The sequence below is a fragment of the Heterodontus francisci genome, chromosome 28 (genome assembly GCF_036365525.1).
Source record: "Heterodontus francisci isolate sHetFra1 chromosome 28, sHetFra1.hap1, whole genome shotgun sequence".
NCBI lineage: Eukaryota > Metazoa > Chordata > Chondrichthyes > Heterodontiformes > Heterodontidae > Heterodontus > Heterodontus francisci.
The window spans coordinates 2458590-2733236 of NC_090398.1; the positions used below are offsets into that span (position 1 = coordinate 2458590).

The 274647-nt window shown below is 50.2% G+C and overlaps 1 protein-coding gene across 3 annotated transcripts; it reads left to right on the top strand.

The window, feature by feature from the left end:
• Positions 1-127795: 127795 nt before the first annotated feature.
• LOC137345266 (ubiquitin-conjugating enzyme E2 L3-like) lies at positions 127796-239771 on the top strand. Of its 3 annotated transcripts, none has more exons than XM_068008740.1 (4): positions 127796-128031; positions 189942-190034; positions 192057-192243; positions 238986-239771. In XM_068008740.1, exons 1-4 carry the CDS (start codon positions 128005-128007, stop codon positions 239138-239140), a joined length of 462 nt encoding a protein of 153 aa, XP_067864841.1. In that variant the 5' UTR covers positions 127796-128004; the 3' UTR covers positions 239141-239771. The 3 variants fall into 3 exon arrangements, with proteins under 3 accessions (XP_067864841.1, XP_067864842.1, XP_067864843.1); XM_068008741.1 differs by having other exon boundaries at positions 127796-128026; XM_068008742.1 differs by lacking the exon at positions 127796-128031 and adding an exon at positions 188642-188768.
• Positions 239772-274647: the final 34876 nt, after the last annotated feature.

The following is a 274647-nucleotide window of genomic DNA, read 5'->3' on the forward strand; positions in this document are numbered from 1 at the left end:
AGGGTTTAGGGGCTGGAGGAGGTGACAGAGATCGGGAGGGTTGTAGGGGCTGGAGGAGGTTACATAGTTACGGAGGGTTGTAGGAGCTGGAGGAGGTTACAGAGATAGAGGGGGTTGTAGGGGCTGGAGGAGGTTACAGTGATAGGGAGCGTTGTTGGGGCTGGAGGAGGTGACAGAGATAGGGAGGCATGTAGGGGCTGGAGGAGGTTACAAGGTAGGGTGGGCTGTAGGGGCTGGAGGATGTGACAGAGATAGGGAGGGTTGTAGGGGCTGGAGGAGGTTACAGAGGTCGGGTGTATTGTCGGGGCTGGAGGAGGTTACAGAGATAGGGAGGGTTGTAGGGGCTGGAGGATGTTACAGAGATAGGGAGGGTTGTAGAGGCTGGAGGAGGTTACAGAGGTAGGGAGGGTTGTCGGGGCTGGAGGAGGTGACAGAGGTAGGGAGCGTTGTAGGGGCTGGGGGAGTTTACTGAGATAGGGAGGATTGTAGGGGCGAGAGGAGGGTACAGAGATGTGGAGGGTTGTACGGGCTGGAGGAGGTTACAGAAATAGGGAGGATTGTGGGGCCTAGAGGAGGTTACAGAGACAGGGAGGGTTGTCGGGGCTGGAGGAGGTGACAGAGATAGGGAGGGTTGTAGGGGCTGGAGTAGGTGACAGAGATAGGGAGGGTTGTAGAGGCTGGAGGAGGTTACAGAGGTAGGGAGGGTTGTCGGGGCTGGAGTAGGATACAGAGATGGGGAGGATTGTAGGGGCTGGAGGAGGTTACAGAGATAGGGAGGGTTGTAGGGGCTGGAGGAGGTTACAGAGATAGGGAGGATTGTAGGGGCTAGAGGAGGTTATAGAGATAGGGAGGGTTGTAGGTGCTGGAGGAGGTTGCAGTGATAGGGAGGGTTGTCAGGGCTGGAGGAGGTTACAGCGACGGAGGGTTGTTGGGGCTGGAGGAGGTGACTGAGATTGCGAGGGGGGCTGGAGGATGTTACTGAGATAGGGTGGGGCTGGATGAGGTTTCAGAGATAGGGAGGGGGGCTGGTGAAGGTTACTGAGATAGTGAGGAGGCTGGAGGAGTTTACTGAGGTAGGCGGGGGGCTGAAGGAGGTTACTGAGGTAGGGAGGGGGGCTGGAGGAGGTTATAAAGAATGGGAGGGGTGCTGGAGGAGGTTATAGAGGTAGGGAGGCGGGTTGGAGGAGGTTACTGAGATCGGGAGGAGGCTGGAGGAGTTTATAGATATAGGGAGGGGTGCTGGAGGAGGCTATAGAGGTAGGGAGGGGGGGCTGGACGAGGTTATAGAGATAGGGAGGCGTGCTGGAGGAGGTTATAGAGGTAGGGAGGCGGGTTGGTGGAGGTTACTGCGATAGGGAGGAGGCTGGAGGAGGTTACTGAGATAGGGAGGAGGCTGGAGGAGTTTATAGATATAGGGAGGGGTGCTGGAGGAGGCTATAGAGGTAGGGAGGGGGGGCTGGATGAGGTTATGGAGATAGGGAGGGGTGCTGGAGGAGGTTATTGTGGTAGGGAGGGGGGCTGGAGGAGTTTATAGAGATAAGGATGGGGGCTGGAGGAGATTATAAAGACCTGGAGGGGGTGAAGCAATGGCAGGATTTGCGGATGAGGATGAGAAGGTGAAAATCGAGGTATTTTCTGCAGAGACTCGGGGACTGGAGTCTCAGGCGTGGGTCAGTCTGCTGCACAACAATGTCATCATTTCAAGGTAAGGTGGAGTGAGCTTTCACCTATTGCTCATGTTGGTCAGGGTGGTACAGGGGTACCTGAAAGACAATGTGTATCGCATCAAACCAAAATAACAACAGGAAACTTAAGTGAGGCGCATGTGTTTCTATGGACTGATCGTGAGATCAACAGAGAGGGATAAAGAGTGCACAGAGAGAGAGCGAGAGAGACAGAGAAAGAGGTAGTGAGACACAGAGAGGGACACACCCCAAGAGAGAGAGAGAGACATACACACAGAGAGATAGATACACACACACTGAGACAGAGAGAGAGAGAGAGATATAGTGAGATGGAGAGAGAGACATACACACTGAGAAAGATAGAGAGACACACACACACCGAGACAGAGAGTGAGATAGAGAGAGACACACGCACTGAAAGAGAGTGAGACAGAGAGAGAGACACACAGTGAGAGATTGTGTGACAGAGAAAGACAAACACTGAAAGTGACAGAGAGAGAGAGGCACAGACACATCCACAGATATTGAGACAAAGAGAGAGACAGTTGGATAGAGAGAGAGAGACACACACACTAACAGATATTGAGACAGATCGAGAGACAGGAAGACACACACATCAAGAGAGAGAGACACGGAGAGCGAACGATAGAGATATGCACATGGAGAGAGAGATAGACAGAGAGACGGGAAGAGAGAGGGATAATGAGACAGAGAGAGAGAGAGAATTCTCCATTAAGTTTGAAAGTGATGTAGTTCATTCTGAAAACAGGGTCTTAAATCTGAACAAAGGAAACTATGAAGGTATGAGGGGAAAGTTGGCTATGGTGAATTGGGAAAATACATGAAAAGATTTGACAGTAGACAGGCAATGGATTTACTATTATTTAATTTAATATTTAATAATTTAAATATTTTAATATTTAAAGAAGTATTACATAGTTTAAACAAATATACATTCCTCTAAGACACAAAAACCCAACAGGAAAGATGAATCAACTGTGGCTAACAAAAGAAGTTAAAGATTGCATTAGATCAAAGGAAGTGGCTGATAAGGTCACCAGGTAAAGTGGTAAAGCCCGAGGATTGGGAGCAATTTCGAATCCAGCAAAGGAGGACCAAGAAACTGATAAAGAAAGGGAAAGGAGAAAACAAATGCAAGCTAGCTAGAAACATAAAGGTGGATTGTAAAAGTTTCTTTAAGTATGTGAAAAGGAAAAGATTAGCAAGGACGAATGTGGGTCTATTACAGGTGGAGACAGGAGAGTTTGTGATGGAGAATGGGGAAATGGTAGAGAGACTAAACAGTTACTTTATGTCTGTCTTCACGGAGGAAGACACAGAAAATCTTCCAGAAATACTAGGAAACCAAGGGATTTGTAAAAATGAGAAATTAATATCACTAAAGAGGTAGTACTCGAAAAATCAACTGGATTGAAAGTTTATAAATCCCCTGGACCAGATGAGCTACATCCCAGAGTATTAAAGGAGGTGGTTATAGAGATAGTGGATGCATTGGTGGTGATCTTTCCACATTCTATAGATTCTCGAAGGGTTCCTGCAGACTGCTAAGTAGCAAATATAACCCCACTGTTTAAGAAGGGAGCGAGAGAGAAAACGGAGAACTACAGACCCGTTAGTTTGACGTCAGTAGTAGAGAAAATGTTAGAATCTATTATAAAGGATGTGATAATCGGACACTTGGAAAATAATGATATGATTGGGCAGAATCAACATGGATTTATGAAAAGGAAATCATGTTTGACAAACCTGTTGGAGTTTTTTCAGGATGTTACTTGTAGCGTAGATAAAGGAGAACCAGTGGATGTGGTGTATTTGGATTTTCAGAAGGCTTTTGATAAAGTCCCACACAGGAGGTTAGTGAACAAAATTAGAGCACATGGGATTGGGGGTGATGTACTGCAATGGATTGAGAATTGGTTAATGGACAGAAAACAGAGAGTAGGAATAAACGGGTCATTCTCAGGATGGCAGACTGTTACTAGTGGGGTACCGCAAGATCAGTGCTGGGGCTACAGCTCTTCACAATCTATATCAATGATTTGGATGTGGGGACCAAATGTCATATTTCCAAATTTGCTGATGACACAAAACTCGGTGGGAATGTAAGTTGTGAGGAGGATGTAAGGAGGCTTCAAGGGGATCTGGACAGGTTCAGTGAATGGGCAAAAACACGGCAGATGGAACAGAATGTGAATAAGTGTGAAGTGATCCACTTTGGTAGAAAACAAAACAGAGTATTTCTTAAATGGTGAGAGGTTGGGAAGTGTTGATGTCCAAAGGAACCTGGGTGTCCTTGTTCATGAGTCACTGAAAGCTAACATGCAGGTGCAGCAAGCAATTAGGAAGGCAAATGGTATGTTGGCCTTTATCGCAAGGAGATTTGAGAACTGGAGTAAAGAAGTTTGGCTGCAATTGTAGAGTCTTGGTGAGACCACACTTGGAGTATTGTGTACAGTTTTGGTCTCCTTATCTAAGGAAGGATATACTTGTGAGTGAGTGTAACGGAGGTTCACCAGACTAATCCCTGGGATGGAGGGATTGTTTTATGAGGAGGGATTGTGGAGACTGGGCCTGTATTCTCTGGAGTTTCGAATAATGAGAGGTGATCTCATTGAAACTTACAAAACTCTTACAGGACGTGACAGGGTGGATGTGGAGAGGATGTTTCCCCTGGCTGGTGAGTCCGGGACCAGGGGACACAGTCTCAGAATAAGCGGTAGGCCATTTAAGACTGAGATAAGGAGGAATTTCTTCACTCAGAGGTTGGTGAATCTTTGGAATTCTCTACCCCAGAGGTCTGTGAAGCTCAATCATTGAGCACGTTCAAGACAGAAATCGATAGACATCTGGATACTAATGACATCAAGGGATATGGAGATAGTGGGGAAAAAATGGCAGAGGTGGATGATCAGCCATGATCTGTTCGAATGGCGGAGCAGGATCGATGGGCCAAATGGCCTACTCCTGCTCCAAGTACCTATATTCCTATGAGATATACACACATGGAGAGGGAATTAGTGAGACAGAGAGAGAGACACACACACAAACAGAGAAATAGTGAGACAGAGAGAGACACACAGAGAGAGAAATAGTGAGACACAGAGAGAGACACAGGGAGAGAGAAATAGTGAGACAGAGAGAGACACACACACAGAGAGAAATAGTGAGACAGAGAGAGGCACAGAGAGAGAGAAATAGTGAGACAGAGAGAGAGACACAGAGAGAGAGAAATAGTGAGACAGAGAGAGAGACACAGAGAGAGAGAAATAGTGAGACAGAGAGAGACACACACAGAGAGAGAAATAGTGAGACAGAGAGAGACACACACAGAGAGAAATAGTGAGACAGAGAGAGGCACAGAGAGAGAGAAATAGTGAGACAGAGAGAGAGAGACACACAGAGAGAGAAATAGTGAGACAGAGAGAGAGACACACAGAGAGAGAAATAGTGAGACAGAGAGAGACAGAGAGAGAGAGAAATAGTGAGACAGAGAGAGAGACACAGAGAGAGAGAAATAGTGAGACACAGAGAGAGACACACAGAGAGAGAAATAGTGAGACAGAGAGAGAGACCCAGAGAGAGAAATAGTGAGACAGAGAGAGAGAGACAGAGAGAGAGAAATAGTGAGACAGAGAGAGAGACACACAGAGAGAGAGAAATAGTGAGACAGAGAGAGAGAAATAGTGAGACAGAGAGAGAAACACAGAGAGAGAAATAGTGAGACACAGAGAGAGACACAGGGAGAGAGAAATAGTGAGACAGAGAGAGACACACACACAGAGAGAAATAGTGAGACAGAGAGAGGCACAGAGAGAGAGAAATAGTGAGACAGAGAGAGAAATAGTGAGACAGAGAGAGAGACACACAGAGAGAGAAATAGTGAGACACAGAGAGAGACACAGGGAGAGAGAAATAGTGAGACACAGAGAGAGACACAGGGAGAGAGAAATAGTGAGACAGAGAGAGACACACACACACAGAGAAATAGTGAGACAGAGAGAGGCACAGAGAGAGAGAAATAGTGAGACAGAGAGAGAGACACAGAGAGAGAGAAATAGTGAGACAGAGAGAGAGACACACAGAGAGAGAAATAGTGAGACAGAGAGAGACACAGAGAGAGAGAAATAGTGAGACAGAGAGAGACACAGAGAGAGAGAGAAATAGTGAGACAGAGAGAGAGACACACAGAGAGAGAAACAGTGAGACAGAGAGAGAGACACAGAGAGAGAAATAGTGAGACAGAGAGAGAGAGACAGAGAGAGAGAAATAGTGAGACAGAGAGAGAGACACACAGAGAGAGAAATAGTGAGACAGAGAGAGAGACACAGAGAGAGAGAAATAGTGAGACAGAGAGAGAGACACAGAGAGAGAGAAATAGTGAGACAGAGAGAGAGACACACAGAGAGAGAAATAGTGAGACAGAGAGAGACACAGAGAGAGAGAAATAGTGAGACAGAGAGACACAGAGAGAGAGAAATAGTGAGACAGAGAGAGAGACACACAGAGAGAGAAATAGTGAGACAGAGAGAGAGACACAGAGAGAGAAATAGTGAGACAGAGAGAGAGACACACAGAGAGAAATAGTGAGACAGAGAAAGAGACAGAGAGAGAGAGAAATAGTGAGACAGAGAGAGAGAAATAGTGAGACAGAGAGAGACACACACAGAGAGAGAAATAGTGAGACAGAGAGAGAGACACAGGGAGAGAGAAATAGTGAGACACAGGGAGAGAGGATTAGTGAGACAGAGAGAGAGAGAGACACACAGAGAGAGAAATAGTGACACAGAGAGAGACACAGAGAAAGAAATAGTGAGACAGAGAGAGAGAGACAAAGGGAGCGAGGATTAATGAGACAGAGAGAGAGAGACAGAGAGAGAGAGAGAGAAATAGTGAGACAGAGAGAGAGACAGGGAGAGAGAAATAGTGAGACACGGAGAGAGAAATAGTGAGACAGAGAGAGAGAGAGACACACACACAGAGAAATAGTGACACAGGGAGAGAGAAATAGTGAGACAGAGAGAGAGAGACAGAGGTAGAGAGAAATAATGAGACAGAGAGAGACACACACACACAGATAGTGAGACAGAGAGAGAAAACACATATACTGAGAGAGTAATAGTGAGACAGAGAGAGAGACACACACAGAGAAATAGTGAGACACACACAGAGAAATAGTGAGACAGAGACAGAGAAATAGTGAGACAGAGAAAGAGAAATAGTGAGACAGCAGAGAGAAATAGTGAGACAGAGAAAGAGACACACAGAGAGAGAAATAGTGAGACAGAGAGAGAGAGACACAGGGAGAGAGAAATAGTGAGACAGAGAGAGAGAAATAGTGAGACAGAGAAAAAGAAATAGTGAGACAGAGAGAGAGAAATAGTGAGAAAGAGAGAGAGACACAGAGAGAGAAATAGTGAGACAGAGAAAGAGAAATAGTGAGACAGAGAGAGAGAAATAGTGAGAAAGAGAGAGAGACACAGAGAGAGATAAATAGTGAGACAGAGAGAGAGAAATAGTGAGACAGAGAAAGAGACACACAGAGAGAAATAGTGAGACAGAGAGAGAGAAATAGTGAGACAGAGAAAGAGAAATAGTGAGACAGAGAAGAGAAATAGTGAGACAGAGAGAGAGAAATAGTGAGACAGAGAAAGAGACACAGGGAGAGAGAAATAGTGAGACAGAGAGAGAGAAATAGTGAGACAGAGAAAGAGACACAGAGAGAGAGAAATAGTGAGACAGAGAGAGAGACACAGGGAGAGAGAAATAGTGAGACAGAGAGAGAAATAGTGAGACAGAGAGAGAGACAGAGAGAGAGAGAAATAGTGAGACAGATACAGAGAAATAGTGAGACAGAGAATGAGACACACAGAGAGAGAAATAGTGAGACAGAGAGAGAGACACACAGGGAGAGAGAAATAGTGAGACAGAGAGAGAGAAATAGTGAGACAGAGAAAGAGACACAGGGAGAGAGAAATAGTGAGACACAGAGAGAGAAATAGTGAGACAGAGAGAGAGACACAGGGAGAGAGAAATAGTGAGACACAGAGAGAGAAATAGTGAGACAGAGAGAGAGACAGGGAGAGAGAAATAGTGAGACACGGAGAGAGAAATAGTGAGACAGAGAGAGAGAAATAGTGAGACAGAGAGAGAGACACAGGGAGAGAGAAATATTGAGCCAGAGAAAGAGACACACAGAGAGAGAAATAGTGAGACAGAGAGAGAGAGACAAAGGGAGCGAGGATTAGTGAGACACAGAGAGAGAGATAGAGAGAGAGAGAAATAGTGAGACAGAGAGAGAGACAGGGAGAGAGAAATAGTGAGACACGGAGAGAGAAATAGTGAGACAGAGAGAGAGAAATAGTGAGACAGAGAAAGAGACACAGGGAGAGAGAAATAGTGAGACAGCAGAGTGAAATAGTGAGACAGAGAAAGAGACAGAGAGAGAGAGAAATAGTGAGACAGAGAGAGAGACACAGGGAGAGAGAAATAGTGAGACAGAGAGAGAGAGACACAGGGAGAGAGAAATAGTGAGACAGAGAGAGAGAAATAGTGAGACAGAGAGAGAGACACAGGGAGAGAGAAATAGTGAGACAGAGAAAGAGAAATAGTGAGACAGAGAAAGAGACACACAGAGAGAGAAATAGTGAGACAGAGAGAGAGAGACACAGAGAGAGAAATAGTGAGACAGCAGAGAGAAATAGTGAGACAGAGAAAGAGACAGAGAGAGAGAGAAATAGTGAGACAGAGAGAGAGACACAGGGAGAGAGAACTAGTGAGACAGAGAAAGAGACACAGGGAGAGAGAAATAGTGAGACACAGAGAGAGAAATAGTGAGACAGAGAAAGAGACACAGAGAGAGAGAAATAGTGAGACAGAGAGAGAGAGACACAGGGAGAGAGAAATAGTGAGACAGAGAGAGAGAAATAGTGAGACAAAGACAGAGAAATAGTGAGACAGAGAGAGAGAAATAGTGAGACAGAGAAAGAAACACAGAGAGAGAGAAATAGTGAGACAGAGAGCGAGAAATAGTAAGACAGAGAAAGAGACACAGGGAGAGAGAAATAGTGAGACACAGAGAGAGAAATAGTGAGACAGAGAAAGAGACACAGGGAGAGAGAAATAGTGAGACAGCAGAGAGAGAAATAGTGAGACAGAGAAAGAGACACAGGGAGAGAGAAATAGTGAGACACAGAGAGAGAAATAGTGAGACAGCAGAGAGAAATAGTGAGACAGAGAAAGAGACAGAGAGGGAGAGAAATAGTGAGACAGAGAGAGAGAAATAGTGAGACAGCAGAGAGAAATAGTGAGACAGAGAAAGAGACACAGAGAGAGAGAAATAGTGAGACAGAGAGAGAGAGACACAGGGAGAGAGAAATAGTGAGACAGAGAGAGAGAAATAGTGAGACAGAGAGAGAGACACAGAGAGAGAGAAATAGTGAGACAGAGACAGAGAAATAGTGAGACAGAGAGAGAGAAATAGTGAGACAGAGAAAGAGACAGAGAGAGAGAGAAATAGTGAGACAGAGAGAGAGACACAGGGAGAGAGAAATAGTGAGACAGAGAGAGAGACACAGGGAGAGAGAAATAGTGAGACAGAGAGAGAGAGACAGGGAGACAGAGACAGAGGGAGAGAGAAATAGTGAGACAGAGAGAGAGACACAGGGAGAGATAAATAGTGAGATAGAGAGAGAGAGACAGAGGGAGAGAGAAATAGTGAGACACGGAGAGAGAAATAGTGAGAGAGAGAGAGACACAGGGAGAGAGAAATAGTGAGACAGAGAGAGACACGGAGAGAGAAATAGTGAGACAGAGAGAGAGACACAGAGAGAGAGAAATAGTGAGACAGAGAGAGAGAAATAGTGAGACAGGGAGAGAGAGACAGAGGGAGAGAGAAATAGTGAGACAGAGAGAGAGACAGAGGGAGAGAGAAATAGTGAGACAGAGAGAGAGAAATAGTGAGACAGCAGAGAGAAATAGTGAGACAGAGAGAGAGACACAGGGAGAGAGAAATAGTGAGACAGAGAAAGAGACACAGGGAGAGAGAAATAGTGAGACACAGAGAGAGAAATAGTGAGACAGAGAAAGAGACACAGAGAGAGAGAAATAGTGAGACAGAGAGAGAGAGACACAGGGAGAGAGAAATAGTGAGACAGAGAGAGAGAAATAGTGAGACAGAGAAAGAGACACAGGGAGAGAGAAATAGTGAGACAGAGAGAGAGACACAGGGAGAGAGAAATAGTGAGACAGAGAGAGAGAAATAGTGAGACAGAGAAAGAGACACAGGGAGAGAGAAATAGTGAGACAGCAGAGTGAAATAGTGAGACAGAGAAAGAGACAGAGAGAGAGAGAAATAGTGAGACAGAGAGAGAGACACAGGGAGAGAGAAATAGTGAGACAGAGAGAGAGAAATAGTGAGACAAAGACAGAGAAATAGTGAGACAGAGAGAGAGAAATAGTGAGACAGAGAAAGAAACACAGAGGGAGAGAAATAGTGAGACAGAGAGCGAGAAATAGTAAGACAGAGAAAGAGACACAGGGAGAGAGAAATAGTGAGACACAGAGAGAGAAATAGTGAGACAGAGAAAGAGACACAGGGAGAGAGAAATAGTGAGACACAGAGAGAGAAATAGTGAGACAGCAGAGAGAGAAATAGTGAGACAGAGAAAGAGACACAGGGAGAGAGAAATAGTGAGACACAGAGAGAGAAATAGTGAGACAGCAGAGAGAAATAGTGAGAAAGAGACAGAGAGGGAGAGAAATAGTGAGACAGAGAGAGAGAAATAGTGAGACAGCAGAGAGAAATAGTGAGACAGAGAAAGAGACACAGAGAGAGAGAAATAGTGAGACAGAGAGAGAGAGACACAGGGAGAGAGAAATAGTGAGACAGAGAGAGAGAAATAGTGAGACAGAGAGAGAGACACAGATAGAGAGAAATAGTGAGACAGAGACAGAGAAATAGTGAGACAGAGAGAGAGAAATAGTGAGACAGAGAAAGAGACAGAGAGAGAGAGAAATAGTGAGACAGAGAGAGAGACACAGGGAGAGAGAAATAGTGAGACAGAGAGAGAGAAATAGTGAGACAGAGAGAGAGAGACAGGGAGACAGAGACAGAGGGAGAGAGAAATAGTGAGACAGAGAGAGAGACACAGGGAGAGATAAATAGTGAGATAGAGAGAGAGAGACAGAGGGAGAGAGAAATAGTGAGACACGGAGAGAGAAATAGTGAGAGAGAGAGAGACACAGGGAGAGAGAAATAGTGAGACAGAGAGAGACACGGAGAGAGAAATAGTGAGACAGAGAGAGAGACACAGAGAGAGAGAAATAGTGAGACAGAGAGAGAGAAATAGTGAGACAGGGAGAGAGAGACAGAGGGAGAGAGAAATAGTGAGACAGAGAGAGAGACAGAGGGAGAGAGAAATAGTGAGACAGAGAGAGAGAAATAGTGAGACAGCAGAGAGAAATAGTGAGACAGAGAAAGAGACAGAGAGAGAGAGAAATAGACAGAGAGAGAGACACAGGGAGACAGAAATAGTGAGACAGAGAAAAAGAAATAGTGAAACAGAGAGAGAGAAATAGTGAGAAAGAGAGAGAGACACAGAGAGAGAGAAATAGTGAGACAGAGAAAGAGAAATAGTGAGACAGAGGGAGAGAAATAGTGAGACAGAGAGAGACACAGAGAGAGATAAATAGTGAGACAGAGAGAGAGAAATAGTGAGACAGAGAGAGATAGTGAGACAGAGAAAGAGAAATAGTGAGACAGAGAGAGAGAAATAGTGAGACAGAGAAAGAGACACAGGGAGAGAGAAATAGTGAGACAGAGAGAGAGAAATAGTGAGACAGAGAAAGAGACACAGAGAGAGAGAAATAGTGAGGCAGAGAGAGAGACACAGGGAGAGAGAAATAGTGAGACAGAGAGAGAGAAATAGTGAGACAGAGAGAGAGACACAGAGAGAGAGAAATAGTGAGACAGAGACAGAGAAATAGTGAGACAGAGAATGAGACACACAGAGAGAGAAATAGTGAGACAGAGAGAGAGACACAGGGAGAGATAAATAGTGAGACAGAGAGAGAGAGACAGGGAGAATGAGACAGAGGGAGAGACACAGGGAGAGAGAAATAGTGAGACAGAGAGAGAGAAAGAGTGAGACAGAGAGAGAGACACAGGGAGAGAGAAATAGTGAGACAGAGAAAGAGAAATAGTAAGACAGAGAAAGAGACACACACAGAGAGAAATAGTGAGACAGAGAGAGAGACACACAGAGAGAGAAATAGTGAGACAGCAGAGAGAAATAGTGAGACAGAGAAAGAGACAGAGAGAGAGAGAAATAGTGAGACAGAGAGAGAGACACAGGGAGAGAGAAATAGTGAGACACAGAGAGAGAAATAGTGAGACAGAGAAAGAGACACAGAGAGAGAGAAATAGTGAGACAGAGAGAGAGAGACACAGGGAGAGAGAAATAGTGAGACAGAGAGAGAGAAATAGTGAGACAGAGAAAGAGACACAGGGAGAGAGAAATAGTGAGACAGAGAGAGAGACACAGGGAGAGAGAAATAGTGAGACAGAGAGAGAGAAATAGTGAGACAGAGAAAGAGACACAGAGAGAGAGAAATAGTGAGACAGCAGAGTGAAATAGTGAGACAGAGAAAGAGACAGAGAGAGAGAGAAATAGTGAGACAGAGAGAGAGATACAGGGAGAGAGAAATAGTGAGACAGAGAGAGAGAAATAGTGAGACAAAGACAGAGAAATAGTGAGACAGAGAGAGAGAAATAGTGAGACAGAGAAAGAGACACAGAGAGAGAGAAATAGTGAGACAGAGAGCGAGAAATAGTAAGACAGAGAAAGAGACACAGGGAGAGAGAAATAGTGAGACACAGAGAAAGAAATAGTGAGACAGAGAAAGAGACACAGGGAGAGAGAAATAGTGAGACACAGAGAGAGAAATAGTGAGACAGAGAAAGAGACAGAGAGAGAGAGAAATAGACAGAGAGAGAGACACAGGGAGAGAGAAATAGTGAGACAGAGAAAAAGAAATAGTGAAACAGAGAGAGAGAAATAGTGAGAAAGAGAGAGAGACACAGAGAGAGAGAAATAGTGAGACAGAGAAAGAGAAATAGTGAGACAGAGAGAGAGAAATAGTGAGACAGAGAGAGACACAGAGAGAGATAAATAGTGAGACAGACAGAGAGAAATAGTGAGACAGAGAAAGAGAAATAGTGAGACAGAGAGAGAGAAATAGTGAGACAGAGAAAGAGACACAGGGAGAGAGAAATAGTGAGACAGAGAGAGAAATAGTGAGACAGAGAAAGAGACACAGAGAGAGAGAAATAGTGAGACAGAGAGAGAGACACACAGAGAGAGAAATAGTGAGACAGCAGAGAGAAATAGTGAGACAGAGAAAGAGAGAGAGAGAAATAGTGAGACAGAGAGAGAGACACAGGGAGAGAGAAATAGTGAGACACAGAGAGAGAAATAGTGAGACAGAGAAAGAGACACAGAGAGAGAGAAATAGTGAGACAGAGAGAGAGAGACACAGGGAGAGAGAAATAGTGAGACAGAGAGAGAGAAATAGTGAGACAGAGAAAGAGACACAGGGAGAGAGAAATAGTGAGACAGAGAGAGAGACACAGGGAGAGAGAAATAGTGAGACAGAGAGAGAGAAATAGTGAGACAGAGAAAGAGACACAGGGAGAGAGAAATAGTGAGACAGCAGAGTGAAATAGTGAGACAGAGAAAGAGAAATAGTGAGACAAAGACAGAGAAATAGTGAGACAGAGAGAGAGAAATAGTGAGACAGAGAAAGAAACACAGAGGGAGAGAAATAGTGAGACAGAGAGCGAGAAATAGTAAGACAGAGAAAGAGACACAGGGAGAGAGAAATAGTGAGACACAGAGAGAGAAATAGTGAGACAGAGAAAGAGACACAGGGAGAGAGAAATAGTGAGACACAGAGAGAGAAATAGTGAGACAGCAGAGAGAGAAATAGTGAGACAGAGAAAGAGACACAGGGAGAGAGAAATAGTGAGACACAGAGAGAGAAATAGTGAGACAGCAGAGAGAAATAGTGAGAAAGAGACAGAGAGGGAGAGAAATAGTGAGACAGAGAGAGAGAAATAGTGAGACAGCAGAGAGAAATAGTGAGACAGAGAAAGAGACACAGAGAGAGAGAAATAGTGAGACAGAGAGAGAGAGACACAGGGAGAGAGAAATAGTGAGACAGAGAGAGAGAAATAGTGAGACAGAGAGAGAGACACAGAGAGAGAGAAATAGTGAGACAGAGACAGAGAAATAGTGAGACAGAGAGAGAGAAATAGTGAGACAGAGAAAGAGACAGAGAGAGAGAGAAATAGTGAGACAGAGAGAGAGAGACAGGGAGACAGAGACAGAGGGAGAGAGAAATAGTGAGACAGAGAGAGAGAAATAGTGAGACAGAGAGAGAGAGACAGGGAGACAGAGACAGAGGGAGAGAGAAATAGTGAGACAGAGAGAGAGACACAGGGAGAGATAAATAGTGAGATAGAGAGAGAGAGACAGAGGGAGAGAGAAATAGTGAGACACGGAGAGAGAAATAGTGAGAGAGAGAGAGACACAGGGAGAGAGAAATAGTGAGACAGAGAGAGACACGGAGAGAGAAATAGTGAGACAGAGAGAGAGACACAGAGAGAGAGAAATAGTGAGACAGAGAGAGAGAAATAGTGAGACAGGGAGAGAGAGACAGAGGGAGAGAGAAATAGTGAGACAGAGAGAGAGACAGAGGGAGAGAGAAATAGTGAGACAGAGAGAGAGAAATAGTGAGACAGCAGAGAGAAATAGTGAGACAGAGAAAGAGACAGAGAGAGAGAGAAATAGACAGAGAGAGAGACACAGGGAGACAGAAATAGTGAGACAGAGAAAAAGAAATAGTGAAACAGAGAGAGAGAAATAGTGAGAAAGAGAGAGAGACACAGAGAGAGAGAAATAGTGAGACAGAGAAAGAGAAATAGTGAGACAGAGAGAGAGAAATAGTGAGACAGAGAGAGACACAGAGAGAGATAAATAGTGAGACAGAGAGAGAGAAATAGTGAGACAGAGAGAGAGAAATAGTGAGACAGAGAAAGAGAAATAGTGAGACAGAGAGAGAGAAATAGTGAGACAGAGAAAGAGACACAGGGAGAGAGAAATAGTGAGACAGAGAGAGAGAAATAGTGAGACAGAGAAAGAGACACAGAGAGAGAGAAATAGTGAGGCAGAGAGAGAGACACAGGGAGAGAGAAATAGTGAGACAGAGAGAGAGAAATAGTGAGACAGAGAGAGAGACACAGAGAGAGAGAAATAGTGAGACAGAGACAGAGAAATAGTGAGACAGAGAATGAGACACACAGAGAGAGAAATAGTGAGACAGAGAGAGAGACACAGGGAGAGATAAATAGTGAGACAGAGAGAGAGAGACAGGGAGAATGAGACAGAGGGAGAGACACAGGGAGAGAGAAATAGTGAGACAGAGAGAGAGAAAGAGTGAGACAGAGAGAGAGACACAGGGAGAGAGAAATAGTGAGACAGAGAAAGAGAAATAGTAAGACAGAGAAAGAGACACACACAGAGAGAAATAGTGAGACAGAGAGAGAGACACACAGAGAGAGAAATAGTGAGACAGCAGAGAGAAATAGTGAGACAGAGAAAGAGACAGAGAGAGAGAGAAATAGTGAGACAGAGAGAGAGACACAGGGAGAGAGAAATAGTGAGACACAGAGAGAGAAATAGTGAGACAGAGAAAGAGACACAGAGAGAGAGAAATAGTGAGACAGAGAGAGAGAGACACAGGGAGAGAGAAATAGTGAGACAGAGAGAGAGAAATAGTGAGACAGAGAAAGAGACACAGGGAGAGAGAAATAGTGAGACAGAGAGAGAGACACAGGGAGAGAGAAATAGTGAGACAGAGAGAGAGAAATAGTGAGACAGAGAAAGAGACACAGAGAGAGAGAAATAGTGAGACAGCAGAGTGAAATAGTGAGACAGAGAGAGAGATACAGGGAGAGAGAAATAGTGAGACAGAGAGAGAGAAATAGTGAGACAAAGACAGAGAAATAGTGAGACAGAGAGAGAGAAATAGTGAGACAGAGAAAGAGACACAGAGAGAGAGAAATAGTGAGACAGAGAGCGAGAAATAGTAAGACAGAGAAAGAGACACAGGGAGAGAGAAATAGTGAGACGCAGAGAAAGAAATAGTGAGACAGAGAAAGAGACACAGGGAGAGAGAAATAGTGAGACACAGAGAGAGAAATAGTGAGACAGAGAAAGAGACAGAGAGAGAGAGAAATAGACAGAGAGAGAGACACAGGGAGAGAGAAATAGTGAGACAGAGAAAAAGAAATAGTGAAACAGAGAGAGAGAAATAGTGAGAAAGAGAGAGAGACACAGAGAGAGAGAAATAGTGAGACAGAGAAAGAGAAATAGTGAGACAGAGAGAGAGAAATAGTGAGACAGAGAGAGACACAGAGAGAGATAAATAGTGAGACAGAGAGAGAGAAATAGTGAGACAGAGAAAGAGAAATAGTGAGACAGAGAGAGAGAAATAGTGAGACAGAGAAAGAGACACAGGGAGAGAGAAATAGTGAGACAGAGAGAGAAATAGTGAGACAGAGAAAGAGACACACAGAGAGAGAAATAGTGAGACAGAGAGAGAGACACACAGAGAGAGAAATAGTGAGACAGCAGAGAGAAATAGTGAGACAGAGAAAGAGACAGAGAGAGAGAGAAATAGTGAGACAGAGAGAGAGACACAGGGAGAGAGAAATAGTGAGACACAGAGAGAGAAATAGTGAGACAGAGAAAGAGACACAGAGAGAGAGAAATAGTGAGACAGAGAGAGAGAGACACAGGGAGAGAGAAATAGTGAGACAGAGAGAGAGAAATAGTGAGACAGAGAAAGAGACACAGGGAGAGAGAAATAGTGAGACAGAGAGAGAGACACAGGGAGAGAGAAATAGTGAGACAGAGAGAGAGAAATAGTGAGACAGAGAAAGAGACACAGGGAGAGAGAAATAGTGAGACAGCAGAGTGAAATAGTGAGACAGAGAAAGAGACAGAGAGAGAGAGAAATAGTGAGACAGAGAGAGAGACACAGGGAGAGAGAAATAGTGAGACAGAGAGAGAGAAATAGTGAGACAAAGACAGAGAAATAGTGAGACAGAGAGAGAGAAATAGTGAGACAGAGAAGGAGACAGAGAGAGAGAGAAATAGTGAGACAGAGAGCGAGAAATAGTAAGACAGAGAAAGAGACACAGGGAGAGAGAAATAGTGAGACACAGAGAGAGAAATAGTGAGACAGAGAAAGAGACACAGGGAGAGAGAAATAGTGAGACACAGAGAGAGAAATAGTGAGACAGCAGAGAGAGAAATAGTGAGACAGCGAAAGAGACACAGGGAGAGAGAAATAGTGAGACACAGAGAGAGAAATAGTGAGACAGCAGAGAGAAATAGTGAGACAGAGAAAGAGACAGAGGGAGAGAAATAGTGAGACAGAGGGAGAGAAATAGTGAGACAGAGAGAGAGAAATAGTGAGACAGCAGAGAGAAATAGTGAGACAGAGAAAGAGACACAGAGAGAGAGAAATAGTGAGACAGAGAGAGAGAGACACAGGGAGAGAGAAATAGTGAGACAGAGAGAGAGAAATAGTGAGACAGAGAGAGAGACACAGAGAGAGAGAAATAGTGAGACAGAGACAGAGAAATAGTGAGACAGAGAGAGAGAAATAGTGAGACAGAGAAAGAGACAGAGAGAGAGAGAAATAGTGAGACAGAGAGAGAGACACAGGGAGAGAGAAATAGTGAGACAGAGAGAGAGAAATAGTGAGACAGAGAGAGAGAGACAGGGAGAATGAGACAGAGGGAGAGAGAAATAGTGAGACAGAGAGAGAGACACAGGGAGAGAAATGGTGAGACAGAGAGAGAGAGACAGAGGGAGAGAGAAATAGTGAGACACGGAGAGAGAAATAGTGAAATAGAGACAGAGACACAGGGAGAGAGAAATAGTGAGACAGAGAGAGACACGGAGAGAGAAATAGTGAGACAGGGAGAGAGACACACAGAGAGAGAAATAGTGAGACAGAGAGAGAGCCAGAGGGAGAGAGAAATAGTGAGACAGAGAGAGAGACACAGGGAGAGAGAAATAGTGAGACAGAGAGAGCGAAATAGTGAGACAGAGAGAGAGACAGAGGGAGAGAGAAATAGTGAGACACGGAGAGAGAAATAGTGAGTCAGACAGAGAGAAACAGGGAAAGAGAAATAGTGAGACAGAGAGAGAGACACAGGGAGAGAGAAATAGTGAGACAGAGAGAGACAGAGAGAGAGAGAAATAGTGGGACAGAGAGAGAGACACAGGGAGAGAGAAATATTGAGACAGAGAAAGAGGCACAGAGAGAGAGAAATAGAGAGACAGAGAGAGAGACACACAGAGAGAGAGAAATAGTGAGACAGAGAGAGAGACACAGAGAGAGAGAAATAGTGAGACAGAGAGAGAGAAATAGGGAGACAGAGAAAGAGACACACAGAGAGAGAAATAGTGAGACAGAGAGAGAGAAATAGTGAGACAGAGAGAGAGAAATAGTGAGACAGAGAAAGAGAAATAGTGCGGACAGAGAGAGAGAAATAGTGAGACAGAGAAACAGAAATAGTGAGACAGAGAGAGAGAAATAGTGAGACAGAGAGAGACACACAGGGAGAGAGAAATAGTGAGACAGAGAGAGAGAAATAGTGAGACAGAGAAAGAGACACACAGAAAGAAAAATAGTGAGACAGAGAGAGAGAAATAGTGAGACAGAGAGAGAGACACAGGGAGAGAGAAATAGTGAGACACAGAGAGAGAAATAGTGAGACAGAGAAAGAGACACACAGAAAGAGAAATAGTGAGACAGAGAGAGAGAAAAATAGTGAGACAGAGACAGAGAAATAGTGAGACAGAGAAAGAGACACAGAGAGAGAGAAATAGTGAGACACAGAGAGAGAGAAATAGTGAGACAGAGAAAGAGACACAGAGAGAGAGAAACAGTGAGACAGAGAGAGAGACACAGGGAGAGAGAAATAGTGAGACAGAGAGAGAGACACAGAGAGAGAGCAATAGTGAGACAGAGACAGAGAAATAGTGAGACAGAGAGAAAGGGAAATAGTGAGAAAGAGAGAGAGACACAGGGAGAGAGAAATAGTGAGACAGAGAGAGAGACACAGGGAGAGAGAAATAGTGAGACACAGAGAGAGACACAGGGAGAGAGAAATAGTGAGACAGAGAGAGAGACACAGGGAGAGAGATATAGTGAGACAGAGAGGGAGACACAGAGAGAGAGAAATAGTGAGACACAGAGAGAGACACAGGGAGAGAGAAATTGTGAGACACAGAGAGAGAAATAGTGAGACAGCAGAGTGAAATAGTGAGACAGAGAAAGAGACACAGAGAGAAATAGTGAGACAGAGAGAGAGACACAGGGAGAGAGAAATAGTGAGACAGAGAGAGAGACACAGAGAGTGAAATAGTGAGACAGAGAGAGAGACACAGGGAGAGAGAAATAGTGAGACAGAGAGAGAGACACACAGAGAGAGAAATAGTGAGACAGAAAGAGACATAGAGAGCGCGAAATGGTGAGACTGAGAGAGAGACACACAGAGAGAGAAATAGTGAGACAGAGAGAGAGAAATAGTGAGAGACAGAGAGAGAGAGAGAGAAATAGTGAGACAGAGCGAGAGACACACTGAGAGAGAAATAGTGAGACAGAGAGAGAGAAATAGTGAGAGACACAGAGAAAGAGAAATAGTGAGACAGAGAGACACAGAGAGAGAGAGAAATAGTGAGACAGAGAGACAGAGAGAGAGAGAGAAATAGTGAGACAGAGAGAGAGACACAGGGAGAGAGAAATAGTGAGACAGAGAGAGAGACACAGGGAGAGAGAAATAGTGAGACAGAGAGAGAGAAATAGTGAGACAGAGAAAGAGACACAGGGAGAGAGAAATAGTGAGACAGAGAGAGAGACACAGGGAGAGAGAAATAGTGAGACAGAGAGAGAGAAATAGTGAGACAGAGAAAGAGACACAGGGAGAGAGAAATAGTGAGACAGCAGAGTGAAATAGTGAGACAGAGAAAGAGACAGAGAGAGAGAGAAATAGTGAGACAGAGAGAGAGACACAGGGAGAGAGAAATAGTGAGACAGAGAGAGAGAAATAGTGAGACAAAGACAGAGAAATAGTGAGACAGAGAGAGAGAAATAGTGAGACAGAGAAGGAGACAGAGAGAGAGAGAGAAATAGTGAGACAGAGAGCGAGAAATAGTAAGACAGAGAAAGAGACACAGGGAGAGAGAAATAGTGAGACACAGAGAGAGAAATAGTGAGACAGAGAAAGAGACACAGGGAGAGAGAAATAGTGAGACACAGAGAGAGAAATAGTGAGAGAGCAGAGAGAGAAATAGTGAGACAGCGAAAGAGACACAGGGAGAGAGAAATAGTGAGACACAGAGAGAGAAATAGTGAGACAGCAGAGAGAAATAGTGAGACAGAGAAAGAGACAGAGAGGGAGAGAAATAGTGAGACAGAGGGAGAGAAATAGTGAGACAGAGAGAGAGAAATAGTGAGACAGCAGAGAGAAATAGTGAGACAGAGAAAGAGACACAGAGAGAGAGAAATAGTGAGACAGAGAGAGAGAGACACAGGGAGAGAGAAATAGTGAGACAGAGAGAGAGAAATAGTGAGACAGAGAGAGAGACACAGAGAGAGAGAAATAGTGAGACAGAGACAGAGAAATAGTGAGACAGAGAGAGAGAAATAGTGAGACAGAGAAAGAGACAGAGAGAGAGAGAAATAGTGAGACAGAGAGAGAGACACAGGGAGAGAGAAATAGTGAGACAGAGAAAGAGAAATAGTGCGGACAGAGAGAGAGAAATAGTGAGACAGAGAAACAGAAATAGTGAGACAGAGAGAGAGAAATAGTGAGACAGAGAGAGACACACAGGGAGAGAGAAATAGTGAGACAGAGAGAGAGAAATAGTGAGACAGAGAAAGAGACACACAGAAAGAAAAATAGTGAGACAGAGAGAGAGAAATAGTGAGACAGAGAGAGAGACACAGGGAGAGAGAAATAGTGAGACACAGAGAGAGAAATAGTGAGACAGAGAAAGAGACACACAGAAAGAGAAATAGTGAGACAGAGACAGAGAAATAGTGAGACAGAGAAAGAGACACAGAGAGAGAGAAATAGTGAGACACAGAGAGAGAGAAATAGTGAGACAGAGAAAGAGACACAGAGAGAGAGAAATAGTGAGACAGAGAGAGAGACACAGGGAGAGAGAAATAGTGAGACAGAGAGAGAGACACAGAGAGAGAGCAATAGTGAGACAGAGACAGAGAAATAGTGAGACAGAGAAAGGGAAATAGTGAGAAAGAGAGAGAGACACAGGGAGAGAGAAATAGTGAGACAGAGAGAGAGACACAGGGAGAGAGAAATAGTGAGACACAGAGAGAGACACAGGGAGAGAGAAATAGTGAGACAGAGAGAGAGACACAGGGAGAGAGATATAGTGAGACAGAGAGGGAGACACAGAGAGAGAGAAATAGTGAGACACAGAGAGAGACACAGGGAGAGAGAAATTGTGAGACACAGAGAGAGAAATAGTGAGACAGCAGAGTGAAATAGTGAGACAGAGAAAGAGACACAGAGAGAAATAGTGAGACAGAGAGAGAGACACAGGGAGAGAGAAATAGTGAGACAGAGAGAGAGACACAGAGAGTGAAATAGTGAGACAGAGAGAGAGACACAGGGAGAGAGAAATAGTGAGACAGAGAGAGAGACACACAGAGAGAGAAATAGTGAGACAGAAAGAGACAGAGAGAGCGCGAAATGGTGAGACTGAGAGAGAGACACACAGAGAGAGAAATAGTGAGACAGAGAGAGAGAAATAGTGAGAGACAGAGAGAGAGAGAGAGAAATAGTGAGACAGAGCGAGAGACACACTGAGAGAGAAATAGTGAGACAGAGAGAGAGAAATAGTGAGAGACACAGAGAAAGAGAAATAGTGAGACAGAGAGACACAGAGAGAGAGAGAAATAGTGAGACAGAGAGACAGAGAGAAATAGTGAGACAGAGAGAGAGACACAGGGAGAGAGAAATAGTGAGACAGAGAGAGAGACACAGGGAGAGAGAAATAGTGAGACAGAGAGAGAGAAATAGTGAGACAGAGAAAGAGACACAGGGAGAGAGAAATAGTGAGACAGAGAGAGAGACACAGGGAGAGAGAAATAGTGAGACAGAGAGAGAGAAATAGTGAGACAGAGAAAGAGACACAGGGAGAGAGAAATAGTGAGACAGCAGAGTGAAATAGTGAGACAGAGAGAGAGACACAGGGAGAGAGAAATAGTGAGACAGAGAGAGAGAAATAGTGAGACAAAGACAGAGAAATAGTGAGACAGAGAGAGAGAAATAGTGAGACAGAGAAAGAGACACAGAGAGAGAGAAATAGTGAGACAGAGAGCGAGAAATAGTAAGACAGAGAAAGAGACACAGGGAGAGAGAAATAGTGAGACACAGAGAGAGAAATAGTGAGACAGAGAAAGAGACACAGGGAGAGAGAAATAGTGAGACACAGAGAGAGAAATAGTGAGAGAGCAGAGAGAGAAATAGTGAGACAGCGAAAGAGACACAGGGAGAGAGAAATAGTGAGACACAGAGAGAGAAATAGTGAGACAGCAGAGAGAAATAGTGAGACAGAGAAAGAGACAGAGAGGGAGAGAAATAGTGAGACAGAGGGAGAGAAATAGTGAGACAGAGAGAGAGAAATAGTGAGACAGCAGAGAGAAATAGTGAGACAGAGAAAGAGACACAGAGAGAGAGAAATAGTGAGACAGAGAGAGAGACACACAGGGAGAGAGAAATAGTGAGACAGAGAGAGAGAAATAGTGAGACAGAGAGAGAGACACAGAGAGAGAGAAATAGTGAGACAGAGACAGAGAAATAGTGAGACAGAGAGAGAGAAATAGTGAGACAGAGAAAGAGACAGAGAGAGAGAGAAATAGTGAGACAGAGAGAGAGACACAGGGAGAGAGAAATAGTGAGACAGAGAGAGAGAAATAGTGAGACAGAGAGAGAGAGACAGGGAGAATGAGACAGAGGGAGAGAGAAATAGTGAGACACGGAGAGATAAATAGTGAAATAGAGACAGAGACACAGGGAGAGAGAAATAGTGAGACAGAGAGAGACACGGAGAGAGAAATAGTGAGACAGGGAGAGAGACACACAGAGAGAGAAATAGTGAGACAGAGAGAGAGCCAGAGGGAGAGAGAAATAGTGAGACAGAGAGAGAGACACAGGGAGAGAGAAATAGTGAGACAGAGAGAGCGAAATAGTGAGACAGAGAGAGAGACAGAGGGAGAGAGAAATAGTGAGACACGGAGAGAGAAATAGTGAGTCAGACAGAGAGAAACAGGGAAAGAGAAATAGTGAGACAGAGAGAGAGACACAGGGAGAGAGAAATAGTGAGACAGAGAGAGACAGAGAGAGAGAGAAATAGTGGGACAGAGAGAGAGACACAGGGAGAGAGAAATATTGAGACAGAGAAAGAGGCACAGAGAGAGAGAAATAGAGAGACAGAGAGAGAGACACACAGAGAGAGAGAAATAGTGAGACAGAGAGAGAGACACAGGGAGAGAGAAATATTGAGACAGAGAAAGAGACACAGAGAGAGAGAAATAGTGAGACAGAGAGAGAGAAATAGGGAGACAGAGAAAGAGACACACAGAGAGAGAAATAGTGAGACAGAGAGAGAGAAATAGTGAGACAGAGAGAGAGAAATAGTGAGACAGAGAAAGAGAAATAGTGCGGACAGAGAGAGAGAAATAGTGAGACAGAGAAACAGAAATAGTGAGACAGAGAGAGAGAAATAGTGAGACAGAGAGAGACACACAGGGAGAGAGAAATAGTGAGACAGAGAGAGAGAAATAGTGAGACAGAGAAAGAGACACACAGAAAGAAAAATAGTGAGACAGAGAGAGAGAAATAGTGAGACAGAGAGAGAGACACAGGGAGAGAGAAATAGTGAGACACAGAGAGAGAAATAGTGAGACAGAGAAAGAGACACACAGAAAGAGAAATAGTGAGACAGAGAGAGAGAGAAATAGTGAGACAGAGACAGAGAAATAGTGAGACAGAGAAAGAGACACAGAGAGAGAGAAATAGTGAGACACAGAGAGAGAGAAATAGTGAGACAGAGAAAGAGACACAGAGAGAGAGAAATAGTGAGACAGAGAGAGAGACACAGGGAGAGAGAAATAGTGAGACAGAGAGAGAGACACAGAGAGAGAGCAATAGTGAGACAGAGACAGAGAAATAGTGAGACAGAGAAAGGGAAATAGTGAGAAAGAGAGAGAGACACGGAGAGAGAAATAGTGAGACAGAGAGAGAGACACAGGGAGAGAGAAATAGTGAGACACAGAGAGAGACACAGGGAGAGAGAAATAGTGAGACAGAGAGAGAGACACAGGGAGAGAGATATAGTGAGACAGAGAGGGAGACACAGAGAGAGAGAAATAGTGAGACACAGAGAGAGACACAGGGAGAGAGAAATTGTGAGACACAGAGAGAGAAATAGTGAGACAGCAGAGTGAAATAGTGAGACAGAGAAAGAGACACAGAGAGAAATAGTGAGACAGAGAGAGAGACACAGGGAGAGAGAAATAGTGAGACAGAGAGAGAGACACAGAGAGTGAAATAGTGAGACAGAGAGAGAGAGACACAGGGAGAGAGAAATAGTGAGACAGAGAGAGAGACACACAGAGAGAGAAATAGTGAGACAGAAAGAGACAGAGAGAGCGCGAAATGGTGAGACTGAGAGAGAGACACACAGAGAGAGAAATAGTGAGACAGAGAGAGAGAAATAGTGAGAGACAGAGAGAGAGAGAGAGAAATAGTGAGACAGAGCGAGAGACACACTGAGAGAGAAATAGTGAGACAGAGAGAGAGAAATAGTGAGAGACACAGAGAAAGAGAAATAGTGAGACAGAGAGACACAGAGAGAGAGAGAAATAGTGAGACAGAGAGACAGAGAGAGAGAGAGAAATAGTGAGACAGAGAGAGAGACACAGGGAGAGAGAAATAGTGAGACAGAGAGAGAGACACAGGGAGAGAGAAATTGTGAGACAGAGAGAGAGAAATAGTGAGACAGAGAGACACAGAGAGAGAGAAATAGTGAGACAGAGAGAGAGACACAGGGAGAGAGAAATAGTGAGACAGAGAGAGAGACACACAGAGAAATAGTGAGACAGAAAGAGACAGAGAGAGCGCGAAATGGTGAGACTGAGAGAGAGACACAGAGAGAGAGAAATAGTGAGAGAGAGAGAGAGAGCAATAGTGAGACAGAGAGAGAGACACACAGAGAGAGAAATAGTGAGACAGAGAGAGAGAAATAGTGAGAGACAGAGAGAGAGAGAGAGAAATAGTGAGACAGAGCGAGAGACACACTGAGAGAGAAATAGTGAGACAGAGAGAGAAATAGTGAGAGACACAGAGAGAGAAATAGTGAGACAGAGAGAGACACAGAGAGAGAGAAATAGTGAGACAGAGAGACAGAGAAATAGTGAGACAGAAGAGAGAAATAGTGAGACAGAGAGAGAGAAATAGTGAGAGACACAGAGAAAGAGAAATAGTGAGACACAGAGAGAGAGAGAAATAGTGAGACACAGAGAGAGAGAGAAATAGTGAGACAGAGAGAGAGACACAGGGAGAGAGAAATAGTGAGACAGAGAGAGAGAAATAGTGAGACAGAGAGAGAGACACAGAGAGAGAGAAATAGTGCGACAGAGAAAGAGACAAACAGAGAGAGAAATAGTGAGACAGAGAGAGAGACACAGGGAGAGAGAAATAGTGAGACAGAGAGAGAGAAATAGTGAGACAGAGAATGAGACACACAGAGAGAGAAATAGTGAGACAGAGAGAGAGACAGAGGGAGAGAGAAATAGTGAGACAGAGAGAGAGAGACACAGGGAGAGAGAAATAGTGAGACAGAGAAAGAGACACACAGAGAGAGAAATAGTGAGACAGAGAGAGAGACAGAGGGAGAGAGAAATAGTGAGACAGAGAGAGAGAAATAGTGAGACAGAGAGAGAGACACAGGGAGAGAGAAATAGTGAGACAGAGAGAGAGAAATAGTGAGACAGAGACAGAGAAATAGTGAGACAGAGAGAGAGACACAGGGAGAGAGAAATAGTGAGACAGAGAAAGAGACACACAGAGAGAGAAATAGTGAGACAGAGAGAGAGACACAGGGAGAGAGAAATAGTGAGACAGAGAGAGAGAAATAGTGAGACAGAGAAAGAGACACAGACAGAGAGAAATAGTGAGACAGAGAGAGAGACAGAGGGAGAGAGAAATAGTGAGACAGAGAGAGAGACACAGGGAGAGAGAAATAGTGAGACAGAGAGAGAGAGACAGAGGGAGAGAGAAATAGTGAGACACGGAGAGAAAAATAGTGAGACAGAGAGAGAGACACAGGGAGAGAGAAATAGTGAGACAGAGAGAGAGAAATGGTGAGACAGAGAAAGAGACACAGAGAGAGAGAAATAGTGAGACAGAGAGCGAGAAATAGTAAGTCAGAGAAAGAGACACAGGGAGAGAGAAATAGTGAGACACAGGGAGAGAGAAATAGTGAGACAGAGAAAGAGACACAGGGAGAGAGAAATAGTGAGACACAGAGAGTGAAATAGTGAGACAGCAGAGAGAGAAATAGTGAGACAGAGAAAGAGACACAGGGAGAGAGAAATAGTGAGACACAGAGAGAGAAATAGTGAGACAGCAGAGAGAAATAGTGAGACAGAGAAAGAGACAAACAGAGAGAGAAATAGTGAGACAGAGAGAGAGACACAGGGAGAGAGAAATAGTGAGACAGAGAGAGAGAAATAGTGAGACAGAGAGAGAGAAATAGTGAGACAGAGAAAGAGACAGAGAGAGAGAGAAATAGTGAGACAGAGAGAGAGACAGAGGGAGAGAGAAATAGTGAGACAGAGAGAGAGACACAGGGAGAGAGAAATAGCGAGACAGAGAAAGAGACACACAGAGAGAGAAATAGTGAGACAGAGAGAGAGACAGAGGGAGAGAGAAATAGTGAGACACGGAGAGAGAAATAGTGAGACAGAGAGAGAGACACAGGGAGAGAGAAATAGTGAGACAGAGAGAGAGACACAGAGAGAGAGAAATAGTGAGACAGAGACAGAAATAGTGAGACAGAGAGAGAGACACAGGGAGAGAGAAATAGTGAGACAGAGAAAGAGACGCACAGAGAGAGAAATAGTGAGACAGAGAGAGAGACACAGGGAGAGAGAAATAGTGAGACAGAGAGAGAGAAATAGTGAGACAGAGAAAGAGACACAGAGAGAGAGAAATAGTGAGACAGAGAGAGAGACAGAGGGAGAGAGAAATAGTGAGACAGAGAGAGAGACACAGGGAGAGAGAAATAGTGAGACAGAGAGAGAGAGACAGAGGGAGAGAGAAATAGTGAGACACGGAGAGAGAAATAGTGAGACAGAGAGAGAGACACAGGGAGAGAGAAATAGTGAGACAGAGAGAGAGAAATGGTGAGACAGAGAAAGAGACACAGAGAGAGAGAAATAGTGAGACAGAGAGCGAGAAATAGTAAGACAGAGAAAGAGACACAGGGAGAGAGAAATAGTGAGACACAGGGAGAGAGAAATAGTGAGACAGAGAAAGAGACACAGGGAGAGAGAAATAGTGAGACACAGAGAGTGAAATAGTGAGACAGCAGAGAGAGAAATAGTGAGACGGAGAAAGAGACACAGGGAGAGAGAAATAGTGAGACACAGAGAGAGAAATAGTGAGACAGCAGAGAAAAATAGTGAGACAGGGAAAGAGACAGAGAGAGAGAGAAATAGTGAGACAGAGAGAGAGAAATAGTGAGACAGCAGAGAGAAATAGTGAGACAGAGAAAGAGACACAGAGAGAGAGAAATAGTGAGACAGAGAGAGAGACACGGAGAGAGAAATAGTGAGACAGAGAGAGAGACACAGAGAGAGAGAAATAGTGAGACAGAGACAGAGAAATAGTGAGACAGAGAAAGAGACACAGAGAGAGAGAAATAGTGAGACAGAGAGAGAGACACAGGGAGAGAGAAATAGTGAGACAGAGAGAGAGAAATAGTGAGACAGAGAGAGAGAGACAGGGAGACAGAGACAGAGGGAGAGAGAAATAGTGAGACAGAGAGAGAGACACAGGGAGAGAGAAATAGTGAGACAGAGAGAGAGAGACTGAGGGAGAGAGAAATAGTGAGACACGGAGAGAGAAATAGTGAGATAGAGAGAGAAACACAGGGAGAGAGAAATAGTGAGACAGAGAGAGAGACACACAGAGAGAGAAATAGTGAGACAGAGAGAGAGACACACAGAGAGAGAAATAGTGAGACAGAGAGAGAGAAATAGTGAGACAGAGAGAGAGAGACAGAGGGAGAGAGAAATAGTGAGACACGGAGAGAGAAATAGTGAGATAGAGCGAGAGACACAGGGAGAGAGAAATAGTGAGACAGAGAGAGAGACACACAGAGAGAGAAATAGTGAGACAGAGAGAGAGAAATAGTGAGACAGAGAGTGAGAGACAGGGAGAGAGAAATAGTGAGACAGAGAGAGAGACAGAGGGAGAGAGAAATAGTGAGACGGAGAGAGAGAAATAGTGAGACAGAGAAAGAGACAGAGAGAGAGAGAAATAGTGAGACAGAGAGAGACACACAGGGAGAGAGAAATAGTGAGACAGAGAGAGAGAAATAGTGAGACAGAGAAAAAGAAATAGTGAGACAGAGAGAGAGAAATAGTGAGAAAGAGAGAGAGACACAGAGAGAGAAATAGTGAGACAGAGAGAGAGACAAAGGGAGAGAGAAATAGTGAGACAGAGAGAGAGAAATAGTGAGACAGAGAAAGAGACACACAGAGAGAGAAATAGTGAGACAGAGAGAGAGAGACAGAGGGAGAGAGAAATAGTGAGACAGAGAGAGAGACACAGGGAGAGAGAAATAGTGAGACAGAGAGAGAGAGAGACAGAGGGAGAGAGAAATAGTGAGACACGGAGAGAGAAATCGTGAGACAGAGAGAGAGACACAGGGAGAGAGAAATAGTGAGACAGAGAGAGAGACACAGAGAGAGAGAAATAGTGAGACAGAGACAGAGAAATAGTGAGACAGAGAGAGAGAAATAGTGAGACAGAGAAAGAGACAAACAGAGAGAGAAATAGTGAGACAGAGAGAGAGACACAGGGAGAGAGAAATAGTGAGACAGAGAGAGAGAAATAGTGAGACAGAGAAAGAGACACAGAGAGAGAGAAATAGTGAGACAGAGAGAGAGACAGAGGGAGAGAGAAATAGTGAGACAGAGAGAGAGACACAGGGAGAGAGAAATAGTGAGACAGAGAGAGAGAGACAGAGGGAGAGAGAAATAGTGAGACACGGAGAGAGAAATAGTGAGACAGAGAGAGAGACACAGGGAGAGAGAAATAGTGAGACAGAGAGAGAGAAATAGTGAGACAGAGAAAGAGACACAGAGAGAGAGAAATAGTGAGACACAGAGAGAGAAATAGTGAGACAGCAGAGAGAAATAGTGAGACAGAGAAAGAGACAGAGAGAGAGAGAAATAGTGAGACAGAGAGAGAGAAATAGTGAGACAGCAGAGAGAAATAGTGAGACAGAGAAAGAGACACAGAGAGAGAGAAATAGTGAGACAGAGAGAGAGACACAGGGAGAGAGAAATAGTGAGACACAGGGAGAGAGAAGTAGTGAGACAGAGAAAGAGACACAGGGAGAGAGAAATAGTGAGACACAGAGCGAGAAATAGTGAGACACAGAGAGTGAAATAGTGAGACAGCAGAGAGAGAAATAGTGAGACAGAGAAAGAGACACATAGAGAGAGAAATAGTGAGACAGCAGAGAGAAATAGTGAGACAGAGAAAGAGACAGAGAGAGAGAGAAATAGTGAGACAGAGAGAGAGAAATCGTGAGACAGCAGAGAGAAATAGTGAGACAGAGAAAGAGACACAGAGAGAGAGAGAGACACACAGGGAGAGAGAAATAGTGAGACAGAGAGAGAGACACAGAGAGAGAGAAATAGTGAGACAGAGAAAGAGACACACAGAGAGAGAAATAGTGAGACACAGAGAGAGAAATAGTGAGACAGCAGAGAGAAATAGTGAGACAGAGAAAGAGACAGAGAGAGAGAGAAATAGTGAGACAGAGAGAGAGAAATAGTGAGACAGCAGAGAGAAATAGTGAGACAGAGAAAGAGACACAGAGAGAGAGAAATAGTGAGACAGAGAGAGAGACACAGGGAGAGAGAAATAGTGAGACACAGGGAGAGAGAAATAGTGAGACAGAGAAAGAGACACAGGGAGAGAGAAATAGTGAGACACAGAGCGAGAAATAGTGAGACACAGAGAGTGAAATAGTGAGACAGCAGAGAGAGAAATAGTGAGACAGAGAAAGAGACACATAGAGAGAGAAATAGTGAGACAGCAGAGAGAAATAGTGAGACAGAGAAAGAGACAGAGAGAGAGAGAAATAGTGAGACAGAGAGAGAGAAATCGTGAGACAGCAGAGAGAAATAGTGAGACAGAGAAAGAGACACAGAGAGAGAGAGAGAGAGAGAGAGACACAGGGAGAGAGAAATAGTGAGACAGAGAGAGAGACACAGAGAGAGAGAAATAGTGAGACAGAGACAGAGAAATAGTGAGACAGAGAAAGACACAGAGAGAGAGAAATAGTGATACAGAGAGAGAGAAATAGTGAGACAGCAGAGAGAAATAGTGAGACAGAGAAAGAGACACAGAGAGAGAGAAATAGTGAGACAGAGAGAGAGACAGAGGGAGAGAGAAATAGTGAGACACGGAGAGAGAAATAGTGAGATAGAGAGAGAAACACAGGGAGAGAGAAATAGTGAGACAGAGAGAGAGACACACAGAGAGAGAAATAGTGAGACAGAGAGAGAGACACACAGAGAGAGAAATAGTGAGACAGAGAGAGAGAAATAGTGAGACAGAGAGAGAGAGACAGAGGGAGAGAGAAATAGTGAGACACGGAGAGAGAAATAGTGAGATAGAGAGAGAGACACAGGGAGAGAGAAATAGTGAGACAGAGAGAGAGAAATAGTGAGACAGAGAGTGAGAGACAGGGAGAGAGAAATAGTGAGACAGAGAGAGAGACAGAGGGAGAGAGAAATAGTGAGACGGAGAGAGAGAAATAGTGAGACAGAGAAACAGACAGAGTGAGAGAGAAATAGTGAGACAGAGAGAGACACACAGGGAGAGAGAAATAGTGAGACAGAGAGAGAGAAATAGTGAGACAGAGAAAAAGAAATAGTGAGACAGAGAGAGAGAAATAGTGAGAAAGAGAGAGAGACACAGAGAGAGAGAAATAGTGAGAGAGAAAGAGAAATAGTGAGACAGAGAGAGAGAAATAGTGAGACAGAGAAAGAGACACACAGAGAGAGAAATAGTGAGACAGAGAGAGAGAAATAGTGAGACAGAGAAAGAGACACAGGGAGAGAGAAATAGTGAGACAGAGAAAGAGACACAGAGAGAGAGAAATAGTGAGACAGAGAGAGAGACACAGGGAGAGAGAAATAGTGAGACAGAGAGAGAGAAATAGTGAGACAGAGAGAGAGACACAGAGAGAGAGAAATAGTGAGACAGAGACAGAGAAATAGTGAGACAGAGAATGAGACACACAGAGAGAGAAATAGTGAGACAGAGAGAGAGACACAGGGAGAGAGAAATAGTGAGACAGAGAGAGAGACACAGGGAGAGAGAAATAGTGAGATAGAGAGAGAGACACAGGGAGAGAGAAATAGTGAGACAGAGAGAGAGAGACACAGAGAGAGAAATAGTGAGACAGAGAGAGAGAGACAGAGGGAGACAGAGAGAGAGAAATAGTGAGACAGAGAAAGAGACACAGAGAGAGAGAAATAGTGAGACAGAGAGAGAGACACAGGGAGAGAGAAATAGTGAGACAGAGAGAGAGAAATAGTGAGACAGAGAGAGAGAAATCGTGAGACAGCAGAGAGAAATAGTGAGACAGAGAAAGAGACACAGAGAGAGAGAGAGAGACACAGGGAGAGAGAAATAGTGAGACAGAGAGAGAGACACAGAGAGAGAGAAATAGTGAGACAGAGAAAGAGACACAGAGAGAGAGAAATAGTGAGACACAGAGAGAGAAATAGTGAGACAGCAGAGAGAAATAGTGAGACAGAGAAAGAGACAGAGAGAGAGAGAAATAGTGAGACAGAGAGAGAGAAATAGTGAGACAGCAGAGAGAAATAGTGAGACAGAGAAAGAGACACAGAGAGAGAGAAATAGTGAGACAGAGAGAGAGACACAGGGAGAGAGAAATAGTGAGACACAGGGAGAGAGAAATAGTGAGACAGAGAAAGAGACACAGGGAGAGAGAAATAGTGAGACACAGAGCGAGAAATAGTGAGACACAGAGAGTGAAATAGTGAGACAGCAGAGAGAGAAATAGTGAGACAGAGAAAGAGACACATAGAGAGAGAAATAGTGAGACAGCAGAGAGAAATAGTGAGACAGAGAAAGAGACAGAGAGAGAGAGAAATAGTGAGACAGAGAGAGAGAAATCGTGAGACAGCAGAGAGAAATAGTGAGACAGAGAAAGAGACACAGAGAGAGAGAGAGAGACACAGGGAGAGAGAAATAGTGAGACAGAGAGAGAGACACAGAGAGAGAGAAATAGTGAGACAGAGACAGAGAAATAGTGAGACAGAGAAAGACACAGAGAGAGAGAAATAGTGATACAGAGAGAGAGAAATAGTGAGACAGCAGAGAGAAATAGTGAGACAGAGAAAGAGACACAGAGAGAGAGAAATAGTGAGACAGAGAGAGAGACAGAGGGAGAGAGAAATAGTGAGACACGGAGAGAGAAATAGTGAGATAGAGAGAGAAACACAGGGAGAGAGAAATAGTGAGACAGAGAGAGAGACACACAGAGAGAGAAATAGTGAGACAGAGAGAGAGACACACAGAGAGAGAAATAGTGAGACAGAGAGAGAGAAATAGTGAGACAGAGAGAGAGAGACAGAGGGAGAGAGAAATAGTGAGACACGGAGAGAGAAATAGTGAGATAGAGAGAGAGACACAGGGAGAGAGAAATAGTGAGACAGAGAGAGAGAAATAGTGAGACAGAGAGTGAGAGACAGGGAGAGAGAAATAGTGAGACAGAGAGAGAGAGACAGAGGGAGAGAGAAATAGTGAGACGGAGAGAGAGAAATAGTGAGACAGAGAAAGAGACAGAGTGAGAGAGAAATAGTGAGACAGAGAGAGACACACAGGGAGAGAGAAATAGTGAGACAGAGAGAGAGAAATAGTGAGACAGAGAAAAAGAAATAGTGAGACAGAGAGAGAGAAATAGTGAGAAAGAGAGAGAGACAGAGAGAGAGAGAAATAGTGAGAGACAAAGAGAAATAGTGAGACAGAGAGAGAGAAATAGTGAGACAGAGAAAGAGACACACAGAGAGAGAAATAGTGAGACAGAGAGAGAGAAATAGTGAGACAGAGAAAGAGACACAGGGAGAGAGAAATAGTGAGACAGAGAAAGAGACACAGAGAGAGAGAAATAGTGAGACAGAGAGAGAGACACAGGGAGAGAGAAATAGTGAGACAGAGAGAGAGAAATAGTGAGACAGAGAGAGAGACACAGAGAGAGAGAAATAGTGAGACAGAGACAGAGAAATAGTGAGACAGAGAATGAGACACACAGAGAGAGAAATAGTGAGACAGAGAGAGAGACACAGGGAGAGAGAAATAGTGAGACAGAGAGAGAGACACAGGGAGAGAGAAATAGTGAGATAGAGAGAGAGACACAGGGAGAGAGAAATAGTGAGACAGAGAGAGAGAGACACAGAGAGAGAAATAGTGAGACAGAGAAAGAGACACAGAGAGAGAGAAATAGTGAGACAGAGAGAGAGACACAGGGAGAGAGAAATAGTGAGACAGAGAGAGAGACACAGGGAGAGAGAAATAGTGAGACAGAGAGAGAGAAATAGTGAGACAGAGAAAAAGAAATAGTGAGACAGAGAGAGAGAAATAGTGAGAAAGAGAGAGACACACAGAGAGAGAGAAATAGTGAGACAGAGAAAGAGAAATAGTGAGACAGAGAGAGAGAAATAGTGAGACAGAGAGAGAGAAATAGTGAGACAGAGAAAGAGACACACAGAGAGAGAAATAGTGAGACAGAGAAAGAGACACAGGGAGAGAGAAATAGTGAGACAGAGAGAGAGAAATAGTGAGACAGAGAAAGAGACACAGAGAGAGAGAAATAGTGAGACAGAGAGAGAGACACAGGGAGAGAGAAATAGTGAGACAGAGAGAGAGAAATAGTGAGACTGAGAGAGAGACACAGAGAGAGAGAAATAGTGAGACAGAGAGAGAGAAATAGTGAGACAGAGAATGAGACACAGAGAGAGAGAAATAGTGAGACACAGAGAGAGACACAGGGAGAGAGAAATAGTGAGACAGAGAGAGGGAGACAGGGAGAGAGAGACAGAGGGAGAGAGAAATAGTGAGACAGAGAGAGAGAGACACAGGGAGAGAGAAATAGTGAGACAGAGAGAGAGAGACAGAGGGAGAGAGAAATAGTGAGACACGGAGAGAGAAATAGTGAGATAGAGAGAGAGACACAGGGAGAGAGAAATAGTGAGATAGAGAGAGACACGGAGAGAGAAATAGTGACACAGAGAGAGAGACAGAGAGAGAGAGAAATAGTGAGACAGAGAGAGAGACTGAGGGAGAGAGAAATAGTGAGACAGAGAGAGACACAGGGAGAGAGAAATAGTGAGACAGAGAGAGCGAAATAGTGGGACAGAGAGACAGAGGGAGAGAGAAATAGTGAGACACGGAGAGAGAAATAGTGAGTCAGACAGAGAGAAACAGGGAGAGAGAAATAGTGAGACAGAGAGAGAGACACAGGGAGAGAGAAATAGTGAGACAGAGAGAGAGAGACACGGAGAGAGAGAAATAGTGAGACTGAGAGAGAGACACAGGGAGAGAGAAATATTGAGACAGAGAAAGAGGCACAGAGAGAGAGAAATAGTGAGACAGAGAGAGAGAGACACAGAGAGAGAGAAATAGTGAGACAGAGAGAGAGAGACACAGGGAGAGAGAAATATTGAGACAGAGAAAGAGACACAGAGAGAGAGAAATAGTGAGACAGAGAAAGAGACACACAGAGAGAGAAATAGTGAGACAGAGCGAGAGAAATAGTGAGACAGAGAAAGAGAAATAGTGAGACAGAGAAAGAGAAATAGTGCGGATAGAGAGAGAGAAATAGTGAGACAGAGAAACAGAAATAGTGAGACAGAGAGAAATAGTGAGACAGAGAGAGAGAAATAGTGAGACAGAGAGAGATATAGTGAGACAGAGAGAGAGAAATAGTGAGACAGAGAAAGAGACACACAGAGAGAGAAATAGTGAGACAGAGAGAGAGAGAAATAGTGAGACAGAGACAGAGAAATAGTGAGACAGAGAGAGAGAAATAGTGAGACATTGAAAGAGACACACAGAGAGAGAGAAATAGTGAGACACAGAGAGAGAGAAATAGTGAGACAGAGAAAGAGACACACAGAGAGAGAGAAATAGTGAGACAGAGAGAGAGACACAGGGAGAGAGAAATAGTGAGACAGAGAGAGAGAGACACAGAGAGAGAGAGCAATAGTGAGACAGAGACAGAGAAATAGTGAGACAGAGAAAGAGAAATAGTGAGACAGAGAGAGACACACACAGAGCGAGAAATAGTGAGACAGAGAGAGAGACACAGGGAGAGAGAAATAGTGAGACAGAGAGAGAGAAACAGGGAGAGAGATATAGTGAGACAGAGAGAGAGACACAGGGAGAGAGAAATAGTGAGACAGAGAGAGAGAGACACAGGGAGAGAGAAATAGTGAGACACAGAGAGAGAAATAGTGAGACAGCAGAGAGAAATAGTGAGACAGAGAAAGAGACAGAGAGAGAGAGAAATAGTGAGATAGAGAGAGAGACACAGGGAGAGAGAAATAGTGAGACAGAGAGAGACACACACAGAGAGAGAAATAGTGAGACAGAAAGAGACAGAGAGAGCGCGAAATAGTGAGACTGAGAGAGAGACACACAGAGATAGAAATAGTGAGACAGAGAGAGAGACCCACAGAGAGAGAAATAGTGAGACAGAGAGAGAGAAATAGTGAGAGACACAGAGAGAGAGAGAGAAATAGTGAGACAGAGCGAGAGACACACAGAGATAGAAATAGTGAGACAGAGAGAGAGACCCACAGAGATAGAAATAGTGAGACAGAGAGAGAGAAATAGTGAGAGACACAGAGAGAGAGAGAAATAGTGAGACAGAGAGAGACACAGAGAGAGAGAAATACTGAGACAGAGAGACAGAGAAATAGTGAGACAGAGAGAGAGTAATAGTGAGAGACACAGAGAAAGAAAAATAGTGAGACAGAGAGACACAGAGAGAGAGAGAAATAGTGAGAGACACACAGAGAGAGAAATAGTGAGACAGAGAGACAGAGAGAGAGAGAGAGAAATATTGAGACAGAGAGAGAAATAGTGAGACAGAGAGACAGAGAGAGAAATATTGAGACAGAGAGAGAAATAGTGAGACAGAGAGACAGAGAGAGAGAGAGAGAAATATTGAGACAGAGAGAGAAATTGTGAGACAGAGAGACACAGAGAGAGAGAGAAATAGTGAGAGACACAGAGAGAGAGAAATATTGAGACAGAGAGAGAAATAGTGAGACAGAGAGAGAGACAGAGAAATAGTGAGACAGAGAGACACAGAGAGAGAGAGAAATAGTGAGAGACACAGAGAGAGAGAAATAGTGAGACAGAGAGACACAGAGAGAGAGAGAAATAGTGAGAGACACAGAGAGAGAGAAATAGTGAGACAGAGAGACAGAGAGAGAAATATTGAGACAGAGAGAGAAATAGTGAGACAGAGAGACAGAGAGAGAGAGAGAGAAATATTGAGACAGAGAGAGAAATAGTGAGACAGAGAGACACAGAGAGAGAGAGAAATAGTGAGAGACACAGAGAGAGAGAAATATTGAGACAGAGAGAGAAATAGTGAGACAGAGAGAGAGACAGAGAAATAGTGAGACAGAGAGACACAGAGAGAGAGAGAAATAGTGAGAGACAGAGAGAGAGAGAAATAGTGAGACAGAGAGACACAGAGAGAGAGAGAAATAGTGAGAGACACAGAGAGAGAGAAATAGTGAGACAGAGAGAGACACACAGAAAGAAATAGTGAGACAGAGACAGAGAAATAGTGAGACAGAGAGAGAGAAATAGTGAGACAGAGAAAGAGACACAGAGAGAGAGAAATAGTGAGACAGAGAGAGAGAGACACAGGGAGAGAGAAATAGTGAGACAGAGAGAGAGAAATAGTGAGACAGAGAGAGAGAGACACAGAGAGAGAAATAGTGAGACAGAGACAGAGAAATAGTGAGACAGAGAAAGAGACACAGAGAGAGAGAAATAGTGAGACAGAGAGAGAGACACAGGGAGAGAGAAATAGTGAGACAGAGAGAGAGAGACAGGGAGACAGGGACGGAGGGAGAGAGAAATAGTGAGACAGAGAGAGAGACACAGGGAGAGAGAAATAGTGAGACAGAGAGAGAGAGAAATAGTGAGACACGGAGAGAGAAATAGTGAGTCAGACAGAGAGAAACAGGGAGAGAGAAATAGTGAGACAGAGAGAGACACACAGGGAGAGAGAAATAGTGAGACAGAGAGAGAGACAGAGAGAGAGAGAAATAGTGAGACTGAGAGAGAGACACAGGGAGAGAGAAATATTGAGACAGAGAGAGAACACAGGTAGAGAGAAATATTGAGACAGAGAAAGAGACACACAGAGAGAGAAATAGTGAGACAGAGAGACAGAGAGAGAGAGAGAGAAATATTGAGACAGAGAGAGAAATAGTGAGACAGAGAGAGAGACAGAGAAATAGTGAGACAGAGAGACACAGAGAGAGAGAAATAGTGAGAGACACAGAGAGAGAGAAATAGTGAGACAGAGAGACACAGAGAGAGAGAGAAATAGTGAGAGACACAGAGAGAGAGAAATAGTGAGACAGAGAGAGAGAAATAGTGAGACAGAGAGAGACACACAGAGAGAAATAGTGAGACAGAGACAGAGAAATAGTGAGACAGAGAGAGAGAAATAGGGAGACAGAGAAAGAGACACACAGAGAGAGAAATAGTGAGACAGAGAGACAGAGAGAGAGAGAGGGAAATATTGAGACAGAGAGAGAAATAGTGAGACAGAGAGAGAGACAGAGAAATAGTGAGACAGAGAGACACAGAGAGAGAGAGAAATAGTGAGAGACACAGAGAGAGAGAAATAGTGAGACAGAGAGACACAGAGAGAGAGAGAAATAGTGAGAGACACAGAGAGAGAGAAATAGTGAGACAGAGAGAGAGAAATAGTGAGACAGAGAAAGAGACACAGAGAGAGAGAAATAGTGAGACAGAGAGAGAGACACAGGGAGAGAGAAATAGTGAGACAGAGAGAGAGAAATAGTGAGACAGAGAGAGAGAGAGACAGGGAGACAGAGACAGAGGGAGAGAGAAATAGTGAGACAGAGAGAGAGAAATAGTGAGACAGAGAGAGAGACACACAGAGAGAGAAATAGTGAGACAGAGACAGAGAAATAGTGAGACACAGAGAGAGAAATAGTGAGACAGAGAAAGAGACACAGAGAGAGAGAAATAGTGAGACAGAGAGAGAGACACAGGGAGAGAGAAATAGTGAGACAGAGAGAGAGAGACAGGGAGACAGAGACAGAGGGAGAGAGAAATAGTGAGACAGAGAGAGAGACACAGGGAGAGAGAAATAGTGAGACAGAGAGAGAGAGACAGAGGGAGAGAGAAATAGTGAGACACGGAGAGAGAAATAGTGAGTCAGACAGAGAGACACAGAGAAAGAAAAATAGTGAGACAGAGAGACACAGAGAGAGAGAGAAATAGTGAGAGACACACAGAGAGAGAAATAGTGAGACAGAGAGACAGAGAGAGAGAGAGAGAAATATTGAGACAGAGAGAGAAATAGTGAGACAGAGAGACAGAGAGAGAAATATTGAGACAGAGAGAGAAATAGTGAGACAGAGAGAGAGAGAGAGAGAGAGAAATATTGAGACAGAGAGAGAAATAGTGAGACAGAGAGACACAGAGAGAGAGAGAAATAGTGAGAGACACAGAGAGAGAGAAATATTGAGACAGAGAAATAGTGAGACAGAGAGAGAGACAGAGAAATAGTGAGACAGAGAGACACAGAGAGAGAGAGAAATAGTGAGAGACACAGAGAGAGAGAAATAGTGAGACAGAGAGACACACAGAGAGAGAGAAATAGTGAGAGACACAGAGAGAGAGAAATAGTGAGACAGAGAGAGACACACAGAAAGAAATAGTGAGACAGAGACAGAGAAATAGTGAGACAGAGAGAGAGAAATAGTGAGACAGAGAAAGAGACACAGAGAGAGAGAAATAGTGAGACAGAGAGAGAGAGACACAGGGAGAGAGAAATAGTGAGACAGAGAGAGAGAAATAGTGAGACAGAGAGAGAGACACACAGAGAGAGAAATAGTGAGACAGAGACAGAGAAATAGTGAGACAGAGAAAGAGACACAGAGAGAGAGAAATAGTGAGACAGAGAGAGAGACACAGGGAGAGAGAAATAGTGAGACAGAGAGAGAGAGACAGGGAGACAGGGACGGAGGGAGAGAGAAATAGTGAGACACAGAGAGAGACACAGGGAGAGAGAAATAGTGAGACAGAGAGAGAGAGAAATAGTGAGACACGGAGAGAGAAATAGTGAGTCAGACAGAGAGAAACAGGGAGAGAGAAATAGTGAGACAGAGAGAGACACACAGGGAGAGAGAAATAGTGAGACAGAGAGAGAGACAGAGAGAGAGAGAAATAGTGAGACTGAGAGAGAGACACAGGGAGAGAGAAATATTGAGACAGAGAGAGAGACACAGGTAGAGAGAAATATTGAGACAGAGAAAGAGACACACAGAGAGAGAAATAGTGAGACAGAGAGACAGAGAGAGAGAGAGAGAAATATTGAGACAGAGAGAGAAATAGTGAGACAGAGAGAGAGACAGAGAAATAGTGAGACAGAGAGACACAGAGAGAGAGAAATAGTGAGAGACACAGAGAGAGAGAAATAGTGAGACAGAGAGACACAGAGAGAGAGAGAAATAGTGAGAGACACAGAGAGAGAGAAATAGTGAGACAGAGAGAGAGAAATAGTGAGACAGAGAGAGACACACAGAGAGAAATAGTGAGACAGAGACAGAGAAATAGTGAGACAGAGAGAGAGAAATAGGGAGACAGAGAAAGAGACACACAGAGAGAGAAATAGTGAGACAGAGAGACAGAGAGAGAGAGAGGGAAATATTGAGACAGAGAGAGAAATAGTGAGACAGAGAGAGAGACAGAGAAATAGTGAGACAGAGAGACACAGAGAGAGAGAGAAATAGTGAGAGACACAGAGAGAGAGAAATAGTGAGACAGAGAGACACAGAGAGAGAGAGAAATAGTGAGAGACACAGAGAGAGAGAAATAGTGAGACAGAGAGAGAGAAATAGTGAGACAGAGAAAGAGACACAGAGAGAGAGAAATAGTGAGACAGAGAGAGAGACACAGGGAGAGAGAAATAGTGAGACAGAGAGAGAGAAATAGTGAGACAGAGAGAGAGAGAGACAGGGAGACAGAGACAGAGGGAGAGAGAAATAGTGAGACAGAGAGAGAGAAATAGTGAGACAGAGAGAGAGACACACAGAGAGAGAAATAGTGAGACAGAGACAGAGAAATAGTGAGACACAGAGAGAGAAATAGTGAGACAGAGAAAGAGACACAGAGAGAGAGAAATAGTGAGACAGAGAGAGAGACACAGGGAGAGAGAAATAGTGAGACAGAGAGAGAGAGACAGGGAGACAGAGACAGAGGGAGAGAGAAATAGTGAGACAGAGAGAGAGAAATAGTGAGACAGAGAGAGAGAGACAGAGGGAGAGAGAAATAGTGAGACACGGAGAGAGAAATAGTGAGTCAGACAGAGAGAAACAGGGAGAGAGAAATAGTGAGACAGAGAGAGACACACAGGGAGATAGAAATAGTGAGACAGAGAGAGAGACACAGAGAGAGGGAAATAGTGAGACTGAGAGAGAGACACAGGGAGAGAGAAATATTGAGACAGAGAGAGAGACACAGGGAGAGAGAAATATTGAGACAGAGAAAGAGACACACAGAGAGAGAAATAGTGAGACAGAGAGAGAGAAATAGGGAGACAGAGAAAGAGACACACAGAGAGAGAAATAGTGAGACAGAGAGAGAGAGAAATAGTGAGACAGAGAAAGAGAAATAGTGAGACAGAGAAAGAGAAATAGTGCGGATAGAGAGAGAGAAATAGTGAGACAGAGAAACAGAAATAGTGAGACAGAGAGAGAGAAATAGTGAGACAGAGAGAGAGACACAGGGAGAGAGAAATAGTGAGACAGAGAGAGAGAAATAGTGAGACAGAGAAAGAGACACACAGAGAGAGAAATAGTGAGACAGAGAGAGAGAAATAGTGAGACAGAGAAAGAGACACACAGAGAGAGAAATAGTGAGACAGAGAGAGAGAGAAATAGTGAGACAGAGACAGAGAAATAGTGAGACAGAGAGAGAGAAATAGTGAGACATTGAAAGAGACACACAGAGAGAGAAATAGTGAGACACAGAGAGAGAGAAATAGTGAGACAGAGAAAGAGACACACAGAGAGAGAGAAATAGTGAGACAGAGAGAGAGACAGAGAGAGAGAGAGCAATAGTGAGACAGAGACAGAGAAATAGTGAGACAGAGAGAGAGACACAGGGAGAGAGAAATAGTGAGACAGAGAGAGAGACACAGGGAGAGAGATATAGTGAGACAGAGAGGGAGACAGAGAGAGAGAGAAATAGTGAGACACAGAGAGAGACACAGGGAGAGAGAAATAGTGAGACAGAGAGAGAGAGACACAGGGAGAGAGAAATAGTGAGACACAGAGAGAGAAATAGTGAGACAGCAGAGAGAAATAGTGAGACAGAGAAAGAGACAGAGAGAGAGAGAAATAGTGAGACAGAGAGAGAGAGACACAGGGAGAGAGAAATAGTGAGACAGAGAGAGACACACACAGAAAGAGAAATAGTGAGACAGAAAGAGACAGAGAGAGCGCGAAATAGTGAGACTGAGAGAGAGACACACAGAGATAGAAATAGTGAGACAGAGAGAGAGAGCAATAGTGAGACAGAGAGAGAGACACACAGAGAGAGAAATAGTGAGACAGAGAGAGAGAAATAGTGAGAGACACAGAGAGAGAGAGAGAAATAGTGAGACAGAGCCAGAGACACACTGAGAGAGAAATAGTGAGACAGAGAGAGAGAAATAGTGAGAGACACAGAGAGAGAGAGAGAAATAGTGAGACAGAGCCAGAGACACACTGAGAGAGAAATAGTGAGACAGAGAGAGACACAGAGAGAGAGAAATAGTGAGACAGAGAGACAGAGAAATAGTGAGACAGAGAGACAGAGAAATAGTGAGACAGAGAGAGAGAAACAGTGAGAGACACAGAGAAAGAAAAATAGTGAGACAGAGAGACAGAGAGAGAGAGAAAAATAGTGAGAGACACACAGAGAGAGAAATAGTGAGACAGAGAGACAGAGAGAGAGAGAGAGAAATATTGAGACAGAGAGAGAAATAGTGAGACAGAGAGAGAGAGAGAGAAATATTGAGACAGAGAGAGAAATAGTGAGACACAGAGAGAGAGAAATAGTGAGACAGAGAAAGAGACACAGAGAGAGAGAGAAATAGTGAGACAGAGAGAGAGACACAGAGAGAGAGAGCAATAGTGAGACAGAGACAGAGAAATAGTGAGACAGAGAAAGAGAAATAGTGAGACAGAGAGAGAGACACAGGGAGAGAGAAATAGTGAGACAGAGCGAGAGACACACTGAGAGAGAAATAGTGAGACAGAGAGAGAGAAATAGTGAGAGACACAGAGAGAGAGAGAAATAGTGAGACAGAGAGACAGAGAAATAGTGAGACAGAGAGAGAGAAATAGTGAGAGACACAGAGAAAGAAAAATAGTGAGACAGAGAGACACAGAGAGAGAGAGAAATAGTGAGAGACACAGAGAGAGAGAAATAGTGAGACAGAGAGACAGAGAGAGAGAGAGAGAAATATTGAGACAGAGAGAGAAATAGTGAGACAGAGAGACAGAGAGAGAAATATTGAGACAGAGAGAGAAATAGTGAGACAGAGAGAGAGAGAGAGAAATATTGAGACAGAGAGAGAAATAGTGAGACAGAGAGAGAGACAGAGAAATAGTGAGACAGAGAGACACAGAGAGAGAGAGAAATAGTGAGAGACACAGAGAGAGAGAAATAGTGAGACAGAGAGACACAGAGAGAGAGAGAAATAGTGAGAGACACAGAGAGAGAGAAATAGTGAGACAGAGAGAGAGAAATAGTGAGACAGAGAGAGACACACAGAGAGAAATAGTGAGACAGAGACAGAGAAATAGTGAGACAGAGAGAGAGAAATAGTGAGACAGAGAAAGAGACACAGAGAGAGAGAAATAGTGAGACAGAGAGAGAGACACAGGGAGAGAGAAATAGTGAGACAGAGAGAGAGAAATAGTGAGACAGAGAGAGAGAGACAGGGAGACAGAGACAGAGGGAGAGAGAAATAGTGAGACAGAGAGAGAGAAATATTGAGACAGAGAGAGAAATAGTGAGACAGAGAGAGAGAGAGAGAAATATTGAGACAGAGAGAGAAATAGTGAGACAGAGAGAGAGACAGAGAGACAGAGAAATAGTGAGACAGAGAGTCAGAGAGAGAGGGAGAGAAATATTGAGACAGAGAGACAGAGAGAGAGAGAGAGAAATATTGAGACAGAGAGAGAAATAGTGAGACAGAGAGAGAGACAGAGAAATAGTGAGACAGAGAGACACAGAGAGAGAGAGAAATAGTGAGAGACACAGAGAGAGAGAAATAGTGAGACAGAGAGACACAGAGAGAGAGAGAAATAGTGAGAGACACAGAGAGAGAGAAATAGTGAGACAGAGAGACAGAGAGAGAAATATTGAGACAGAGAGAGAAATAGTGAGACAGAGAGACAGAGAGAGAGAGAGAGAAATATTGAGACAGAGAGAGAAATAGTGAGACAGAGAGACACAGAGAGAGAGAGAAATAGTGAGAGACACAGAGAGAGAGAAATATTGAGACAGAGAGAGAAATAGTGAGACAGAGAGAGAGACAGAGAAATAGTGAGACAGAGAGACACAGAGAGAGAGAGAAATAGTGAGAGACAGAGAGAGAGAGAAATAGTGAGACAGAGAGACACAGAGAGAGAGAGAAATAGTGAGAGACACAGAGAGAGAGAAATAGTGAGACAGAGAGAGACACACAGAAAGAAATAGTGAGACAGAGACAGAGAAATAGTGAGACAGAGAGAGAGAAATAGTGAGACAGAGAAAGAGACACAGAGAGAGAGAAATAGTGAGACAGAGAGAGAGAGACACAGGGAGAGAGAAATAGTGAGACAGAGAGAGAGAAATAGTGAGACAGAGAGAGAGAGACACAGAGAGAGAAATAGTGAGACAGAGACAGAGAAATAGTGAGACAGAGAAAGAGACACAGAGAGAGAGAAATAGTGAGACAGAGAGAGAGACACAGGGAGAGAGAAATAGTGAGACAGAGAGAGAGAGACAGGGAGACAGGGACGGAGGGAGAGAGAAATAGTGAGACAGAGAGAGAGACACAGGGAGAGAGAAATAGTGAGACAGAGAGAGAGAGAAATAGTGAGACACGGAGAGAGAAATAGTGAGTCAGACAGAGAGAAACAGGGAGAGAGAAATAGTGAGACAGAGAGAGACACACAGGGAGAGAGAAATAGTGAGACAGAGAGAGAGACAGAGAGAGAGAGAAATAGTGAGACTGAGAGAGAGACACAGGGAGAGAGAAATATTGAGACAGAGAGAGAACACAGGTAGAGAGAAATATTGAGACAGAGAAAGAGACACACAGAGAGAGAAATAGTGAGACAGAGAGACAGAGAGAGAGAGAGAGAAATATTGAGACAGAGAGAGAAATAGTGAGACAGAGAGAGAGACAGAGAAATAGTGAGACAGAGAGACACAGAGAGAGAGAAATAGTGAGAGACACAGAGAGAGAGAAATAGTGAGACAGAGAGACACAGAGAGAGAGAGAAATAGTGAGAGACACAGAGAGAGAGAAATAGTGAGACAGAGAGAGAGAAATAGTGAGACAGAGAGAGACACACAGAGAGAAATAGTGAGACAGAGACAGAGAAATAGTGAGACAGAGAGAGAGAAATAGGGAGACAGAGAAAGAGACACACAGAGAGAGAAATAGTGAGACAGAGAGACAGAGAGAGAGAGAGGGAAATATTGAGACAGAGAGAGAAATAGTGAGACAGAGAGAGAGACAGAGAAATAGTGAGACAGAGAGACACAGAGAGAGAGAGAAATAGTGAGAGACACAGAGAGAGAGAAATAGTGAGACAGAGAGACACAGAGAGAGAGAGAAATAGTGAGAGACACAGAGAGAGAGAAATAGTGAGACAGAGAGAGAGAAATAGTGAGACAGAGAAAGAGACACAGAGAGAGAGAAATAGTGAGACAGAGAGAGAGACACAGGGAGAGAGAAATAGTGAGACAGAGAGAGAGAAATAGTGAGACAGAGAGAGAGAGAGACAGGGAGACAGAGACAGAGGGAGAGAGAAATAGTGAGACAGAGAGAGAGAAATAGTGAGACAGAGAGAGAGACACACAGAGAGAGAAATAGTGAGACAGAGACAGAGAAATAGTGAGACACAGAGAGAGAAATAGTGAGACAGAGAAAGAGACACAGAGAGAGAGAAATAGTGAGACAGAGAGAGAGACACAGGGAGAGAGAAATAGTGAGACAGAGAGAGAGAGACAGGGAGACAGAGACAGAGGGAGAGAGAAATAGTGAGACAGAGAGAGAGACACAGGGAGAGAGAAATAGTGAGACAGAGAGAGAGAGACAGAGGGAGAGAGAAATAGTGAGACACGGAGAGAGAAATAGTGAGTCAGACAGAGAGACACAGAGAAAGAAAAATAGTGAGACAGAGAGACACAGAGAGAGAGAGAAATAGTGAGAGACACACAGAGAGAGAAATAGTGAGACAGAGAGACAGAGAGAGAGAGAGAGAAATATTGAGACAGAGAGAGAAATAGTGAGACAGAGAGACAGAGAGAGAAATATTGAGACAGAGAGAGAAATAGTGAGACAGAGAGAGAGAGAGAGAGAGAGAAATATTGAGACAGAGAGAGAAATAGTGAGACAGAGAGACACAGAGAGAGAGAGAAATAGTGAGAGACACAGAGAGAGAGAAATATTGAGACAGAGAAATAGTGAGACAGAGAGAGAGACAGAGAAATAGTGAGACAGAGAGACACAGAGAGAGAGAGAAATAGTGAGAGACACAGAGAGAGAGAAATAGTGAGACAGAGAGACACAGAGAGAGAGAGAAATAGTGAGAGACACAGAGAGAGAGAAATAGTGAGACAGAGAGAGACACACAGAAAGAAATAGTGAGACAGAGACAGAGAAATAGTGAGACAGAGAGAGAGAAATAGTGAGACAGAGAAAGAGACACAGAGAGAGAGAAATAGTGAGACAGAGAGAGAGAGACACAGGGAGAGAGAAATAGTGAGACAGAGAGAGAGAAATAGTGAGACAGAGAGAGAGACACACAGAGAGAGAAATAGTGAGACAGAGACAGAGAAATAGTGAGACAGAGAAAGAGACACAGAGAGAGAGAAATAGTGAGACAGAGAGAGAGACACAGGGAGAGAGAAATAGTGAGACAGAGAGAGAGAGACAGGGAGACAGGGACGGAGGGAGAGAGAAATAGTGAGACACAGAGAGAGACACAGGGAGAGAGAAATAGTGAGACAGAGAGAGAGAGAAATAGTGAGACACGGAGAGAGAAATAGTGAGTCAGACAGAGAGAAACAGGGAGAGAGAAATAGTGAGACAGAGAGAGACACACAGGGAGAGAGAAATAGTGAGACAGAGAGAGAGACAGAGAGAGAGAGAAATAGTGAGACTGAGAGAGAGACACAGGGAGAGAGAAATATTGAGACAGAGAGAGAGACACAGGTAGAGAGAAATATTGAGACAGAGAAAGAGACACACAGAGAGAGAAATAGTGAGACAGAGAGACAGAGAGAGAGAGAGAGAAATATTGAGACAGAGAGAGAAATAGTGAGACAGAGAGAGAGACAGAGAAATAGTGAGACAGAGAGACACAGAGAGAGAGAAATAGTGAGAGACACAGAGAGAGAGAAATAGTGAGACAGAGAGACACAGAGAGAGAGAGAAATAGTGAGAGACACAGAGAGAGAGAAATAGTGAGACAGAGAGAGAGAAATAGTGAGACAGAGAGAGACACACAGAGAGAAATAGTGAGACAGAGACAGAGAAATAGTGAGACAGAGAGAGAGAAATAGGGAGACAGAGAAAGAGACACACAGAGAGAGAAATAGTGAGACAGAGAGACAGAGAGAGAGAGAGGGAAATATTGAGACAGAGAGAGAAATAGTGAGACAGAGAGAGAGACAGAGAAATAGTGAGACAGAGAGACACAGAGAGAGAGAGAAATAGTGAGAGACACAGAGAGAGAGAAATAGTGAGACAGAGAGACACAGAGAGAGAGAGAAATAGTGAGAGACACAGAGAGAGAGAAATAGTGAGACAGAGAGAGAGAAATAGTGAGACAGAGAAAGAGACAGAGAGAGAGAGAAATAGTGAGACAGAGAGAGAGACACAGGGAGAGAGAAATAGTGAGACAGAGAGAGAGAAATAGTGAGACAGAGAGAGAAAGAGACAGGGAGACAGAGACAGAGGGAGAGAGAAATAGTGAGACAGAGAGAGAGAAATAGTGAGACAGAGAGAGAGACACACAGAGAGAGAAATAGTGAGACAGAGACAGAGAAATAGTGAGACACAGAGAGAGAAATAGTGAGACAGAGAAAGAGACACAGAGAGAGAGAAATAGTGAGACAGAGAGAGAGACACAGGGAGAGAGAAATAGTGAGACAGAGAGAGAGAGACAGGGAGACAGAGACAGAGGGAGAGAGAAATAGTGAGACAGAGAGAGAGACACAGGGAGAGAGAAATAGTGAGACAGAGAGAGAGAGACAGAGGGAGAGAGAAATAGTGAGACACGGAGAGAGAAATAGTGAGTCAGACAGAGAGAAACAGGGAGAGAGAAATAGTGAGACAGAGAGAGACACACAGGGAGAGAGAAATAGTGAGACAGAGAGAGAGACACAGAGAGAGAGAAATAGTGAGACTGAGAGAGAGACACAGGGAGAGAGAAATATTGAGACAGAGAGAGAGACACAGGGAGAGAGAAATATTGAGACAGAGAAAGAGACACACAGAGAGAGAAATAGTGAGACAGAGAGAGAGAAATAGGGAGACAGAGAAAGAGACACACAGAGAGAGAAATAGTGAGACAGAGAGAGAGAGAAATAGTGAGACAGAGAAAGAGAAATAGTGAGACAGAGAAAGAGAAATAGTGCGGATAGAGAGAGAGAAATAGTGAGACAGAGAAACAGAAATAGTGAGACAGAGAGAGAGAAATAGTGAGACAGAGAGAGAGACACAGGGAGAGAGAAATAGTGAGACAGAGAGAGAGAAATAGTGAGACAGAGAAAGAGACACACAGAGAGAGAAATAGTGAGACAGAGAGAAATAGTGAGACAGAGAAAGAGACACACAGAGAGAGAAATAGTGAGACAGAGAGAGAGAGAAATAGTGAGACAGAGACAGAGAAATAGTGAGACAGAGAGAGAGAAATAGTGAGACATTGAAAGAGACACACAGAGAGAGAAATAGTGAGACACAGAGAGAGAGAAATAGTGAGACAGAGAAAGAGACACACAGAGAGAGAGAAATAGTGAGACAGAGAGAGAGACAGAGAGAGAGAGAGCAATAGTGAGACAGAGACAGAGAAATAGTGAGACAGAGAGAGAGACACAGGGAGAGAGAAATAGTGAGACAGAGAGAGAGACACAGGGAGAGAGATATAGTGAGACAGAGAGGGAGACAGAGAGAGAGAGAAATAGTGAGACACAGAGAGAGACACAGGGAGAGAGAAATAGTGAGACAGAGAGAGAGAGACACAGGGAGAGAGAAATAGTGAGACACAGAGAGAGAAATAGTGAGACAGCAGAGAGAAATAGTGAGACAGAGAAAGAGACAGAGAGAGAGAGAAATAGTGAGACAGAGAGAGAGAGACACAGGGAGAGAGAAATAGTGAGACAGAGAGAGACACACACAGAGAGAGAAATAGTGAGACAGAAAGAGACAGAGAGAGCGCGAAATAGTGAGACTGAGAGAGAGACACACAGAGATAGAAATAGTGAGACAGAGAGAGAGAGCAATAGTGAGACAGAGAGAGAGACACACAGAGAGAGAAATAGTGAGACAGAGAGAGAGAAATAGTGAGAGACACAGAGAGAGAGAGAGAAATAGTGAGACAGAGCCAGAGACACACTGAGAGAGAAATAGTGAGACAGAGAGAGAGAAATAGTGAGAGACACAGAGAGAGAGAGAGAAATAGTGAGACAGAGCCAGAGACACACTGAGAGAGAAATAGTGAGACAGAGAGAGACACAGAGAGAGAGAAATAGTGAGACAGAGAGACAGAGAAATAGTGAGACAGAGAGACAGAGAAATAGTGAGACAGAGAGAGAGAAACAGTGAGAGACACAGAGAAAGAAAAATAGTGAGACAGAGAGACAGAGAGAGAGAGAAAAATAGTGAGAGACACACAGAGAGAGAAATAGTGAGACAGAGAGACAGAGAGAGAGAGAGAGAAATATTGAGACAGAGAGAGAAATAGTGAGACAGAGAGAGAGAGAGAGAAATATTGAGACAGAGAGAGAAATAGTGAGACACAGAGAGAGAGAAATAGTGAGACAGAGAAAGAGACACACAGAGAGAGAGAAATAGTGAGACAGAGAGAGAGACACAGAGAGAGAGAGCAATAGTGAGACAGAGACAGAGAAATAGTGAGACAGAGAAAGAGAAATAGTGAGACAGAGAGAGAGACACAGGGAGAGAGAAATAGTGAGACAGAGCGAGAGACACACTGAGAGAGAAATAGTGAGACAGAGAGAGAGAAATAGTGAGAGACACAGAGAGAGAGAGAAATAGTGAGACAGAGAGACAGAGAAATAGTGAGACAGAGAGAGAGAAATAGTGAGAGACACAGAGAAAGAAAAATAGTGAGACAGAGAGACACAGAGAGAGAGAGAAATAGTGAGAGACACAGAGAAAGAAAAATAGTGAGACAGAGAGACACAGAGAGAGAGAGAAATAGTGAGAGACACAGAGAGAGAGAAATAGTGAGACAGAGAGACAGAGAGAGAGAGAGAGAAATATTGAGACAGAGAGAGAAATAGTGAGACAGAGAGACAGAGAGAGAAATATTGAGACAGAGAGAGAAATAGTGAGACAGAGAGAGAGAGAGAGAAATATTGAGACAGAGAGAGAAATAGTGAGACAGAGAGAGAGACAGAGAAATAGTGAGACAGAGAGACACAGAGAGAGAGAGAAATAGTGAGAGACACAGAGAGAGAGAAATAGTGAGACAGAGAGACACAGAGAGAGAGAGAAATAGTGAGAGACACAGAGAGAGAGAAATAGTGAGACAGAGAGAGAGAAATAGTGAGACAGAGAGAGACACACAGAGAGAAATAGTGAGACAGAGACAGAGAAATAGTGAGACAGAGAGAGAGAAATAGTGAGACAGAGAAAGAGACACAGAGAGAGAGAAATAGTGAGACAGAGAGAGAGACACAGGGAGAGAGAAATAGTGAGACAGAGAGAGAGAAATAGTGAGACAGAGAGAGAGAGACAGGGAGACAGAGACAGAGGGAGAGAGAAATAGTGAGACAGAGAGAGAGAAATAGTGAGACAGAGAGAGAGACACACAGAGAGAGAAATAGTGAGACAGAGACAGAGAAATAGTGAGACAGAGAGAGAGAAATAGTGAGACAGAGAAAGAGACACACAGAGAGAGAAATAGTGAGACAGAGAGAGAGACACAGGGAGAGAGAAATAGTGAGACAGAGAGAGAGAGACAGGGAGACAGAGACAGAGGGAGAGAGAAATAGTGAGACAGAGAGAGAGACACAGGGAGAGAGAAATAGTGAGACAGAGAGAGACAGAGGGAGAGAGAAATAGTGAGACACGGAGAGAGAAATAGTGAGTCAGACAGAGAGAAACAGGGAGAGAGAAATAGTGAGACAGAGAGAGACACACAGGGAGAGAGAAATAGTGAGACAGAGAGAGAGACACAGAGAGAGAGAAATAGTGAGACTGAGAGAGAGACACAGGGAGAGAGAAATATTGAGACAGAGAGAGAGACACAGGGAGAGAGAAATATTGAGACAGAGAAAGAGACACACAGAGAGAGAAATAGTGAGACAGAGAGAGAGAAATAGGGAGACAGAGAAAGAGACACACAGAGAGAGAAATAGTGAGACAGAGAGAGAGAAATAGTGAGACAGAGAAAGAGAAATAGTGAGACAGAGAAAGAGAAATAGTGCGGATAGAGAGAGAGAAATAGTGAGACAGAGAAACAGAAATAGTGAGACAGAGAGAGAGAAATAGTGAGACAGAGAGAGAGACACAGGGAGAGAGAAATAGTGAGACAGGGAGAGAGAAATAGTGAGACAGAGAGAGAGAAATAGTGAGACAGAGAAAGAGACACAGAGAGAGAGAGAAATAGTGAGACAGAGAGAGAGAAATAGTGAGACAGAGAAAGACACACAGAGAGAGAAATAGTGAGACAGAGAGAGAGAGAAATAGTGAGACAGAGACAGAGAAATAGTGAGACAGAGAGAGAGAAATAGTGAGACATTGAAAGAGACACACAGAGAGAGAAATAGTGAGACACAGAGAGAGAGAAATAGTGAGACAGAGAAAGAGACACACAGAGAGAGAGAAATAGTGAGACAGAGAGAGAGACACAGAGAGAAATAGTGAGACAGAGACAGAGAAATAGTGAGACAGAGAGAGAGAAATAGTGAGACAGAGAAAGAGACACAGAGAGAGAGAAATAGTGAGACAGAGAGAGAGACACAGGGAGAGAGAAATAGTGAGACAGAGAGAGAGAAATAGTGAGACAGAGAGAGAGAGACAGGGAGACAGAGACAGAGGGAGATAGAAATAGTGAGACAGAGAGAGAGAGAAATAGTGAGACAGAGAGAGAGAAATAGTGAGAGACACAGAGAGAGAGAGAGAAATAGTGAGACAGAGAAAGAGACACAGAGAGAGAGAAATAGTGAGACAGAGAGAGAGACACAGGGAGAGAGAAATAGTGAGACAGAGAGAGAGAGACAGGGAGACAGAGACAGAGGGAGAGAGAAATAGTGAGACAGAGAGAGAGACACAGGGAGAGAGAAATAGTGAGACAGAGAGAGACAGAGGGAGAGAGAAATAGTGAGACACGGAGAGAGAAATAGTGAGTCAGACAGAGAGAAACAGGGAGAGAGAAATAGTGAGACAGAGAGAGACACACAGGGAGAGAGAAATAGTGAGACAGAGAGAGAGACACAGAGAGAGAGAAATAGTGAGACTGAGAGAGAGACACAGGGAGAGAGAAATATTGAGACAGAGAGAGAGACACAGGGAGAGAGAAATATTGAGACAGAGAAAGAGACACACAGAGAGAGAAATAGTGAGACAGAGAGAGAGAAATAGGGAGACAGAGAAAGAGACACACAGAGAGAGAAATAGTGAGACAGAGAGAGAGAAATAGTGAGACAGAGAAAGAGAAATAGTGAGACAGAGAAAGAGAAATAGTGCGGATAGAGAGAGAGAAATAGTGAGACAGAGAAACAGAAATAGTGAGACAGAGAGAGAGAAATAGTGAGACTGAGAGAGAGACACAGGGAGAGAGAAATAGTGAGACAGAGAGAGAGAAATAGTGAGACAGAGAAAGAGACACAGAGAGAGAGAAATAGTGAGAGAGAGAGAGAGAAATAGTGAGACAGAGAAAGACACACAGAGAGAGAAATAGTGAGACAGAGAGAGAGAGAAATAGTGAGACAGAGACAGAGAAATAGTGAGACAGAGAGAGAGAAATAGTGAGACATTGAAAGAGACACACAGAGAGAGAAATAGTGAGACACACAGAGAGAGAAATAGTGAGACAGAGAAAGAGACACACAGAGAGAGAGAGAAATAGTGAGACAGAGAGAGAGACACAGAGAGAGAGAGCAATAGTGAGACAGAGACAGAGAAATAGTGAGACAGAGAAAGCAAAATAGTGAGACAGAGAGAGAGACACAGGGAGAGAGAAATAGTGAGACAGAGAGAGAGACACACAGAGAGAGAGACACAGGGAGAGAGAAATAGTGAGACAGAGAGAGAGACACAGGGAGAGAGATATAGTGAGACAGAGAGGGAGACAGAGAGAGAGAAATAGTGAGACAGAGAGAGAGACACAGGGAGAGAGAAATAGTGAGACACAGAGAGAGAAATAGTGAGACAGCAGAGAGAAATAGTGAGACAGAGAAAGAGACAGAGAGAGAGAGAAATAGTGAGACAGAGAGAGAGAGACACAGGGAGAGAGAAATAGTGAGACAGAGAGAGACACACACAGAGAGAGAAATAGTGAGACAGAAAGAGACAGAGAGAGCGCGAAATAGTGAGACTGAGAGAGAGACACACAGAGATAGAAATAGTGAGACAGAGAGAGAGAGAAATAGTGAGACAGAGCGAGAGACACACTGAGAGAGAAATAGTGAGACAGAGAGAGAGAAATAGTGAGAGACACAGAGAGAGAGAGAAATAGTGAGACAGAGAGAGACACAGAGAGAGAGAAATAGTGAGACAGAGAGACAGAGAAATAGTGAGACAGAGAGAGAGAAATAGTGAGAGACACAGGGAGAGAGAAATAGTGAGACAGAGCGAGAGACACACTGAGAGAGAAATAGTGAGACAGAGAGAGAGAAATAGTGAGAGACACAGAGAGAGAGAGAAATAGTGAGACAGAGAGACAGAGAAATAGTGAGACAGAGAGAGAGAAATAGTGAGAGACACAGAGAAAGAAAAATAGTGAGACAGAGAGACAGAGAGAGAGAGAGAGAAATATTGAGACAGAGAGAGAAATAGTGAGACAGAGAGAGAGAGAGAGAAATATTGAGACAGAGAGAGAAATAGTGAGACAGAGAGAGAGACAGAGAGACAGAGAAATAGTGAGACAGAGAGTCAGAGAGAGAGGGAGAGAAATATTGAGACAGAGAGACAGAGAGAGAGAGAGAGAAATATTGAGACAGAGAGAGAAATAGTGAGACAGAGAGAGAGACAGAGAAATAGTGAGACAGAGAGACACAGAGAGAGAGAGAAATAGTGAGAGACACAGAGAGAGAGAAATAGTGAGACAGAGAGACACAGAGAGAGAGAGAAATAGTGAGAGACACAGAGAGAGAGAAATAGTGAGACAGAGAGACAGAGAGAGAGAGAAATATTGAGACAGAGAGAGAAATAGTGAGACAGAGAGAGAGAGAGAGAAATATTGAGACAGAGAGAGAAATAGTGAGACAGAGAGAGAGACAGAGAGACAGAGAAATAGTGAGACAGAGAGTCAGAGAGAGAGAGGGAGAAATATTAAGACAGAGAGAGAAATAGTGAGAAAGAGAGAGAGAAATACTGAGACAGAGAGAGACACACACACAGAGATAGACAGAGAGAGAGACACAGAGAGAGAGAACACATATACTGAGAGAGTAATAGTAAGACACAGAGAGAGGGAGGGAGAGAACACGCACACACATAGCGAGAGAGAGATAGTGAGAGGCAGAGACAGGGAGAATGAACATATATACCGAGGAAGAGGGATAGACGCAGAGAAAGCGAACACATGCACACCGAGAGAGTGAGGCAGAGAGAGAGAGACAGAGTGAGAAAGAACACACATACTGAGAGAAAGAGTGATAGTGAGACACAGAGAGCAACAGAGAAAGAAGAAGACAAATATACTGAGAGTGATAGAGAGATGGAGAGAGACAGACACAGAAGGAGACACACACATACAGAGGGAATGACAGAAAAACACAGGAATATTAAGGGGAGAGAGAGAGAAGTAACACCACATGCACACTCATATTTGATGTGTTGTCAGTCAGCAATGTGGTATTAAAACAGTGAAGGAGAGAGTCGCACGGCAAGCACTAGCAGGGACAGGGAGACAAGGGAAAGGAACAGGTCAAACAGACTGACAGGCACTGAACTACAGCAGCAGCATTGAGCGAGAGAGAAAGACTGGATTTCTCTCCATCACTGTCTCTCTGTCACTGTCTCTCTGTCTGTTTCTCACTGCCTCTCTCTGTCTATCTCTGTCTCTCTATGTCTGTCTCCACCTCTGTGTGTGTGTCTCTCTGTCTATCTCTCTGCTTCTGTCCCTCTCTCTCCATCTCTCTCTGTCACTGTCTCTCTCTGTCTCTCTCTCTCTGTGTCTCTGTCTGTCTCTCACTGCCTGTCTCTGTCTCTCATTCTCTCTGCCTTGCTCTCTCTCTCTTTGTCCCTCTCTCTGTCTCTAACTCCCTGTGTCTCTCTCAGTCTCTCTATCTTTATCCCTCTCTGTCACTGTCTATCTCTCTCTGTCTCTCTCTACCTCTGTCTGTTTCTCTCTCGGACTCTCGCTCTCTCGATCTGTCTCTTTCTTTCCCCCTCTCTCTCTGTTACACCCTCTTGCTATCTCTGTCCCTCCTTCTCTCTTTCTGTCTCCCGCTGTCTCTCTCCCTGTCTCGCTGACTTTCTCTGTCTCTCTCCACGTCCCTGTGTCTGTCTGTCTCTCTATCTACCTCCCTCTGCCTCTCTCTTTGTCTCTCCAACTCCCACTGTCTCTGTCTCTCTCTATCTCGCCCTCCCTCTTTCTGACTCTCTGTCTCTCTCCCTCTCGGTATTACTTTCCCTGTACAGTACAAGGTATCTTTCTTTTGGCCTCTCTCTCTCTCGTTCTCTCTCTCTCTCCCTGTCTCCCTTTGTCTTTCATTTTGTCTCTCTCTGTCTCTCCCTCTGTGATATTTTTATCACTGAGTGATTGATGAGTTGAAATTCCTGTGATCTATTTTAACAGTTGTAAATGAGAGAAGCAGAGAGCTCAATTCACAGTGACTCCGTCTCCCTAATTCCAGCAGAAAGGAACCGAATCAAGGTGTTTGAGGTAGAGGGTGGGGAAGGGGATGTTTATACATAGAATAACAGGTACCTGGCAGTGAGTTACAGACTGGAATCTAATCGAGGGGTTCGGGGGGTTTATATATAGAATAACAGATACCTGGGAGTGAGTTACAGACTGGAATCTAATCGAGGGGTTCGGGGGGTTTATATATAGAAGAACAGATACCCGGCAGTGAGTTACAGAGCGGAATCTAATCGAGGGGTTCGGTGGGTTTATATATAGAATAATAGATACCCGGGAGTGAGTTACAGACTGGAATCTAATCGAGGGGTTCGGGGGGTTTATGTAGAGAATAACAGATACCCGGGAGTGAGTTACAGACTGGAATCTAATCGAGGGGTTCCGGGGGTTTATATACAGAATAACAGATACCTGGGAGTGAGTTACAGACTGGAATCTAATCGAGGGGTTCGGGGGGGTTTATATATAGAATAACAGATACCCGGGAGTGAGTTACAGACTGGAATCTAATTGAGGAGTTCGGGGGGTTTATATGTAGAATAACAGATACCCGGGAGTGAGTTACAGACTGGAATCTAATCGAGGGGTTCGGGGGGTTTATATAGAGAATAACAGATACCAGGGAGTGAGTTACAGACTGGAATCTAATTGAGGGGTTCGGGGAGTTTATATATAGAATAACAGATACCCGGGAGTGAGTTACAGACTGGTATCTAATCGAGGGGTTCAGGGGGTTTATATATAGAATAACAGATACCCGAGAGTGAGTTACAGACTGGAATCTAATCGAGGGGTTCGGGGGGTTTATATATAGAATAACAGATACCCGGGAGTGAGTTACAGACTGGAATCTAATCGCGGGGTTCGGGGGGTTTATATATAGAAGAACAGATACCCGGGAGTGAGTTACAGAGTGGAATCTAATCGAGGGGTTCGGGTGGTTTATATATAGAAGAACAGATACCCGGGAGTGAGTTACAGAGTGGAATCTAATCGAGGGGTTCGGGTGGTTTATATATAGAATAACAGATACCCGGGAGTGAGTTACAGACTGGAATCTAATCGCGGGGTTCGGGGGGTTTATATATAGAATAACAGATACCCGAGAGTGAGTTACAGACTGGAATCTAATCGAGGGGTTCGGGGGGTTTATATATAGAATAACAGATACCCGGGAGTGAGTTACAGACTGGAATCTAATCGAGGGGTTCCGGGGGTTTATATACAGAATAACAGATACCTGGGAGTGAGTTACAGACTGGAATCTAATCGAGGGGTTCGGGGGGGTTTATATATAGAATAACAGATACCCGGGAGTGAGTTACAGACTGGAATCTAATTGAGGAGTTCGGGGGGTTTATATGTAGAATAACAGATACCCGGGAGTGAGTTACAGACTGGAATCTAATCGAGGGGTTCGGGGGGTTTATATAGAGAATAACAGATACCAGGGAGTGAGTTACAGACTGGAATCTAATTGAGGAGTTCGGGGAGTTTATATATAGAATAACAGATACCCGGGAGTGAGTTACAGACTGGAATCTAATCGCGGGGTTCGGGGGGTTTATATATAGAAGAACAGATACCCGGGAGTGAGTTACAGAGTGGAATCTAATCGAGGGGTTCGGGTGGTTTATATATAGAATAACAGATACCCGGGAGTGAGTTACAGACTGGAATCTAATCGCGGGGTTCGGGGGGTTTATATATAGAATAACAGATACCCGAGAGTGAGTTACAGACTGGAATCTAATCGAGGGGTTCGGGGGGTTTATATATAGAATAACAGATACCCGGGAGTCAGTTACAGACTGGAATCTAATCGAGGGGTTCGGGGGGTTTATATATAGAATAACAGATACCCGGGAGTGAGTTACAGACTGGAATCTAATCGCGAGGTTCGGGGGGTTTATATATAGAATAACAGATACCCGGGAGTGAGTTAAAGGCTGGAATCTAATCGAGGGGTTCAGGGGGTTATATTTAGAATAACAGATACCCAGGAGTGAGTTACAGACTGGAATCTAATCGAAGGATTCGGGGGGGTTTATATAAAGAATAACAGATACCCGGGAGTGAGTTACAGACTGGAATCTAATCGAGGGGTTCGGGGGGTTTATATATAGAATAACAGATACCTGGGAGTGAGTTACAGACTGGAATCTAATCGAGGGGTTCGGGGGGTTTATATATAGAATAACAGATACCCGAGAGTGAGTTACAGACTGGAATCTAATCGCGGGGTTCGGGTGGTTTATATATAGAATAACAGATACCCGGGAGTGAGTTACAGAATGGAATCTAATCGATGGGTTCGGGGTGTTTATATATAGAATAACAGATACCCGGGAGTGAGTTACAGACTGGAATCTAATCGCGGGGTTCGGGGGGTTTATATATAGAATAACAGATACCCGGGAGTGAGTTACAGACTGGTATCTAATCTAGGGGTTCAGGGGGTTTATATATAGAATAACAGATACCCGAGAGTGAGTTACAGACTGGAATCTAATCGAGTGGTTCGGGGGGTTTATATATAGAATAACAGATACCCGAGAGTGAGTTACAGACTGGAATCTAATCGATGGGTTCGGGGTGTTTATATATAGAATAACAGATACCCGGGAGTGAGTTACAGACTGGAATCTAATCGCGGGGTTCGGGGGGTTTATATATAGAAGAACAGATACCCGGGAGTGAGTTACAGACTGGAATCTAATCGCGAGGTTCTGGGGGTTTATATATAGAATAACAGATACCCAGGAGTGAGTTACAGACTGGAATCTAATCGAGGGGTTCGGGGCGGTTAATATATAGAATAACAGATACCCGGGAGTGAGTTACAGACTGGAATCAAATCGAGGGGTTCGGGTGGTTTAAATATAGAATAACAGATACCCAGGAGTGAGTTACAGACTGGAATCTAATCGAGGGGTTCGGGTGGTTTATATATAGAATAACAGATACCCGGGAGTGAGTTACAGACTGGAATCTAATCGAGGGGTTCAGGGTGGTTTATATATAGAATAACAGATACCCGGGAGTGAGTTACAGGCTGGAATCTAATCGAGGGGTTCGGGGGGTTTATATATAGAATAACAGATACCTGGGAGTGAGTTACAGACTGGAATCTAATCGAGGGGTTCGGGGGGTTTATATATAGAATAACAGATACCCGGGAGTGAGTTACAGAGTGGAATCTAATCGCGGGGTTCGGGTGGTTTATATATAGAATAACAGATACCCGGGAGTGAGTTACAGAATGGAATCTAATCGATGGGTTCGGGGTGTTTATATATAGAATAACAGATACCCGGGAGTGAGTTACAGACTGGAATCTAATCGCGGGGTTCGGGGGGTTTATATATAGAATAACAGATACCCGGGAGTGAGTTACAGACTGGTATCTAATCTAGGGGTTCAGGGGGTTTATATATAGAATAACAGATACCCGAGAGTGAGTTACAGACTGGAATCTAATCGAGTGGTTCGGGGGGTTTATATATAGAATAACAGATACCCGAGAGTGAGTTACAGACTGGAATCTAATCGATGGGTTCGGGGTGTTTATATATAGAATAACAGATACCCGGGAGTGAGTTACAGACTGGAATCTAATCGCGGGGTTCGGGGGGTTTATATATAGAAGAACAGATACCCGGGAGTGAGTTACAGACTGGAATCTAATCGCGAGGTTCTGGGGGTTTATATATAGAATAACAGATACCCAGGAGTGAGTTACAGACTGGAATCTAATCGAGGGGTTCGGGGCGGTTAATATATAGAATAACAGATACCCGGGAGTGAGTTACAGACTGGAATCAAATCGAGGGGTTCGGGTGGTTTAAATATAGAATAACAGATACCCAGGAGTGAGTTACAGACTGGAATCTAATCGAGGGGTTCGGGTGGTTTATATATAGAATAACAGATACCCGGGAGTGAGTTACAGACTGGAATCTAATCGAGGGGTTCAGGGTGGTTTATATATAGAATAACAGATACCCGGGAGTGAGTTACAGACTGGAATCTAATCGAGGGGTTCGGGGGGGGTTTATATAGAGAATAACAGATACCCGGGAGTGAGTTACAGAGTGGAATCTAATCGAGGGGTTCGGGGGGGTTTATATAGAGAATAACAGATACCCGGGAGTGAGTTACAGACTGGAATCTAATCGAGCAGTTTGTATATTAATTAGGAACATGTGAGCCTGCTCTCCTTTTCAATACGATCATGGTTGATCTGTCACCTAACTCCATATTCCTGCCGTTGCCCCTTGAGACACATCCTCCCTCCTTGAGCTGCGATTTCCATCGTCCACCGACGATATTACGAGTTTCGATTCACCCGGTTCACCGACTTGTATTCATTTACCAGGATGGAGCTGAATCGTGTGGTCTCCAAACTTGCTGCAGAGGATTCTGGGATGGCAGCGGACAAGCCTGGTGCCGGTAGCCGCGGAGAAGCGAGGGGGTGCGAGGTCACCGAGGAAACGGTAAATAGAAAGGCAAAATGGCATTTCGCAATGTGTCTGGGAACAGCAGCCAGATGTGGTCCAGGAAAGAGAAATTAGGACTGAGAGACACCAGTCAGTGTACAGATATCACCCTGAGAGAGACGGGACTGATAGACACCAGTCAGTGTACAGATATCACCCTGAGAGAGAGGGGACTGAGAGACACCGGTCAGTGTACAGATGTCACCCTGTGAGAGGGGGCTGAGAGACACCAGTCATTGTACAGATATCACCCTGAGAGAGAGGGGACTGAGAGACACCAGTCATTGTACAGATATCACCCTGAGAGAGAGGGGACTGAGAGACACCAGTCAGTGTACAGTTATCACCCTGAGAGAGAGGAGACTGAGAGACACCAGTCAGTGTACAGATATCACCCTGAGAGAGGGAGGGACTGAGAGACACCAGTCAGTGTACAGATATCTCACTGAGAGAGAGGGGACTGAGAGACACCAGTCAGTGTACAGTTATCACCCTGAGAGAGAGGAGACTGAGAGACACCAGTCAGTGTACAGATATCACCCTGAGAGAGGGAGGGACTGAGAGACACCAGTCAGTGTACAGATATCTCACTGAGAGAGAGGGGACTGAGAGACACCAGTCAGTGTACAGATATCACCCTGAGAGAGGGAGGGACTGAGAGACACCAGTCAGTGTGCAGATATCACCCTGAGAGAGAGGGGACTGAGAGACACCAGTCAGTGTACAGATATCACTCTGAGAGAGAGGGGACTGAGAGACACCAGTCAGTGTACAGATATCACTCTGAGAGAGAGGGGACTGAGAGACACCAGTCAGTGTACAGATATCACTCTGAGAGAGAGGGGACTGAGAGACACCAGTCAGTGTACAGTTATCACCCTGAGAGAGAGGAGACTGAGAGACACCAGTCAGTGTACAGATATCACCCTGAGAGAGGGAGGGACTGAGAGACACCAGTCAGTGTACAGATATCTCACTGAGAGAGAGGGGACTGAGAAACATCAGTCAGTGTACAGATATCACCCTGAGAGAGAGGGGACTGAGAGACACCAGTCAGTGTACAGATATCTCCCTGAGAGAGAGGGGACTGAGAGACACCAGTCAGTGTACAGATATCTCCCTGAGAGAGAGGGGACTGAGAGACACCAGTCAGTGTGCAGATATCTCCCTGAGAGAGAGGGGACTGAGAGACACCAGTCAGTGTACAGATATCTCACTGAGAGAGAGGGGACTGAGAGACACCAGTCAGTGTGCAGATATCACCCTGAGAGAGAGGGGACTGAGAGACACCAGTCAGTGCACAGATATCACCCTGAGAGAGACGGGACTGAGAGACACCAGTCAGTGTACAGATATCTCACTGAGAGAGACAGGACTGAGAGACATCAGTCAGTGTACAGATATCTCACTGAGAGAGACGGGACTGAGAGACACCAGTCAGTGTACAGATATCTCACTGAGAGAGAGGGGACTGAGAGACACCAGTCAGTGCACAGATATCTCACTGAGAGAGACGGGACTGAGAGACATCAGTCAGTGTACAGATATCTCACTGAGAGAGACGGGACTGAGAGACATCAGTCAGTGTACAGATATCTCACTGAGAGAGAGGGGACTGAGAGACACCAGTCAGTGCACAGATATCACCCTGAGAGAGACGGGACTGAGAGACACCAGTCAGTGTACAGATATCTCACTGAGAGAGACGGGACTGAGAGACACCAGTCAGTGCACAGATATCACCCTGAGAGAGACGGGACTGAGAGACACCAGTCAGTGTACAGATATCACCCTGAGAGAGACGGGACTGAGAGACACCAGTCAGTGTACAGATACCTCACTGAGAGAGAGGGGACTGAGAGACACCAGTCAGTGTACAGATATCTCACTGAGAGAGGGGACTGAGAGTCACCAGTCAGTGTACAGATATCTCACTGAGAGAGGGGACTGAGAGACACCAGTCAGTGTACAGATATCTCACTGAGAGAGAGGGGACAGAGAGACACCAGTCAGTGCACAGATATCTCACTGAGAGAGGGGACTGAGAGACACCAGTCAGTGTACAGATATCACCCTGAGAGAGAGGGGACTGAGAGACACCAGTCAGTGCACAGATATCTCACTGAGAGAGGGGACTGAGAGACACCAGTCAGTGCACAGATATCTCACTGAGAGAGGGGACTGAGAGACACCAGTCAGTGCACAGATATCTCACTGAGAGAGGGGACTGAGAGACACCAGTCAGTGTACAGATATCTCACTGAGAGAGGGGACTGAGAGACACCAGTCAGTGCACAGATATCACCCTGAGAGAGACGGGACTGAGAGACACCAGTCAGTGTACAGATATCTCACTGAGAGAGACGGGACTGAGAGACACCAGTCAGTGTACAGATATCTCACTGAGAGAGACAGGACTGAGAGACATCAGTCAGTGTACAGATATCACCCTGAGAGAGACGGGACTGAGAGACATCAGTCAGTGTACAGATATCTCACTGAGAGAGAGGGGACTGAGAGACACCAGTCAGTGCACAGATATCACCCTGAGAGAGACGGGACTGAGAGACACCAGTCAGTGTACAGATATCTCACTGAGAGAGACGGGACTGAGAGACATCAGTCAGTGTACAGATATCTCACTGAGAGAGACGGGACTGAGAGACACCAGTCAGTGTACAGATATCTCACTGAGAGAGACGGGACTGAGAGACACCAGTCAGTGTACAGATATAACCCTGAGAGAGACGGGACTGAGAGACACCAGTCAGTGTACAGATATCACCCTGAGAGAGACGGGACTGAGAGACACCAGTCAGTGTACAGATACCTCACTGAGAGAGAGGGGACTGAGAGACACCAGTCAGTGTACAGATATCTCACTGAGAGAGGGGACTGAGAGTCACCAGTCAGTGTACAGATATCTCACTGAGAGAGGGGACTGAGAGACACCAGTCAGTGTACAGATATCTCACTGAGAGAGAGGGGACAGAGAGACACCAGTCAGTGCACAGATATCTCACTGAGAGAGGGGACTGAGAGACACCAGTCAGTGTACAGATATCTCACTGAGAGAGAGGGGACAGAGAGACACCAGTCAGTGTACAGATATCTCACTGAGAGAGGGGACTGAGAGACACCAGTCAGTGTACAGATATCTCACTGAGAGAGGGGACTGAGAGACACCAATCAGTGGACAGATATCTCACTGAGAGAGGGGACTGAGAGTCACCAGTCAGTGTACAGATATCTCACTGAGAGAGGGGACTGAGAGACACCAGTCAGTGCACAGATATCTCACTGAGAGGGGGGACTGAGAGACACCAGTCAGTGCACAGATATCTCACTGAGAGAGGGGACTGAGAGACACCAGTCAGTGCACAGATATCTCACTGAGAGAGAGGACTGAGAGACACCAGTCAGTGCACAGATATCTCACTGAGAGAGGGGACTGAGAGACACCAGTCAGTGCACAGATATCTCACTGAGAGAGGGGACTGAGAGACACCAGTCAGTGCACAGATATCTCACTGAGAGAGGGGACTGAGAGACACCAGTCAGTGCACAGATATCTCACTGAGGGAGGGGACTGAGAGTCACCAGTCAGTGCACAGATATCTCACTGAGAGAGGGGACTGAGAGACACCAGTCAGTGCACAGATATCTCACTGAGAGAGGGGACTGAGAGACACCAGTCAGTGTACAGATATCTCACTGAGAGAGAGGGGACTGAGAGACACCAGTCAGTGTACAGATATCTCACTGAGAGAGGGGACTGAGAGACACCAGTCAGTGTACAGATACCTCACTGAGAGAGGGGACTGAGAGACACCAGTCAGTGCACAGATATCTCACTGAGAGAGGGGACTGAGAGACACCAGTCAGTGCACAGATATCTCACTGAGAGAGGGGACTGAGAGACACCAGTCATTGCACAGATATCTCACTGAGAGAGAGGACTGAGAGACACCAGTAAGTGCACAGATATCTCACTGAGAGACGGGACTGAGAGACACCAGTCAGTGCACAGATATCTCACTGAGAGAGGGGACTGAGAGACACCAGTCAGTGCACAGATATCTCACTGAGAGAGACGGGACTGAGAGACACCAGTCAGTGTACAGATATCTCACTGAGAGAGAGCGGACAGAGAGACACCAGTCAGTGTTCAGATATCTCACTGAGAGAGGGGACTGAGAGACACCAGTCAGTGTACAGATATCTCCCTGAGAGAGAGGGGACTGAGAGACACCAGTCAGTGTACAGATATCACCCTGAGAGAGAGGGACTGAGAAACACCAGTCAGTGTACAGATATCTCACTGAGAGAGAGGGACTGAGAGACACCAGTCAGTGTACAGATATCTCACTGAGAGAGGGGACTGAGAGACACCAGTCAGTGCACAGATATCTCACTGAGAGAGGGGACTGAGAGTCACCAGTCAGTGTACAGATATCTCACTGAGAGAGGGGACTGAGAGTCACCAGTCAGTGTACAGATATCTCACTGAGAGAGGGGACTGAGAGACACCAGTCAGTGCACAGATATCTCACTGAGAGAGGGGACTGAGAGACACCAGTCAGTGCACAGATATCTCACTGAGAGAGGGGACTGAGAGACACCAGTCAGTGCACAGATATCTCACTGAGAGAGAGGACTGAGAGACACCAGTCAGTGCACAGATATCTCACTGAGAGAGGGGACTGAGAGACACCAGTCAGTGCACAGATATCTCACTGAGAGAGGGGACTGAGAGACACCAGTCAGTGCACAGATATCTCACTGAGAGAGGGGACTGAGAGACACCAGTCAGTGCACAGATATCTCACTGAGAGAGGGGACTGAGAGACACCAGTCAGTGCACAGATATCTCACTGAGAGAGGGGACTGAGAGACACCAGTCAGTGCACAGATATCTCACTGAGAGAGGGGACTGAGAGACACCAGTCAGTGCACAGATATCACCCTGAGAGAGAGGGGACTGAGAGACACCAGACAGTGTACAGATATCTCACTGAGAGAGGGGACTGAGAGACACCAGTCAGTGCACAGATATCACCCTGAGAGAGAGGGGACTGAGAGACACCAGACAGTGTACAGATATCTCACTGAGAGAGGGGACTGAGAGACACCAGTCAGTGCACAGATATCACCCTGAGAGAGACGGGACTGAGAGACACCAGTCAGTGTAAAGATATCTCACTGAGAGAGACGGGACTGAGAGACATCAGTCAGTGTACAGGTATCTCACTGAGAGAGACAGGACTGAGAGACATCAGTCAGTGTACAGATATCTCACTGAGAGAGACGGGACTGAGAGACACCAGTCAGTGTACAGATATCTCACTGAGAGAGACAGGACTGAGAGACATCAGTCAGTGTACAGATATCTCACTGAGAGAGACGGGACTGAGAGACATCAGTCAGTGTACAGATATCTCACTGAGAGAGAGGGGACTGAGAGACACCAGTCAGTGCACAGATATCACCCTGAGAGAGACGGGACTGAGAGACACCAGTCAGTGGACAGATATCTCACTGAGAGAGACGGGACTGAGAGACATCAGTCAGTGTACAGATATCTCACTGAGAGAGACGGGACTGAGAGACACCAGTCAGTGTACAGATATCTCACTGAGAGAGAGGGGACTGAGAGACACCAGTCAGTGTACAGATATCACCCTGAGAGAGACGGGACTGAGAGACACCAGTCAGTGTACAGATATCTCACTGAGAGAGAGGGGACAGAGAGACACCAGTCAGTGTACAGATATCTCACTGAGAGACGGGACTGAGAGACACCAGTCAGTGTACAGATACCTCACTGAGAGAGAGGGGACTGAGAGACACCAGTCAGTGTACAGATATCTCACTGAGAGAGGGGACTGAGAGTCACCAGTCAGTGTACAGATATCTCACTGAGAGAGGGGACTGAGAGACACCAGTCAGTGTACAGATATCTCACTGAGAGAGAGGGGACAGAGAGACACCAGTCAGTGCACAGATATCTCACTGAGAGAGGGGACTGAGAGACACCAGTCAGTACAGATATCTCACTGAGAGAGAGGGGACAGAGAGACACCAGTCAGTGTACAGATATCTCACTGAGAGAGGGGACTGAAAGACACCAGTCAGTGTACAGATATCTCACTGAGAGAGGGGACTGAGAGACACCAGTCAGTGGACAGATATCTCACTGAGAGAGGGGACTGAGAGTCACCAGTCAGTGTACAGATATCTCACTGAGAGAGGGGACTGAGAGACACCAGTCAGTGCACAGATATCTCACTGAGAGGGGGGACTGAGAGACACCAGTCAGTGCACAGATATCTCACTGAGAGAGGGGACTGAGAGACACCAGTCAGTGCACAGATATCTCACTGAGAGAGAGGACTGAGAGACACCAGTCAGTGCACAGATATCTCACTGAGAGAGGGGACTGAGAGACACCAGTCAGTGCACAGATATCTCACTGAGAGAGGGGACTGAGAGACACCAGTCAGTGCACAGATATCTCACTGAGAGAGGGGACTGAGAGACACCAGTCAGTGCACAGATATCTCACTGAGAGAGGGGACTGAGAGACACCAGTCAGTGCACAGATATCTCACTGAGAGAGGGGACTGAGAGACACCAGTCAGTGCACAGATATCTCACTGAGAGAGGGGACTGAGAGACACCAGTCAGTGTACAGATATCTCACTGAGAGAGAGGGGACTGAGAGACACCAGTCAGTGTACAGATATCTCACTGAGAGAGGGGACTGAGAGACACCAGTCAGTGTACAGATACCTCACTGAGAGAGGGGACTGAGAGACACCAGTCAGTGCACAGATATCTCACTGAGAGAGGGGACTGAGAGACACCAGTCAGTGCACAGATATCTCACTGAGAGAGGGGACTGAGAGACACCAGTCAGTGCACAGATATCTCACTGAGAGAGGGGACTGAGAGACACCAGTCAGTGCACAGATATCTCACTGAGAGAGACGGGACTGAGAGACACCAGTCAGTGTACAGATATCTCACTGAGAGAGAGCGGACAGAGAGACACCAGTCAGTGTTCAGATATCTCACTGAGAGAGGGGACTGAGAGACACCAGTCAGTGTACAGATATCTCCCTGAGAGAGAGGGGACTGAGAGACACCAGTCAGTGTACAGATATCACCCTGAGAGAGAGGGACTGAGAGACACCAGTCAGTGTACAGATATCTCACTGAGAGAGAGGGACTGAGAGACACCAGTCAGTGTACAGATATCTCACTGAGAGAGGGGACTGAGAGACACCAGTCAGTGCACAGATATCTCACTGAGAGAGGGGACTGAGAGTCACCAGTCAGTGTACAGATATCTCACTGAGAGAGGGGACTGAGAGTCACCAGTCAGTGTACAGATATCTCACTGAGAGAGGGGACTGAGAGACACCAGTCAGTGCACAGATATCTCACTGAGAGAGGGGACTGAGAGACACCAGTCAGTGCACAGATATCTCACTGAGAGAGGGGACTGAGAGACACCAGTCAGTGCACAGATATCTCACTGAGAGAGAGGACTGAGAGACACCAGTCAGTGCACAGATATCTCACTGAGAGAGGGGACTGAGAGACACCAGTCAGTGCACAGATATCTCACTGAGAGAGGGGACTGAGAGACACCAGTCAGTGCACAGATATCTCACTGAGAGAGGGGACTGAGAGACACCAGTCAGTGCACAGATATCTCACTGAGAGAGGGGACTGAGAGACACCAGTCAGTGCACAGATATCTCACTGAGAGAGGGGACTGAGAGACACCAGTCAGTGCACAGATATCTCACTGAGAGAGGGGACTGAGAGACACCAGTCAGTGCACAGATATCACCCTGAGAGAGAGGGGACTGAGAGACACCAGACAGTGTACAGATATCTCACTGAGAGAGGGGACTGAGAGACACCAGTCAGTGTACAGATATCTCACTGAGAGAGGGGACTGAGAGACACCAGTCAGTGCACAGATATCACCCTGAGAGAGAGGGGACTGAGAGACACCAGTCAGTGCACAGATATCACCCTGAGAGAGACGGGACTGAGAGACACCAGTCAGTGTATAGATATCTCACTGAGAGAGACAGGACTGAGAGACATCAGTCAGTGTACCGATATCTCACTGAGAGAGACGGGACTGAGAGACACCAGTCAGTGTACAGATATCTCACTGAGAGAGAGGGGACTGAGAGACACCAGTCAGTGCACAGATATCTCACTGAGAGAGACGGGACTGAGAGACATCAGTCAGTGTACAGATATCTCACTGAGAGAGACGGGACTGAGAGACATCAGTCAGTGTACATATATCTCACTGAGAGAGAGGGGACTGAGAGACACCAGTCAGTGCACAGATATCACCCTGAGAGAGACGGGACTGAGAGACATCAGTCAGTGTACATATATCTCACTGAGAGAGAGGGGACTGAGAGACACCAGTCAGTGCACAGATATCTCACTGAGAGAGGGGACTGAGAGACACCAGTCAGTGCACAGATATCTCACTGAGAGAGGGGACTGAGAGACACCAGTCAGTGCACAGATATCTCACTGAGAGAGGGGACTGAGAGACACCAGTCAGTGCACAGATATCTCACTGAGAGAGGGGACTGAGAGACACCAGTCAGTGCACAGATATCTCACTGAGAGAGGGGACTGAGAGACACCAGTCAGTGCACAGATATCACCCTGAGAGAGAGGGGACTGAGAGACACCAGACAGTGTACAGATATCTCACTGAGAGAGGGGACTGAGAGACACCAGTCAGTGCACAGATATCACCCTGAGAGAGAGGGGACTGAGAGACACCAGACAGTGTACAGATATCTCACTGAGAGAGGGGACTGAGAGACACCAGTCAGTGCACAGATATCACCCTGAGAGAGACGGGACTGAGAGACACCAGTCAGTGTAAAGATATCTCACTGAGAGAGACGGGACTGAGAGACATCAGTCAGTGTACAGGTATCTCACTGAGAGAGACAGGACTGAGAGACATCAGTCAGTGTACAGATATCTCACTGAGAGAGACGGGACTGAGAGACACCAGTCAGTGTACAGATATCTCACTGAGAGAGACAGGACTGAGAGACATCAGTCAGTGTACAGATATCTCACTGAGAGAGACGGGACTGAGAGACATCAGTCAGTGTACAGATATCTCACTGAGAGAGAGGGGACTGAGAGACACCAGTCAGTGCACAGATATCACCCTGAGAGAGACGGGACTGAGAGACACCAGTCAGTGGACAGATATCTCACTGAGAGAGACGGGACTGAGAGACATCAGTCAGTGTACAGATATCTCACTGAGAGAGACGGGACTGAGAGACACCAGTCAGTGTACAGATATCTCACTGAGAGAGAGGGGACTGAGAGACACCAGTCAGTGTACAGATATCACCCTGAGAGAGACGGGACTGAGAGACACCAGTCAGTGTACAGATATCTCACTGAGAGAGAGGGGACAGAGAGACACCAGTCAGTGTACAGATATCTCACTGAGAGACGGGACTGAGAGACACCAGTCAGTGTACAGATACCTCACTGAGAGAGAGGGGACTGAGAGACACCAGTCAGTGTACAGATATCTCACTGAGAGAGGGGACTGAGAGTCACCAGTCAGTGTACAGATATCTCACTGAGAGAGGGGACTGAGAGACACCAGTCAGTGTACAGATATCTCACTGAGAGAGAGGGGACAGAGAGACACCAGTCAGTGCACAGATATCTCACTGAGAGAGGGGACTGAGAGACACCAGTCAGTACAGATATCTCACTGAGAGAGAGGGGACAGAGAGACACCAGTCAGTGTACAGATATCTCACTGAGAGAGGGGACTGAAAGACACCAGTCAGTGTACAGATATCTCACTGAGAGAGGGGACTGAGAGACACCAGTCAGTGGACAGATATCTCACTGAGAGAGGGGACTGAGAGTCACCAGTCAGTGTACAGATATCTCACTGAGAGAGGGGACTGAGAGACACCAGTCAGTGCACAGATATCTCACTGAGAGGGGGGACTGAGAGACACCAGTCAGTGCACAGATATCTCACTGAGAGAGGGGACTGAGAGACACCAGTCAGTGCACAGATATCTCACTGAGAGAGAGGACTGAGAGACACCAGTCAGTGCACAGATATCTCACTGAGAGAGGGGACTGAGAGACACCAGTCAGTGCACAGATATCTCACTGAGAGAGGGGACTGAGAGACACCAGTCAGTGCACAGATATCTCACTGAGAGAGGGGACTGAGAGACACCAGTCAGTGCACAGATATCTCACTGAGAGAGGGGACTGAGAGACACCAGTCAGTGCACAGATATCTCACTGAGAGAGGGGACTGAGAGACACCAGTCAGTGCACAGATATCTCACTGAGAGAGGGGACTGAGAGACACCAGTCAGTGTACAGATATCTCACTGAGAGAGAGGGGACTGAGAGACACCAGTCAGTGTACAGATATCTCACTGAGAGAGGGGACTGAGAGACACCAGTCAGTGTACAGATACCTCACTGAGAGAGGGGACTGAGAGACACCAGTCAGTGCACAGATATCTCACTGAGAGAGGGGACTGAGAGACACCAGTCAGTGCACAGATATCTCACTGAGAGAGGGGACTGAGAGACACCAGTCAGTGCACAGATATCTCACTGAGAGAGGGGACTGAGAGACACCAGTCAGTGCACAGATATCTCACTGAGAGAGACGGGACTGAGAGACACCAGTCAGTGTACAGATATCTCACTGAGAGAGAGCGGACAGAGAGACACCAGTCAGTGTTCAGATATCTCACTGAGAGAGGGGACTGAGAGACACCAGTCAGTGTACAGATATCTCCCTGAGAGAGAGGGAACTGAGAGACACCAGTCAGTGTACAGATATCACCCTGAGAGAGAGGGACTGAGAGACACCAGTCAGTGTACAGATATCTCACTGAGAGAGAGGGACTGAGAGACACCAGTCAGTGTACAGATATCTCACTGAGAGAGGGGACTGAGAGACACCAGTCAGTGCACAGATATCTCACTGAGAGAGGGGACTGAGAGTCACCAGTCAGTGTACAGATATCTCACTGAGAGAGGGGACTGAGAGTCACCAGTCAGTGTACAGATATCTCACTGAGAGAGGGGACTGAGAGACACCAGTCAGTGCACAGATATCTCACTGAGAGAGGGGACTGAGAGACACCAGTCAGTGCACAGATATCTCACTGAGAGAGGGGACTGAGAGACACCAGTCAGTGCACAGATATCTCACTGAGAGAGAGGACTGAGAGACACCAGTCAGTGCACAGATATCTCACTGAGAGAGGGGACTGAGAGACACCAGTCAGTGCACAGATATCTCACTGAGAGAGGGGACTGAGAGACACCAGTCAGTGCACAGATATCTCACTGAGAGAGGGGACTGAGAGACACCAGTCAGTGCACAGATATCTCACTGAGAGAGGGGACTGAGAGACACCAGTCAGTGCACAGATATCTCACTGAGAGAGGGGACTGAGAGACACCAGTCAGTGCACAGATATCTCACTGAGAGAGGGGACTGAGAGACACCAGTCAGTGCACAGATATCACCCTGAGAGAGAGGGGACTGAGAGACACCAGACAGTGTACAGATATCTCACTGAGAGAGGGGACTGAGAGACACCAGTCAGTGTACAGATATCTCACTGAGAGAGGGGACTGAGAGACACCAGTCAGTGCACAGATATCACCCTGAGAGAGAGGGGACTGAGAGACACCAGTCAGTGCACAGATATCACCCTGAGAGAGACGGGACTGAGAGACACCAGTCAGTGTATAGATATCTCACTGAGAGAGACAGGACTGAGAGACATCAGTCAGTGTACCGATATCTCACTGAGAGAGACGGGACTGAGAGACACCAGTCAGTGTACAGATATCTCACTGAGAGAGAGGGGACTGAGAGACACCAGTCAGTGCACAGATATCTCACTGAGAGAGACGGGACTGAGAGACATCAGTCAGTGTACAGATATCTCACTGAGAGAGACGGGACTGAGAGACATCAGTCAGTGTACATATATCTCACTGAGAGAGAGGGGACTGAGAGACACCAGTCAGTGCACAGATATCACCCTGAGAGAGACGGGACTGAGAGACACCAGTCAGTGTACAGATATCTCACTGAGAGAGACGGGACTGAGAGACACCAGTCAGTGCACAGATATCACCCTGAGAGAGACGGGACTGAGAGACACCAGTCAGTGTACAGATATCACCCTGAGAGAGACGGGACTGAGAGACACCAGTCAGTGTACAGATACCTCACTGAGAGAGAGGGGACTGAGAGACACCAGTCAGTGTACAGATATCTCACTGAGAGAGGGGACTGAGAGTCACCAGTCAGTGTACAGATATCTCACTGAGAGAGGGGACTGAGAGACACCAGTCAGTGTACAGATATCTCACTGAGAGAGAGGGGACAGAGAGACACCAGTCAGTGCACAGATATCTCACTGAGAGAGGGGACTGAGAGACACCAGTCAGTGTACAGATATCACCCTGAGAGAGAGGGGACTGAGAGACACCAGTCAGTGCACAGATATCTCACTGAGAGAGGGGACTGAGAGACACCAGTCAGTGCACAGATATCTCACTGAGAGAGGGGACTGAGAGACACCAGTCAGTGCACAGATATCTCACTGAGAGAGGGGACTGAGAGACACCAGTCAGTGTACAGATATCTCACTGAGAGAGGGGACTGAGAGACACCAGTCAGTGCACAGATATCACCCTGAGAGAGACGGGACTGAGTGACACCAGTCAGTGTACAGATATCTCACTGAGAGAGACGGGACTGAGAGACACCAGTCAGTGTACAGATATCTCACTGAGAGAGACAGGACTGAGAGACATCAGTCAGTGTACAGATATCACCCTGAGAGAGACGGGACTGAGAGACATCAGTCAGTGTACAGATATCTCACTGAGAGAGAGGGGACTGAGAGACACCAGTCAGTGCACAGATATCACCCTGAGAGAGACGGGACTGAGAGACACCAGTCAGTGTACAGATATCTCACTGAGAGAGACGGGACTGAGAGACATCAGTCAGTGTACAGATATCTCACTGAGAGAGACGGGACTGAGAGACACCAGTCAGTGTACAGATATCTCACTGAGAGAGACGGGACTGAGAGACACCAGTCAGTGTACAGATATAACCCTGAGAGAGACGGGACTGAGAGACACCAGTCAGTGTACAGATATCACCCTGAGAGAGACGGGACTGAGAGACACCAGTCAGTGTACAGATACCTCACTGAGAGAGAGGGGACTGAGAGACACCAGTCAGTGTACAGATATCTCACTGAGAGAGGGGACTGAGAGTCACCAGTCAGTGTACAGATATCTCACTGAGAGAGGGGACTGAGAGACACCAGTCAGTGTACAGATATCTCACTGAGAGAGAGGGGACAGAGAGACACCAGTCAGTGCACAGATATCTCACTGAGAGAGGGGACTGAGAGACACCAGTCAGTGTACAGATATCTCACTGAGAGAGAGGGGACAGAGAGACACCAGTCAGTGTACAGATATCTCACTGAGAGAGGGGACTGAGAGACACCAGTCAGTGTACAGATATCTCACTGAGAGAGGGGACTGAGAGACACCAATCAGTGGACAGATATCTCACTGAGAGAGGGGACTGAGAGTCACCAGTCAGTGTACAGATATCTCACTGAGAGAGGGGACTGAGAGACACCAGTCAGTGCACAGATATCTCACTGAGAGGGGGGACTGAGAGACACCAGTCAGTGCACAGATATCTCACTGAGAGAGGGGACTGAGAGACACCAGTCAGTGCACAGATATCTCACTGAGAGAGAGGACTGAGAGACACCAGTCAGTGCACAGATATCTCACTGAGAGAGGGGACTGAGAGACACCAGTCAGTGCACAGATATCTCACTGAGAGAGGGGACTGAGAGACACCAGTCAGTGCACAGATATCTCACTGAGAGAGGGGACTGAGAGACACCAGTCAGTGCACAGATATCTCACTGAGAGAGGGGACTGAGAGACACCAGTCAGTGCACAGATATCTCACTGAGAGAGGGGACTGAGAGACACCAGTCAGTGCACAGATATCTCACTGAGAGAGGGGACTGAGAGACACCAGTCAGTGTACAGATATCTCACTGAGAGAGAGGGGACTGAGAGACACCAGTCAGTGTACAGATATCTCACTGAGAGAGGGGACTGAGAGACACCAGTCAGTGTACAGATACCTCACTGAGAGAGGGGACTGAGAGACACCAGTCAGTGCACAGATATCTCACTGAGAGAGGGGACTGAGAGACACCAGTCAGTGCACAGATATCTCACTGAGAGAGGGGACTGAGAGACACCAGTCATTGCACAGATATCTCACTGAGAGAGAGGACTGAGAGACACCAGTAAGTGCACAGATATCTCACTGAGAGACGGGACTGAGAGACACCAGTCAGTGCACAGATATCTCACTGAGAGAGGGGACTGAGAGACACCAGTCAGTGCACAGATATCTCACTGAGAGAGACGGGACTGAGAGACACCAGTCAGTGTACAGATATCTCACTGAGAGAGAGCGGACAGAGAGACACCAGTCAGTGTTCAGATATCTCACTGAGAGAGGGGACTGAGAGACACCAGTCAGTGTACAGATATCTCCCTGAGAGAGAGGGGACTGAGAGACACCAGTCAGTGTACAGATATCACCCTGAGAGAGAGGGACTGAGAGACACCAGTCAGTGTACAGATATCTCACTGAGAGAGAGGGACTGAGAGACACCAGTCAGTGTACAGATATCTCACTGAGAGAGGGGACTGAGAGACACCAGTCAGTGCACAGATATCTCACTGAGAGAGGGGACTGAGAGTCACCAGTCAGTGTACAGATATCTCACTGAGAGAGGGGACTGAGAGTCACCAGTCAGTGTACAGATATCTCACTGAGAGAGGGGACTGAGAGACACCAGTCAGTGCACAGATATCTCACTGAGAGAGGGGACTGAGAGACACCAGTCAGTGCACAGATATCTCACTGAGAGAGGGGACTGAGAGACACCAGTCAGTGCACAGATATCTCACTGAGAGAGAGGACTGAGAGACACCAGTCAGTGCACAGATATCTCACTGAGAGAGGGGACTGAGAGACACCAGTCAGTGCACAGATATCTCACTGAGAGAGGGGACTGAGAGACACCAGTCAGTGCACAGATATCTCACTGAGAGAGGGGACTGAGAGACACCAGTCAGTGCACAGATATCTCACTGAGAGAGGGGACTGAGAGACACCAGTCAGTGCACAGATATCTCACTGAGAGAGGGGACTGAGAGACACCAGTCAGTGCACAGATATCTCACTGAGAGAGGGGACTGAGAGACACCAGTCAGTGCACAGATATCACCCTGAGAGAGAGGGGACTGAGAGACACCAGACAGTGTACAGATATCTCACTGAGAGAGGGGACTGAGAGACACCAGTCAGTGCACAGATATCACCCTGAGAGAGAGGGGACTGAGAGACACCAGACAGTGTACAGATATCTCACTGAGAGAGGGGACTGAGAGACACCAGTCAGTGCACAGATATCACCCTGAGAGAGACGGGACTGAGAGACACCAGTCAGTGTAAAGATATCTCACTGAGAGAGACGGGACTGAGAGACATCAGTCAGTGTACAGGTATCTCACTGAGAGAGACAGGACTGAGAGACATCAGTCAGTGTACAGATATCTCACTGAGAGAGACGGGACTGAGAGACACCAGTCAGTGTACAGATATCTCACTGAGAGAGACAGGACTGAGAGACATCAGTCAGTGTACAGATATCTCACTGAGAGAGACGGGACTGAGAGACATCAGTCAGTGTACAGATATCTCACTGAGAGAGAGGGGACTGAGAGACACCAGTCAGTGCACAGATATCACCCTGAGAGAGACGGGACTGAGAGACACCAGTCAGTGGACAGATATCTCACTGAGAGAGACGGGACTGAGAGACATCAGTCAGTGTACAGATATCTCACTGAGAGAGACGGGACTGAGAGACACCAGTCAGTGTACAGATATCTCACTGAGAGAGAGGGGACTGAGAGACACCAGTCAGTGTACAGATATCACCCTGAGAGAGACGGGACTGAGAGACACCAGTCAGTGTACAGATATCTCACTGAGAGAGAGGGGACAGAGAGACACCAGTCAGTGTACAGATATCTCACTGAGAGACGGGACTGAGAGACACCAGTCAGTGTACAGATACCTCACTGAGAGAGAGGGGACTGAGAGACACCAGTCAGTGTACAGATATCTCACTGAGAGAGGGGACTGAGAGTCACCAGTCAGTGTACAGATATCTCACTGAGAGAGGGGACTGAGAGACACCAGTCAGTGTACAGATATCTCACTGAGAGACGGGACTGAGAGACACCAGTCAGTGTACAGATACCTCACTGAGAGAGAGGGGACTGAGAGACACCAGTCAGTGTACAGATACCTCACTGAGAGAGGGGACTGAGAGACACCAGTCAGTGCACAGATATCTCACTGAGAGAGGGGACTGAGAGACACCAGTCAGTGCACAGATATCTCACTGAGAGAGGGGACTGAGAGACACCAGTCATTGCACAGATATCTCACTGAGAGAGAGGACTGAGAGACACCAGTAAGTGCACAGATATCTCACTGAGAGACGGGACTGAGAGACACCAGTCAGTGCACAGATATCTCACTGAGAGAGGGGACTGAGAGACACCAGTCAGTGCACAGATATCTCACTGAGAGAGACGGGACTGAGAGACACCAGTCAGTGTACAGATATCTCACTGAGAGAGAGCGGACAGAGAGACACCAGTCAGTGTTCAGATATCTCACTGAGAGAGGGGACTGAGAGACACCAGTCAGTGTACAGATATCTCCCTGAGAGAGAGGGGACTGAGAGACACCAGTCAGTGTACAGATATCACCCTGAGAGAGAGGGACTGAGAGACACCAGTCAGTGTACAGATATCTCACTGAGAGAGAGGGACTGAGAGACACCAGTCAGTGTACAGATATCTCACTGAGAGAGGGGACTGAGAGACACCAGTCAGTGCACAGATATCTCACTGAGAGAGAGGACTGAGAGACACCAGTCAGTGCACAGATATCTCACTGAGAGAGGGGACTGAGAGACACCAGTCAGTGCACAGATATCTCACTGAGAGAGGGGACTGAGAGACACCAGTCAGTGCACAGATAACTCACTGAGAGAGGGGACTGAGAGACACCAGTCAGTGCACAGATATCTCACTGAGAGAGGGGACTGAGAGACACCAGTCAGTGCACAGATATCTCACTGAGAGAGGGGACTGAGAGACACCAGTCAGTGCACAGATATCTCACTGAGAGAGGGGACTGAGAGACACCAGTCAGTGTACAGATATCTCACTGAGAGAGAGGGGACAGAGAGACACCAGTCAGTGTACAGATATCTCACTGAGAGACGGGACTGAGAGACACCAGTCAGTGTACAGATACCTCACTGAGAGAGAGGGGACTGAGAGACACCAGTCAGTGTACAGATATCTCACTGAGAGAGGGGACTGAGAGTCACCAGTCAGTGTACAGATATCTCACTGAGAGAGGGGACTGAGAGACACCAGTCAGTGTACAGATATCTCACTGAGAGACGGGACTGAGAGACACCAGTCAGTGTACAGATACCTCACTGAGAGAGAGGGGACTGAGAGACACCAGTCAGTGTACAGATACCTCACTGAGAGAGGGGACTGAGAGACACCAGTCAGTGCACAGATATCTCACTGAGAGAGGGGACTGAGAGACACCAGTCAGTGCACAGATATCTCACTGAGAGAGGGGACTGAGAGACACCAGTCATTGCACAGATATCTCACTGAGAGAGAGGACTGAGAGACACCAGTAAGTGCACAGATATCTCACTGAGAGACGGGACTGAGAGACACCAGTCAGTGCACAGATATCTCACTGAGAGAGGGGACTGAGAGACACCAGTCAGTGCACAGATATCTCACTGAGAGAGACGGGACTGAGAGACACCAGTCAGTGTACAGATATCTCACTGAGAGAGAGCGGACAGAGAGACACCAGTCAGTGTTCAGATATCTCACTGAGAGAGGGGACTGAGAGACACCAGTCAGTGTACAGATATCTCCCTGAGAGAGAGGGGACTGAGAGACACCAGTCAGTGTACAGATATCACCCTGAGAGAGAGGGACTGAGAGACACCAGTCAGTGTACAGATATCTCACTGAGAGAGAGGGACTGAGAGACACCAGTCAGTGTACAGATATCTCACTGAGAGAGGGGACTGAGAGACACCAGTCAGTGCACAGATATCTCACTGAGAGAGAGGACTGAGAGACACCAGTCAGTGCACAGATATCTCACTGAGAGAGGGGACTGAGAGACACCAGTCAGTGCACAGATATCTCACTGAGAGAGGGGACTGAGAGACACCAGTCAGTGCACAGATATCTCACTGAGAGAGGGGACTGAGAGACACCAGTCAGTGCACAGATATCTCACTGAGAGAGGGGACTGAGAGACACCAGTCAGTGCACAGATATCTCACTGAGAGAGGGGACTGAGAGACACCAGTCAGTGCACAGATATCTCACTGAGAGAGGGGACTGAGAGACACCAGTCAGTGTACAGATATCTCACTGAGAGAGAGGGGACTGAGAGACACCAGTCAGTGTACAGATATCTCACTGAGAGAGGGGACTGAGAGACACCAGTCAGTGTACAGATACCTCACTGAGAGAGGGGACTGAGAGACACCAGTCAGTGCACAGATATCTCACTGAGAGAGGGGACTGAGAGACACCAGTCAGTGCACAGATATCTCACTGAGAGAGGGGACTGAGAGACACCAGTCAGTGCACAGATATCTCACTGAGAGAGGGGACTGAGAGACACCAGTCAGTGCACAGATATCTCACTGAGAGAGACGGGACTGAGAGACACCAGTCAGTGTACAGATATCTCACTGAGAGAGAGCGGACAGAGAGACACCAGTCAGTGTTCAGATATCTCACTGAGAGAGGGGACTGAGAGACACCAGTCAGTGTACAGATATCTCCCTGAGAGAGAGGGGACTGAGAGACACCAGTCAGTGTACAGATATCACCCTGAGAGAGAGGGACTGAGAGACACCAGTCAGTGTACAGATATCTCACTGAGAGAGAGGGACTGAGAGACACCAGTCAGTGTACAGATATCTCACTGAGAGAGGGGACTGAGAGACACCAGTCAGTGCACAGATATCTCACTGAGAGAGGGGACTGAGAGTCACCAGTCAGTGTACAGATATCTCACTGAGAGAGGGGACTGAGAGTCACCAGTCAGTGTACAGATATCTCACTGAGAGAGGGGACTGAGAGACACCAGTCAGTGCACAGATATCTCACTGAGAGAGGGGACTGAGAGACACCAGTCAGTGCACAGATATCTCACTGAGAGAGGGGACTGAGAGACACCAGTCAGTGCACAGATATCTCACTGAGAGAGAGGACTGAGAGACACCAGTCAGTGCACAGATATCTCACTGAGAGAGGGGACTGAGAGACACCAGTCAGTGCACAGATATCTCACTGAGAGAGGGGACTGAGAGACACCAGTCAGTGCACAGATATCTCACTGAGAGAGGGGACTGAGAGACACCAGTCAGTGCACAGATATCTCACTGAGAGAGGGGACTGAGAGACACCAGTCAGTGCACAGATATCTCACTGAGAGAGGGGACTGAGAGACACCAGTCAGTGCACAGATATCTCACTGAGAGAGGGGACTGAGAGACACCAGTCAGTGCACAGATATCACCCTGAGAGAGAGGGGACTGAGAGACACCAGACAGTGTACAGATATCTCACTGAGAGAGGGGACTGAGAGACACCAGTCAGTGTACAGATATCTCACTGAGAGAGGGGACTGAGAGACACCAGTCAGTGCACAGATATCACCCTGAGAGAGACGGGACTGAGAGACACCAGTCAGTGTAAAGATATCTCACTGAGAGAGACGGGACTGAGAGACATCAGTCAGTGTACAGGTATCTCACTGAGAGAGACAGGACTGAGAGACATCAGTCAGTGTACAGATATCTCACTGAGAGAGACGGGACTGAGAGACACCAGTCAGTGTACAGATATCTCACTGAGAGAGACAGGACTGAGAGACATCAGTCAGTGTACAGATATCTCACTGAGAGAGACGGGACTGAGAGACATCAGTCAGTGTACAGATATCTCACTGAGAGAGAGGGGACTGAGAGACACCAGTCAGTGCACAGATATCACCCTGAGAGAGACGGGACTGAGAGACACCAGTCAGTGGACAGATATCTCACTGAGAGAGACGGGACTGAGAGACATCAGTCAGTGTACAGATATCTCACTGAGAGAGACGGGACTGAGAGACACCAGTCAGTGTACAGATATCTCACTGAGAGAGAGGGGACTGAGAGACACCAGTCAGTGTACAGATATCACCCTGAGAGAGACGGGACTGAGAGACACCAGTCAGTGTACAGATACCTCACTGAGAGAGAGGGGACTGAGAGACACCAGTCAGTGTACAGATATCTCACTGAGGGAGGGGACTGAGAGTCACCAGTCAGTGTACAGATATCTCACTGAGAGAGGGGACTGAGAGACACCAGTCAGTGTACAGATATCTCACTGACAGAGAGGGGACAGAGAGACACCAGTCAGTGCACAGATATCTCACTGAGAGAGGGGACTGAGAGACACCAGTCAGTGTACAGATATCTCACTGAGAGAGAGGGGACAGAGAGACACCAGTCAGTGTACAGATATCTCACTGAGAGAGGGGACTGAGAGACTCCAGTCAGTGTACAGATATCTCACTGAGAGAGGGGACTGAGAGACACCAGTCAGTGGACAGATATCTCACTGAGAGAGGGGACTGAGAGTCACCAGTCAGTGTACAGATATCTCACTGAGAGAGGGGACTGAGAGACACCAGTCAGTGCACAGATATCTCACTGAGAGAGGGGACTGAGAGACACCAGTCAGTGCACAGATATCTCACTGAGAGAGGGGACTGAGAGACACCAGTCAGTGCACAGATATCTCTCTGAGAGAGAGGACTGAGAGACACCAGTCAGTGTAACTGCATGTGTATCTTTGCACAGAAGAAGCTGATCGGCCAGGGATGGTCTCAGAACCACAAAGTGGTGGCAAGCGCCGGAGAAAATGGACAGGCAAATGAGAAAGGGATTCGGGATACGGCCGCCGATGCAGATCTGGGAGGGGGCCCCTCTGATAAGCCACCGACTCTGGTGAAAACCGTAGCTGACACGGAGCACCAGAATTCCGAGATGGATTCCGTCGCAGCACCTCCAGACCCACCTGGTGCAGGTACAGAGTTGCTCGGAAAAAGTGTCGGGGCTGCATTTGACCCCAGGTCATCAGCGGGTGAAAGGTCAGAATCTGACCCTTCCACCCTCAACCTCTATCCTCTACTCTCTTCCGCTCTGTTGCTTTTCCATTTGTCCACCAACTGATAGCCTATTTAATTTTTCTTTATCCTGTCTTTCCACTCTCTCTCTCACTCTCTCTCTCTCTCTCTCTCTCTCTCTCACTCGTTCTGTTCATTCCTTCGTCCTCTGCTCTTGTGCCTTTACAGAACAGTGCTCCTTGGCTTTCGAGGGTGAGCTCTGCCTTCCCGACTCATTGTCGATGATGTCACTCAGTCGGTGAGTCACTGTGTCTGTTGTTCTGTGATTGGTCTCAATTGAGTTCCTGTTGTCTTCATTGCCTGTGTCCCTGGACCTGATATAAGTGGCAGCCTATGTGTGTCTTGGTCCACTCTTATACTTTTGATCTTATTCAATGGGAAGGGGTTTGATCGATTGGAATTGTGTACAATGGGACTGAATGGGATGGGGTTTGGATCCATTAGGATTGTGTTCAGTGGGACTGAATGGGATGGGGTTTGGGTCCATTGGGATTGTGTACAATGGGACTGAATGGGAAAGGGGTTTGGGTCCATTGGGATTGTGTACAATGGGACTGAATGGGATGGGGTTTGGATCCATTGGGATTGTGTACAATGGGACTGAATGGGATGGGGTTTGGGTCCATTGGGATTGTGTACAATGGGACTGAATGGGATGGGGTTTGGGTCCATTGGTATTGTGTACAATGGGAGTAAATGGGAAGGGGTTTGGGTCCATTGGGATTGTGTACAATGGGACTGAATGGGATGGGGTTTGGATCCATTGGGATTGTGTACAATGGGACTGAATGGGATGGGGTTTGGATCCATTGGGATTGTGTACAATGGGACTGAATGGGATGGGGTTTGGGTCCATTGGGATTGTGTACAATGGGAGTAAATGGGATGGGGTTTGGATCCATTGGGATTGTGTACAATGGGAGTAAATGGGATGGGGTTTGGATCCATTGGGATTGTGTACAGTGGGACTGAATGGGATGGGGTTTGGGTCCATTGGTATTGTGTACAATGGGACTGAATGGGATGGGGTTTGGGTCCATTGGGATTGTGTACAATGGGAGTAAATGGGATGGGGTTTGGATCCATTGGGATTGTGTACAATGGGAGTAAATGGGATGGGGTTTGGATCCATTGGGATTGTGTACAGTGGGACTGAATGGGATGGGGTTTGGGTCCATTGGTATTGTGTACAATGGGAGTAAATGGGATGGGGTTTGGATCCATTGGGATTGTGTACAGTGGGACTGAATGGGATGGGGTTTGGGTCCATTGGGATTGTGTACAATGGGAGTAAATGGGATGGGGTTTGGATCCATTGGGATTGTGTACAGTGGGACTGAATGGGATGGGGTTTGGGTCCATTGGGATTGTGTACTTTGGGACTGAATGGGATGGGGTTTGGGTCCATTGGGATTGTGTACAATGGGAGTAAATGGGATGGGGTTTGGATCCATTGGGATTGTGTACAGTGGGACTGAATGGGATGGGGTTTGGGTCCATTGGGATTGTGTACTTTGGGACTGAATGTGATGGGGTTTGGGTCCATTGGGATTGTGTACAATGGGAGTAAATGGGATGGGGTTTGGATCCATTGGGATTGTGTACAGTGGGAATAAATGGGAAGGGGTTTGGGTCCATTGGGATTTTGTGTACAATGGGAATGAATGGGAAGGGGTTTGGGTCCATTGGGATTGTGTACAATGGGAGTAAATGGGAAGGGGTTTGGGTCCATTGGGATTGTGTACTTTGGGACTGAATGTGATGGGGTTTGGGTCCATTGGGATTGTGTACAATGGGAGTAAATGGGATGGGGTTTGGATCCATTGGGATTGTGTACAATGGGACTGAATGTGATGGGGTTTGGGTCCATTGGGATTGTGTACAGTGGGAGTAAATGGGAAGGGGTTTGGGTCCATTGGGATTTTGTGTACAATGGGAATGAATGGGAAGGGGTTTGGGTCCATTGGGATTGTGTACTTTGGGACTGAATGGGATGGGGTTTGGGTCCATTGGGATTGTGTACTTTGGGACTGAATGGGATGGGGTTTGGGTCCATTGGGATTGTGTACAATGGGACTGAATGGGATGGGGTTTGGGTCCATTGGGATTGTGTACAATGGGAGTGAATGGGAAGGGGTTTGGGTCCATTGGGATTGTGTACAATGGGAGTAAATGGGATAGGGTTTGGGTCCATTGGGATTGTGTACTTTGGGACTGAATGGGATGGGGTTTGGGTCCATTGGGATTGTGTACTTTGGGACTGAATGGGATGGGGTTTGGGTCCATTGGGATTGTGTACAATGGGAGTAAATGGGATGGGGTTTGGATCCATTGGGATTGTGTACAGTGGGACTGAATGGGATGGGGTTTGGGTCCATTGGGATTGTGTACTTTGGGACTGAATGGGATGGGGTTTGGGTCCATTGGGATTGTGTACAATGGGAGTAAATGGGATGGGGTTTGGATCCATTGGGATTGTGTACAGTGGGACTGAATGGGATGGGGTTTGGGTCCATTGGGATTGTGTACTTTGGGACTGAATGTGATGGGGTTTGGGTCCATTGGGATTGTGTACAGTGGGAATAAATGGGAAGGGGTTTGGGTCCATTGGGATTTTGTGTACAATGGGAATGAATGGGAAGGGGTTTGGGTCCATTGGGATTGTGTACAATGGGAGTAAATGGGAAGGGGTTTGGGTCCATTGGGATTGTGTACTTTGGGACTGAATGTGATGGGGTTTGGGTCCATTGGGATTGTGTACAATGGGAGTAAATGGGATGGGGTTTGGATCCATTGGGATTGTGTACAATGGGACTGAATGTGATGGGGTTTGGGTCCATTGGGATTGTGTACAGTGGGAGTAAATGGGAAGGGGTTTGGGTCCATTGGGATTGTGTACTTTGGGACTGAATGGGAAGGGGTTTGGGTCCATTGGGATTGTGTACTTTGGGACTGAATGGGATGGGGTTTGGGTCCATTGGGATTGTGTACAATGGGACTGAATGGGATGGGGTTTGGGTCCATTGGGATTGTGTACTTTGGGACTGAATGGGATGGGGTTTGGGTCCATTGGGATTGTGTACAATGGGACTGAATGGGATGGGGTTTGGGTCCATTGGGATTGTGTACAATGGGAGTGAATGGGAAGGGGTTTGGGTCCATTGGGATTGTGTACAATGGGAGTAAATGGGATAGGGTTTGGGTCCATTGGGATTGTGTACTTTGGGACTGAATGGGATGGGGTTTGGGTCCATTGGGATTGTGTACTTTGGGACTGAATGGGAAGGGGTTTGGGTCCATTGGGATTGTGTACAATGGGAGTAAATGGGATAGGGTTTGGGTCCATTGGGATTGTGTACTTTGGGACTGAATGGGAAGGGGTTTGGGTCCATTGGGATTGTGTACTTTGGGACTGAATGGGATGGGGTTTGGGTCCATTGGGATTGTGTACAATGGGACTGAATGGGATGGGGTTTGGGTCCATTGGGATTGTGTACAATGGGAGTGAATGGGAAGGGGTTTGGGTCCATTGGGATTGTGTACAATGGGAGTAAATGGGATAGGGTTTGGGTCCATTGGGATTGTATACAATGGGAATAAATGGGAAGGGGTTTGGGTCCATTGGGATTGTGTACAATGGGAATGAATGGGAAGGGGTTTGGGTCCATTGGGATTGTGTACAATGGGAGTGAATGGGAAGGGGTTTGGGTCCATTGGGATTGTGTACAATGGGAGTAAATGGGAAGGGGTTTGGGTCCATTGGGATTGTGTACTTTGGGACTGAATGGGATGGGGTTTGGGTCCATTGGGATTGTGTACAATGGGAGTAAATGGGAAGGGGTTTGGGTCCATTGGGATTTTGTGTACAATGGGAATGAATGGGAAGGGGTTTGGGTCCATTGGGATTGTGTACAATGGGACTGAATGGGATGGGGTTTGGGTCCATTGGGATTGTGTACAATGGGAGTGAATGGGAAGGGGTTTGGGTCCATTGGGATTGTGTACAATGGGAGTAAATGGGATAGGGTTTGGGTCCATTGGGATTGTATACAATGGGAATAAATGGGAAGGGGTTTGGGTCCATTGGGATTGTGTACTTTGGGACTGAATGTGATGGGGTTTGGGTCCATTGGGATTTTGTGTACAATGGGAATGAATGGGAAGGGGTTTGGGTCCATTGGGATTGTGTACAATGGGACTGAATGGGATGGGGTTTGGGTCCGTTGGGATTGTGTACAATGGGAGTGAATTGGAAGGGGTTTGGGTCCGTTGGGATTGTGTACAATGAGAGTGAATGGGAAGGGGTTTGGGTCCATTGGGATTGTGTGTACAATGGGAATGAATGGGAAGGGGTTTGGGTCCATTGGGATTGTGTACAATGGGAGTGAATTGGAAGGGGTTTGGGTCCGTTGGGATTGTGTACAATGAGAGTGAATGGGAAGGGGTTTGGGTCCATTGGGATTGTGTACTTTGGGACTGAATGTGATGGGGTTTGGGTCCATTGGGATTTTGTGTACAATGGGACTGAATGGGATGGGGTTTGGGTCCATTGGGATTGTGTACAATGGGAGTGAATGGGAAGGGGTTTGGGTCCATTGGGATTGTATACAATGGGAATAAATGGGAAGGGGTTTGGGTCCATTGGGATTGTGTACAATGGGAATGAATGGGAAGGGGTTTGGGTCCATTGGGATTGTATACAATGGGAATAAATGGGAAGGGGTTTGGGTCCATTGGGATTGTGTACAATGGGAATGAATGGGAAGGGGTTTGGGTCCATTGGGATTGTGTCCAATGGGAATGAATGGGAAGGGGTTTGGGTCCATTGGGATTGTGTCCAATGGGAGTGAATGGGATGGGGTTTGGGTCCATTGGGATTGTATACAATGGGAATAAATGGGAAGGGGTTTGGGTCCATTGGGATTGTGTACAATGGGAATGAATGGGAAGGGGTTTGGGTCCATTGGGATTGTGTACAATGAGAGTGAATGGGATAGGGTTTGGGTCCATTGGGATTGTGTCCAATGGGAGTGAATGGGAAGGGGTTTGGGTCCATTGGGATTGTGTACAATGGGAGTGAACAGGAAGGGGTTTGGGTCCATTGGGATTGTGTACAATGAGAGTGAATGGGAAGGGGTTTGGGTCCATTGGGATTGTGTCCAATGGGAGTGAATGGGAAGGGGTTTGGGTCCATTGGGATTGTGTCCAATGGGAGTGAACAGGAAGGGGTTTGGGTCCATTAGGATTGTGTACAATGGGAGTAAATGGGATAGGGTTTGGGTCCATTGGGATTGTATACAATGGGAATAAATGGGAAGGGGTTTGGGTCCATTGGGATTGTGTACAATGGGAATGAATGGGAAGGGGTTTGGGTCCATTGGGATTGTGTACAATGGGAGTGAACAGGAAGGGGTTTGGGTCCATTGGGATTGTGTCCAATGAGAGTGAATGGGATAGGGTTTGGGTCCATTGGGATTGTGTCCAATGGGAGTGAATGGGAAGGGGTTTGGGTCCATTGGGATTGTGTACAATGGGAGTGAACAGGAAGGGGTTTGGGTCCATTGGGATTATGTACAATGGGAGTGAATGGGAAGGGGTTTGGGTCCATTGGGATTGTGTCCAATGGGAGTGAACAGGAAGGGGTTTGGGTCCATTGGGATTGTGTACAATGGGAGTGAATGGGAAGGGGTTTGGGTCCATTGGGATTGTGTCCAATGGGAGTGAATGGGAAGGGGTTTGGGTCCATTGGGATTGTGTACAATGGGAGTGAATGGGAAGGGGTTTGGGTCCATTGGGATTGTGTACAATGAGAGTGAATGGGATAGGGTTTGGGTCCATTGGGATTGTGTCCAATGGGAGTGAACAGGAAGGGGTTTGGGTCCATTGGGATTGTGTACAATGGGAGTGAATGGGAAGGGGTTTGGGTCCATTGGGATTGTGTACAATGAGAGTGAATGGGAAGGGGTTTGGGTCCATTGGGAATGTGTACAATGAGAGTGAATGGGATAGGGTTTGGGTCCATTGGGATTGTGTCCAATGGGAGTGAACAGGAAGGGGTTTGGGTCCATTGGGATTGTGTACAATGGGAGTGAATGGGAAGGGGTTTGGGTCCATTGGGATTGTGTACAATGAGAGTGAATGGGAAGGGGTTTGGGTCCATTGGGATTGTGTACAATGAGAGTGAATGGGATAGGGTTTGGGTCCATTGGGATTGTGTCCAATGGGAGTGAACAGGAAGGGGTTTGGGTCCATTGGGATTGTGTACAATGGGAGTGAATGGGAAGGGGTTTGGGTCCATTGGGATTGTGTACAATGAGAGTGAATGGGATAGGGTTTGGGTCCATTGGGATTGTGTCCAATGGGAGTGAACAGGAAGGGGTTTGGGTCCATTGGGATTGTGTCCAATGGGAGTGAACAGGAAGGGGTTTGGTTCCATTGGGATTGTGTACAATGAGAGTGAATGGGATAGGGTTTGGGTCCATTGGGATTGTGTCCAATGGGAGTGAACAGGAAGGGGTTTGGGTCCATTGGGATTGTGTACAATGAGAGTGAATGGGATAGGGTTTGGGTCCATTGGGATTGTGTACAATGGGAGTGAATGGGAAGGGGTTTGGGTCCATTGGGATTGTGTCCAATGGGAGTGAATGGGAAGGGGTTTGGGTCCATTGGGATTGTGTACAATGAGAGTGAATGGGATGGGGTTTGGGTCCATTGGGATTGTGTCCAATGGGAGTGAATGGGAAGGGGTTTGGGTCCATTGGGATTATGTACAATGGGAATGAATGGGATAGGGTTTGGGTCCATTGGGATTGTGTACAATGGGAGTAAATGGGATAGGGTTTGGGTCCATTGGGATTGTGTACAATGGGAGTAAATGGGATAGGGTTTGGGTCCATTGGGATTGTGTACAATGAGAGTGAATGGGATAGGGTTTGGGTCCATTGGGATTGTGTACAATGGGAGTGAATGGGAAGGGGTTTGGGTCCATTGGGATTATGTACAATGGGAATGAATGGGATAGGGTTTGGGTCCATTGGGATTGTGTACAATGGGAGTAAATGGGATAGGGTTTGGGTCCATTGGGATTGTGTACAATGGGAGTAAATGGGATAGGGTTTGGGTCCATTGGGATTGTGTACAATGAGAGTGAATGGGATAGGGTTTGGGTCCATTGGGATTGTGTACAATGGGAGTGAATGGGAAGGGGTTTGGGTCCATTGGGATTGTGTACAATGGGAATAAATGGGAAGGGGTTTGGGTCCATTGGGATTGTGTACAATGGGAATAAATGGGAAGGGGTTTGGGTCCATTGGGATTGTGTACAATGGGAGTAAATGGGAAGGGGTTTGGGTCCATTGGGATTGTGTACAATGGGAATGAATGGGAAGGGGTTTGGGTCCATTGGGATTGTGTACAATGGGAATAAATGGGAAGGGGTTTGGGTCCATTGGGATTGTGTACAATGGGAATAAATGGGAAGGGGTTTGGGTCCATTGGGATTGTGTACAATGGGAGTAAATGGGAAGGGGTTTGGGTCCATTGGGATTGTGTACAATGGGAATGAATGGGAAGGGGTTTGGGTCCATTGGGATTGTGTACAATGGGAATAAATGGGAAGGGGTTTGGGTCCATTGGGATTGTGTACAATGGGAATAAATGGGAAGGGGTTTGGGTCCATTGGGATTGTGTACAATGGGAATAAATGGGAAGGGGTTTGTGTCCATTGGGATTGTGTACAATGGGAGTAAATGGGATAGGGTTTGGGTCCATTGGGATTGTGTCCAATGGGAGTGAATGGGAAGGGGTTTGGGTCCATTGGGATTATGTACAATGGGAATGAATGGGATAGGGTTTGGGTCCATTGGGATTGTGTACAATGGGAGTAAATGGGATAGGGTTTGGGTCCATTGGGATTGTGTACAATGGGAGTAAATGGGATAGGGTTTGGGTCCATTGGGATTGTGTACAATGGGAGTGAATGGGAAGGGGTTTGGGTCCATTGGGATTGTGTACAATGGGAATGAATGGGAAGGGGTTTGGGTCCATTGGGATTGTGTACAATGGGAATAAATGGGAAGGGGTTTGGGTCCATTGGGATTGTGTACAATGGGAATAAATGGGAAGGGGTTTGGGTCCATTGGGAATGTGTACAATGGGAGTAAATGGGATAGGGTTTGGGTCCATTGGGATTGTGTACAATGGGAGTAAATGGGATAGGGTTTGGGTCCATTGGGATTGTGTACAATGGGAGTAAATGGGATAGGGTTTGGGTCCATTGGGATTGTGTCCAATGGGAGTGAATGGGAAGGGGTTTGGGTCCATTGGGATTATGTACAATGGGAATGAATGGGATAGGGTTTGGGTCCATTGGGATTGTGTACAATGGGAGTGAATGGGAAGGGGTTTGGGTCCATTGGGATTATGTACAATGGGAATGAATGGGATAGGGTTTGGGTCCATTGGGATTGTGTACAATGGGAATAAATGGGAAGGGGTTTGGGTCCATTGGGATTGTGTACAATGGGAGTAAATGGGATAGGGTTTGGGTCCATTGGGATTGTGTACAATGGGAGTAAATGGGATAGGGTTTGGGTCCATTGGGATTGTGTCCAATGGGAGTGAATGGGAAGGGGTTTGGGTCCATTGGGATTATGTACAATGGGAATGAATGGGATAGGGTTTGGGTCCATTGGGATTGTGTACAATGGGAGTAAATGGGATAGGGTTTGGGTCCATTGGGATTGTGTACAATGGGAGTAAATGGGATAGGGTTTGGGTCCATTGGGATTGTGTCCAATGGGAGTGAATGGGAAGGGGTTTGGGTCCATTGGGATTATGTACAATGGGAATGAATGGGATAGGGTTTGGGTCCATTGGGATTGTGTACAATGGGAGTAAATGGGATAGGGTTTGGGTCCATTGGGATTGTGTCCAATGGGAGTGAATGGGATGGGGTTTGGGTCCATTGGGATTGTGTACAATGAGAGTGAATGGGAAGGGGTTTGGGTCCATTGGGATTGTGTACAATGGGAATGAATGGGAAGGGGTTTGGGTCCATTGGGATTGTGTACAATGGGAATAAATGGGAAGGGGTTTGGGTCCATTGGGATTGTGTACAATGAGAGTGAATGGGATGGAGTTTGGGTCCATTGGGATTGTGTACAATGGGAGTGAATGGGAAGGGGTTTGGGTCCATTGGGATTGTGTACAATGGGAGTGAATGGGAAGGGGTTTGGGTCCATTGGGATTGTGTACAATGGGAATGAATGGGAAGGGGTTTTGTGTCCATTGGGATTGTGTACAATGGGAGTGAACGGGAAGGGGTTTGGGTCCATTGGGATTGTGTACAATGAGAGTGAATGGGAAGAGGTTTGGGTCCATTGGGATTGTGTACAATGAGAGTGAATGGGAAGGGGTTTGGGTCCATTGGGATTGTGTACAATGGGAATGAATGGGAAGGGGTTTTGTGTCCATTGGGATTGTGTACAATGGGAGTGAACGGGAAGGGGTTTGGGTCCATTGGGATTGTGTACAATGGGAGTGAACGGGAAGGGGTTTGGGTCCATTGGGATTGTGTACAATGAGAGTGAATGGGAAGAGGTTTGGGTCCATTGGGATTGTGTACAATGAGAGTGAATGGGAAGAGGTTTGGGTCCATTGGGATTGTGTACAATGAGAGTGAATGGGAAGGGGTTTGGGTCCATTGGGATTGTGTACAGTGGGAGTGAATGGGAAGGGGTTTGGGTCCATTGGGATTATGTACAATGGGAATAAATGGGATGGGGTTTGGGTCCATTGGGATTGTGTACAGTGGGAATAAATGGGAAGGGGTTTGGGTCCATTGGGATTATGTACAATGGGAATAAATGGGAAGGGGTTTGGGTCCATTGGGATTGTGTACAATGGGAATGAATGGGAAGGGGTTTGATCCATTGGGATTGTGTACAATGGGAATAAATGGGAAGGGGTTTGGGTCCATTGGGATTGTGTACAATGGGAATAAATGGGAAGGGGTTTGGGTCCATTGGGATTATGTACAATGGGAATAAATGGGAAGGGGTTTGGGTCCATTGGGATTGTGTACAGTGGGAATAAATGGGAAGGGGTTTGGGTCCATTGGGATTATGTACAATGGGAATAAATGGGAAGGGGTTTGGGTCCATTGGGATTGTGTACAATGGGAATGAATGGGAAGGGGTTTGATCCATTGGGATTGTGTACAATGGGAGTGAATGGGATAGGGTTTGGGTCCATTGGGATTGTGTACAATGGGAATGAATGGGAAGGGGTTTGATCCATTGGGATTGTGTACAATGGGAGTGAATGGGATAGGGTTTGGGTCCATTGGGATTGTGTACAATGGGAATGAATGGGAAGGGGTTTGATCCATTGGGATTGTGTACAATGGGAGTGAATGGGAAGGGGTTTGGGTCCATTGGGATTGTGTACAATGGGAATAAATGGGAAGGGGTTTGGGTCCATTGGGATTGTGTACAATGGGAATGAATGGGAAGGGGTTTGGGTCCATTGGGATTGTGTACAATGGGAGTGAATGGGAAGGGGTTTGGGTCCATTGGGATTGTGTACAATGGGAGTGAATGGGAAGGGGTTTGGGTCCATTGGGATTGTGTACAATGGGAATGAATGGGAAGGGGTTTGGGTCCATTGGGATTGTGTACAATGGGAGTGAATGGGAAGGGGTTTGGGTCCATTGGGATTGTGTACAATGGGAATGAATGGGAAGGGGTTTGATCCATTGGGATTGTGTACAATGGGAGTGAATGGGATAGGGTTTGGGTCCATTGGGATTGTGTACAATGGGAATGAATGGGAAGGGGTTTGATCCATTGGGATTGTGTACAATGGGAGTGAATGGGATAGGGTTTGGGTCCATTGGGATTGTGTACAATGGGAGTGAATGGGAAGGGGTTTGGGTCCATTGGGATTGTGTACAATGGGAGTGAATGGGAAGGGGTTTGATCCATTGGGATTGTGTACAATGGGAGTGAATGGGATAGGGTTTGGGTCCATTGGGATTGTGTACAATGGGAATGAATGGGAAGGGGTTTGATCCATTGGGATTGTGTACAATGGGAGTGAATGGGAAGGGGTTTGGGTCCATTGGGATTGTGTACAATGGGAATAAATGGGAAGGGGTTTGGGTCCATTGGGATTGTGTACAATGGGAGTGAATGGGAAGGGGTTTGGGTCCATTGGGATTGTGTACAATGGGAATGAATGGGAAGGGGTTTGGGTCCATTGGGATTGTGTACAATGGGAGTGAATGGGAAGGGGTTTGGGTCCATTGGGATTCTGTACAATGAGAGTGAATGGGATGGGGTTTGGGTCCATTGGGATTGTGTACAATGAGAGTGAATGGGAAGGGGTTTGGGTCCATTGGGATTGTGTACAATGGGAATGAATGGGAAGGGGTTTGGATCCATTGGGATTGTGTACAATGGGAATGAATGGGAAGGGGTTTGGATCCATTGGGATTCTGTACAATGGGAATGAATGGGAAGGGGTTTGGGTCCATTGGGATTGTGTACAATGGGAGTGAATGGGAAGGGGTTTGGGTCCATTGGGATTCTGTACAATGGGAATGAATGGGAAGGGGTTTGGATCCATTGGGATTGTGTACAGTGGGAATAAATGGGAAGGGGTTTGGGTCCATTGGGATTGTGTACAATGGGAATAAATGGGAAGGGGTTTGGGTCCATTGGGATTGTGTACAATGGGAATGAATGGGAAGGGGTTTGATCCATTGGGATTGTGTCCAATGGGACTGAATGGGAAGGGGTTTGGGTCCATTGGGATTGTGTACAATGGGAATGAATGGGAAGGGGTTTGGGTCCATTGGGATTGTGTACAATGAGAGTGAATGGGAAGGGGTTTGGGTCCATTGGGATTGTGTACAATGAGAGTGAATGGGATGGGGTTTGGGTCCATTGGGATTGTGTACAATGGGAGTGAATGGGAAGGGGTTTGGATCCATTGGGATTGTGTACAATGGGAATGAATGGGAAGGGGTTTGGATCCATTGGGATTCTGTACAATGGGAATGAATGGGAAGGGGTTTGGGTCCATTGGGATTGTGTACAATGAGAGTGAATGGGAAGGGGTTTGGATCCATTGGGATTCTGTACAATGGGAATGAATGGGAAGGGGTTTGGGTCCATTGGGATTGTGTACAATGAGAGTGAATGGGATGGGGTTTGGGTCCATTGGGATTGTGTACAATGGGAGTGAATGGGAAGGGGTTTGGGTCCATTGGGATTGTGTACAGTGGGAATAAATGGGAAGGGGTTTGGGTCCATTGGGATTGTGTACAATGGGAATAAATGGGAAGGGGTTTGATCCATTGGGATTGTGTACAATGGGAATGAATGGGAAGGGGTTTGGGTCCATTGGGATTGTGTACAATGGGAGTGAATGGGAAGGGGTTTGATCCATTGGGATTGTGTACAATGGGAATGAATGGGAAGGGGTTTGGGTCCATTGGGATTGTGTACAATGGGAATGAATGGGAAGGGGTTTGGATCCATTGGGATTGTGTACAATGGGAATGAATGGGAAGGGGTTTGGATCCATTGGGATTGTGTACAATGGGAATGAATGGGAAGGGGTTTGGGTCCATTGGGATTGTGTACAATGAGAGTGAATGGGAAGGGGTTTGGATCCATTGGGATTCTGTACAATGGGAATGAATGGGAAGGGGTTTGGGTCCATTGGGATTGTGTACAATGGGACTGAATGGGAAGGGGATTGGGTCCATTGGGATTGTGTACAATGAGAGTGAATGGGATGGGGTTTGGGTCCATTGGGATTGTGTACAATGGGAGTGAATGGGAAGGGGTTTGGGTCCATTGGGATTGTGTACAGTGGGAATAAATGGGAAGGGGTTTGGGTCCATTGGGATTGTGTACAATGGGAATAAATGGGAAGGGGTTTGATCCATTGGGATTGTGTACAATGGGAATGAATGAGAAGGGGTTTGGGTCCATTGGGATTGTGTACAATGGGAGTGAATGGGAAGGGGTTTGATCCATTGGGATTGTGTACAATGGGAATGAATGGGAAGGGGTTTGGGTCCATTGGGATTGTGTACAATGGGAATGAATGGGAAGGGGTTTGGATCCATTGGGATTGTGTACAATGGGAATGAATGGGAAGGGGTTTGGATCCATTGGGATTCTGTACAATGGGAATGAATGGGAAGGGGTTTGGGTCCATTGGGATTGTGTACAATGGGACTGAATGGGAAGGGGTTTGGGTCCATTGGGATTGTGTACAATGGGACTGAATGGGAAGGGGTTTGGATCCATTGGGATTGTGTACAATGGGACTGAATGGGAAGGGGTTTGGGTCCATTGGGATTGTGTACAATGAGAGTGAATGGGATGGGGTTTGGGTCCATTGGGATTGTGTACAATGGGAGTGAATGGGAAGGGGTTTGGATCCATTGGGATTGTGTACAATGGGAATGAATGGGAAGGGGTTTGGATCCATTGGGATTCTGTACAATGGGAATGAATGGGAAGGGGTTTGGGTCCATTGGGATTGTGTACAATGGGACTGAATGGGAAGGGGTTTGGGTCCATTGGGATTGTGTACAATGGGAATGAATGGGAAGGGGTTTGGGTCCATTGGGATTGTGTACAATGGGAATGAATGGGAAGGGGTTTGGGTCCATTGGGATTGTGTACAATGAGAGTGAATGGGATGGGGTTTGGGTCCATTGGGATTGTGTACAATGGGAGTGAATGGGAAGGGGTTTGGGTCCATTGGGATTGTGTACAATGGGAGTGAATGGGAAGGGGTTTGGATCCATTGGGATTCTGTACAATGGGAATGAATGGGAAGGGGTTTGGGTCCATTGGGATTGTGTACAATGAGAGTGAATGGGATGGGGTTTGGGTCCATTGGGATTGTGTACAATGGGAGTGAATGGGAAGGGGTTTGGATCCATTGGGATTCTGTACAATGGGAATGAATGGGAAGGGGTTTGGGTCCATTGGGATTGTGTACAATGGGACTGAATGGGAAGGGGTTTGGGTCCATTGGGATTGTGTACAATGAGAGTGAATGGGATGGGGTTTGGGTCCATTGGGATTATGTACAGTGGGAGTGAATGGGAAGGGGTTTGGGTCCATTGGGATTGTGTACAATGAGAGTGAATGGGATGGGGTTTGGGTCCATTGGGATTATGTACAATGGGAATGAATGGGAAGGGGTTTGGATCCATTGGGATTGTGTACAATGGGACTGAATGGGAAGGGGTTTGGGTCCATTGGGATTGTGTACAATGAGAGTGAATGGGATGGGGTTTGGGTCCATTGGGATTGTGTACAATGGGAGTGAATGGGAAGGGGTTTGGGTCCATTGGGATTATGTACAGTGGGAGTGAATGGGAAGGGGTTTGGGTCCATTGGGATTGTGTACAATGAGAGTGAATGGGATGGGGTTTGGGTCCATTGGGATTATGTACAATGGGAATAAATGGGAAGGGGTTTGATCGATTGGGATTGTGTACAATGGGAGTGAACAGGAAGGGGTTTGGGTCCATTGGGATTGTGTACAATGAGAGTTAATGGGATGGGGTTTGGGTCCATTGGGATTGTGTACAATGAGAGTGAATGGGATGGGGTTTGGGTCCATTGGGATTGTGTACAGTGGGAGTGAATGGGAAGGGGTTTGATCCATTGGGATTGTGTACAATGAGAGTGAATGGGAAGGGGTTTGGGTCCATTGGGATTGTGTACAATGGGAGTGAATGGGAAGGGGTTTGGGTCCATTGGGATTATGTACAGTGGGAGTGAATGGGAAGGGGTTTGGGTCCATTGGGATTGTGTACAATGAGAGTGAATGGGATGGGGTTTGGGTCCATTGGGATTATGTACAATGGGAATGAATGGGAAGGGGTTTGGGTCCATTGGGATTGTGTACAATGAGAGTGAATGGGAAGGGGTTTGGATCCATTGGGATTGTGTACAATGGGACTGAATGGGAAGGGGTTTGGGTCCATTGGGATTGTGTACAATGAGAGTGAATGGGATGGGGTTTGGGTCCATTGGGATTGTGTACAGTGAGAGTGAATGGGAAGGGGTTTGATCCATTGGGATTGTGTACAATGGGAGTGAATGGGAAGGGGTTTGGGTCCATTGGGATTGTGTACAGTGGGAGTGAATGGGAAGGGGTTTGATCCATTGGGATTGTGTACAATGGGAGTGAATGGGAAGGGGTTTGGATCCATTGGGATTGTGTACAATGGGACTGAATGGGAAGGGGTTTGGGTCCATTGGGATTATGTACAATGGGACTGAATGGGAAGGGGTTTGGGTCCATTGGGATTGTGTACAATGAGAGTGAATGGGATGGGGTTTGGGTCCATTGGGATTATGTACAATGGGACTGAATGGGAAGGGGTTTGGGTCCATTGGGATTGTGTACAATGAGAGTGAATGGGATGGGGTTTGGGTCCATTGGGATTGTGTACAGTGGGAATGAATGGGATGGAGTTTGGGTCCATTGGGATTATGTACAATGGGAATGAATGGGAAGGGGTTTGGGTCCATTGGGATTGTGTACAATGGGAGTGAATGGGAAGGGGTTTGGGTCCATTGGGATTGTGTACAATGAGAGTGAATGGGAAGGGGTTTGGGTCCATTGGGATTGTGTACAATGGGAGTGAATGGGAAGGGGTTTGATCCATTGGGATTGTGTACAATGGGAATAAATGGGAAGGGGTTTGGGTCCATTGGGATTGTGTACAATGGGACTGAATGGGAAGGGGTTTGGATCCATTGGGATTGTGTACAATGGGAATGAATGGGAAGGGGTTTGGGTCCATTGGGATTGTGTACAATGGGAGTGAATGGGATGGGGTTTGGATCCATTGGGATTCTGTACAATGGGAGTGAATGGGAAGGGGTTTGGGTCCATTGGGATTGTGTACAATGAGAGTGAATGGGAAGGGGTTTGATCCATTGGGATTGTGTACAATGGGACTGAATGGGAAGGGGTTTGGGTCCATTGGGATTGTGTACAATGGGAGTGAATGGGAAGGGGTTTGGGTCCATTGGGATTGTGTACAATGGGAATAAATGGGAAGGGGTTTGGGTCCATTGGGATTGTGTACAATGGGAATAAATGGGAAGGGGTTTGGGTCCATTGGGATTGTGTACAATGGGAGTGAATGGGAAGGGGTTTGATCCATTGGGATTGTGTACAATGGGAATAAATGGGAAGGGGTTTGGGTCCATTGGGATTGTGTACAATGGGAGTGAATGGGAAGGGGTTTGATCCATTGGGATTGTGTACAATGGGAATAAATGGGAAGGGGTTTGGGTCCATTGGGATTGTGTACAATGGGAATAAATGGGAAGGGGTTTGGGTCCATTGGGATTGTGTACAATGGGAGTGAATGGGAAGGGGTTTGATCCATTGGGATTGTGTACAATGGGAATAAATGGGAAGGGGTTTGGGTCCATTGGGATTGTGTACAATGGGACTGAATGGGAAGGGGTTTGGATCCATTGGGATTGTGTACAATGGGAGTGAATGGGAAGGGGTTTGATCCATTGGGATTGTGTACAATGGGAATAAATGGGAAGGGGTTTGGGCCCATTGGGATTGTGTACAATGGGAGTGAATGGGAAGGGGTTTGGGTCCATTGGGATTGTGTACAATGGGAGTGAATGGGAAGGGGTTTGATCCATTGGGATTGTGTACAATGGGAATGAATGGGAAGGGGTTTGGGTCCATTGGGATTGTGTACAATGGGAGTGAATGGGAAGGGGTTTGATCCATTGGGATTGTGTACAATGGGAATGAATGGGAAGGGGTTTGGGTCCATTGGGATTGTGTACAATGAGAGTGAATGGGAAGGGGTTTGGGTCCATTGGGATTGTGTACAATGGGACTGAATGGGAAGGGGTTTGGATCCATTGGGATTGTGTACAATGGGAGTGAATGGGAAGGGGTTTGGATCCATTGGGATTCTGTACAATGGGAGTGAATGGGAAGGGGTTTGGGTCCATTGGGATTGTGTACAATGGGAGTGAATGGGATGGGGTTTGGGTCCATTGGGATTGTGTACAATGAGAGTGAATGGGAAGGGGTTTGGGTCCATTGGGATTGTGTACAATGAGAGTGAATGGGAAGGGGTTTGGGTCCATTGGGATTGTGTACAATGGGAGTGAATGGGAAGGGGTTTGGGTCCATTGGGATTGTGTACAATGGGAATGAATGGGAAGGGGTTTGGGTCCATTGGGATTGTGTACAATGGGAATGAATGGGAAGGGGTTTGATCCATTGGGATTGTGTACAATGGGAATGAATGGGAAGGGGTTTGGGTCCATTGGGATTGTGTACAATGGGTGTGAATGGGAAGGGGTTTGATCCATTGGGATTGTGTACAATGGGAATAAATGGGAAGGGGTTTGGGTCCATTGGGATTGTGTACAATGAGAGTGAATGGGAAGGGGTTTGGGTCCATTGGGATTGTGTACAATGGGAATGAATGGGAAGGGGTTTGGGTCCATTGGGATTCTGTACAATGAGAGTGAATGGGATGGGGTTTGGGTCCATTGGGATTGTGTACAATGAGAGTGAATGGGAAGGGGTTTGGGTCCATTGGGATTGTGTACAATGGGAATGAATGGGAAGGGGTTTGGGTCCATTGGGATTGTGTACAATGGGAGTGAATGGGAAGGGGTTTGATCCATTGGGATTGTGTACAATGGGAATAAATGGGAAGGGGTTTGGGTCCATTGGGATTCTGTACAATGAGAGTGAATGGGATGGGGTTTGGGTCCATTGGGATTGTGTACAATGAGAGTGAATGGGAAGGGGTTTGGGTCCATTGGGATTGTGTACAATGGGAATGAATGGGAAGGGGTTTGGGTCCATTGGGATTGTGTACAATGGGAGTGAATGGGAAGGGGTTTGATCCATTGGGATTGTGTACAATGGGAATAAATGGGAAGGGGTTTGGGTCCATTGGGATTGTGTACAATGGGAGTGAATGGGAAGGGGTTTGGATCCATTGGGATTGTGTACAATGGGAGTGAATGGGAAGGGGTTTGGATCCATTGGGATTCTGTACAATGGGAGTGAATGGGAAGGGGTTTGGGTCCATTGGGATTGTGTACAATGGGAATAAATGGGAAGGGGTTTGGGTCCATTGGGATTGTGTACAATGGGAATGAATGGGAAGGGGTTTGATCCATTGGGATTGTGTACAATGAGAGTGAATGGGAAGGGGTTTGGGTCCATTGGGATTGTGTACAATGAGAGTGAATGGGAAGGGGTTTGGGTCCATTGGGATTGTGTACAATGGGAGTAAATGGGAAGGGGTTTGGGTCCATTGGGATTGTGTACAATGGGAGTAAATGGGAAGGGGTTTGGGTCCATTGGGATTGTGTACAATGGGAGTAAATGGGAAGGGGTTTGGGCCCATTGGGATTGTGTACAATGGGAGTAAATGGGAAGGGGTTTGGGTCCATTGGGATTGTGTACAATGGGAGTAAATGGGAAGGGGTTTGGGTCCATTGGGATTGTGTACAATGGGAATAAATGGGAAGGGGTTTGGGTCCATTGGGATTGTGTACAATGGGAGTAAATGGGAAGGGGTTTGGGTCCATTGGGATTGTGTACAATGGGAATAAATGGGATGGGGTTTGGGTCCATTGGGATTGTGTACAATGGGAGTAAATGGGAAGGGGTTTGGGCCCATTGGGATTGTGTATTTATCCGCTGGTGTCCTCCTCTGGCCCTCACTTCCTTGTACCTCTTTCTGGCCCCTCGGACTTGCAGGTCACTCACCAAGGAAGATGTCACCTGCCTGAGCAGCCTGGCGGTCCACGAGGTGAAGACGGTAGAGAGGGGGTGGGAACTTGGCCGCTCACAGACCATCCCACGATCCTTTGGCGCCAAGTCTTGCCGAACTGGATCACAGTGGTTTGAGGAGCCGGGCAAACAGTAAGTTCTTCTGTCCAATGGTGTCAGGTGTAGCTGGAGAGATGGACTGGAGATGGTAGTCTGAGGCAGTACTGAGGGAGCAGCGTGCTGTTGGAGGGTCAGTACTGAGAGAGCGCCGTACTGTTGGAGGGTGCTTACTGAGGGAGAGCTGCATTGTCGGAGGGTCAGTACTGAGGGAGAGCTGCATTGTCGGAGGGTCAGTACTGAGGGAGTGCTGCACTGTCGGAGGGTCAGTACTGAGGGAGTGCCGCACTGTCGGAGGGTCAGTACTGAGGGAGTGCCGCACTGTCGGAGGGTCAGTACTGAGGGAGTGCCGCACTGTCGGAGGGTCAGTACTGAGGGAGTGCCGCACTGTCGGAGGGTCAGTACTGAGGGAGTGCCGCACTGTCGGAGGGTCAGTACTGAGGGAGTGCCGCACTGTCGGAGGGTCAGTACTGAGGGAGTGCCGCACTGTCGGAGGGTCAGTACTGAGGGAGTGCCGCACTGTCGGAGGGTCAGTACTGAGGGAGTGCCGCACTGTCGGAGGGTCAGTACTGAGGGAGTGCTGCACTGTCGGAGGGTCAGTACTGAGGGAGTGATGCGATGTCTGAGGGTCAGTACTGAGGGAGTGATGCGATGTCTGAGGGTCAGTACTGAGGGAGTGCTGCACTGTCGGAGGGTCAGTACTGAGGGAGTGCTGCACTGTCGGAGGGTCAGTACTGAGGGAGTGCCGCACTGTCGGAGGGTCAGTACTGAGGGAGTGCCGCACTGTCGGAGGGTCAGTACTGAGGGAGTGCTGCACTGTCGGAGGGTCAGTACTGAGGGAGTGCTGCACTGTCGGAGGGTCAGTACTGAGGGAGTGATGCGATGTCTGAGGGTCAGTACTGAGGGAGTGATGCGATGTCTGAGGGTCAGTACTGAGGGAGTGCTGCACTGTCGGAGGGTCAGTACTGAGGGAGTGATGCGATGTCTGAGGGTCAGTACTGAGGGAGTGATGCGATGTCTGAGGGTCAGTACTGAGGGAGTGCTGCACTGTCGGAGGGTCAGTACTGAGGGAGTGCCGCACTGTCGGAGGGTCAGTACTGAGGGAGTGATGCGATGTCTGAGGGTCAGTACTGAGGGAGTGATGCGATGTCTGAGGGTCAGTACTGAGGGAGTGCTGCACTGTCGGAGGGTCAGTACTGAGGGAGTGCTGCACTGTCGGAGGGTCAGTACTGAGGGAGTGCTGCACTGTCGGAGGGTCAGTACTGAGGGAGTGATGCGATGTCTGAGGGTCAGTACTGAGGGAGTGATGCGATGTCTGAGGGTCAGTACTGAGGGAGTGCTGCACTGTCGGAGGGTCAGTACTGAGGGAGTGCTGCACTGTCTGAGGGTCAGTACTGAGGGAGTGATGCGATGTCTGAGGGTCAGTACTGAGGGAGTGCTGCACTGTCGGAGGGTCAGTACTGAGGGAGTGCCGCACTGTCGGAGGGTCAGTACTGAGGGAGTGCTGCACTGTCGGAGGGTCAGTACTGAGGGAGTGCCGCACTGTCGGAGGGTCAGTACTGAGGGAGTGCTGCACTGTCGGAGGGTCAGTACTGAGGGAGTGCTGCACTGTCGGAGGGTCAGTACTGAGGGAGTGCTGCACTGTCAGAGGGTCAGTACTGAGGGAGTGCTGCACTGTCGGAGGGTCAGTACTGAGGGAGTGCCGCACTGTCGGAGGGTCAGTACTGAGGGAGTGCTGCACTGTCAGAGGGTCAGTACTGAGGGAGTGCCGCACTGTCGGAGGGTCAGTACTGAGGGAGTGCTGCACTGTCAGAGGGTCAGTACTGAGGGAGTGCTGCACTGTCGGAGGGTCAGTACTGAGGGAGTGCTGCACTGTTGGCGTTGCCATCTTTTGGAATGGGACATTGAACCTAGGCTCTCGACCCGCCTCTGAGATGGCTGCATAAAATCCCATGAGCTTTCTTGGAAGAGGAACTGGGTGAAATCTTCCCAGCGTACTCGACCCCATAATAACGAAAGAATAAGCTTTCACTTAATCGGATTGCTGCTTGTGGGAGCTTGCTGTGCGCTCGTCAGCTGCTGGGTTTGCTACTTTGCCTTCAGGACCACCCCGCAGAAAGTATTTTATTGGCTGGAAAGTTCTTTGCGATGCCCTGACTTTGGACTAGACTCTGTGGGAACACTTGATCGGAGATGGTGTTGGATCTGCTGACCCTGTCTGGCTGATGGTCATGCCCTGTGCTGGTAATAGAGCACTTTCACTGCTGCACAGCATTCTGGGATATCCTGACCTCCATCGCCACTGGCTCCTTCAGGCTGACTGTGCAGTGGCAGAAAGCAGGGCCGATGCCGGGAGTTGCTGCAATGCAAAATGGCTGAGAAGGGGTGACCGAGACGACAGCGGTCAAAGATTCTTCGCGTCAAGGAATGATGAAGCACAGAAAGACTCCATTCGGTCTATCATGCCTGTGCTAGCTCTTTGAAAGAGTTACTCTCACACTCCCCCCCCCCCCCCACCCTGCTCTTTCCTCCACCGTCCTGTAAATTTTTCCCCTTCCAGTATTTCTCCGATTCCCCTTTTGAAAGTTCCTATTGAATCTGCTTCCACCGCCCTTTCAGGCCGCGCGTTCCAGATCACAACAACCCTCTGCGGAAAAAATATTTCTCCTCATCTCCCTCTCTTGTCTCTCAGCCGATTATCTGAAATCTGTGTCCCTCTGGTTACCGACCCTCCTGCTGCTGGAAACAGTTCCTCCTTATTTACTCTTATCGAAACTCTTCATGGTTTTGAACGCCTCGATTAAATCTCCTCTTTACCTTGTCTGCTCTAAGGAAAACGCCAGAGTCCATTATTAAGGAAGAAATAGCAGGACATTTAGAAAAGCTTGACGCAATCAAACAGAGTCAACATGGTTTTGTGAAAGGGAAATCATGTGTGACAAATTTGCGAGAGTTCTTTGAGGATATAACAAGCAGAGTTGATAAAGGGGAACCGGTAGATGTAGTGTATTTAGATTTCCAGAAGGCATTCGATAAGGTGCCACATAAAAGATTATTGCACAAGACAGGAGCTCACTGTATTGGGGGTAATGTATTAGCATGGTTTGAGGATTGGTTACCTCACAGAAGACAGAGAGTCAGGATTAATGGGTCTTTTTCATGTTGGAAAGACGTAACTAGTGGAGTGTCACAAGGATTCGTCCTGGGGTCTCAATTATTTACTATCTATTTTAATGACTTGGAGGAGGGAGCAGAGTGTAATATATCCAAATTTGCTGAGGATACAAAAATAGGTGGGAGGGCATGTTGTGATGAGGACATAAGGAATCTGCAAGAGGATATAGGTAGGTTGAGTGAGTGGCAAAAACTTGGCAGATGGAGTTTAATGTCGGAAAGTGTGAGGTCATGCACTTTGGTCGGAAGAATCAAAAGACAGACTATTATTTAAATGGAGAGAGATTCCAAAAAATTGCAGTACAGAGGGATCTGGGTGTTCTTGTACATGAAACACAAAAAGTTAGCATGCAGGTGCAGCAAGTAATTAGGAAGGCAAATGGAATTTTGGCCTTTATTGCTCGGGGGGTGGAGTTTAAAAATAGGGAAGTCTTGTTACAACTGTACAGGGTGTTGGTGAGGCCACACCTGGAGTACAGGGTGTCGGTGAGGCCACACCTGGAGTACAGGGTGTTGGTGAGGCCACACCTGGAGTACAGGGTGTCGGTGAGGCCACACCTGGAGTACAGGGTGTCGGTGAGGCCACACCTGGAGTACAGGGTGTCGGTGAGGCCACACCTGGAGTACAGGGTGTCGGTGAGGCCACACCTGGAGTACAGGGTGTCGGTGAGGCCACCCCTGGAGGACAGGGTGTTGGTGAGGCCACACCTGGAGTACTGTGTACAGTTTTGGTCCCCGTATTTAAGAAAGGATATACTGGCATTGGAGGCAGTTCCAAAGAGATTCACGAGGCTGATTCCTGGGATGAAGGGGTTGTCTTATCAAGAACAGCTAAATAGGTTAGGCCTTTATTCTTTAGAGTTTAACAGGATGAGGGGTGATTTTATTGAAACGTACAAGATTCTGAGGGGGCTCCACAAGGTAGATGTTGAGAAGATGTTTCCACTAGTGGGGGAATCTCGAACTAGGGGACATAGTTACAGAATAAGGGGACATTCATTTAAAACTGAGATGTGAAGGAATTTCTTCTCTCAGAGGGTAGTGAATGTCTGGAATTCTCGACCCCAGAGAGTTGTGGAGGCTAGATCACTGAAAGTATTTAAAGAGGCAGTAGATAGATTTTTGAAGTTTTGGGGAGTTGAGAGCTGGCACGAAAGAGGAGTTGAGGTCTGGGGCGGATCAGCCATGATCTTATTGAATGGTGGGACAGGCTTGAGGAGCCGAATGGCCTACTCCCGCTCCTAATTCTTATGTTATTACGTTCTCCAGTCTCTCCACTTGCACTGATGTCCCTCATCCCTGAGAACATTCGAGTAACTTGCCCCTTAATATTCTCTGCTTCCTTGAATTCCCACTCTTCCTTAGGACCCAGGCCTCTGCAGCCGGAAAAGTGCAGTTACCGTGTTCCTCCAGCTCCGGAATATCTGGTGGGAACAGCGTGAAACAAAAACTGCTGGAGTGGTGCCGTGCAAAGACACGAGGCTATGAGGTGAGGGATGGAAACACACTGTCAGGGTAATGTAGAGGGAGCTCTACACTGTATCTAACCCGTGCTGTACCTGTCCTGGGAGCACTCGATGCTGACACTGGGTATAAAGTGGGGGACACACTGTCAGGGTAATGTAGAGGGAGCCCTACACTGTATCTAACTCGTACTGTACCTGTCCTGGGAGCACTCGATGTTGACACTGGGTATAAAGTTGGGGGGACACACTGTCAGGGTAATGTAGAGGGAGCTCTACACTGTATCTAACCTGTACTGTACCTGTCCTGGGAGCACTCGATGCTGACACTGGGTATAAAGTGGTGGGGACACACTGTCAGGGTAATGTAGAGGGAGCTCTACACTGTATCTAACCCGTACTGTACCTGTCCTGGGAGCATTCGATGCTGACACTGGGTATAAAGTGGGGGGGACACACTGTCAGGGTAATGTAGAGGGAGCTCTACACTGTATCTAACCTGTACTGTACCTGTCCTGGGAGCACTCGATGCTGACACTGGGTATAAAGTGGGGGGGACACACTGTCAGGGTAATGTAGAGGGAGCTCTACACTGTATCTAACCCGTACTGTACCTGTCCTGGGACCACTCGATGTTGACACTGGGTATAAAGTGGGGGGGTCACACTGTCAGGGTAATGTAGAGGCAGCTCTACACTGTATCTAACCCGTGCTGTACCTGTCCTGGGAGCACTCGATGCTGACACTGGGTATAAAGTGGGGGACACACTGTCAGGGTAATGTAGAGGGAGCCCTACACTGTATCTAACCCGTAATGTACCTGTCCTGGGACCACTCGATGTTGACGCTGGGTATAAAGTGGGGGGGTCACACTGTCAGGGTAATGTAGAGGGAGCTCTACACTGTATCTAACCCGTGCTGTACCTGTCCTGGGAGCACTCGATGCTGACACTGGGTATAAAGTGGGGGACACACTGTCAGGGTAATGTAGAGGGAGCTCTACACTGTATCTAACCCGTACTGTACCTGTCCTGGGAGCACTCGATGCTGACACTGGGTATAAAGTGGGGGGGGGGACACTGTCAGGCTAATGTAGAGGGAGCTCTACACTGTATCTAACCCGTACTGTACCTTTCCTGGGAGCACTCGATGTTGACACTGGGTATAAAGTGGGGGGGACACACTGTCAGGGTAATGTAGAGGGAGCTCTACACTGTATCTAACCCGTACTGTACCTGTCCTGGGAGCACTCGATGCTGACACTGGGTATAAAGTGGGGGACACACTGTCAGGGTAATGTAGAGGGAGCTCTACACTGTATCTAACCCGTACTGTACCTGTCCTGGGAGCATTCGATGCTGACACTGGGTATAAAGTGGGGGGGACACACTGTCAGGGGAATGTAGAGGGAGCTCTACACTGTATCTAACCCGTACTGTACCTGTCCTGGGAGCACTCGATACTGACACTGGGTATAAAGTGGGGGACACACTGTCAGGGTAATGTAGAGGGAGCTCTACACTGTATCTAACCCGTACTGTACCTGTCCTGGGAGCACTCGATACTGACACTGGGTATAAAGTGGGGAGGACTGATCTGAACTCTGACCTTTGCTGTCGTTTTCCTGCAGTATGTTGACATCCAGAACTTTTCATCCAGTTGGAGTGACAGCATGGCATTTTGTGCGCTTGTGCACAAATTCTTTCCTGATTCCTTTGATTATTCCACCTTGAGCCCGAAAAACCGGAGGCAGAACTTTGAGCTGGCGTTCAACACAGCAGAGTAAGGAGCTGGGAGGGAAGGGGTCAGCTGCAACGGAGTGAAGGTGAGGGGAGTGGAGTGGACTGTTAGGAAGGGGAGGGGAAATGAGACGGGAGACAAGGAGCGATGGAGAGAGTGCGAGAGAGAGAGGGAGACTGTGGGAGAGAGGGAGCAATGGAGAGAGTGAGAGAGAGGGACAGAGGGAGAGAGGAAGTGATGGAGAGAGAGATGCAGAGAGTGAGAGCGAGAGAGACAGAGGGAGAGAGGGAGTCATGGAGAGAGAGAGAGAGACAGTGGGAGAGCAGGAGCGATGGAGAGAGTGAGAGAGAGAGACAGTGGGAGAGAGGGAGTGATGGAGAGAGTGAGAGAGAGACAGGAAGAGAGGGAGCGATGGAGAGAGTGACAGAGAGACAGAGTGAGAGAGGGAACGATGGAGGGAGTAAGTCAGTGGGAGAGAGGGAGCGATGGAGAGAGCGACTGTGAGAGAGAGGGAGTGATGGAGTGAGCGACAGAGAGACAGTGGGAGAGAGGGAGTGATAGAGAGAGACTGTGAGAGAGAGGGAGTGATGGAGAGAATGACAGAGAGACAGTGGGAGAGAGGAGTGTTGGAGGGAGTGAGAGAGAGAGAGACAGTGGGAGAGAGGGAGCGATGGAGTGAGCGACAGAGAGACAGTGGGAGAGAGGGAGTGATGGAGAGAGAGACTGTGAGAGGGAGGGAGTGATGGAGAAAGTGACAGAGAGACAGTGGGAGAGAGGAGTGTTGGAGAGAGTGAGAGAGAGACAGTGGGAGAGAGGGAACGATGGAGAGAGTGAGAGAGAGAGAGAGACAGTGGGAGAGAGGGAGGATGGAGAGAGTGAGAGAGAGAGAGACAGTGGGAGAGAGGGAGCGATGCAGTGAGAGAGAGAGGGAGTGAGAGACAGAGATGAAGCCTGTGATGTATCGAGATCTTTGACCTCTCCTGCACCTTTGACCTCCACTCTCCTTTCCAGGGAACTTGCTGAGTGTCCACAGCTCCTGGATGTTGACGACCTTCTCCATACCAGCTCCCCAGACTGGAAGTGCATCTATACATACCTGCAAGAGTTTTACCGCTGCCTCGTTCAGAGAGGACTCATCAAAATCAAACAGTAGCATCTCCCCCATTCAACCATTCGGGTCAGCAGTCTCCCAGGTTAGATATTAATGTGAACTCCCCCTCCTCCCTGGTTGGTATCCATGACAACATGCACTTTCCCTTCTGTCCCCAACTCATGTTGCAGTCCATCCCCTTCTCTTGAAGGAAATAACCCATTCCAAGAATAGGATCAGGGACCCTGTTTAAAGAGGGAGTCTCTCCGTCAGGGACCCTGTTTAAAGAGGGAGTCTCTCCGTCAGGGACCCTGTTTAAAGAGGGAGTCTCTCCGTCAGGGACCCTGTTTAAAGAGGGAGTCTCTCCGTCAGGGACCATGTTTAAAGAGGGAGTCTCTCCGTCAGGGACCCTGTTTAAAGAGGGAGTCTCTCCGTCAGGGACCCTGTTTAAAGTGGGAGTCTCTCCATCAGGGATCATGTTTAAAGTGGGAGTCTCTCCATCAGGGATCATGTTTAAAGAGGGAGTCTCTCTGTCAGGGACCCTGTTTAAAGAGGGAGTCTCTCCGTCAGGCACCATGTTTAAAGAGGGAGTCTCTCCATCAGGGACCCTGTTTAAAGAGGGAGTCTCTCCATCAGGGACCCTGTTTAAAGAGGGAGTCTCTCTGTCAGGGACCCTGTTTAAAGAGGGAGTCTCTCCGTCAGGCACCATGTTTAAAGAGGGAGTCTGTCTATCAGGGACCCTGTTTAAAGAGGGAGTCTCTCCGTCAGGGACCCTGTTTAAAGAGGGAGTCTCTCCGTCAGGGACTGTGTTTATGAGAGAGTCAGGAATCCCGTTCCATATTTATGTTAGAAATTGACTTGGAGAGACGTGCAGTTTGATGCTGTGGTAATTCTTACCTTCGCCCTTGTTCCAGTGTCCTGCTTTCTCATTCCCCCTCCCCCCCTTTTTCAGTTGCATTTCCTTCACCTTTTGAGGATCTTGGTTCTCATCCTCTTCTGTTTGCCTGCCGAATGTACGAGACGTCAGCGGAACTGGGGATTGTTCTGAACTGGGTTCCAGTCATCCAGGCTGCACCTGCGTGTGTGATTCTGGGTGTGTTTGTCTGTGTGTGTTCGAGCGTTCAGATTCATGTGCAATTGTGTTTGTGTGTTTGAATGTGCAGATTCAGTGAGTGACATCGTGGGTGTGTGTCAGTATGTGTGATTATGTGGTGTTTGTATGTGTGTTTGTGCCAGTACATACATGTGCGATTGTGTGTGTTCGAGTGTTCAGATTCATGAGTGATTGTGTGTGTGCATTTGAGTGCTGTTATGACAGTGCTTGTATATTTTTTTGTTAAGTATTTCTTTTTGATGGATCGTGTTTTAGAATCAAGGACATTGTTTTGTTTGGGAAAACGCAAAAGGATTCCATGGATGTTTTTTTCACTAGGGTCATTGAAAGGATACTGAGAGGACTTGGTTTGTAAACAACCCTTACTTAAGTCACCTGTCTCCAGATAAATACCCAGCAGGGGCTTTTTGATTTGGAGAAGATGTTTACAGAGAAGTGACAGGCCAAGATTTATAGCGGTCAGGAGGCTTGACTCTTGAGATATTGTTTTGGTTTTGCTTTGGACAGTGTGTTGGGCTTTGGATAGTGTTTTGAAAGGAGTTTAATCAGCCTGCCAAGGACAAAACCCCAGCTCAGCCTTTTTCATCTCTTTGACGAGCCTGCCAGCTTTCCCATCTCTTTGAGGAGCTCTTTGACGCGAGTGTATGAAATGGAGAAATCGATGCCGCGTTCCTCCCGAAAGGCCTGCCAGAAACCCCCGTTGACGCAGTTCGCACGGAAAACATGCCAAACTGATCTTCGGCATCGCCTGAAAAAAGGCTCCAGAAAGATCCAGGTGACAGCCGTTTACGCATATTTGGGATGCCAAACCAAAAAAAGGGGCAACCGACAGCTTTTTTTTTCCTTCCAGAATTAGCAAGTGTTCTTTTTTGTCTTTACAGAGAGAATTTCTGTATTTTTTCAGTGTGTGTGTGAGTACGTGTGGGGGCAATTTAAAAAGGGAACTTTCATATTTCAACCTGTGTGTTAATGCTTTGCTTCGTTACTGGTTAAGACTTGTTTGATAATAAACTGATAACTTTGTTGTTTATCAAAGAAACCTGGTCGGTGTATTTTATTCTGGGATACAGAGTAGAGTCTATGATTGACTGTGTCGGTAACTGGGTAAACATTTAAATATATGTTGTGACCTGGGTAGAAGCGGAACTAGAAAAGACAGTGCATCCCTCCCACCTCGGTCAGAACAGTGTGCAGATGTGTGCACGATTGTGTGCGTGTGTTTGTGTGTGCAGATGCATGTATGCAATAGTGCATGTGTGTCAGAGTGTGCAGATATGTGTGCATTTGTATGTATGTGTGTGTGTGTTTGAGTGTTCAATTGTGTGTGTGCGTGCGTGTGTTTGACTGTGCAGATGTGTGTGCCATTGTGTGCGTGTATGAGTGTGCATTTGTGTGTGTGTGTATGAGTGTGCAGATGTGTGTGTGATTGTGTATGTTTGAGCAATTGTGTGCGATTGTGAGCGGGGTGTGTGTGTATTTGAGTGTGCACAAGTGTGTTTGCATTGTGCCCGTGCTTGAGTGTGCACGTGTATCTGATTGCACGTGTGTTTGATTGTGCACGTGTAGCTGATTGCACGTGTGTTTGATTGCACGTGTGTTTGATTGTGCACGTGTATCTGATTGCACGTGTGTTTGAGTGCGCACGTGTATCTGATTGCACGTGTATCTGATTGCACGTGTATCTGATTGCACGTGTTTCTGATTGCACGTGTTTCTGATTGCACGTGTGTTTGTGTGCGCACGTGTATCTGTTTGCACGTGTGTTTGAGTGCGCACGTGTATCTGATTGCACGTGTATCTGATTGCACGTGTATCTGTTTGCACGTGTGTTTGTGTGCGCACGTGTAATTGATTGCACGTGTAATTGATTGCACGTGTATCTGATTGCACGTGTATCTGATTGCACGTATGTTTGAGTGCGCACGTGTATCTGATTGCACGTGTATCTGATTGCACGTGTTTCTGATTGCACGTGTATCTGATTGCACGTGTGTCTGATGGTGCGGGTACATTTCGGAGATACGTGTGAGCTTTCCCTGCTGTGTGTTGACCTTCTCTCTGCCTTTCTCTGTTACACTCTCTCTCTCTCTCTCCCTCTCCCTTTCTCCCTCTCCCCCTCCTTCTCTCTCCCCCATTCTCAGAGCCAGAGCCGACTGCGACCCCCTGATTGAGATGGGCAACATGATCCGGCTGGAGAGACGCCCGGACCCCATGTGTGTCTTCACTTGCGCCCAGTGTTTCTGCCGTCACCAGCAAAGGCGGGACCCAGTGCCATGGTAGCGCCAATGAGTGGGTCAACATGAAGCCACTCCCCATGACACCCTCAGCCAGGTGCCGCCCGTGTGGGTGCAGGGGTGAGGGGCGGTGGTGAGGTGAGGGGGAAAGGGGAGAAACGGACCTCCACTTGTGCGGAGTTGGCCATTATGGGGGGTGGTCAGGGGTCAGCACAGAGAGGGCCATTGAAGTGAGACACCATTTCTTTTGACCCCGAGATATAGGCATCAAGAATCTCTCCTCACCATCCCCCACCCCACAACCCCCCACCCCATCTCAGCTATCCACAGACCCCTTTCCACAAATGAGAGAACGATCCCATCTCAGGGCCCTCTGACCTTTCACCCTCTGCGAACCTCGGGGTCAAATACAGCCCTCCAATGGGGGCGGAGTGGGTGTAGGGGCGCTCGACGCTGACGACAGGTAAAACAGCCCCAAGAAGCTCAACACCATCCAGGACCAAGCAGCCCGCTTGATTGGCACCCCATCCACCGCCTTCAACATTCACTCCCTCCACCACCGACACACAGTGGCAGCAGTGTGTACCATCTACACGATGCACTGCAGCAACGCACCAAGGCTCCTTCGACAGCACCTTCCAAACCCGCGACCTCTACCAACTAGAAGGACAAGGACAGCCAATACATGGGAACATCACCACCTGCAAGTTCCCCTCCAAGTCACACACCATCCTGACTTGGAACTATATCGCTGTTCCTTCACTGTCGCTGGGTCAAAATCCTGGAACTCCCTTCCTAACAGCCCCAGGGTTGGCACCTTACAGCATCCATACCTGCGAGTGCAAAGAGAGATTGGAAAGGTAGAGTTTCGAACACAGTTAAGGATCATTCAGTTGGAGTAGCAGCAAGTCCGCGATTGGTTTGTGGAGGCGATGAGTCGCGAGGATGGACAGATCAAGCGACCATGGCAGGGCAGTTTGCTTTGGGTTGGTTGCAGTGGGCGGGGCATTCGCAGGTCATGTGATGCAAGTTCCTGCAACAGGCCCAGCCAGAGTATATTTTTTTCTTCATTCATGGGATGTGGGCGTCACTGGCCAGGCCAGCATTTATTGCCCATCTCTAATTGCCCTTGAGAAGGTGGTGGTGAGCTGCCTTCTTGAACCGCTGCAGTCCATGTGGGGTAGGTACACTCACAGTGCTGTTAGGAAGAGTGTTCCAGGATTTTGACCCAGCGACAGTGAAGGAACGGCGATATAGTTCCAAGTCAGGATGGTGTGTGACTTGGAGGGGAACTTGCAGGTGGTGGTGTTCCCATGTATTTGCTGCCCTTGTCCTTCTAGTTGGTAGAGTTTGCAGGTTTGGAAGGTGCTGTCTAAGGAGCCTTGGTGAGTTGCTGCAGTACATCTTGTAGATGGTACACACTGCTGCCACTGTGTGTCGGTGGTGGAGGGAGTGAATGTTTGTGGATGGGGTGCCAATCAAGCGGGCTGCTTTGTCCTGGATGGTGTCGAGCTTCTTGAGTGTTGTTGGAGCTGCACCCATCCAGGCAAGTGGAGAGTATTCCATCACACTCCTGACTTGTGCCTTGTAGATGGTGGACAGGCTTTGGGGAGTCAGGAGGTGAGTTACTCACAGCAGAATTCCCAGCCTCTGACCTACTCTTGTAGCCACGGTATTTATATGGCTACTCCAGTTCAGTTTCTGGTCAATGGTAGCCCCCAGGATGTTGATAGTGGGGGATTCAGCGATGGTAATCCCATTGAATGTCAAGGGGAGATGGTTAGATTCTCTCTTGTTGGAGATGGTCATTGCCTGGCACTTGTGTGGCATGAATGTTACTTGCCACTTATCAGCCCAAGCCTGGATATTGTCCAGGTCTTGCTGCATTTCTACACGGACTGCTTCAGTATCTGAGGAGTCACGAATGGTGCTGAACATTGTGCAATCATCAGCGAACATCCCCACTTCTGACCTTATGATTGAAGGAAGGTCATTGATGAAGCAGCTGAAGATGGTTGGGCCTAGGACACTACCTTGAGGAACTCCCACAGTGATGTCCTGGAGCTCAGATGATTGACCTCCAACAACCACAACCATCTTCCTTTGTGCTGGGTATGACTCATGTCGGCCTCCTTGAGAGTGATTTGGATCGAACAGGAAGAGAAGGGGCGATTGAGATTGTTCCTAATTTGAGATAGAATGTTCCAGGGAGGCCATGTATCTTCAAAGGAAACTTCGCTACCAGGAGATCAATGGTTAATGTGGGTTAAAGGTCATGAACGTCAAACCCGAAACAGGAATCTAATCTTGTCACCTTTTTAAAAAATTAAAACCTGTTTCGATGATTTTGTTCACTGGCACACCTCAACTTGCTGTGTCTATTAAAAAAAAGTTTTAACCATGTTACAGATCTGACAGCTTTTATTTTGCACAATGCACTGCACTGTCAGGGAGTCAACACTGTATCTAACCCGGTTTTTTTTCTCTTCTTTTTTGTGGCCTTTATACCCCAGGCCCCTTTTATATAATCTATGTCGAGGGGGCCTTTATTCCTCAGGCCCCCTTTATATGCATAATTTTAAAATAACTTTATTAAAACCAGATAAATAAACAAAACTCAAATTAAAATGCCATTCTCGGCGTCGACGATGCACTCCAGTCCCTGCGGTGCCCACCGGTCGCGGAAGGCCTCAAGCGTACCGGCGGACACCGCATGCTCCTTCTCCAGGGACACCCGGGCGCGAACGTAAACGCGGAAGAGGGGCAGGCAATCGGGGAGGACGGAACCCCCGACGGCCCGCAAACTGGACCTGTGAATTGCCACCTTGGCCAGGCCCAGGAGCAGACCGACGAGGAGATCCTCCTCCCGGCCCAAGCCCCTCCGCACCGGGTGCCCAAAGATCAGGAGCGTGGGACTGAAGTGCAGCCAGAATTTGAGGAGCAGCCCCTTCAGATACTCAAAGAGGGGCTGCAACCTCGCACACTCCGTATAAACGTGGAACACGGACTCGTCCAGGCCGCAGAAAGTACAGGCGGCCTGGGAGTCCGTGAACCTACTTAAAAGTCTATTGCACGGGACTGCTCTGTGCAGCACCCTCCACCCCAGGTCCCCAGTGTAAAGGGGGAAGACTCCCGCGTAGAGAGACCTCCATCGGGGTTTCCCCTCGCCGCCAGATGGCAACATGGACCGCCAGGGCGTGTCCGGCCGGCCGACGAGGGCGAGGAAGTGGAGAGTGTGCAGGAGCAGCCCGTACAGGAAACCCCTCCGCGCCGATTGGAATGGCACGGAGGGCATTTCCGAGAGGCGGCTCGGGTTGTGCGGGACCGGCTCCCGAGGAGGGTTTCGGGGCCTGGGTCCGATGAGCAGTTCCGGCCGAACGGGGGTCAGCTCGGCCGGGAGCGCTCTGCACTCCCGAGCCCCCTCGCCACCCGCAGTGAGGGGTGTCCCGGGGGTTTCGGCTACTCCTCCGCCCGCCGGACCGTCCCCGGAGTTGGCTGCCCGGACAGCCGAGGCGCTCTCCTCCGCCGGCGGGGGAGCGCCCTGACTGGAGGCGACCATGTTCCAGACTCGGAATAGATCCCGGTAAAAGACAGGCAACTCCCTCAGAGAGGCGCGGCTAACGGACTCCACCGGGAGCTGCGTGTCGTCTTGAAGGCAGTGACACTGGCGGAAAAAATACGTCGCCAGCGCACACCATCTGGAAGGACGCTCGACGTACAGGTATCTCTGCAGGGTCCGAAGGCGGAGAGTCGCAGCCTGGGTGCGGACGCACACCAGCGACTGACCGCCCTCCTCAATCGGGAGACTCAGGACCGCGGCAGAGACCCAGTGTTTCCTCTTGCCCCAGAAGAAATCGACGAGTTTCTTCTGGATCTTGGTGGCAAATACAGGGGGCGGGGCCAAAGTGACCAACCGGTACCACAACATGGAGGCCACCAGTTGGTTTATGACCAATGCTTGGCCCCTGTAGGAAAGCACTCAGAGCAGTCCTGTCCGGCGCCCCAGCCGAGCGGTGAGTTTCGCCTCCAACTCCTGCCAGTTTGCCGGCCAGTCTACCTCAGCGGGGCTAAGATGGACTCCCAGATAGAAGAGGTGCGTGGTGTTTTAGAGAATTAGAACATTACAGCGCAGTACAGGCCATTCGGCCCTCGATGTTGCACCAACCTGTGAAACCATCTGACCTACACTATTCCATTTTCATCCATATGTCTATCCAATGACCACTTAAATGCCCTTAAAGTTGGCGAGTCTACTACTGTTGCAGGCAGGGCATTCCACGCCCCTACTACTCTCTGAGTAAAGAAACTACCTCTAACATCTGTCCTATATCTATCACCCCTCAACTTAAAGCTATGTTCCTCGTGTTTGCCATCACCATCCGAGGAAAAAGACTCTCAGTATCCACCCTATCTAACCCTCTGATTATCTTATATGTCTCTATTAAGTCACCTCTCCTCCTCCTTCTCTCCAACGAAAACAACCTCGAGTCCCTCAGCCTTTCCTTGTAAGACCTTCCCTCCATACCAGGCAACATCCTAGTAAATCTCCTCTGCACCCTTTCCACGGAAAAGATGTCATCTCCTCCGGCAGGGAGCCCACCCGCCACTGACCCACCAGGAGTCCGGAACATTTCTCCCAATTGATCCTCGCGGAGGACGCGGCAGAAAAGGTCTGCTGGCAGTCGCGCATCCTCCGCAAGTCAACGGGATCTGTGATTGCGAGGAGCACGTCGTCGGCGTAAGCCGAGAGGACGACCCGCATGGCCGGCTCGTGCAGAGCCAATCCCGTTAACCTCCTGCGAAGCAGGCACAGGAAGGGCTCCACGCAGATGGTATACAATTGGCCGGACATGGGGCATCCCTGACGCACTCCTCTCCCAAAGCGAAGGGGCGCCGTCAAGGACCCGTTAACTTTGACAAGACACTCTGCGGCAGCGTATAAAAGTCGGACCCGGGCCACGAAATGCGGCCCGAGTCCGAAAACGCGCAGAGTCCCGAAAAGGTATTCATGATCCACCCTGTCGAACGCCTTCTCCTGATTGAGGGAGAGAAAGGCGACCGACTGACCAGTCCTCTGGGAAAGATGGATCAGGTCCCGGACCAGGTGGATGTTGTCTTGGATGGACCGGCCCGGGACCGTGTAGGACTGGTCGGGGTGGATCATGTGGGCCAGCACGGAGCCCAGGCGGGTAGACATAGCCCGGGCAAAGATCTTATAATCCGTGCTGAGGAGGGAGACCGGACGCCAGTTTTTAAGCAGGCGGAGATCGCCCCTCTTCAGCAGCAGGACGATGACCGCCCTGCGCCACGAGAGGGGCATCTTCCCGGTTGCCAGGCTTTCCCCCAGGACCCGCGCGTAATCGTCCCCCAAGACGTCCCAGAATGCCCTGAGGACCTCCACGGTCAACCCATCCAGCCCTGGGGATTTGCCCCTCGAGAGCTGGTGGAGGGCGCCAGTCATCTCCGCCAATGTGAGCGGAGCCTCCAATCCTTCGGCGCCCTCCGGGCTGACCTGCGGCAGGTCCTCCCACAAAGCTCTGCGCGCATCCTCGCTGGACGGATCCGGAGAGAACAACGCACTGTAATAAGTACGGACCAGGAGGCCCATTCCCTCCGGATCCGTGATGGAGGATCCGTCGTCGGCCAGCAGCTCGACGAGCTGCTTACGGACCCCCCGCCATTTTTCCAGCGAGTAGAAGAAGGGTGAGGCGCGGTCCAAATCTTCCAGGGTAATGTAGAGGGAGCTCTACACTGTATCTAACCCGTGCTGTACCTGTCTAGGGAGCACTCGATGCTGACACTGGGTATAAAGTGGGGGACACACTGTCAGGGTAATGTAGAGGGAGCTCTACACTGTATCTAACCTGTACTGTACCTGTCCTGGGAGCACTCGATGCTGACACTGAGTATAAAGTGGTGGGGGACACACTGTCAGGGTAATGTAGAGGGAGCTCTACACTGTATCTAACCTGTACTGTACCTGTCCTGGGAGCACTCGATGCTGACACTGGGTATAAAGTGGGGGAGGACACACTGTCAGGGTAATGTAGAGGGAGCTCTACACTGTATCTAACCTGTACTGTACCTGTCCTGGGAGCACTCGATGCTGACACTGAGTATAAAGTGGTGGGGGACACACTGTCAGGGTAATGTAGAGGGAGCTCTACACTGTATCTAACCTGTACTGTACCTGTCCTGGGAGCACTCGATGCTGACACTGGGTATAAAGTGGGGGAGGACACACTGTCAGGGTAATGTAGAGGGAGCTCTACACTGTATCTAACCTGTACTGTACCTGTCCTGGGAGCACTCGATGCTGACACTGGGTATAAAGTGGGGGGGACACACTGTCAGGGTAATGTAGAGGGAGCTCTACACTGTATCTAACCTGTACTGTACCTGTCCTGGGAGCACTCGATGCTGACACTGGGTATAAAGTGGGGGAGGATATAGTGTGAAGGTTATATAGAAGAAGGATTCACAGCCTTTTGCCTTTTCGTTCCCCTCGACTTCACGTGGTATAATAATTCCAGGGACCCGGGGAACACAACAAGGATTTTTCCAGTTATACAATTCTACATATAGTTATTGCTATTTTGCTTGATTAATGTGAGACTTGGGGTTGGCGATATCTTTGACCAGCACACACATATATCATTGTCAGTGATCATGCTGGCACAGTCCTATCTTTTAGCTGCGGAGCGGGTTGTGCCGAATGGGTCTCGCACTTACAGTGTGAGCAACGCATTCCCTCCGAATTGTGTCCAGTGGCATTTCACTCATCTTGGTTCTGAGGGAGCTTAGAATCATCGAATGGTTACAGCACAGAAGGAGGCCATTCGGCCCATCGTGTCCCTGCCAGCTCTCTGCCAGAGCAACTCGCCTAGCCCCACTACCCCCCTGCCTTTTCCCCGTCACCCTGCACATTCTTCCTCTCCAATTCTCTTTTGAGAGCCTCGATTGAATCTGCCTCCACCACACTCTCAGACAGAGCATTCCAGATCCTAACCACTCGCTGTGTGAAATACTTTTCCCTCTTGTCACTGTTGCTTCTTGCGCCAATCACCTTAAATCAGTGTCCTCTGGTTCCGGATCCTTCCGCCAATGGGAATGGTTTCTCCTGATCTACTCTGTCCAGACGCCCCCCCCTCATGATATTGAACACCTCGATCAAATCTCCTCTCAACCTTCTCTTCCCCAAGGAGAACAGTCCCAGCTTCTCCGATCTATCCACGTTAACTGAAGTCCCTCATCCCTGGGAACCATTCTCCTGAATCTTTTCTGCACCCTCTCTAACGCCTTCACATCCTTCCTAAAGTGTGGAGCCCGGAACTGGACACAATACTCCAGTTGAGGCTGAACCAGTGTTTTCTCTAAACTTCCTTATTTTTGTACTCTGTGCCTCTGTTTATAAAGCCCAGGATCTTGTCGGCTTTGTTTACCACTTTCGTAATCTGCCCTGCCATCTTCAACAGTGAGTCTGTCTGTCTGTGTGTCTGTTTGCGTCTGTACCTGTGCGTCTGTCTGTCTATGTCTGTAACTGAATTACCTCTGCTTTTCTAGCTCTGGATTTCATTTCTAGCCCCAATTGTGCTGCAAGATCCTTTCATTTAACCTCCAAGTCACTGAGGGACACATTCTCCTTCTCCAGAAATGTTTCAGCAACTGCTATAGCATTCTGGTGGTGTAGACTTTACCCTATTACAAAAGATAACTGGTTCCTTTATTTTCCTCTTTCAATAATTGTTACTTCCCTTACAATTAAACATTATTGGCGTTAGATTTAATCCCGACAAGAGCCCCCGGCTGAGCGGGAGGAGTGCACTGTTAATTCAGTCCCACTTCTCCATAGGTCACAGCATATCAATAAATTTTCCTACTTACTGAAACAGCCAACTAGATACTCCATTTGTCCCCAGAATAAAGGACACCAACCAGGTTTCTTTAATCAACAACAAAGTTAACTGTTAATTACAAAACCATGTCTTAACCAATAATTAAGTAAATCTATATACAAATTGAGATATTAAAGCTCCTTATTATTTCCTGAGCCCTCATGCACATGCACATACCTCTGAAAACCGGTTAACCAGGAAAAAAGGGATTTTGGTTTACAGCTATTTCAGGTGAATAAAACAAATAAAAATCTTAGACTGCAATGGTCTGAAAGGAAGTTCTTTAGCTTGGTGAGGTGTCACAAAGTTGAATAGTTGGATGCCACTCGAAGTCTTTCCAGGCAAGGTTGTAGTTGGGTAGGCATTCAAAGACATTCAACGGTAGAAGGCTTCACATTGGTCTTCCATCAGGGGTGTAGCAACAGGTGTCAGTTCTCACATTCGATGCAAAAGTCCTTTTAAAGATGCAAGGTTTCTGCAAATATTCAGGATTTCTTTATAAGAATGCAGGCGGTCACAATACCACTTCATACAAGCTTTTGCTTTTTAAGAGCAAAGATTCTTTACAGAGACGTAATACTTGTCTCGTGTTCTTCTAATCTCCTGGCAGGTCCAAATCAAATTCCAATTGCCTGCTTTTGTCCAAACCCACTGGCTTTTTAAAGTTCAAAATTACAACAAAAATTTCCCGGAAACAAGTCGCATGATAAGTCATAAACTCTCTCTTGTCACACAAAGGGTAGCTCTTAGGTCAAAACCCCCTGTGGTTTCCTTGAAATCACCTGCTTGCCAGTGCTTGTTTCAAGTTCAACTTTTGTTGAACTTCCTTTCAAAAAAAACCCAAAAGGTTTTAAAAAAAATACAGATTCCAAGTTTTACCAAAAAATATCAGAGAAGTCCGTAACACCTCCGCCCTTGGCAAAATGAAATGCCATTTCTGAATGTGTTTCATTACTGTGTAAAAAAAAAGGTTGAAAGCATTTTTAACACATTCTCACATTCATGCCCCCCCCATGCATTCTATAACTGTATTTCATACAATATCGTACCATATTTTCTCATATAAATCAACAAAGTTAAATTCGCGACAAAGCATCTGCGATAACATTGTTTTTTTCCCCAAAATGTGTACAATATTTAAGTGATAAGACTGCAACAGTAAACTCCATTGGAATATTCTGGCACTCTGGGTTTTAAATTTTTCCACTAAGGTTAGTGGGTTTTGGTCAGTATCAGTGTTTCTCTGTAGTTGTGGTGGACATAGACTTCAAAATGTTTAAGAGGCAATACTAGACCTAGTGTTTCTTTTTGCACAGTGGAATTTCTTTTTTGGTGTCAATTTAGCTTTTTGGAAAAGTCTGGTCTTTCTATGCCTGATTCATCATCTTGTAACAGGACTGCACCGACCCCCAGCTCATGCGCATCAATAGCTACCTTGAAGGGCTTAGTGAAATTTAGAGCAGCTAACACTGGTTCATTAGTCAAAATGGCTTTCAGCCTTTCACAAGATGCCTGGCACTCTCCTGACCACACTACCTTTTTCTTTTTCAAAAGCGAATCTGTCAGTGGAACAGCTACAGTGCTGAAATTTGGTACAAACTTCCTGTGGAAGCCACACATCCCCACACATCCCCAAAAATCTCATGATTTCTTGCTTAGTCTTAGGGATAGGGAACTCCACCAAGGCTTGGACTTTCACCGTTCTTCGCAACTCCTGTCCTTGCCCCACTATATGCCCAGGTAGGCCACTCTTGCTTTTGCAAATTCGCTTTTTGCCAGATCTACCACTAAATCAGCTGCTTATAATTTTTAAAGAGTTTCTAGCTGTTTTAAGTGTTCCTTCCAAGTGTCACTGCATACCAGCACATCATCAAGGTAAACTGCTCAGCTGGGAACACTGGCCACCACTTGATTCATTAGTCTCTGAAAGGTTGCCGGAGCATTTTTCAGCCTGAAAGGCATCACTCAGCACTGGTGAAGACTGTCTGGTTGACAAAAGCTGATATTTCTTTAGCTTGGGGTGTTAAAGGAACTTGCCAGTATCCCTTTAACAAATTTATCTTTGTAAGAAACATGGCCCTGCCCACTCTGTCAATACAGTCTTCCAAGTGAGGAATTGGGTAGGAGTCTGCTTTCGTTACTGCATTGACTTTTCTGTAGTCTATGCAAAGTCCAATTGACCCATCAGGTTTAGGCCCAAATACTACTGGTGAACTCCAGCTGCTTTGACTGGGTTCAATTAAGTTGTTTTCCAGCACGTATTGGATTTCTGCTTTTACTTGGACCTGCTTGTCCGGACTTGAGCGACAAGGATGTTGTTTTATAGGAACGGATTCCCAACATCCACATCATGTGTGGCTAAGATCGTACATCCTGGCTTATCCCTACAGACGCTTTCAAATGCTGTGAGTAGGTCTTCGCGTTCTGCATCTAAATATGAAAGCATAGTGTCCAATCTCCCTAACAATTCAATATTAGCTAACCAGATAATAGAAGGGTTAATTTGAGAATTGTCTAGGCCTCCTCCTCCATCCTCACTATCCCTTCACTGTCCCTAAAATAATATTGTTTTAACATATTGATATGACACAGCCGACTCTTTTTCCGGCGACCTGGGGTGTCAATCAAATAATTTACCTTACCAATTCTTTTGACCACTTTATTCAGACCACTGGACCGTGCTTTTAACGGTTCACCATGTAACAGTCATACTACTGACACGTCTGTAAACCAATTCAAAAGGAATAAAACCTGTCGCCTCGTTTGGTGAATCTCTAGTGACAAAGAAAAAAACAGTCTCGCCCTTTATCCCAATCATGGGGATATTCGTGACACTAAGGAGGGGTCAATAAGCAGGGGGGCATAGATTTAAGGTGAGGAGATTTAGAGGGGATTTGAGGAAATATGTTTCCACCCAGAGGGTGGTTGGAATCTGGAACACACTGCCTGAAGGGGTGGTAGAGGCAGGAACCCTCACAACATTTAAGAAGTATTTAGATGAGCACTTGAAACGCTATAGCATACAAGGCTATGGGCCAAGTGCTGGAAAATAGGATTAGAATAGTTAGGTGCTTGATGGCTGGCAGAGATACGATGGGCCGAAGGGCCTGTTTCTGTGCTGTATGACTCTATGACTCGATGAGTATGCCCTGATCATTGTTTTGAGAGTTTGATGGTACCTTTCTAAAGCTCCCTGTGTCTGTGGGTGATATTCTGAAGACTTCAACTGATACCCAAATTACCCATAACTTCTTGAAATATGTTAGACATAAAAGTGGAACCTTTATCTGACTGAACTTGAACTTTTGTTGAATGTCCTTTAAAAAAAACACCCACGGGATCAGCCAAAGAGAAGGACTTGGTGGATGATGAGCCGAGGGAAGGGAGTGTAGATAGTCTCAGTCATCTCATTATCAAAAAGGAGGAGGTATTGGGTGTCTTGCAAAGCATTAAGGTAGATAAGTCCCCAGGGCCTGATGGGATCTACCCCAGAATACTGAGGGAGGCAAGGGAAGAAATTGCTGGGGCCTTGACAGAAATCTTTGCATCCTCATTGGCTGCAGGTGAGGTCCCAGAGGACTGGAGAATAGCCAATGTTGTTCCTTTGTTTAAGAAGGGTAGCAAGGATAATCCAGGAAATGATAGGCCGGTGAGCCTTACGTCAGTGGTAGGGAAATTATTAGAGAGGATTCTTCGGGACGGGATTTACTCCCATTTGGAAACAAACGAACTTATTAGCAAGAGACAGCATGGTTTTGTGAAGGGGAGGTCGTGTCTTACTAATTTGATTGAGTTTTTTGAGGAAGTGATGAAGATGGTTGATGAAGGAAGGGCAGTGGATGTTATCTATATGGACTTCAGTAAAGCCTTTGACAAGGTCCCGCATGGCAGACTGGTACAAAAGGTGAAGTCACACGGGATCAGAGGTGAGCTGGCAAGATGGATACAGAACTGGCTCGGTCACAGAAGACAGAGGGTAACAGTGGAAGGGTCCTTTTCTGAATGGAAGGATGTGACTAGTGGTGTTCCGCAGGGATCAGTGCTGGGACCTTTGCTGTTTGTAGTATATATAAATGATTTGGAGGAAAATGTAGCTGGTCTGATTCGTAAGTTTGCGGACGACACAAAGGTTAGTGGAGTTGCGGATAGTGATGAGGATTGTCAGAGGATACAACAGGATATAGATCGGTTGGAGACTTGGGCGGAGAAATGGCAGATGGAGTTTAATCCGGACAAATGTGAGGTAATGCATTTTGGAAGGTCTAATGCAGGTGGGAGGTATACAGTGAATGGCAGAACCCTTAGGAGTATTGACAGGCAGAGGGATCTGGACGTACAGGTCTACAGGCCACTGAAAGTGGCAACGCAGGTGGATAAGGTAGTCAAGAAGGCATACGGCATGCTTGCCTTCATCAGTCGGGGCACAGAGTATAAAAATTGGCAAGTCTTGCTGCAGCTGTACAGAACCTTAGTTAGGCCATACTTAGAATATTGCGTGTAATTCTGGTCGCCACACTACCAGAAGGACGTGGAGGCTTTGGAGAGGATACAGAAGAGGTTTACCAGGATGTTGCCTGGTCTGGAGGGCATTAGCTATGAGGAGAGGTTGGATAAACTCGGATTGTTTTCACTGGAACGACGGAGGTGGAGGGGCGACATGATAGAGGTTTACAAAGTTATGAGCGGCATGGACAGAGTGGATAGTCAGAAGCTTTTTCCCAGGGTGGAAGAGTCAGTTACTAGGGGACAGAGGTTTAAGGTGCGAGGGGCAAAGTTTAGAGGGGATGTGCGAGGAAGTTCTTTACACAGAGGGTGGTGAGTGCCTGGAACTTGCTGCCAGGGGAGGTGGTGGAAGCAGATATGATAGCGACGTTTAAGAGACATCTTGACAAATATATGAATAGGATGGGAATAGAGGGATATGGGCCCTGGAAGTGCAGATTAGTTTAGGCAGGCATCAAGATCGGCGCAGGCTTGGAGGGCCGAATGGCCTGTTCCTGTGCTGTACTGTTCTTTGTTCTTTGTTCTTTGTTCTGTCTGTCTCTGTATCTGTGTGTCGCTATCTGTGAGTGTCTATATCTGTGTGTCTGTGTATGTATCTGTGTGTCTGTGTCTCTGTGTGTGTGTCTGTCTGTGTCTGCATCTGTGTGTCTGTGTCTCTGTGTGCCTTCGTATCTGTGTGTCTGTATCTGTGTGTCTGTGTCTCTGTGTGTGTGTCTGTATCTGTATCTGTGTGTTTGTGTCTGTGTCTCTGTGTGTGTGTCTGTCTGTGTCTGTATCTGTGTGTCTGTGTCTCTGTGTGTCTTCGTATCTGTGTGTCTGTATCTGTGTGCCTATGTCTCTGTGTGTGTGTCTGTATCTGTATCTGTGTCTCTGTGTGTCTGTGTGTCTGTATCTGTGTGTCTGTGTCTCTGTGTGTCTGTCTGTGTATGTGTATCTGTGTGTCTGTCTGTGTCTCTGTGTCTGTCTCTGTCTCTCTGTGTCTGTCTGTGTATGTGTATCTGTGTGTCTGTCTGTGTCTCTGTGTCTGTCTGTGTCTGTGTCTGTCTCTGTGTGTCTGTGTATCTGTGTGTCTGTGCCTGCATCTGTATTTCTGTGTCTCTGTGTGTATGTCTGTATGTCTCTGTGTCTGAATCTGTCGATGTCTGTTTCTGTATCTATGTTTCTGTATATTTGTCTGTCTGTCTGTGTTTGTGTGTCTGTGTGGGTTTGTCTGTTTCTGTGTCTGAGTCTATATTTCTCTATGTCTGTCTGCTTGTCTCCATGTCCGTCTGTGTGTCAGTCTATCTGTGTCTGTGTGTCTGTCTGTCTATCTGTATCTGTGTGTCTCTGTCTCTGTGTCTATCTGTGTCTGTCTATCTGCATCTGTGTGTTTCTGTCTGTGTGTCTGTCTATCTGTGTCTGTGTGTCTCTGACTCTGTGTCTGTCTATCTGTGTCTGTCTGTATGTCTGTCTGTGTGTCTGTCTATCTGTGTTTGTGTGTCTCTGACTCTGTATCTGTCTATCTGTGTCTGTCTGTATGTCTGTCTGTGTGTCTGTATATCTGTGTCTATGTGTCTGTGTGTCTGTCTATCTGCATCTGTGTGTCTCTGTCTCTGTGTCTGTTTCTGTGTCTGTCTATCGGTGTGTGTTTGTGTGTCTGTTTGTCTGTATCTGTGTCTCTGCCTGTCAGTCTGTGTCTGTGTGTCTGTCTAACTGTGTGTGTGTGTGTGTGTGTGTGTTTTTGTGTGTCTGTATCTGTGTCTCTGCCTGTCAGTCTGTGTCTGTGTGTCTGTCTAACTGTGTGTGTGTGTGTTTTTGTGTGTCTATATCTGTGTCTCTGCCCGTCAGTCTGTGTCTGTGTGACTGTCTAACTGTGTGTGTATGTGTGTGTGTCTATGTTTTTGTGTGTCTATATCTGTGTCTCTGCCTGTCAGTCTGTGTGTTTCTGTGTCTGTCTAACTGTGTGTGTGTGTGTGTTTTTGTGTGTCTATATCTGTGTCTCTGCCTGTAAGTCTGTGTCTGTGTGTCTCTGTGTCTGTCTAACTGTGTGTGTGTGTGTCTGTGTGTGTATGTTTTTGTGTGTCTATATCTGTGTCTCTGCCTGTCAGTCTGTGCGTTTCTGTGTCTGTCTAACTGTGTGTGTGTGTGTGTGTGTGTGTGTGTGTGTGTGTATGTTTTTGTGTGTCTATATCTGTGTCTCTGCCTGTCAGTCTGTGTGTTTCTGTGTCTGTCTAACTGTGTGTGTGTGTGTATGTTTTTGTGTGTCTATATCTGTGTCTCTGCCTATAAGTCTGAGTCTGTGTGTCTCTGTGTCTGTCTAACTGTGTGTGTGTCTGTGTGTGTATGTTTTTGTGTGTCTATATCTGTGTCTCTGCCTGTCAGTCTGTGTGTTTCTGTGTCTGTCTAACTGTGTGTGTGTGTGTCTGTGTGTGTATGTTTTTGTGTGTCTATATCTGTGTCTCTGCCTGTCAGTCTGTGCGTTTCTGTGTCTGTCTAACTGTGTGTGTCTGTGTGTGTGTGTTTTTGTGTGTCTATATCTGTGTCTCTGCCTATAAGTCTGTGTCTGTGTGTCTCTGTGTCTGTCTAATTGTGTGTGTGTGTATGTTTTTGTGTGTCTATATCTGTGTCTCTGCCTGTCAGTCTGTGTGTTTCTGTGTCTGTCTAACTCTGTGTGTGTGTGTGTGTGTATGTTTTTGTGTGTCTATATCTGTGTCTCTGCCTGTCAGTCTGTGTGTTTCTGTGTCTGTCTAACTCTCTGTGTGTGTGTGTGTATGTTTTTGTGTGTCTATATCTGTGTCTCTGCCTATAAGTCTGAGTCTGTGTGTCTCTGTGTCTGTCTAACTGTGTGTGTGTGTCTGTGTGTGTATGTTTTTGTGTGTCTATATCTGTGTCTCTGCCTGTCAGTCTGTGTGTTTCTGTGTCTGTCTAACTGTGTGTGTGTGTGTGTGTATGTTTTTGTGTGTCTATATCTGTGTCTCTGCCTGTCAGTCTGTGTGTTTCTGTGTCTGTCTAACTGTGTGTGTGTGTGTGTTTTTGTGTGTCTATATCTGTGTCTCTGCCTATAAGTCTGTGTCTGTGTGTCTCTGTGTCTGTCTAACTGTGTGTGTGTCTGTGTGTGTATGTTTTTGTGTGTCTATATCTGTGTCTCTGCCTGTCAGTCTGTGTGTTTCTGTGTCTGTCTAACTGTGTGTGTGTGTGTCTGTGTGTGTATGTTTTTGTGTGTCTATATCTGTGTCTCTGCCTGTCAGTCTGTGCGTTTCTGTGTCTGTCTAACTGTGTGTGTCTGTGTGTGTGTGTTTTTGTGTGTCTATATCTGTGTCTCTGCCAATAAGTCTGTGTCTGTGTGTCTCTGTGTCTGTCTAATTGTGTGTGTGTGTGTCTGTGTGTGTATGTTTTTGTGTGTCTATATCTGTGTCTCTGCCGATAAGTCTGTGTCTGTGTCTCTGTGTCAGTAAACTTGCACAGGGTTGGATTGTGTTGAGGATATGTGTCTGTCTGAAAGGACCCAGGCTGTCAACCTTTTCCCCTCTCCTCCCGTCCAACCTCCCTTCAAATAACAGGGATGGGCCTCCCACCCTCAGCTCCTCCTCTTCCCAATTCTCTGAATCCTCCCCTCATCTCCTCCCCGCAACTTCTCTCATTGTGACTGCAACAGGGGTTTGACCCGGGCACTGTTGTGCAGCTAACAAATTTACCACTGCCTCTTGCGGCCCAACCCACTGCCCGCCCTTCTCCCTCCCACTTTCTGCTTCTCTTTCCGGATTTCTCTCTCTCTGTTTGTGCGTCTCTCTTCCTTTATCCTTCGTGAGTCGGCAGTCGCCTGCACCTGGGATACTCCGACGATGAGCTGCACGAGAAGACTAAGTAAGGTATGGCCGAAAGAGAGAAACTAGGAAGAGGTGGGGGGGGGGGGGGGGGGGGGAGAGGGGGGGCGCAAGGTGGGGAAGGGGGACACACCCGTTGATTAAACGGTAGCTTTTTAAGAACCTCTCTCTTTCTCTTTCATTTTGCCAGCAGAATGTTCGACAGCTAAACTGGGCAGTCGGGGGGAAGTGGGGGAGGGGCCAAGGTCTTTTGTCAGAATAAGCCAGAGGCCTAGTTCGTAGGCTTTAGGGAGAGTGTTGAGTGCAGTGAGAGGAAAATTCTCAAGCCTAAAAGAGAAAAGAAGAAAGTGGGGGAGGGGGTGGCAGGGGGAGGAGCAATCAAAGTGAAAGAAAAAGGGAAAACAGAAACAGGGAATGATGCTCAGGTTCCTGGATCCAGGAAGCGTGCACCTGGGTTGACCAATAAACAGGGGCCTGGCTCTCACAGACAGGGAGTTTCCTCTTTGCACTGACTCACAATGCATTTTGCCAGTGTTAATCGCCAGTGTGTCTTTTATTTTATTCGGAATCTTCCTTTCTGTTCTGGTTGATTTTAGCCATTTCCTGTCGGTCTCAGGCCCCAATGGCACGCCTGCGGGGCAACTGTCACTGTCGAGCGGTTGCCACGGGAGATGGAGTCGAGGCTGGGACTAGTGGTGGCGGTGGTGGTGGTGGGGGGGGGTGGGGGGAAATGGGGAGACGTTTGCCCGTCACTTGACAAAACGCTTCCAGTTCCCCTTTTTTTCCTGTTGACGGTCAGTGTGCTTTATCAAAGATAAGAAATTGGATGTGTACATCAACCTGAACTTTTCAAAATACTGCAGGGCTCCTGACAGGGGTGATTATGAAATAAGTGTTTCACCCCGAGCCACATAAGGAGATACTAGGGAGAGGTGAGCAAAAGCTGGGTCAAACAGGGAAGTTTAAGCAGCTTCTTAAAGAAGGAGAGAGAGAGAGAGAGAGGCAGAGAGGTCCAGGGAGGGAATTCCCGAGCTCAGGGCCCAGGCAGCTGAAGGCACGGCCGCCAATGGTGGAGAGATTAAAATCGGGGGATGCTCAAGAGGCCGGAATTGGAGGAGCGCAGAGATCTCGGAGGGCTGTAGGGGCTGGAGGAGGTTACAGAGATGGGGAGGGTTGTAGGGGCGGGAGGAGGTTACAGAGATAGGGAGGGTTGTAGGGGCTGGAGCAGGTTACAGAGATAGGGAGGGTTGTAGGGGCTGGAAGAGGTTACAGAGATAGGGAGGGTTGTAGGGGCTGGAGCAGGTTACAGAGATAGGGAGGGTTGGAGGGGCTGGAGCAGGTTACAGAGATAGGGAGGGTTGTAGGGGCTGGAGGAGGTTACAGATATAGTGAGGGTTGTCGGGGCTGGAGGAGGTTACAGAGATAGGGAGGGGTGTTGGGGCTGGAGGGGCTTACAAAGATAGGGAAGGTTTTCGGGACTGGAGGAGGTTACAGATATAGGGAGCGTTGTAGGGGCTGGAGGTGGTTACAGAGATAGGGAGGGTTGTCGGGGCTGGAGGAGGTTACAGAGATAGGGAGGGTTGTAGGGGTTGGAGGAGGTTACAGAGATGGGGAGGGTTGTCGGGGCTGGAGGAGGTTACAGAGATAGGGAAGGTTGTCGGGACTGGTGGAGGTTACAGAGATAGGGAGGATGGTAGGGGTTGGACGAGGTTACAGAGATAGGGAGGCTTGGAGGGGCTGGAGGAGGTCACAGAGATAGGGAGGGTGGTAAGGGTTGGACGAGGTTACAGAGATAGGGAGGCTTGGAGGGGCTGGAGGAGGTCACAGAGATAGCAGGGTTGTAGGGGCTGGAGGAGATTCATGAGATAGGGAGGGTTGTTGGGGCTGGAGCAGGTTACAGAGATAGGGAGGGTTGTCTGGGTTGGAGGAGGTTACAGAGATAGGGAGGGTTGTAGGGGCTTGTGGAGGTTACAGAGATGGGGAGGATTGTAGCGGCTGGAAGAGGTTACAGAGATAGGGAGATTGTCGGGACTGGTGGAGGTTACAGAGATAGGGAGGATGGTAGGGGCTGGAGGAGGTTACAGAGATAGGAAGGGTCGTAGGGGCTGGAGGAGGTTACAGAGATAGGGAGGGTTGTCGGGGCTGGAGGAGGTTACAGAAATAGGGAGGGTTGTAGGGGCTGGAGGAGGTTACAGAGATAGGAAGGGTCGTAGGGGCTGGAGGAGGTTACAGAGATAGGGAGGGTTGTCGGGGCTGGAGGAGGTTACAGAAATAGGGAGGGTTGTAGGGGCTTGAGAAGCTTACAGATATAGTGAGGGTTGTCGGGGCTGGAGGTGGTTACAGAGATAGGAAGGGTTGTCGGGTCTGGAGGAGGTTGCATAGATAGGGAGGGTTTTGGGGGCTGGATGAGGTTACAGAGATAGGGAGGGTCGTAGCGGCTGGAAGTGGTTGCAGAGATAGGGAGGGTTGTCGGGGCTGGAGGAGGTTACAGAAATAGGGAGGGTTGTAGGGGCTTGAGAAGGTTACAGATATAGTGAGGGTTGTCGGGGCTGGAGGTGGTTACAGAGATAGGGATGGGTGTAGGGGCTGGAGGAGGTTACAGAGATAGGGAACGGTGTAGGGTCTGGAGGAGTTTACAGAGATAGGGAGGGTTGTAGGGGCTGGAGGAGGTTACAGAGATAGGGAGGGTTGACGGGGCTGGAGGAGGTTACAGAAATAGGGAGGGTTGTAGGGGCTGGAGGAGGTTACAGAGATAGGGAGTGTTGTAGGGGTTGGAGGAGGTTACAGAGATGGGGATGGTTGTTGGGGCTGGAGGAGGTTACAGAGACAGGAAGGATTGTAGGGGCTGGAGGAGGTTTTTAGGGATTGGAGGATGTTGCCGAGATAAGGAGTCTTGTAGGGGCTGGAGGAGGTTGCAGAGATAGGGAGGGTTGGCGGGGCTGGAGGAAGTTACAAGGATTTTGAGGGTTGTAGGGGCTGGAGGAGGTTACATAGATAGGAAGGGTTGTCGGGTCTGGAGGAGGTTACAGAGATAGGGAGGGTTGGAGGGGCTGGAGGAGCTTACAGAGATAGGGAGGGTTGTCGGGTCTGGAGGAGGTTACAGAGATAGGGAGGGTTGTACGGGCTGGAGGAGGTTACAGAGATCGGGTGCGTTGTCGGGGCTGGAGGAGGTTACAGAGATAGGGAGGGTTGTAGGGGCTGAAGGAGGTGACAGAGATAGGGATGGGTGTAGGGGCTGGAGGAGGTGACATAGATAGGAAGGGTTGTCGAATCTGGAGGAGGTTACAGATTTAGGGAGGGTTGTCGGTGCTGGAGAAAGTTACTAAGACTTTGAGAGCTGTAGGGGCTGGAGGAGGTTACAGAGATTTTGAGTGTTGTAGCGTCTGGAGGAGGTAGCAGAGATTCGGAGGGTTGTAGTGGCTGGAGGAAGTAACAGAGATAGGAAGGATTGTAGCGCCTGGAGGATATTACAGAGATCGGAAGGGTTACAGGCGCTGGAGGAGGTAACAGAGATAGGGAGGCTTGTAGGGGCTGGAGGAGGTCACAGAGATAGCGGGGTTGTAGGGGCTGGAGGAGATTCATGAGATAGGGAGGGTTGTCTGGGTTGGAGGAGGTTACAGAGATAGGGAGGGTTGTAGGGGCTTGTGGAGGTTACAGAGATGGGGAGGATTGTAGCGGCTGGAGGAGGTTGCAGAGATAGGGAGGGTGGTAGGGGCTGGAGGAGGTTACAGAGATAGGAAGGGTTGTCGGGGCTGGAGGAGGTTACAGAGTTGGGGAGGGTTGTAGGGGCTGGAGGAGGTTACAGAGATAGGGAGGGTTGTAGGGGCTGGAGGAGGTTACAGATAGAGGGATTGTTGTAGGGGCTGGAGGAGGTTCCAGAGATTGGGAGGGTTGTTGGGGCTGGAAGACGTTATAGAGATAGGGAGGATTGTCTGGGGTGGAGGAGGTTACAGAGATAGGGCGGGTTGTCGGGGCTGGAGCAGTTCACAGAGATAGAGAGGGTTGTTGGGGCTGGAGGAGGTTACAGAGATAGGGCGGGTTGTCGGGGCTGGAGGAGTTACAGAGGTAGGGGGGATTGTATGGCCTGGAGTAGAGTACAGAGAAAGGGAGGTTTGTAGGGGCCAGAGGAGGTTTCAGAGATAGGGAGGTTTGTAGGGGCTGGAGGAGGTTACAGAGATAGGGAGGGTTGTAGGGGCTTGTGGAGGTTACAGAGATAGGGAGGATTGTAGCGGCTGGAGGAGGTTACAGAGATAGGGAGGGTTGTCGGGGCTGGGGGATGTAACAGAGATAGGGAGGGTTGTAGGGCCTGGAGGAGGTTACAGAGATAGGGAGGGTTGTAGGGGCTGGAGGAGGTTCCAGAGATAGGGAGAGTTGTCTGGGTTGGAGGAGGTTACAGAGATAGGGAGGGTTGTTGGGGCTGGAGGAGGTGACAGAGATTGTGAGGAGTGTAGTGTCTGGAGGAGGTTAGTGAGATAGGGATTGTTGTCGAGTCTGGAGGAGGTTACAGAGATAGGGAGGGGTGTAGGGGCTGGAAGAGTTTACGGAGATTGGGAGTGTTGTAGGGGCTCGAGGATGTTACAGAGATAGGGAGGGGTGTACGGGCAGGAGGAGGTTACAGAGGTAGCGAGTGTTGTGCGGGCTGGAGTAGGTGGAAGAAGCAGGGAGGGTTGGAGGGGCTGGAGGAAGTTACCGAGATTGGGCGTGTTGTTGATGCTGGAGGAGGTTACAGAGATAGTGAGGGGTGTAGTGTCTGGAGGAGGTTAGTGAGATTGGGAGGGTTGTCGGGTCTGGAGGAGGTTACAGTGATAGGGACGGGTGTAGGGGCTGGAAGAGTTTACAGAGATTGGGAGTGTTGTAGGAGCTGGAGGATGTTACAGAGATAGGGAGGGGTGTACGGGCAGAAGGAGGTTACAGAGATAGGGAGGGTTGTAGGGGCTGGAGGAGGTTACAGATATAGTGAGGGTTGTCGGGGCTGGAGGAGGTTACAGAGATAGGGAGGGGTGTTGGGGCTGGAGGGGCTTACAAAGATAGGGAAGGTTTTCGGGACTGGAGGAGGTTACAGATATAGGGAGGGTTGTCGGGGCTGGAGGAGGTTACAGAGATGGGGAGGGTTGTCGGGGCTGGAGGAGGTTACAGAGATAGGGAGGGTTTTAGGGACTGGAGGAGGTTACAGATCTAGGGAGCGTTGCAGGGGCTGGAAGAGGTTGCAGAGATAGCGGGGTTGTAGGGGCTGGAGGAGATTCATGAGATAGGGAGGGTTGTTGGGGCTGGAGCAGGTTACAGAGATAGGGAGGGCTGTAGGGGCTTGTGGAGGTTACATAGATGGGGAGCATTGTAGCGGCTGGAGGAGGTTACAGAGATAGGGAGGGTTGTCGGGACTGGTGGAGGTTACAGAGATAGGGAGGGTGGTAGGGGTCGGACGAGGTTACAGAGATAGGGAGGCTTGGAGGGGCTGGAGGAGGTCACAGAGATAGCGGGGTTGTCGGGGCTGGAGGAGATTCATGAGATAGGGAGGGTTGTTGGGGCTGGAGCAGGTTACAGAGATAGGGAGGGTTGTAGCGGCTGGAAGAGGTTACAGAGATAGGGAGATTGTCGGGACTGGTGGAGGTGACAGAGATAGGGAGGATGGTAGGGGCTGGAGGAGGTTACAGAGATAGGAAGGGTCGAAGGGGCTGGAGGAGGTTACAGAGATAGGGAGGGTTGTCGGGGCTGGAGGAGGTTACAGAAATAGGGAGGGTTGTAGGGGCTTGAGAAGGTTACAGATATAGTGAGGGTTGTCGGGGCTGGAGGTGGTTACAGAGATAGGAAGGGTTGTCGGGTCTGGAGGAGGTTGCATGGATAGGGAGGGTTTTGGGGGCTGGATGAGGTTACAGAGATAGGGAGGGTCGTAGCGGCTGGAAGTGGTTACAGAGATAGGGAGGGTTGTCGGGGCTGGAGGAGGTTACAGAAATAGGGAGGGTTGTAGGGGCTTGAGAAGGTTACAGATATAGTGAGGGTTGTCGGGTTGGAGGTGGTTACAGAGATAGGGATGGGTGTAGGGGCTGGAGGACGTTACAGAGATAGGGAACGGTGTAGGGTCTGGAGGAGTTTACAGAGATAGGGAGGGTTGTAGGGGCTGGAGGAGGTTACAGAGATAGGGAGGGTTGTCGGGGCTGGAGGAGGTTACAGAAATAGGGAGGGTTGTAGGGGCTGGAGGAGGTTACAGAGATAGGGAGTGTTGTAGGGGTTGGAGGAGGTTACAGAGATGGGGAGGGTTGTTGGGGCTGGAGGAGGTTACAGAGATGGGGAGGGTTGTAGGGGCTGGAGGAGGTTACAGAGACAGGAAGGTTGTAGGGGCTGGAGGAGGTTACAGAGATAGGGAGGTTTGTAGGGGCTGGAGGAGGTTGCAGAGATAGGGAGGGTTGGCGGGGCTGGAGGAAGTTACAAGGATTTTGAGGGTTGTAGGGGCTGGAGGAGGTTACATAGATAGGAAGGGTTGTCGGTTCTGGAGGAGGTTACAGAGATAGGGAGGGTTGTAGGGGCTGGAGGAGCTTACAGAGATAGGGAGGGTTGTCGGGTCTGGAGGAGGTTACAGAGATAGGGAGGGTTGTACGGGCTGGAGGAGGTTACAGAGATAGGGAGGGTTGTAGGGGCTGGAGGAGCTTACAGAGATAGGGAGGGTTGTCGGGTCTGGAGGAGGTTACAGAGATATTGAGGGTTGTGCGGGCTGGAGGAGGTTACAGATATAGTGAGGGTTGTCGGGGCTGGAGGAGATTACAGAGATAGGGAAGGTTGGAGGGGCTGGAGGAGGTTACAGAGATAGGGAGGGTTGTAGGGGCTGAAGGAGGTGACAGAGATAGGGATGGGTGTAGGGGCTGGAGGAGGTGACATAGATAGGAAGGGTTGTCGAATCTGGAGGAGGTTGCAGATTTAGGGAGGGTTGTCGGTGCTGGAGAAAGTTACTAAGACTTTGAGAGCTGTAGGTGCTGGAGGAGGTTACAGAGATTTTGAGTGTTGTAGCGTCTGGAGGAGGTAGCAGAGATTCGGAGGGTTGTAGGGGCTGGAGGAAGTAACAGAGATAGGAAGGATTGTAGCGCCTGGAGGATATTACAGAGATCGGAAGGGTTATAGGCGCTGGAGGAGGTAACAGAGATAGGGAGGCTTGTAGGGGCTGGAGGAGGTCACAGAGATAGCGGGGTTGTAGGGGCTGGAGGAGATTCATGAGATAGGTAGGGTTGTTGGGGCTGGAGCAGGTTACAGAGATAGGGAGGGTTGTCTGGGTTGGAGGAGGTTACAGCGATAGGGAGGGTTGTAGGGGCTTGTGGAGGTTACAGAGATGGGGAGGATTGTAGCGGCTGGAGGAGGTTGCAGAGATAGGCAAGGTGGTAGGGGCTGGAGGAGGTTACAGAGATAGGAAGGGTTCTAGGGGCTGGAGGAGGTTACAGAGTTGGTGACGGTTGTAGGGGCTGGAGGAGGTTACAGAGATAGGGAGGGTTGTAGGGGCTGGAGGAGGTTACAGATAGAGGGATTGTTGTAGGGGCTGGAGGAAGTTCCAGAGATTGGGAGGGTTGTTGGGGCTGGAAGACGTTATCGAGATAGGGAGGATTGTCTGGGGTGGAGGAGGTTACAGAGATAGGGCGGGTTGTCGGGGCTGGAGCAGTTCACAGAGATAGAGAGGGTTGTTGGGGCTGGAGGAGGTTACAGAGATAGGGAGGTTTGTAGGCGCTGAAGCATGTTACAAGATAGGGAGGGTTGTCGGGGCTGGAGGAGTTACAGAGGTAGGGGGGATTGTATGGCCTGGAGTAGAGTACAGAGAAAGGGAGGTTTGTAGGGGCCAGAGGAGGTTTCAGAGATAGGGAGGTTTGTAGGGGCTGGAGGAGGTTACAGAGATAGGGAGGGTTGTAGGGGCTTGTGGAGGTTACAGAGATAGGGAGGATTGTAGCGGCTGGAGGAGGTTACAGAGATAGGGAGGGTTGTCGGGGCTGGGGGATGTAACAGAGATCGGGAGGGTTGTAGGGCCTGGAGGAGGTTACAGAGATAGGGAGAGTTGTAGGGGCTGGAGGAGGTTCCAGAAATAGGGAGAGTTGTCTGGGTTGGAGGAGGTTACAGAGATAGTGAGGGTTGTAGGGGCTGGAGGAGGTAACAGAGATAGGGAGTGTTGTCTGGGTTGGTGGAGGTTACAGAGATAGGGAGTGTTGTCTGGGTTGGAGGAGGTTACAGAGATCGGGAGGGTTGTTGGGGCTGGAGGAGGTTACAGAGATAGGGAGTGTTGTCTGGGTTGGAGGAGGTTACAGAGATCGGGAGGGTTGTTGGGGCTGGAGGAGGTTACAGAGATAGGGAGGGTTGTTGTTGCTGGAGGAGGTAACAGAGATAGGGAGTGTTGTAGGGGCTGGCGGAGGTGACAGAGTTAGGGAGGCTTGTCGCGGCTGGAGCAGGTCACATAGATTGGGAGGTTTGCAGGGGCTGAAGGAGGTTACAGTGTTAGGGAGCGTTGCAGGGGCTCGCGGAGGTTACAGAGTTAGGGAGGGTTGTAGGGGCTGGAGTAGGTATCAGAGGTAGGGAGGGATTTTGGGGCTGGAGTAGGTTACAGAGGTAGGGAGGGTTTTTGGGGCTGGAGGATGTTACAGAGTTAGGGAGGGTTTTTGGGGCTGGAGGAGGTCACAGAGAGGGAGGGTTGTCAGGGCTGGAGAAGGTTACAGAGATAGGGAGGGCTGTAGGGGCTGGAGGAGGTTACAGAGATAGGGACGGTTGTAGGGGCTGGTGAAGGTGACAGAGATAGGAAGGGTTGTAGTGACTGGAGGTGCTTACAGAGAAAGGCAGGTTTGTAGGGGCTAGAGGAGATTACGGAGCAATGGAGAGTTGTTGGGGCTGGAGGAGGTACCAGAGATTGTGAGGGGTGTAGTGTCTGGAGGAGGTTAGTGAGATTGGGAGGGTTGTCGGGTCTGGAAGAGTTTACAGAGATTGGGTGTGTTGTAGGGGCTCGAGGATGTTACAGAGATAGGGAGGGGTGTACGGGCAGGAGGAGGTTACAGAGGTAGCGAGTGTTCTGCGGGCTGGAGGGGGTTACAGAGATAGGGAGGGTTGTAGGGGCTGGAGTAGGTGGAAGAAGCAGGGAGTGTTGTAGGGGCTGGAGGAAGTTACCGAGATAGGGCGTGTTGTCTGGGCTGGAGGAGGTTATAGAGATAGGGAGAGTTGTAGGAGCTGGCGGAGGTTACTTAGATAGGGAGGGTTGTAGGGGCTGGAGGAGGTTACAGAGATAGGAAGCGTTGTTGGGACTGGAGGAGGTTACAGAGATAGGGAGGGTTGTTGGGACTGGAGGAGGTTACAGAGATATGGAGGGTTGTTGGGACTGGAGGAGGTTACAGAGATAGGGAGGGTTGTTGGGACTGGAGGAGGTTACAGACATAGGGAGGGTTGTTGGGACTGGAGGAGGTTACAGAGATAGGGAGGGTTGTCGGGACTCGAGGAGGTTACAGAGATAGGGAAGGTTGTAGGGGCTGGAGGAGTTTACAGACTTAGGGAGCGTTGTAGGGGCTGGAGGAGGTTTCAGAGATAGGGAGGGTTGTCGGGGCTGGAGGAGGTTACAGATTTAGGGAGGGTTGTAGGGGCTGGAGGAGGTTTCAGATTTAGGGAGACATGTAGCGGCTGGAGCAGTTTACAGAGATCGGGATGTTTGTAGGGGCTGGAGGAGGTTACAGAGTTAGGGAGCGTTGTAGGGGCTGGCTGAGGTTACAGAGTTAGGGAGCGTTGTCGAGGCTGGAGTAGGTTACAGAGGTGGGGAGGGTTTTTGGGGCTGGAGGAGGTTTACAGAGTTAGGGAGGGTTTTTGGGGCTGGAGTAGGTTACAGAGGTAGGGAGCGTTGTCGGGGCTGGAGTAGGTTACAGAGGTAGGGAGGGTTTTTGGGGCTGGAGGAGGTTACAGAGGTAGGGAGGGTTTTTGGGGCTGGAGGAGGTCACAGAGAGAGGGAGGGTTGTCAGGGCTGGAGAAGGTTACAGAGATAGGGAGGGATGTAGGGGCTGGAGGAGGTTACAGAGATAGGGAGAGTTGTAGCGGCTGGTTGAGGTGACAGAGATAGGAAGGTTTGTCGTGACTGGAGGTGCTTACAGAGAAAGGCAGGTTTGTAGGGGCCAGAGGAGATTACAGAGCAATGGAGAGTTGTTGGGGCTGGAGGAGGTTACAGAGATTGTGAGGGGTGTAGTGTCTGGAGGAGGTTAGTGAGATAGGGATTGTTGTCGAGTCTGGAGGAGGTTACAGAGATAGGGAGGGGTGTAGGGGCTGGAAGAGTTTACAGAGATTGGGAGTGTTGTAGGCGCTCGAGGATGTTACAGAGATAGGGAGTGGTGTACGGGCAGGAGGAGGTTACAGAGGTAGCGAGTGTTGTGCTGGCTGGAGGGGGTTACAGAGATAGGGAGTGTTGTAGGGGCTGGAGTAGGTGGAAGAAGCATGGAGGGTTGTAGGGGCTGGAGGAAGTTACCGAGATTGGGCGTGTTGTCGGGGCTGCAGGAGGTGACAGAGATAGTGAGGGGTGTAGTGTCTGGAGGAGGTTAGTGAGATTGGGAGGGTTGTCGGGTCTGGAGGAGGGTACAGAGATAGGGAGGGGTGCAGGGGCTGGAAGAGTTTACAGAGATTGGGAGTGTTGTCGGGGCTCGAGGATGTTACAGAGATAGGGAGGGATGTACGGGCAGGAGGAGGTTACAGAGGTAGCGAGTGTTGTGTGGGCTGGAGGGGGTTACAGAGATAGGGAGGGTTGTAGGGGCTGGGGTAGGTGGAAGAAGCAGGGAGTGTTGTAGGGGCTGGAGGAAGTTACCGAGATTGGGCGTGTTGTCTGGGCTGGCGGAGGTTCCAGAGATAGGGAGAGTTGTAGGAGCTGGAGGAGGTTACTGAGATAGGGAGGGTTGTAGGGGCTGGAGGAGGTTACAGAGATAGGGAGCGTTGTTGGGACTGACGGAGGTTACAGAGATCGGGAGGGTTGTTGGGACTGGAGTAGGTTACAGACATAGGGAGGGTTGTTGGGACTGGAGGAGGTTACAGAGATAGGGAGGGTTGTTGGGACTGGAGGTGGTTACAGAGATAGGGAGAGTTGTCTGGGTTGGAGGAGGTTACAGAGATAGTGAGGGTTGTAGGGGCTGGAGGAGGTAACAGAGATAGGGAGTGTTGTCTGGGTTGGTGGAGGTTACAGAGATAGGGAGTGTTGTCGGGGCTGGAGGAGGTTACAGAGATCGGGAGGGTTGTTGGGGCTGGAGGAGGTTACAGAGATAGGGAGTGTTGTCTGGGTTGGAGGAGGTTACAGAGATCGGGAGGGTTGTTGGGGCTGGAGGAGGTTACAGAGATAGGGAGGGTTGTTGTTGCTGGAGGAGGTAACAGAGATAGGGAGTGTTGTAGGGGCTGGCGGAGGTGACAGAGTTAGGGAGGCTTGTAGCGGCTGGAGCAGGTTACATAGATTGGGAGGTTTGCAGGGGCTGAAGGAGGTTACAGTGTTAGGGAGCGTTGCAGGGGCTCGCGGAGGTTACAGAGTTAGGGAGGGTTGTAGGGGCTGGAGTAGGTATCAGAGGTAGGGAGGGATTTTGGGGCTGGAGTAGGTTACAGAGGTAGGGAGGGTTTTTGGGGCTGGAGGATGTTACAGAGTTAGGGAGGGTTTTTGGGGCTGGAGGAGGTCACAGAGATAGGGAGGGCTGTAGGGGCTGGAGGAGGTTACAGAGATAGGGACGGTTGTAGGGGCTGGTGAAGGTGACAGAGATAGGAAGGGTTGTAGTGACTGGAGGTGCTTACAGAGAAAGGCAGGTTTGTAGGGGCTAGAGGAGATTACGGAGCAATGGAGAGTTGTTGGGGCTGGAGGAGGTACCAGAGATTGTGAGGGGTGTAGTGTCTGGAGGAGGTTAGTGAGATTGGGAGGGTTGTCGGGTCTGGAAGAGTTTACAGAGATTGGGTGTGTTGTAGGGGCTCGAGGATGTTACAGAGATAGGGAGGGGTGTACGGGCAGGAGGAGGTTACAGAGGTAGCGAGTGTTCTGCGGGCTGGAGGGGGTTACAGAGATAGGGAGGGTTGTAGGGGCTGGAGTAGGTGGAAGAAGCAGGGAGTGTTGTAGGGGCTGGAGGAAGTTACCGAGATAGGGCGTGTTGTCTGGGCTGGAGGAGGTTATAGAGATAGGGAGAGTTGTAGGAGCTGGCGGAGGTTACTTAGATAGGGAGGGTTGTAGGGGCTGGAGGAGGTTACAGAGATAGGAAGCGTTGTTGGGACTGGAGGAGGTTACAGAGATAGGGAGGGTTGTTGGGACTGGAGGAGGTTACAGAGATATGGAGGGTTGTTGGGACTGGAGGAGGTTACAGAGATAGGGAGGGTTGTTGGGACTGGAGGAGGTTACAGACATAGGGAGTTTTGTTGGGACTGGAGGAGGTTACAGAGATAGGGAGGGTTGTCGGGACTCGAGGAGGTTACAGAGATAGGGAAGGTTGTAGGGGCTGGAGGAGTTTACAGACTTAGGGAGCGTTGTAGGGGCTGGAGGAGGTTTCAGAGATAGGGAGGGTTGTCGGGGCTGGAGGAGGTTACAGATTTAGGGAGGGTTGTAGGGGCTGGAGGAGGTTTCAGATTTAGGGAGACATGTAGCGGCTGGAGCAGTTTACAGAGATCGGGATGTTTGTAGGGGCTGGAGGAGGTTACAGAGTTAGGGAGCGTTGTAGGGGCTGGCTGAGGTTACAGAGTTAGGGAGCGTTGTCGAGGCTGGAGTAGGTTACAGAGGTGGGGAGGGTTTTTGGGGCTGGAGGAGGTTTACAGAGTTAGGGAGGGTTTTTGTGGCTGGAGTAGGTTACAGAGGTAGGGAGGGTTTTTGGGGCTGGAGGAGGTTACAGAGGTAGGGAGGGTTTTTGGGGCTGGAGGAGGTCACAGAGAGAGGGAGGGTTGTCAGGGCTGGAGAAGGTTACAGAGATAGGGAGGGATGTAGGGGCTGGAGGAGGTTACAGAGATAGGGAGAGTTGTAGGGGCTGGTGGAGGTGACAGAGATAGGAAGGTTTGTCGTGACTGGAGGTGCTTACAGAGAAAGGCAGGTTTGTAGGGGCCAGAGGAGATTACAGAGCAATGGAGAGTTGTTGGGGCTGGAGGAGGTTACAGAGATTGTGAGGGGTGTAGTGTCTGGAGGAGGTTAGTGAGATAGGGATTGTTGTCGAGTCTGGAGGAGGTTACAGAGATAGGGAGGGGTGTAGGGGCTGGAAGAGTTTACAGAGATTGGGAGTGTTGTAGGCGCTCGAGGATGTTACAGAGATAGGGAGTGGTGTACGGGCAGGAGGAGGTTACAGAGGTAGCGAGTGTTGTGCGGGCTGGAGGGGGTTACAGAGATAGGGAGTGTTGTAGGGGCTGGAGTAGGTGGAAGAAGCATGGAGGGTTGTAGGGGCTGGAGGAAGTTACCGAGATTGGGCGTGTTGTCGGGGCTGCAGGAGGTGACAGAGATAGTGAGGGGTGTAGTGTCTGGAGGAGGTTAGTGAGATTGGGAGGGTTGTCGGGTCTGGAGGAGGGTACAGAGATAGGGAGGGGTGCAGGGGCTGGAAGAGTTTACAGAGATTGGGAGTGTTGTCGGGGCTCGAGGATGTTACAGAGATAGGGAGGGATGTACGGGCAGGAGGAGGTTACAGAGGTAGCGAGTGTTGTGTGGGCTGGAGGGGGTTACAGAGATAGGGAGGGTTGTAGGGGCTGGGGTAGGTGGAAGAAGCAGGGAGTGTTGTCGGGGCTGGAGGAAGTTACCGAGATTGGGCGTGTTGTCTGGGCTGGAGGAGGTTACAGAGATAGGGAGAGTTGTAGGAGCTGGAGGAGGTTACTGAGATAGGGAGGGTTGTAGGGGCTGGAGGAGGTTACAGAGATAGGGAGCGTTGTTGGGACTGACGGAGGTTTCAGAGATCGGGAGGGTTGTTGGGACTGGAGTAGGTTACAGACATAGGGAGGGTTGTTGGGACTGGAGGAGGTTACAGAGATAGGGAGGGTTGTAGGGACTGGAGGTGGTTACAGAGATAGGGAGGGTTGTAGGGGCTGGAGCAGGTTACAGAAATAGGGAGCGTTGTTGGGACTGGAGGTGGTTGCAGAGATAGGGAGGGATGTAGGGGCTGGAGCAGGTTACAGAGATAGGGAGGGTTGTTGGGACTGGAGGAGGTTACAGAGATAGGGAGGGTTGTAGGGGCTGGAGGAGGTTACAGATTTAGGGAGGGTTGTAGGGGCTGGAGGAGGTTACAGAGATAGGGAGGGTTGTAGGGGCTGGAGGAAGTTACAGAGATAGGGAGGATTGTAGGTGCTGGAGGAGGTTACAGAGATAGGGAGGGTTGTAGGCGCTGGAGGAGGTTACAGAGATAGGAAGTGTTGTAGGCTGGAGGAGATTACTGAGATGTGGAGGGTCTTCGTGGCTGCAAGAGGTTACAGAGATAGGGAGTGTTGGCATTGGAGGAGGTGACAGAGATAGGGATGGTTTTCGGGGTTGGAGCAGCTTGCACAGATCGGAGGGTTGGAGGAGCTGGTGAGTTTACCCAGATCAGGAGGCTTGTACGGGCTGGAGGAGGTAACAGAGATAGGGTCGGGTTGTTGGGGCTGGAGGAAGTTTCAAAGATAGGGACTTTGGTAGAGTAGGGGCTTGTGGAGGTTACAGAGATTGGGAGGATTGTAGGGGCTGGAGGAGGTAACAGAGATAGGGTCGGGTTGTTGGGGCTGGAGGAAGTTTCAAAGATAGGGACTTTGGTAGAGTAGGGGCTTGTGGAGCTTACAGAGATTGGGAGGATTGTAGGGGCTGGAGGAGGTTACAGAGATAGGGAGGTTTGTCGGGGCTGAAGGAGGTTACAGAGATAGGGAGGGTTGTCGGGGCTGGAGGAGGTTACCGAGAGAGGAATGGTTGTCGGGGCTGGAGAAGGTTACAGAGATAGGGAGGGTTGTCGGGGCTGGAGGAGGTTACAGAGATAGGGAGGGTTGTCGGGGCTGGAGGAGGTTACAGAGATAGGGAGGGTTGTAGAGGCTGGAGGAGTTACAGAGGTAGGGGGGATTGTACGGGCTGGGGTAGAGTACAGTGATAGGGAGGTTTGTAGGGGCTGGAGGAAGTTACAAGCATTTTGAGGGTTCTCGGGGCTGGAGGAGGTTACATAGATTGGAAGGGTTATCGGGTCTGGGGGAGGTTACAGAGATAGGGAGAGTTGTAGCGGCCAGAGGAGGTTTCAGAGATAGGGAGGGTTGTAGGGGCTGGAGGAGGTTACAAAGATAGGGAGGCTTCTAGGGTCTGGAGGAGGTTACTGAGACTTTGAGGGTTGTAGGGGCTGATGGATGTTACAGAGATAAGGAGGGTTGTAGGGGCTGGAGGAGGTAACAGAGATAGGGCGGGTTGTAGAGACGTGTTGAAATTTCTGAGATAGGGAGGGTTGTAGGGGCTCGAGCAGTTCACAGATATAGGGAGAGTTGTTGGGGCTGGAGGAGTTGCAGAGGTAGGGGGGATTGTACAGGCTGGAGGAGGGTACAGAGTTAGGGAGGGTTGTCGGGGCTGGAGGAGGTTACAGAGTTAGGGAGGCTTGTAGCGGCTCTAGCAGGTTACATAGATTGGGAGGTTTGTAGGGGCTGGAGGAGATTACAGTGTTAGTGAGCGTTGTAGGGGCTTGCGGAGGTTACAGAGTTAGGGAGGGTTGTAGGGGATGTAGTAGGTAACATAGTTCGGGAGGGTTTTTGGGGCTGGAGGAGGTTTACAGAGTTAGGGAGGGTTTTTGGGGCTGGAGTAGGTTACAGAGGTAGGAAGGGTTTTTGGTGCTGGAGGAGATTCATGAGATAGGTAGGGTTGTTGGGGCTGGAGCAGGTTACAGAGATAGTGAGGGTTGTCGGGGCTGGCGGAGATTACAGAGATAGGGAAGGTTGGAGGGGCTGGAGGAGGTTACAGAGATAGGGAGGGTTGTAGGGGCTGAAGGAGGTGACAGAGATAGGGATGGGTGTAGGGGCTGGAGGAGGTGACATAGATAGGAAGGGTTGTCGAATCTGGAGGAGGTTACAGAGATAGGGAGGGTTGTAGGGGCTGAAGGAGGTGACAGAGATAGGGATGGGTGTAGGGGCTGGAGGAGGTGACATAGATAGGAAGGGTTGTCGAATCTGGAGGAGGTTGCAGATTTAGGGAGGGTTGTAGGTGCTGGAGAAAGTTACTAAGACTTTGAGAGCTGTAGGTGCTGGAGGAGGTTACAGAGATTTTGAGTGTTGTAGCGTCTGGAGGAGGTAGCAGAGATTCGGAGGGTTGTAGGGGCTGGAGGAAGTAACAGAGATAGGAAGGATTGTAGTGCCTGGAGGATATTACAGAGATCGGAAGGGTTATAGGCGCTGGAGGAGGTAACAGAGATAGGGAGGCTTGTAGGGGCTGGAGGAGGTCACAGAGATAGCGGGGTTGTAGGGGCTGGAGGAGATTCATGAGATAGGTAGGGTTGTTGGGGCTGGAGCAGGTTACAGAGATAGGGAGGGTTGTCTGGGCTGGAGGAGGTTACAGAGATAGGAAGGGTTCTAGGGGCTGGAGGAGGTTACAGAGTTGGTGACGGTTGTAGGGGCTGGAGGAGGTTACAGAGATAGGGAGGGTTGTAGGGGCTGGAGGAGGTTACAGATAGAGGGATTGTTGTAGGGGCTGGAGGAAGTTCCAGAGATTGGGAGGGTTGTTGGGGCTGGAAGACGTTATCGAGATAGGGAGGATTGTCTGGGGTGGAGGAGGTTACAGAGATAGGGCGGGTTGTCGGGGCTGGAGCAGTTCACAGAGATAGAGAGGGTTGTTGGGGCTGGAGGAGGTTACAGAGATAGGGAGGTTTGTAGGCGCTGAAGCATGTTACAAGATAGGGAGGGTTGTCGGGGCTGGAGGAGTTACAGAGGTAGGGGGGATTGTATGGCCTGGAGTAAAGTACAGAGAAAGGGAGGTTTGTCGGGGCCAGAGGAGGTTTCAGAGATAGGGAGGGTTGTAGGGGCTTGTGGAGGTTACAGAGATAGGGAGGATTGTAGCGGCTGGAGGAGGTTACAGAGATAGGGAGGGTTGTCGGGGCTGGGGGATGTAACAGAGATCGGGAGGGTTGTAGGGCCTGGAGGAGGTTACAGAGATAGGGAGAGTTGTAGGGGCTGGAGGAGGTTCCAGAAATAGGGAGAGTTGTCTGGGTTGGAGGAGGTTACAGAGATACTGAGGGTTGTAGGGGCTGGAGGAGGTAACAGAGATAGGGAGTGTTGTCTGGGTTGGTGGAGGTTACAGAGATAGGGAGTGTTGTCTGGGTTGGAGGAGGTTACAGAGATCGGGAGGGTTGTTGGGGCTGGAGGAGGTTACAGAGATAGGGAGTGTTGTCTGGGTTGGAGGAGGCTACTGAGATCGGGAGGGTTGTTGGGGCTGGAGGAGGTTAAGAGATAGGGAGGGTTGTTGGGGCTGGAGGAGGTAACAGAGATAGGGAGTGTTGTAGGGGCTGGCGGAGGTGACAGAGTTAGGGAGGCTTGTAGCGGCTGGAGCAGGTTACATAGATTGGGAGGTTTGCAGGGGCTGAAGGAGGTTACAGTGTTAGGGAGCGTTGCAGGGGCTCGCGGAGGTTACAGAGTTAGGGAGGGTTGTAGGGGCAGGAGTAGGTATCAGAGGTAGGGAGGGTTTTTGGGGCTGGAGGAGGTTTACAGAGTTAGGGAGGGATTTTGGGGCTGGAGTAGGTTACAGAGGTAGGGAGGGTTTTTGGGGCTGGAGGATGTTACAGAGTTAGGGAGGGTTTTTGGGGCTGGAGGAGGTCACAGAGAGGGAGGGTTGTCAGGGCTGGAGAAGGTTACAGAGATAGGGAGGGTTGTAGTGACTGGAGGTGCTTACAGAGAAAGGCAGGTTTGTAGGGGCTAGAGGAGATTACGGAGCAATGGAGAGTTGTTGGGGCTGGAGGAGGTACCAGAGATTGTGAGGGGTGTAGTGTCTGGAGGAGGTTAGTGAGATTGGGAGGGTTGTCGGGTCTGGAAGAGTTTACAGAGATTGGGTGTGTTGTAGGGGCTCGAGGATGTTACAGAGATAGGGAGGGGTGTACGGGCAGGAGGAGGTTACAGAGGTAGCGAGTGTTCTGCGGGCTGGAGGGGGTTACAGAGATAGGGAGGGTTGTAGGGGCTGGAGTAGGTGGAAGAAGCAGGGAGTGTTGTAGGGGCTGGAGGAAGTTACCGAGATAGGGCGTGTTGTCTGGGCTGGAGGAGGTTATAGAGATAGGGAGAGTTGTAGGAGCTGGCGGAGGTTACTTAGATAGGGAGGGTTGTAGGGGCTGGAGGAGGTTACAGAGATAGGAAGCGTTGTTGGGACTGGAGGAGGTTACAGAGATAGGGAGGGTTGTTGGGACTGGAGGAGGTTACAGAGATATGGAGGGTTGTTGGGACTGGAGGAGGTTACAGAGATAGGGAGGGTTGTTGGGACTGGAGGAGGTTACAGACATAGGGAGGGTTGTTGGGACTGGAGGAGGTTACAGAGATAGGGAGGGTTGTCGGGACTCGAGGAGGTTACAGAGATAGGGAAGGTTGTAGGGGCTGGAGGAGTTTACAGACTTAGGGAGCGTTGTAGGGGCTGGAGGAGGTTTCAGAGATAGGGAGGGTTGTCGGGGCTGGAGGAGGTTACAGATTTAGGGAGGGTTGTAGGGGCTGGAGGAGGTTTCAGATTTAGGGAGACATGTAGCGGCTGGAGCAGTTTACAGAGATCGGGAGGTTTGTAGGGGCTGGAGGAGGTTACAGAGTTAGGGAGCGTTGTAGGGGCTGGCTGAGGTTACAGAGTTAGGGAGCGTTGTCGAGGCTGGAGTAGGTTACAGAGGTGGGGAGGGTTTTTGGGGCTGGAGGAGGTTTACAGAGTTAGGGAGGGTTTTTGGGGCTGGAGTAGGTTACAGAGGTAGGGAGGGTTTTTGGGGCTGGAGGAGGTTACAGATTTAGGGAGGGTTGTAGGGGCTGGAGGAGATTTCAGATTTAGGGAGACATGTAGCGGCTGGAGCAGTTTACAGAGATCGGGAGGTTTGTAGGGGCTGGAGGAGGTTACAGAGTTAGGGAGCGTTGTAGGGGCTGGCTGAGGTTACAGAGTTAGGGAGCGTTGTCGGGGCTGGAGTAGGTTACAGAGGTGGGGAGGGTTTTTGGGGCTGGAGGAGGTTACAGAGGTAGGGAGGGTTTTTGGGGCTGGAGGAGGTCACAGAGAGAGGGAGGGTTGTCAGGGCTGGAGAAGGTTACAGAGATAGGGAGGGATGTAGGGGCTGGAGGAGGTTACAGAGATAGGGAGAGTTGTAGGGGCTGGTGGAGGTGACAGAGATAGGAAGGTTTGTCGTGACTGGAGGTGCTTACAGAGAAAGGCAGGTTTGTAGGGGCCAGAGGAGATTACAGAGCAATGGAGAGTTGTTGGGGCTGGAGGAGGTTACAGAGATTGTGAGGGGTGTAGTGTCTGGAGGAGGTTAGTGAGATAGGGATTGTTGTCGAGTCTGGAGGAGGTTACAGAGATAGGGAGGGGTGTGGGGGCTGGAAGAGTTTACAGAGATTGGGAGTGTTGTAGGCGCTCGAGGATGTTACAGAGATAGGGAGTGGTGTACGGGCAGGAGGAGGTTACAGAGGTAGCAAGTGTTGTGCGGGCTGGAGGGGGTTACAGAGATAGGGAGTGTTGTAGGGGCTGGAGTAGGTGGAAGAAGCATGGAGGGTTGTAGGGGCTGGAGGAAGTTACCGAGATTGGGCGTGTTGTCGGGGCTGCAGGAGGTGACAGAGATAGTGAGGGGTGTAGTGTCTGGAGGAGGTTAGTGAGATTGGGAGGGTTGTCGGGTCTGGAGGAGGGTACAGAGATCGGGAGGGGTGCAGGGGCTGGAAGAGTTTACAGAGATTGGGAGTGTTGTCGGGGCTCGAGGATGTTACAGAGATAGGGAGGGATGTACGGGCAGGAGGAGGTTACAGAGGTAGCGAGTGTTGTGTGGGCTGGAGGGGGTTACAGAGATAGGGAGGGTTGTAGGGGCTGGGGTAGGTGGAAGAAGCAGGGAGTGTTGTAGGGGCTGGAGGAAGTTACCGAGATTGGGCGTGTTGTCTGGGCTGGCGGAGGTTCCAGAGATAGGGAGAGTTGTAGGGGCTGGAGGAGGTTACAGAGATAGGGAGCGTTGTTGGGACTGACGGAGGTTACAGAGATCGGGAGGGTTGTTGGGACTGGAGTAGGTTACAGACATAGGGAGGGTTGTTGGGACTGGAGGAGGTTACAGAGATAGGGAGGGTTGTAGGGGCTGGAGCAGGTTACAGAAATAGGGAGCGTTGTTGGGACTGGAGGTGGTTGCAGAGATAGGGAGGGATGTAGGGGCTGGAGCAGGTTACAGAGATAGGGAGGGTTGTTGGGACTGGAGGAGGTTACAGAGATAGGGAGGGTTGTAGGGGCTGGAGGAGGTTACAGATTTAGGGAGGGTTGTAGGGGCTGGAGGAGGTTACAGAGATAGGGAGGATTGTAGGTGCTGGAGGAGGTTACAGAGATAGGGAGAGTTGTAGAGGCTGGAGGAGGTTACAGTGATAGGGAGGGTTGTAGGGGCTGGAGAATGTTACAGAGATAGGGAGGGTTGTAGGCGCTGGAGGAGGTTACAGAGATAGAAAGTGTTGTAGGCTGGAGGAGATTACTGAGATGTGGAGGGTCTTCGTGGCTGCAAGAGGTTACAGAGATAGGGAGTGTTGGCATTGGAGGAGGTGACAGAGATAGGGATGGTTTTCGGGGTTGGAGCAGCTTGCACAGATCGGAGGGTTGGAGGAGCTGGTGAGTTTACCCAGATCAGGAGGCTTGTACGGGCTGGAGGAGGTAACAGAGATAGGGTCGGGTTGTTGGGGCTGGAGGAAGTTTCAAAGATAGGGACTTTGGTAGAGTAGGGGCTTGTGGAGGTTACAGAGATTGGGAGGATTGTAGGGGCTGGAGGAGGTAACAGAGATAGGGTCGGGTTGTTGGGGCTGGAGGAAGTTTCAAAGATAGGGACTTTGGTAGAGTAGGGGCTTGTGGAGGTTACAGAGATTGGGAGGATTGTAGGGGCTGGAGGAGGTTACAGAGATAGGGAGGTTTGTCGGGGCTGAAGGAGGTTACAGAGATAGGGAGGGTTGTCGGGGCTGGAGGAGGTTACCGAGAGAGGAATGGTTGTCGGGGCTGGAGAAGGTTACAGAGATAGGGAGGGTTGTCGGGGCTGGAGGAGGTTACAGAGATAGGGAGGGTTGTCGGGGCTGGAGGAGGTTACAGAGATAGGGAGGGTTGTAGAGGCTGGAGGAGTTACAGAGGTAGGGGGGATTGTACGGGCTGGGGTAGAGTACAGTGATAGGGAGGTTTGTAGGGGCTGGAGGAAGTTACAAGCATTTTGAGGGTTCTCGGGGCTGGAGGAGGTTACATAGATTGGAAGGGTTATCGGGTCTGGGGGAGGTTACAGAGATAGGGAGAGTTGTAGCGGCCAGAGGAGGTTTCAGAGATAGGGAGGGTTGTAGGGGCTGGAGGAGGTTACAAAGATAGGGAGGCTTCTAGGGTCTGGAGGAGGTTACTGAGACTTTGAGGGTTGTAGGGGCTGATGGATGTTACAGAGATAAGGAGGGTTGTAGGGGCTGGAGGAGGTAACAGAGATAGGGCGGGTTGTAGAGACGTGTTGAAATTTCTGAGATAGGGAGGGTTGTAGGGGCTCGAGCAGTTCACAGATATAGGGAGAGTTGTTGGGGCTGGAGGAGTTGCAGAGGTAGGGGGGATTGTACAGGCTGGAGGAGGGTACAGAGTTAGGGAGGGTTGTCGGGGCTGGAGGAGGTTACAGAGTTAGGGAGGCTTGTAGCGGCTCTAGCAGGTTACATAGATTGGGAGGTTTGTAGGGGCTGGAGGAGATTACAGTGTTAGTGAGCGTTGTAGGGGCTTGCGGAGGTTACAGAGTTAGGGAGGGTTGTAGGGGATGTAGTAGGTAACATAGTTCGGGAGGGTTTTTGGGGCTGGAGGAGGTTTACAGAGTTAGGGAGGGTTTTTGGGGCTGGAGTAGGTTACAGAGGTAGGGAGGGTTTTTGGGGCTGGAGGAGGTTACAGAGGTAGGAAGGGTTTTTGGGGCTGGAGGAGGTCACAGAGAGAGGGAGGGTTGTCAGGGCTGGAGAAGGTTACAGATATAGGGAGTGTTGTAGGGGCTGGAGTAGGTGGAAGAAGCAGGGAGTGTTGTAGGGGCTGGAGGAGGTTACAGAGATAGGGAGGGTTGTTGGGACTGGAGGAGGTTACAGAGATAGGGAGGGTTGTTGGGACTGGAGGAGGTTACAGACATAGGGAGGGTTGTTGGGACTGGAGGAGGTTACAGAGATAGGGAGGGTTGTTGGGACTGGAGGTGGTTACAGAGATCGGGAGGGTTGTAGGGGCTGGAGCAGGTTACAGAGATAGGGATGGTTGTCGGGACTCGAGGAGGTTACAGAGATAGGGAAGGTTGTAGGGGCTGGAGGAGTTTACAGACTTAGGGAGCGTTGTAGGGGCTGGAGGAGGTTACAGAGTTAGGGAGGGTTGTAGGGGCTGGAGGAGGTTACAGAGATAGGGAGGGTTGTCGGGGCTGGAGGAGATAACAGATTTAGGGAGGGTTGTCGGGGCTGGAGGAGGTTCCAGAGTTAGGGAGGCTTGTAGCGGCTGGAGCCGGTTACAGAGATAGGGAGGTTTGTAGGGGCTGGAGGAGGTTACAGAGTTTGGGAGCGTTGTAGGGGCTGGCGGAGGTTACAGAGTTAGGGAGGGTTGTCGGGGATGGAGTAGGTTACAGAGGTAGGGAGGGTTTTTGGGGCTGGAGGAGGTTTACAGAGTTAGGGAGGGTTTTTGGGGCTGGAGTAGGTTACAGAGGTAGGGAGGGCTTTTGGGGCTGGAGGATGTTGCAGAGGTAGGGAGGGTTTTTGGGGCTGGAGGAGGTCACAGAGAGAGGGAGGGTTGTCAGGGCTGGAGAAGGTTACAGAAATAGGGAGGGATGTAGTGGCTGGAGGAGGTTACAGAGATCGGAAGGTTTGTCGTGACTGGAGGTGCTTACAGAGAAAGGCAGGTTTGTAGGGGCCAGAGGAGATTACAGAGCAATGGAGAGTTGTTGGGGCTGGAGGAGGTTACAGAGATTGTGAGGGGTGTAGTGTCTGGAGGAGGTTACTGAGATAGGGATTGTTGTCGAGTCTGGAGGAGGTTACAGAGATAGGGAGGGGTGTAGGGGCTGGAAGAGTTTACAGAGATTGGGAGTGTTGTAGGCGCTCGAGGATGTTACAGAGATAGGGCGGGGTGTACGGGCAGGAGGAGGTTACAGAGGTAGCGAGTGTTGTGCGGGCTGGAGGGGGTTACAGAGATAGGGAGTGTTGTAGGGGCTGGAGTAGGTGGAAGAAGCATGGAGGGTTGTAGGGGCTGGAGGAAGTTACCGAGATTGGGCGTGTTGTCGGGGCTGCAGGAGGTTACAGAGATAGTGAGGGGTGTAGTGTCTGGAGGAGGTTAGTGAGATTGGGAGGGTTGTCGGGTCTGGAGGAGGGTACAGAGATAGGGAGGGGTGTAGGGGCTGGAAGAGTTTACAGAGATTGGGAGAGTTGTAGGAGCTGGAGGATGTTACTGAGATAGGGAGGGTTGTTGGGACTGGAGTAGGTTGCAGACATAGGGAGGGTTGTTGGGACTGGAGGAGGTTACAGAGATAGGGAGGGTTGTAGGGGCTGGAGCAGGTTACAGAGATAGGGAGCGTTGTTGCGACTGGAGGAGTTTACAGAGATAGGCATGGTTGTTGGGACTGAAGGAGGATACAGAGATCGGGAGGGTTGTTGGGACTGGAGGTGGTTACAGAGATCGGGAGGGTTGTTGGGACTGGAGGTGGTTACAGAGATAGGGAGGGTTGTTGGGACTGGAGGAGGTTACAGAGATTGGCATGATTGTTGGGACTGGAGGAGGTTACAGAGATAGGGAGTGTTGTAGGGGCTGGAGGTGGTTACAGATTTAGGGAGGGTTGTAGGGGCTGGAGGAGGTTACAGTGATAGGGAGGGTTGTAGGGACTGGAGAAGGTTACAGAGATAGGGAGGGTTGTAGGGGCTGGACGAAGTTACAGAGATAGGGAGGATTGTAGGTGCTGGAGGAGGTTACAGAGATAGGGAGAGTTGTAGAGGCTGGAGGAGGTTACAGTGATAGGGAGAGTTGTAGGGGCTGGAGAATGTTACAGAGATAGGGAGGGTTGTAGGCGCTGGAGGAGGTTACAGAGATAGGAAGTGTTGTAGGCTGGAGGAGATTACTGAGATGTGGAGGGTCTTCGTGGCTGCAAGAGGTTACAGAGATAGGGAGTGTTGGCATTGGAGAAGGTTACAGAGATAGGGATGGTTTTCGGGGTTGGAGCAGCTTGCACAGATCGGAGGGTTGGAGGAGCTGGTGAGTTTACCCAGATCAGGAGGCTTGTACGGGCTGGAGGAGGTGACAGAGATAGGGTCGGGTTGTTGGGGCTGGAGGAAGTTTCAAAGATAGGGACGTTGGTAGAGTAGGGGCTTGTGGAGGTTACAGAGATTGGGAGGATTGTAGGGGCTGGAGGAGGCTACAGAGATTGGGAGGTTTGTAGGGGCTGGAGGAAGTTTCAAAGATAGGGACGTTGGTAGAGTAGGGGCTTGTGGAGGTTACAGAGATTGGGAGGATTGTAGGGGCTGGAGGAGGCTACAGAGATAGGGAGGGTTGTAGGGGCTGGAGGAGGTTACAGAGATAGGGAGGTTTGTCGGGGCTGGAGGAAGTTTCAAAGATAGGGACGTTGGTAGAGTAGGGGCTTGTGGAGGTTACAGAGATTGGGAGGATTGTAGGGGCTGGAGGAGGCTTCATAGATAGGGAGGTTTGTAGGGGCTGGAGGAAGTTTCAAAGATAGGGACGTTGGTAGAGTAGGGGCTTGTGGAGGTTACAGAGATTGGGAGGATTGTAGGGGCTAGAGGAGGCTACAGAGATAGGGAGGTTTGTAGGGGCTGGAGGAAGTTTCAAAGATAGGGACGTTGGTCGAGTGGGGGCTTGTGGAGTTTACAGAGATTGGGAGGATTGTAGGGGCTGGAGGAGGCTACAGAGATAGGGAGGTTTGTAGGGGCTGGAGGAAGTTTCAAAGATAGGGACGTTGGTAGAGTAGGGGCTTGTGGAGGTTACAGAGATTGGGAGGATTGTAGGGGCTGGAGGAGGCTACAGAGATAGGGAGGGTTGTAGGGGCTGGAGGAGGTTACAGAGATAGGGAGGTTTGTAGGGGCTGGAGAAGGTTACAGAGATAGGGAGGGTTGTCGGGGCTGGAGGAGGTTACAGATATAGGGAGGGTTGTAGGGGCTGGAGGAGGTTACAGAGATAGGGAGGGTTGTAGGGGCTGGAGGAGTTACAGAGGTAGGGGGGATTGTACGGGCTGGGGCAGACTACAGAGATAGGGAGGTTTATAGGGGCTGGAGGAAGTTACAATCATTTTGAGGGTTCTCGGGGCTGGAGGAGGTTACATAGATTGGAAGGGTTATCGAGTCTGGGGGAGGTTACAGAGATAGGGAGAGTTGTAGGGGCCAGAGGAGGTTTCAGAGATAGGGAGGGTTGTAGGGGATGGAGGAGGTTGCAGAGATAGGGAGGGTTGTAGGGGCTGGAGGAGGTTACAAAGATAGGGAGGTTTCTAGGGGCTGGAGGAGGTTACTGAGACTTTGAGGGTTGTAGGGGCTGTTGGATGTTACAGAGATAAGGAGGGTTGTAGGGGCTGGAGGAGGTAACAGAGATAGGGAGGGTTCTAGAGACGTGTGGAGATTTCTGAGATCGGGAGGGTTGTCGGGGCTCGAGCAGTTCACAGATATAGGGAGAGTTGTTGGGGCTGGATGAGGTCACAGAGATAGGGAGGGTTGTAGGCGCCGGAGGATGTTACGAGATAGGGAGGGTTGTTGGGGCTGGAGGAATTACAGAGGTAGGGGGGATTGTACAGGCTGGAGGAGGGTACAGAGTTTGGGAGGGTTGTCGGGGCTGGAGGAGGTTACAGAGATAGGGAGTGTTGTAGGGGCTGGAGGAGGTTACAGAGATAGGGAGTGTTGTAGGGGCTGGAGGAGGTTTACAGAGTTAGGGAGGGTTGTTGGGACTGGAGGAGGTTACAGACATAGGGAGGGTTGTTGGGACTGGAGGAGGTTACAGAGATAGGGAGGGTTGTCGGGACTCGAGGAGGTTACAGAGATAGGGAAGGTTGTAGGGGCTGGAGGAGTTTACAGACTTAGGGAGCGTTGTAGGGGCTGGAGGAGGTTTCAGAGATAGGGAGGGTTGTCGGGGCTGGAGGAGGTTACAGATTTAGGGAGGGTTGTAGGGGCTGGAGGAGGTTTCAGATTTAGGGAGACATGTAGCGGCTGGAGCAGTTTACAGAGATCGGGAGGTTTGTAGGGGCTGGAGGAGGTTACAGAGTTAGGGAGCGTTGTAGGGGCTGGCTGAGGTTACAGAGTTAGGGAGCGTTGTCGAGGCTGGAGTAGGTTACAGAGGTGGGGAGGGTTTTTGGGGCTGGAGGAGGTTTACAGAGTTAGGGAGGGTTTTTGGGGCTGGAGTAGGTTACAGAGGTAGGGAGGGTTTTTGGGGCTGGAGGAGGTTACAGATTTAGGGAGGGTTGTAGGGGCTGGAGGAGATTTCAGATTTAGGGAGACATGTAGCGGCTGGAGCAGTTTACAGAGATCGGGAGGTTTGTAGGGGCTGGAGGAGGTTACAGAGTTAGGGAGCGTTGTAGGGGCTGGCTGAGGTTACAGAGTTAGGGAGCGTTGTCGGGGCTGGAGTAGGTTACAGAGGTGGGGAGGGTTTTTGGGGCTGGAGGAGGTTACAGAGGTAGGGAGGGTTTTTGGGGCTGGAGGAGGTCACAGAGAGAGGGAGGGTTGTCAGGGCTGGAGAAGGTTACAGAGATAGGGAGGGATGTAGGGGCTGGAGGAGGTTACAGAGATAGGGAGAGTTGTAGGGGCTGGTGGAGGTGACAGAGATAGGAAGGTTTGTCGTGACTGGAGGTGCTTACAGAGAAAGGCAGGTTTGTAGGGGCCAGAGGAGATTACAGAGCAATGGAGAGTTGTTGGGGCTGGAGGAGGTTACAGAGATTGTGAGGGGTGTAGTGTCTGGAGGAGGTTAGTGAGATAGGGATTGTTGTCGAGTCTGGAGGAGGTTACAGAGATAGGGAGGGGTGTGGGGGCTGGAAGAGTTTACAGAGATTGGGAGTGTTGTAGGCGCTCGAGGATGTTACAGAGATAGGGAGTGGTGTACGGGCAGGAGGAGGTTACAGAGGTAGCAAGTGTTGTGCGGGCTGGAGGGGGTTACAGAGATAGGGAGTGTTGTAGGGGCTGGAGTAGGTGGAAGAAGCATGGAGGGTTGTAGGGGCTGGAGGAAGTTACCGAGATTGGGCGTGTTGTCGGGGCTGCAGGAGGTGACAGAGATAGTGAGGGGTGTAGTGTCTGGAGGAGGTTAGTGAGATTGGGAGGGTTGTCGGGTCTGGAGGAGGGTACAGAGATCGGGAGGGGTGCAGGGGCTGGAAGAGTTTACAGAGATTGGGAGTGTTGTCGGGGCTCGAGGATGTTACAGAGATAGGGAGGGATGTACGGGCAGGAGGAGGTTACAGAGGTAGCGAGTGTTGTGTGGGCTGGAGGGGGTTACAGAGATAGGGAGGGTTGTAGGGGCTGGGGTAGGTGGAAGAAGCAGGGAGTGTTGTAGGGGCTGGAGGAAGTTACCGAGATTGGGCGTGTTGTCTGGGCTGGCGGAGGTTCCAGAGATAGGGAGAGTTGTAGGGGCTGGAGGAGGTTACAGAGATAGGGAGCGTTGTTGGGACTGACGGAGGTTACAGAGATCGGGAGGGTTGTTGGGACTGGAGTAGGTTACAGACATAGGGAGGGTTGTTGGGACTGGAGGAGGTTACAGAGATAGGGAGGGTTGTAGGGGCTGGAGCAGGTTACAGAAATAGGGAGCGTTGTTGGGACTGGAGGTGGTTGCAGAGATAGGGAGGGATGTAGGGGCTGGAGCAGGTTACAGAGATAGGGAGGGTTGTTGGGACTGGAGGAGGTTACAGAGATAGGGAGGGTTGTAGGGGCTGGAGGAGGTTACAGATTTAGGGAGGGTTGTAGGGGCTGGAGGAGGTTACAGAGATAGGGAGGATTGTAGGTGCTGGAGGAGGTTACAGAGATAGGGAGAGTTGTAGAGGCTGGAGGAGGTTACAGTGATAGGGAGGGTTGTAGGGGCTGGAGAATGTTACAGAGATAGGGAGGGTTGTAGGCGCTGGAGGAGGTTACAGAGATAGAAAGTGTTGTAGGCTGGAGGAGATTACTGAGATGTGGAGGGTCTTCGTGGCTGCAAGAGGTTACAGAGATAGGGAGTGTTGGCATTGGAGGAGGTGACAGAGATAGGGATGGTTTTCGGGGTTGGAGCAGCTTGCACAGATCGGAGGGTTGGAGGAGCTGGTGAGTTTACCCAGATCAGGAGGCTTGTACGGGCTGGAGGAGGTAACAGAGATAGGGTCGGGTTGTTGGGGCTGGAGGAAGTTTCAAAGATAGGGACTTTGGTAGAGTAGGGGCTTGTGGAGGTTACAGAGATTGGGAGGATTGTAGGGGCTGGAGGAGGTAACAGAGATAGGGTCGGGTTGTTGGGGCTGGAGGAAGTTTCAAAGATAGGGACTTTGGTAGAGTAGGGGCTTGTGGAGGTTACAGAGATTGGGAGGATTGTAGGGGCTGGAGGAGGTTACAGAGATAGGGAGGTTTGTCGGGGCTGAAGGAGGTTACAGAGATAGGGAGGGTTGTCGGGGCTGGAGGAGGTTACCGAGAGAGGAATGGTTGTCGGGGCTGGAGAAGGTTACAGAGATAGGGAGGGTTGTCGGGGCTGGAGGAGGTTACAGAGATAGGGAGGGTTGTCGGGGCTGGAGGAGGTTACAGAGATAGGGAGGGTTGTAGAGGCTGGAGGAGTTACAGAGGTAGGGGGGATTGTACGGGCTGGGGTAGAGTACAGTGATAGGGAGGTTTGTAGGGGCTGGAGGAAGTTACAAGCATTTTGAGGGTTCTCGGGGCTGGAGGAGGTTACATAGATTGGAAGGGTTATCGGGTCTGGGGGAGGTTACAGAGATAGGGAGAGTTGTAGCGGCCAGAGGAGGTTTCAGAGATAGGGAGGGTTGTAGGGGCTGGAGGAGGTTACAAAGATAGGGAGGCTTCTAGGGTCTGGAGGAGGTTACTGAGACTTTGAGGGTTGTAGGGGCTGATGGATGTTACAGAGATAAGGAGGGTTGTAGGGGCTGGAGGAGGTAACAGAGATAGGGCGGGTTGTAGAGACGTGTTGAAATTTCTGAGATAGGGAGGGTTGTAGGGGCTCGAGCAGTTCACAGATATAGGGAGAGTTGTTGGGGCTGGAGGAGTTGCAGAGGTAGGGGGGATTGTACAGGCTGGAGGAGGGTACAGAGTTAGGGAGGGTTGTCGGGGCTGGAGGAGGTTACAGAGTTAGGGAGGCTTGTAGCGGCTCTAGCAGGTTACATAGATTGGGAGGTTTGTAGGGGCTGGAGGAGATTACAGTGTTAGTGAGCGTTGTAGGGGCTTGCGGAGGTTACAGAGTTAGGGAGGGTTGTAGGGGATGTAGTAGGTAACATAGTTCGGGAGGGTTTTTGGGGCTGGAGGAGGTTTACAGAGTTAGGGAGGGTTTTTGGGGCTGGAGTAGGTTACAGAGGTAGGGAGGGTTTTTGGGGCTGGAGGAGGTTACAGAGGTAGGAAGGGTTTTTGGGGCTGGAGGAGGTCACAGAGAGAGGGAGGGTTGTCAGGGCTGGAGAAGGTTACAGATATAGGGAGTGTTGTAGGGGCTGGAGTAGGTGGAAGAAGCAGGGAGTGTTGTAGGGGCTGGAGGAGGTTACAGAGATAGGGAGGGTTGTTGGGACTGGAGGAGGTTACAGAGATAGGGAGGGTTGTTGGGACTGGAGGAGGTTACAGACATAGGGAGGGTTGTTGGGACTGGAGGAGGTTACAGAGATAGGGAGGGTTGTTGGGACTGGAGGTGGTTACAGAGATCGGGAGGGTTGTAGGGGCTGGAGCAGGTTACAGAGATAGGGATGGTTGTCGGGACTCGAGGAGGTTACAGAGATAGGGAAGGTTGTAGGGGCTGGAGGAGTTTACAGACTTAGGGAGCGTTGTAGGGGCTGGAGGAGGTTACAGAGTTAGGGAGGGTTGTAGGGGCTGGAGGAGGTTACAGAGATAGGGAGGGTTGTCGGGGCTGGAGGAGATAACAGATTTAGGGAGGGTTGTCGGGGCTGGAGGAGGTTCCAGAGTTAGGGAGGCTTGTAGCGGCTGGAGCCGGTTACAGAGATAGGGAGGTTTGTAGGGGCTGGAGGAGGTTACAGAGTTTGGGAGCGTTGTAGGGGCTGGCGGAGGTTACAGAGTTAGGGAGGGTTGTCGGGGATGGAGTAGGTTACAGAGGTAGGGAGGGTTTTTGGGGCTGGAGGAGGTTTACAGAGTTAGGGAGGGTTTTTGGGGCTGGAGTAGGTTACAGAGGTAGGGAGGGCTTTTGGGGCTGGAGGATGTTGCAGAGGTAGGGAGGGTTTTTGGGGCTGGAGGAGGTCACAGAGAGAGGGAGGGTTGTCAGGGCTGGAGAAGGTTACAGAAATAGGGAGGGATGTAGTGGCTGGAGGAGGTTACAGAGATCGGAAGGTTTGTCGTGACTGGAGGTGCTTACAGAGAAAGGCAGGTTTGTAGGGGCCAGAGGAGATTACAGAGCAATGGAGAGTTGTTGGGGCTGGAGGAGGTTACAGAGATTGTGAGGGGTGTAGTGTCTGGAGGAGGTTACTGAGATAGGGATTGTTGTCGAGTCTGGAGGAGGTTACAGAGATAGGGAGGGGTGTAGGGGCTGGAAGAGTTTACAGAGATTGGGAGTGTTGTAGGCGCTCGAGGATGTTACAGAGATAGGGCGGGGTGTACGGGCAGGAGGAGGTTACAGAGGTAGCGAGTGTTGTGCGGGCTGGAGGGGGTTACAGAGATAGGGAGTGTTGTAGGGGCTGGAGTAGGTGGAAGAAGCATGGAGGGTTGTAGGGGCTGGAGGAAGTTACCGAGATTGGGCGTGTTGTCGGGGCTGCAGGAGGTTACAGAGATAGTGAGGGGTGTAGTGTCTGGAGGAGGTTAGTGAGATTGGGAGGGTTGTCGGGTCTGGAGGAGGGTACAGAGATAGGGAGGGGTGTAGGGGCTGGAAGAGTTTACAGAGATTGGGAGAGTTGTAGGAGCTGGAGGATGTTACTGAGATAGGGAGGGTTGTTGGGACTGGAGTAGGTTGCAGACATAGGGAGGGTTGTTGGGACTGGAGGAGGTTACAGAGATAGGGAGGGTTGTAGGGGCTGGAGCAGGTTACAGAGATAGGGAGCGTTGTTGCGACTGGAGGAGTTTACAGAGATAGGCATGGTTGTTGGGACTGAAGGAGGATACAGAGATCGGGAGGGTTGTTGGGACTGGAGGTGGTTACAGAGATCGGGAGGGTTGTTGGGACTGGAGGTGGTTACAGAGATAGGGAGGGTTGTTGGGACTGGAGGAGGTTACAGAGATTGGCATGATTGTTGGGACTGGAGGAGGTTACAGAGATAGGGAGTGTTGTAGGGGCTGGAGGTGGTTACAGATTTAGGGAGGGTTGTAGGGGCTGGAGGAGGTTACAGTGATAGGGAGGGTTGTAGGGACTGGAGAAGGTTACAGAGATAGGGAGGGTTGTAGGGGCTGGACGAAGTTACAGAGATAGGGAGGATTGTAGGTGCTGGAGGAGGTTACAGAGATAGGGAGAGTTGTAGAGGCTGGAGGAGGTTACAGTGATAGGGAGAGTTGTAGGGGCTGGAGAATGTTACAGAGATAGGGAGGGTTGTAGGCGCTGGAGGAGGTTACAGAGATAGGAAGTGTTGTAGGCTGGAGGAGATTACTGAGATGTGGAGGGTCTTCGTGGCTGCAAGAGGTTACAGAGATAGGGAGTGTTGGCATTGGAGAAGGTTACAGAGATAGGGATGGTTTTCGGGGTTGGAGCAGCTTGCACAGATCGGAGGGTTGGAGGAGCTGGTGAGTTTACCCAGATCAGGAGGCTTGTACGGGCTGGAGGAGGTGACAGAGATAGGGTCGGGTTGTTGGGGCTGGAGGAAGTTTCAAAGATAGGGACGTTGGTAGAGTAGGGGCTTGTGGAGGTTACAGAGATTGGGAGGATTGTAGGGGCTGGAGGAGGCTACAGAGATTGGGAGGTTTGTAGGGGCTGGAGGAAGTTTCAAAGATAGGGACGTTGGTAGAGTAGGGGCTTGTGGAGGTTACAGAGATTGGGAGGATTGTAGGGGCTGGAGGAGGCTACAGAGATAGGGAGGGTTGTAGGGGCTGGAGGAGGTTACAGAGATAGGGAGGTTTGTCGGGGCTGGAGGAAGTTTCAAAGATAGGGACGTTGGTAGAGTAGGGGCTTGTGGAGGTTACAGAGATTGGGAGGATTGTAGGGGCTGGAGGAGGCTTCATAGATAGGGAGGTTTGTAGGGGCTGGAGGAAGTTTCAAAGATAGGGACGTTGGTAGAGTAGGGGCTTGTGGAGGTTACAGAGATTGGGAGGATTGTAGGGGCTAGAGGAGGCTACAGAGATAGGGAGGTTTGTAGGGGCTGGAGGAAGTTTCAAAGATAGGGACGTTGGTCGAGTGGGGGCTTGTGGAGTTTACAGAGATTGGGAGGATTGTAGGGGCTGGAGGAGGCTACAGAGATAGGGAGGTTTGTAGGGGCTGGAGGAAGTTTCAAAGATAGGGACGTTGGTAGAGTAGGGGCTTGTGGAGGTTACAGAGATTGGGAGGATTGTAGGGGCTGGAGGAGGCTACAGAGATAGGGAGGGTTGTAGGGGCTGGAGGAGGTTACAGAGATAGGGAGGTTTGTAGGGGCTGGAGAAGGTTACAGAGATAGGGAGGGTTGTCGGGGCTGGAGGAGGTTACAGATATAGGGAGGGTTGTAGGGGCTGGAGGAGGTTACAGAGATAGGGAGGGTTGTAGGGGCTGGAGGAGTTACAGAGGTAGGGGGGATTGTACGGGCTGGGGCAGACTACAGAGATAGGGAGGTTTATAGGGGCTGGAGGAAGTTACAATCATTTTGAGGGTTCTCGGGGCTGGAGGAGGTTACATAGATTGGAAGGGTTATCGAGTCTGGGGGAGGTTACAGAGATAGGGAGAGTTGTAGGGGCCAGAGGAGGTTTCAGAGATAGGGAGGGTTGTAGGGGATGGAGGAGGTTGCAGAGATAGGGAGGGTTGTAGGGGCTGGAGGAGGTTACAAAGATAGGGAGGTTTCTAGGGGCTGGAGGAGGTTACTGAGACTTTGAGGGTTGTAGGGGCTGTTGGATGTTACAGAGATAAGGAGGGTTGTAGGGGCTGGAGGAGGTAACAGAGATAGGGAGGGTTCTAGAGACGTGTGGAGATTTCTGAGATCGGGAGGGTTGTCGGGGCTCGAGCAGTTCACAGATATAGGGAGAGTTGTTGGGGCTGGATGAGGTCACAGAGATAGGGAGGGTTGTAGGCGCCGGAGGATGTTACGAGATAGGGAGGGTTGTTGGGGCTGGAGGAATTACAGAGGTAGGGGGGATTGTACAGGCTGGAGGAGGGTACAGAGTTTGGGAGGGTTGTCGGGGCTGGAGGAGGTTACAGAGATAGGGAGTGTTGTAGGGGCTGGAGGAGGTTACAGAGATAGGGAGTGTTGTAGGGGCTGGAGGAGGTTTACAGAGTTAGGGAGGGTTTTTGGGGCTGGAGTAGGTTACAGAGGTAGGCGGGATTGTACAGGCTGGAGGAGGGTACAGAGTTAGGGAGGGTTGTCGGGGCTGGAGGAGGTTACAGAGTTAGGGAGGGTTTTTGGGGCTGGTGTAGGTTACAGAGATAGGGAGGGTTTTTGGGGCTGGAGGAGGTTACAGAGGTAGGGAGGGTTTTTGGGGCTGGAGGAGGTCACAGAGAGATGGAGGGTTGTCAGGGCTGGAGAAGGTTACAGATATAGGGAGGGATGTAGGGGCTGGAGGAGGTTACAGAGATCGGAAGGGTTGTAGTGACTGGAGGTGGTTACAGAGAAAGGCAGGTTTGTAGGGGCTAGAGGAGATTACAGAGCAATGGAGAGTTGATGGGGCTGGAGGAGGTTACAGAGATTGTGAGGGGTGTCGTGTCTGGAGGAGGTTAGTGAGATAGGGATTGTTGTCGAGTCTGGAGGAGGTTACAGAGATAGGGAGGGGTGTAGGGCTGGAAGAGTTTACAGAGATTGGGAGTGTTGTAGGCGCTCGAGGATGTTACAGAGATAGGGAGTGGTGTACGGGCAGGAGGAGGTTACAGAGGTAGCGAGTGTTGTGCAGGCTGGAGGGGGTTACAGAGATAGGGAGTGTTGTAGGCGCTCGAGGATGTTACAGAGATAGGGAGTGGTGTACGGGCAGGAGGAGGTTACAGAGGTAGCGAGTGTTCTGCGGGCTGGAGGGGGTTACAGAGATAGGGAGTGTTGTAGGGGCTGGAGTAGGTGGAAGAAGCAGGGAGGGTTGTAGGGGCTGGAGGAAGTTACCGAGATTGGGCGTGTTGTCAGGGCTGGAGGAGGTTACAGAGATAGTGAGGGGTGTAGTGTCTGGAGGAGGTTAGTGAGATTGGGAGGGTTGTCGGGTCTGGAGGAGGTTACAGAGATAGGGAGGGGTGTAGGGGCTGGAAGAGTTTACAGAGATTGGGAGTGTTGTAGGGGCTGGAGGATGCTACAGAGATAGGGAGGGGTGTACGGGCAGGAGGAGGTTACAGAGGTAGCGAGTGTTGTGCGGGCTGTAGGGGGTTACAGAGATAGGGAGGGTTGCAGGGGCTGGAGTAGGTGGAAGAAGCAGGGAGTGTTGTGGGGGCTGGAGGAAGTTACCGAGATAGGGCGTGTTGTCTGGGCTGGAGGAGGTTACAGAGATAGGGAGAGTTGTAGGAGCTGGAGGAGGTTACTGATATAGGGAGGGTTGTAGGGGCTGGAGGAGGTTACAGAGATAGGGAGGGTTGTTGGGACTGGAGGAGGTAACAGAGATCGGGAGAGTTGTTGGGGCTGGAGGAGGTTACAGAGATAGGGAGGGTTGTTGGGACTGGAGGAGGTTACAGACATAGGGAGGGTTGTTGGGACTGGAGGAGGTTACAGAGATAGGGAGGGTTGTTGGGACTGGAGGTGGTTACAGAGATAGGGAGGGTTGTAGGGGCTGGAGCAGGTTACAGAGATAGGGATGGTTGTCGGGACTCGAGGAGGTTACAGAGATAGGGAAGGTTGTAGGGGCTTGAGGAGGTTACAGACTTAGGGAGCGTTGTAGGGGCTGGAGGAGGTTACAGAGGTAGGGAGGGTTGTAAGGGCTGGAGGAGGTTACAGAGATAGGGAGGGTTGTCGGGGCCGGAGGAGGTTACAGATTTAGGAAGGGTTGTAGGGGCTGGAGGAGGTTACAGAGTTAGGGAGGCTTGTAGCGGCTGGAGCAGGTTACAGAGATAGGGATGTTTGTCGGGGCTGGAGGAGGTTACAGAGTTTGGGAGCGTTGTCGGGGCTGGCTGAGGTTACAGAGTTAGGGAGGGTTGTCGGGGATTGAGTAGTTTACAGAGGTAGGGAGGGTTTTTGGGGCTGGAGGAGGTTTACAGAGTTAGGGAGGGTTTTTGGGGCTGGAGTAGGTTACAGAGGTAGGGAGGGTTTTTGGGGCTGGAGGAGGTTACAGAGAGAGGGAGGGTTGTCAGATCTGGAGAAGGTTACAGAGATAGGGAGGGATGTAGTGGCTGGAGGAGGTTACAGAGATAGGGAGAGTTGTAGGGGCTGGTGGAGGTGACAGAGATAGGAAGGGTTGTAGTGACTGGAGGTGCTTACAGAGAAAGGCAGGTTTGTAGGGGCCAGAGGAGATTACAGAGCAATGGAGAGTTGTTGGGGCTGGAGGAGGTTACAGAGATTGTGAGGGGTGTAGTGTCTGGAGGAGGTTAGTGAGATAGGAATTGTTGTCGAGTCTGGAGGAGGTTACAGAGATAGGGAGGGGTGTAGGGGCTGGAAGAGTTTACAGAGATTGGGAGTGTTGTCGGGGCTCGAGGATGTTACAGAGATAGGGAGGGGTGTACGGGCAGGAGGAGGTTACAGAGGTAGCGAGTGTTGTGCGGGCTGGAGGGGGTTACAGAGATAGGGAGAGTTGTAGGAGCTCGAGGAGGTTACTGAGATAGGGAGGGTTGTAGGGGCTGGAGGAGGTTACCGAGATAGGGAGAGTTGTAGGAGCTGGAGGAGGTTACTGAGATAGGGAGGGTTGTAGGGGCTGGAGGAGGTTACAGAGATAGGGAGCGTTGTTGGGACTGGAGGAGGTTACAGAGATAGGCATGGTTGTTGGGACTGGAGGAGGTTACAGAGATAGGGAGGGTTGTTGGGACTGGAGGAGGTTACAGACATAGGGAGGGTTGTTGGGACTGGAGGTGGTTACAGAGATAGGGAGGGTTGCAGGGGCTGGCTGAGGTTACAGAGTTAGGGAGGGTTGTCGGGGCTGGAGTAGGTTCCAGAGGTAGTGAGGGTTTTTGGGGCTGGAGGAGGTAACTGAGGTAGCGAGGGTTTTTTAGGGCTGGAGGAGGTCACAGAGAGAGGGAGGGTTGTCAGGGCTGGAGAAGGTTACAGAGATAGGGAGGGATGTAGGGGCTGGAGGAGGTTACAGAGATAGGAAGGGTTGTAGGGGCTGGTGGAGGTGACAGAGATAGGAAGGGTTGTAGTGACTGGAGGTGGTTACAGAGAAAGGCAGGTTTGTAGGGGCTAGAGGAGATTACAGAGCAATGGAGAGTTGTTGGGGCTGGAGGAGGTTACAGAGATAGTGAGGGGTGTAGTGTCTGGAGGAGGTTAGTGAGATAGGGAGGGTTGTCGGGTCTGGAAGAGTTTACAGAGATTGGGAGTGTTGTAGGCGCTCGAGGATGTTACAGAGATAGGGAGAGTTGTAGGAGCTGGAGGAGGTGACAGAGGTAGGGAGGGTTGTAGGGGCTGGATAGAGGTTACAGAGATAGGGATGTTTGTAGGCCCTGGAGGAGGTTGCAGAGATAGGGAGAGTTGTAGGAGCTGGAGGAAGTTACAGAGATAGGGAGTGTTGTAGGGGCTGGAGGAGGTTACAGAGTTAGGGTGGGTTGTTGGGACTGGAGGAGGTTCCAGAGATAGGGATGGTTGTTGGGACTGGAGGAGGTTACAGAGATAGGGAGGGTTGTTGGGACTGGAGGAGGTTACAGACTTAGGGAGCGTTGTAGGGGCTGGAGGAGGTTACAGAGTTAGGGAGGGTTGTAGGGGCTGGAGGAGGTTACAGAGATAGGGAGGGTTGTCGGGGCCGGAGGAGGTTACAGATTTAGGAAGGGTTGTAGGGGCTGGAGGAGGTTACAGAGTTAGGGAGGCTTGTAGCGGCTGGAGCAGGTTACAGAGATAGGGATGTTTGTCGGGGCTGGAGGAGGTTACAGAGTTTGGGAGCGTTGTCGGGGCTGGCTGAGGTTACAGAGTTAGGGAGGGTTGTCGGGGATTGAGTAGTTTACAGAGGTAGGGAGGGTTTTTGGGGCTGGAGGAGGTTTACAGAGTTAGGGAGGGTTTTTGGGGCTGGAGTAGGTTACAGAGGTAGGGAGGGTTTTTGGGGCTGGAGGAGGTTACAGAGAGAGGGAGGGTTGTCAGATCTGGAGAAGGTTACAGAGATAGGGAGGGATGTAGTGGCTGGAGGAGGTTACAGAGATAGGGAGAGTTGTAGGGGCTGGTGGAGGTGACAGAGATAGGAAGGGTTGTAGTGACTGGAGGTGCTTACAGAGAAAGGCAGGTTTGTAGGGGCCAGAGGAGATTACAGAGCAATGGAGAGTTGTTGGGGCTGGAGGAGGTTACAGAGATAGTGAGGGGTGTAGTGTCTGGAGGAGGTTAGTGAGATAGGGAGGGTTGTCGGGTCTGGAAGAGTTTACAGAGATTGGGAGTGTTGTAGGCGCTCGAGGATGTTACAGAGATAGGGAGAGTTGTAGGAGCTGGAGGAGGTGACAGAGGTAGGGAGGGTTGTAGGGGCTGGATAGAGGTTACAGAGATAGGGATGTTTGTAGGCCCTGGAGGAGGTTGCAGAGATAGGGAGAGTTGTAGGAGCTGGAGGAAGTTACAGAGATAGGGAGTGTTGTAGGGGCTGGAGGAGGTTACAGAGTTAGGGTGGGTTGTTGGGACTGGAGGAGGTTCCAGAGATAGGGATGGTTGTTGGGACTGGAGGAGGTTACAGAGATAGGGAGGGTTGTTGGGACTGGAGGAGGTTACAGACTTAGGGAGCGTTGTAGGGGCTGGAGGAGGTTACAGAGTTAGGGAGGGTTGTAGGGGCTGGAGGAGGTTACAGAGATAGGGAGGGTTGTCGGGGCCGGAGGAGGTTACAGATTTAGGAAGGGTTGTAGGGGCTGGAGGAGGTTACAGAGTTAGGGAGGCTTGTAGCGGCTGGAGCAGGTTACAGAGATAGGGATGTTTGTCGGGGCTGGAGGAGGTTACAGAGTTTGGGAGCGTTGTCGGGGCTGGCTGAGGTTACAGAGTTAGGGAGGGTTGTCGGGGATTGAGTAGTTTACAGAGGTAGGGAGGGTTTTTGGGGCTGGAGGAGGTTTACAGAGTTAGGGAGGGTTTTTGGGGCTGGAGTAGGTTACAGAGGTAGGGAGGGTTTTTGGGGCTGGAGGAGGTTACAGAGAGAGGGAGGGTTGTCAGATCTGGAGAAGGTTACAGAGATAGGGAGGGATGTAGTGGCTGGAGGAGGTTACAGAGATAGGGAGAGTTGTAGGGGCTGGTGGAGGTGACAGAGATAGGAAGGGTTGTAGTGACTGGAGGTGCTTACAGGGAAAGGCAGGTTTGTAGGGGCCAGAGGAGATTACAGAGCAATGGAGAGTTGTTGGGGCTGGAGGAGGTTACAGAGATTGTGAGGGGTGTAGTGTCTGGAGGAGGTTAGTGAGATAGGAATTGTTGTCGAGTCTGGAGGAGGTTACGGAGATAGGGAGGGGTGTAGGGGCTGGAAGAGTTTACAGAGATTGGGAGTGTTGTCGGGGCTCGAGGATGTTAAAGAGATAGGGAGGGGTGTACGGGCAGGAGGAGGTTACAGAGGTAGCGAGTGTTGTGCGGGCTGGAGGGGGTTACAGAGATAGGGAGAGTTGTAGGAGCTGGAGGAGGTTACTGAGATAGGGAGGGTTGTAGGGGCTGGAGGAGGTTACCGAGATAGGGAGAGTTGTAGGAGCTGGAGGAGGTTACTGAGATAGGGAGGGTTGTAGGGGCTGGAGGAGGTTACAGAGATAGGGAGCGTTGTTGGGACTGGAGGAGGTTACAGAGATAGGCATGGTTGTTGGGACTGGAGGAGGTTACAGAGATAGGGAGGGTTGTTGGGACTGGAGGAGGTTACAGACATAGGGAGGGTTGTTGGGACTGGAGGAGGTTACAGAGATAGGGAGGGTTGTTGGGACTGGAGGTGGTTACAGAGATAGGGAGGGTTGTAGGGGCTGGAGCAGGTTACAGAGATAGGGATGGTTGTCGGGACTCGTGGAGGTTACAGAGATAGGGAGCGTTGCAGGGGCTGGCTGAGGTTACAGAGTTAGGGAGGGTTGTCGGGGCTGGAGTAGGTTCCAGAGGTATGGAGGGTTTTTGGGGCTGGAGGAGGTAACTGAGGTAGCGAGTGTTTTTTAGGGCTGGAGGAGGTCACAGAGAGAGGGAGGGTTGTCAGGGCTGGAGAAGGTTACAGAGACAGGGAGGGATGTAGGGGCTGGAGGAGGTTACAGAGATAGGAAGGGTTGTTGGGGCTGGTGGAGGTGACAGAGATAGGAAGGGTTGTAGTGACTGGAGGTGGTTACAGAGAAAGGCAGGTTTGTAGGGGCTAGAGGAGATTACAGAGCAATGGAGAGTTGTTGGGGCTGGAGGAGGTTACAGAGATAGTGAGGGGTGTAGTGTCTGGAGGAGGTTAGTGAGATAGGGAGGGTTGTCGGGTCTGGAGGAGGTTACAGAGATAGGGAGGGGTGTAGGGGCTGGAAGATTTTACAGAGATTGGGAGTGTTGTAGGCGCTCGAGGATGTTACAGAGATAGGGAGAGTTGTAGGAGCTGGAGGAGGTGACAGAGATAGGGAGGGTTGTAGGGGCTGGATAGAGGTTACAGAGATAGGGATGTTTGTAGGCCCTGGAGGAGGTTGCAGAGATAGGGAGAGTTGTAGGAGCTGGAGGAAGTTACAGAGATACGGAGTGTTGTTGGGACTGGAGGAGGTTACAGAGATAGGGAGGGTTGTTGGGACTGGAGGAGGTTACAGAGATAGGGAGGGTTGTTGGGACTGGATAGGTTACAGAGATAGGGAGGGTTGTAGGGACTGGAGGATGATAGAGATAGGGAGGGTTGTTGGGGCTGGAGGAGGTTACAGAGATAGGGAGGGTTGGAGGGACTGGAGGAGGGAACAGTGATAGGGAGTGTTGTTGGGACTGGATGAGGTTACAGAGATCGGGAGGGTTGTTGGGACTGGATAGGTTACAGAGATAGGGAGGGTTGTAGGGACTGGAGGATGATAGAGATAGGGAGGGTTGTTGGGGCTGGAGGAGGTTACAGAGATAGGGAGGGTTGGAGGTACTGGAGGAGGGAACAGTGATAGGGAGTGTTGTTGGGACTGGAGGAGGTTACAGAGATCTGGAGGGTTGCAGGGACTGGAGGAGGTTACAGAGATAGGGAGTCTTGTAGGGACTGTAGGATGGTACAGAGATAGGGAGGGTTGCAGGGACTGGAGGAGGTTACAGAGATAGGGAGTCTTGTTGGGACTGTAGGATGGTACAGAGATAGGGAGGGTTGTTGGGGCTGGAGGAGGTTACAGAGATAGGGAGTCTTGTAGGGACTGGAGGATGGTACAGAGATAGGGAGGGTTGTAGGGACTGGAGGAGGTTACAGTGATAGGGATGGTTGTCGGGACTCGAGGAGGTTACAGAGATAGGGAGTCTTGTAGGGACTGGAGGATGGTACAGAGATAGGGAGGGTTGTAGGTACTGGAGGAGGTTACAGTGATAGGGAGTGTTGTTGGGACTGGAGGAGGTTACAGAGATCGGGAGGGTTGCAGGGACTGGAGGAGGTTCCAGAGATAGGGAGGGTTGTTGGGACTGGAGGAGGTTACAGTGATAGGGAGTGTTGTTGGGACTGGAGGAGGTTACAGAGATAGGGATTGTTGTAGGGACTGGAGGAGGTTACAGAGATAGGGAGGGTTGTAGGGACTGGAGGAGGTTACAGAGATAGGGAGTGTTGTTGGGACTGGAGGAGGTTACAGAGATCGGGAGGGTTGCAGGGACTGGAGGAGGTTACAGAGATAGGGAGGGTTGTAGGGACTGGAGGAGGTTACAGAGATAGGGAGTGTTGTTGGGACTGGAGGAGGTTACAGAGATCGGGAGGGTTGCAGGGACTGGAGGAGGTTACAGAGATAGGGATTGTTGTAGGGACTGGAGGAGGTTACAGAGATAGGGAGGGTTGCAGGGACTGGAGGAGGTTCCAGAGATAGGGAGGGTTGTTGGGACTGGAGGAGGTTACAGAGATAGGGAGGGTTGTCGGGACTGGAGGAGGTTACAGAGATAGGGAGTGTTGTTGGGACTGGAGGAGGTTACAGAGATCGGGAGGGTTGCAGGGACTGGAGGAGGTTACAGAGATAGGGATTGTTGTAGGGACTGGAGGAGGTTACAGAGATAGGGAGGGTTGCAGGGACTGGAGGAGGTTCCAGAGATAGGGAGGGTTGTCGGGACTGGAGGAGGTTACAGAGATAGGGAGGGTTGCAGGGACTGGAGGAGGTTCCAGAGATAGGGAGGGTTGTTGGGACTGGAGGAGGTTACAGTGATAGGGATTGTTGTCGGGACTGGAGGAGGTTCCAGAGATAGGGAGGGTTGTTGGGACTGGAGGAGGTTACATAGATAGGGAGGGTTGTAGGGACTGGAGGAGGTTACAGTGATAGGGAGTGTTGTTGGGACTGGAGGAGGTTACAGAGACAGGGAGGGTTGCAGGGACTGGAGGAGGTTACAGAGATAGGGAGTGTTGTAGGGACTGGAGGAGGTTACAGTGATAGGGAGTGTTGTTGGGACTGGAGGAGGTTACAGAGATAGGGAGGGTTGTAGGGACTGGAGGAGGTTACAGAGATAGGGAGGGTTGTAGGGACTGGAGGAGGTTACAGTGATAGGGAGGGGTGTAGGGACTGGACGATGTTACAGAGATCGGTAGTACTATATGGGCCAGAGTGAGCGTCAGGGTGGGTCAGTGAGCACAGGGGGTGAGGGGTGAACGGGACTCGATGTGAGTTCGGACACAGTGGGTGGGGGGCGGGGGGGCGCGCAGCAGAGTTTCAGTTGAGCTGAAGTTTACGGAGGGTAGAATGTGGGAGAGCAGCCCGGAGATTGTTGGAATTGTCAAGTCTGAAGATGACAGAGGCAGGGATGAGGGTTTCAGTAGTGGATGAGCTGAGACAGGGGCAGAGACGTGTGTTGGTGATGGCACGGACGTGTGTCCGGAACCTCACCTCGGGGTAAATGTGACATCGAGCTTGAGAGCAGCCAGGTTTGACTGGGTGAGGGGAGGGGGTAAGAGGATGGAGTGGTGGGTGGTAGATGGCTGGGGGAGGGTCGAGCTGCATGGATATCCAGGAACCCTGACAGTGCTGACAGGAACTGTGCTCGAACGAATGCTTGGTTCTCCCAAGGTCAGCCTCTGTTGTCACGCTGGAGAGGCAGCATTCCCCCATGAGCGCACAGCAAGATCCCTGAAAGAAAAATTATTGGGCCCCGGGACACCTCGGAGAATGCCCCCATCCCACTCCCTCCACCGCCTCCTCTGAGGAACATTGGAGCAGGAGTGGGCCATTCAGCCCATCGAGCCTGCCCCACCATTCACTCTGATCCTGGCTGATCATCCACTTCAATGCCTTTTTCCCCCACACTGTCCTCATAACACTTTATATCATTGGTATTTTGAAATCTGTCAATCTCTGCTTTAAACATACTCAATGACTGAGCTTCCACAGTCCTCTGGTGTTGAGAATTCCAAAGATTCACAACCCTCTGAGTAAAGAAATTTCTCCTCATCTCTGTCCTAAGTGGCTTCCCCCTTATTTTGAAATTGCGTCCCCTGGTTCTAGACTCCCCAACCAGGAGAAACATCTTACCTACATGTACCCTGTCCATCCCTTTCAGTATTTTGTAGGCTTCAATGAGATCACCCCTCATTCTTCAAAACTCTAGAGAATACAGGCCCAGTTTCCCCAATCTCTCTTCATAGGACAGTCCCGTCATCCCGGGAACAAGTCTGGTGAACCTTCCTTGCACTCCCTCTATGGCACTGATATCCTTCCTAAGGTAAGGGGACCAAAACTGCACACAGTACTCCAGATGTGGTCTAACCAAGGTTCTATATGATTGAAGCAAGACTTCACTACTCCTGAACTCAAATCCTCTTGCGATAAAGACTAACATACCATTAGCCTTCTTAATTACATTCTGCACCTGCATGTTAGCTTTCAGTGACTGATTGACGAGGACACCCAGGTCCCTTTGTACATCTACACTTTCTAATCTCTTACCATTTAAGAAATACTCTGCACATCTGTATTTCCTTCCAAAATGGATAACATCACATTTTTCCACATTATATTGTGTTGCCACGTTCTTGCCCACTCACTAAGTCTTTCCAAATCCCCTTGAAGCCACATTGCATCTTCCCCACAACACACATTCCCACCTAGTTTTGTGTGATCCGCAAACTTGGAAAGACTACATTTGGTCCCCACATCCAAATCATTGATATATATTGTGAACAGCTGGGGCCCAAGCACTGATCCCCGCGGTACCCCACTAGTCACAGCCTGCCAACCCGAAAATGACCCATTTATCCCTACTCTCTGTTTTCTGCCTGTTAACCAACCCTTAATCCATGCCAGTATATTACCTCCTATCCCAGGTGCTTTAATTTTACTAACCAACTTCCTGTGGGGGACTTTATCAAAAGCCTTCTGAAAATCCAAGTATACCATGTCCACCGACTCCCCTTTATCAATTCTGTTAGTAACAAATTCAAAAAACTCCAACAGATTTGTCAAACATGATTTCCCATTCATAAATCCACGTTGACTCTGCCCAATCAGATCATTATTATCCAAATGTCCATTTATCTCATCCTTAAGAAGAGATTCTACCCTTTTCCCAATGACTGATGTCAGGCTAACAGGTCTGTAATTCCCTGTTTTCTCTCTCCCTCACTTCTTAAATAGTGGGATGACATTTGCTACCTTCCAATCTGCAGGAACCGTTCCAGAATCTATAGAATTTTGGAAGATGATCACTAAAGCATCCACTGTCTCCATAGTTACCTCTTTCAACACTCTGGGATGTAGAATATCAGGTCCTGGCAACTTCTCAACCTTCAGCCCAATTAATTTCTCCAATACAACCTTCTTACTAATACTAATTTCCTTCAATTCCTCATTCTCCCTAATCCCTTCGATCTCTAATTCTGGGAGATTTCTTGTATTTTCCTCAGTGAAGACAGATACAACTTCATCATTTAGCTTCACTGCCATTTCTCCATTCCCCATTATAAATTCTCCTGATTCTGCCTGTAATGGACCAACATCTGTCTTAGCCAGATGTTTCCTTTTTACATACCGATAGAAGCTTTTACAGTCCGTTTTTATATTTTTTGCTAGCTTACATTCATATTCTATTCTCCCTTTCTTTATCAGTTTCTCCATCCTCCTTTTCTGTATTCTAAAATCCTCCCAATCCTCAGATTGACTACTATTTCTGGCAACTCTATAGGCCTTTTCTTTTAATCTTATACAATCCTTAACTTCCTTTGTTATCCACGGTTGACTGCCTTTATTTTTTGGATTTTTGTACCTTGGAGGAATGTATAGTTGCTGTAATATTTCTTTAAAGACCATCCATTGCCCATGTACTGTCATTCATTTTCATATATTTTCCTAATCCACCTCAGCCAACTTGCCCCTCACACCTTTATAATTTCCTTTGTTCAAATTTAACACCCTGGCTTCAGATTGGCGTACCTCACTTTCAAACATAATGTAAAATTTTATCATATTATGGTCACTCATCCCTAAAGGTTCTTTTACAACAAGATTATTAATTAGTCCTTTCTCATTACATAATACCAGAGCTAAAATAACATGTTCTCCAGTCGGTTCCTCAACATACAGCTCCAGAAAACCATCCCGAACACACTCCAGAAACTCGTCCTCCACAGCATGAGTGTTCATTAGGTTTACCCAGTCTATATGCAGGTTGAAGTCACCCATGATTACAGTATTACCCATGCCACATGCTTCTCGGAGTCTCCTGATTAATACCATGCCCCCACACTACCCTTCCAATAGTGGCCGTGGAATCCTCTTTATTGATGTGCAGTTCAGGTGCTGTAAGCCGAAGAGCTAAAAGAACAAGTTGTGAAAAGTGGGATTAGACTGGCTGGGTACTTGTCAGCCAGCACAGACAAGATGGGCCTTACGGCCTCCTTCCGTGCAGTAAATTTCTCTGATCTCAAAATCTTCTCCGACCCCCCGCTCCCTGACCCCCCGACTGAGAAGGTAGACGTGGCCCTCGGTTTAATGTCGCAGCGCGAAGGTCAGCAACTCCGACAGTGCAGCACTCCATCAGTACAGACCCTCCGACAGTGCAGCACTCCCTCAGTACAGACCCTCCGACAGTGCAGCACTCCCTCAGTACAGACCCTCCGACAGTGCAGCACTCCCTCAGTACAGACCCTCCGACAGTGCAGCACTCCCACAGCACTGACCCTCTGACAGTGCAGCACTCCCTCAGCACTGACCCTCTGACAGTGCAGCACTCCCTCAGTACTGACCCTCCGACAATGCAGCACACCCTCAGTACGGACCCTCTGACAGTGCAGCACTCCCTCAGTACTGACCCTCAAACAGTGCCGCAGTCCCTCAGTACTGATCCTCCGACAGTGCGGCACTCCCTCAGCACTGACCCTCTGACAGTGCAGCAATCCCTCAGCACTGACCCTCTGACAGTGCAGCACTCCCTCAGTACTGACCCTCCGACAGTGCAACGCTCCCACAGCACTGATCCTCTGACAGTGCAGCAATCCCTCAGCACTGACCCCCTGACAGTGCAGCACTCCCTCAGTACTGACCCTCCGATAGTGCAGCACTCCCTCAGTACTGTCCCTCCGACAGTGCGGCAGTCCCTCAGTACTGACCCTCCGACAGTGCAGCACTCCCTCAGTACTGACCTTCCGACAGTGCAGCACTCCCTCAGTACTGACCTTCCGACAGTGCAGCGCTCCCTCAGCACTGACCCTCTGACAGTGCAGCATTCCCTCAGTACTGACCCTCTGACAGTGCAGCACTCCCTCAGTACTGACCCTCTGACAGTGCAGCACTCCCTCAGCACTGACCCTCCGACAGTGCAGCACACCCTCAGTACTGACCCTCTGACAGTGCAGCACTCCCTCAGTACTGACCCTCCGACAGTGCAGCACACCCTCAGTACTGACCCTCTGACAGTGCAGCACTCCCGCAGTACTGACCCTCCGTCAGTGCAGCATTCCCTCAGTACTGACCCTCTGACAGTGCAGCACTCCCTCAGTACTGACCATGCAACAGTGCACCACAACCTCAGTACTGACCCTCTGACAGTGCAGCATTCCTTCAGTACTGACCCTCTGACAGTGCAGCACTCCCTCAGTACTGACCCTCTGACAGTGCAGCACTCCCTCGGTACTGACCTTCCGACAGTGCAGCACTCCCTCAGTACTGACCCTCTGACAGTGCAGCACTCCCTCGGTACTGAACCTCTGACAGTGCAGCACTCCCTCAGTACTGACCCTCAAACAGTGCCGCACTCCCTCAGCACTGACCCTCTGAGAGTGCAGCAATCCCTCAGCACTGACCCTCTGACAGTGCAGCACTCCCTCAGTACTGACCCTCCGACAGTGCAGCACTCCCTCAGTACTGACCCTCTGACAGTGCAGCAATCCCTCAGCACTGACCCTCCGACAGTGCAGCACTCCCTCAGTACTGACCCTCCCACAGTGCAGCACTCCCTCAGTACTGACCCTCTGACAGTGCAGCAATCCCTCAGCACTGACCCTCTGACAGTGCAGCACTCCCTCAGTACTGCCCCTCCGACAGTGCAACGCTCCCACAGCACTGATCCTCTGACAGTGCAGCACTCCCTCAGTACTGACCCTCCGATAGTGCAGCACTCCCTCAGTACTGACCCTCCGACAGTGCAGCACTCCCTCAGTACTGACCTTCCGACATTGCAGCACTCCCTCGGTACTGAACCTCTGACAGTGCAGCACTCCCTCAGTACTGACCCTCAAACAGTGCCGCAGTCCCTCAGTACTGATCCTCCGACAGTGCGGCACTCCCTCAGCACTGACTCTCTGACAGTGCAGCAATCCCTCAGCACTGACCCTCTGAAAGTGCAGCAATCCCTCAGCAATGACCCTCTGAAAGTGCAGCACTCCCTCAGTACTGACCCTCCGACAGTGCAGCACTCCCTCAGTACTGACCCTCTGACAGTGCAGCAATCCCTCAGCACTGATCCTCTGACAGTGCAGCAATCCCTCAGCACTGACCCCCTGACAGTGCAGCACTCCCTCAGTACTGACCCTCCGATAGTGCAGCACTCCCTCAGTACTGACCCTCCGACAGTGCGGCTCTCCCTCAGTACTGACCCTCCGACAGTACAGCACTCCCTCAGTACTGACCCTCCGACAGTGCGGCAGTCCCTCAGTACTGACCTTCCGACAGTGCAGCACTCCCTCAGCACTGACCCTCTGACAGTGCAGCATTCCCTCAGTACTGACCCTCTGACAGTGCAGCACTCCCTCAGTACGGACCCTCCGACAGTACAGCACTCCCTCAGTACTGACCCTCTGACAGTGCAGCACTCCCTCAGTACTGACCCTCCGTCAGTGCAGCACTCCCTCAGTTCTGATCCTCCGTCAGTGCAACACTCACTTAGTACTGACCCTCCGACAGTGCAGCACTCCCTCAGTACTGGCCCTCTGACAGTGCAGCACTCCCTCAATACTGACCCTCTGACAGTGCAGCAATCCCTCAGTACTGACCCTCTGACAGTGCAGCACTCCCTCAGTACTGACCCTCTGACAGTGCAGCACTCCCGCGGTCCTGACCTTCCGACAGTGCAGCACTCCTTCAGTACTGACCCTCTGACAGTGCAGCACTTCCTCAATACTGACCCTCTGACAGTGCAGCACTCCCTCGGTACTGACCCTCCGACAGTGCAGCACTCCCTCAATACTGACCCTCTGACAGTGCAGCACTCCCTCGGTACTGACCCTCCGACAGTGCAGCATTCCCTCAGTACTGACCCTCTGACAGTGCAGCACTCCCTCAATACTGACCCTCTGACAGTGCAGCACTCCCTCGGTACTGACCCACCGACAGTGCAGCACTCCCTCAGTACTGACCCTTGACAGTGCAGCTCTCCCTCAGTACTGACCCTCGACAGTGCGGCACTCCCTCAGTACTGACCCTCCGATAGTGCAGCACTCCCTCAGTACAGACCCTCCGACAGTGCAGCACTCCCTCAGTACTGACCCTCCGACAGTGCAACGCTCCCACAGCACTGATCCTCTGACAGTGCAGCACTCCCTCAGTACTGACTCTCCGATAGTGCAGCACTCCCTCAGTACTGACCCTCCGACAGTGCAGCACTCCCTCAGTACTGACCTTCCGACATTGCTGCACTCCCTCAGCACTGATCCTCTGACAGTGCAGCAATCCCTCAGCACTGACCCCCAGACAGTGCTGCACTCCCTCAGTACTGACCCTCCGATAGTGCAGCACTCCCTCAGTACTGACCCTCCGACAGTGCGGCAGTCCCTCAGTACTGACCCTCCGACAGTACAGCACTCCCTCGGTACTGACCCTCCGACAGTGCGGCAGTCCCTCAGTACTGACCTTCCGACAGTGCAGCACTCCCTCAGCACTGACCCTCTGACAGTGCAGCATTCCCTCAGTACTGACCCTCTGACAGTGCAGCACTCCCTCAGTACGGACCCTCCGACAGTACAGCACTCCCTCAGTACTGACCCTCTGACAGTGCAGCACTCCCTCAGTACTGACCCTCGTCAGTGCAGCACTCCCTCAGTTCTGATCCTCCGTCAGTGCAACACTCACTTAGTACTGACCCTCCGACAGTGCAGCACTCCCTCAGTACTGGCCCTCTGACAGTGCAGCACTCCCTCAATACTGACCCTCCCACAGTGCAGCACTCCCTCACTACTGACCCTCTGACAGTGCAGCAATCCCTCAGCACTGACCCTCTGACAGTGCAGCACTCCCTCAGTACTGACCCTCCGACAGTGCAACGCACCCACAGCACTGATCCTCTGACAGTGCAGCACTCCCTCAGTACTGACCCTCCGATAGTGCAGCACTCCCTCAGTACTGACCCTCCGACAGTGCAGCACTCCCTCAGTACTGACCTTCCGACATTGCAGCACTCCCTCGGTACTGAACCTCTGACAGTGCAGCACTCCCTCAGTACTGACCCTCAAACAGTGCCGCAGTCCCTCAGTACTGATCCTCCGACAGTGCGGCACTCCCTCAGCACTGACTCTCTGACAGTGCAGCAATCCCTCAGCACTGACCCTCCGACAGTGCAGCACTCCCTCAGCACTGATCCTCTGACAGTGCAGCAATCCCTCAGCACTGACCCCCTGACAGTGCAGCACTCCCTCAGTACTGACCCTCCGATAGTGCAGCACTCCCTCAGTACTGACCCTCCGACAGTGCGGCTCTCCCTCAGTACTGACCCTCCGACAGTACAGCACTCCCTCAGTACTGACCCTCCGACAGTGCGGCAGTCCCTCAGTACTGACCTTCCGACAGTGCAGCACTCCCTCAGCACTGACCCTCTGACAGTGCAGCATTCCCTCAGTACTGACCCTCTGACAGTGCAGCACTCCCTCAGTACGGACCCTCCGACAGTGCAGCACTCCCTCAGTACTGACCCTCTGACAGTGCAGCACTCCCTCAGTACTGACCCTCCGTCAGTGCAGCACTCCCTCAGTTCTGATCCTCCGTCAGTGCAACACTCACTTAGTACTGACCCTCCGACAGTGCAGCACTCCCTCAGTATTGGCCCTCTGACAGTGCAGCACTCCCTCGGTACTGACCCTCCGACAGTGCAGCACTCCCTCAATACTGACCCTCTGACAGTGCAGCAATCCCTCAGTACTGACCCTCTGACAGTGCAGCACTCCCTCAGTACTGACCCTCTGACAGTGCAGCACTCCCTCAGTACTGACCCTCTGACAGTGCAGCACTCCCGCGGTCCTGACCTTCCGACAGTGCAGCACTCCTTCAGTACTGACCCTCTGACAGTGCAGCACTTCCTCAATACTGACCCTCTGACAGTGCAGCACTCCCTCGGTACTGACCCTCCGACAGTGCAGCACTCCCTCAATACTGACCCTCTGACAGTGCAGCACTCCCTCGGTACTGACCCTCCGACAGTGCAGCATTCCCTCAGTACTGACCCTCTGACAGTGCAGCACTCCCTCAATACTGACCCTCTGACAGTGCAGCACTCCCTCGGTACTGACCCACCGACAGTGCAGCACTCCCTCAGTACTGACCCTTGACAGTGCAGTCTCCCTCAGTACTGACCCTCGACAGTGCGGCACTCCCTCAGTACTGACCCTCCGACAGTGCAGCACTCCCTCAGTACAGACCCTCCGACAGTGCAGCACTCCCTCAGTACTGACCCTCCGACAGTGCAACGCTCCCACAGCACTGATCCTCTGACAGTGCAGCACTCCCTCAGTACTGACTCTCCGATAGTGCAGCACTCCCTCAGTACTGACCCTCCGACAGTGCAGCACTCCCTCAGTACTGACCTTCCGACATTGCTGCACTCCCTCAGCACTGATCCTCTGACAGTGCAGCAATCCCTCAGCACTGACCCCCTGACAGTGCAGCACTCCCTCAGTACTGACCCTCCGATAGTGCAGCATTCCCTCAGTACTGACCCTCCAACAGTGCGGCAGTCCCTCAGTACTGACCCTCCGACAGTACAGCACTCCCTCGGTACTGACCCTCCGACAGTGCGGCAGTCCCTCAGTACTGACCTTCCGACAGTGCAGCACTCCCTCAGCACTGACCCTCTGACAGTGCAGCATTCCCTCAGTACTGACCCTCTGACAGTGCAGCACTCCCTCAGTACGGACCCTCCGACAGTACAGCACTCCCTCAGTACTGACCCTCTGACAGTGCAGCACTCCCTCAGTACTGACCCTCCGTCAGTGCAGCACTCCCTCAGTTCTGATCCCCCGTCAGTGCAACACTCACTTAGTACTGACCCTCCGACAGTGCAGCACTCCCTCAGTACTGGCCCTCTGACAGTGCAGCACTCCCTCAATACTGACCCTCTGACAGTGCAGCAATCCCTCAGTACTGACCCTCTGACAGTGCAGCACTCCCTCAGTACTGACCCTCTGACAGTGCAGCACTCCCTCAGTACTAACCCTCTGACAGTGCAGCACTCCCTCAGTACTGACCCTCTGACAGTGCAGCACTCCCGCGGTCCTGACCTTCCGACAGTGCAGCACTCCTTCAGTACTGACCCTCTGACAGTGCAGCACTTCCTCAATACTGACCCTCTGACAGTGCAGCACTCCCTCGGTACTGACCCTCCGACAGTGCAGCACTCCCTCAATACTGACCCTCTGAAAGTGCAGCACTCCCTCGGTACTGACCCTATGACAGTGCAGCATTCCCTCAGTACTGACCCTCTGACAGTGCAGCACTCCCTCAATACTGACCCTCTGACAGTGCAGCACTCCCTCGGTACTGACCCACCGACAGTGCAGCACTCCCTCAGTACTGACCCTTGACAGTGCAGCTCTCCCTCAGTACTGACCCTCGACAGTGCGGCACTCCCTCAGTACTGACCCTCCGACAGTGCAGCACTCCCTCAGTACAGACCCTCCGACAGTGCAGCACTCCCTCAGTACAGACCCTCCGACAGTGCAGCACTCCCTCAGTACGGACCCTCCGACAGTGCAGCACTCCCTCAGTACAGACCCTCCGACAGTGCAGCACTCCCACAGCACTGACCCTCTGACAGTGCAGCACTCCCTCAGCACTGACCCTCTGACAGTGCAGCACTCCCTCAGTACTGACCCTCCGACAGTGCGGCAGTCCCTCAGTACTGACCTTCCGACAGTGCAGCACTCCCTCAGCACTGACCCTCTGACAGTGCAGCATTCCCTCAGTACTGACCCTCTGACAGTGCAGCACTCCCTCAGTACGGACCCTCCGACAGTGCAGCACTCCCTCAGTACTGACCCTCTGACAGTGCAGCACTCCCTCAGTACTGACCCTCCGTCAGTGCAGCACTCCCTCAGTTCTGATCCTCCGTCAGTGCAACACTCACTTAGTACTGACCCTCCGACAGTGCAGCACTCCCTCAGTATTGGCCCTCTGACAGTGCAGCACTCCCTCGGTACTGACCCTCCGACAGTGCAGCACTCCCTCAATACTGACCCTCTGACAGTGCAGCAATCCCTCAGTACTGACCCTCTGACAGTGCAGCACTCCCTCAGTACTGACCCTCTGACAGTGCAGCACTCCCTCAGTACTGACCCTCTGACAGTGCAGCACTCCCGCGGTCCTGACCTTCCGACAGTGCAGCACTCCTTCAGTACTGACCCTCTGACAGTGCAGCACTTCCTCAATACTGACCCTCTGACAGTGCAGCACTCCCTCGGTACTGACCCTCCGACAGTGCAGCACTCCCTCAATACTGACCCTCTGACAGTGCAGCACTCCCTCGGTACTGACCCTCCGACAGTGCAGCATTCCCTCAGTACTGACCCTCTGACAGTGCAGCACTCCCTCAATACTGACCCTCTGACAGTGCAGCACTCCCTCGGTACTGACCCACCGACAGTGCAGCACTCCCTCAGTACTGACCCTTGACAGTGCAGTCTCCCTCAGTACTGACCCTCGACAGTGCGGCACTCCCTCAGTACTGACCCTCCGACAGTGCAGCACTCCCTCAGTACAGACCCTCCGACAGTGCAGCACTCCCTCAGTACTGACCCTCCGACAGTGCAACGCTCCCACAGCACTGATCCTCTGACAGTGCAGCACTCCCTCAGTACTGACTCTCCGATAGTGCAGCACTCCCTCAGTACTGACCCTCCGACAGTGCAGCACTCCCTCAGTACTGACCTTCCGACATTGCTGCACTCCCTCAGCACTGATCCTCTGACAGTGCAGCAATCCCTCAGCACTGACCCCCTGACAGTGCAGCACTCCCTCAGTACTGACCCTCCGATAGTGCAGCATTCCCTCAGTACTGACCCTCCAACAGTGCGGCAGTCCCTCAGTACTGACCCTCCGACAGTACAGCACTCCCTCGGTACTGACCCTCCGACAGTGCGGCAGTCCCTCAGTACTGACCTTCCGACAGTGCAGCACTCCCTCAGCACTGACCCTCTGACAGTGCAGCATTCCCTCAGTACTGACCCTCTGACAGTGCAGCACTCCCTCAGTACGGACCCTCCGACAGTACAGCACTCCCTCAGTACTGACCCTCTGACAGTGCAGCACTCCCTCAGTACTGACCCTCCGTCAGTGCAGCACTCCCTCAGTTCTGATCCCCCGTCAGTGCAACACTCACTTAGTACTGACCCTCCGACAGTGCAGCACTCCCTCAGTACTGGCCCTCTGACAGTGCAGCACTCCCTCAATACTGACCCTCTGACAGTGCAGCAATCCCTCAGTACTGACCCTCTGACAGTGCAGCACTCCCTCAGTACTGACCCTCTGACAGTGCAGCACTCCCTCAGTACTAACCCTCTGACAGTGCAGCACTCCCTCAGTACTGACCCTCTGACAGTGCAGCACTCCCGCGGTCCTGACCTTCCGACAGTGCAGCACTCCTTCAGTACTGACCCTCTGACAGTGCAGCACTCCCTCAATACTGACCCTCTGACAGTGCAGCACTCCCTCGGTACTGACCCACCGACAGTGCAGCACTCCCTCAGTACTGACCCTTGACAGTGCAGTCTCCCTCAGTACTGACCCTCGACAGTGCGGCACTCCCTCAGTACTGACCCTCCGACAGTGCAGCACTCCCTCAGTACAGACCCTCCGACAGTGCAGCACTCCCTCAGTACTGACCCTCCGACAGTGCAACGCTCCCACAGCACTGATCCTCTGACAGTGCAGCACTCCCTCAGTACTGACTCTCCGATAGTGCAGCACTCCCTCAGTACTGACCTTCCGACATTGCTGCACTCCCTCAGCACTGATCCTCTGACAGTGCAGCAATCCCTCAGCACTGACCCCCTGACAGTGCAGCACTCCCTCAGTACTGACCCTCCGATAGTGCAGCATTCCCTCAGTACTGACCCTCCAACAGTGCGGCAGTCCCTCAGTACTGACCCTCCGACAGTACAGCACTCCCTCGGTACTGACCCTCCGACAGTGCGGCAGTCCCTCAGTACTGACCTTCCGACAGTGCAGCACTCCCTCAGCACTGACCCTCTGACAGTGCAGCATTCCCTCAGTACTGACCCTCTGACAGTGCAGCACTCCCTCAGTACGGACCCTCCGACAGTACAGCACTCCCTCAGTACTGACCCTCTGACAGTGCAGCACTCCCTCAGTACTGACCCTCCGTCAGTGCAGCACTCCCTCAGTTCTGATCCCCCGTCAGTGCAACACTCACTTAGTACTGACCCTCCGACAGTGCAGCACTCCCTCAGTACTGGCCCTCTGACAGTGCAGCACTCCCTCAATACTGACCCTCTGACAGTGCAGCAATCCCTCAGTACTGACCCTCCGACAGTGCAGCACTCCCTCAGTACAGACCCTCCGACAGTGCAGCACTCCCTCAGTACTGACCCTCCGACAGTGCAACGCTCCCACAGCACTGATCCTCTGACAGTGCAGCACTCCCTCAGTACTGACTCTCCGATAGTGCAGCACTCCCTCAGTACTGACCCTCCGACAGTGCAGCACTCCCTCAGTACTGACCTTCCGACATTGCTGCACTCCCTCAGCACTGATCCTCTGACAGTGCAGCAATCCCTCAGCACTGACCCCCTGACAGTGCAGCACTCCCTCAGTACTGACCCTCCGATAGTGCAGCATTCCCTCAGTACTGACCCTCCAACAGTGCGGCAGTCCCTCAGTACTGACCCTCCGACAGTACAGCACTCCCTCGGTACTGACCCTCCGACAGTGCGGCAGTCCCTCAGTACTGACCTTCCGACAGTGCAGCACTCCCTCAGCACTGACCCTCTGACAGTGCAGCATTCCCTCAGTACTGACCCTCTGACAGTGCAGCACTCCCTCAGTACGGACCCTCCGACAGTACAGCACTCCCTCAGTACTGACCCTCTGACAGTGCAGCACTCCCTCAGTACTGACCCTCCGTCAGTGCAGCACTCCCTCAGTTCTGATCCCCCGTCAGTGCAACACTCACTTAGTACTGACCCTCCGACAGTGCAGCACTCCCTCAGTACTGGCCCTCTGACAGTGCAGCACTCCCTCAATACTGACCCTCTGACAGTGCAGCAATCCCTCAGTACTGACCCTCTGACAGTGCAGCACTCCCTCAGTACTGACCCTCTGACAGTGCAGCACTCCCTCAGTACTAACCCTCTGACAGTGCAGCACTCCCTCAGTACTGACCCTCTGACAGTGCAGCACTCCCGCGGTCCTGACCTTCCGACAGTGCAGCACTCCTTCAGTACTGACCCTCTGACAGTGCAGCACTTCCTCAATACTGACCCTCTGACAGTGCAGCACTCCCTCGGTACTGACCCTCCGACAGTGCAGCACTCCCTCAATACTGACCCTCTGAAAGTGCAGCACTCCCTCGGTACTGACCCTATGACAGTGCAGCATTCCCTCAGTACTGACCCTCTGACAGTGCAGCACTCCCTCAATACTGACCCTCTGACAGTGCAGCACTCCCTCGGTACTGACCCACCGACAGTGCAGCACTCCCTCAGTACTGACCCTTGACAGTGCAGCTCTCCCTCAGTACTGACCCTCGACAGTGCGGCACTCCCTCAGTACTGACCCTCCGACAGTGCAGCACTCCCTCAGTACAGACCCTCCGACAGTGCAGCACTCCCTCAGTACAGACCCTCCGACAGTGCAGCACTCCCTCAGTACGGACCCTCCGACAGTGCAGCACTCCCTCAGTACAGACCCTCCGACAGTGCAGCACTCCCACAGCACTGACCCTCTGACAGTGCAGCACTCCCTCAGCACTGACCCTCTGACAGTGCAGCACTCCCTCAGTACTGACCCTCCGACAATGCAGCACACCCTCAGTACGGACCCTCTGACAGTGCAGCACTCCCTCAGTACTGACCCTCAAACAGTGCTGCAGTCCCTCAGTACTGATCCTCCGACAGTGCGGCACTCCCTCAGCACTGACCCTCTGACAGTGCAGCAATCCCTCAGCACTGACCCTCTGACAGTGCAGCACTCCCTCAGCACTGACCCTCCGACAGTGCAACGATCCCACAGCACTGATCCTCTGACGGTGCAGCAATCCCTCAGCACTGACCCCCTGACAGTGCAGCATTCCCTCAGTACTGACCCTCCGATAGTGCAGCACTCCCGCAGTACTGACCCTCCGTCAGTGCAGCATTCCCTCAGTACTGACCCTCTGACAGTGCAGCACTCCCTCAGTACTGACCCTCTGACAGTGCAGCATTCCCTCAGTACTGACCCTCTGACAGTGCAGCACTCCCTCAGCACTGACCCTCCGACAGTGCAGCACACCCTCAGTACTGACCCTCTGACAGTGCAGCACTCCCTCAGTACTGACCCTCCGACAGTGCAGCACACCCTCAGTAATGACCCTCCGAAAGGGCAGCACTCCCTCAGTACTGACCCTCTGACAGTGCAGCATTCCCTCAGTACTGACCCTCTGACTGTGCAGCACTCCCTCAGTACTGACCCTCCGACAGTGCAGCACACCCTCAGTACTGACCCTCTGACAGTGCAGCACTCCCTCAGTACTGACCCTCCGTCAGTGCAGCACTCCCTCAGTACTAACCCTCCGACAGTGCAGCACACCCTCAGTACTGACCCTCTGACAGTGCAGCACTCCCTCAGTACTGACCCTCCGACAGTGCAGCACACCCTCAGTAATGACCCTCCGAAAGGGCAGCACTCCCTCAGTACTGACCCTCTGACAGTGCAGCATTCCCTCAGTACTGACCCTCTGACTGTGCAGCACTCCCTCAGTACTGACCCTCCGACAGTGCAGCACACCCTCAGTACTGACCCTCTGACAGTGCAGCACTCCCTCAGTACTGACCCTCCGTCAGTGCAGCACTCCCTCAGTACTAACCCTCCGACAGTGCAGCACTCCCTCAGTACTGACCCTCCGACATCGCAGCACTCCCTCACTACTGACCATCCGACAGTGCAGCACTCCATCAGTACTGGCCCTCTGACAGTGCAGCACTCCCTCAATACTGACCCTCTGACAGTGCAGCAATCCCTCAGTACTGACCCTCTGACAGTGCAGCACTCCTTCAGTACTGACCCTCTGACAGTGCAGCACTCCCTCAGTACTGACCCTCTGACAGTGCAGCACTCCCTCGGTACTGACCTTCCGATAGTGCAGCACTCCCTCAGTACTGACCCTCTGACAGTGCAGCACTCCCTCGGTACTGAACCTCTGACAGTGCAGCACTCCCTCAGTACTGACCCTCAAATAGTGCCGCAGTCCCTCAGTACTGATCCTCCGACAGTGCGGCACTCCCTCAGCACTGACCCTCTGACAGTGCAGCAATCCCTCAGCACTGACCCTCTGACAGTGCAGCACTCCTTCAGTACTGACCCTCTGACAGTGCAGCACTCCCTCAGTACTGACCCTCTGACAGTGCAGCACTCCCTCGGTACTGACCCTCTGACAGTGCAGCACTCCCTCGGGACTGAACCTCTGACAGTGCAGCACTCCCTCAGTACTGACCCTCAAACAGTGCCGCACTCCCTCAGCACTGACCCTCTGAGAGTGCAGCAATCCCTCAGCACTGACCCTCTGACAGTGCAGCACTCCCTCAGTACTGACCCTCCGACAGTGCAGCACTCCCTCAGTACTGACCCTCTGACAGTGCAGCAATCCCTCAGCACTGACCCTCCGACAGTGCAGCACTCCCTCAGTACTGACCCTCCCACAGTGCAGCACTCCCTCAGTACTGACCCTCTGACAGTGCAGCAATCCCTCAGCACTGACCCTCTGACAGTGCAGCACTCCCTCAGTACTGACCCTCCGACAGTGCAACGCTCCCACAGCACTGATCCTCTGACAGTGCAGCACTCCCTCAGTACTGACCCTCCGATAGTGCAGCACTCCCTCAGTACTGACCCTCCGACAGTGCAGCACTCCCTCAGTACTGACCTTCCGACATTGCAGCACTCCCTCGGTACTGAACCTCTGACAGTGCAGCACTCCCTCAGTACTGACCCTCAAACAGTGCCGCAGTCCCTCAGTACTGATCCTCCGTCAGTGCGGCACTCCCTCAGCACTGACCCTCTGACAGTGCAGCAATCCCTCAGCACTGACCCTCTGACAGTGCAGCACTCCCTCAGTACTGACCCTCCGACAGTGCAGCACTCCCTCAGTACTGACCCTCTGACAGTGCAGCAATCCCTCAGCACTGACCCTCTGACAGTGCAGCACTCCCTCAGTACTGACCCTCCGACAGTGCAACGCTCCCACAGCACTGATCCTCTGACAGTGCAGCACTCCCTCAGTACTGACCCTCCGATAGTGCAGCACTCCCTCAGTACTGACCCTCCGACAGTGCAGCACTCCCTCAGTACTGACCTTCCGACATTGCTGCACTCCCACAGCACTGATCCTCTGACAGTGCAGCACTCCCTCAGTACTGACCCTCCGATAGTGCAGCAATCCCTCAGCACTGACCCCCTGACAGTGCAGCACTCCCTCAGTACTGACCCTCCGACAGTGCGGCAATCCCTCAGTACTGACCCTCCGACAGTACAGCACTCCCTCAGTACTGACCCTCCGACAGTGCGGCAGTCCCTCAGTACTGACCCTCCGACAGTACAGCACTCCCTCAGTACTGACCCTCCGACAGTGCGGCAGTCCCTCAGTACTGACCTTCCGACAGTGCAGCACTCCCTCAGCACTGACCCTCTGACAGTGCAGCATTCCCTCAGTACTGACCCTCTGACAGTGCAGCACTCCCTCAGTACGGACCCTCCGACAGTACAGCACTCCCTCAATACTGACCCTCTGACAGTGCAGCACTCCCTCAGTCCTGACCCTCCGTCAGTGCAGCACTCCCTCAGTTCTGATCCTCCGTCAGTGCAACACTCACTTAGTACTGACCCTCCGACAGTGCAGCACACCCTCAGTACTGACCCTCTGACAGTGCAGCATTCCCTCAGTACTGACCCTCTGACAGTGCAGCACTCCCTCAGCACTGACCCTCTGACAGTGCAGCACTCCCTCAGTACTGACCCTCCGACAGTGCAGCACACCCTCAGTAATGACCCTCCGAAAGGGCAGCACTCCCTCAGTACTGACCCTCTGACAGTGCAGCATTCCCTCAGTACTGACCCTCTGACTGTGCAGCACTCCCTCAGTACTGACCCTCTGACAGTGCAGCACTCCCTCAGTACTGACCCTCCGTCAGTGCAGCACTCCCTCAGTACTAACCCTCCGACAGTGCAGCACTCCCTCAGTACTGACCCTCCGACATCGCAGCACTCCCTCACTACTGACCATCCGACAGTGCAGCACTCCATCAGTACTGGCCCTCTGACAGTGCAGCACTCCCTCAATACTGACCCTCTGACAGTGCAGCAATCACTCAGTACTGACCCTCTGACAGTGCAGCACTCCTTCAGTACTGACTCTCTGACAGTGCAGCACTCCCTCAGTACTGACCCTCTGACAGTGCAGCACTCCCTCGGTACTGACCTTCCGACAGTGCAGCACTCCCTCAGTACTGACCCTCTGACAGTGCAGCACTCCCTCGGTACTGAACCTCTGACAGTGCAGCACTCCCTCAGTACTGACCCTCAAATAGTGCCGCAGTCCCTCAGTACTGATCCTCCGACAGTGCGGCACTCCCTCAGCACTGACCCTCTGACAGTGCAGCAATCCCTCAGCACTGACCTTCTGACAGTGCAGCACTCCCTCAGTACTGACCCTCCGACAGTGCAGCACTCCCTCAGTGCTGACCCTCTGACAGTGCAGCAATCCCTCAGCACTGACCCTCTGACAGTGCAGCACTCCCTCAGTACTGACCCTCTGACAGTGCAGCAATCCCTCAGTACTGACCCTCTGACAGTGCAGCACTCCCTCAGTACTGACCCTCTGACAGTGCAGCACTCCCTCAATACTGACCCTCTGACAGTGCAGCACTCCTCAGTACTGACCCTCTGACAGTGCAGCACTCCCTCAGTACTGACCCTCAGACATAGTAATAGAAAGGAATAGAAGGATTTGGTGATGCGCTGAGATGGAGGCGGGGTAGGAGGAGGCGGGGTAGGAGGAGGCTGGTGTGGAGCATCAACACCAGCATAGAATGGATGGGCTGAATGGCCCATTGCTGTAGTAAAATAAGAGCACTGAGTCCTCCAGCATTGTTCACACGTGCTTGTTGTCAACACAATACTTTCAGCATTTTAAGTGCGTGGTTGTTGCCATGGTTGCTGGGACTGGTTTGGTCTGCTTTCATTGTTGATAATTCCCAGAATTGTCAGGCACAGTCTTTTCTGCTCAAAGTGAATTACAGTTTCGACCTGACGTAAACTTAACACAAACAAGGAAGAGGCCCAGGCGTCAACCCCAGGCCTTTGTTTGACCTGTGGATACATCCGGCCTTCCCAGAGTCCCAGGGATGCGGACCAAGAAAGGCCCAGGCTGCGAGTGAGGCCTAGTGCAGAGTGAGCTGGACTCAGTGTGAGTGAGGCGAGAGGGAGAATTAGAAACGTAACCTCCTCCAGCCCCTACAATCCTCCCTATCTCTGTAACCTCCTCCAGCCCCAACAACCCTCCCTATCTCTGTAACCTCCCCCAGCCCCTACAATCCTCCCTATCTCTGTCACCTCCTCCAGCCCCAACAACCCTCCCTATCTCTGTAACCTCCCCCAGCCCCTACAATCCTCCCTGTCTCTGTAACCTCCTCCATCCCCAACAACCCTCCCTATCTCTGTCACCTCTTCCAGCCCCTACAACCCTCCTTATCTCTATAACCTCCTCCAACACCGACACCCTCCTTATCCCTGTAACCTCTTCCAGCCCCTACAACCCTCCCTATCTCTGTAACCTCCTCCAGCCCGTACAACCCTCCCTATCTCTGTAACCTCGTCCAACCCCTACAGCCCTCCCTATCTCTGCAACTTCCTCCAGCCCCTAAAAACCTCCCTATCTCTGTAACCTCCTCCAGCCCCTACAGCCCTCCCTATCTCTGTAACCTCCTCCAGCGCCTACAGCCCTCCCTATCTCTGTAACCTCCTCTAGCCCCTGCAGCCCTCACCATCTTTGTAACGTCCTCCAGCCCCAACAACCCTCACGATCTCTGGAGCCTCCTCCAGCCCCTACAACCCTCCTATCCCTGTAACCTCCTCCAGACTCTACAACCCTCCCTATCTCATCCCCAGAGGCAACACCTCTGACAGTGCAGCACTCCTTCAGTACTGACCCTCCGACAGTACAGCACTCCCTCAGTACTGACCCTCCGACAGTGCAGCACTCCCTCAGTACTGACCCTCCGACAGTGCAGCACTCCCTCAGTACTGACCCTCCGACAGTGCAGCACTCCCTCAGTACTGGTAGCAGTTAGCGCCGGCCTAGATATTGGGGCTTGCCTCTTTCGTTTGGGGTTTCGAAGCATTCTCTCTCCGAGGGGATGGAGTGGGAGCTGGAGATGTTTTCTCTGCATTGAGACCCACGACCAAGAGCGTAAAATCTCTTCGGAAAGTAAATGTAGTTTAGTAGCGAGCGTTCACTCCCTTTGGGGCAATAACCTCATTCATTCGGTTTTCATTTGGACTTTGAGATATGATGGTGATGACATGGAGGCACGGTTAGTGTTTTGAACTTGTTTCCCTGTTATTTGTCCCCAATCTTCAGGAGCTTCAAGATATTAAGGAGGCAGACAAGGCTTTCATCCGCAGTATGCAAGCCGATGAGAATATTTTCTTCTGGCAAGTTCTTATTTTACCTGTAAGTATCGAGGATACTGGAAAGCAGGCAATGCCGGGACTGGGTTGGGCAGCAGCTCCTGGGGAAACAGAGAACGGAGGCAGGGAATGTGTGACTGGAAAATGTGAAATTGTCCACTTTGACGGGAAGAATAAAAAAGAATCACATTATCTAAATGGTGAGAGATTGCAGAGCTCTGAGATGCAGAGGGGTCTGGGTGTCCTAGTGCATGAATCACAAATGGTTAGTCTGCAGATACAGCAAGTAATTAGGAAAGCTCATAGAATGTTATTGTTTATCGCCAGGGGAATTGAATATAAAAGTAGGGAGGTTATGCTTCAGTTATACAGGGCATTGGTGAGACCACATCTGGAGTACTGTGTACAGTATTGGTCTCCTGATTTAAGGAAGGATGTAAATGTGTTGGAAGCAGTTCAGAGAAGGTTTACTAGAATGATACCTGGAATGGGTGGGCTGTCTTATGAGGAAAGGATTGGACAGGCTAGGCTTGTATCCGTTGGAGTTTAGAAGAGTAAGAGGCGACTTGATTGAAACATATAAGATCCTGAGGGGTCTTGACAGGGTGGATGTGGAAAGGATGTTTCCCCTTGTGGGAGAATCTAGAACCAGGGGTCACTGTTTAAAAATAAGGGGTTGCCCATTTGAAGCAGTCCGTGTAGAAATACAGCAAGCCCTGGACAATATCCAGGCTTGGGCTGATAAGTGGCAAGTAACATTCGCGCCACACAAGTGCCAGGCAATGACCATCTCCAATACGAGAGAATCTAACCATCTCCCCTTGACATTCAATGGCATTACCATCGCTGAATCCCCCACTACCAACATCCTAGGGGCTACCATTGACCAGAAACTGAACTGGAGTAGCCATATAAATACCGTGGCTACAAGAGCAGGTCAGAGGCTAGGAATCCTGAGGCGAGTAACTCACTTCCTGACTCCCCAAAGCCTGTCCACCATCTACAAGGCACAAATCAGGAGTGTGATGGAATACTCTCCACTTGCCTGGACGGGTGCAGCTCCAACAACACTCAAGAAGCTCGACACCATCCAGGACAAAGCAGCCCGCTTGATTGGCACCCCGTTCACAAACATTCACTCTCTCCACCACCGACGCACAGTGACAGCAGTGTGTACCATCTACAAGATGTACTGCAGCAACGCACCAAGGCTCCTTAGACAGCACTTTCCAAACCCGCGACCTCTACCAACTAGAAGGACAAGGGCAGCAGATACATGGGAACACCACCACCTGCAAGTTCCCCTCCACATCACACACCATCCTGACTTGGAACTATATTGCCATTCCTTCACTGTGGCTGGGTCAAAATCCTGGAACTCCCTTCCTAACAGCACTGTGGATGTACCAACCCCACATGGACTGCAGCGGTTCAAGAAGGCAGCTCACCACCACCTTCTCAAGGGCAAATAGGGATGGGCAATAAATGCTGGGCTGGCCAGAGAAACCCACATCCCATGAATGAATAAAAAAAAAGACAGAGATGAGGGGAAATGTTTTCTATTTGAGGGTCATGAGTGTTTGGAATTCTCTTTCTCAACAGGCGGTGGAAGCAGAGTCTTTGAATATGTTTAAGGCAGAGGTAGATAGATTCTTGATAAGCAAGGGGAAGGTTATCGGCGGTAGGTGGGATTGTATAGTTGAGGTTACAGTCAGATCAGCCATGATCATTTGAATGGCGGAACAGACTCGAGGGGCCGAGTGGCCGACTCCTGCCCCTAATTCATGTGTTTGAATGAGAGTGAATTGGAGACCAGAAGAATGAGGAACGGGGAATGCGGGCGGGACTGGGGAATGGGGAAGAAAGGAAATTGGCAGCAAAGTTGAATCGGAACAGGATGGGGTGCGTGGATTGAGGGATGAGGAATGAGGGGCTGGGAGATTGAAGGGGAGGACAGGGAAGCAAAAGGCAGCATCTGCCACAACTGTACACTGACTGGGGTCAAACTGAATTCTCTGTGTTAAATATCGAACCTCTCTCTCTCTCTCTCTCTCCTACCCAACAGCAACAGCCCCCATATGACAAGGGAGCCTTCAGGATTCACATCAACTACCCCGCAGATTACCCCTTCAAACCTCCAAAGGTTACATTCAAGACACAAATCTACCACCCCAACATTGATGAGAAGGGACAAGTCTGCTTACCCATCATCAGTGCGGAAAACTGGAAACCTGCCACCAAAACGATGCAAGGTAAATACTCCCATAGGCGAGATAAAGCGTCTCTCCATCAGGGAACCATCTAACAGGGAGCACGGGGTTAGCTCTCTCTACATTATCCTGACAGTGTGTCCCCCCCCACTTTATACCCAGTGTCAGCATCGAGTGCTCCCAGGACAGGTACAGTACAGGTTAGATACAGTGTAGAGCTCCCTCTACATTACCCTGACAGTGTGTCCCCCACTTGATACCCAGTGTCAGTATCGAGTGCTCCCAGGACAGGTACAGTACGGGTTAGATACAGTGTAGAGCTCCCTCTACATTACCCTGACAGTGTGTCCCCCACTTGATACCCAGTGTCAGCATCGAGTGCTCCCAGGACAGGTACAGTACGGGTTAGATACAGTGTAGAGCTCCCTCTACATTACCCTGACAGTGTGTCCCCTCCCCACTTTATACCCAGTGTCAGCATCGAGTGCTCCCAGGACAGGTACAGTACGGGTTAGATACAGTGTAGAGCTCCCTCTACATTACCCTGACAGTGTGTCCTCCCCCACTTTATACCCAGTGTCAGCATCGAGTGCTCCCAGGACAGGTACAGTATGGGTGAGATACAGTGTAGAGCTCCCTCTACATTACCCTGACAGTGTGTCCCCTCCCCACTTTATACCCAGTGTCAGCATCGAGTGCTCCCAGGACAGGTGCAGTACGGGTTAGATACAGTGTAGAGCTCTCTCTACATTACCCTGACAGTGTGTCCCCCCCCCACTTTATACCCAGTGTCAGCATCGAGTGCTCCCAGGACAGGTACAGTACGGGTTAGATACAGTGTAGAGCTCCCTCTACATTACCCTGACAGTGTGTCCCCCACTTTATACCCAGTGTCAGCATCGAGTGCTCCCAGGACAGGTACAGTACGGGTTAGATACAGTGTAGAGCTCCCTCTACATTACCCTGACAGTGTATCCCCTCCCCACTTTATACCCAGTGTCAGCATCGAGTGCTCCCAGGACAGGTACAGTACGGGTTAGATACAGTGTAGAGCTCCCTCTACATTACCCTGACAGTGTATCCCCTCCCCACTTTATACCCAGTGTCAGCATCGAGTGCTCCCAGGACAGGTACAGTACGGGTTAGATACAGTGTAGAGCTCCCTCGACATTACCCTGACAGTGTGTCCCCCCCACTTTATACCCAGTGTCAGCATCGAGTGCTCCCAGGACAGGTACAGTACGGGTTAGATACAGTGTCGAGCTCCCTCTACATTACCCTGACAGTGTGTCCCCCACTTTATACCCAGTGTCAGCATCAAGTGCTCCCAGGACAGGTACAGTACGGGTTAGATACAGTGTAGAGCTCCCTCTACATTACCCTGACAGTGTGTCCCCCACTTTATACCCAGTGTCAGCATCGAGTGCTCCCAGGACAGGTACAGTACGGGTTAGATACAGTGTAGAGCTCCCTCTACATTACCCTGACAGTGTGTCCCCCCCCCCCCCCCCACTTTATACCCAGTGTCAGCATCGAGCAATCTCAGGACAGGTACAGTACCGGTTAGACACAGTGTAGAGCTCCCTCTACATTGTGCTATGTGAATTAGACTAGACTTTGAAGCACAGAAAGAGGTCATTTGGCCCAATGGAGTAATTCAATCTTTCTGCTACGCATGAGCCTCATCTCACTCTATTCGATCGATCTCACAGTGTCAGTATCTCCATCCCGGTGCTTGTCCCCTCCACATGCTCTGACCTCATTCTACTCTGCGCCACCCTATCAAAGGCCCTTTGAAAATCCAGATATATGACATCTACTATAGTCCCCTTGTCTACCCTTCCGCTCCTTCTTCCAAGAACACAATAAGGTTGGTCAAACATGACCTTCCCTTTTGAAATTATTCTGACTACTCTTTAGTATATCTTCAGTTTCTAAATGTTTATTTAAGTTCCCCTTGACTTGCTGACTCGTGGCAGTGAGCTAATGCGTCTTAACTTCCCCGGACTTGCTGCGTTTCCCTTTTTTCAACATCAGAATACCATCAGCTATCTGCCAATCCTGTGCCATTATTCCCTTTCTGAAGGCCTCTGCTATCCATTCCCTAACCTCTTTTACAATGCACCAATGCATTCCATCTGGACCAGGGGACCTTATCCTCTCTTATTCTGATTAGTTTATCAATTCTCCTGCCCCCCTTCGGTCTCAAATATCCTGATCTCTTCTTTGAAAGTCATGTCCTGACTTCCCGTCTCTCTGCTGTCCATGCCTGAGAGTTTATTGTGCATAATTCCATATTTAATTCATTGAATGGTTCGAGCACAGAAGGAGACCATTCGGCCCGTCATGTCCTTGCCAGCTCTCCACAACAGTAACTCACCCAGTCCCACTTCCCCCTGCCTTTTCCCCGCCGCCCTGCAAATATTTTCTCTCCAGATCATTCCCCAATTCCCTTTTGAGAGCCTCGATTGAATCTGCCTCCACCACACTCTCAGACAGAGCATTCCAGATCCTAACCACTCGCTGTGTGAAATAGTTTTCCCTCTTGTCTCTGTTGCTTCTTGCGTCAATCACCTTAAATCAGTGTCCTCTGGTTCCGGATCCTTCCGTCAATGGGAACGGTTTCTCCTGATCTACTCTGTCCAGACCCCCCCTCGTGATTTTAAACACCTCGATCAAATCTCCTCTCAACCTTCTCTTCCCCGAGGAGAACAGTCCCAGCTTCTCCGATCTATCCACGTTAACTGAAGTCCCTCATCCCTGGGAACCATTCTCCTGAATCTTTCCTGCAACCCTCTCTGACGCCTTCACATCCTTCCTAAAGTGTGGAGCCCGGAACTGGACACAATACTCCAGTTGAGGCTGAACCAGTGTTTTATACAGGTTTATCATAAATGTTTTTGTGCTCTGTGCCCCAATTAGTCAAACCAAGAATCTCATGTGCTTTATTACCCACTTTCTCAACCTGCCACCTTCAATATACCCCTCGATCCCTTCGCTCCCGCACCTCCTTTAGGACTGTACCCTATATAATATCTGTCCTCACTCCTAACTACCAAAATGTGTTGTTTTGAAGTTTCTCCTTCAACTTCCTAATTGTTTTTATGGCTTCTTTCCTACCATTTCATATTCTGTTTAGTCATCCTCTCTGGGAGAAGAGGAAGGAAGTCTTGCTGCAGTTGTATGGATCCTTGGTGAGACCACACCTGGAGTATTGTGTTCAGTTTTGGTCTCCTTGTTTAAAGAAGGATACACTGGCCATAGAGGGAGGCAACTAGGGTTCACTAGATTAATTCCCAGTTTGACAGGCCTGTCCAATGAAGAGTGATTGAGTAGACTAGGACTGCACCCTGGAGTTTGGAAGAACGAGAGGTGATCTCATTGAAACGTATACAATTCAGAGAGGGTTTGACAGGGTAGATGCATACGGACATGCGAATTAGGAGCAGGAGTAGGCCACTCGGCCCCTCGAGCCTGCTCCGCCGTTCAATAAGATCATGGCAGATCTGATTTGTAACCTCAACACCACATTCCCGCCTACCCCCGATAACCTTTCACCCCCTGGCTTATCAAGAATCTATCTACCTCTGCCTTAAAAATATTCAAAGACTCTGCTTCCACCACCTTTTGAGGAAGAGAATTCCAAAGACTCACAACCCTCGGAGAGAAACAGTTTCTCCTCATCTCTGTCTTAAATGGGCCACCCCTTATTTTTAAACAGTGACCCCGAGTTCTAGATTCTCCCACAAGGGGAAACATCCTTTCCACATCCACCCTGTCAAGACCCCTTATATGTTTCAATCAAGTCACCTCTTACTCTTCTAAACTCCAATGGATACAAGCCTAGTCTGTCCAACCTTTCTTCATAAGACAACCCGCCCATTCCAGGTATCAGTCTAGTAAACCTACTCTGAACTGCTTCCAACACATTTACATCCTTTTTAAATAAGGAGACCAATAATGTACACAGTACTCTAGATGTGGTCTCACCAATGCCCTGAAGAGTTGAAGCATAACCTCCCTACTTTTATATTCAATTCCCCTCGCGATAAATGATAACATTCTATTAGCTTTCCTAATTACTTGCTGTATCTGTAGGCTAACCTTTTGCGATTCATGCACGAGGACACCCAGGTCCCTCTGCATCTCAGAGCTCTGCAATCTCTCACCATTTCGATAATGTGCTTCTAGTTTATTCTTCCTGCCAAAATGGACAATTTCCCACTTTCCCACATTATACTCCATTTTCCAGGTGTTTGCCCACTCACTTAACCTATCTAGATCCCTTTGTGGCCTCCTTATGTCCTCTTCACAACTTACTTTCCTACCTCTCTTTGTGCCATCAGCAAATTTAGCTACCAAACCTTCGGACCCTTCATCAAAGTCATAAATTGTAAAAAGTAGATGCTGAGAGGCTGTTTCCTCCCCCCCCCCCCCCCCGGATGGAGTGTCTGGAACTGGGGGAGGGGGTGGGGGAGGGGGGGGGGTCACAGTCTCAGGATAAGGGGGCAGCCATTTTGGACTGAAATGAGGAGAAATGTCTTCACTCCGAGGGTTGTGAATCTTTGGAATTCTCTACCCCAGAGAGCTGTGGATGCTCAGTCGTTGAGTAGATTCAAGACTGAGATCGAGGGATTTTTAGTCACTGAGAGGATCAAGGCGATTTTCTGTAATTTCACTTTTGCCCTTATCTCTTTATTCACCTCTGCGTCATTGGCTAGTTCAGTGACTATATTTGCCTGGAACTCGATGGAAAGATTAAACACTGCACTGTCAGGTATAGCATGAGGGAGACGAGATGGAGAGAGTGAGGCACAGAAAGAGAGCTGGATACTGAGAGCCAGAAACTGAGGCAGCCAGAAATGAGAGAGAAAGAGTGAGAGACTGAGAGATAAAGAGTGAGAGACTGAGAGATAAAGAGTGAGAGACTGAGAGATAAAGAGACTGAGAGACAGAGAGAAGGAGTGAAAGACAGAAGGAGAAAGGACGAGAGACAGAGGGAGAGTGAAAGACAGAGAGAGAGAAAATGACAGAGAGACAGAGAGAAAGAGTGAGAGACAGAGAGAGAAAGAGACTGAGAGACCTGAGAGAGCGAGACAAAGAGTCTGAGAGACAGAGAGAGAAAGAGACTGAGAGAGAGAGAAAGAGCGAGAGACAGAGAGAGAAAGAGCGAGAGACAGAGAGAGAAAGAGTGAGAGACAGAGAGAGAAAGAGACTGAGAGAGAGAGAAAGAGCGAGAGACAGGGAGAGAAAGAGTGAGACACAGTGAAAGAAAGAGCGAGAGACAGGGAGAGAAAGAGTGAGAGACAGAGCGAGAAAGAGACTGAGAGAGAGAGCGAGACAGAGAAAGAGTCTGAGAGACAGAGAGAGAAAGAGACTGAGAGACAGAGAGAGAAAGAGACCGAGAGACAAAGAGCGAGAAACAGAGAGAAAGAGACTGAGAGACAGAGAGAGAAAGAGACCGAGAGACAAAGAGCGAGAAACAGAGAGAAAGAGACTGAGAGACAGAGAGAGAAAGAGTGAGACACAGCGAAAGAAAGTGTGAGAGATGGAGGGTGAAAGACCGAGAGAGAGAGAGACTGAGAGACAGAAAGGGAAAGAGACTGAGAGACAGAGAGAGAAAAAGACTGAGAGACAAAGAGCGAGAAACAGAGGGAAAGAGACTGAGAGACAAAGAGCGAGAAACAGAGAGAAAGAGACTGAGAGACAGAGAGAAAGAGAGAGAGACAGCGAGAGAATGAGTGAGAGACAGAGAGAGAAAGAGTGAGTTAGAGAGAGAAAGAGACTGAGAGACAGAGAGAGAAAGAGACAGAGAGAGAAAGAGTGAGAGACAGAGAGAGAAAGAGTGAGAGACCGAGAGACAAAGACCAAGAGACAGAGAGGGAAAGAGTGAGATAGAGAGAGAAAGAGACTGAGAGACAGAGAGAGACAGAGAAAGAGACTGAGAGACGGAGAAAGAGCGAGAGACAGAGAGTGAAAGAGACAGAGAGAGAATGAGTGAGAGACAGAGAGAGAAAGAGACCAAGAGACAGAGAGAGAAAGAGTGAGATAGAGAGAGAAAGAGACTGAGAGACAGAGAGAGACAGAGATAGAGACTGAGAGACGGAGAAAGAGCGAGAGACAGAGAGTGAAGGAGACCGAGAGACAGAGAGAGAAAGAGTGAGACACAGAGAAAGAAAGAGACTGAGAGACGGAGAGAGAAAGAGACCGAGAGACAGAGAGAGAGAGACAGAGAGACAGAGAGAGAAAGCGTGAGACACAGAGAAAGAAACAGACTGAGAGACAGAAAGAAAGAGACAGAGAGAAGAAGAGAAAGAGAACAAGAGACAGAGAGGGAAACAGACTGAGAGACAGAGAGAAAGGGAGCAAGAGACAGAGAGAGAGACAGACTGAGAGACAGAGAGAGAAAGGGAGCAAGAGACAGAGAGAGAGACAGACTGAGAGACAGAGAGAGAAAGAGACTGAGAGACAGAGAGAGAAAGAGACTGAGAGAGAAAGAAAGGGAGCAAAAGACAGAGAGAGAGACAGACTGAGAGACAGAGAGTGAGAGAGGGAGAGAGAGGGGGAGAAAGAGACTGAGAGGCAGAGAGAGAAAGTGTGAATGACAGAGAGAAGAAAGAGACTGAGAGACAGCTAGAAAGAGCAAGAGATAGAGAGAAAGAGTGACAGACAGAGTGAGAAAGAGGGAAAGAACGATAGAGAGGGAGAGAAAGAGACTGAGAGACAAGGAGAAAGAGCGATAGAAAGCGGGAAAGACAGAGTGAGAGTGAGAGACAGAGAAGGAGAGTGAGAGACAGAGACAGCAAGTGTGAAATACTGAGAGAGACAGAGTGAGAGACAGAGAGAGAATGAGTGAGAGGCAGAGAGGGAATGAGTGAGAGGCAGAGAGAGAAAGACCGAGAGACAGAGAGAGAAAGTGTGAAAGACAGGGAGTGAAAGAGACAGAGAGGAACAGTGAGTGACAGAGAGAAAGTGAGAGACAGAGAGAGTAATAGTGAAAGACAGAGAGGTAAAGAGTTACGGTCAAAGAGATAAAGAGACTGACAGAAAGAGCGAGAGACAGAGAGATAAAAAGTGAGGGACAGAAAGAGAATTGGTGAAAGAGAGAGACAAAGAGTGAAAGACAGTAAGCGAAAGAGCGAGAGACAGAGAGAGAAAGATTGAACAACAGAGAGAGAAAGAGACCGAGAGACAGAGTGAGGAACAGCAAGAGACAGAGAGAGAAAGAGTGAGAGAGACAGAGAGAGAAAGAGACTGAAAGACAGCGAGAAAGAGCGAGAGACAGCGAGAAAGAGGAAAGACAGAGTGAGAAAGAGTGAGAGACAGAGAGCAAGTGTGAAATACAGAGAGAGACAGAGAGAAAGAGACTGAGAGACAGAGAAAGAATGAGCGAGAGACAGAGAGAGAAAGATTGAAAGACAGAGAGAAAGAGACCGAGAGACAGAGTGAGGAACAGCAAGAGACAGAGGGAGAAAGAGTGAGAGACAGCGAGAAAGAGCGAGAGACAGCGAGAAAGAGCAAAGACAGAGTGAGAAAGAGTGAGAGACAGAGAGCAAGTGTGAAATACAGAGAGAGAAAGAGACTGAGAGACAGAGAGAGAAAGATTGAACGACAGAGAGAGAAAGAGACCGAGAGACAGAGTGAGGAACAGCAAGAGACAGAGAGAGAAAGAGTGAGAGAGACAGAGAGAGAAAGAGACTGAGAGAAAGCGAGAAAGAGCGAGAGACAGCGAGAAAGAGGAAAGACAGAGTGAGAAAGAGTGAGAGACAGAGAGCAAGTGTGAAATACAGAGAGAGACAGAGAGAAAGAGACTGAGAGACAGAGAAAGAATGAGCGAGAGACAGAGAGAGAAAGATTGAAAGACAGAGAGAAAGAGACCGAGAGACAGAGTGAGGAACAGCAAGAGACAGAGAGAGAAAGAGTGAGAGAAAGCGAGAAAGAGCGAGTGACAGCGAGAAAGAGCAAAGACAGAGTGAGAAAGAGTGAGAGACAGAGAGCAAGTGTGAGAGACAGAGAGAAAGAGACTGAGAGACAGAGAGAGAAAGATTGAACGACAGAGAGAGAAAGAGACCGAGAGACAGAGTGAGGAACAGCAAGAGACAGAGAGAGAAAGAGTGAGAGAGACAGAGAGAGAAAGAGACTGAGAGAAAGCGAGAAAGAGCGATAGACAGCGAGAAAGAGGAAAGACAGAGTGAGAAAGAGTGAGACAGAGAGAGAAAGAGACTGAGAGACAGCGAGAAAGAGCGAGAGACAGCGAGAAAGAGCAAAGACAGAGTGAGAAAGAGTGAGAGACAGATAGCAAGTGTGAAATACAGAGAGAGACAGAGAGAGAAAGATTGAACAACAGAGAGAGAAAGAGACCGAGAGACAGAGTGAGGAACAGCAAGAGACAGAGAGAGAAAGAGTGAGAGAGACAGAGAGAGAAAGAGACTGAGAGACAGCGAGAAAGAGCGAGAGACAGCGAGAAAGAGGAAAGACAGAGTGAGAAAGAGTGAGAGACAGAAAGAGAATTAGTGAAAGACAGCGAGAGAAAGTGTGAAAAATAACGAGAGAGACAGAGAGAGAAATAGTGAAAGACAGAGAGGTAAAGAGTGAGGGATAAAGAGATAAGGAGACTGAAGAAAGAGTGAGAGACAGAGAGAGAAAGAGACTGACAGGAAGAGTGAAAGACAGAGAAAGAGAGAGAAAGAGACAGAGATACAGAGAAAGAGTGAGAGACAGAGAGAGAAAGAGCGAGAGACAGAGAGTGAAAGAGACTGAGAGAGAGAGCGAGACAGAGAAAGAGACCGAGAGGCAGAGACAGAGATACAGAGAAAGAGCGAGAGACAGAGAGAGAAAGAGTGAGAGACAGTGAGGGAAAGAGACTGAGAGAAAGAGACTGAGAGAAAGAGACAGAGAGAGAGTGAGAGACAGAGAGAGAAAGACACTGAGAGAGAAAGTGAGACAGAGAAAGAGTAAGAGGCTGAGAGAGAAAGAGTGAGAGACAGAGAGAGAAAGAGACAGAGAGACAGAGAAAGAGCGAGAGACAGAGTGAGAAAGAGCGAGAGACAGAGAGAGAAAGAGTGAGAGACAGAGAGAGAAGGAGACCGAGAGACAGAGAGAGAAAGAGTGAGACACAGAGAAAGAAAGAGACTGAGAGACGGAGAAAGAGTGGAAGACGGAGAGAGAAAGAGACCGAAAGACAGAGAGAGAGACTGAGAGACAGAGCGAGAAAGTGACTGAGAGACAGAGAGAGAGAAAGAGATGACAGAGGGAGAAAGAGACTGGGAAACAGACAGAGAATGAGTGAGAGACAGAGAGAGAAGGAGTGAGAGAGAGAGCGAGAAAGAGACTGAGAGACAGAGAGAGAAAGAGACTGAGAGACAGCGAGAAAGAGCGAGAGACAGAGAGAGAAAGAGTGAGAGACAGAGAGAGAAAGAGACTGAGAGACAGCGAGAAAGAGCGAGAGACAGAGAGAGAAGGAGACCAAGAGACAGAGAGAGAAAGAGTGAGAGACAGAGAGAGAAGGAGTGAGAGAGAGAGCGAGAAAGAGACTGAGAGACAGAGAGAGAAAGAGACTGAGGGACAGCGAGAAAGAGCGAGAGACAGAGAGAGAATGAGCGAGAGACAGAGAGGAAGAGTGAAAGACAGCGAGAGAAAGTGTGAGGGATAAAGAGATAAGGAGACTGAAGAAAGAGAGAGAGACAGAGAGAGAAAGAGACTGACAGGAAGATTGAGAGACAGAGAGAAAGAGACAGAGATACAGAAAAAGAGTGAGAGACAGAGAGAGAAAGAGACTGACAGGAAGATTGAGAGACAGAGAGAAAGAGACAGAGATACAGAGAAAGAGTGAGAGACAGAGAGAGAAAGAGACCGAGAGGCAGTGAGAGAAAGAGACTGAGAAAGAGACAGAGAGACAGTGAGAGACAGAGAGAAAGACACTGAGAGAGAGCGGGACAGAGAAAGAGACTGAGAGACAGAGAGAGAAAGAGTGAGAGACAGAGAGAGAAAGAGTGAGAGACAGAGAGAGAAAGAGTGAGAGATAGAGACAGAAAGAGACAGAGAGACAGAGAAAGAGTGAGAGACAGAGAGATAAAGAGCGAGAGACAGAGATAAAGAGCGAGAGACAGAGAGAGAAAGAGTGAGAGACAGAGAGACAGAGAAAGAGCGAGAGACAGAGAGAGAAAGAGTGAGAGACAGAGAGAGAAAGAGACAGAGACGGAGAGAGAAAGAGACAGAGACAGAGAGAGAAAGAGACAGAGACAGAGAGAGAAAGAGTGAGAGACAGAGAGAGAAAGAGTGAGAGACAGAGAGAGAAAGGCACTGAGAGAGAGCGAGACAGAGAGAGAAAGAGACCGAGAGACAGAGAGAGAAAGAGACCGAGAGGCAGTGAGAGAAAGAGACTGAGAAAGAGACAGAGAGACAGTGAGAGACAGAGAGAGAAAGACACTGAGAGAGAAAGAGCGAGACAGAGAAAGAGACTGAGAGACTGAGAGAAACAGACTGACAGGAAGAGTGAGAGACAGAGAAATAGACAGATATACAGAGAAAGAGTGAGAGACAGAGAGAGAAAGAGACTGACAGGAAGATTGAGAGACAGAGAGAAAGAGACAGAGATACAGAGAAAGAGTGAGAAAGACACTGAGAGAGAGCGAGACAGAGAAAGAGACTGAGAGACAGAGAGAGAAAGAGTGAGAGATAGAGACAGAAAGAGACAGAGAGACAGAGAAAGAGTGAGAGACAGAGAGATAAAGAGCGAGAGACAGAGAGAGAAAGAGTGAGAGACAGAGAGACAGAGAAAGTGCGTGAGACAGAGAGAGAAAGAGTGAGAGACAGAGAGATAAAGAGCGAGAGACAGAGAGAGAAAGAGTGAGAGACAGAGAGACAGAGAAAGAGCGAGAGACAGAGAGAGAAAGAGTGAGAGACAGAGAGAGAAAGAGACAGAGACGGAGAGAGAAAGAGACTGAGTGACAGAGAAAGAGTGAAAGAGAGAGAGAGAAAGAGACTGACAGGAAGATTGAGAGACTGAGAGACAGAGACAGAGATACAGAGAAAGAGTGAGAGACAGAGAGAGAAAGAGACTGACAGGAAGATTGAGAGACTGAGAGACAGAGACAGAGATACAGAGAAAGAGTGAGAGACAGAGTGAGAAAGAGACCGAGAGGAAGATTGAGAGACCGAGAGAAAGAGACAGAGATACAGAGAAAGAGTGAGAGACAGAGTGAGAAAGAGACCGAGAGACAGAGAGAGAAAGAGACTGACAGGAAGAGTGAGAGACAGATACAGAGACCGCCAGACAGAGAGAGAGTGAGAGACAGAGAGAGAAAGACACTGAGAGAGAGAGCGAGACAGAGAAAGAGACTGAGAGACAAAGAGCGAGAGACAGGGAGAGAAAGTGTGAGACACAGAGAAAGCAAAAGACTGAGAGACAGAGAAAGAAAGAGACAGAGAGAAGAAGAGAAAGAGAACAAGAGACAGAGAGAGAAACAGACTGAGAGACAGAGAGAGAAAGACACTGAGACAGAGAGAGAAAGGGAGCAAGAGACAGAGAGAGAAATAGAGCGAAAGACAGAGAGAGAAAGAGACCGAGAGACAGAGAGTGAAAGAGACTGAGACAGAGAGAGAAAGGGAGCAAGAGACAGAGAGAAATAGAGCGAAAGACAGAGAGAGAAACAGACTGAGAGACAGAGAGAGAAAGACACTGAGACAGAGAGGGAAATAGAGCGAAAGACAGAGAGAGAAAGAGACCGAGAGACAGAGAGTGAAAGAGACTGAGACAGAGAGAGAAAGAGACCGAGAGGCAGTGAGAGAAAGAGACTGAGAAAGAGACAGAGAGACAGTGAGAGACAGAGAGAGAAAGACACTGAGAGAGAGAGCGAGACAGAGAAAGAGACTGAGAGACAGAGAGAAAGAGACTGACAGGAAGAATGAGAGACAGAGAGAAAGAGACAGATATACAGAGAAAGAGTGAGAGACAGAGAGAGAAAGAGACCGAGAGGCAGTGAGAGAAAGAGACTGAGAAAGAGACAGAGAGACAGTGAGAGCGAGACAGAGAAAGAGACTGAGAGACAGAGAGAAAGAGTGAGAGTCAGAGAGAGAAAGAGTGAGAGATAGAGACAGTGAGAGACAGAGAGAGAAAGAGCGAGAGACAGAGAGAGAAAGAGTGAGAGACAGAGAGAGAAAGAGCGAGAGACAGAGAGAGAAAGAGTGAGAGACAGAGAGACAGAGAGAGAAAGAGTGAGAGACAGAGAGAGAAAGAGACTGACAGGAAGAGTGAGAGATAGAGAGAAAGAGACAGAGATACAGAGAAAGAGTGAGAGACAGAGAGAAAGAGACAGAGATACAGAGAAAGAGTGAGACACAGAGAAAGAAAGAGACTAAGAGACAGAGAGAGAAACAGACTGAGAGACAGAGAGAGAAAGGGAGCAAGAGACAGAGAGAGAAATAGAGCGAAAGACAGAGAGAGAAAGAGACTGAGACAGAGAGAGAAAGGGAGCAAGAGACAGAGAGAGAGACAAACTGAGAGACAGAGAGAGAAAGAGACTGAGAGACAGAGAGAGAAACAGACTGAGAGACAGAGAGAGAAAGGGAGCAAGAGACAGAGAGAGAGACAAACTGAGAGACAGAGAAAGAAAGAGACTAAGAGACAGAGAGAGAAACAGACTGAGAGACAGAGAGAGAAAGGGAGTAAGAGACAAAGAGAGAGACAAACTGAGAGACAGAGAGAGAAAGAGACTGACAGGAAGAGTTAGAGACAGAGAGAAAGAGACAGAGATACAGAGAAAGAGTGAGAGACAGAGTGAGAAAGAGGCTGACAGGAAGAGTGAGAGACAGAGAAAGAGATTGAAAGACAGACAGAGATACAGAGAAAGAGTGAGAGACAGAGAGAGAAAGAGACTGACAGGAAGAGTGAGAGATAGAGAGAAAGAGACAGAGATACAGAGAAAGAGTGAGAGACAGAGTGAGAAAGAGACAGAGATACAGAGAAAGAGTGAGAGACAGAGAGAGAAAGAGACTGACAGGAAGAGTGAGAGACAGAGAGAGAAAGAGACTGACAGGAAGAGTGAGAGATAGAGAGAAAGAGACAGAGATACAGAGAAAGAGTGAGAGACAGAGAGAGAAAGAGACCGAGAGGAAGAGTGAGAGATAGAGAGAAAGAGACAGAGATAAAGAGAAAGATTGAGAGACAGAGAGAGAAAGAGACAGAGATACAGAGAAAGAGTGAGAGACAGAGAGAGAAAGAGACTGACAGGAAGAGTGAGAGATAGAGAGAAAGAGACAGAGATACAGAGGAAGAGTGAGAGACAGAGAGAGAAAGAGACCGAGGGGAAGAGTGAGAGATAGAGAGAAAGAGACAGAGATACAGAGAAAGAGTGAGAGACAGAGAGAGAAAGAGACAGAGATACAGAGAAAGAGTGAGAGACAGAGAGAGAAAGAGACTGACAGGAAGAGTGAGAGATAGAGAGAAAGAGACAGAGATACAGAGGAAGAGTGAGAGACAGCGAGAGAAAGAGACCGAGAGGAACAGTGAGAGATAGAGAGAAAGAGACAGAGATACAGAGAAAGATTGAGAGACAGAGAGAGAAAGAGACAGAGATACAGAGAAAGATTGAGAGACAGAGAGAGAAAGAGACAGAGATACAGAGAAAGAGTGAGAGACAGAGAGAGAAAGAGACTGACAGGAAGAGTGAGAGATAGAGAGAAAGAGACAGAGATACAGAGGAAGAGTGAGAGACAGCGAGAGAAAGAGACCGAGAGGAACAGTGAGAGATAGAGAGAAAGAGACAGAGATACAGAGAAAGATTGAGAGACAGAGAGAGAAAGAGACAGAGATACAGAGAAAGATTGAGAGACAGAGAGAGAAAGAGACAGAGATACAGAGAAAGAGTGAGAGACAGAGAGAGAAAGAGACTGACAGGAAGAGTGAGAGATAGAGAGAAAGAGACAGAGATACAGAGAAAGAGTGAGATACAGAGAGAGAAAGAGACTGACAGGAAGATTGAGAGATTGAGAGACAGAGACAGAGATACAGAGAAAGAGTGAGAGACAGAGAGAGAAAGAGACCGAGAGGCTGTGAGAGACAGAGAGAGAAAGACACTGAGAGAGAGAGCGAGACCGAGAAAGAGACTGAGAGACAAAGATCGAGAGACAGAGAGAGAAAGAGACCGAGAGGCAGTGAGAGAAAGAGACTGAGAAAGAGACCGAGAGACAGTGAGAGACAGAGAGAAAGAGACAGAGATACAGAGAAAGAGTGAGAGATAGAGAGATATAGAGACCGAGAGGCAGTGAGAGAAAGAGACTGAGAAAGAGACAGCGAGACAGTGAGAGACTGAGAGAGAAAGACACTGAGAGAGAGAGCGAGACAGAGAAAGAGACTGAGAGACAGAGAGAAAGAGACTGACAGGAATAGTGAGAGACAGAGAAAGAGACAGAGATACAGAGAAAGAGTGAGAGACAGAGAGAGAAAGAGACCGAGAGACAGTGAGAGACAGACAGAGAAAGACACTGAGAGAGAGCGAGACAGAGAAAGAGACTGAGAGACAGAGAGAAAGAGTGAGAGACAGAGAGAGAAAGAGTGAGAGACAGAGAGAGAAAGGCACTGAGAGAGAGCGAGACAGAGAGAGCAAGAGATCGAGAGACAGAGAGAGAAAGAGACCGAGAGGCAGTGAGAGAAAGAGACTGAGAAAGAGACAGAGAGACAGTGAGAGACAGAGAGAGAAAGACACTGAGAGAGAGGGAGCGAGACAGAGAAAGAGACTGAGAGACTGAGAGAAACAGACTGACAGGAAGAGTGAGAGACAGAGAAATAGACAGAGATACAGAGAAAGAGTGAGAGACAGAGAGAGAAAGAGACTGACAGGAAGATTGAGAGACAGAGAGAAAGAGACAGAGATCCAGAGAAAGAGTGAGACACAGAGAAAGAAAGAGACTAAGAGACAGAGAGAGAAACAGACTGAGAGACAGAGAGAGGATGGGAGCAAGAGACAGAGAGAGAAATAGAGCGAAAGACAGAGAGAGAAAGAGACTGAGACAGAGAGAGAAAGGGAGCAAGAGACAGAGAGAGAGACAAACTGAGAGACAGAGAGAGAAAGAGACTGAGAGACAGAGAGAGAAAGAGTGAGACACAGAGAAAGAAAGAGACTAAGAGACAGAGAGAGAAACAGACTGAGAGACAGAGAGAGAAAGGGAGTAAGAGACAAAGAGAGAGACAAACTGAGAGACAGAGAGAGAAAGAGACTGACAGGAAGAGTGAGAGATAGAGAGAAAGAGACAGAGATACAGAGAAAGAGTGAAAGACAGAGAGAGAAAGAGACCGAGAGGAAGAGTGAGAGATAGAGAGAAAGAGACAGAGATACAGAGAAAGAGTGAGAGACAGAGAGAGAAAGAGACTGACAGGAAGAGTGAGAGATAGAGAGAAAGAGACAGAGATACAGAGAAAGAGTGAGATACAGAGAGAGAAAGAGACTGACAGGAAGATTGAGAGATTGAGAGACAGAGACAGAGATACAGAGAAAGAGTGAGAGACAGAGAGAGAAAGAGACCGAGAGGCTGTGAGAGACAGAGAGAGAAAGACACTGAGAGAGAGAGCGAGACCGAGAAAGAGACTGAGAGACAAAGATCGAGAGACAGAGAGAGAAAGAGACCGAGAGGCAGTGAGAGAAAGAGACTGAGAAAGAGACCGAGAGACAGTGAGAGACAGAGAGAAAGAGACAGAGATACAGAGAAAGAGTGAGAGATAGAGAGATATAGAGACCGAGAGGCAGTGAGAGAAAGAGACTGAGAAAGAGACAGCGAGACAGTGAGAGACTGAGAGAGAAAGACACTGAGAGAGAGAGCGAGACAGAGAAAGAGACTGAGAGACAGAGAGAAAGAGACTGACAGGAATAGTGAGAGACAGAGAAAGAGACAGAGATACAGAGAAAGAGTGAGAGACAGAGAGAGAAAGAGACCGAGAGACAGTGAGAGACAGACAGAGAAAGACACTGAGAGAGAGCGAGACAGAGAAAGAGACTGAGAGACAGAGAGAAAGAGTGAGAGACAGAGAGAGAAAGAGTGAGAGACAGAGAGAGAAAGGCACTGAGAGAGAGCGAGACAGAGAGAGCAAGAGATCGAGAGACAGAGAGAGAAAGAGACCGAGAGGCAGTGAGAGAAAGAGACTGAGAAAGAGACAGAGAGACAGTGAGAGACAGAGAGAGAAAGACACTGAGAGAGAGGGAGCGAGACAGAGAAAGAGACTGAGAGACTGAGAGAAACAGACTGACAGGAAGAGTGAGAGACAGAGAAATAGACAGAGATACAGAGAAAGAGTGAGAGACAGAGAGAGAAAGAGACTGACAGGAAGATTGAGAGACAGAGAGAAAGAGACAGAGATCCAGAGAAAGAGTGAGACACAGAGAAAGAAAGAGACTAAGAGACAGAGAGAGAAACAGACTGAGAGACAGAGAGAGGATGGGAGCAAGAGACAGAGAGAGAAATAGAGCGAAAGACAGAGAGAGAAAGAGACTGAGACAGAGAGAGAAAGGGAGCAAGAGACAGAGAGAGAGACAAACTGAGAGACAGAGAGAGAAAGAGACTGAGAGACAGAGAGAGAAAGAGTGAGACACAGAGAAAGAAAGAGACTAAGAGACAGAGAGAGAAACAGACTGAGAGACAGAGAGAGAAAGGGAGTAAGAGACAAAGAGAGAGACAAACTGAGAGACAGAGAGAGAAAGAGACTGACAGGAAGAGTGAGAGATAGAGAGAAAGAGACAGAGATACAGAGAAAGAGTGAAAGACAGAGAGAGAAAGAGACCGAGAGGAAGAGTGAGAGATAGAGAGAAAGAGACAGAGATACAGAGAAAGAGTGAGAGACAGAGAGAGAAAGAGACTGACAGGAAGAGTGAGAGATAGAGAGAAAGAGACAGAGATACAGAGAAAGAGTGAGATACAGAGAGAGAAAGAGACTGACAGGAAGATTGAGAGATTGAGAGAAAGAGACAGAGATACAGAGAAAGAGTGAAAGACAGAGAGAGAAAGAGACCGAGAGGAAGAGTGAGAGATAGAGAGAAAGAGACAGAGATACAAAGAAAGAGTGAGAGACAGAGAGAGAAAGAGACAGAGAGAGAAAGAGACCGAGAGGAAGAGTGAGAGATAGAGAGAAAGAGACAGAGATACAGAGAAAGATTGAGAGACAGAGAGAGAAAGAGACAGAGATACAGAGAAACAGTGAGAGACAGAGAGAGAAAGAGACTGACAGGAAGAGTGAGAGATAGAGAGAAAGAGACAGAGATACAGAGGAAGAGTGAGAGACAGAGAGAGAAAGAGACCGAGAGGAACAGTGAGAGATAGAGAGAAAGAGACAGAGATACAGAGAAAGAGTGAGAGACAGAGAAAGAAAGAGACTAAGAGACAGAGAGAGAAACAGACTGAGAGACAGAGAGAGAAAAGGAGTAAGAGACAAAGAGAGAGACAAACTGAGAGACAGAGAGAGAAAGAGACTGACAGGAAGAGTTAGAGACAGAGAGAAAGAGACAGAGATACAGAGAAAGAGTGAGAGACAGAGAGAGAAAGAGACTGACAGGAAGAGTGAGAGATAGAGAGAAAGAGACAGAGATACAGAGGAAGAGTGAGAGACAGAGAAAGAGATTGAGAGACAGACAGAGATACAGAGAAAGAGTGAAAGACAGAGAGAGAAAGAGACTGACAGGAAGAGTGAGAGATAGAGAGAAAGAGACAGAGATACAGAGAAAGAGTGAGAGATAGAGAGAGAAAGAGACAGAGATACAGAGAAAGAGTGAGAGACAGAGAGAGAAAGAGACTGACAGGAAGAGTGAGAGATAGAGAGAAAGAGACAGAGATACAGAGGAAGAGTGAGAGACAGAGAGGGAAAGAGACCGAGAGGAACAGTGAGAGATAGAGAGAAAGAGACAGAGATACAGAGAAAGAGTGAGAGACAGAGAGAGAAAGAGACAGAGATACAGAGAAAGATTGAGAGACAGAGAGAGAAAGAGACAGAGATACAGAGAAAGAGTGAGAGACAGAGAGAGAAAGAGACTGACAGGAAGAGTGAGAGATAGAGAGAAAGAGACAGAGATACAGAGAAAGAGAGAGAGACAGAGAGAGAAAGAGACTGACAGGAAGATTGAGAGACAGAGAGAAAGAGACAGAGATACAGAGAAAGAGTGAGATACAGAGAGAGAAAGAGACTGACAGGAAGATTGAGAGACTGAGAGACAGAGACAGAGATACAGAGAAAGAGTGAGAGACAGAGAGAGAAAGAGACCGAGAGGCTGTGAGAGACAGAGAGAGAAAGACACTGAGAGAGAGAGCGAGACAGAGAAAGAGACTGAGAGACAAAGATCGAGAGACAGAGAGAGAAAGAGACCGAGAGGCAGTGAGAGAAAGAGACTGAGAAAGAGACCGAGAGACAGTGAGAGACAGAGAGAGAAAGAGACTGACAGGAAGATTGAGAGACAGAGAGAAAGAGACAGAGATACAGAGAAAGAGTGAGAGACAGAGAGAGAAAGAGACCGAGAGGCAGTCAGAGAAAGAGACTGACAGGAAGATTGAGAGACAGAGAGAAAGAGACGGAGATACAGAGAAAGAGTGAGAGACACAGTGAGAAAGAGACTGACAGGAAGATTGAGAGACAGAGAGAAAGAGACAGAGATACAGAGAAAGAGTGAGAGATAGAGAGAGATAGAGACCGAGAGGCAGTGAGAGAAAGAGACTGAGAAAGAGACAGCGAGACAGAGAAAGAGACTGAGAGACAGAGAGAAAGAGACTGACAGGAAGAGTGAGAGACAGAGAAAGAGACAGAGATACAGAGAAAGAGTGAGAGACAGAGAGAGAAAGAGACCGAGAGACAGTGAGAGACAGACAGAGAAAGACACTGAGAGAGAGCGAGACAGAGAAAGAGACTGAGAGACAGAGAGAAAGAGTGAGAGACAGAGAGAGAAAGAGTGAGAGACAGAGAGAGAAAGGCACTGAGAGAGAGCGAGACAGAGAGAGAAAGAGACCGAGAGACAGAGAGAGAAAGAGACCGAGAGGCAGTGAGAGACAGAGAGAGAAAGACACTGAGAGAGAGAGAGAGCGAGACAGAGAAAGAGACTGAGAGACTGAGAGAAACAGACTGACAGGAAGAGTGAGAGACAGAGAAATAGACAGAGATACAGAGAAAGAGTGAGAGACAGAGAGAGAAAGAGACTGACAGGAAGATTGAGAGACAGAGAGAAAGAGACAGAGATACAGAGAAAGAGTGAGACACAGAGAAAGAAAGAGACTAAGAGACAGAGAGAGAAACAGACTGAGAGACAGAGAGAGGAAGAGACTGAGACAGAGAGAGAAAGGGAGCAAGAGACAGAGAGAGAGACAAACTGAGAGACAGAGAGAGAAAGAGACTGAGAGACAGAGAGAGAAAGAGTGAGACACAGAGAAAGAAAGAGACTAAGAGACAGAGAGAGAAACAGACTGAGAGACAGAGAGAGAAAGGGAGTAAGAGACAAAGAGAGAGACAAACTGAGAGACAGAGAGAGAAAGAGACTGACAGGAAGAGTTAGAGACAGAGAGAAAGAGACAGAGATACAGAGAAAGAGTGAGAGACAGAGTGAGAAAGAGGCTGACAGGAAGAGTGAGAGAAAGAGAAAGAGATTGAGAGACAGACAGAGATACAGAGAAAGAGTGAGAGACAGAGAGAGAAAGAGACTGACAGGAAGAGTGAGCGATAGAGAGAAAGAGACAGAGATACAGAGAAAGAGTGAGAGACAGAGAGAGAAAGAGACCGAGAGGAAGAGTGAGAGATAGAGAGAAAGAGACAGAGATACAGAGAAAGAGTGAGAGACAGAGAGAGAAAGAGACAGAGATAAAGAGAAAGATTGAGAGCCAGAGAGAGAAAGAGACAGAGATACAGAGAAAGAGTGAGAGACAGAGAGAGAAAGAGACTGACAGGAAGAGTGAGAGATAGAGAGAAAGAGACAGAGATACAGAGGAAGAGTGAGAGACAGAGAGAGAAAGAGACCGAGAGGAACAGTGAGAGATAGAGAGAAAGAGACAGAGATACAGAGAAAGAGTGAGAGACAGAGAGAGAAAGAGACAGAGATACAGAGAAAGATTGAGAGCCAGAGAGAGAAAGAGACAGAGATACAGAGAAAGAGTGAGAGACAGAGAGGGAAAGAGACCGAGAGGAACAGTGAGAGATAGAGAGAAAGAGACAGAGATACAGAGAAAGAGTGAGAGACAGAGAGAGAAAGAGACAGAGATACAGAGAAAGATTGAGAGACAGAGAGAGAAAGAGACAGAGATACAGAGAAAGAGTGAGAGACAGAGAGAGAAAGAGACTGACAGGAAGAGTGAGAGATAGAGAGAAAGAGACAGAGATACAGAGAAAGAGTGAGAGACAGAGAGAGAAAGAGACTGACAGGAAGATTGAGAGACAGAGAGAAAGAGACAGAGATACAGAGAAAGAGTGAGATACAGAGAGAGAAAGAGACTGACAGGAAGATTGAGAGACTGAGAGACAGAGACAGAGATACAGAGAAAGAGTGAGAGACAGAGAGAGAAAGAGACCGAGAGGCTGTGAGAGACAGAGAGAGAAAGACACTGAGAGAGAGAGCGAGACAGAGAAAGAGACTGAGAGACAAAGATCGAGAGACAGAGAGAGAAAGAGACCGAGAGGCAGTGAGAGAAAGAGACTGAGAAAGAGACCGAGAGACAGTGAGAGACAGAGAGAGAAAGAGACTGACAGGAAGATTGAGAGACAGAGAGAAAGAGACAGAGATACAGAGAAAGAGTGAGAGACAGAGAGAGAAAGAGACCGAGAGGCAGTCAGAGAAAGAGACTGACAGGAAGATTGAGAGACAGAGAGAAAGAGACGGAGATACAGAGAAAGAGTGAGAGACAGAGAGAGAAAGAGACTGACAGGAAGATTGAGAGACAGAGAGAAAGAGACAGAGATACAGAGAAAGAGTGAGAGATAGAGAGAGATAGAGACCGAGAGGCAGTGAGAGAAAGAGACTGAGAAAGAGACAGCGAGACAGTGAGAGACTGAGAGAGAAAGACACTGAGAGAGAGAGCGAGACAGAGAAAGAGACTGAGAGACAGAGAGAAAGAGAAAGACAGGAAGAGTGAGAGACAGAGAAAGAGACACAGATACAGAGAAAGAGTGAGAGACAGAGAGAGAAAGAGACCGAGAGACAGTGAGAGACAGACAGAGAAAGACACTGAGAGAGAGCGAGACAGAGAAAGAGACTGAGAGACAGAGAGAAAGAGTGAGAGACAGAGAGAGAAAGAGTGAGAGATAGAGACAGAGAGAGACAGAGAGACAGACAAAGAGTGAGAGACAGAGAGAGAAAGAGCGAGAGACAGAGAGAGAAAGAGACAGAGACGGAGAGAGAAAGAGACAGAGACAGAGAGAGAAAGAGACAGAGACAGAGAGAGAAAGAGTGAGAGACAGAGAGAGAAAGTGTGAGAGACAGAGAGAGAAAGGCACTGAGAGAGAGCGAGACAGAGAGAGAAAGAGACCGAGAGACAGAGAGAGAAAGAGACCGAGAGGCAGTGAGAGAAAGAGACTGAGAAAGAGACAGAGAGACAGTGAGAGACAGAGAGAGAAAGACACTGAGAGAGACAGAGCGAGACAGAGAATGAGACTGAGAGACTGAGAGAAACAGACTGACAGGAAGAGTGAGAGACAGAGAAATAGACAGAGATACAGAGAAAGAGTGAGAGACAGAGAGAGAAAGAGACTGACAGGAAGATTGAGAGACAGAGAGAAAGAGACAGAGATACAGAGAAAGAGTGAGAGACAGAGAGAGAAAGAGACCGAGAGGCAGTGAGAGAAAGAGACTGAGAAAGAGACAGACAGTGAGAGACAGAAAGAAAGACACTGAGAGAGAGCGAGACAGAGAAAGAGACTGAGAGACAGAGAGAGAAAGAGTGAGAGACAGAGAGAGAAAGAGTGAGAGATAGAGACAGAAAGAGACAGATGGACAGAGAAAGAGTGAGAGACAGAGAGATAAAGAGCGAGAGACAGAGAGAGAAAGAGTGAGAGACAGAGAGACAGAGAAAGTGCGTGAGACAGAGAGAGAAAGAGTGAGAGACAGAGAGATAAAGAGCGAGAGACAGAGAGAGAAAGAGTGAGAGACAGAGAGACAGTGAAAGAGTGAGAGACAGAGAGAGAAAGAGACAGAGTCGGAGAGAGAAAGAGACTGAGAGACAGAGAAAGAGTGAGAGACAGAGAGAGAAAGAGACTGACAGGAAGATTGAGAGACTGAGAGACAGAGACAGAGATACAGAGAAAGAGTGAGAGACAGAGAGATAAAGAGCGAGAGACAGAGAGAGAAAGAGTGAGAGACAGAGAGACAGTGAAAGAGTGAGAGACAGAGAGAGAAAGAGACAGAGTCGGAGAGAGAAAGAGACTGAGAGACAGAGAAAGAGTGAGAGACAGAGAGAGAAAGAGACTGACAGGAAGATTGAGAGACTGAGAGACAGAGACAGAGATACAGAGAAAGAGTGAGACACAGAGAAAGAAAGAGACTAAGAGACAGAGAGAGAAACAGACTGAGAGACAGAGAGAGAAAGGGAGCAAGAGACAGAGAGAGAAATAGAGCGAAAGACAGAGAGAGAAAGAGACTGAGACAGAGAGAGAAAGGGAGCAAGAGACAGAGAGAGAGACAAACTGAGAGACAGAGAGAGAAAGAGACTGAGAGACAGAGAGAGAAAGAGTGAGACACAGAGAAAGAAAGAGACTAAGAGACAGAGAGAGAAAGAGACAGAGATACAGAGAAAGAGTGAGAGACAGAGAGAGAAAGAGACTGACAGGAAGATTGAGAGACAGAGAGAAAGAGACAGAGATACAGAGAAAGAGTGAGATACAGAGAGAGAAAGACACTGACAGGAAGATTGAGAGACTGAGAGACAGAGACAGAGATACAGAGAAAGAGTGAGAGACAGAGAGAGAAAGAGACCGAGAGGCTGTGAGAGACAGAGAGAGAAAGACACTGAGAGAGAGAGCGAGACAGAGAAAGAGACTGAGAGACAAAGATCGAGAGACAGAGAGAGAAAGAGACCGAGAGGCAGTGAGAGAAAGAGACTGAGAAAGAGACCGAGAGACAGTGAGAGACAGAGAGAGAAAGAGACTGACAGGAAGATTGAGAGACAGAGAGAAAGAGACAGAGATACAGAGAAAGAGTGAGAGACAGAGAGAGAAAGAGACCGAGAGGCAGTCAGAGAAAGAGACTGACAGGAAGATTGAGAGACAGAGAGAAAGAGACGGAGATACAGAGAAAGAGTGAGAGACAGAGAGAGAAAGAGACTGACAGGAAGATTGAGAGACAGAGAGAAAGAGACAGAGATACAGAGAAAGAGTGAGAGATAGAGAGAGATAGAGACCGAGAGGCAGTGAGATACAGAGAGAGAAAGAGACAGCGAGACAGTGAGAGACTGAGAGAGAAAGACACTGAGAGAGAGAGCGAGACAGAGAAAGAGACTGAGAGACAGAGAGAAAGAGACTGACAGGAAGAGTGAGAGACAGAGAAAGAGACAGAGATACAGAGAAAGAGTGAGAGACAGAGAGAGAAAGAGACCGAGAGACAGTGAGAGACAGACAGAGAAAGACACTGAGAGAGAGCGAGACAGAGAAAGAGACTGAGAGACAGAGAGAAAGAGTGAGAGACAGAGAGAGAAAGAGTGAGAGATAGAGACAGAGAGAGACAGAGAGACAGAGAAAGAGTGAGAGACAGAGAGAGAAAGAGCGAGAGACAGAGAGAGAAAGAGACAGAGACGGAGAGAGAGACAGAGACAGAGAGAGAAAGAGACAGAGACAGAGAGAGAAAGAGTGAGAGACAGAGAGAGAAAGAGTGAGAGACAGAGAGAGAAAGGCACTGAGAGAGAGCGAGACAGAGAGAGAAAGAGACCGAGAGACAGAGAGAGAAAGAGACCGAGAGGCAGTGAGAGAAAGAGACTGAGAAAGAGACAGAGAGACAGTGAGAGACAGAGAGAGAAAGACACTGAGAGAGAGAGAGCGAGACAGAGAATGAGACTGAGAGACTGAGAGAAACAGACTGACAGGAAGAGTGAGAGACAGAGAAATAGACAGAGATACAGAGAAAGAGTGAGAGACAGAGAGAGAAAGAGACTGACAGGAAGATTGAGAGACAGAGAGAAAGAGACAGAGATACAGAGAAAGAGTGAGAGACAGAGAGAGAAAGAGACCGAGAGGCAGTGAGAGAAAGAGACTGAGAAAGAGACAGACAGTGAGAGACAGAAAGAAAGACACTGAGAGAGAGCGAGACAGAGAAAGAGACTGAGAGACAGAGAGAGAAAGAGTGAGAGACAGAGAGAGAAAGAGTGAGAGATAGAGACAGAAAGAGACAGATGGACAGAGAAAGAGTGAGAGACAGAGAGATAAAGAGCGAGAGACAGAGAGAGAAAGAGTGAGAGACAGAGAGACAGAGAAAGTGCGTGAGACAGAGAGAGAAAGAGTGAGAGACAGAGAGATAAAGAGCGAGAAACTGAGAGAGAAAGAGTGAGAGACAGAGAGACAGTGAAAGAGTGAGAGACAGAGAGAGAAAGAGACAGAGTCGGAGAGAGAAAGAGACTGAGAGACAGAGAAAGAGTGAGAGACAGAGAGAGAAAGAGACTGACAGGAAGATTGAGAGACTGAGAGACAGAGACAGAGATACAGAGAAAGAGTGAGAGACAGAGAGAAAAAGAGCGAGAGACAGAGAGAGAAAGAGTGAGAGACAGAGAGACAGTGAAAGAGTGAGAGACAGAGAGAGAAAGAGACAGAGTCGGAGAGAGAAAGAGACTGAGAGACAGAGAAAGAGTGAGAGACAGAGAGAGAAAGAGACTGACAGGAAGATTGAGAGACTGAGAGACAGAGACAGAGATACAGAGAAAGAGTGAGACACAGAGAAAGAAAGAGACTAAGAGACAGAGAGAGAAACAGACTGAGAGACAGAGAGAGAAAGGGAGCAAGAGACAGGGAGAGAAATAGAGCGAAAGACAGAGAGAGAAAGAGACTGAGACAGAGAGAGAAAGGGAGCAAGAGACAGAGAGAGAGACAAACTGAGAGACAGAGAGAGAAAGAGACTGAGAGACAGAGAGAGAAAGAGTGAGACACAGAGAAAGAAAGAGACTAAGAGACAGAGAGAGAAACAGACTGAGAGACAGAGAGAGAAAGGGAGTAAGAGACAAAGAGAGAGACAAACTGAGAGACAGAGAGAGAAAGAGACTGACAGGAAGAGTTAGAGACAGAGAGAAAGAGACAGAGATACAGAGAAAGTGTGAGAGACAGAGTGAGAAAGAGGCTGACAGGAAGAGTGAGAGACAGAGAAAGAGATTGAGAGACAGACAGAGATACAGAGAAAGAGTGAGAGACAGAGAGAGAAAGAGACTGACAGGAAGAGTGAGAGCTAGAGAGAAAGAGACAGAGATACAGAGAAAGAGTGAGAGACAGAGAGAGAAAGAGACCGAGAGGAAGAGTGAGAGATAGAGAGAAAGAGACAGAGATACAGAGAAAGAGTGAGAGACAGAGAGAGAAAGAGACAGAGATAAAGAGAAAGATTGAGAGACAGAGAGAGAAAGAGACAGAGATACAGAGAAAGAGTGAGAGACAGAGAGAGAAAGAGACTGACAGGAAGAGTGAGAGATAGAGAGAAAGAGACAGAGATACAGAGGAAGAGTGAGAGACAGAGAGAGAAAGAGACCGAGAGGAACAGTGAGAGATAGAGAGAAAGAGACAGAGATACAGAGAAAGAGTGAGAGACAGAGAGAGAAAGAGACAGAGATACAGAGAAAGATTGAGAGACAGAGAGAGAAAGAGACAGAGATACAGAGAAAGAGTGAGAGACAGAGAGAGAAAGAGACTGACAGGAAGAGTGAGAGATAGAGAGAAAGAGACAGAGATACAGAGAAAGAGTGAGAGACAGAGAGAGAAAGAGACTGACAGGAAGATTGAGAGACAGAGAGAAAGAGACAGAGATACAGAGAAAGAGTGAGATACAGAGAGAGAAAGACACTGACAGGAAGATTGAGAGACTGAGAGACAGAGACAGAGATACAGAGAAAGAGTGAGAGACAGAGAGAGAAAGAGACCGAGAGGCTGTGAGAGACAGAGAGAGAAAGACACTGAGAGAGAGAGCGAGACAGAGAAAGAGACTGAGAGACAAAGATCGAGAGACAGAGAGAGAAAGAGACCGAGAGGCAGTGAGAGAAAGAGACTGAGAAAGAGACCGAGAGACAGTGAGAGACAGAGAGAGAAAGAGACTGACAGGAAGATTGAGAGACAGAGAGAAAGAGACAGAGATACAGAGAAAGAGTGAGAGACAGAGAGAGAAAGAGACCGAGAGGCAGTCAGAGAAAGAGACTGACAGGAAGATTGAGAGACAGAGAGAAAGAGACGGAGATACAGAGAAAGAGTGAGAGGCAGTGAGAGAACGAGACTGACAGGAAGATTGAGAGACAGAGAGAAAGAGACTGTGATACAGAGAAAGAGTGAGAGACAGAGTGAGAAAGAGACTGACAGAAAGAGTGAGAGACAGAGAAAGAGATTGAGAGAAAGAGACAGAGATACAGAGAAAGAGTGAAAGACAGAGAGAGAAAGAGACTGACAGGAAGAGTGAGAGATAGAGAGAAAGAGACAGAGATACAGAGAAAGAGTGAGAGATAGAGAGAGAAAGAGACAGAGATACAGAGAAAGAGTGAGAGACAGAGAGAGAAAGAGACTGACAGGAAGAGTGAGAGATAGAGAGAAAGAGACAGAGATACAGAGGAAGAGTGAGAGACAGAGAGGGAAAGAGACCGAGAGGAACAGTGAGAGATAGAGAGAAAGAGACAGAGATACAGAGAAAGAGTGAGAGACAGAGAGAGAAAGAGACAGAGATACAGAGAAAGATTGAGAGACAGAGAGAGAAAGAGACAGAGATACAGAGAAAGAGTGAGAGACAGAGAGAGAAAGAGACTGACAGGAAGAGTGAGAGATAGAGAGAAAGAGACAGAGATACAGAGAAAGAGAGAGAGACAGAGAGAGAAAGAGACTGACAGGAAGATTGAGAGACAGAGAGAAAGAGACAGAGATACAGAGAAAGAGTGAGATACAGAGAGAGAAAGAGACTGACAGGAAGATTGAGAGACTGAGAGACAGAGACAGAGATACAGAGAAAGAGTGAGAGACAGAGAGAGAAAGAGACCGAGAGGCTGTGAGAGACAGAGAGAGAAAGACACTGAGAGAGAGAGCGAGACAGAGAAAGAGACTGAGAGACAAAGATCGAGAGACAGAGAGAGAAAGAGACCGAGAGGCAGTGAGAGAAAGAGACTGAGAAAGAGACCGAGAGACAGTGAGAGACAGAGAGAGAAAGAGACTGACAGGAAGATTGAGAGACAGAGAGAAAGAGACAGAGATACAGAGAAAGAGTGAGAGACAGAGAGAGAAAGAGACCGAGAGGCAGTCAGAGAAAGAGACTGACAGGAAGATTGAGAGACAGAGAGAAAGAGACGGAGATACAGAGAAAGAGTGAGAGACACAGTGAGAAAGAGACTGACAGGAAGATTGAGAGACAGAGAGAAAGAGACAGAGATACAGAGAAAGAGTGAGAGATAGAGAGAGATAGAGACCGAGAGGCAGTGAGAGAAAGAGACTGAGAAAGAGACAGCGAGACAGAGAAAGAGACTGAGAGACAGAGAGAAAGAGACTGACAGGAAGAGTGAGAGACAGAGAAAGAGACAGAGATACAGAGAAAGAGTGAGAGACAGAGAGAGAAAGAGACCGAGAGACAGTGAGAGACAGACAGAGAAAGACACTGAGAGAGAGCGAGACAGAGAAAGAGACTGAGAGACAGAGAGAAAGAGTGAGAGACAGAGAGAGAAAGAGTGAGAGACAGAGAGAGAAAGGCACTGAGAGAGAGCGAGACAGAGAGAGAAAGAGACCGAGAGACAGAGAGAGAAAGAGACCGAGAGGCAGTGAGAGACAGAGAGAGAAAGACACTGAGAGAGAGAGAGAGCGAGACAGAGAAAGAGACTGAGAGACTGAGAGAAACAGACTGACAGGAAGAGTGAGAGACAGAGAAATAGACAGAGATACAGAGAAAGAGTGAGAGACAGAGAGAGAAAGAGACTGACAGGAAGATTGAGAGACAGAGAGAAAGAGACAGAGATACAGAGAAAGAGTGAGACACAGAGAAAGAAAGAGACTAAGAGACAGAGAGAGAAACAGACTGAGAGACAGAGAGAGGAAGAGACTGAGACAGAGAGAGAAAGGGAGCAAGAGACAGAGAGAGAGACAAACTGAGAGACAGAGAGAGAAAGAGACTGAGAGACAGAGAGAGAAAGAGTGAGACACAGAGAAAGAAAGAGACTAAGAGACAGAGAGAGAAACAGACTGAGAGACAGAGAGAGAAAGGGAGTAAGAGACAAAGAGAGAGACAAACTGAGAGACAGAGAGAGAAAGAGACTGACAGGAAGAGTTAGAGACAGAGAGAAAGAGACAGAGATACAGAGAAAGAGTGAGAGACAGAGTGAGAAAGAGGCTGACAGGAAGAGTGAGAGAAAGAGAAAGAGATTGAGAGACAGACAGAGATACAGAGAAAGAGTGAGAGACAGAGAGAGAAAGAGACTGACAGGAAGAGTGAGCGATAGAGAGAAAGAGACAGAGATACAGAGAAAGAGTGAGAGACAGAGAGAGAAAGAGACCGAGAGGAAGAGTGAGAGATAGAGAGAAAGAGACAGAGATACAGAGAAAGAGTGAGAGACAGAGAGAGAAAGAGACAGAGATAAAGAGAAAGATTGAGAGCCAGAGAGAGAAAGAGACAGAGATACAGAGAAAGAGTGAGAGACAGAGAGAGAAAGAGACTGACAGGAAGAGTGAGAGATAGAGAGAAAGAGACAGAGATACAGAGGAAGAGTGAGAGACAGAGAGAGAAAGAGACCGAGAGGAACAGTGAGAGATAGAGAGAAAGAGACAGAGATACAGAGAAAGAGTGAGAGACAGAGAGAGAAAGAGACAGAGATACAGAGAAAGATTGAGAGCCAGAGAGAGAAAGAGACAGAGATACAGAGAAAGAGTGAGAGACAGAGAGGGAAAGAGACCGAGAGGAACAGTGAGAGATAGAGAGAAAGAGACAGAGACAGAGAGAGAGTGAGAGACAGAGAGAGAAAGAGACAGAGATACAGAGAAAGATTGAGAGACAGAGAGAGAAAGAGACAGAGATACAGAGAAAGAGTGAGAGACAGAGAGAGAAAGAGACTGACAGGAAGAGTGAGAGATAGAGAGAAAGAGACAGAGATACAGAGAAAGAGTGAGAGACAGAGAGAGAAAGAGACTGACAGGAAGATTGAGAGACAGAGAGAAAGAGACAGAGATACAGAGAAAGAGTGAGATACAGAGAGAGAAAGAGACTGACAGGAAGATTGAGAGACTGAGAGACAGAGACAGAGATACAGAGAAAGAGTGAGAGACAGAGAGAGAAAGAGACCGAGAGGCTGTGAGAGACAGAGAGAGAAAGACACTGAGAGAGAGAGCGAGACAGAGAAAGAGACTGAGAGACAAAGATCGAGAGACAGAGAGAGAAAGAGACCGAGAGGCAGTGAGAGAAAGAGACTGAGAAAGAGACCGAGAGACAGTGAGAGACAGAGAGAGAAAGAGACTGACAGGAAGATTGAGAGACAGAGAGAAAGAGACAGAGATACAGAGAAAGAGTGAGAGACAGAGAGAGAAAGAGACCGAGAGGCAGTCAGAGAAAGAGACTGACAGGAAGATTGAGAGACAGAGAGAAAGAGACGGAGATACAGAGAAAGAGTGAGAGACAGAGAGAGAAAGAGACTGACAGGAAGATTGAGAGACAGAGAGAAAGAGACAGAGATACAGAGAAAGAGTGAGAGATAGAGAGAGATAGAGACCGAGAGGCAGTGAGAGAAAGAGACTGAGAAAGAGACAGCGAGACAGTGAGAGACTGAGAGAGAAAGACACTGAGAGAGAGAGCGAGACAGAGAAAGAGACTGAGAGACAGAGAGAAAGAGAAAGACAGGAAGAGTGAGAGACAGAGAAAGAGACACAGATACAGAGAAAGAGTGAGAGACAGAGAGAGAAAGAGACCGAGAGACAGTGAGAGACAGACAGAGAAAGACACTGAGAGAGAGCGAGACAGAGAAAGAGACTGAGAGACAGAGAGAAAGAGTGAGAGACAGAGAGAGAAAGAGTGAGAGATAGAGACAGAGAGAGACAGAGAGACAGACAAAGAGTGAGAGACAGAGAGAGAAAGAGCGAGAGACAGAGAGAGAAAGAGACAGAGACGGAGAGAGAAAGAGACAGAGACAGAGAGAGAAAGAGACAGAGACAGAGAGAGAAAGAGTGAGAGACAGAGAGAGAAAGTGTGAGAGACAGAGAGAGAAAGGCACTGAGAGAGAGCGAGACAGAGAGAGAAAGAGACCGAGAGACAGAGAGAGAAAGAGACCGAGAGGCAGTGAGAGAAAGAGACTGAGAAAGAGACAGAGAGACAGTGAGAGACAGAGAGAGAAAGACACTGAGAGAGACAGAGCGAGACAGAGAATGAGACTGAGAGACTGAGAGAAACAGACTGACAGGAAGAGTGAGAGACAGAGAAATAGACAGAGATACAGAGAAAGAGTGAGAGACAGAGAGAGAAAGAGACTGACAGGAAGATTGAGAGACAGAGAGAAAGAGACAGAGATACAGAGAAAGAGTGAGAGACAGAGAGAGAAAGAGACCGAGAGGCAGTGAGAGAAAGAGACTGAGAAAGAGACAGACAGTGAGAGACAGAAAGAAAGACACTGAGAGAGAGCGAGACAGAGAAAGAGACTGAGAGACAGAGAGAGAAAGAGTGAGAGACAGAGAGAGAAAGAGTGAGAGATAGAGACAGAAAGAGACAGATGGACAGAGAAAGAGTGAGAGACAGAGAGATAAAGAGCGAGAGACAGAGAGAGAAAGAGTGAGAGACAGAGAGACAGAGAAAGTGCGTGAGACAGAGAGAGAAAGAGTGAGAGACAGAGAGATAAAGAGCGAGAGACAGAGAGAGAAAGAGTGAGAGACAGAGAGACAGTGAAAGAGTGAGAGACAGAGAGAGAAAGAGACAGAGTCGGAGAGAGAAAGAGACTGAGAGACAGAGAAAGAGTGAGAGACAGAGAGAGAAAGAGACTGACAGGAAGATTGAGAGACTGAGAGACAGAGACAGAGATACAGAGAAAGAGTGAGAGACAGAGAGATAAAGAGCGAGAGACAGAGAGAGAAAGAGTGAGAGACAGAGAGACAGTGAAAGAGTGAGAGACAGAGAGAGAAAGAGACAGAGTCGGAGAGAGAAAGAGACTGAGAGACAGAGAAAGAGTGAGAGACAGAGAGAGAAAGAGACTGACAGGAAGATTGAGAGACTGAGAGACAGAGACAGAGATACAGAGAAAGAGTGAGACACAGAGAAAGAAAGAGACTAAGAGACAGAGAGAGAAACAGACTGAGAGACAGAGAGAGAAAGGGAGCAAGAGACAGAGAGAGAAATAGAGCGAAAGACAGAGAGAGAAAGAGACTGAGACAGAGAGAGAAAGGGAGCAAGAGACAGAGAGAGAGACAAACTGAGAGACAGAGAGAGAAAGAGACTGAGAGACAGAGAGAGAAAGAGTGAGACACAGAGAAAGAAAGAGACTAAGAGACAGAGAGAGAAAGAGACAGAGATACAGAGAAAGAGTGAGAGACAGAGAGAGAAAGAGACTGACAGGAAGATTGAGAGACAGAGAGAAAGAGACAGAGATACAGAGAAAGAGTGAGATACAGAGAGAGAAAGACACTGACAGGAAGATTGAGAGACTGAGAGACAGAGACAGAGATACAGAGAAAGAGTGAGAGACAGAGAGAGAAAGAGACCGAGAGGCTGTGAGAGACAGAGAGAGAAAGACACTGAGAGAGAGAGCGAGACAGAGAAAGAGACTGAGAGACAAAGATCGAGAGACAGAGAGAGAAAGAGACCGAGAGGCAGTGAGAGAAAGAGACTGAGAAAGAGACCGAGAGACAGTGAGAGACAGAGAGAGAAAGAGACTGACAGGAAGATTGAGAGACAGAGAGAAAGAGACAGAGATACAGAGAAAGAGTGAGAGACAGAGAGAGAAAGAGACCGAGAGGCAGTCAGAGAAAGAGACTGACAGGAAGATTGAGAGACAGAGAGAAAGAGACGGAGATACAGAGAAAGAGTGAGAGACAGAGAGAGAAAGAGACTGACAGGAAGATTGAGAGACAGAGAGAAAGAGACAGAGATACAGAGAAAGAGTGAGAGATAGAGAGAGATAGAGACCGAGAGGCAGTGAGATACAGAGAGAGAAAGAGACAGCGAGACAGTGAGAGACTGAGAGAGAAAGACACTGAGAGAGAGAGCGAGACAGAGAAAGAGACTGAGAGACAGAGAGAAAGAGACTGACAGGAAGAGTGAGAGACAGAGAAAGAGACAGAGATACAGAGAAAGAGTGAGAGACAGAGAGAGAAAGAGACCGAGAGACAGTGAGAGACAGACAGAGAAAGACACTGAGAGAGAGCGAGACAGAGAAAGAGACTGAGAGACAGAGAGAAAGAGTGAGAGACAGAGAGAGAAAGAGTGAGAGATAGAGACAGAGAGAGACAGAGAGACAGAGAAAGAGTGAGAGACAGAGAGAGAAAGAGCGAGAGACAGAGAGAGAAAGAGACAGAGACGGAGAGAGAAAGAGACAGAGACAGAGAGAGAAAGAGACAGAGACAGAGAGAGAAAGAGTGAGAGACAGAGAGAGAAAGAGTGAGAGACAGAGAGAGAAAGGCACTGAGAGAGAGCGAGACAGAGAGAGAAAGAGACCGAGAGACAGAGAGAGAAAGAGACCGAGAGGCAGTGAGAGAAAGAGACTGAGAAAGAGACAGAGAGACAGTGAGAGACAGAGAGAGAAAGACACTGAGAGAGAGAGAGCGAGACAGAGAATGAGACTGAGAGACTGAGAGAAACAGACTGACAGGAAGAGTGAGAGACAGAGAAATAGACAGAGATACAGAGAAAGAGTGAGAGACAGAGAGAGAAAGAGACTGACAGGAAGATTGAGAGACAGAGAGAAAGAGACAGAGATACAGAGAAAGAGTGAGAGACAGAGAGAGAAAGAGACCGAGAGGCAGTGAGAGAAAGAGACTGAGAAAGAGACAGACAGTGAGAGACAGAAAGAAAGACACTGAGAGAGAGCGAGACAGAGAAAGAGACTGAGAGACAGAGAGAGAAAGAGTGAGAGACAGAGAGAGAAAGAGTGAGAGATAGAGACAGAAAGAGACAGATGGACAGAGAAAGAGTGAGAGACAGAGAGATAAAGAGCGAGAGACAGAGAGAGAAAGAGTGAGAGACAGAGAGACAGAGAAAGTGCGTGAGACAGAGAGAGAAAGAGTGAGAGACAGAGAGATAAAGAGCGAGAAACTGAGAGAGAAAGAGTGAGAGACAGAGAGACAGTGAAAGAGTGAGAGACAGAGAGAGAAAGAGACAGAGTCGGAGAGAGAAAGAGACTGAGAGACAGAGAAAGAGTGAGAGACAGAGAGAGAAAGAGACTGACAGGAAGATTGAGAGACTGAGAGACAGAGACAGAGATACAGAGAAAGAGTGAGAGACAGAGAGAAAAAGAGCGAGAGACAGAGAGAGAAAGAGTGAGAGACAGAGAGACAGTGAAAGAGTGAGAGACAGAGAGAGAAAGAGACAGAGTCGGAGAGAGAAAGAGACTGAGAGACAGAGAAAGAGTGAGAGACAGAGAGAGAAAGAGACTGACAGGAAGATTGAGAGACTGAGAGACAGAGACAGAGATACAGAGAAAGAGTGAGACACAGAGAAAGAAAGAGACTAAGAGACAGAGAGAGAAACAGACTGAGAGACAGAGAGAGAAAGGGAGCAAGAGACAGGGAGAGAAATAGAGCGAAAGACAGAGAGAGAAAGAGACTGAGACAGAGAGAGAAAGGGAGCAAGAGACAGAGAGAGAGACAAACTGAGAGACAGAGAGAGAAAGAGACTGAGAGACAGAGAGAGAAAGAGTGAGACACAGAGAAAGAAAGAGACTAAGAGACAGAGAGAGAAACAGACTGAGAGACAGAGAGAGAAAGGGAGTAAGAGACAAAGAGAGAGACAAACTGAGAGACAGAGAGAGAAAGAGACTGACAGGAAGAGTTAGAGACAGAGAGAAAGAGACAGAGATACAGAGAAAGTGTGAGAGACAGAGTGAGAAAGAGGCTGACAGGAAGAGTGAGAGACAGAGAAAGAGATTGAGAGACAGACAGAGATACAGAGAAAGAGTGAGAGACAGAGAGAGAAAGAGACTGACAGGAAGAGTGAGAGCTAGAGAGAAAGAGACAGAGATACAGAGAAAGAGTGAGAGACAGAGAGAGAAAGAGACCGAGAGGAAGAGTGAGAGATAGAGAGAAAGAGACAGAGATACAGAGAAAGAGTGAGAGACAGAGAGAGAAAGAGACAGAGATAAAGAGAAAGATTGAGAGACAGAGAGAGAAAGAGACAGAGATACAGAGAAAGAGTGAGAGACAGAGAGAGAAAGAGACTGACAGGAAGAGTGAGAGATAGAGAGAAAGAGACAGAGATACAGAGGAAGAGTGAGAGACAGAGAGAGAAAGAGACCGAGAGGAACAGTGAGAGATAGAGAGAAAGAGACAGAGATACAGAGAAAGAGTGAGAGACAGAGAGAGAAAGAGACAGAGATACAGAGAAAGATTGAGAGACAGAGAGAGAAAGAGACAGAGATACAGAGAAAGAGTGAGAGACAGAGAGAGAAAGAGACTGACAGGAAGAGTGAGAGATAGAGAGAAAGAGACAGAGATACAGAGAAAGAGTGAGAGACAGAGAGAGAAAGAGACTGACAGGAAGATTGAGAGACAGAGAGAAAGAGACAGAGATACAGAGAAAGAGTGAGATACAGAGAGAGAAAGACACTGACAGGAAGATTGAGAGACTGAGAGACAGAGACAGAGATACAGAGAAAGAGTGAGAGACAGAGAGAGAAAGAGACCGAGAGGCTGTGAGAGACAGAGAGAGAAAGACACTGAGAGAGAGAGCGAGACAGAGAAAGAGACTGAGAGACAAAGATCGAGAGACAGAGAGAGAAAGAGACCGAGAGGCAGTGAGAGAAAGAGACTGAGAAAGAGACCGAGAGACAGTGAGAGACAGAGAGAGAAAGAGACTGACAGGAAGATTGAGAGACAGAGAGAAAGAGACAGAGATACAGAGAAAGAGTGAGAGACAGAGAGAGAAAGAGACCGAGAGGCAGTCAGAGAAAGAGACTGACAGGAAGATTGAGAGACAGAGAGAAAGAGACGGAGATACAGAGAAAGAGTGAGAGACAGAGAGAGAAAGAGACTGACAGGAAGATTGAGAGACAGAGAGAAAGAGACAGAGATACAGAGAAAGAGTGAGAGATAGAGAGAGATAGAGACCGAGAGGCAGTGAGATACAGAGAGAGAAAGAGACAGCGAGACAGTGAGAGACTGAGAGAGAAAGACACTGAGAGAGAGAGCGAGACAGAGAAAGAGACTGAGAGACAGAGAGAAAGAGACTGACAGGAAGAGTGAGAGACAGAGAAAGAGACAGAGATACAGAGAAAGAGTGAGAGACAGAGAGAGAAAGAGACCGAGAGACAGTGAGAGACAGACAGAGAAAGACACTGAGAGAGAGCGAGACAGAGAAAGAGACTGAGAGACAGAGAGAAAGAGTGAGAGACAGAGAGAGAAAGAGTGAGAGATAGAGACAGAGAGAGACAGAGAGACAGAGAAAGAGTGAGAGACAGAGAGAGAAAGAGCGAGAGACAGAGAGAGAAAGAGACAGAGACGGAGAGAGAAAGAGACAGAGACAGAGAGAGAAAGAGACAGAGACAGAGAGAGAAAGAGTGAGAGACAGAGAGAGAAAGAGTGAGAGACAGAGAGAGAAAGGCACTGAGAGAGAGCGAGACAGAGAGAGAAAGAGACCGAGAGACAGAGAGAGAAAGAGACCGAGAGGCAGTGAGAGAAAGAGACTGAGAAAGAGACAGAGAGACAGTGAGAGACAGAGAGAGAAAGACACTGAGAGAGAGAGAGCGAGACAGAGAATGAGACTGAGAGACTGAGAGAAACAGACTGACAGGAAGAGTGAGAGACAGAGAAATAGACAGAGATACAGAGAAAGAGTGAGAGACAGAGAGAGAAAGAGACTGACAGGAAGATTGAGAGACAGAGAGAAAGAGACAGAGATACAGAGAAAGAGTGAGAGACAGAGAGAGAAAGAGACCGAGAGGCAGTGAGAGAAAGAGACTGAGAAAGAGACAGACAGTGAGAGACAGAAAGAAAGACACTGAGAGAGAGCGAGACAGAGAAAGAGACTGAGAGACAGAGAGAGAAAGAGTGAGAGACAGAGAGAGAAAGAGTGAGAGATAGAGACAGAAAGAGACAGATGGACAGAGAAAGAGTGAGAGACAGAGAGATAAAGAGCGAGAGACAGAGAGAGAAAGAGTGAGAGACAGAGAGACAGAGAAAGTGCGTGAGACAGAGAGAGAAAGAGTGAGAGACAGAGAGATAAAGAGCGAGAAACTGAGAGAGAAAGAGTGAGAGACAGAGAGACAGTGAAAGAGTGAGAGACAGAGAGAGAAAGAGACAGAGTCGGAGAGAGAAAGAGACTGAGAGACAGAGAAAGAGTGAGAGACAGAGAGAGAAAGAGACTGACAGGAAGATTGAGAGACTGAGAGACAGAGACAGAGATACAGAGAAAGAGTGAGAGACAGAGAGAAAAAGAGCGAGAGACAGAGAGAGAAAGAGTGAGAGACAGAGAGACAGTGAAAGAGTGAGAGACAGAGAGAGAAAGAGACAGAGTCGGAGAGAGAAAGAGACTGAGAGACAGAGAAAGAGTGAGAGACAGAGAGAGAAAGAGACTGACAGGAAGATTGAGAGACTGAGAGACAGAGACAGAGATACAGAGAAAGAGTGAGACACAGAGAAAGAAAGAGACTAAGAGACAGAGAGAGAAACAGACTGAGAGACAGAGAGAGAAAGGGAGCAAGAGACAGGGAGAGAAATAGAGCGAAAGACAGAGAGAGAAAGAGACTGAGACAGAGAGAGAAAGGGAGCAAGAGACAGAGAGAGAGACAAACTGAGAGACAGAGAGAGAAAGAGACTGAGAGACAGAGAGAGAAAGAGTGAGACACAGAGAAAGAAAGAGACTAAGAGACAGAGAGAGAAACAGACTGAGAGACAGAGAGAGAAAGGGAGTAAGAGACAAAGAGAGAGACAAACTGAGAGACAGAGAGAGAAAGAGACTGACAGGAAGAGTTAGAGACAGAGAGAAAGAGACAGAGATACAGAGAAAGTGTGAGAGACAGAGTGAGAAAGAGGCTGACAGGAAGAGTGAGAGACAGAGAAAGAGATTGAGAGACAGACAGAGATACAGAGAAAGAGTGAGAGACAGAGAGAGAAAGAGACTGACAGGAAGAGTGAGAGCTAGAGAGAAAGAGACAGAGATACAGAGAAAGAGTGAGAGACAGAGAGAGAAAGAGACCGAGAGGAAGAGTGAGAGATAGAGAGAAAGAGACAGAGATACAGAGAAAGAGTGAGAGACAGAGAGAGAAAGAGACAGAGATAAAGAGAAAGATTGAGAGACAGAGAGAGAAAGAGACAGAGATACAGAGAAAGAGTGAGAGACAGAGAGAGAAAGAGACTGACAGGAAGAGTGAGAGATAGAGAGAAAGAGACAGAGATACAGAGGAAGAGTGAGAGACAGAGAGAGAAAGAGACCGAGAGGAACAGTGAGAGATAGAGAGAAAGAGACAGAGATACAGAGAAAGAGTGAGAGACAGAGAGAGAAAGAGACAGAGATACAGAGAAAGATTGAGAGACAGAGAGAGAAAGAGACAGAGATACAGAGAAAGAGTGAGAGACAGAGAGAGAAAGAGACTGACAGGAAGAGTGAGAGATAGAGAGAAAGAGACAGAGATACAGAGAAAGAGTGAGAGACAGAGAGAGAAAGAGACTGACAGGAAGATTGAGAGACAGAGAGAAAGAGACAGAGATACAGAGAAAGAGTGAGATACAGAGAGAGAAAGACACTGACAGGAAGATTGAGAGACTGAGAGACAGAGACAGAGATACAGAGAAAGAGTGAGAGACAGAGAGAGAAAGAGACCGAGAGGCTGTGAGAGACAGAGAGAGAAAGACACTGAGAGAGAGAGCGAGACAGAGAAAGAGACTGAGAGACAAAGATCGAGAGACAGAGAGAGAAAGAGACCGAGAGGCAGTGAGAGAAAGAGACTGAGAAAGAGACCGAGAGACAGTGAGAGACAGAGAGAGAAAGAGACTGACAGGAAGATTGAGAGACAGAGAGAAAGAGACAGAGATACAGAGAAAGAGTGAGAGACAGAGAGAGAAAGAGACCGAGAGGCAGTCAGAGAAAGAGACTGACAGGAAGATTGAGAGACAGAGAGAAAGAGACGGAGATACAGAGAAAGAGTGAGAGGCAGTGAGAGAACGAGACTGACAGGAAGATTGAGAGACAGAGAGAAAGAGACTGTGATACAGAGAAAGAGTGAGAGACAGAGTGAGAAAGAGACTGACAGAAAGAGTGAGAGACAGAGAAAGAGATTGAGAGAAAGAGACAGAGATACAGAGAAAGAGTGAGAGACAGAGTGAGAAAGAGACTGACAGGAAGAGTGAGAGATAGAGAGAAAGAGACAGAGATACAGAGAAAGAGTGAGAGACAGAGAGAGAAAGAGACGGACAGGAAGATTGAGAGACAGAGAGAAAGAGACAGAGATACAGAGAAAGAGTGAGAGACAGAGTGAGAAAGTGACTGACAGGAAGAGTGAGAGATAGAGAGAAAGAGACAGAGATACAGAGAAAGAGTGAGAGACAGAGAGAGAAAGAGACTGACAGGAAGAGTGAGAGATAGAGAGATAGAGACTGAGATACAGAGAAAGAGTGAGAGACAGAGAGAGAAAGAGACCGAGAGGCAGTCAGAGAAAGAGACTGAGAGAAAGAGACAGAGATACAGAGAAAGAGTGAGAGACAGAGAGAAAGAGACTGACAGGAAGCTTGAGAGACAGAGAAAGTGATTGAGAGACAGTGACAGAGATACAGAGAAAGAGTGAGAGAAAGAGTGAGAAAGAAAACGAGAGGCAGTGAGAGAACGAGACTGACAGGAAGATTGAGAGACAGAGAGATAGAGACTGACAGAAAGAGTGAGAGACAGAGAAAGAGATTGAGAGACAGAGACAGAGATACAGAGAAAAAGTGAGAGACAGAGTGAGAAAGAGACTGACAGAAAGAGTGAGAGACAGAGAAAGAGATTGAGAGACAGAGACAGAGATACAGAGAAAGAATGAGAGACAGAGAGAGAAAGAGACTGACAGGAAGAGTGAGACAGAGAAAGAGATTGAGAGACAGAGACAGAGATACAGAGAAAGAGTGAGAGACAGAGTGAGAAAGAGACTGACAGGAAGAGTGAGAGACAGAGAAAGAGATTGAGAGACAGAGACAGAGATACAGAGAAAGAGTGAGAGACAGAGAGTGAAAGAGACTGACAGGAAGAGTGAGATCTAGAGAGAAAGAGACAGAGATACAGAGAAAGAGTGAGAGACAGAGTGAGAAAGAGACTGACAGGAAGAGTGATAGACAGAGAAAGAGATTGAGAGACAGACAGAGATACAGAGAAAGAGTGAGAGACAGAGAGTGAAAGAGACTGACAGGAAGAGTGAGAGATAGAGAGAAAGAGACAGAGATACAGAGAAAGAGTGAGAGACAGAGTGAGAAAGAGACTGACAGGAAGAGTGAGAGACAGAGAAAGAGATTGAGAGACAGAGACAGAGATACAGCGAAAGAGTGAGAGACAGAGAGAGAAAAAGAGACAGAGATACAGAGAAAGAGTGAGAGACAGAGAGAGAAAGAGACTGACAGGAAGATTGAGAGACAGAGAGAAAGAGACAGAGATACAGAGAAAGAGTGAGAGACAGAGTGAGAAAGAGACTGACAGGAAGAGTGAGAGATAGAGAGAAAGAGACAGAGATACAGAGAAAGAGATTGAGAGGCAGAGAGAGAAAGAGACTGACAGGAAGATTGAGAGACAGAGAGAAAGAGACAGAGATACAGAGAAAGAGTGAGAGACAGAGTGAGAAAGAGACTGACAGGAAGAGTGAGAGACAGAGAAAGAGATTGAGAGACAGAGACAGAGATACAGCGAAAGAGTGAGAGACAGAGAGAGAAAGAGACTGACAGGAAGAGTGAGAGATAGAGAGAAAGAGACAGAGATACAGAGAAAGAGTGAGAGACAGAGAGAGAAAGAGACTGACAGGAAGATTGAGAGACAGAGAGAAAGAGACAGAGATACAGAGAAAGAGTGAGAGACAGAGAGTGAAAGAGACTGACAGGAAGAGTGAGATCTAGAGAGAAAGAGACAGAGATACAGAGAAAGAGTGAGAGACAGAGTGAGAAAGAGACTGACAGGAAGAGTGATAGACAGAGAAAGAGATTGAGAGACAGACAGAGATACAGAGAAAGAGTGAGAGACAGAGAGTGAAAGAGACTGACAGGAAGAGTGAGAGATAGAGAGAAAGAGACAGAGATACAGAGAAAGAGTGAGAGACAGAGTGAGAAAGAGACTGACAGGAAGAGTGAGAGACAGAGAAAGAGATTGAGAGACAGAGACAGAGATACAGCGAAAGAGTGAGAGACAGAGAGAGAAAAAGAGACAGAGATACAGAGAAAGAGTGAGAGACAGAGAGAGAAAGAGACTGACAGGAAGATTGAGAGACAGAGAGAAAGAGACAGAGATACAGAGAAAGAGTGAGAGACAGAGTGAGAAAGAGACTGACAGGAAGAGTGAGAGATAGAGAGAAAGAGACAGAGATACAGAGAAAGAGATTGAGAGGCAGAGAGAGAAAGAGACTGACAGGAAGATTGAGAGACAGAGAGAAAGAGACAGAGATACAGAGAAAGAGTGAGAGACAGAGTGAGAAAGAGACTGACAGGAAGAGTGAGAGACAGAGAAAGAGATTGAGAGACAGAGACAGAGATACAGCGAAAGAGTGAGAGACAGAGAGAGAAAGAGACTGACAGGAAGAGTGAGAGATAGAGAGAAAGAGACAGAGATACAGAGAAAGAGTGAGAGACAGAGAGAGAAAGAGACTGACAGGAAGATTGAGAGACAGAGAGAAAGAGACAGAGATACAGAGAAAGAGTGAGAGACAGAGAGAGAAAGAGACTGACAGGAAGAGTGAGAGATAGAGAGAAAGAGACAGAGATACAGAGAACGAGTGAGAGACAGAGAGAGAAAGAGACTGACAGGAAGAGTGAGAGATCGAGAGAAAGAGACAGAGATACAGAGAAAGAGTGAGAGACAGAGAGAGAAAGAGACTGACAGGAAGAGTGAGAGATAGAGAGAAAGAGACAGAGATACAGAGAAAGAGTGAGAGACAGAGTGAGAAAGAGACTGACAGGAAGAATGAGAGACAGAGAGAGAGCGAGAGACAGAGAGAGAAAGAGACTGAGAGAGAGAGCGAGACAGAGAAAGAGACTGAGAGACAGAGAGAGAAAGAGACTGAGAGACAGAGATAGAGCGAGAGACAGAGAGAGAAAGAGTGAGAGACACAGAGAGAAAGACACTGAGAGAGAGAGCGATACAGAGAAAGAGACTGAGAGACAGAGAAAGTGCGAGAGACAGAGAGAAAGAGTGAGAGACAGAGAGAGAAAGAGACAGAGACAGAGAGAGAAAGAGTGAGAGACAGAGAGAGAAAGAGTGAGAGACAGAGAGAGAAAGAGACAGAGACAGAGAGAGAAAGAGTGAGAGACAGAGAGAGAAAGAGTGAGAGACAGAGAGAGAAAGACACTGAGAGAGAGCGAGACAGAGAAAGAGACTGAGAGACAGAGAGAAAGAGTGAGAGACAGAGAGAGAAAGAGTGAGATAGAGAGAGAAAGAGACTGAGAGACAGAGAGAGACAGAGAAAGAGACTGAGACACAGAGAAAGATAGAGACCGCCAGACAGAGAGAGAGTGAGGGACAGAGAGAGAATGACACTGAGAGAGAGCGAGACAGAGAAAGAAACAGACTGAGAGACAGAGAAAGAAAGAAACAGAGAGTAGAAGAGAAAGAGATCAAGAGACAGAGAGAGAAACAGACTGAGAGACAGAGAGAGGAAGAGACTGAGACAGAGAGAGAAAGGGAGCAAGAGACAGAGAGAGAAATAGAGCGAAAGACAGAGAGAGAAAGAGACCGAGAGACAGAGAGTGAAAGAGACTGAGAGACAGAGAGAGAAAGTGTGAATGACAGAGAGAAGAAAGAGACTGAGACAGAGAGAGAAAGGGAGCAAGCGACAGAGAGAGAAATAGAGCGAAAGACAGAGAGAGAAAGAGACCGAGAGACAGAGAGTGAATGAGACTGAGACAGAGAGAGAAAGAGACTGATAGAGAGACAGACTGAGAGACAGAAAGAGAAACAGACTGAGAGACAGAGAGCGAAAGAGACTGAGACAGAGAGAGAAAGAGAGCAAGAGAGAGAGAGAGAAATATAGCGAAAGACAGAGAGAGAAAGAGATTGAGACAGAGAGAGAGACAAACTGAGACAGAGAGAGAAAGAAACTGAGAGAGAGACAGACTGAGAGACAGAGAGAGAAACAGACTGAGAGACAGAGAGAGAAAGAGACTGAGAGACAGAGAGTGAAAGAGAGCAAGAGACAGAGAGAGAGACAAACTGAGACAGAGAGATAAAGAGACTGAGAGACAGAGAGTGAAAGAGACTGAGACAGAGAGAGAAAGGGAGCAAGAGACAGAGAGAGAGAGACAAACTGAGACAGAGAGAGAAAGAGACTGAGACAGAGACAGACTGAGAGACAGAGAGAGAAACAGACTGAGAGACAGAGAGAGAAAGAGACTGAGACAGAGAGAGAAACGGAGCAAGAGACAGAGAGAGAAAGAGACTGAGACAGAGAGAGAAAGGGAGCAAGAGACAGAGAGAGAGACAAACTGAGACAGAGAGAGAAAGAGACTGAGAGACGGAGAGAGAAAGAGACTGAGACAGAGAGAGAAAGGGAGCAAGAGACAGAGAGAGAAATAGAGCGAAAGACAGAGATAGAAAGAGACTGAGAGACAGAGAGAGAAAGTGTGAATGACAGAGAGAAGAAAGAGACTGAGAGACAGCTAGAAAGAGCAAGAGACAGAGAGAAAGAGTGAAAGACAGTGAGAAAGAGAGAGAAAGAGCGAGAGAGAGGGATAGAAAGAGACCGAAAGAGAGAGAGACTGAGAGACAGAAAGTGAAAGAGACTAAGAGACAGAGCGAGAAAGTGACTGAGAGACAGAGGGAGAGAAAGAGATGACAGAGAGAGTAAGAGACTGGGAAACAGATAGAGAGTGAGTGAGAGACAGAGAGAGAAGGAGACCGAGAGACAGAGAGAGAAAGAGTGAGAGACAGAGAGAGAAAGACACTGAGAGAGAGAGTGAGACAGAGAAAGAGACTGAGAGACAGAGAGAGAGCGAGAGACAGAGAGAGAAAGAGTGAGAGGCAGAGAGAGAAAGTCATTGATAGAGAGAGCGAGACAGCGAAAGAGACAAACTGAGACAGAGAGAGAAAGAGACTGAGAGACAGAGAGAGAGCGACAGACAGAGAGAGAAAGAGACTGAGAGACAGAGAGAGAGCGAGAGACAGAGAGAAAGAGACTGAGAGAGAGAACGAGACAGAGAGACAGAGAGCGAAAGAGACTGAGAGACAGAGAGAGAGCGAGAGACAGAGAGAGAAAGACACTGAGAGAGAGAGCGAGACAGAGAAAGAGACTGAGAGACAGAGAGAGAGCGAGAGACATACAGAGAAAGATACTGAGAGACAGAGAGCGAGAGACAGAGAGTGAAAGACACTGAGAGAGAGCAAGACAGAGAAAGAGACTGAGAGACAGAGAGAGAGCGAGTGACAGAGAGAGAAAGAGTGAGAGACAGAGAGAGAATGAGTGAGAGACAGAGAGAGAAAGACACTGAGAGAGAGAGCGAGACAGAGAGAGCGAGAGACAGAGAGAGAATGAGTGAGAGACAGAGAGAGAAAGACACTGAGAGAGAGAGCGAGACAGAGAAAGAGACTGAGAGACAGAGAGAGAAAGAGACTGAGAGACAGAGAGAGAGCGAGAGACAGAGAGAGAAAGAAACTGAGAGACAGAGAGAGAGCGAGAGACAGAGAGAGAAAGAGTGAGAGACAGAGAGAGAGCGAGAGACAGAGAGAGAAAGAGACTGAGAGAGAGAGCGAGACAGAAAGAGACTGAGAGACAGAGAGAGAAAGAGACTGAGAGACAGAGAAAGAGCGAGAGACAGAGAGAAAAAGAGTGAGACACAGAGAGAGAAAGAGTGAGAGACAAGAGAGATAGACACTGAGAGAGAGAGCGAGACAGAGAAAGAGACTGAGAGGCAGAGAGAGAAAGAGACGGAGAGACAGAGAAAGAGCGAGAGACAGAGAGAGAAAGAGTGAGAGACAGAGCGAGAAAGAGTGAGAGACAGAGAGAGAAAGACACTGAGAGAGAGAGCGAGACAGAGAAAGAGACTGAGAGACAGAGAGAGAGCGAGAGACAGAGAGAAAGAGTGAGAGACAGAGAGAGAAAGACACAGAGAGAGAGAGCGAGACAGAGAAAGAGACTGAGAGACAGAGAGAGAGCGAGAGACAGAGAGGGAAAGAGACTGAGAGACAGAGAGAGAGCGAGAGACAGAGAGAGAAAGAGACTGAGAGAGAGCGAGACAGAGAAAGAGACAGAGAGACAGAGAGAGAAAGAGACTGAGAGACAGAGAGAGAGCGAGAGACAGAGAGAGAAAGAGTGAGAGACAGAGAGAGAGCGAGAGACAGAGAGAGAAAGAGTGAGAGAGAGAGAGAGAAAGAGACTGAGAGACGGAGAGAGAGAAAGAGATGACGGAGAGAGAAAGAGACGGGGAAACAGATAGAGAATGAGTGAGAGACAGAGAGAAGGAGACCGAGAGACAGAGAGAGAAAGAGTGAGAGACAGAGAGAGAAAGACACTGAGAGAGAGAGCGAGACAGAGCAAGAGACTGAGAGACAGAGAGCGAGAGACAGAGAGAGAAAGAGTGAGAGACACAGAGAGAAAGACACTGAGAGAGAGAGCGAGACAGAGAAAGAGACTGAGATGCAGAGAGAGAAAGAGACGGAGAGACAGAGAAAGAGCGAGAGACAGAGAGAGAAAGAGTGAGAGACAGAGAGAGAAAGACACTGAGAGAGAGAGCAAGACAGAGAAAGAGCGAGAGACAGAGAGAGAATGAGTGAGAGACAGAGAAAGAAAGAGACTTTGAGAAGGAGAGAGAAAGAGACTGAGAGACAGAAAGGGAAAGAGACTGAGATCCAGCGAGAAAGAGCGAGAGACAGAGAGAAAGTGGGAAAGACAGAGTGAGAAAGACTGAGGGACAGAGAGAGAGAGAGCGAGAGACAGAGAGAGAAAGAGAGCGAGAGACAGAGAGAAAGAGAGCAAGAGAGAGAAAGAGACTGAGACAGAGCGAGAAAGAGAGCAAGAGACAGAGAGAGGAAGAGACTGAGACAGAGAGAGAGAGGGAGCAAGAGGCAGAGAGTGAAAGAGAGCGAAAGACAGAGATAGAAAGAGACCGAGAGACAGAGAGAGAAAGAGAGAGAGAGAGGGAGAGAAAGAGACTGAGAGACAGCAAGAAAGAGCGAGAGAAAGCGGGAAAGACAGAGTGAGAAAGAGTGAGAGACAGAGACAGCAAGTGTGAAATACTGAGAGAGACAGAGTGAGAGACAGAGAGAGAATGAGTGAGATGCAGAGAGAGAAAGACCGAGAGACAGAGAGAGAAAGTGTGAAAGACAGGGAGTGAAAGAGCCATGGAGGAACAGTGAGTGACAGAGAGAAAGAGAGAGACAGAGAGAGTAGTAGTGAAAGACAGAGAGGTAAAGAGTGAGGGACAAAGAGATAAAGAGACTGGCTGGAAGAGTGAGAGACAGAGAGAAAGATACAGAGAAAGAGTGAGAGGCAGTCAGAGACCGCGAGACAGAGAGAGACACTGAGAGAAAGCGTGAGACACAGAGAGAGAAAGAGACTGAGAGACAAAAAGGGAAAGACACTGGGAGACAGAGAAAGAGATAGAGAGAAAGAGACTGAGAGTCAGAGGGAGAAAGTGTGAATGACCGAGAGAAGAAAGAGACTGAGAGACAGCTGGAAAGAGCACGAGATAGAGACTGAAAGCAAGAGTGAAATACAGAGTGAGAAAAAGTGAGGGACAGGAAGCAAGAGTGAAAGACAGAGAGGGAGAGACAGAAAGAGTGAGAGACAGAGAAAGAAGGAGCCAGCACTAGAGAGAGAAAACGACCGAGAGACAGAGAGAGAAAGATACAGAGAGAGAGAGACTGAAAGACAGCGTGATAATGAGACTGAGAGAGATGTACTATATGTCAAGTTCGTACAGGGCGGCATAACGTAAGATAGAGAGAGAGAGAGAAATAGAGACGGACAGATAGGTATAGAGAGAGAAAGACAGATAGATATAGAGAGAGAGAGAGAGACAGTGAGATAGGCAAAGAGAGAGAGGACTACCACACGGGTGCCGTCCATATCCCTCTGTTGACTTCTCTGGAAGCTCTCACCCTCTGACCTGTGATACTTAGGAGTAGTGAGGGATCAGTGGGTTTGCCGCTAGGCCTCTGGCTTTGGATGCGCACGAGATGCTGGCCAAGTCGTCGGAGGCTTGGCGGGTCGACAGCGAAACGAGCCGGGGAAGAGTGTGCGTGCTGCAATCATTTATTTATTGCTTTATTTATTTCTTCCTGACCTCCCCTCCCCCCCCCCCCCCCCATGTTACCCCTATTTCCGTCTCCCCAACACCCCCTCCCCCTTCCCCATTGCAGTCATCGAATCTCTGGTCAACCTGATTGACAACCCCGAGCCCGAGCACCCACTGCGCATTGAACTGGCGGAAGAATACAGCAAAGACCGCAAGAGGTTCTTCAAAAACGCCGAGGAGCACACGAGGAAATACAGCGAGAAGCGGCCGGTGGATTGAAGGACGACCCTTGGCCTTTGACCCTTCCCCCCCCCCCCACCACTCCCCACCTGGCCCTTGGCCGCTCAAGGCCCCCTCCTCTCCCCTACCCCCCCTTCCCTATCGCGTTCCGCCGCCGCTGGTTTCATGATTAGTCTGTCGCTCTCTCAGATTCACGCTCGGTCCCTTGTCCTTTTACTGTTATTGTTGTCGCTCTTTTTTTAAATGAATGAAAGGGGATGTGTGGGGGGGGGGGGGGGGGTGGCGGTGGGATAGGGGAGGGGTGGCGGTGGTTCTGTGACCCCTGACCCCAACGCCTCCCGCACTCCGCCAGAGAAGGCGCTCACCACCAACGCCCCCCCCCCTCCTCCTCCTCCTCCTCCTCCTCCGCACCCCCCCCGAGGGATCCTGCAAGGCCCACTTGGGCGGGAGAATGAGATGGATGGGGCTGGCGGGTGGGCACATGGGGGGATGTACAGGGGAGGGGGAGGGAGGAGTGGAAGGAGGAAAGGGAAGAGGAGGGAGGGAAGGGAAGGGCGGGATGGAGTGGGGACCTCTTCAGTTTATTTCAATTCTTCTGCGATAGAATTCTGTTTTTCTAATGAGGAAGCACTGAGTCTCTCGGCTGATTAAAGTAGACTTGACAAGTTGACTCGTCTGTCTGTGTCTCTCTCTCTCGCTGCCTCTCGTCCTTCCCTGCCAACGTCAAACATTGCACTGCCGGCCAGAGTGGGCAGGGCCTCGGCCGACTCGAAGACCCAAACCACATCCCGGCCAATGAGGTCCCTTCCGAAGGGCATTCGCGGTTGCAGGGAATGCCGATTTGCGCAGAGCAAGATCCCACGATCAGCCATGGCCAGGATGTTCCTTCTCTTTTTTTTTAGTGATGTTGCTTGAGGGGTAGATATTGGACCTGGTACACCGGGGAGAATGGCCCACCTCCTCACCCAATCCCCCTCCCCATCCCCCACTCCATTCCCCTCCCCATCCCTCTCCCCAACACCCTCCCAATCCCCCTCCCATCCCTTTCCCCAAACCCTCCCATTCCCCTCCCCATCCCCCACCCCATTCCCCTCCCCAACACCCTCCCAATCCCCCTCCCATCCCTTTCCCCAAACCCTCCCATTCCCCTCCCCAACCCTCTCCCCAACACCCTCCCCATCCCCCACCCAATCCCCCTCCCCATCACCCTCCCCATTCCCTTCCCCAACCCTCTCCCCAACACCCTCCCCATCCCCCACCCAATCCCCCTCCCCATCACCCTCCCCATTCCCTTCCCCATCCTTCTCCCCAACACCCTCCCAATCCCCCTCCCCCATCCCCCTCCCCATCCCGCTCCCCAACACCCTCCCCATCCCCCTCCCCATTCCCTTCCCCATCCCTCTCCTCAACACCCTCCCAATCCCCCTCCCAATTCTCCTCCCCATCCCCCATCCCTCTCCCCAACACCTCCCCATTCCCCTCCCCATCCCGCTTCCCAACCCCTCCCCATGCCCCACCCCATCCATCACCCCAAACCCCTCCCCATCCCCCACCCCATTCCCCTCCCCATCCCTCTCCCCAACACCCTCCCCATCCACCACCCTATTCCCCACCCCAAACCCCTACCCACCCCCAACCCCATCCCCCTACCCACCCTACACCCCACCCCCCACCCCATCCCCCCCATCCCCCTACCCACCCCCAACCCCATCCACCTACCCACCCTACACCCCATCCCCCTACACATCCCCCACACCATCCCTCTCCCCAACGCCCACCCCATCCTCCATGCCAACACCCACCCCATCCACCAAGACATCCATCAACCCATCCCCCTCCCCTCCCCCCAAAACTCCCCTCGCCAACCCCAACCCCCATCCTCTTCCCTGCCCCCCTTCTCTATACCTCCCCCTTTTCCACCACACTCCCAATCTTCCTCCCCTTCCCCCTCTTTCCCCCTCCACAACTCCTCCCCTCACCAACCCCTCCACTTCCTCTCCCCATCCTCCTCCCGACCCCCTCCTCACCTGCTCCCCTCCCCCTTCCCCATTGATCTCCCCTCCCCACCATATTCCATCCCCCATCCCCAACCACCTCCCGAACCCCGTCACCACCGCTCCCCTCCACCCTCCCCATCTGTCTCCCCACCCCACCACCCACACCTCCCCTCCCCACCCCAACCGCCTCCCACCTCCCCCATCACCCTCCCCTCCCACTTCCCAGCCCCTCGATCCCCAAGCGCCGCACTCCTTCACCCAGCTTTTCGTCCAATACTGGCCTTCGCATCCTTAATGTTCACCGAGAGTGAGCAGATGGAGCCTGGGTTTCACATCTCGTCAGAAACACAGACCGTCCGACAGCTGTCACTCAGTACTGACCCTCCGACAGTGCAGCAATCCCTCAGTACTGATCCTCCGACAGTGCAGCACTCCCTCAGTAAGGAACCTCTGACAGTGCAGCACTCCCTCAGTAGTGATCCTTCGACAGTGCAGCACTCCCTCAGTACTGACCCTCCGACAGTGCAGCACTCCCTCAGTACTGACCATCCGACAGCATTCCCTTGGTACTGACCCTCCGACAGTGCAGCACTCCCTCAGTACTGACCATCCGACAGCGCTCCCTCAGTACTGACCCTCCGACAGTGCAGCACTTCCTCAATACTGACACTCTGACAGTGCAGCACACCCTCAGTACTGACCCTCCGACAGTGCAGCAATCCCTCAGTACTGACCCTCTGACAGTGCAGCATACCCTCAGTACTGACCCTCTGACAGTGCAGCATACCCTCAGTACTAACCCTCCGACAGTGCAGCACTCCCTCAGTACTGACCCTCCAACAGTGCAGCACTCCCTCAGTACTGACACTCTGACAGTGCAGCACACCCTCAGTACTGACCCTCCGACAGTGCAGCAATCCCTCAGTACTGACCCTCTGACAGTGCAGCATACCCTCAGTACTGACCCTCTGACAGTGCAGCATACCCTCAGTACTAACCCTCCGACAGTGCAGCACTCCCTCAGTACTGACCCTCCAACAGTGCAGCACTCCCTCAGTACTGACCCTCCGACAGTGCAGCACTCCCTCAGTGCTGAAGCTCTGACAGTGCTGCACTCTCTCAGTACTGACCCTCCGAAAGTGCAGCACTCCCTCAGTACTGACCCTCCGACAGTGCAGCACTCCCTCAGTATTGACTCTCCGACAGTGCAGCACTCCCTCAAAACTGAACCTCCGACAGCACTCCCTCAGTACTGACCCTCCGACAGCGCGGCGCTCCCTCAGTACTGACCCTCCGACAGTGCAGCAGTCCCTCAGTGGTGACCCTCCGACAGTGTAGCACTCCCTCCGTACTGACCGTCTAACAGTGCAGCACTGCCTCACGACTGACCCTCCGACACTGCAGCACTCCCTCAGTACTGACACTCCGACAGTGCAGCTCTCCCTCAGTGCTGACCCTCCGACAGTGCAGCACTGCCTCAGTACTGACCCTCCGACAGTGCAGCACTCCGTCAGTACTAACCCTCCGACAGCACTCCCTCTGTACTGACCCTCCGACAGTGCAGCGCTCCCTCAGGACTGTCCCTCCAACTGTGCAGCACTCCGTCAGTACTGACCCTCCGACAGCACTCCCTCAGTACTGACCCTCCGACAGTGCAGTGCTCCCACAGGACTGACCCTCCGACAGTGCAGCACCCCCTCAGTAAAGACCCTACGACAGTGCAGCACTCCCTCAGTACTGACCCTCCAACAGTGCAGCACTCCCTCAGCACTGACCCTCCGACAGTGCAGCCCTGGATCAGTGCTGACACTCCGACAGTGCAGCACTCCCTCAGGACTGACCCTCCGACAGTGCAGCACTCCCTCAGTACTGACCCTCCGACAGAACTCCCTCAGTACTGTCCCTCCAACAGTGCAGAACTCCCTCAGTACTGACCATCCGACAGTGCAGCTCTCCCTCAGTACTGACCATCCGACAGTGCAGCACTCCCTCAGTACTGACCCTCCGACATTGCAGCGCTCTCTCAGTCCTGACACTTCGACAGTGCAGCACTCCCTCAGTACTGACCCTCCGACATTGCAGCGCTCTTTCAGTCCTGACACTCCGACAGTGCAGCACTCCCTCAGTACTGACCCTCCGACATTGCAGCGCTCTCTCAGTCCTAACACTCCGACAGTGCAGCACTCCCTCAGTACTGACCCTCCGCCAGTGCAGCACTTCCTCAGTACTGACTCTCCAACAGTGCAGCACTCACTCAGTACTGACCCTCCGACAGTGCAGCAATCCCTCAGTACTGACCCTCTGACAGTGCTGCACTCCCTCACGACTGACTCTCCAACAGTGCAGCACTCCATCAGTACTGACCCTCTGACAATGCAGCACTCCCTCAGTACTGACCCTCTTACCGTGCGGCACTCCCTCAGTACTGACCCTCCGACAGTGCAGGGCTCCCTCTGTACTGACCCTCTGACAGTGCAGCGCTCCCTCAGTACTGACCCTCCGACAGTGTGGCACTCCCTCAGTACAGACCATCCGACAGTGCGGCACTCCCTCTGTACTGACCCTCCCACCTTACGGTGCCCCCTCAGTACAGACCATCGACAGTGCAGCACTCCCTCAGTACTGAACATCCGACAGCATTCCCTTGGTACTGACCCTCCGACAGTGCAGCACTCCCTCAGTACTGACGATCCGACAGCGCTCCCTCAGTACTGACCCTCCGACAGTGCAGCACTTCCTCAGTACTGACACTCTGACAGTGCAGCACACCCTCAGTACTGACCCTCCGACAGTGCAGCACTCCCTCAGTACTGACCCTCTGACAGTGCAGCATACCCTCAGTACTAACCCTCCGACAGTGCAGCACTCCCTCTGTACTGACCCTCCGACAGTGCAGCAATCCCTCAGTACTGACCCTCTGACAGTGCAGCACACCCTCAGTACAGACCCTCCGACAGTGCAGCAATCCCTCAGTACTGATCCTCTGACAGTGCAGCACTCCCTCAGTACTGACCCTCTGACAGTGCAGCATACCCTCAGTACTGACCCTCCGACAGTGCAGCAATCCCTCAGTACTGACCCTCTGACAGTGCAGCACTCCCTCAGTACTGACCCTCTGACAGTGCAGCATACCCTCAGTACTAACCCTCCGACAGTGCAGCACTCCCTTAGTACTGACCCTCCGACAGTGCAGCACTCCCTCAGTACTGACCCTCTGACAGTGCAGCACTCCCTCAGTAAGGAACCTCCGACAGTGCAGAAGTCCCTCAGTACTGACCCTCCGACTGTGCAGCACTCCCTCAGTACTGACCCTCCGACAGTGCAGCACTCTCTCAGTGCTGAAGCTCTGACAGTGCAGCACTCCCTCAGTACTGACTCTCCGACAGTGCAGCACTCCCTCAGTACTGAACCTCCGACAGCACTCCCTCAGTACTGACACTCCGACAGCGCGGCGCTCCCTCAGTGCTGACCCTCCGACAGTGCAGCACTCCCTCAGTACTGAACCTCCGACAGCACTCTCTCAGTACTGACCCTCCGAAAGTGCAGCACTCCCTCAGTGCTGACCCTCCGACAGTGCAGCACTCCCTACGTACTGACTCTCCGACAGTGCAGCACTCCCTCAGTACTGAACCTCCGACAGCTCTCCCTCAGTACTGACCCTCCGACAGCGCGGTGCTCCCTCAGTACTGACCGTCCGACAGTGCAGCACTCCCTCAGTAATGAAGCTCCGACAGGGCAGCACTCCCTCAGTACTGACCCTCCGACTGTGCAGCACTCCCTCAGTACTGACCCTACGAAAGCGCGGCACTCCCTCAGTACTGACCCTCCGACAGTGCAGCACTCCCTCAGTACTGACCCTCCGGCAGCACTCCCTCAGTACTGACCCTCCGAGAGGGTAGCACTTCCTCAGTACTGACCCTCCAACTGTGCAGGACTCCCTCAGTACTGACCCTCCGACTTTGCAGCACTCCCTCAGTACGGACCCTCCGACAGCACTCCCTCGGTACTGACCCTCCACCAGAACTCCCTCGGTACTGACCCTCCGACAGTGCAGGACTCCCTCAGTACTGACCCTCCGACAGTGCAGCACTCCCTCAGTACCGACCCTCCGACAGTGCAGCACTCCCTCAGTACTGACCCACCGACAGCACTGCCTCGGTACTGACCCTACGACAGTGCCGGACTCCCTCAGTACTGACCCTCCGACAGTGCAGCACTCCCTCAGTACCGACCCTCCGACAGTGCAGCACTCCCTCAGTACTGACCCTCCGACAGTGCAGCACTCCCTCAGTACTGACCCTCCGACAGTGCAGCATTCCCTCAGTACTGACCCTCTGACAGTGCAGCGCTCCCTCAGTACTGACCCTCCGACAGTGCAGCATTCCCTCAGTACCGACCCTCCGACAGTGCAGCACTCCCTCAGTACTGAAGCTCTGACAGAACAGCACTCTCGCAGTACTGACCCTCCGACAGTGCAGCACTCCCTCAGTAAATACCCTTCGACTGTGCAGCATTCCTTCAGTACTGACCCTCCGACAGGGCAGCACTCCCTCAATACTGACCCTCCGATAGCACTCCCTCAGTAAAGACCCTCCGACAGTGCAGCAGTCCCTCAGTACTGACCCACCGACAGTGCAGCATTCCCTCAGTACTGAACCTCCGACAGTGCAGCTCTCCCTCAGTCCTGACCCTCTGACAGTGCGGCACTCCCTCAGTACTGTCCCTCTGACAGTGCAGCACTCCCTCAGTACTGACCCTCCGACAGTGGTGCGATCCCTCAGTACTGACCCTCCGACAGTGCAGCTCTCCCTCAGTCCTGACCCTCTGACAGTGCAGCCCTCCCTCAGTACTGACCCTCTGACAGTGGTGCGATCCGTCAGTACAGACCCTCCGACAGTGCAGCACTCCCTCAGTACTGACCCTCAAACAGTGGTGCGATACCTCAGTACAGACCCTCCGACAGTGCAGCACTCCCTCAGTACTGATCCTCCGACAGTGGGGCACTCCCTCAGTACTGACCCTCCGACAGTGGTGCGATCCCTCAGTTCTGAACCTCCGACAGTGCAGCTCTCCCTCAGTCCTGACCCTCTGACAGTGCGGCACTCCCTCAGTACTGACCCTCTGACAGGTCAGCACTCCCTCAATACTGACCCTCCGATAGCACTCCCTCAGTAAAGACCCTCCGACAGTGCAGCAGTCCCTCAGTGCTGACCCTCCGACAGTGGTGCGATCCCTCAGTACTGAACCTCCGACAGTGCAGCTCTCCCTCAGTCCTGACCCTCTGACAGTGCGGCACTCCCTCAGTACTGACCCTCTGACAGTGCAGCACTCCCTCAGTACTGACCCTCCGACAGTGTTGCGCTCCCTCAGTACTGACCCTCCGACAGTGCAGCTCTCCCTCAGTACTGACCCTCCGACAGTGCAGCACTCCCTCAGTACTGACCCTCCGACAGTGGTGCGATCCGTCGGTACAGACCTTTCGACAGTGCAGCACTCCCTCAGTACAGACCCTCCGACAGTGCAGCACTCCCTAAGTACTGACCCTCAAACAGTGGTGCGATCCCTCAGCACAGACCCTCTGACAGTGCAGCACTCCCTCAGTACTGACCCTCCGACAGTGGTGCGATCCCTCAGTTGTGAACCTTCGACAGTGCAGCACTCCCTCAGTCCTGACCCTCTGAGAGTGCGGCACTCCCTCAGTACTGACCCTCTGACAGTGCAGCACTCCCTCAGTACTGACCCTCCGACAGTGGTGCGATGCCTCAGTACTGCACCTCCGACAGTGCAGCTCTCCCTCAGTACCGACCCTCCGACAGTGCAGCACTCCCTCAGTACTGACCCACCGACAGCACTCCCTCGGTACTGACCCTCCGACAGTACCGGACTCCCTCAGTACTGACCCTCCGACAGTGCAGCACTCCCTCAGTACCGACCCTCCGACAGTGCAGCACTCCCTCAGTACTGACCCTCCGACAGTGCAGCACGCCCTCAGTACTGACCCTCCGACAGTGCAGCATTCCCTCAGTACTGACCCTCTGACAGTGCAGCGCTCCCTCAGTACTGACCCTCCGACAGTGCAGCATTCCCTCAGTACCGACCCTCCGACAGTGCAGCACTCCCTCAGTACTGAAGCTCTGACAGAGCAGCACTCTCGCAGTACTGACCCTCTGACAGTGCAGCGCTCCCTCAGTACAGACCTTTCGACAGTGCAGCTCTCCCTCAGTACTGACCCTCCGACATTGCAGCTCTCCCTCAGTACAGACCCTCCGACAGTGCAGCATTCCCTCAGTACTTACCCTTCGACTGTGCAGCATTCCTTCAGTACTGACCCTCCGACAGGGCAGCACTCCCTCAATACTGACCCTCCGATAGCACTCCCTCAGTAAAGACCCTCCGACAGTGCAGCAGTCCCTCAGTACTGACCCACCGACAGTGCAGCAGTCCCTCAGTACTGACCCACCGACAGTGCAGCACTCCCTCAATACTGACCCTCCGATAGCACTCCCTCAGTAAAGACCCTCCGACTGTGCAGCACTCCCTCAGTACTGACCCTCCGACAGTGCAGCACTCCCTCAGTGCTGAAGCTCTGACAGTGCAGCAATCCCTCAGTACTGACTCTCCGACAGTGCAGCACTCCCTCAGTACTGAACCTCCGACAGCACTCCCTCAGTCCTGACACTCCGACAGCGCGGCGCTCCCTCAGTGCTGACCCTCCGACAGTGCAGCACTCCCTCAGTACTGAACCTCCGACAGCACTCTCTCAGTACTGACTCTCCGACAGTGCAGCACTCCCTCAGTACTGAACCTCCGACAGTGCAGCACTCCCTCAGTACCGACCCTCCGACAGTGCAGCACTCCCTCAGTACTGACCCTCCGACAGTGCAGCACTCCCTCAGTACTGACCCTCCGAAAGTGCAGCATTCCCTCAGTACTGACTCTCCGACAGTGCAGCACTCCCTCAGTACTGAACCTCCGACAGCACTCCCTCAGTACTGACACTCAGACAGCGCGGCGCTCCCTCAGTGCTGACCCTCCGACAGGGCAGCACTCCCTCAGTACTGACCCACCGACAGCACTGCCTCGGTACTGACCCTCCGACAGTGCCGGACTCCCTCAGTACTGACCCTCCGACAGTGCAGCACTCCCTCAGTACCGACCCTCCGACAGTGCAGCACTCCCTCAGTACTGACCCTCCGACAGTGCAGCACTCCCTCAGTACTGACCCTCCGACAGTGCAGCATTCCCTCAGTACTGACCCTCTGACAGTGCAGCGCTCCCTCAGTACTGACCCTCCGACAGTGCAGCATTCCCTCAGTACCGACCCTCCGACAGTGCAGCACTCCCTCAGTACTGAAGCTCTGACAGAACAGCACTCTCGCAGTACTGACCCTCCGACAGTGCAGCACTCCCTCAGTAAATACCCTTCGACTGTGCAGCATTCCTTCAGTACTGACCCTCCGACAGGGCAGCACTCCCTCAATACTGACCCTCCGATAGCACTCCCTCAGTAAAGACCCTCCGACAGTGCAGCAGTCCCTCAGTACTGACCCACCGACAGTGCAGCATTCCCTCAGTACTGAACCTCCGACAGCACTCCCTCAGTCCTGACACTCCGACAGCGCGGCGCTCCCTCAGTGCTGACCCTCCGACAGTGCAGCACTCCCTCAGTACTGAACCTCCGACAGCACTCTCTCAGTACTGACTCTCCGACAGTGCAGCACTCCCTCAGTACTGAACCTCCGACAGTGCAGCACTCCCTCAGTACCGACCCTCCGACAGTGCAGCACTCCCTCAGTACTGACCCTCCGACAGTGCAGCACTCCCTCAGTACTGACCCTCCGAAAGTGCAGCATTCCCTCAGTACTGACTCTCCGACAGTGCAGCACTCCCTCAGTACTGAACCTCCGACAGCACTCCCTCAGTACTGACACTCAGACAGCGCGGCGCTCCCTCAGTGCTGACCCTCCGACAGGGCAGCACTCCCTCAGTACTGACCCACCGACAGCACTGCCTCGGTACTGACCCTCCGACAGTGCCGGACTCCCTCAGTACTGACCCTCCGACAGTGCAGCACTCCCTCAGTACCGACCCTCCGACAGTGCAGCACTCCCTCAGTACTGACCCTCCGACAGTGCAGCACTCCCTCAGTACTGACCCTCCGACAGTGCAGCATTCCCTCAGTACTGACCCTCTGACAGTGCAGCGCTCCCTCAGTACTGACCCTCCGACAGTGCAGCATTCCCTCAGTACCGACCCTCCGACAGTGCAGCACTCCCTCAGTACTGAAGCTCTGACAGAACAGCACTCTCGCAGTACTGACCCTCCGACAGTGCAGCACTCCCTCAGTAAATACCCTTCGACTGTGCAGCATTCCTTCAGTACTGACCCTCCGACAGGGCAGCACTCCCTCAATACTGACCCTCCGATAGCACTCCCTCAGTAAAGATCCTCCGACAGTGCAGCAGTCCCTCAGTACTGACCCACCGACAGTGCAGCATTCCCTCAGTGCTGACCCTCCGAAAGTGGTGCGATCCCTCAGTACTGAACCTCCGACAGTGCAGCTCTCCCTCAGTCCTGACCCTCTGACAGTGCGGCACTCCCTCAGTACTGTCCCTCTGACAGTGCAGCACTCCCTCAGTACTGACCCTCCGACAGTGGTGCGATCCCTCAGTATTGACCCTCCGACAGTGCAGCTCTCCCTCAGTCCTGACCCTCTGACAGTGCAGCCCTCCCTCAGTACTGACCCTCCGACAGTGCAGCACTCCCTCAGTCCTGACCCTCTGACAGTGCAGCCCTCCCTCAGTACTGACCCTCCGACAGTGGTGCGATCCGTCAGTACAGACCTTTCGATAGTGAAGCTCTCCCTCAGTACTGACCCTCCGACAGTGCAGCACTCCCTCAGTACTGACCCTCAAACAGTGGTGCGATACCTCAGTACAGACCCTCCGACAGTGCAGCACTCCCTCAGTACTGATCCTCCGACAGTGCGGCACTCCCTCAGTACTGACCCTCCGACAGTGGTGCGATCCCTCAGTTCTGAACCTCCGACAGTGCAGCTCTCCCTCAGTCCTGACCCTCTGACAGTGCGGCACTCCCTCAGTACTGACCCTCTGACAGGTCAGCACTCCCTCAATACTGACCCTCCGATAGCACTCCCTCAGTAAAGACCCTCCGACAGTACAGCAGTCCCTCAGTGCTGACCCTCCGACAGTGGTGCGATCCCTCAGTACTGAACCTCCGACAGTGCAGCTCTCCCTCAGTCCTGACCCTCTGACAGTGCGGCACTCCCTCAGTACTGACCCTCTGACAGTGCAGCACTCCCTCAGTACTGACCCTCCGACAGTGTTGCGATCCCTCAGTACTGAACCTCCGACAGTGGTGCGATCCGTCAGTACAGACCTTTCGACAGTGCAGCTCTCCCTCAGTACTGACCCTCCGACAGTGCAGCTCTCCCTCAGTACTGACCCTCCGACAGTGCAGCACTCCCTCAGTACTGACCCTCCGACAGTGGTGCGATCCGTCAGTACAGACCTTTCGACAGTGCAGCTCTCCCTCAGTACTGACCCTCCGACAGTGCAGCACTCCCTCAGTACTGATCCTCCGACAGTGGTGCGATCCCTCAGTACAGACCCTCCGACAGTGCAGCACTCCCTCAGTACTGACCCTCAAACAGTGGTGCGATCCCTCAGCACAGACCCTCTGACAGTGCAGCACTCCCTCAGTACTGACCCTCCGACAGTGCGGCACTCCCTCAGTACTGACCCTCCGACAGTGGTGCGATCCCTCAGTTGTGTACCTTCGACAGTGCAGCACTCCCTCAGTCCTGACCCTCTGAGAGTGCGGCACTCCCTCAGTACTGACCCTCTGACAGTGCAGCACTCCCTCAGTACTGACCCTCCGACAGTGGTGCGATGCCTCAGTACTGAACCTCCGACAGTGCAGCTCTCCCTCAGTACCGACCCTCCGACAGTGCAGCACTCCCTCAGTACTGACCCACCGACAGCACTCCCTCGGTACTGACCCTCCGACAGTGCCGGACTCCCTCAGTACTGACCCTCCGACAGTGCAGCACTCCCTCAGTACCGACCCTCCGACAGTGCAGCACTCCCTCAGTACTGACCCTCCGACAGTGCAGCACGCCCTCAGTACTGACCCTCCGACAGTGCAGCATTCCCTCAGTACTGACCCTCTGACAGTGCAGCGCTCCCTCAGTACTGACCCTCCGACATTGCAGCATTCCCTCAGTACCGACCCTCCGACAGTGCAGCACTCCCTCAGTACTGAAGCTCTGACAGAGCAGCACTCTCGCAGTACTGACCCTCTGACAGTGCAGCGCTCCCTCAGTACAGACCTTTCGACAGTGCAGCTCTCCCTCAGTACTGACCCTCCGACAGTGCAGCTCTCCCTCAGTACAGACCCTCCGACAGTGCAGCATTCCCTCAGTACTTACCCTTCGACTGTGCAGCATTCCTTCAGTACTGACCCTCCGACAGGGCAGCACTCCCTCAATACTGACCCTCCGATAGCACTCCCTCAGTAAAGACCCTCCGACAGTGCAGCAGTCCCTCAGTACTGAGCCACCGACAGTGCAGCAGTCCCTCAGTACTGACCCACCGACAATGCAGCACTCCCTCAATACTGACCCTCCGATAGCACTCCCTCAGTAAAGACCCTCCGACTGTGCAGCACTCCCTCAGTACTGACCCTCCGACAGTGCAGCACTCCCTCAGTGCTGAAGCTCTGACAGTGCAGCAATCCCTCAGTACTGACTCTCCGACAGTGCAGCACTCCCTCAGTACTGAACCTCCGACAGCACTCCCTCAGTACTGACACTCCGACAGAGCGGCGCTCCCTCAGTGCTGACCCTCCGACAGTGCAGCACTCCCTCAGTACTGAACCTCCGACAGCACTCTCTCAGTACTGACTCTCCGACAGTGCAGCACTCCCTCAGTACTGAACCTCCGACAGCGCGGCGCTCCCTCAGTGCTGACCCTCCGACAGTGCAGCACTCCCTCAGTACTGAACCTCCGACAGCACTCTCTCAGTACTGACCCTCCGAAAGTGCAGCACTCCCTCAGTGCTGACCCTCCGACGGTGCAGCACTCCCTCAGTACTGACTCTCCGACAGTGCAGCACTCCCTCAGTACTGAACCTCCGACAGCACTCCCTCAGTACTGACCCACCGACAGTGCGGCGCTCCCTCAGTACTGACCGTCCGACAGTGCAGCACTCCCTCAGTACTGACGCTCCGACAGGGCAGCACTCCCTCAGTACTGACCCTCCGACTGTGCAGCACTCCCTCAGTACTGACCCTCCGAAAGCGCGGCACTCCCTCAGTCCTGATCCTCCGACAGTGCAGCACTCCCTCAGTACTGACCCTCCGGCAGCACTCCCTCAGTACTGACACTCCGAGAGGGCAGCACTTCCTCAGTACTGACCCTCCAACTGTGCAGGACTCCCTCAGTACTGACCCTCCGACTTTGCAGCACTCCCTCAGTACTGACCCTCCGACAGCACTCCCTCGGTACTGACCCTCCGCCAGAACTCCCTCGGTACTGACCCTCCGACAATGCAGGACTCCCTCAGTACTGACCCTCCGACAGTGCAGCACTCCATCAGTACCGACCCTCCGACAGTGCAGCACTCCCTCAGTACTGACCCACCGACAGCACTCCCTCGGTACTGACCCTCCGACAGTGCCGGACTCCCTCAGTACTGACCCTCCGACCGTGCAGCACTCCCTCAGTACCAACCCTCCGACAGTGCAGCACTCCCTCAGTACTGACCCTCCAACAGTGCAGCACGCCCTCAGTACTGACCCTCCGACAGTGCAGCATTCCCTCAGTAATGACCCTCTGACAGTGCAGCGCTCCCTCAGTACTGACCCTCCGACAGTGCAGCATTCCCTCAGTACCGACCCTCCGACAGTGCAGCACTCCCTCAGTACTGAAGCTCTGACAGAGCAGCACTCTCGCAGTACTGACCCTCTGACAGTGCAGCACTCCCTCAGTACTGACCCTCCAACATTGCAGCACTCCATCAGTACTTACCATCCGACAGTCCAGAGCTCACTCAGTACTTACCCTTCGACTGTGCAGCATTCCTTCAGTACTGACCCTCCGACAGGGCAGCACTCCCTCAATACTGACCCTCCGATAGCACTCCCTCAGTAAAGACCCTCCGACAGTGCAGCATTCCCTCAGTGCTGACCCTCCGAAAGTGGTGCGATCCCTCAGTACTGAACCTCCGACAGTGCAGCTCTCCCTCAGTCCTGACCCTCTGACAGTGCGGCACTCCCTCAGTACAGTCCCTCTGACAGTGCAGCATTCCCTCAGTACTGACCCTCCGACAGTGGTGCGATCCCTCAGTACTGACCCTCCGACAGTGCAGCTCTCCCTCAGTCCTGACCCTCTGACAGTGCAGCCCTCCCTCAGTACTGACCCTCCGACAGTGCAGCACTCCCTCAGTACTGACCCTCCGACAGTGGTGCGATCCGTCAGTACAGACCTTTCGACAGTGCAGCTCTCCCTCAGTACTGACCCTCCGACAGTGCAGCACTCCCTCAGGACTGATCCTCCGACAGTGGTGCGATCCCTCAGTACAGAACCTCCGACAGTGCAGCACTCCCTCAGTACTGACCCTCAAACAGTGGTGCGATCCCTCAGCACAGACCCTCCGACAGTGCAGCCCTCCCTCAGTACTGACCCTCCGACAGTGCGGCACTCCCTCAGTACTGACCCTCCGACAGTGGTGCGATCCCTCAGTTCTGAACCTCCGACAGTGCAGCACTCCCTCAGTCCTGACCCTCTGAGAGTGCGGCACTCCCTCAGTACTGACCCTCTGACAGTGCAGCACTCCCTCAGTACTGACCCTCCGACAGTGGTGCGATCCCTCAGTACTGAACCTCCGACAGTGCAGCTCTCCCTCAGTACCGACACTCCGACAGTGCAGCACTCCCTCAGTACTGACCCACCGACAGCACTCCCTCAGTACTGACCCTCCGACAGTGCCGGACTCCCTCAGTACTGACCCTCCGACAGTGCAGCACTCCCTCAGTACCGACCCTCCGACAGTGCAGCACTCCCGCAGTACTGACCCTCCGACAGTGCAGCACGCCCTCAGTACTGACCCTCCGAAAGTGCAGCATTCCCTCAGTACCGACCCTCCGACAGTGCAGCACTCCCTCAGTACTGAAGCTCTGACAGAGCAGCATTCTCGCAGTACTTACCCTTCGACTGTGCAGCATTCCTTCAGTACTGACCCTCCGACAGGGCAGCACTCCCTCAATACTGACCCTCCGATAGCACTCCCTCAGTAAAGACCCTCCGACAGTGCAGCAGTCCCTCAGTACTGACCCACCGACAGTGCAGCATTCCCACAGTGCTGACCCTCCGACAGTGGTGCGATCCCTCAGTACTGAACCTCCGACAGTGCAGCTCTCCCTCAGTCCTGACCCTCGGACAGTGCGGCACTCCCTCAGTACTGACCCTCTGACAGTGCAGCACTCCCTCAGTACTGACCCTCCGACAGTGGTGCGATCCCTCAGTGCTGAACCTCCGACAGTGCTGCTCTCCCTCAGTCCTGACCCTCTGACAGTGCAGCCCTCCCTCAGTACTGACCCTCCGACAGTGCAGCACTCCCTCAGTACTGACCCTCCGACAGTGGTGCGATCCGTCAGTACAGACCTTTCGACAGTGCAGCTCTCCCTCAGTACTGACCCTCCGACAGTGCAGCACTCCCTCAGTACTGATCCTCCGACAGTGGTGCGATCCCTCAGTACAGACCCTCCGACAGTGCAGCACTCCCTCAGTACTGACCCTCAAACAGTGGTGCGATCCCTCAGTACAGACCCTCCGACAGTGCAGCACTCCCTCAGTAGTGACCCTCCGACAGTGCGGCACTCCCTCAGTACTGACCCTCCGACAGTGGTGCGATCCTTCAGTTCTGAACCTTCGACAGTGCAGCTCTCCCTCAGTCCTGACCCTCTGACAGTGCGGCACTCCCTCAGTACTGACCCTCTGACAGTGCAGCACTCCCTCAGTACTGACCCTCCGACAGTGGTGCGATCCCTCAGTACTGCACCTCCGACAGTGCAGCTCTCCCTCAGTCCTGACCCTCTGACAGTGCAGCCCTCCCTCAGTACTGACCCTCCGACAGTGCAGCACTCCCTCAGTACTGACCCTCCGACAGTGGTGCGATCCGTCAGTCCAGACCTTTCGACAGTGCAGCTCTCCCTCAGTACTGACCCTCCGACAGTGCAGCACTCCCTCAGTACTGACCCTCCGAGAGGGCAGCACTTCCTCAGTACTGACCCTCCAACTGTGCAGGACTCCCTCAGGACTGACCCTCCGACAGTGCAGCACTCCCTCAGTACTGACACTCCGACAGCACTCCCTCGGTACTGACCTTCCGCCAGAACTCCCTCGGTACTGACCCTCCGACAGTGCAGGACTCCCTCAGTACTGACCCTCCGACAGTGCAGCACTCCCTCAGTACCGACCCTCCGACAGTGCATCACTCCCTCAGTACTGACCCACCGACAGCACTCCCTCGGTACTGACCCTCCGACAGTGCAGCATTCCCTCAGTACTGACCCTCTGACAGTGCAGCGCTCCCTCAGTACTGACCCTCCGACAGTGCAGCACTCCCTCAGTACTGACCCACCGACAGCACTCCCTCGGTACTGACCCTCCGACAATGCCGGACTCCCTCAGTACTGACCCTTCGACAGTGCAGCACTCCTTCAGTACCGACCCTCCGACAGTGCAGCACTCCTTCAGTACTGACCCTCCGACAGTGCAGCACGCCCTCAGTACTGACCCTCCGACAGTGCAGCATTCCCTCAGTACTGACCCTCTGACAGTGCAGCATTCCCTCAGTACCGACCCTCCGACAGTGCAGCACTCCCTCAGTACTGAAGCTCTGACAGAGCAGCACTCTCGCAGTACTGACCCTCTGACAGTGCAGCACTCCCTCAGTACTGACCCTCCGACAGTGCAGCATTCCCTCAGTACTTCCCCTTCGCCTGTGCAGCATTCCTTCAGTACTGACCCTCCGACAGGGCAGCACTCCCTCAATACTGACCCTCCGATAGCACTCCCTCAGTAAAGACCCTCCGACAGTGCAGCAGTCCCTCAGTACTGACCCACCGACAGTGCAGCATTCCCTCAGTGCTGACCCTCCGACAGTGGTGCGAGCCCTCAGTACTGAACCTCCGACAGTGCAGCTCTCCCTCAGTCCTGACCATCTGACAGTGCGGCACTCCCTCAGTCCTGACCCTCTGACAGTGCAGCACTCCCTCAGTACTGACCCTCCGACAGTGGTGCGATCCCTCAGTACTGAACCTCCGACAGTGCAGCTCTCCCTCAGTCCTGACCCTCTGACAGTGCAGCCCTCCCTCAGTACTGACCCTCCGACAGTGCAGCACTCCCTCAGTACTGACCCTCCGACAGTGGTGCGATCCGTCAGTACAGACCTTTCGACAGTGCAGCTCTCCCTCAGTACTGACCCTCCGACAGTGCAGCACTCCCTCAGTACTGATCCTCCGACAGTGGTGCGATCCCTCAGTACAGACCCTCCGACAGTGCAGCACTCCCTCAGTACTGACCCTCAAACAGTGGTGCGATCCCTCAGTACTGACCCTCCGACAGTGCAGCTCTCCCTCAGTACAGACCCTCCGACAGTGCAGCACTCCCTCAGTACTGACCCTCAAACAGTGGTGCGATCCCTCAGTACCGACCCTCCGACAGTGCAGCACTCCCTCAGTACTGAAGCTCTGACAGAGCAGCACTCTCGCAGTACTGACCCTCTGACAGTGCAGCCCTCCCTCAGTACTGACCCTCCGACAGTGCAGCACTCCCTCAGTACTGACCCTCCGACAGTGGTGCGATCCGTCAGTACAGACCTTTCGACAGTGCAGCTCTCCCTCAGTACTGACCCTCCGACAGTGCAGCACTCCCTCAGTACTGATCCTCCGACAGTGGTGCGATCCGTCAGTACAGACCTTTCGACAGTGCAGCGCTCCCTCTGTCCTGACCCTCCGACAGTGCAGCACTCACTCAGTCCTGAGTCTCCGACAGTGCAGCACACCCTCAGTACTGACCCTCCGACAGTGCAGCACTCCCTCAGTACTGACCCTACGACAGTGCAGCACTCAATCAGTACTGACCCTCCGACAGTGCAGCACTCCCTCAGTACTGATCCTCCGACAGTGCAGCACTCCCTCAGTACTGACCCTCTGACAGTGCAGCACTCCATCAGTACTGACCCTCCGACAGTGCAGCACACCCTCAGTACTTACCATCCGACAGTCCAGAGCTCACTCAGTACTGACCCTCCGACAGTGCCGCACTCCCTCAGTACTGACCCTACGACAGTGCAGCACTCCCTCAGTACTGACCCTCTGACAGTGCAGCACTCCATCAGTACTGACCCTCCGACAGTGCAGCACACCCTCAGTACTGACCCTCCGACAGTGCAGCACTCCCTCAGTACTGACCCTACGACAGTGCAGCACTCAATCAGTACTGACCCTCCGACAGTGCAGCACTCCCTCAGTACTGATCCTCCGACAGTGGTGCGATCCCTCAGTACTGACCCTCCGACAGTGCAGCACTCCCTCAGTACTGACCCTCAAACAGTGGTGCGATCCCTCAGTACTGACCCTCCGACACTGCAGCACTCCCTCAGTACTGACCCTTCGACAGTGCAGCACTCCATCAGTACTGACCCTCCGACAGTGCAGCACTCCCTCAGTACTGACCCTCCGACAGTGCAGCACTCCCTCAGTACTGACCCTCCGACAGTGCGGCACTCCTTCACTACTGAACCTCCGACTGTGCAGGGCTCCCTCAGTACTGACCCTCCGACAGTGCAGCACTCCCTCAGTACTGACCCTACGACAGTGCAGCACTCCCTCAGTACTGACCCTCCGAAAGTGCAGCACTCCCTCAGTCCTGAGTCTCCGACAGTGCAGCACTCCCTCAGTACTGACCCTCCGACAGTGCAGCACTCCCTCAGTACTGACCCTACGACAGTGTAGCACTCCATCAGTACTGACCTTCCGACAGTCCAGAGCTCACTCAGTCCTGACACTCCGAGAGTGCAGCACTCCCTCGGTACTGACCCTCCGACAGTGCAGGATTCCCTCAGTACTGACCCTCCGACAGTGCAGCACTCCCTCAGTACCGACCCTCCGACAGTGCAGCACTCCCTCAGTACTGACCCACCGACAGCACTCCCTCAGTACTGACCCTCCGACAGTGCCGGACTCCCTCAGTACTGACCCTCCGACATTGCAGCAATCCCTCAGTACAGACCCTCCGACAGTGCAGCACTCCCTCAGTACTGACCCTCCGACAGTGCAGCACGCCCTCAGTACTGACCCTCCGACAGTGCAGCATTCCCTCAGTAGTGACCCTCCGACAGTGCAGCATTCCCTCAGTACCTACCCTCCGACAGTGCAGCACTCCCTCAGTACTGAAGCTCTGACAGTGCAGCACTCCTTCAGTACTGACCCTCCGACAGTGCAGTATTCCCTCTATACTTACCCTTCGACTGTGCAGCATTCCTTCAGTACTGACCCTCCGACAGCACAGCACTCCCTCAATACTGACCCTCCGATAGCACTCCCTCAGTAAAGACCCTCCGACAGTGCAGCAGTCCCTCAGTACTGACCCACCGACAGTGCAGCATTCCCTCAGTGCTGACCCTCCGACAGTGGTGCGATCCCTCAGTACTGAACCTCCGACAGTGCAGCTCTCCCTCAGTACTGACCCTCCGACAGTGGTGCGATCCCTCAGTACTGAACCTCCGACAGTGCAGCTCTCCCTCAGTCCTGACCCTCTGACAGTGCAGCCCTCCCTCAGTACCGACCCTCCGACAGTGCAGCACTCCCTCAGTACTGACCCTCCGACAGTGGTGCGATCCGTCAGTACAGACCTTTCGACAGTGCAGCACTCCCTCAGTACTGAACCTCCGACAGTGCAGCACTCCCTCAGTACTGACCCTACGACAGTGCAGCACTCCATCAGTACTGACGGTCCGACAGTGCAGCACTCCCTCAGTACTGACCCTCCGACAGCACTCCCTCGGTACTGACCCTCCGCCAGAACTCCCTCCGTACTGACCCTCCGACAGTGCAGGACTCCCTCAGTACTGACCCTCCGACAGTGCAGCACTCCCTCAGTACCGACCCTCCGACAGTGCAGCACTCCCTCAGTACTGACCCACCGACAGCACTCCCTCAGTACTGACCCTCCGACAGTGCAGCACTCCCTCAGTACTGACCCTCCGACAGTACTCCCTCGGTACTGACCCTCCGCCAGATTTCCCTCGGTACTGACCCTCCGACAGTGCAGGACTCCCTCAGTACTGACCCTCCGACAGTGCAGCACTCCCTCAGTACCGACCCTCCGACAGTGCAGCACTCCCTCAGTATCTTCCCACCGACAGCACTCCCTCAGTACTGACCCTCCGACAGTGCCGGACTCCCTCGGTACTGACCCTCCGACAGTGCAGCACTCCCTCAGTACCGACCCTCCGACAGTGCAGCACTCCCTCAGTACTGACCCTCCGACAGTGCAGCACGCCCTCAGTACTGACCCTCCGACAGTGCAGCATTCCCTCAGTAGTGACCCTCCGACAGTGCAGCATTCCCTCAGTACCGACCCTCCGACAGTGCAGCACTCCCTCAGTACTGAAGCTCTGACAGAGCAGCACTCTCGCAGTACTGACCCTCTGACAGTGCAGCACTCCTTCAGTACTGACCCTCCGACAGGGCAGCACTCCCTCAATACTGACCCTCCGATAGCACTCCCTCAGTAAAGACCCTCCGACAGTGCAGCAGTCCCTCAGTACTGACCCACCGACAGTGCAGCATTCCCTCAGTGCTGACCCTCCGACAGTGTTGCGATCCCTCAGTACTGAACCTCCGACAGTGCAGCTCTCCCTCAGTCCTGACCCTCTGACAGTGCGGCACTCCCTCAGTACTGACCCTCCGACAGTGGTGCGATCCCTCAGTACTGAACCTCCGACAGTGCAGCTCTCCCTCAGTCCTGACCCTCTGACAGTGCAGCCCTCCCTCAGTACTGACCCTCTGACAGTGCAGCACTCCCTCAGTACTGACCCTCCGACAGTGGTGCGATCCGTCAGTACAGACCTTTCGACAGTGCAGCTCTCCCTCAGTACTGACCCTCCGACAGTGGTGCAAACCCTCAGTACTGAACCTCCGACAGTGCAGCACTCCCTCAGTACTGACCCTACGACAGTGCAGCACTCCATCAGTACTGACGGTCCGACAGTGCAGCACTCCCTCAGTACTGACCCTCCGACAGCACTCCCTCGGTACTGACCCTCCTCCAGAACTCCCTCGGTACTGACCCTCCGACAGTGCAGCACTCCCTCAGTACTGACCCTCCGACAGCACTCCCTCGGTACTGAACCTCCGCCAGAACTCCCTCGGTACTGACCCTCCGACAGTGCAGGACTCCCTCAGTACTGACCCTCCGACAATGCAGCACTCCCTCAGTACCGACCCTCCGACAGTGCAGCACTCCCTCAGTACTGACCCACCGACAGCACTCCCTCAGTACTGACCCTCCGACAGTGCAGCACTCCCTCAGTACTGACCCTCCGACAGTACTCCCTCGGTACTGACCCTCCGCCAGATTTCCCTCGGTACTGACCCTCCGACAGTGCAGGACTCCCTCAGTACTGACCCTCCGACAGTGCAGCACTCCCTCAGTACCGACCCTCCGACAGTGCAGCACTCCCTCAGTATCTACCCACCGACAGCACTCCCTCAGTACTGACCCTCCGACAGTGCCGGACTCCCTCGGTACTGACCCTCCGACAGTGCAGCACTCCCTCAGTACCGACCCTCCGACAGTGCAGCACTCCCTCAGTACTGACCCTCCGACAGTGCAGCACGCCCTCAGTACTGACCCTCCGACAGTGCAGCATTCCCTCAGTAGTGACCCTCCGACAGTGCAGCATTCCCTCAGTACCGACCCTCCGACAGTGCAGCACTCCCTCAGTACTGAAGCTCTGACAGAGCAGCACTCTCGCAGTACTGACCCTCTTACAGTGCAGCACTCCCTCAGTACTTACCCTTCGACTGTGCAGCATTCCTTCAGTACTGAGCCTCCGACAGGGCAGCACTCCCTCAATACTGACCCTCCGATAGCACTCCCTCAGTAAAGACCCTCCGACAGTGCAGCAGTCCCTCAGTACTGACCCACCGACAGTGCAGCATTCCCTCAGTGCTGACCCTCCGACAGTGTTGCGATCCCTCAGTACTGAACCTCCGACAGTGCAGCTCTCCCTCAGTCCTGACCCTCTGACAGTGCGGCACTCCCTCAGTACTGACCCTCCGACAGTGGTGCGATCCCTCAGAACTGAACCTCCGACAGTGCAGCTCTCCCTCAGTCCTGACCCTCTGACAGTGCAGCCCTCCCTCAGTACTGACCCTCTGACAGTGCAGCACTCCCTCAGTACTGACCCTCCGACAGTGGTGCGATCCGTCAGTACAGACCTTTCGACAGTGCAGCTCTCCCTCAGTACTGACCCTCCGACAGTGCAGCACTCCCTCAGTACTGATCCTCCGACAGTGGTGCGATCCCTCAGTACAGACCCTCCGATAGTGCAGCACTCCCTCAGTACTGACCCTCAAACAGTGGTGCGATCCCTCAGTACAGACCCTCCGACAGTGCAGCACTCCCTCAGTACTGACCCTCCGACAGTGCGGCACTCCCTCAGTACTGACCCTCCGACAGTGGTGCGATCCCTCAGTTCTGAACCTTCGACAGTGCAGCTCTCCCTCAGTCCTGACCCTCTGACAGTGCGGCACTCCCTCAGTACTGACCCTCTGACAGTGCAGCACTCCCTCAGTACTGACCCTCCGACAGTGGTGCGATCCCTCAGTACTGAACCTCCAACAGTGCAGCACTCCCTCAGTACTGATACTCCGACATTGCAGCGCTGCCTCAGTACTGACCCTCTGACCATGCAGCGCTCCCTCAGTACTGCCCCTCCGACAGTGTGGCACTCCCTCTGTACTGAGTCTCCGACAGTCCAGCGCTCACTCAGTACTGACCCTCCGAATGTACTGTGCTCCCTCAGTACTGACCCTCCGACAGTGCGGCCCTCCCTCTGTACTGACCCTCTGACAATGCAGCACTCCCTCAGTACTGACCCTCTTACCGTGTGGCACTCCCTCAGTACTGACCCTCCGACAGTGTAGGGCTCCCACAGTACTGACCCTCCGACAGTGCAGCACTCCTTCAATACTGACCCTCTGACAGTGCGGCACTCCCTCAGTACAGACCATCCGACAGTACAGCACTCCCTCAGTACTGACCCTCCGACAGTGGTGCGATCCCTCAGTACTGAACCTCCGACAGTGCAGCACTCCCTCAATACTGAACCTCCGATAGCACTCCCTCAGTACAGACCATCCGACAGTGCAGCAGTCCCTCAGTACTGACCCACCGACAGTGCAGCATTCCCTCAGTGCTGACCCTCCGACAGTGGTGCGATCCCTCAGTACTGAACCTCCGACAGTGCAGCTCTCCCTCAGTCCTGACCCTCTGACAGTGCGGCACTCCCTCAGTACTGACCCTCTGACAGTGCAGCACTCCCTCAGTACTGACCCTCCGACAGTGGTGCGATCCCTCAGTACTGAACCTCCGACAGTGCAGCTCTCCCTCAGTCCTGACCCTCTGACAGTGCAGCCCTCCCTCAGTACTGACCCTCAGACAGTGCAGCACTCCCTCAGTACTGACCCTCCGACAGTGGTGCGATCCGTCAGTACAGACCTTTCGACAGTGCAGCTCTCCCTCAGTACTGACCCTCCGACAGTGCAGCACTCCCTCAGTACTGATCCTCCGACAATGGTGCGATCCCTCAGTACAGACCCTCCGACAGTGCAGCACTCCCTCAGTACTGACCCTCAAACAGTGGTGCGATCCCTCAGTACAGACCCTCCGACAGTGCAGCACTCCCTCAGTACTGACCCTCCGACAGTGCGGCACTCCCTCAGTACTGACCCTCCGACAGTGGTGCGATCCCTCAGTTCTGAACCTTCGACAGTGCAGCTCTCCCTCAGTCCTGACCCTCTGACAGTGCAGCACTCCCTCAGTACTGACCCTCCGACAGTGGTGCGATCCCTCAGTACTGAACCTCCGACAGTGCAGCACTCCCTCAGTACTGAACCTCCGACAGTGCAGCGCTCCCTCAGTACTGACCCTCTGACCATGCTGCACTCCCTCAGTACTGCCCCTCCGACAGTGTGGCACTCCCTCTGTACTGAGTCTCCGACAGTCCAGCGCTCACTCAGTACTGACCCTCCGACAGTGCAGCGCTCCCTCAGTACTGACCCTCTGACCATGCTGCGCTCCCTCAGTACTGCCACTCCGACAGTGTGGCACTCCCTCTGTACTGAGTCTCCGACAGTCCAGCGCTCACTCAGTACTGACCCTCCGAATGTACGGTGCTCCCTCAGTACTGACCCTCCGACAGTGCGGCACTCCCTCTCTACTGACCCTCTGAGAATGCAGCACTCCCTCAGTACTGACCCTCTTACCGTGTGGCACTCCCTCAGTACTGACCCTCCGACAGTGCGGGGCTCCCACAGTACGGACCCTCCGACAGTGCATCACTCCTTCAATACTGACCCTCTGACAGTGCGGCACTCCCTCAGTACAGACCATCCGACAGTACAGCACTCCCTCAGTACTGACCCTCTGACCATGCAGCGCTCCCTCAGCACTGACCCTCCGACAGTGTGGTACTCCCTCAGTACAGACCATCCGAAATTGCGGCACTCCCTCTGTACTGACCCTCCGACCTTACGGTGCCCCCTCAGTACAGACCATCCGACAGTGCAGCACTCCCTAAGTACTGACCCTACGAAAGTACGGTGCTCCCTCTGCACTGACTCTCTGACAGTGCAGCGCTCCCTCAGTTCTGAACCTCCGACAGTGCGGCTCTCCCTCAGTACTGACCCTTGACAGTACAGCACTCCCTCAGTACTGACCCTTGACAGTGCGGCACTCCCTCAGTACTGACCCTCTGACAGTGCGGCTCTCCCTCAGTACTGACCCTCCGACAGTGCAGCAATCCGTCAATACTGACCCTCTGACATTGCGGCACTCCCTCAGTACTGATCCTCCGACAGTGGTGCGATCCCTCAGTACAGACCCTCCGACAGTGCAGCTCTCCCTCAGTACTGACCCTCCGACAGTGCAGCACTCCCTCAGTACTGATCCTCCGACAGTGGTGCGATCCCTCAGTACAGACCCTCCGACAGTGCAGCACTCCCTCAGTACTGACCCTCAAACAGTGGTGCGATCCCTCAGTACAGACCCTCCGACAGTGCAGCACTCCGTCAGTCCTGACCCTCTGACAGTGCAGCAATCCCTCAGTACTGACCCTTGACAGTGCAGCTCTCCCTCAGTACTGACCCTCCGACAGTGCAGCAATCCCTCAGTACTGACCCTTGACAGTGCAGCTCTCCCTCAGTACTGACCCTCGACAATGCGGCACTCCCTCAGTACTGACCCTCCGACAGTGCTGCTCTCCCTCAGTACTGACCCTCGACAGTACGGTGCTCCTTCTGTACTGACCCTCCGACAGAGCGGCACTCCCTCAGTACTGACTCTCCGACAGTGCAGCACTCCCTCAGTCCTGACCCTCCGACAATGCAGCGCTCTGTCACAACTCACCCTCTGACAGTGCGGCACTCCCTCAGTACTGACCCTCCGACAATGCAGCGCTCTGTCACTACTGACCCTCTGACAGTGCAGCACTCCCTCAGTACTGACCCTCCGACAGTGCAGCACTCCCTCAGTCCTGAGTCTCCGACAGTGCAGCACTCCCTCAGTACTGACCCTCCGACAGTGCAGCACTCCCTCAGTACTGACCCGACGACAGTGCAGCACACCATCAGTACTGACCCTCCGACAGTGCAGCACTCCCTCAGTACTGACCCTACAACAGTGCAGCACTCCATCAGTACTGACCCTCCGACAGTGCAGCACTCCCTCAGTACTGACCCTACGACAGTGCAGCACTCCATCAGTACTGACCCTCCGACAGTGCAGCACTCCATCAGTACTGACCTTCCGACAGTCAAGAGCTCACTCAGTCCTGACACTCCGAGAGTGCAGCACTCCCTCAGTACTGACCCTCCGACAGCACTCCCTCGGTACTGACCCTCCGCCAGAACTCCCTCGGTACTGACCCTCCGACAGTGCAGGACTCCCTCAGTACTGACCCTCCGACAGTGCAGCACTCCCTCAGTACCGACCCTCCGACAGTGCAGCACTCCCTCAGTACTGACCCACCGACAGCACTCCCTCAGTACTGACCCTCCGACAGTGCCGGACTCCCTCAGTACTGACCCTCCGACAGTGCAGCACTCCCTCAGTACCGACCCTCCGACAGTGCAGCACTCCCTCAGTACTGACCCTCCGACAGTGCAGCACGCCCTCAGTATTGACCCTCCGACAGTGCAGCATTCCCTCAGTAGTGACCCTCCGACATTGCAGCATTCCCTCAGTACCGACCCTCCGACAGTGCAGCACTCCCTCAGTACTGAAGCTCTGACAGAGCCGCACTCTCGCAGTACTGACCCTCTGACAGTGCAGCACTCCCTCAGTACTGACCCTCCGACAGTGCAGCATTCCCTCAGTACTTACCCTTCGACTGTGCAGCATTCCTTCAGTACTGACCCTCCGACAGGGCAGCACTCCCTCAATACTGACCGTCCGATAGCACTCCCTCAGTAAAGACCCTCCGACAGTGCAGCAGTCCCTCAGTACTGACCCACCGACAGTGCAGCATTCCCTCAGTGCTGACCCTCCGACAGTGGTGCGATCCCTCAGTACTGAACCTCCGACAGTGCAGCTCTCCCTCAGTCCTGACCCTCTGACAGTGCGGCACTCCCTCAGTCCTGACCCTCTGACAGTGCAGCACTCCCTCAGTACTGACCCTCCGTCAGTGGTGCGATCCCTCAGTACTGACCCTCCGACAGTGCAGCTCTCCCTCAGTACTGACCCTCCGACAGTGGTGCGATCCATCAGTACAGACCTTTCGACAGTGCAGCTCTCCCTCAGTACTGACCCTCCGACAGTGCAGCACTCCCTCAGTACTGATCCTCCGACAGTGGTGCGATCCCTCAGTACAGACCCTCCGACAGTGCAGCACTCCCTCAGTACTGACCCTCAAACAGTGGTGCGATCCCTCAGTACAGACCTCCGACAGTGCAGCACTCCCTCAGTACTGACCCTCCGACAGTGCGGCACTCCCTCAGTACTGACCCTCCGACAGTGGTTCGATCCCTCAGTTCTGAACCTTCGACAGTGCAGCTCTCCCTCAGTCCTGACCCTCTGACAGTGCGGCACTCCCTCAGTACTGACCCTCTGACAGTGCAGCACTCCCTCAGTACTGACCCTCCGACAGTGGTGCGATCCCTCAGTACTGAACCTCCGACAGTGCAGCACTCCCTCAGTACTGAACCTCCGACAGTGCAGCGCTCCCTCAGTACTGACCCTCTGACCATGCAGCGCTCATTCAGTACTGCCCCTCCGACAGTGTGGCACTCCCTCTGTACTGAGTCTCCGACAGTCCAGCGCTCACTCAGTACTGACCCTCCGAATGTACGGTGCTCACTCAGTACTGACCCTCCGACAGTGCGGCACTCCCTCTGTACTGACCCTCTGACAATGCAGCACTACCTCAGTACTGACCCTCTTACCGTGTGGCACTCCCTCAGTACTGACCCTCCGACAGTGCAGGGCTCCCACAGTACTGACCCTCCGACAGTGCAGCACTCCTTCAATACTGACCCTCTGACAGTGCGGCACTCCCTCAGTACTGACCCTCTGACCATGCAGCACTCCCTCAGTACTGACCCTCCGACAGTGGTGCGATCCCTCAGTACTGAACCTCCGACAGTGCAGCACTCCCTCAGTACTGACCCTCCGACAGTGCAGGGCTCCCACAGTACTGACCCTCCGACAGTGCAGCACTCCTTCAATACTGACCCTCTGACAGTGCGGCACTCCCTCAGTACAGACCATCCGACAGTACAGCAGTCCCTCAGTACTGACCCTCTGACCATGCAGCGCTCCCTCAGCACTGACCCTCCGACCTTACGGTGCCCCCTCAGTACAGACCATCCGACAGTGCAGCACTCCCTCAGTACTGACCCTACGAAAGTACGGTGCTCCCTCTGCACTGACTCTCTGACAGTGCAGCGCTCCCTCAGTTCTGAACCTCCGACATTGCGGCTCTCTCTCAGTACTGACCCTTGACAGTGCGGCTCTCCCTCAGTACTGACCCTCCGACAGTGCAGCAATCCGTCAGTACTGACCCTCTGACAGTGCAGCGCTCCCTCAGTTCTGAACCTCCGACATTGCGGCACTCCCTCAGTACTGACCCTCTGACAGTGCGGCACTCCCTCAGTACTGACCCTCTGACAGTGCGGCTCTCCCTCAGTACTGACCCTCCGACAGTGCAGCAATCCCTCAGTACTGACCCTTGACAGTGCAGCTCTCCCTCAGTACTGACCCTCGACAGTACGGTGCTCCTTCTGTACTGACCCTCCGACAGAGCGGCACTCCCTCAGTACTGACTCTCCGACAGTGCGGCACTCCCTCAGTACTGACCCTCCGACAATGCAGCGCTCTGTCACTACTGACCCTCTGACAGTGCAGCACTCCCTCAGTACTGACCCTCTGACAGTGCGGCACTCCCTCAGTACTGACCCTCCGACAATGCAGCTCTCTGTCACTACTGACCCTCTGACAGTGCGGCACTCCCTCAGTACTAACCCTCCGACAGCTCAGCGCTGCCTCAGTACTGTCCCTCCGACAGTGTGGCGCTCCCTCTGTACTGAGTCTCCGACAGTCCAGCGCTCACTCAGTACTGACCCTCCGAATGTACGGTGCTCACTCAGTACTGACCCTCCGACAGTGCGGCACTCCCTCTGTGCTGACCCTCTGACAATGCAGCACTCCCTCAGTACTGACCCTCTTACCGTGTGGCACTCCCTCAGTACTGACCCTCCGACAGTGCAGGGCTCCCACAGTACTGACCCTCCGACAGTGCAGCACTCCTTCAATACTGACCCTCTGACAGTGCGGCACTCCCTCAGTACAGACCATCCGACAGTACAGCACTCCCTCAGTACTGACCCTCCGACAGTGTGGTACTCCCTCAGTACAGACCATCCGAAATTGCGGAACTCCCTCTGTACTGACCCTCCGACCTTACGGTGCCCCCTCAGTACAGACCATCCGACAGTGCAGCACTCCCTCAGTACTGACCCTACGAAAGTACGGTGCTCCCTCTGCACTGACTCTCTGACAGTGCAGCGCTCCCTCAGTTCTGAACCTCCGACAGTGCGGCTCTCCCTCAGTACTGACCCTTGACAGTACAGCACTCCCTCAGTACTGACCCTTGACAGTGCGGCACTCCCTCAGTACTGACCCTCTGACAGTGCGGCTCTCCCTCAGTACTGACCCTCCGACAGTGCAGCAATCCGTCAATACTGACCCTCTGACATTGCGGCACTCCCTCAGTACTGATCCTCCGACAGTGGTGCGATCCCTCAGTACAGACCCTCCGACAGTGCAGCTCTCCCTCAGTACTGACCCTCCGACAGTGCAGCACTCCCTCAGTACTGATCCTCCGACAGTGGTGCGATCCCTCAGTACAGACCCTCCGACAGTGCAGCACTCCCTCAGTACTGACCCTCAAACAGTGGTGCGATCCCTCAGTACAGACCCTCCGACAGTGCAGCACTCCGTCAGTCCTGACCCTCTGACAGTGCAGCAATCCCTCAGTACTGACCCTTGACAGTGCAGCTCTCCCTCAGTACTGACCCTCCGACAGTGCAGCGCTCTGTCACAACTCACCCTCTGACAGTGCGGCACTCCCTCAGTACTGACCCTCCGACAATGCAGCGCTCTGTCACTACTGACCCTCTGACAGTGCAGCACTCCCTCAGTACTGACCCTCCGACAGTGCAGCACTCCCTCAGTCCTGAGTCTCCGACAGTGCAGCACTCCCTCAGTACTGACCCTCCGACAGTGCAGCACTCCCTCAGTACTGACCCGACGACAGTGCAGCACACCATCAGTACTGACCCTCCGACAGTGCAGCACTCCCTCAGTACTGACCCTACAACAGTGCAGCACTCCATCAGTACTGACCCTCCGACAGTGCAGCACTCCCTCAGTACTGACCCTACGACAGTGCAGCACTCCATCAGTACTGACCCTCCGACAGTGCAGCACTCCATCAGTACTGACCTTCCGACAGTCAAGAGCTCACTCAGTCCTGACACTCCGAGAGTGCAGCACTCCCTCAGTACTGACCCTCCGACAGCACTCCCTCGGTACTGACCCTCCGCCAGAACTCCCTCGGTACTGACCCTCCGACAGTGCAGGACTCCCTCAGTACTGACCCTCCGACAGTGCAGCACTCCCTCAGTACCGACCCTCCGACAGTGCAGCACTCCCTCAGTACTGACCCACCGACAGCACTCCCTCAGTACTGACCCTCCGACAGTGCCGGACTCCCTCAGTACTGACCCTCCGACAGTGCAGCACTCCCTCAGTACCGACCCTCCGACAGTGCAGCACTCCCTCAGTACTGACCCTCCGACAGTGCAGCACGCCCTCAGTATTGACCCTCCGACAGTGCAGCATTCCCTCAGTAGTGACCCTCCGACATTGCAGCATTCCCTCAGTACCGACCCTCCGACAGTGCAGCACTCCCTCAGTACTGAAGCTCTGACAGAGCCGCACTCTCGCAGTACTGACCCTCTGACAGTGCAGCACTCCCTCAGTACTGACCCTCCGACAGTGCAGCATTCCCTCAGTACTTACCCTTCGACTGTGCAGCATTCCTTCAGTACTGACCCTCCGACAGGGCAGCACTCCCTCAATACTGACCGTCCGATAGCACTCCCTCAGTAAAGACCCTCCGACAGTGCAGCAGTCCCTCAGTACTGACCCACCGACAGTGCAGCATTCCCTCAGTGCTGACCCTCCGACAGTGGTGCGATCCCTCAGTACTGAACCTCCGACAGTGCAGCTCTCCCTCAGTCCTGACCCTCTGACAGTGCGGCACTCCCTCAGTCCTGACCCTCTGACAGTGCAGCACTCCCTCAGTACTGACCCTCCGTCAGTGGTGCGATCCCTCAGTACTGACCCTCCGACAGTGCAGCTCTCCCTCAGTACTGACCCTCCGACAGTGCAGCACTCCCTCAGTACTGACCCTCCGACAGTGGTGCGATCCGTCAGTATAGACCTTTCGACAGTGCAGCTCTCCCTCAGTACTGACCCTCCGACAGTGCAGCACTCCCTCAGTACTGATCCTCCGACAGTGGTGCGATCCCTCAGTACAGACCCTCCGACAGTGCAGCACTCCCTCAGTACTGACCCTCAAACAGTGGTGCGATCCCTCAGTACAGACCTCCGACAGTGCAGCACTCCCTCAGTACTGACCCTCCGACAGTGCGGCACTCCCTCAGTACTGACCCTCCGACAGTGGTTCGATCCCTCAGTTCTGAACCTTCGACAGTGCAGCTCTCCCTCAGTCCTGACCCTCTGACAGTGCGGCACTCCCTCAGTACTGACCCTCTGACAGTGCAGCACTCCCTCAGTACTGACCCTCCGACAGTGGTGCGATCCCTCAGTACTGAACCTCCGACAGTGCAGCACTCCCTCAGTACTGAACCTCCGACAGTGCAGCGCTCCCTCAGTACTGACCCTCTGACCATGCAGCGCTCATTCAGTACTGCCCCTCCGACAGTGTGGCACTCCCTCTGTACTGAGTCTCCGACAGTCCAGCGCTCACTCAGTACTGACCCTCCGAATGTACGGTGCTCACTCAGTACTGACCCTCCGACAGTGCGGCACTCCCTCTGTACTGACCCTCTGACAATGCAGCACTACCTCAGTACTGACCCTCTTACCGTGTGGCACTCCCTCAGTACTGACCCTCCGACAGTGCAGGGCTCCCACAGTACTGACCCTCCGACAGTGCAGCACTCCTTCAATACTGACCCTCTGACAGTGCGGCACTCCCTCAGTACTGACCCTCTGACCATGCAGCACTCCCTCAGTACTGACCCTCCGACAGTGGTGCGATCCCTCAGTACTGAACCTCCGACAGTGCAGCACTCCCTCAGTACTGACCCTCCGACAGTGCAGGGCTCCCACAGTACTGACCCTCCGACAGTGCAGCACTCCTTCAATACTGACCCTCTGACAGTGCGGCACTCCCTCAGTACAGACCATCCGACAGTACAGCACTCCCTCAGTACTGACCCTCTGACCATGCAGCGCTCCCTCAGCACTGACCCTCCGACCTTACGGTGCCCCCTCAGTACAGACCATCCGACAGTGCAGCACTCCCTAAGTACTGACCCTACGAAAGTACGGTGCTCCCTCTGCACTGACTCTCTGACAGTGCAGCGCTCCCTCAGTTCTGAACCTCCGACATTGCGGCTCTCCCTCAGTACTGACCCTTGACAGTGCGGCTCTCCCTCAGTACTGACCCTCCGACAGTGCAGCAATCCGTCAGTACTGACCCTCTGACAGTGCAGCGCTCCCTCAGTTCTGAACCTCCGACATTGCGGCACTCCCTCAGTACTGACCCTCTGACAGTGCGGCACTCCCTCAGTACTGACCCTCTGACAGTGCGGCTCTCCCTCAGTACTGACCCTCCGACAGTGCAGCAATCCCTCAGTACTGACCCTTGACAGTGCAGCTCTCCCTCAGTACTGACCCTCGACAGTACGGTGCTCCTTCTGTACTGACCCTCCGACAGAGCGGCACTCCCTCAGTACTGACTCTCCGACAGTGCGGCACTCCCTCAGTACTGACCCTCCGACAATGCAGCGCTCTGTCACTACTCACCCTCTGACAGTGCGGCACTCCCTCAGTACTGACCCTCCGACAATGCAGCGCTCTGTCACTACTGACCCTCTGACAGTGCAGCACTCCCTCAGTACTGACCCTCTGACAGTGCGGCACTCCCTCAATACTGACCCTCCGACAATGCAGCTCTCTGTCACTACTGACCCTCTGACAGTGCGGGACTCCCTCAGTACTAACCCTCCGACAGCTCAGCGCTGCCTCAGTACTGCCCCTCCGACAGTGTGGCACTCCCTCTGTACTGAGTCTCCGACAGTCCAGCGCTCACTCAGTACTTACCCTCCAAATGTACAGTGCTCACTCAGTACTGACCCTCCGACAGTGCGGCACTCCCTCTGTGCTGACCCTCTGACAATGCAGCACTCCCTCAGTACTGACCCTCTTACCGTGTGGCACTCCCTCAGTACTGACCCTCCGACAGTGCAGGGCTCCCACAGTACTGACCCTCCGACAGTGCAGCACTCCTTCAATACTGACCCTCTGACAGTGCGGCACTCCCTCAGTACAGACCATCCGACAGTACAGCACTCCCTCAGTACTGACCCTCCGACAGTGTGGTACTCCCTCAGTACAGACCATCCGAAATTGCGGCACTCCCTCTGTACTGACCCTCCGACCTTACGGTGCCCCCTCAGTACAGACCATCCGACAGTGCAGCACTCCCTCAGTACTGACCCTACGAAAGTACGGTGCTCCCTCTGCACTGACTCTCTGACAGTGCAGCGCTCCCTCAGTACTGACCCTCCGACAGTGCAGCACTCCTTCAATACTGACCCTCTGACAGTGCGGCACTCCCTCAGTACAGACCATCCGACAGTACAGCACTCCCTCAGCACTAACCCTCCGACAGTGTGGTACTCCCTCAGTACAGACCATCCGAAATTGCGGCACTCCCTCTGTACTGACCCTCCGACCTTACGGTGCCCCCTCAGTACAGACCATCCGACAGTGCAGCACTCCCTCAGTACTGACCCTACGAAAGTACGGTGCTCCCTCTGCACTGACTCTCTGACAGTGCAGCGCTCCCTCAGTTCTGAACCTCCGACAGTGCGGCTCTCCCTCAGTACTGACCCTTGACAGTGCAGCACTCCCTCAGTACTGACCCTTGACAGTGCGGCACTCCCTCAGTTCTGAACCTCCGACATTGCGGCACTCCCTCAGTACTGACCCTCCGACAGTGCAGGGCTCCCACAGTACTGACCCTCCGACAGTGCAGCACTCCTTCAATACTGACCCTCTGACAGTGCGGCACTCCCTCAGTACAGACCATCCGACAGTACAACACTCCCTCAGTACTGACCCTCTGACCATGCAGCGCTCCCTCAGCACTGACCCTCCGACAGTGTGGTACTCCCTCAGTACAGACCATCCGAAATTGCGGCACTCCCTCTGTACTGACCCTCCGACCTTACGGTGCCCCCTCAGTACAGACCATCCGACAGTGCAGCACTCCCTCAGTACTGACCCTACGAAAGTACGGTGCTCCCTCTGCACTGACTCTCTGACAGTGCAGCGCTCCCTCAGTACTGACCCTCCGACAGTGCAGCACTCCTTCAATACTGACCCTCTGACAGTGCGGCACTCCCTCAGTACAGACCATCCGACAGTGCAGCACTCCCTCAGTACAGACCATCCGACAGTACAACACTCCCTCAGTACTGACCCTCTGACCATGCAGCGCTCCCTCAGCACTGACCCTCCGACAGTGTGGTACTCCCTCAGTACAGACCATCCGACAGTGCAGCACTCCCTCAGTACTGACCCTACGAAAGTACGGTGCTCCCTCTGCACTGACTCTCTGACAGTGCAGCGCTCCCTCAGTTCTGAACCTCCGACAGTGCGGCTTTCCCTCAGTACTGACCCTTGACAGTGCAGCACTCCCTCAGTACTGACCCTTGACAGTGCGGCACTCCCTCAGTTCTGAACCTCCGACATTGCGGCACTCCCTCAGTACTGACCCTCTGACAGTGCGGCACTCCCTCAGTACTGACCCTCTGACAGTGCGGCTCTCCCTCAGTACTGACCCTCCGACAGTGCAGCAATCCGTCAGTACTGACCCTCTGACAGTGCAGCGCTCCCTCAGTTCTGAACCTCCGACATTGCGGCACTCCCTCAGTACTGACCCTCTGACAGTGCGGCTCTCCCTCAGTACTGACCCTCCGACAGTGCAGCAATCCCTCAGTACTGACCCTTGACAGCGCAGCTCTCCCTCAGTACTGACCCTCGACAGTGCGGCACTCCCTCAGTACTGACCCTCCGACAGTGCTGCTCTCCCTCAGTACTGACCCTCGACAGTACGGTGCTCCTTCTGTACTGACCCTCCGACAGAGCGGCACTCCCTCAGTCCTGACCCTCCGACAATGTAGCGCTCTGTCACTACTCACCCTCTGACAGTGCGGCACTCCCTCAGTACTGACCCTCCGACAATGCAGCGCTCTGTCACTACTGACCCTCTGACAGTGCAGCATTCCCTCAGTACTGACCCTCTGACAGTGCGGCACTCCCTCAGTACTGACCCTCCGACAATGCAGCTCTCTGTCACTACTGACCCTCTGACAGTGCGGCACTCCCTCATTACTGACCCTCCGACAGCTCAGCG

Coding starts and splice junctions, on each gene's coding strand:
- LOC137345266 (XM_068008740.1), top strand. CDS start 128,005: ATGAGCTGCACGAGAAGACTAAGTAAG. Junction 128,032..189,941: donor GCACGAGAAGACTAAGTAAG/GTATGGCCGAAA, acceptor CCCAATCTTCAG/GAGCTTCAAGATATTAAGGA. Junction 192,244..238,985: donor TGCCACCAAAACGATGCAAG/GTAAATACTCCC, acceptor TCCCCATTGCAG/TCATCGAATCTCTGGTCAAC.